At 46.7% G+C, this 288,358-nt stretch overlaps 1 protein-coding gene across 1 annotated transcript; it reads left to right on the plus strand.

Moving 5' to 3' along the window:
• Positions 1 to 12,223: 12,223 nt before the first annotated feature.
• Positions 12,224 to 212,853, plus strand: ADGRB1 (adhesion G protein-coupled receptor B1; the record flags this gene model as incomplete). The annotated part of the gene is made up of 31 exons (XM_082297557.1): positions 12,224 to 12,971; positions 55,040 to 55,198; positions 63,190 to 63,297; positions 69,363 to 69,527; positions 71,374 to 71,538; positions 75,064 to 75,228; positions 76,993 to 77,157; positions 80,545 to 80,646; positions 82,393 to 82,499; positions 83,255 to 83,449; positions 84,491 to 84,559; positions 87,500 to 87,608; positions 88,462 to 88,605; positions 91,549 to 91,624; positions 95,581 to 95,683; positions 96,690 to 96,733; positions 128,035 to 128,173; positions 147,781 to 147,884; positions 155,370 to 155,472; positions 159,702 to 159,852; positions 164,475 to 164,544; positions 171,485 to 171,551; positions 175,217 to 175,302; positions 180,973 to 181,071; positions 189,197 to 189,368; positions 190,501 to 190,596; positions 193,183 to 193,237; positions 196,788 to 197,464; positions 198,090 to 198,125; positions 198,748 to 198,852; positions 212,656 to 212,853. 31 exons carry the CDS (start codon positions 12,224 to 12,226, stop codon positions 212,851 to 212,853), a joined length of 4,782 nt encoding a protein of 1,593 aa, XP_082153683.1.
• Positions 212,854 to 288,358: the final 75,505 nt, after the last annotated feature.

The raw sequence follows: 288,358 nt of genomic DNA on the forward strand, positions 1-288,358 counted from the left end.
ACACCCACGTTTGCTGTCCATGTCCATGCACTCCTCTGAGGCTCCATCTTTCCTGATAAATAAACGAGGGATTGCAGGCAGGCATGAGTGCGGTCCCGTGATCATCCAGACCGTTTAATTATTTCCATGCTCCCTGGTGAAGCTTTGGCCCAAGACGGTGCCAGGACACAGCGTGGCAGATGGCTGAGCCAAGGGACTCTCTCCTGCAGGTCTGTGGGACGAGGCCAGCCCCTCTCAGAGGGAAGGAGGGCTGGGGTGTGTCTACAAGCAGTGTCATGCCTGGTTCCAGAGCCAAGGAACAGCCCCTGCTCCGAATTTTTCAGCAGTAGAGACGGAGCCTGTGGAGACAGACAGCAAAAGGGCAAATTAGCATTGATTTGGCAGGTGGATTCCCGTTCTTCAGGAACCAAAGGAGGGCCATCTGCTCTTTGTGTCTGGCACGAGGTGGGGGCTTTCATTCCCAACCAACCTGTGCTGGATTCCAGCCTGGCACTCCCTGTGGAGATGCCTCTGCCCCTCCAGGGATTGTCCTGGGAGACTGGGGACTTCCACTGCGCTCTACTGTGCCGGGTCAATCTATCCTCTGGGCAAAAAAGGCACCAATTGTCACCTCCTGGCACCTTCCTAGAAGGACTGATCATCATTCCTACATTTCCTGGCTTCCTGAGGCAGGTTCCTGTGCTGCAGTGATGGGTTTGCCATTGCAGGGCTGCCCGGGAACACTTGGGGCTCACGTTTCCCTACACACTGCTGGGCTGGAAGCAGGAGGAAGAGCTCAAAATTGTCCTCTAGAGGAAATGGGGCGAGAAGAACTGCCAGCACATGGCTTTGTAGCTGAATTCCCCTCCAAGGTATTGGGTCTTGTGTAGTAACCTAAATTTAAGCCCTCCCATCTGCAGACCTCCAGCTGCCCTCCAGCTCTTCAGTCCTGTCTTCCTGTCCTCCAAGCCAGAAGTAAATACTCATACAAATAAAGGAGCATGTAAAAATCCCAGATTCTGCTGTCATGCCTGTGATGAAGCATCACCCAAGCCCTCCTCAGAATAAATATAAACCATCCTCCTTCAGCCCTTCATCTTCATCAAGGCTGCGCACAGACAGCTCACTAACCCCAGCCCCAAACCAGCACATCCTCAGTGCTGCACAAATCACTCTGTAACGTCCTCCATCATCTCTGATTGAACAAAGCCAAAGAAAGTGAGAAGAGAGGAAGAACTTTGCCTCCCAATAACCCCCCTGCCTGCCCCTCACCGGTAATCTTCTCTCCCACGTCACATTGCTCAAGGGTTCCTGGGGAGAGGGCTGGAAAGGGGAACAGAGTACATCTGTCTCGTTTATGCAAATCCTGAACTGCTTGTCATGAGACTGATGGATGAGATGCGAGGAATAATCCAGCTTGTTAACGCCTGTGCTGTGATTGCATCCCTCTGCCAGCCTCTCTGCATTCCAGCATCCTAGGATTTGTTACGGGGGAGCCTAGAAGGCAGTTCCTGCCCTGAGGAGTCTGCGAGGAAAAGGGGACTCTCCAGGGAGCAGAGCAGGCAGGATCCTTTGCTGTCCAGCATGGTTAGCTCAGGCACGGCTCTGCGTGGGGGTGAGCATGACACTCAGAAGAATTTAGGTCAGGGCAGATCACCACCCATCCCAAGGGCTGCTTTCCCACAGAGTGAAGAGAGAGGATGGATGAGGCCAACCCATTTTGGGAGGGAGTTTTAACAACATGGATGTGACTTGTGACACTCCTTTTAGTTTCAGGCTCTGTAGATGGTTTGGCAGTGTGGACGTAATTTTTGTGGCTTAATGTAATATCCCTGCACCTTTCTATGGTAAATCAAAAACGGTTATTTAGGGAAGGAATAAGAGACATAGAATCACGGAATCATAGGGCAGACCGGTTTGGAATGGATATTTAAAGATCATCTACTCCGCTCCCCTGCTTCCATGGGCAGCAACATAGTGTGGCTTGGTTTGAAAGGGACCCTGAAGGTCATCTGGCTCCAAAACTTCTGCCATGGGCAGGGACACCTTCCACTATCCCAGGTTGCTCCAACTCCCATCCAGCCTGGCCTTGGACACTTCCAGGGATGGGGTAGCCACAGCTTCTCTGAACAGCCTGTGCCAGGGCCACACCACCCTCATTATAAAAAATGCCTTCCTCATATCCACCTGCCTCTCCCTCAGTTTAAAACCATCGTCTCCTGTCCTATCTCTACAGGTCTTGATAAGAAGCCTCTGTCTCTTTTTCACAAGGCTTCTGTATATACTGAGAGGCTTCAAGGAGGTCTGCCTGGAGCCTTCTCTTCTCCAGGCTGAACAACCCCAGCTCTCCCAGCCTGATTGCACAGCAGAGGGGCTCCAGCCCTCAGATCATTTCCCAGATCTGCATCCACTCTAACAGGTCCATGTCTTTCTTGTGCTGAGTGATCCAGCACTGAGGTCTCACCAGAGGGGCAGAATCACCTTCCTAACCTTGCTGGCTAGTCTTCTTTTGAGGCATCCCAGGATCTGGTTGGTTTTCTGGTCTGCAATCTCACATTGCCAGTTCGTGTCCAACCTCTCATCCACCAGGATCCTCAAATCCTCTTCCTCAGTGCTACTCTTCATCCGTCATCCCCCAGTCTGTATTGATACTGGGGATTGTACCAACCCAGGGCCACCCAAATCCATCTGGATGACCCATGAAAGGCTGAAGGAAAAGCAAAGACAGAGCCACCCCCAGACTGGCACTGGCACCCAGACCATTGTGCTCAACAGCAATGGATTGGCCTCTCCTCCACAGATTCCCTAATCCAGTTTGTCACCCTTTTATGCCTTTAGCCTCCACAGCATCCTGTGGCAATGAGGTCCCCAACTGAATTATGAGCTTGGTGAAAAACTACTTCCTTTAGTTTGTGCTCAGGCTTTGGGGTCAGCGAGGATGGCTCCCTGCGTCACGAACCTTAATTCACTGCTGCTCCCTATGTCCCTTGAGGACCTTGGGGTGCTGCAGAAATGCACTTATTTATCATTCTTCTGCTTTGTAAGTGCAGGTTGCAGATTTCTGCTGCTTCAAGGTCATGGCTGGATCCAAAACCATGGAAACTTGGGGTTTTAAAAGGGATTTGCTTTGTCCGTCTTTCTCTCCACCTTCAGGGGCTGTGCTCAACTTGATAGAAAGGTTCCACACCCTGCTCAAGCTCAGGTATTTCTGTCATCTCCGTGACGCTGGGAAGTTCCTATTTGCCCACTTTAGTGTGGTATCAGAGACTCCAAAGCCCCTCATTTCAGACCTTGTGGAAGCAGATGGAATCTCTCCCATAGCTAAAGCAGTCCAGTTCTTTTGTGGTACTCGCTCTGTGGACAGTGAAAGTAAGTCCAGGGATGGCCACAGTTCTGGTTTTACTAAAAAGGACCTGTATTTTAAGTGTCTTTTGTAGCCACAGCCTGAATTTCCATCCTCCTCTTGCTGAAAATTGCAAATCTGAGCAAGAGGATCTTACGGTCCTTCTGTGTGCAATCTAATGACGTCCTCACTGGGCATTGGAAACTGAATGCCTAAAATTACAAGCTGAATTCCTGTTGTCAGAAGGGGAAATGTTCCCAATCCAGTTTTAACTTTGCTGAGACAGCAGCATTCAAAAACAGCATGGTGCACCTTCAGGGTTGATGTAAAATTGGACTCTGATGCAGTCTTTCCATCTTTTCCCAGCTGCTGCCTGGGAAATTTATCCCCATCACTGGGGGAGTGTAAACATTGTTTGTCTGGTGGGGGGAAACTGAGGCACAGTCATTCAAAGCCATGGAAAGAATCAGAAGAGGAGCCCACATTAAATTTTCCCTACACTGGGGCTGGTCAAAGGCTTCTGGTCATCTCCTGCTGCTGATCATCCCCAGCCAGTTACGAGCTGGAGAGCAGCAAAGTGGAAATCTCCTTTCCTGGTACTGGGAGAAGCACCAGGACTTGAGCTCATGCAGATCCTAGCCCAGAGCTCGTTGCAAAACCAGCTGTTTGAGTCTTCATCTCCTTTGGTTTCCCTTGGGCAGCCCAGCTCCGAGGTGCCATGGGGCGCGAAAAGTTCCAAATCCAGCTGTTATTCCATCCCAGGTGTGTGGACAGATGGGACAGGAGCAGAGATCCAAGTTTCTTAGCCAAGGCACCTCCTTTTCCTTTGTCCTCTGTAGCCATCTCTGCATCAGTGACTCCAGAGAGCCAGGATCTGGAATCATCAAATTGTGAAAGGCTTGAGTTGGAAGGGACCTCAGAGATTATCAGTCCCACCCCCTCTCATGGACAGGGACATCTTCCACTATCCCAAGTTGCTCCAAATCCCATCCAACCTGGCCTTGGACACTTCCAGGGATGGGGCATCCACAGCTTCTCTGGGCAGCCTGTGCCAGGGCCTCCCCACTCTCACAGGGAGGAACTTCTTCCTAAAATATGGCCTGAAACATTTTCCCGTCACTGCTTACACATCTCAGGACACTTGCTGGTGATGTTTTTACCCCAGCCAACAATCCCCACCCCAGACCATGCCTGGGTACATTAAACCCTGTGGAAGGCTGTTCTGCTTTGGGAGCAGCAGTTTAGCCACAGGAGCAGGAGCTGTGTCCGGGCTCTTGTCCTCAGGGGCCAGAGAATGAGCCTGAGGATGTGATTTATGTGGGACACAGAAATGAGCAGTGTCAGGACATGCACCCCATGAATCCCAAAGCCCAATTTTAGCTTTGCCAAACATCCCTCTGCACATGTCCCTGTGCAAGCCTGAGCTTCACCATGCACACAAAGCCCCTCCCTAAATAACCCCTATCCCCGGGGGGCTCCCACTTATCTCCCCAGCTAATGCCAGTGCTTTTAACCTCCAGATGGTTTCCCAATCAATCCCATCCTGGTTCCCAGCTCAAATGAGCAATGATGGAAGCATTCCTCTTCACTCATTAGGATGACCTTGCCCTCAGAGGCCCTCTTGTGTAACCCTCACAACCAGGAGCAGGGTGGTAATGTAGGGAGAAAGACCCCAAAGGGTTGGCTGGGAGCACCGTCAGTCAGGAACAAGGCAGCAGGGAAAACGGGATTTTTCTAGGATTTGCTGGTGTAGAATCCATGGTATTTCTTGGTGGGGATGGGGATGGGTGGGAGTGGGGCCAGTCAGGGATCATGGGTGATGCTGGCATGGAGGAAAGACTGATCTTACCAGGATCAGAGGCATTGTGTATTCCCCTGGGAATGAGGAAATGCCTGGGAACTCATAACAGGCTTGCTGTAATCCCATTCAAACTGGGATTTAAATCTGCTTTCCTTAAACTGTGGCAGGGTAAGGTGTAACATTATGACCTCCATCAATAACCTTCTGCCAAGAACCCCCACGTGCTCCTTGACTTTGTTGTGCAAGGACATCAAAGCCACCCCTATAAAGTCCTTGAGAAACTCCAAGTCCAGCCAGGGCTCCTAACAGACAATGCCAAAAGATTTGCACCCATGTAGAGGAAAGTTGAGGACAAAAATAGATGTGGATTGAGATAAGGGGATGCTTAGTCTTTAAATTAATCTTTTTTTGGGATGAAATCCTGGCTGGTTGGAAATTAATCATAATCTCCAGCACTCAGCTGGAAATCTTCAGATCATGGAGCTCTAAAGGAAAGCAGAAGATTCTTCTCACATCCATCTTTTCAGGTGGGAAAGCTGAAGCATGAATTGGCAGAGATGCTTCAGTGACAGCGTGCACAAATCCTGGAGCCAGGATTCAAATCTGGCCTCTGGCTCCCCCTGATTGTGTCTCCCCATCTGGCCAATGCTGAAGGAGATCACAGATGCAAGGGTTCAACCAAAGCTCAGGGGCTTTGGAGTTTCCTCACTGTGGTTGAAAGCCCCTTGGGGAGCCCCAGGATGATCCATTCCCTGATATTTCCCATTTCCCAGCCCTCCCTTTCCCCAAATCCCCTCTTCCAGCCTTTGAAAGCTGAAATAGGATCGGAATCCTGCCCCACAAGCCAATTCCCATCACAGAATCAAACTTTCCCCACCCTGTTAATGCTGTTCCTGCAGGCTGTTCCACATCTGCTGGGGTCCACCCCTAAGGCGAGTGCATTTCCCGCTTGGAGCTGGGAGAAATTTGGGATGAAGGATGCTGGTGTGTGTATATATAGAATTTATTAGCACAGCAGACAGGTGAGATTTTGGCTTTCTCTGCACTCAGGAGACTCAGAGAGAGGCAGGGGGTAGCACATCAGTCTCTGCAGTGATGGAGCAAATATTCCAGGATGTGAGGGATCTGTGCAGGAATCTGTGTTAGGAAAATCATGGAGTTGTTTGGGTTGGAAGGGACCTTAAATATCATCTAATTCCACCCCCTCTGCCATGGGCAGGGACACCTGTCCCTTGCTCAAAGCCCGCTGACCTGGCCTTGAACACTTCCAGGGATGGAAAATGGACCATAAAAAATAACAATAAGGAAAAACCCTGATTTTGAGCACTGATTTTATGGAAGAGGTGCTGCTCCAGGACCTGACCAAGCTCCCTGGGTGCCTTCCAGGGTTAACTCCTCTCCCTGCAGCCCAGCAGAGCCACTGCAGCTGAGCAACACCCAGGTCTGAGCCCTTCTTGACTCCTCTCTGTGCTGTCAGCTCACAGATGCCACCGTGTTTTTCCAGGCATTTCCACTCTGCTTTGCTCCCTCGCAAAAACAAAATTTCCAAGCTGTTGCAGCTTTTTTTTTTTTTTTTCCCCCTGCTAACAGTTCCTCGTGAATAAGGACAGAACAAACTCCTTCCCTGTGTTTCCTCAGAGTGGCAAAGGAAGAGCTTTTCAGGGCCAGGCATTTTTCTGCCTCAGGCAAAAGGGATATTTAGTGTGATGTCTGGGGACCTTCTTACAGGGAAATGGGAAGCCCCAGGAAAGGAGGATTCGCTTGATGAGAGTTGTTTTCACCCTGCTGGGATGTCAGCCGTGCACCAAAGTCAGGAGAAGGAAAAGCAGAGGGAAGTAAATCTTGGACAGTGGCACATCTGGAGCCAGTGGGCAGAGAAAGGGGAGCTGGAACTGCTGGACCGGTGGGAACAGATCAGGGAGCAGGTGTTGGGAATGGTCCTACAGGCAGCAGTGGGCAAGGATGCCCTTTCTGCAGTCATCTTGATTTTTTTCCCCCTTTTTTTTCTTTCTTTTTCCATGGAGTGTTTGTGTGTGTGTGTGTTTGTGTGCATGTCTAAGAGTGCCCTCCATTGGCCACATCCAGGCTGCTGCTCCAGGAGTGCCACCAGCACAGCCAGGGAAGGTCGTGGCTGCTCCACCAGCGATGTCACCCTTCCCTCGTGGGAGGACTGTGCCATGCAGGGACTTTGGAAAGCAGGACATGGCAGCACTGCCGGCATCCCACAGGCTCCTCCTGCCCAGGCACAGCTGAAATCCCTGGGCTGGGCACAGCTGCAGAGCTGGACACGCCAGTTTGGAGGTGTCCATCAGGGAGGTCTTGTTGGGATGGGGTGAGTCGGCTTGTGGGGCTATTCAGGCAGAGGGTGAAGGCAGTTGTGGGTAAAATCAGAGATGCCCTGATCCCTGCTCACACATCCCACACTGCCTGACTCCCCAGAGTGGCTGTGGGTGGGCAGAATTTGTGCAGAAATCAAGCAGGAACAACGAGAGTGGTAGCAAAATCCAGCCTCAGACCTGGATCATTCCCGCAGCAAGACAGGGCCCACCATGGTGGTGTCTGGTCAAAGCTTGGACTTAGTAACCTTGGAGATCTTTTCCAGCCTTACTGATTCGATGATTCTGTGGCTTGCAGGCTCCAAAATTCACTGGGATCAGTGCAAACTGGATGCCTAAATCCCCTTGGGTTCCAAAATTCACTGGGACCAGTGCAAACTGGATGCCTAAATCCCCTGGGCAGCCCAGATGTAACCTGTGATTTAGTCCTTGCCTGGTTTTGATCTGAGCTATGAAGGACTGTCCCAGGTTGTGTTTCTGATCCAGTGGGTGCCAGAGTGGGATGGCAAATGCTCAGCAAGGAGGTAGAAAAAATCGTGAGGGCAGTTCCGAGTTGTGTGAGGGTACAGGAGCCTCGCTGGTGGCTCACAGCTCTTCATAATCCCCTTCCTTGTCACCTCTGACAGCTGCACAAGGTGACCAAGGCAAAAGGACCATTCAGACCAAACTTCAGTCTCTTTCTGTGAGTTTCTTGGGATGAAAAACCATTTTTGCCAAGGGCACACACACACACACACACACACACACAAGGGCAACAATAATTTTGTCCTTTGGTTTGTCCTTGAGAAAAAAGCCCGAGGTGTTCCAATGTCACCAGCTGTCCCCAGGCTTTGCTCTGCCAGACCCACCTCCCAGGCAGAGATGGAAGGAAAGGGCAGGGGAGGTGTTGTGTGCTCCAAGTTGGAGCCAAAGGATGGGACCAGGCAGGGATGTCTTCCATCACTCAAAATTCCAGGAACAGCCAGGCTACCTGGACACTGACTGTGGCAAAAACCATGGGAATGTGGGCAAAATTGACTGTGTGCCATATGAATGTGACCTCCAACACTGCAATAATCTGTTTTTTCACTCCTTCAATAACTTCCCCAGCTGAAGGCTGTAGCCTCTGGTTATATGTCCGTCCCCCTTGGGATTTTTTTGGGGATAGAAGTGTAGGAGATGGATCTCTGCTGAAATCAAGCAGCCACTCAGGTGCCTGTTGCATCTTCCCTCCCTGCCAGGTCCAAGACCTGTCGAGCCAAAGATCCAGGTGTGGAGGGGGTTTTGCCCATCCACTCCTGCTCTGAGTAAAGATTCCCACTTCAGCAGGGATTAGTTGAAAGAGGAAAAAAAAAATGTTTATGCTCTTTTTGGGGAAACCTGCCAGATGTGACTGCACTGAGGGGAAATCAATTGTGAGACCTGACAACCATAACAGGTCTGGTTAAAGTTTGTTGGCTTTTACGGTGCTTTTCCCCGACAGGGGCACTGAGGGGGCATTTGTTTTGTGCTCACCACATCCTCAGACAGAAGCAAGTCTGTGGTCAGTGTGAGAAAAATTGAGTTTGTGGAGAGCAGGAGGCCTGGGCTGAATCCCAGGCACTGAAGTCACCATTAGGAACTGGATTTCAAAACAAACCCTGTCTCCTCATCATCTGGTTGCTATGGAGGCACTGCTAGCTCCTGCTTCCAACCAGGAAAGGCAAGTTTCTGGTCTGGACCAGAGGTTAAGATGACAAGAAAGATGGAGATATTATTTACAAGAGCAGGGAGTGACAGAATGAGGGGAATTGGCTTCTCACTAGCAGAGGGCAAGTTTAGATGGGATACCAGGAAGAAATTCTTTACTCAGAGGGTGGGGAGGCCTTGGCACAGGTTGTTCAGAGAGATTCCGGATTCCCCATCCCTGGAAGAGTTCAAGGCCAGGTTGGACAGGGCTTGGAGCAACCTGGGATAATGGGAGGTGTCCCTGCCTGTGGCAGGGCTTTGGACAAAATGATCTTTAAGGTCCCTTCCAACCCAACCCACTCTGTGATTCTGTGATCCTTGTGGGTCCCTTCTGACTCAATATATTCCATAATTCTGTGATCCCTGGCTCGCTCATCAGGGTCAAGGTCGGGTAGACTTTGGATTTGCAAACAGAATGAGCTGTTCCAGCACTGTCCTAAGAGACCCAGTGGCCCCTTTCAGAGGGTCAGCTAAAGCAAGAGCCTTTCAGGTCCCAAACCTGATATTTAGGGCATTCACAGTCCCATTTAGGCAGCCCCTCCTGCTAATCAGGAAATTTATAAGATGTTTGGTAGATCCCTGTTCTATTCTTTGCAAGCAAGACCAGGTTTGCATCCCCTTTTCACTCCTGAATTCTGGCTCCAGAGGCAGGCAGGAGCCTGGCAAGGGGAGATTTGCACTGTCAAGCTTTGTAGACTGCAAAGCAGCCAGGAGTGGGGATCTGACTTGTAAAAAATTTAAGTCCAAATGCATTTGGACTCCATGCTGATTAGTGTCAGGTCTAACACACACTCAGGAACCTGCTGGCAGGGGCTGCAGTGATTTGAATCTGGGATGAAACACAGTTTGCAAATAGCAGGTCTGACTTTCGAGTTCCCCAACCCTTTCCTCCCCAAAAGAAAAGGTTTTGGCAGGAGAAAGGAGATGCAGAGACAACTCTTTGATATAGAGCAGGGAGAGAAGCTGAGTGAACGTGGAGGTGCATTTAGCTTCTCATCTCTTCCCAGATGCACAGGATGGTCTGTGGGCTTCTCATCTCCTATTTTTCAGTCTCTCCTGGGGCTGGGTTTGGCTGCCTGAACTGTGGATTTGCTGGGAATTTGTACGGCTGTGGTGGAAGGTCCCTCTGTTTGCAGTCTGGGAAGGCAGAGCCTGGCATGGGGTGGGAGATGGCAGCAGTGGGGACAGCAGTGGGGACAGCAGTGGGGACACGGGGGCTGGAGGTGCAATGAAGACGTGTTTTCCCTCTCCCCTGGATGTAGATGCCCCTCTCCATAGACTTTCACCCTAATTCCTTCCTCGAAGTGCCACCCTAATCATGGGGAAACACATTGGAATTATTTGTGGGCTGCAGCCCAGGGCAATATTTGCCCCTCAGGAACTGGGCTGTTTGCATTTCAATGCAGGGGCCTTGAGCACCTGCTTCACTATGAACTGCGAAGTCTCCTGAAATCACGGCAGTTTTCTGACTTGATAGGAGGAAATCTTCCTCCCAGGTTCCCCTTTGTCTTTTGGAAATGGGGCGGCAGCGCTGTTTTGGAGGCAGCGAGTGCTGCAGGGGCAGGGCAAGCCTCACCCAAGAGGAAACTCCTGATTTTCTCTACCTGGGGTGAGCTGAGAGGGGAGGAAGGGAAAAAGGTTGGAAAGTGGGAAGGAAAAAGCCCCATGGCTGTGTGATCAGCAGTGGAGAAATCCTGCCCTAGTCTCCGAGGGTCTGCCCCTCCTGCAGCTGTTATCAGTGCCCGTCCCCAAACCTGGGGGTGGACACGGATGGGAGTCCATGATGAGGAAAGTCCTGCTACTGATCCTGTTTTCCCTTCTCTCTTCTCTCCTGCAAAGAGAGGAGATGGAGGGAAGGGGATGTAGGAGAGTCTTTTGTTGGGGTAAGAAAGAGGGAGATTTACACGAGTGCAGAGGATCCTCTGTCATGGAGGGGGAACAGGGCTCTGGGCTGAAGGAGGAATCTGGGCTAGAGAGGGTTGCAGGGAATGCATCCTTAGGGTATTGCAGGGTGGATTCTACTCTGGATGAAGGGTTTTGGGGGCTGAAGGAGGCCCTGGGACTGGCACAGAGGGCTCTCACTCTCTGCAGATGCTCTGAGCCTGGCCACAGCACCACAGGCTTTGGGGTGTCCTGCACCCAGGGGTGGAAGGAGGGGTGGCTGCCTGGTGTGGGAAGACATAAAATCTGCCTCTTTGGCCCTTTTTTGCTCGTGTGCTGGGCGTACAGCTCCATCCATTATTCTGCCTGGCCTCAGGGTTACACCAGTGCTGGGTTCCTGAACAACAGCTCCCTTCCCTGCACTGCTTTGGTGGAAGGGAGAGAGAAAAGGAGAGACATAAAGAAGCTAAAAACCAACTGCTGGCAGAGGGAAGAGAGGAGGCAGAGCCTAGCTAGCCATGCTGACCTCCAGCCCACCCTCCCCAGGTGCAGCCTGAAATCTGAGTTGAACCAGCATCCTGGCTCACTTGGGATGGAGAGAGCTGGAGACTCCCTAACCCAGAGATCAATCCTGTTTTCTTTGGGGAGATGGTTAAAATTCACAGCCAAGGCTCTGCTGGCTCAGCAGAGGGATCTGCATGGGCATAGGGCACTGGGAAGGACAGCAGGTCACAGCTGTGTTCACCCCCGGTCAGTCACAGCTGGGCCCCTCCTGGGGGTTAGGACACCCCAAGGATGGGATCACCCCCAAACCAAGTGTGGGGATGGTGATGTGGGGCTGCATCTTCCCCCCGTGAGAAGTGCTGGGACTGGGAGTGCTGTGTGGGTTCTCAGCCTTGTGAAGGGTTAATAAAAACAACAACAACAAAACACCGCCAAAAACCCCAAATCCCAAATCTCTTCTCTTTCTCTCCCCTCCTCCTTCCCTTCCCTGTTTTTTCCAGGTGTTGTTTATGGCCACAGGAGGGAGCTCAAATCCAGACATGGGAGGATCGGCTTGATTTCAGATCCAGAGCCTCTTAAACTCTGCTTTTCCTCTAAGCTGGTCCCTGTTATGTCCAGGATCTGGCACCTGCTTGACATTTACTTTGAGTTCCAGAGGACCAGAGACCTAGGATGAGGAGCATTGGATCCGCCCTGAACCTGCTTTTGGTATCGCCACTCTACTTTGTGTGGACCGTGGTCGCTCTGGACCTGGCACAAACTCCCTGCACCACTTTGGTCCAAGGGAAATTCTTTGGGTATTTCTCCTCCTTCGCCGTCTTCCCACTGAACTCCTCTCTCTGCTCTTGGATTATCCAGAACCCCGACCCTCGCAGGTACACTTTGTACATGAAGATCCTCAAACCCTCCGGCGTATGTGACCACCAGCACATCCGCACCTACCAGTTCGACTCCTTCCTGGAGTCCACCCGCACCTACCTGGGCATGGAGAGCTTTGACGATGTGTTGAAGCTCTGCGATGGCTCCACCCGCTTTGCCTTCCTCCAGTCCAACAAACAATTCCTGCAGATGAAGCAGACGGCCCCGCCGGGCGTGGACACCTGGCCCATGCGGTGGAAGCCCACCAAGGCTCAGGAGAGGGACTTCTCGGTGGAATATCTGGTGGTGGGCAACAGGAACCCCAGCAAAGCCGCCTGCCAGATGCTCTGCAAGTGGCTGGATGCCTGCCTGGCCATCAGCAGCAGCTCCCACCCGTGTGGCATCATGCAGACCCCGTGCTCCTGCTCGGGAGGGGAGGTCCTGGATCAGGCCAGCGAGATCCTGGGGTTCACCAGGAAGAAGGAAGATTGCTACAAGGATGGAATTTACCTGGAGAACTGCGTGAGCAGCCCTAAGGACAGCAATGGAGCGGAGTTCCCGGGTGAGTGGAGGGTGGCCGGGGGGTGCTGGGGAGGGAGGGCTGGTTGGGCTCTCCTCTCACAGGTCTCACACTGTCCCCGTCACCTCTGTGTCCGTATCTGTGGATGCCTGGCATGGAAACCTCATTTCCCAATCGACAGGCAGGTCAGAGAACCGTCCAAGGCTCTTTATGAGCCTGCGACTGGAATTGAAAATCAGCTGCCCCTAAATACTCCCCAAGTTGCTTTGTTCATCCTCGGGGTTTGTTCATTGCTTGTTTTACTCCTGCAGCCTCCGAGCTGCTGAGGGGGAGCTTCTTACCTGAGTCTGAGCAGTTTTCCAACATAATTACAGATGTCCTAGAAAAGGCAGGATCCAAGGTACCTCCTGAGGCAGGCTGCTCTCAGCAGCCCTATCAACCACTTTAATTCCTAGGGAAAACTTAATTCCTGGGTCTGTTTCACGGGGATGGCAACAGAAGGCACTCTCGTTTTGTTCTCAGCTTCGTTTTCCTTCTGGAGGCTTTCAGGAAGAAAACTCACCGCCCTGCTTCCAGGGGATTGCTTGGTGCCTTTGCTGTGGCTTGTTCCTCAGATATGTCACTGGGTTTTGATTGAGGTCTTGAGTATGGTGTGGGCTGGGAAGGGACAGGGGAGGTGGGAGAGGCATGACAAAAAGGTCTGTGAATCAAGGTGGGATGGTCCTGAGGTCTGATCTTGGTCTGGGGAGGGAAGTGCTCCTTCCAGAGATCTGACACAGCCAGGGAAAAAGCAGACAGAAGGGACTCAGGGGGTCGGAAAGTGAAGCTTTTTTCTCACTACCTGTGTCAGGTCTGCTCTGGGGTGTTTGTTCTCAGCTCCCACCCCACCTGCCAGCATGCAGGTTACGTAAAGCAGAGGTGTGATGCTAAATAGGAATCCAGGTGGCAGGGAATGGAGCTTCCAATTCCGTGAGCCTCAGACCCACAGCTGACCCTCACCCCAAGATCTCATCTTCTTCAGGTGCTGGACTGAAATGTCCTCTGCCACCAGCAGAAAGTTGACATCTGTCTGGGTCACGAATTTGGGGATCCTTCCTGACTTTTCCACCCCAACTGAGGGTGGAATTTCTCAGGGTTGAGGGGAAGAGGCCAGATTAGCTTGCAGTAGGAAGGAGGTGGCTGGGCACAGATCCAGGCTGTGCAGAGTGATTTTCCTGCAGCCTGCACCTGGCATTAGCTGAGAGATTAGGATATGATCAGGTACTCGTGCTTTCGTCAGTGTATTTTGCAGGAGATTTTGTTCCTCGCTGATCTGTGAATCAATACATGAAGGCACAGCCGAGCCATAAATCCTGCAAATTAGTTCTTCAGCCGTGCCTCCCTCCCTGGCCACAAACACAAGACTCCCTAGATTTGGGTTTAGTGGTTTTTTTTTTTTTTTTTTTTTTTTTTTTGCAATGCCCTTTTCTCCTGTGTGAACAGCTTGTGAGGAGCCTCCTCGGAGTTCAGTCATGTGTCATGCCTGGAATTTGCTGATTGGGTGATTTATGCATTCCACCCAAGCAGTGTGACCTTTCTCACTGCAACCAAAGGTGAAATTTGAAATAAGATTTTCAGCAAATCCTGAAGCATTCAAGCTTAATATTGGCTTTTGTAGGGATCTCTCCTAGTCCAGCTCGAGTGCCCGAATGTTCCCACAAAGTAAATATGAAAGAGGCTCAAGGGTGGCTGAATCAAAATCCTTTTTGGGTGTCAAATATTTGTAGAGTGGAGATAATTTTTCTGCTGGCTGCTCACATCTGCTCCATATTGAAGACAGGGAATTATCGTCTGTGCTGGTGGGATGCCATCCACACAGCAACGATGCTTGCAGGGTGCCCGGGCTCTCCATGTGCTGCTCTGTCTGTCACTGTGTCTGTTTTGATTTATGCAAAGGCTTGATCAGGAAGATGGAGGCGAGATCCAATTTGGACAGGGAGTCAGCAATCCCTTAACAGCATTTTGTGGGTGGAATATTTTGATAGGGTTCCTGATTTCCAAGTGCTGATGCTGGTTATTGCACTCGTTGCTGTTCTGATTGTATTTGTAGCAGGTTTTTTTCCAACAAGCCTTTTTATTTTTTTTTGTTATCATCGCTATTTTTCCCTCCCTGCTGCTTTCTGAGTCATTTGTTGTTTCTGGGCCTGTCTTAACACTTTCATCTTGGAACAAGTGGGGATGTGTGAGTTGTACTAATCCACTCTGATGACTTTAAAGGCACAAAAAGGAATTTGGAATTCCATGGCAGGGGTTGGAATGAGATGATCTTTGAGGTCCCTTCCAACTCAAACCACCCTTTGAATTGCCAGATACCCAGATACCATCCTGAAATATGAAACCTGACTTTCCCTAATGTGCCTTTTTATTCCTTGGGTATTTCCAAAGTGAATGGATGGGTGCAAATCTACAACGATTGGACACAGCTGTGCTTTGGCTCACGGTCTGTGGGTGAGCTCCCTGTGAAAAGCTTCGCTCCAAGAGGATCCAGAACTATAGGGACAACAAGAGCTCCAGAACTACAGGGACACTCAAGAAAACATAACTGACAGACTGTTTGCACTCATGGCCAGTGATTTTATACCTGGTTCGGGTGCACAGGGAAATTCATGACTCTGCCAAGGTGACCCTGTCTTATCTGCAGCACCTGTTCTTCATGGTCTGGAGGAAGGAGAAACTGCTCCAAATTTGCTTCCCAGGTTTAGTGAGACGCTCTTTGTGCTCACTGTCCCACACAGATATTTCAGAGGGTACAGCAGGCAGTGGTGGGTTGCAGAAGAATCCCTCAGGTTATCCCTCAGATATTTTGGTCTTCCTGCACATGGAGCTTGTCCTGGTGCAGCAGGACATGCTTTGAAATCTTGGGCAGCTGCCTCCAGCTGCTACTCCAGGGAGGCTTGAACTGGGATTGTTTTCCAGGAGAAGACAATTCAACAGGGGAACTGTTGATAACTGGCCGCTATCAGATCTCCCTTGGCTGACTCAGGAAATGTGGGAAGAAGGCAGAGGTTTGTTTGTAGGTGCCTGTGTTTAGATGTAAATCCTGTTTTTGGTATGCAAATTGGTATTTCTTGAATAAGTTTGGGGTGCAAGAGCGGGAGACTGAAGAAAGGAAAACCTCCTGAAATGCTGGGTATTGGTTCTTCAGGGTCTGAAAATGCTTGTGACCCTCCCAAATGTCAGCTGGCTTCTGTAATCGGAGCTGGAACTTTAAAAGGGATGACGATGTGACCCTGTAATGAGAGAAGGTTAAATGTGTGCTTAAGTGCTGTGCTGAGTTAGGCACTTAATGAATGTCTAATTAGTCTTGTCTCCACGTGAGCTGTTCCTGGAAGGCCATTGCAGTGCTGTCACATTTCGGTGGCCCAAAGAGGCAAGCATCATTCTCTGGTCCTTTTGCTCTTCTTGTTCCCATCTTAGGGGGATCCAGGATGCTGACTGTAAATCAAGGCTAAAAGTGTCCCCAAAATACATTATTTGTTTCATAATAAATCAGGTGGCTCCAGGGCTGGAGGGGTTTTTATAATGCTAGACTGAAGCGCTGAGGATTTTTCCTGCCTTTCCTGCTAAATTTTCCCTTCTTTTGCCATCCTCATTGCTCTGAACAAAATCAAATCCCCCTTCCTCACACATGCTCATCATTTCTGTTTTGTTCGTGGTGTTTCATCTTCCACTTTTAGATGCTTTTCCACCTCTGTAACCTTGATTAAGATGTCTCAGAGTGTCTGATCTCTGTTTGGAGAGGCCCAAGAACAAATTCCTTCTTAACCTCTGCTGCATTAAGTAAGCTGGATTCCATAAATCTCTCACTGCAGGACGCACCCTCCAAACCTCTCTTGTTGTTGGGAAGTTTCACTTCATTTTTGGACAGCTCTTTGGTAAAAACATGCTTTGGTCTCCTCAGGAGGGCTGAGCTTCTGCCTGGATTTGTGGCTGAGTGGCTCCTGAATGGGGTCCATGGTGTGGAAGAGGAACCAGAGGCACAGAAATGAATCAATTCCCACCCTCCCTGCTGCAGAAATCATCTTGGGTGGCACAGCTGCCCTCACCTCGAATCTCCAATCTCTCCCAGGGCAGAGATAACCTGATAAGTCATTACTATGTTTGAGATGGGCTTTAGTGGCCATGAAAGCTCCAGAGGTTGATAAAGAGCTGTGAGTAATTGCCCAGGGGCAGATCTCAAACCTCTCCTTTACATCTTCAGCTCTTTATGACACACTCGCTCTTCCTCCAGCAAGAATCCCCCAGGCCTGAGCAGCTGAGCTTGCAGACAGAGGTGTTTGGCTTTGGTTTGGCCTCGGGTTTGGATTTGCCAATGAAACAGCAAAGGGATTTGGGTGAGTGCATTTTCACTGCCTCTCTGGAAGGTGTGCAGCATTCCAGCTCCTCACTTCTCCACCCGTGTTTGTCCCTGTTGTCTGATCTGGACATCCCTGAGAGCGGAGGTTGTATGGGGTGAGAGATCAACAGCAAAACACGGGGCAAGGAAGCACTGATTTCTGCTCATGTGTAAAATTTTCCTGTGTAAACTGCTGAAATCATTGGAGATTTCACCTGACATCCCCCCCAGCTTAAGTCCAGATCTCAGCAGCTGACAAGACCTGATACTCCTTCCCAGCTCCTGGAGGAGGAGGAAGAGGTTGAACAGAGCCTGGCATGTGGCAAAGAGGTCACCTTGTCACCTGCAGCGAATCCCCACTGCACCCATATGGGCAGCTCCTGGCAGGAATGTCCCTCTTGCCTGTGGTCACAGGGTGTTTATGGATGAGGCAAATGTGGGGAGCTCCTCCCTGGGCGCTGGAACGGGGTGTTCTGGCTCAGTTTAAACATTCAGATCTCTCTGACCTGCATGAGCCCTGCCTGCCCCACTGTTCTCCTCTGGGATTGTCAAAGACCTTGCAGATGGAATGGAATGGAATGGAATAGAATAGAATAGAATAGAATAGAATAGAATAGAATAGAATAGAATAGAATAGAATAGGAGTATTTTCAGTTGGAAAAGACCTGCAATGATTATCTAGTCCCACTGCCTGACCAAAAGTTTAAATAAGGGCATTGTCCAAATACTTCTTAAGCACTGATAGGGGATGGGACATCGACCACCTCTCTAAAAAACCTGTTCTGATTTTTGACCACCCTCTCAGTAAACAAAGCCTTCTTAATGTCCAGCCCACAGCTCCCCTGGTGCAGTTGGAAGCATTCCCACACGTCCATCCCATCACGGGACCCCAGGGAGAATTAGGCATGAGCACAGGAGTGCCGGAGTGCTGTGAGCACGCAGCAGCACTGTGAAGTGCCAGGGCAATTCCCCGTGTACCGGCTGCTTTCAGCACTAAATCCAGCCCCGCGTGTGTCTGTACGGAGATGGGGTGGAGAAAAACGAGCAGAGCAAAGCGATCAGTTCCACTGTGAACCCAACAGCTTGTGGACATGATCACAACGCAGAAACATCAGCAATTACCGGCTCAATGCGCTGTCGTTGTCGCAGGGAGACCAAAGGTGGAATTTACATCCGGTTGCCGAGGGAGTTTCACAGGCAGCTACTCCCATTATTGCGACGGGGACTTTTACGGGTAGTTTAATGAGTGGCAGCCTGGTGAAAGGCTCAGCTTTTCAGTTTGCCCTTTTTTTCTCTCTCTCTTTTTTTTTAATTTTCAATTTTTTAACATCCTGTCGTATTCAGGTTCCATAGCAGTCACCCCAAAATGTTTTGTATGGGAGTACAAGGTGAAATTAAGGTGCAGGGAAACACCAACACCAGAGTCAAAATCATCACATCTCCAGAGTAGTTTTCCATCTATAACTGCAGAAAATGAGGGTGATGGTGCTGACACTTCAAAGGGAGGGTGCACAGAGGGATTCCTGTCCATTTTCACCACTTATCCCAAATATCTGGCCCTTTTCACCACCCATCCTGAATATCTGATGTATTTAGGTAATGGGAGCAGGCTGAAAAATGGAAAATATTTTCTGTTAGAGGAACTGGATCCGTGGAGATTTTTAGGTGTTTGATTCACCTGTGCGGCGCCTGAACTCTGGATTTCCTTGGCATTGAGCTCTGACCTGGTGGATCCAAACTCTCACAGCTGATAGAGCTCTGGGATTCCTTCAGGTTTCCTTTAAAGGGAATTTTCCCTTTTTCGCTGCTGGCTTCCTCTATCCAGGTGCAAAAGACTTTGGGTAGAGCCAGGACTTAGCAGAGATGATGTCTAGCCAAGCTGCCTGCGAGATTCAGCAGATCCAGGGGGGAAGAAGGGCTCTGTGTCATTTTCAGCACTAAATGCTCTTATTTAGCACTAAATGCACTTATTTCCCAGAGAAGCTGTGGACTCCCCATCCCTGGAAGTGCTCAAGGCCAGGATGGATGGGACCCTGAGCAACCTCGTCTAGAGGAAGGTGTCCCTGTCTGTGGCAGGGGGTTGGAATGCGTCAATCTTTAGGGTTCTTTCCAACCTTCTGTTGGAAATGATACAAAGTTTAAAGTTTTTTATGTAACTTTAGTCAATTTTGTTCGCTTTTGCCCCGGGGGAAAGGAGTTGAAGTTTCTTTTCAGGGAACTGTTCCACCAGGCGAGGTCTGATGAGCTGAACATCTCAACAGACTGGGGGTAGCAGAGAAGATACACAAAAGATGACAACCATAAACCACCATTAAAGAACTCCAAAGATCACCCCTGGCATGGTCTGAGACCCCTGGTTTGGAAAAAGAGAGATAAAAGAACCCAAGAATGAGAACCTAATTAGCATCAGAGACAAAGAAATCTGTATCCAATAGGAACCCAAATACTAAGAACTGCACTACTTGGGACCAATGAGCATTGAACCAATAAATTTCTATGAGTTTTGACTGTATAAGTGTGTGAAAAATCAACTAAAATTCCTGTGCGATTGAATGATTTTCTCTGCACAACCCGACTATGTGTGGATGAAATGATTTCTGTTGCACATCCTGGCCAGAACAACATCCTGGCCAGAATAAAGTCATGCCTCGATTCTCGGACACTAAAAATGATGTTGGAGAGTTTTTTTGTTTTTTCCACGGTTTCGGTGACACTTCCAGAGCATCACCAACACCACTGTAGCTTCATCTCTTTTCCCATATCTTCCCATTCTTACAATCAGTGAAATTTCGACAGCATTTACGGGTGTTGATTCTATCTCCTGCAAGTCCCTCGTTCTCTAGGACAGTCCTGGAGCAAGCCCGGGATAAACAGGTTAGAAAACTGGTTTGGAATTTTCAGCAAGCATCCCGGGGAGGACTCAGCAACTGCGTGTCCCTGGAGTGGCTCTGCCAATGTCACCTCCAGCCGCTGAATCTCCTTTTGGCACACTCTCTTCTTGCAGACAACAATCTGATACTGAAATCCCATCTTTTATCCTTCAGCGTGGTGAGACAGCCAGGCTGGGAAAGGACGTCCTTTAGCACACCAGAACTGCAGATCTGTTGAGTTTAAATATATTTCTTTGTGTTCCCTGGCTCGAGTTTCAATAGAGCGATAATTGCCACACACCTCATTAAGCTGAATGCTCTCAATAGGTCTTGAGGGGTCCGTGTCATTAAACAAACAGTTACTGACTTGGGATCTGCCCGGTGTTTAGAAGCTGTAAAGAAGGGACCTGGAGGCTGTGAAAGCTGCAGCTCCAGCTTCCCGAAGAAACTGGGCTGCCTGTCAGCGTGGCTGCTTTATCCCGCTGTTTCTGGGGCACTTTGAGGAGTCTGATCCTTCCCTGTGTCCTGAGGCAGGAATGCAATTACTGGTGCAAGTCACTGGCTTTGTCACCTTGCCTGGATGAAGAGGGGGATACCCTGGTCTCTGCCAGTCTGGATTTTGGGATTTGGAAGCTGACACTTCCCCACTTGTTTGTTTTGGGGACAAGAGTTCGGGTATATTTGTTTTGAGGGTACCCAAACCAGAGAAAGGTGATAAAATTCAGTGTATGGCACTGAAACAGGAGAAACAGCTGGGAGCAGGGGTGCTGACACTATTTTTCTGGTTCTTCTCCTGAATCTGAAGTCTGAAGGACCAAGATGCAAGGTTTTGGCCCCTCAGCTTTTGTTAAGACCCCAAGACTGATCAGAAAACAACCTACCCTGAGATTCTGCTTCAGGATCTACTAGAGGCCAAGATAGGACAAGGGGAACGGTGATTCCACCACATGTCCCTGTTTAATCTGCTCTCCCAGATTAAACCCGTCCTCATGGAAGGCTTTATCCAGTGATCTGTGTGCATTTCATTGCAGGTCTGTATCCCAAGTGCCTGCCGGATGAAATTGAGGGTTAGTTTTCGTATCCCCTTCCCATAACTTAACTAAACTTGTGACCAAGACTGTCAACAGAATCCCATTCCTGCCAGCTCTGGTCAGAAGTAGAGGTGTGGAGGAAAGGCGTTGCAGGGCACGTGCCATGGGGATGGATGACCAGGACAGGTTCAGGTTGGCCATTAGACCTCCATAAGTGCCCAGCCCAGAGTTCAGGAGGGCAAGGAAGCAGTTCAAGTGTGCACAGAGCTTCATAGCTTTAGAATTAGTGCCCTGTGAGGCAACCAGGCCAAAAGTCAGGGATGCTGTGCATGTGAATGTACCCACAGGCAGGATTGTCCTGGTGTAGGGAGATGCCAGACACTCCAGTCTCCATGAACAGTTCCAGTCCATGAGGATCACAGAATCAGAGTGGGTTGGGTTGGAGAGGATTTTCAAGATATCTCATTCCAAACCCCTGCCATGGGCAGGGACACCTTCCGCTATTCCAGTTGCTCCAAGCCCCATCCAACCTGGCTTTGAACGCGTCCAGGGATGGGGCAGCCACCAGTTCTCTGGGTAGCTGTGCTTGATGGCAGCAGTTCTGGATGGTACCAGCTTGCTCTTGATGCCCGTTAACCTGGGACTAAATAATCTCTACAGCCCTGGATTAAAGAGGTGTTTGCACCAGAATTCCAGTTGTGGACATGCTGGGAAAGATCATAATGGGCATTCCTGGGAGAAAAACACCCAGGAAGATGTGCCAGAGCTGCTGTTCACAGCTGGTTTTATTCAACACTTGTCTTCTACCCTTTTAGCAAGGGTCAGTCAAAGGATCATAAGTAAATTGACTGATGATAATTTCTGCCCACAAAATCCTCTCCCTTTCATACCCTTTCTTTCTCCATTGTTTAGTTTGCTGGGTTTAGTTGTTTATTTTCCATTTTAATGTCCTGCTTCGCGGGAATTCATAGAATCATGGAAAGGTTTGGGTTGGAAGGGACCTTAAACATCATCATCTCATCCCAGCCCCCTGCCACGGGCAGGGACACCTTCCACTAGACCAGGTGTCTCAGAATCCCAGCCAACCTGGCCTTGGACACTTTCAGGGATGGGGCATCCACCAGTTCTCTGGGCAACTTGTAGCCTTCTCTTCTCCAGGCTGAAGAATCCCAACTCTCCCAGCCTGTTTTCATAGGAGAGGTGCTCCAGCCCTCTGAGCATCCTCTTTAGGGTCAGCCAAGATCAACGAGTGGTGCTGTGACCTGAGACCAGTGATGTTTGTAAGAGGAAGGCCGACAGAAGGCAGCAGAGGAGCTGCTCGGGGGATGTCTGGGTTGCTGGGGGGGCACTTGATGAAGAAGAGAAGATGCAGGGACCAGGAGAGTCCCCAGGTAACCATACAGAAGTAGTTAAGGAGACTGCTTTTTGCACTTCTCTGCTTTTGGGCCATGGAGGAGCCCGGGAGGCCTCTTTGGGCAGTTCAACCAGCTGCCTCCATGGGCCCACCACAGCTGAGGAATCATTAAGGAGAAAACAGACCTTGTGGGAGAGCCACGTTGGATTCCACCCACTGCCAGGGCAGGGATGGCTTTCCTGGCTAGCAGATTCACCATATTTCCCCTCTGGCCAGTCCCTTCCCTGCTGCCAGCCCTGGTGTCCCTGTCCCAGCTCAGCAGTGCCATGTTCTAGCCTGTTGTCACTGGAGCTGGTGGAATGTTCAGTGTGAGTTTTATCTTGGCATAATCTGTTGCCTTTTGCTTGCTTCAGGGCAGAGGAAGAGAAGAGCTGAAGCTTTTCCAAGCCTTTAAACACCATGACCAACCATCCCCACTCCTGAGCCTGCTGGATTGGCCCCCAGCTTGGCACTAGAGCGTCCCTTCTTAAAAACAGAGCTCTGTGATGACTGGGAAGGATGAAATTTCCTACCATGTGAAGTCCCATGTTCCTCTCCTGTGATAACTCCTCTCATTGCTGCTCGTATCCAAATCCTTCATAACCTTAATTTTTCAGCAATGCCTTTGGGATTGTCCTGTTACCAGCACCCTCCTGGGGCTTTTTCTGGACATAACATAAGATATCTGGAGTATTTCTGGCCTGGATTGGATGGTGGGCCAGGTAAACCAGTTAACTGCCATACTAGGTATTATTTTGGTGAGTGAGATCACTTAGGCTGAGCTCACACTCACCAGAAACCTTCACAGACTGAGCATCCTTGAGGTGAGGCTGCCCTCAAACAGTGGTTGAAGGAATATAAATCAGACAGATAAACCCAGAAATCTCCTTTTCTTGGGGTTCTGCCTGGAATGAAAACCTGGGCCAGTGTTTTATCAGGTGTCCTGGAGCCCCTCCCTCACGGTCCCACTGGGTTAGTCTGGCTTTGGGGTTGCACTTCTCTCCTGGAGTTGGGGATGCTCTTGTGCTGGGTGAAGGAGGCAAAGAGAGCTATGAGAAGCAAACAAAAAAATGCCAAGAGCAGCACAGGAGGAGATTTAGACTTTCCAATATGTACTGGGTGAGCTGGGTCACCCAGCTGGAGTGGGTCCTGCTCTCTGGAGAGGGCCTGGATGAGCAGAAGGTCTTGGAGAAATGCCATAAATAGGTCTGGAGACTTCAAAGGTTTGTGGAGGAGTGTTTGTCTTGCACCTTCTCTCTCTGGATCAGAACTCCTCTCAGTGAGCCAGGGCAGGCACTGAGCACTCAAATAAATGCTTTTAATACCACGGAAGGAAAATAAAATAAGTGAAGAGGTGGTGGAGGAGGGAATGGTTGAAGCACAGAGTTGCCCCAGGGCACATCTCCAGTCACGAATGTCCAGAGAGCCAGAGGCACGGGCTGGGTCTGATGTGTGGATGTGCACACACAGGGGAATGTGGCGCCGGGCTGGGAGAGCTGGCAATGTCCAGCCTGGAGAAGAGAAGGCTCCAGGGAGACCTCAGAGCCCCTTCCAGGGCCTAAAGGGGCTTCAGGAGAGCTGGAGAGGGACTTTTTTGCAAGAGCATGTAGTGACAGGACAAGGAGGAATGGTCCTAAGATGAAGCAGGGAAGGTTTAGATTGGATATTAGGAAGGAATTCTTCCCTGTGAAGGTGCTGAGGCTCTGGCTCATGTTTTCCAGGGAAGCTTTGGCTGCCCCATCCCTGGAAGTGTCCAAGGCCAGGTTGGACAGGGCTTGGAGCAACCTGGGATAGTGGGAGGTGTCCCTGCCCCTGGCAGAGGTTGGGACTAAACAGTTTTTAAAGTCGCTTCCAACACACCTATGAATAAATCCCAGTGCTGAGACCCCCGTGGGAAGCCCCAACATCCCGTACACACAGACCCAGGATGGATGTGCTGCTTCCCAGTCAAGGGAGAGAGTCTGGGGAGACCCGCAGTGTGCAAACTCACTGCAGGAACAGGAGGCTGACTCATCCTTCAACCTTTCCCTGCTTCTCCCAAAATGTGCCATGAGGCCGATCTGTGCCTCCCGGTGCATTTCAGGAGGAGATGGATTTGTTTACACTTGTGGGATCCTTCCCATGAAAGTAGAAATTCTGCTACTCCACCCAGAGCCAAAGCACACTGAGGGATTCCCCAGAGTGGCCTCAGAGCTTGGTGGGAAAGGACAACTTGCATGGCTTGGTGTTCTGAGGGGACAAAGGACTTGCTTTGAGGCTGCAGTCAGCCAGAGCTGTCCCCAAATCCCAAAAGAGTGAGGGACATGCATCCCCCTGCCCTGCCCTCCACAGCAAAGCCAGCACAGACTTCTGCTCCATAAAATGCTTTTAATCTGCTTTAAGTCCAGCTTGTGCTTGGCTGGTGGTTTGAACCACTCCGAGGGACCACCTGCTCTTCCCCAAAGCTCTCTCCACTCCCTGATGCGTGGTTTATCAAAGGGAGATCTTGCAGCACCTACCCCTGCAGCATTCACACTGGCTTTTCGGGGGCTTTTACTGGAGAGTTGTGGTTTTGGAGACTTTTGGCTGCTCCTCAACTCCTTCCTTCCCCACATTCCAGCTCAGGTGTGGTACCTGTGCACAAGCCCCGTGCAGGGTTTGAAATATACTCCTCTCTCCCATATTTCCCCTTCCTGTCTCCGTTTTTCCACCCTGGGGCCGGTTTCCCCTCACACCAAGACCCTTGGATGTGTTTTTGAGGAGCAAAGTCCCTCCAAGGCAGGTGTTGCGATGCTGAGCTGCCTCTCCCTGCCCGTTTCTGCCGTGAGCTGCCTCAGTGCAGTGAATAATTGTGGCCGTTCTGCTTTCGAGGACCATTCCACCGAGGAAGCCTTCACTTCGGAAGGCAGCACTCACAGAAATGACAACTTTGTCTACCTCACGTTTTAATTAAAACTCCAAGTATTCACCTTCACCCCCACTCCTTCCCTCCCCACCTTTTTCCATCCTGATCCTCCCGCTGCAAATGAACATCCAGTGTTACCTGGGGACAAAGCATTAATTCAGCAATTAAATCATTGAATGCTCCTCTGGCAAAATGAACTATCTCCTGCCTTTCTTGTGTTTTACCACTTTTTCCCCCCCTTTTTTTTCCCCCCCTATTCTTTCTTCTTCCCTCTGGTGAGATAAGGCTGACATTCTTGAAAGCTGTTTTAAATATTCATGTTTTAATTAATGGACTTTATTGCATGAACTCTATATAAGGTAATAAAAAAGACTGCCTGAGGCACAACACATTTTTTTTCCCTGTTGTTTGTTCTTGAAAGGAACTAAGAAATAAAAAGCTTAATATGTTCCTTCAATGAACATTAGAAAGATACACAGAAATGAGAGCTGTGGGTCATTTAGCCAGTGGGGTCTCCCCAACCACAGGCTCCTTAGGATGGTGGAGCAGGATGTAAATAAACGGGAATCTTGGAGGGACTGATCCCTTCAGGTTCTGCTGTGGACAGAGGAGGTCAGTGGGCTGCATCCAGAGGATGCACAGCTGGAGATAGAGGCAGACCTGCAATTATCCAGCTGTCAAGAAAGCTGAAGAGGGACTTTTCACAAGGGCTTGTAGTGATGGCACAAGGGGGAACGGCCTTAAGTAGGAGGAGGGTGGACTTAAATTAAATTTTGGGAAGAAATTCCTTGCTTTAAGGGTGGTGAGGCCATGGCACAAGTTGCCCCAAGAAGTTGTGGACTCTCCATCCCTGGAAGTGTTCAAGGCCAGGTTGGACGGGGCTTGGAGCAACCTAGGATAGCAGAAGGTGTCCCTGCCCATGGCAGAGGGTTGGAATGAGATGATCTTGAAGGTCCCTCCCAGCTCAAACCATTCTATGATCCCGTGATCAATGGCCCTTCAGAGCTATGAGTGTTTGGGGCTGAAGAAAATCTTTGGCTGTACCTGGAAAGTGAATTCGTTGTCCTAGATGATGTTTTTGACAAAGTAAAACAGAAGGAAAGTCTGGACCAGCCACCTTGCCCAATACTTCAGGGCTGAAAAACCCAAATATTGATTGCACATTTCTGCTCTCGATTTTTGCTTTTATGGAAGGCAAACAAGCCAATAGAATGCATGAATTCGTGAAACATCTGGTCTTGCCACTTATGTATTCTTGCCAAAAAAAGAAGAAAAATAATGTTAGTTTAAACTTCATTCCATGTGGGTGTTTTCTTATGGCGCAGCATGCTGAAATTAGTTTTATCTTTGGAGTGTGTCATCTGTACTGCGTGACATGGGCTCAGTACCCAATTTAGCTTAGTCTTGTGATGAGAGGAGTCTAAGGATGCTGGTCCAGAACCTTGTAGGAGAGCCTAAGTTCTGATCCTGCATCTGCCCATGACCTTGAAGAAGTCAAGGCATTTTTGCACATGATTTTCACTCTCCTATTCTTTTCTTCCTTGATTCTGACTCAGATCTTGAGAGCAATTGGCATTTTTTAGCAAGCAGATGTACAGTGCCGAGCACCAGCACTCCCTGAGCTGTTGTGATGATGGTTCTTAGCAAGACTGGCTAGAGTTAGTTGTAATAATCAATAAATACTCCAGTGGTCGGTATGATTAAAGTCTGGTCATGGAGTCACTTCTCTACTAGGAAAAGACTCATCTCACAAATGATGACACCCTGGCATTTACTCTAGAAAGAGAAGGAATGTCTAGCATTGAAGGAGGCAGGTGGGTGGCACAGAGAAAATCTCTCTGGTGGGCCAGTGTAGGTTTCCAGCGCTTCAGTGATAAAATAGGTTGTGCCCTGAGGATGCCTCTATCCATCACACCGATCACTCCATTTCCTGTCTGCCTGATACTGAATTTTTTCAGCCTAAATCAAGGAAGAACCAGAGCTCACCCTTTGCTGCCAAGGTGCAAAGGTGGGGTCACTCCTCAGCTGAGCGGAAGGGCTCTGATTTTACACCAGGATGAGCAAACACAAAAGTGGGTTGATTTTAATAATAAGTTGTCTTGTGGAAAAAGTCTCCATTCCATCTTCTGAAGGTGCTGTCACCTCCATGATGCTCCATTTGTGGAGGTGAAAACACTGGGCTGTGCTCTGGTCATGGCTGGGGCATCGGCTGCTACTCTGGACGTGAGCCAAGGGTGAGCAAGTCAAGGTTATTCTCTGATAATGCATCCACACTCCTCACTCGTGCAGCAGCACAGCTGGAGGGGGTTCAACACAGGAGCTGGAGAGACCATTAAGAGGAGTGAGCGAGTCCAGAGTGAAAATTCTTTCTCACTACTCAAAAATCTTTACTGACAGCAGTGTGAGAGGCAGGAAAGCTCAGATTTGGGCAGATCAGGTAATGATAGGGATTCATTTGCTGGCACATATGTCCTAGGACATGCCATTCTCCAAGCTCAGTTTGATCATAACCCTCATTACTGTATCTGGGACATCCACTGCAGTAAATGGCTTGCTGATCCCTTTGTGCCACGAGCTCTGTCTCTCAGATCTGATTTGAGCTGACTGACTGTGAGCAGCAGAGGAACTCAGCTCTCATGTCCCTTGTGAGGCGGTGAGTAACTCCAGCTCTCCCCGGTGGAGACGTTCATGTCTCATCAAGTCGCCCTGAGCTCCCTGCTGAGCCAACAAAGGGCTGCTCGAGGATGTGGGTGGTGGGTGTGAGCGCAGGCCCTGACCTATACCAAAATAGGCCTCAGAGGGAAAGAGCCAGGATCTTTAGCAAGGAAACTGAATAGTGGATGTGCAGGATGAGGAGTAGTTATGGGTGACATTTCAGTTTGAGGGCATCCTTGCACTGGCTCTAACTGAAATGATTATCTTTGGGATGAAATGGGGGTACCAAGGTCAGCTGTGAAGCCACCTGACCTTGCTGGCTCCTCTCCATCCCCTTTGCAAGAGAGGATTTTCTGTGGGATCCATCTCTAAGGCCTGGAGCACAAGAGCACTGCAGGCAGAATGTTACTAAAGCCTGTGCATCCCAGGGTATTCCTCTACTGCTGAAACCGTATCTGTCCACAGCACTAAAGCAAACAAAGAAATCAATAAGTCCAATTGAAAAGAGGCTCTCAGTAAGTCTAAACCTTCAGGAGGTTTCCCCTTTCATGGTTGCTGAGATCTGCTCTCACATTACCCTCAGCAAATCTTCAGGTTATTCTCCTGCTTGCCCCCAGTTCATGATCATCCTCAGTCCCTGCCTGGAGGTTGCCTTTCCCACCCTCTCATTGCTGCCTTCTTTTCAAGCATGGCCTGTTATTAAAATGATGCCATCTGGAATCTTCCTTTCCCACACCTTCCCATGCCTGTTTTAATTTGGATCTGGGCTTGGCGATGAGCTCTGGCTCACAGCAGGACAGAGAAGATGTTTCTTCATCTGGGGTTAATGAGATCCAACCCTTTGAGAAAGGGTGGAGCTTGTGCTGACACACCTGGTTCTGTTCACACTTGGTTTGGACCAGCACTGGAAGCAGTTTCAGCCTCATTGCAGGTGATTTTCACACTGCAGGAAGGGCTGGGACCAGCTCACACAGCCCAGTGCACCGAGCCTCTCCTTTTTTTCCTCAGCAGCAACCACCTGCAGCACTGGATGGGGAGCTGGTGTATTTTAAAATATAAAAAAACTAAGGTTTTTTAATCGCTTACTTGAGCTGATTTGCTGTGGCCGTGCTGTTACAGGAGGGGTGATGCAGGATAAATGCTGGGGGTGCAAGTTTAAGCCCCCTCAGCAGCTGTGCACATGGAGATGTATCCTTTGGTGCATTTCTGAATCCAAGTGAGCCAAAATCATCTTGAGCGGGCTCTGAGGAAGGTGCTTTGGCTTCCCCTCCTCTCTCTGAGCAAGGTCTTGCCCTCCCCCCCATCTCAGCACCAGCAATATTGCAGTGTGTGGTGAGTGACTCTGCTCATTGATCCAGCTGAAAACCAACTCCAGGAAAGAAAAACAGGGATGAGTTTGAAGTTGGATCCATGAGGGAGCCCAAAGCATGGAGCAACCCTTGAACTGTGAAAAAGGAGGCACAAGGATGGTGCCTCCCGGCACCAGCCTGCCCTGAGGTCTGGTTAAGCTGCCTGCAAAGCCCCAGCCCTTGGCTCTGCCCCTGCAGCTGAGTCACCAGTGGTCTCTTTTGTTTGCATTCAGTGTGGATCTTGTTAATTGGCTCTTTCATTCCTCTAATTAAATGTAAATGCGGAGTGGATCATTAAACAGGGATACAGGAGCCCTCTGAACAAAGCAGGTTTCAGCTGGAGGAAGAAGCACAGGAATCAGGTTTTCCTCTGCCCTTTTTACTCCAGGCCTCTCTGGTAGAGATGGTTTCCATCCCAAAGGAGCTTCCCTGCTCTTTTGCTGCTCAAGGCCTCCTCCTGTGGGTGTGAAAGGGATTTCCCGGTGACAACAGGATGCTCCAAGGCCAGAAGCAATGAGCCAAACCTGGCTGTCTTCCCTTTGCTTTACAAGCTCGTGTGTTCCCTAGTTCTCCCTCCTGAATTTTACAGATTCCCCTGCTTGGATGCAGCATCCCCAAGGAGGTTTGGAGCAACTTCTTGGGGCACCTTCGTGGCACTGCCAGCCCTACTTTGTGCCAGATCAGGTGTAATGGTGTTGACGGCCTGGCTTTGTCCTGGCAGCATCCTGCTGGCCAGGATGGAGGAGGGTTAAGCATTCCTTGCTGGAGCCTGTCTCTGACTCCTTGTGCTCGGCGGAGCAGTGATGCAGCCGCGCAGCGTGGCCAGATCTGTGGGCGATGGGAACAGATGGCATTTGCTCCTCTGAAAGCAAAGCTCTCCCTTCTCTCAGGGAGCAAAGTGATGTTTTCTTCCCCGCAGGGCTCAAATCTGTCCCTGGTGTGCTGCTCTTGGCCACCTCAGGGCATTAAAGAGAAGGGTTTTGCTCCTCTCGCTGATCGGTGTTGGATGCCCTGGATCCTGCTGGAAGCAGAGGGTGTGGGGGTGGATGGAGTGGGGTGATTGTCCAGGATGTTTTTCTGGAGCTGAGCAGGAATTCTGAATACGCAAGAGTGACCTGGCCCCAAACCTGAGTGGACTTCAAGGAGCTGAACTTGGCAGCTGGACACTCAGTCTGTGACCAGCTGGATCAGCTTCCTGGAAGAAGTTTGGATTTGGAGGCCATTTAGAGATGTACACCTGGTTTTCTATCATTATATGTGTTCCAGAGATTAATTTCTTCCCTGTGAGGGTGGTGAGGCCCTGGCACAGGTTGCCCAGAGAAGCTGTGTCTGCCCCATCCCTTGGAGTGTCCAAGGCCAGGTTGCACAAGGCTTGGAGCAACCTGGTCAAGCAGAAGGGGCTGGAATGAGATGGTCTTTGAGGTTTCGTCCAACCCAAACCATTCCATGTTCCTGTAGGCACAGCTCCCCAAAGCATGGAGTCACAGGGAAAGGGCAGGTGATGCATATGCAGCAGAGTTCTGCAGATCCAGGTAATTCCCAATGGATGCATGGAGCCAGGGGGATAAAAAGGGTCTGGGGTTCTGCGTTAGAGGATTAAAGCCATGTCTGAGGCTGTGTGCTCATCTTTGGGGTTACCCCACAACATTTGGGAACAGCAGGAAGGGATGGAACATTTACCACAACCAGCTTAGGTCAATGTGTTTGTGGGGCCTCACTAGGAGAGACAGCTCTGCCCTCCCAAATGCCACATCTCAGCCGAGGACAGAAGTTGCCATTTGGTTAAACGCATCCACACTGCAGAAGAAATGAGTTTGTCACATTGAATCAAGGCAGCAGGAAGAATTCCCAGACCCCGCGATGACTCTGAACCTATGTGGTGTCCCCTTCAGCGCTCCGCATCCCGGGAAGCCGCAACCCCCTCCTGCAAGCCTGGTCCCGCGTCACATCCCATAAGGTTCCCTGGACCGAGGGGTGAGCTCAGGTCATGGGGAAGGGACTGGCTGGTTGGGTTTCTTTTTCTCCGGGATCCAGGGCGACCAGGAACACGCGGCTTTTCCTCCGCTTTGCTTCCTCCCGCACCGCGTTGGCCCCAAGGGGGCTTTGCCATTGTGCTCTCGCATGGCCTGGTGGGATAATTATCAGGGGGGTGAGGAGCCCAGGGAGGATCCATGGTGCCATGGACAGCTCTCCCTGCTCCCAACCTGGAGGGAAGGGTGGGGGGAAGAAACAGTTGACCTTTTTTTCTGCTTGGCTGTGCCCTGCTCCTCTGAGCAGATGCTGCTCTCACTCCAGGAGACACAACCACCAGGAGCTGAGCTCTGGAGCCAGGGCTCTGCAAATGCAGCCTTTCTGAGGCCACTGCTGATGGGGTGTGGGGTCCAACCCCTTCCATGAGGAGGGCTGATTGGATTTTATACCCGTCAAGAGCCTCTCCCTGGTCTCACTGTGATCATCACAGAGGAAAGGGACTTCTGGTCTCTGCTCGTGGGTCCCCAGCATATCTTTGGGCAAGAAATTTAATGTCTCTGTGCCTCAGTTTCCCCACATGAATAAAGGATTTAAATATCTTTAAGGCTTTCAGAGGGAAGTCAGTAGGAAAAAGCAATGTTTTTCTTTCTCACCTTCTCTACCTTGGTGTCTTTTTCTCTTTCATAGAATCACAGAATCATTGAATCATTAAGGCTGAAAAAGACTGCAAGACAATCAAATCCAACCTTCAACTGATCACCACCTTGCCCACTAAACCATATGGCAAAGTGCTAGGTCTACTCATCTGTTAAACACTCCCAGGGATGGTGACTCCAGCACTTCCCCAGGCAGCCTTTTCCAATGCTCAGCCACTCTTCCAGTCAAGAATTTTTTCCTGTTACCCAATCTGAACCTTCCCTAGATCAACTGGAGGCCATTTTGCCTTGTCCTATCACTTGTTGCTGGGGCTGTTTTCCTTCATTTCCTTTCTTTATATTTTTTCCTTGCAATTCCCAGAAATGCCTACTCCCATCCAGGACTAGTGGAAGTGTCCTCTAAACCTTCAGAGGGCAAGAAGACCAAGGAAGAATTCTGCTGCCCCACTGCCTTGGGGTGTACCATGAACTGAACTTTTTACTGACTCATTCCCAGGAGTCCAAGTGCAAGAACAGAAATGCTTCTTTTCTTTCCAGAGCCTCAGATGGCTATTTGGGAGAAATTCTTCCCTGTGAGGGTGGTGAGGCCCTGGCACAGGTTGCCCAGAGAAGCTGTGGATGCCCCATCCCTGGAAGCGTCCAAGGCCAGGTTGGATGGGCTTTGGAGCAACCTGGGATAGTGGAAGGTGTCCCTGCCCATGGCAGGAGTGTTGGAATGAGATGATAATCAAGGTCCCTTCCAAGCCAAACGAGGTGATCTTTAGGTCCCTTTCAGTCCAAGCTGTTCCATGACTCTATGATTCACATTATAGAACTTTCATTCTGTGATTCACATCACACATCTTTCATTTCCTTTTGAACCTTCTACTAATTCCTAATTAGACATGGGAGGATATTTTCACCCACTTGAGAAGTCTTGTCTTAAATTTCCTGCCCTTTTACTTCTCCAAATCCATTAAAAATCTCCTCCTAACTCCCCCAGCAGTGACACACTTCCAGTTCTTGTCTTCCTGCTCCCCCTCAAAACGGGTCTAGCAGGAATGTCCCACACAGAACATCAAGTTCTAACATTTCCCTCTTTCACTTAAAAACACAGAAAAACCCAGATGCTTCCATGAAAAATTTGTCTTTTGGTCAGGAAGCAACTTAGATATTCTAACAGAAAGAGTTTTAGGGAACTCTTACCATCAAATGCCCTGATGAAAGCTCTTTGCTCTGCTCTGTGCTGAGGTCTTGGCTCTGCTGCTTGGCTGGCACTGGATTTTTTTAGGGGGTTTTTGTGTGTTTGTTTTGTTTTGTTTTTCCTGCTCCTGAGTGAACTCCTTCATAGAGGCGCTGGAAAAGCATCTTCAGCCTGGAGATCCTGATTGCCTGGGATGTCAAAGTTCTGGAGCAATGACTGCTGGAGCATGGATTTCCCCAAACCACTGTCTGTTGGAAACTGGGCTGTTCCACATCAGAGTCAGCTGCACTTTGGTGCTGGTTAAAATAAGCTTTTATAGTCCTTCTTCCAGCACAGCTGTGTTGTGTCGCTGCTCTGCAAGCCATGGAAAGATGAAGTTCAGGAACAAAAATTCATATTATTCATTATTTATGAAACTCTCGTTCATCTCCTAAGGTGTTGGTAGCTCTTCCATTTGAAGATTTTTAATCCTCACCAATGGTGTTGTTTCAGGATATTTATTTGTTTGTTTAACGTGTGTAGTGATAGGACAAGGGGAAATGACCTTAAGATGAAGTAGGACAGGTTTAGATTGGATATTGGGAAGAAATTGTTCCCTGTGAGGCTGGGGAGGCACTGGCACAGGTTTCCCAGAGAAGCTGTGGCTGCATCATCCCTAGAAATGTCCAAGGCCAGGCTGGACAGGGCTTGGAGCAACCTGGGATAGTGGAAGGTGGGTTGGAACATGATCTCTTCCAGCCCAAACCATGCTAGGATTCTATGATTCTCTGGTGGCTGGGGATTTGGGAAATGGTTTAGAACTTCTACGGGAAAAGCACAGTCCAGATGGAGCCCAGGGTAGCCAGGGAAGGGCCTGTGGGTGTTCCAGGGTGGGTGAATTGGAGGGCTCGCTAGACAGGGAATGACTTATTCTTCCCACTTGTCCCCAGCCTGAACGATGTTCCTGTAAACTGATGCACAGAGAAACAGCACCAATAACAGCTGAAAATGTGCATCATTCCTACAGATTCCTGTCATGGCAACTGCAGGTCAGCTTTCCATGTTCCCTCTTCCCCCTCCAAAATCAGCTCCTGCTGTTCTCCAGACAGGGTGGGGATGCAAAAATCTGACAGAGCAAATCTGTCCCCAGACCAGTCTGAAATGTTCTGGAACACTGGGACCAGCCTTTCTAATTTTCTATATCAAGACCCAAGAATCGGAAACACCAGGCTTGTCCATCCCTAGGCAGGAACTACTCAACCCATCCCTAATCTTTGCTCAGTCCATCCCTAATAATCTGTTGTCCAAAACCAGTGAGGGAGCCACCACATCCAGATCTATTCCTGTGTCTCTTGGGTGTTTGGGATTATAAAAATTTTCCCCAGGTTGGATGGGGCTCTGAGCAACCCGAGCTGGTGGAAAGTGTCCCTGTCCATGGCAGAGAGGTTGGAATTAGATGATCCTTAAGTGGAACTAGATGGTCTTTAAGGTCCCTTCCCATCCAGGTGCTTGTTGTGGGGTCACCACATCTCGTGTGCTTTTTTCACAGCCTCCTTCAGGCAGAGAACATCTCAAAGTCAACATCTCAAAGCCACCCTCTCTCCCTTGAAATCCTTGCTGGAGACTCACTGCTCCAGAGTTTGAGCTGCTGAACTTAAAAAGGAACAAAGGAGTTATTTGCAGGATACATGTTGGGAAGAGATTAAACCTGACAACTCAGCTACAGAGCCTTCCCCAGGCGAGGAAAATGTACAGAACTGAATTCTATTTTCCCTCTTCCCCAGCTGCTGGAGGCAGGATCATCCCCTGAGTTCCTGGGTTTTAACCCCATTCTGCAAACACTCACTAAACAACCTCTCTCTGCTTAGTGAGGTCCCTCAGCGCTCACCCTTCATGGTCATGGCTTGATCATCGGGTGGGGACTGGGAGGAAATGCCTGTTGGAAGGAGTCTTTCCCAGTCTCAGCATTCCAGCCGGACAGGAGGGAGAGGGATTATGCTGGGTCAGTACTTCAAGTGACTGCTCAGGACCAGTCAGGAACAGCCAGAGCTGCAGTTCTCCAGCCAAGCAACTCAGCCTCCCCTTCCTGTTGCACCTCTAAACTCCACCCGAGCTTGGGCAAATGTCAGGCCAGGGTGACAATTCCTTGGTTCATGGAGGGTAAGGAAAAAGGAAGGCCAGGACGCTGGAAGGAGGTTGCCAAACTTTTCTACCTCACTCTAAAAAATTAGCCCTGATCTAAGCAGAATGATTGAAGCCTCTATTCCAGCTCTTCTCGGCTGAAGGAGCTTTAGTGAGGTGATCCTTATTTCCCAAACAGGTTCATTGAGATGCAGGGTGATGTTAGACAAAGAGACCATTTCTCATCTCCAGTGTCCCAGCTGAATGGTCTAACTGGTGCTAAGGCTTTAAGGACAGACTGACTCTTCCTCATCCCACAGATAGACTGCTCTCATTTGAAATGGTATTTTGGAGGTCCTCTAGGCTGCAGCCTGCCCAGGATGTCTCACAAAGACCAGGGCAATTGCTTCCCTCCTCCCGAGCTCTAGGCCGGGGGACATCCTCAAGCCCAGAGTGATCTGCATCGATTCTCCTCCCCCGGATGCCACAAAGGTTCCCCTTTGCAGATCGTTGTCTCCTTGGTAACTGAACTACATCAAATGACAACGGGCTGGAACTCATCATGCTGCAGAGCCCGAGCGGTGAGAGGGGAAGGAGGGGGAAGGAGTGGGAAGCCTTGGTCTGGCTCGAGAGGAGCATCACACAGACGGGATTTTTCCCAGCTTCCAGCTCCCGCTGCAGCTCCCGTGTGTGACAGGTCTAACAGCTTCCCCACCCCTTCCCAACGTTCTGTTTGAGGAAAACTTTGGTGTCTCCAGCCACTGCCTCACCCACTCCTGATGGATCCCACTCATCTGTCTCCGATTGTTTTGAGCCCTTCCTGCTCCTACACAAAACTTGATTATGGGAAGCAGGGAACGTGGCCCAAAATTAAACCCAGGGTATGTGTTTAGTTCTCCCCTCTGGCTGTGGGTGAAGGTGCTTCTTCAGGGATGTTGGTTGGGTATTTTGGGTTTTCTTCCCTCGCCCTGTTTGGTGTAACTTTGGTCTTCCTTCAGCATCCCTGGGCTGTTTGCTTTGCAAGCAAGCCTGGAAGGTCTGCCTAATTTTGGCTTTAAATCAGAATCAAGAGAAGAAAATGGTACAGAACAGTAAAGAGTAGTTTTACCCTGACAAAATTAATCACCCTGCTCCAGGCATCTTTTTCATTTGTTCTTCACTCCGGGTCTCCTTTCCTTCTCTCTCACCTTCGGAGTCTGAATCTCCTCTTCCCCTTCCAAGGGGGCCCCAGCCCAAAAGTCATCTTGCAGACCCTGTCACCCAGATATTCAATGTCTGAAAATACAGACCAAAGACAGAGGAGAAAAAAACAAACCCAAGCATCTCAAACTGGACTGAGCATGCAGTGATCCCAATTCCTCCATCTTCAGAAGGCTGGGCAGAGGAAGGGAGAATCTCATCCGAAGACTGCTTTGCTTTTAGTACATTTTTTATAAATATATATATATATTTGGGTGATTTTAGCTATTTTTTTCCCTGGCAATGATTTCAAGGGGTAGAAGTCAGAATGGGCAGAGGCGTTTAGGAGCGTAAGGAACCAAAGTCCCAACTCCTCCTGATGCAATTCCTTTACAAACAGCGCCAGTTGTACTTTTGGAAGGACATCATTAGACAAGTATTTTCCCTCCAACCCCTGGCAAAAAGTCAACATTTGCATTTAAATAGTTCTTTTGCTACCAAACAGAGGCGTGTTACAGAATAGCTGCACGGAGATAAAGATTCCTTTAAGACAGAGAGAGAGGGGGAAAATCTTACCCTCAATGAAAGCCCAGCCCATTTCCCATGTGCTGTCAGCAGAGGAGAGGTTATTTATGCATCCCAGAGTGTGCCCGCTGAGATATAATCTACTGCTCTCAGGAGCCTCTGCTTGCTGGAGGTGGAATTATAAGAATTAAAAATTAGAAGCGTAAAACAAGGCCGGTCTAAAATGAAGTATTACCCAGTGGGTGTAAATAATTCACAGGTGAAATAACCCTCCTGGGTCTCCCATTGATTCATCTCACTCCACAGATGCAGAGAGGAATCATCTGTTGGAGGGGTGTTGGAAAAACCTCCACGGTGGTTTCAAGGGGCCAGGGTGGTTTCCGAGGGGCTCTGGGCCATGAATGGCTCCTTGGGGAAGGGTCAGTGATGACACGAAGCCGACTTTCCTCTGATAATAAAACCTTTCTCAGAGCTGACCAAGAGAAAAGAAAACACCATTTGGTGAAGGGAAAAACGAAAATCATGCTTTACTCCTGTGCTCCAAGCAGTGAGCACCAGTAATCTGCCCTGAGCGTGCAGAGATCCCTGAAGGAGCCAGCAAGACTTTCTTTGGCAAATATTTGCCTTTCAGCACAATGAAAAAAAAGGAAAAGCCTGTCTTTTAGGAAAGGTTTCTCTAGGTCTGCTGAGTGCAGGCTGGCTCCCTTTGAGGTTAGAGGTGGAGTGTGGATGAGGGGTGGGAAGGACCTGCAAACTCCACATGAGCAATGTTTGGGACCATAATGGAAAAGTCGGGATGAGAGCTGACTGGTTCCTGAGAGGAAAGATGCTGTCACCACTTTTCTGACTGCTTGGGGACATGGTTTAGTGGTGGGCCTAGAAGTGCTGGGTTAATGGGAAAAACAAAAAACTCTCCTAAAACTTTTTTTTTTTGGTGTTAGAGAATTAAGGCATTATTTTATTCTTGCCAGGATGTGCAACAGAAATAATTTCATCCACACATTGCACATCCGCACATGGTTGTGCAGAGAAAATCATTCCATCACACATGATCTTTACTAGATTTTTCACGTATTTTATACAATAAAAACCTATTGAAATTCACTGGTTCAATGCTCATTTGTCCCAAATAGCACAGTTCTTAGTATTTGGGTTCCTATCAGTTATCAATCCCTTGGCCTTCGATGCTAATTAGGTTCTCATTCTTTGTTCTCTTATCTCTCTTTTCCCAGACCAGGGGTCTCAGACCATGCCAGGGGTGATATTTGGAGTTGATATTCGTTAATGGTTGATATCTTTTGTGTATCTTCTGTGCTACCTCCAGTCTGTTGAGATGTTCAGCTCATCAGGCCTCGAGTGCTGAAATAATCTTTTGAAAAGAAACTTCAATTTCTTTCTCCCAAAAACAAAACTTCTGACTGAAGTTATACAAAAATTTTAAATTTGGTGTCATTTCCCACTGGTAGACTCGATGATCTTAGAGGTCTTTTCCAGCCTTAATGATTCCGTGATTCTGTTTTATGATTCCAAGTCCATGACTCAAAGCTGGCCATCCCAAGAGACTGAACCAAGGCAGTTTTAGCTGGGAGAGTACGAGGAGAAAAGTTTTTGCCCATCATGAATCTGTGGAACCACTCGCGGCAGGACACTGAAGAATCCATGGTTCCAGAAACAAATCCAGCAGATTTACAGAGTAAAAAATCTATTCATGGTGATCAAAAAATAAATTCACCCCCTCTGAGCAGAGCACACATTAGACTTGTCCATCAGTGTGCCCATTGTGGGTCCAAATGAGGCTCCTTTACCCACGATTCTTTTGGTAGCAGAAATCTTAGAATCAGAAAATAAATAAGGTTGGAAAAGTCTCCGAGATCATCAGTTCCAACTGCTAACCCAGCACTGCCAAGGCCATTGATGACTTTTCCTGGCCTAAAAATCAAGAATCAAACACGGTTAGAAGGGAAAAAGGGATTTTACCTTTGTATTTATTTTAAGGATCCTTAGGTGCACACATCCAGGTGGAATACGCTGCAATGCACACCACAATGCACACCCACCATAGATCGGGTATAACATTATGGGTGTTGCTAATTAGGACATCTATCAAAGATTCCCCAATGAGAGGCTCAAGTGAGCCCCCCTCCCCAAGGAACCTTGCCCTGGGTGGTTCTATCTTGGTTTACAGAATGTGTCCTGGAGAGGACCTTGGTGTCTGGGGCTTTCTGATCCCTAACTACGAAACTTCTAAAATGTTTGTTCTCCTGGCTGAACAAACAAGTCCCAGAATGTAGGCAAAAAACCACTAAGAATACAGAAGTTGTAAAAAGATATAAAAGGGATACAAAGAAAAGGCAAAAAATCATCATGGCATCACCACCACTGAACCATGTCCCCAGGATCCACACATCTTTAGAACACTTCCAGAGATGGCGAATTCACCACTTCCCTTGAGCAGCCTGTTCCAATGCCCGACCACCCTTTCAATGAAGAAATTTGCCCTGAAATCCTGTCTAAACCTCTGCTGGTTAATTTAATCCTACCTGATTCTTTGCTTTGTTCCTCATCTCCCCAGTGTGTGTCCTTAGCAGGGCTTTTGTCTGTGCTGGAGTTTAAGAGCTAGACCAGAGTGTTTTCTTTTGGGGGGGTTTCTTTTTGGGTGATGTTTTTATCAGTCTGTGCAGTTGTGTAGAGATGTGTGAGAATGGTGAGGAATGAATGAATTTTGGGATGTTTTATGGAAAAAAAAATCCCTTCTCATGCACATCTCCCAAAAGCTGTAGCTCTCTCAATCACCTCTAACCCCACCAAAGGACCTGGTGCATTGTTCAGCCTGGGTTTATCACCTACTGGACTTTCCCTGGTGCACACTTGGTGTCTTCCAATAATTCTTTTTATTTTTTGAGCTGGTTGAGGGTGTTTTCCCACTTTGCTTTCCAGACAGAATAGCTGGAATGAGGTTGTTCGTACCTGCAGTTTGTACTAGCAGACACTCTCCTGTTTTCTGGGGCTCTGGAAAGCTGGTGAACCAGTAAGAAAAAAGTTTGCTGCAAGCCAGAAACTGATTCTCGAGACAAGAAAAGGTTAATTACCTTAGGAGGAAGAGAAGAGCCAGAGGAAATACTGCATGGACACCTAAGGATGCTTAAAGAACTTTGAAATTGAGTAAGAAAAAAAGTCAGTGTTTGAAAGGAGGGGACACAGCTCTGGCTACTGGGATTTTTCATTCTCAAAGGAAACATAAACGAGCTAAACAAGGAAAATGCCATGCAGAGATCACACATTGTTTTTAAGGACAGGCCCCTAGACATGATCCCCGCTGCTGAGCTGTGACCCAGCTCCCAATCAATCTCTCCTTCCTGAAATGTCACTAACCTGCACTTAAGTGCAATAAGCCTTCCCAGCCTAATTGAAATTCTGAGCCAGAGTCAGGAGACATTTGCTTCAAGTAGTGTTTTAATTGTCTGCTCCCCAGGCTGGTAACAGAATATTTTGCGTCTTGTATTATTCAGGGAGACACCAGAGCTCAACCTTTCCCTTCAGGCTCATGCCCCTCCTGTCTTGGGTTGCTGTTCTGTTCTTTATTCGGCCTCTGCTCACGCATTACCTGTGTGGATCCTCGCGTTCCTGCTCAGCCAGGGGTCAGAACCAGCCCATCTGCTTGGATGCAGCTGTTTGATTCCATTTTTTATCTGGAAACAGATAATTTCCGGGAGGCATCAGGCCAAAACCAGACCCCTGGGCTTCTGTAGCCCGGAGTTATCTTTTTTTCCCTGGGTTTAAGAGGACTCCTTTTTCACAAGCACTTGTCATTATAACTTTCCATGCACCAGTTGCTGTATTCTGGGAGAGAGTGGAGGAAGACTCAGACACCCTGCGGCCTTTCCCTGTTCTCCCACAAGTGCTGCCCTGAAACCATGTCCTGAAACTTGTGCACAAAACCACGTGGAAGTTATGGAAGTCATCACAAAACATTGGATAAGGCCAGGCATCCTCAAGAAGAGGTAAAATGAGTCTTAAAGACCATCCCAATCTTTCTGGTCCTGTTGAACTCTCGTTGGCATTGGGTCAAATCCCAGTCTGTGCTGAAGTTTGGAGGAGCTGGGTGATCCATTTCCTTGTGAGAACCTTCCTGTCCTCCCCATGGAGGGGATCCTACAAATGCCCAACAAGGACTTGGCCATGCCATCATCTATGGACCAGAATCAAGCAGAAGAAAAACCTTCCTTACCTGTCTTACCTGTTTTAGGTGGGCAGGTACCACACCTGTCCAAAGGGGTGGGTTTGTTACAACCCCTTTCTGGATAAGATTGTGACTGTGGGATCTGGTGGGATTTGGCTACAACAGGCTTAGTAAAAACCACAGGGCTCTTTCCAGCAGGGATCTATGTCCACAGATGGTGGCCACAAAGAGCAAAATTTGTCTTTCCTCTCCCAGTTTCAGCACCTTCCTACATCATTCTATTTCTCATCATTATCAGAGACACTCCCACCTTGGAAATCAGGCAGAGGGAAGATGACTCTTCTGAGGTCATGCATGAGATTTCTGACAAGCCTGAGCAGACACCCAGAGTCCTGTGATGCTGCTGGTCCTGCCCCTGCAGAGGGCACAGCTCCCTGCACACCTCAGATGCCCTGGTTTCAGTTTGGTCTGCAAGGAACACCTGCGGGTCCTGTCCCGAGACGGGGACTGCCAAAGGGACAGTTGGATGTGGCTGTGAGTCAGCAGGAGCAGGAAAGGCACCTGGATAGAGCGAGTTCACCACCTGCCTGCAGCAGGCAGGGTTGTTCCTTCCCATTTTATACAGCTTTGGCTTGTGATTCCTGCTCATTTTAACCACTTGTGGTTCTCTGCCACCTCTCATCCCTGATGAGAGAAGGATTTCTCTGACCAAAAAACATCCTCAATGTAGACATTGGTCATGTGGTCTCCTTCTATAATCAACAAACGAGCATTTCTAGGGGGAGATCCATCTCCTTCTTAAGAAACATGGCCAAATATAAAGTCTATATTTGCAGAGTTCTTATTTTCCTCCTCTATTTATGAAGTGCTCAGGTGGACAGATCTGCACCACAGACCTCTAAAACCACCTGGGCTGTTTGTTGCTCACCTGGCAATGCTCTACAGGGGGTCTGTGACCTTGCAGTGAGCTCAGAATACAGATCAGGCTGCTTTTCTCTTACTCCCCTTTAAATCCTGCTCTGAGGGGAGAAGTGGCCCTCATGAGGGGAGGAAATTGTCTTTCACGTGTAATTTATTTGGATTCCTCAGAGCTCTGTTTTCCTGTCAGTGCCCAAACAGCCGAGTGCTCCAGGCTGCAGAGGTGGAGAAATGAGCTGTGCCTGTTATTCGTGGGGGTTGTTCTCACTCTTCCTGTAAGATCAACTCACAGTCTCTCCATTTTCTTTTTTTTCTTGCTAATATTTTTTTGGGTGAAGCTTCACTGATTTTTCACTCTCATTCCCACACATTCCCACGCTGCCTTTTGAGAAGGATTGCGAAAAAACCCCCAGGGGCTGACAACAACATTGAATTTGACACATCCGGACTCTTTTAGGGGGTGAAGCCCCTTCCCATAATCTTTCCTCATGATCCAGCTTGGCCAGCACCACTTCTTATGCTGACCCCCTACTTTGAAGTCCACACATGCTCTTAGCTCCCACCAGAAGACACCAGAACAGTCTCAGCCTCCAAATTTGGACCCTTTATTTTTGATATATAAAGTTAGACCACTTGAATGCCAGCCATGGAAAGTTCCTTGCAGTTTTGGTGGCAATAAATGGGCTGCTGCTCACCTTTAGCCTGTTTCATCCCAGGAAACCTCAGTGGGAAATGCAAGGAGCACTTTGCTAAGAAGAAATGGAGATACACAGATACTTCCACCTATCAAGATGTGCTCCCCAGGACAGAGTGGGCCTGTAAAGCAATTTTCACATTAGGGATGGATAAAAGCTGCATGCAGGGCTGAGATATTTGCTTTGGTGGCAGCTTGCACAGCTGGGAAGTGCTGGTGCTGCTCCTGGTGCTTGGGTAATCCCTAAAAATCTCACAGCTGTGTAAAATCTATGGATTGTGCCAGATCTACACTTGGTCCTGCTAAACAGCTTGGCCAGTAGATGTTGCTCTTGGCTCATAATGATGTGCTCAAAAGAAAAAAAAAATAGATGTATCCAACCTGAGACATTTGGGAATCCTCTGGAGCCAGGCAGTGCAGATCCATCCTTCACCGGCTTCCTGCTTTTGGTCTTCATGGGCCATCCCAGATGACTCCAGAGGAAAATAAAGTATGGCACAGCTCTTCAGATAGCAGTCACTGGCAATTAGTAGATATAATTATGAGAGGTTGTTTGCCTTGTTTGAAGTGAGAATTGCTGGACAAGCAGTCAGTGTCTAGGGGATGTTGCATTCATAGAATCAAGGAATGGTTTGGGTTGGAAGGGACCTTAAAAATCATCCAGTTCCACCCCTTTTCCACAGGACAGAACCTTGCATCCAAGCCCACAGGACAGAACCTTGCTCCAAGCCCTGTCCAACCTGGCCTTGGACAATTCCAGAGATGGGACAGCCACAGCTTCTCTGGACAACCTTTGCCAGTGTCTCACCACACTCTGAGTGAAGAATTTCTTCTTAATATCACATCTAAATCTCTCCTCTGTTACTTTAAAACCACTTCTGCTTGTCCTGTCATTATCTGTCCATGTAAGAATTCATTCTCCCCCCTTTTTAAACCCCCTTTAATTACTGGAGGGCTGCAGTGAGGTCATCCAAAAGGGATCTAGCCATGTTCCTCTTTTCATGGAGTGTTATAGGAAAGGGAGTCACCTGGTGCACTGGCTCTCCATCCTGAACAGTCCTGGCAATCCAGGATAACACAACCACTCCTGACTCCTCCGAGCACCAAAGGCGACAAAAGGGAAAAAGGAGGCAGGGAAATCTTCCACCATCTGTCTCCATCCTCTATTCTCCTATGGATTAACTTCCAGTCAATGTGGGGAATGTGCTGGGAGGAAAACACCACCCTTGGTCCGCCCAGAACCCGCCTATTTGTTCAGGCAATCTTGTAGCTCAGGGACGTTTGTCTGCTTTCCCTCATAGAAAAAAAATAGCTAATGCACATAATGATGAGCAATTAAGTTGGGTCAATAATTTGTAAAGTGGTCTGAATCTCTGTCTGTCTGTTAATAAACCCACTCTCCTCCTCTTCCCTCTCCACACACACTCACCACCCTCGCTCTGTAGCTCCAATCACAGCAGTAATTAGGCACAGCCTAATGCAGGCTCTCAGGATCAAGGACTGTCTGTGACTGTTTTGCCCATGGAGTGCCAATCCCAGAACAAGTCTCATCTTACTCAAGGCCTCTTAACACTGCTGGAATAAAAATAGCAAATAGGAACAACAGGAAAAGTCATTTAGAAATTCCTGGGTAAATGCTGGGCCTTCATGGCGTCTCCTCATCTGTGATGATTTAATCATTCAATTCTCTGCCTTTCTTTTCTTAAGAGGGACCTCAGACCAAGGGAATTTCACGTCAGATTTGTCTCTAGGAATGAAGCAGTTTAAGCCTTTAAGACCTTGATCTCTCAGGGCTGAAGATTATGGGTATGAGGGACTGGATCAGCAGACTCAGGGTTAAGAAATACTCATGGAGATGCTTTCATTAGAGAAAAGGTTTTCTTTTAGTGGTGGTTACAGAAGAAATCACCACCTCAGGAGAGGGAGGCCTCACCTGTAGCAAGGTAACGTCAGTTCTACATCAGGAGATTATAAAGAACAAGGACTTAATTCCTGTTTAGTTTTCAAGCTAAAAACACAGGCTGAGACCACAATTCTGCTCTCTGGAGGACCACACTAATTCCATTTGGCATTTCCTTGTGCCGCTCTGGGACTTTGAAGGGACACAGCAGACATGTGCGAATAATCCCCTCCCATCGCTGATAGAAAAGGCAACAACTTTGGGAACGGTCGATTACAAATCAGGCTGAGAATTGCTTTGTTCATTCTAATCCAGGGTCTCTGAGGGATCTGTGAGCAGATTGCTGTGCCTGCAGTCTGTTTTACAGTGCTGCAGCTTCAGCTTCCCAGCAATGATGCTAAGGACTCACATACCACACCTTAATGTCAAAAGATCGATATTAACCTCGTCATTATAATGCTGGTAAAGGTTGATGATATTGATTTCTTGCCCTTGATGCCAAGGCATGTTGGGTACCACGTGATGATCATCCCAGATGCAGAACTGAAGCTGCTGCCTCCTAAAACTCTCATTAAGCAACTTGGAAGCAGCTTTTCATTTGGGTGCCTCCAATGGTGTCTCTGCCTTCTCCTTGGACTGAAGAAATTGGGGAATTTAGGATGATATCCTACACTCAGAGTGGTGAGGCCCTGGTACAGTATGCCCAGAGAAGCTGTGGCTGTCCCATCCCTGGAAGTGTTCAAATCCAGGTTGGATGAGGCTCTGAGCAACCTGGGACAGTGGAAAATGTCCCTGGCCATGGCAGGATGATCTTTAAGGTCCCTTCCAACAAAAAACATACAATGAATCTATGATTTTATGATCCCTAATCCCACAGTGTTGGGAAGGAATTTCCCTTCTAGATATGCTATCCCCAAAGGTGCTAAAAAAAGAAATATTTAAAGGCATTCATTACCTGTGCAATGGAAAATATCAGATTAAGTCAAAATCCTGAAAATTTTACCAAATCTTGCCTTGGCCTGGTCTAGTGGGAGGTGTCCCTGCCCATGGCAGGAGGGTTGGAACTCAATGATCTTTAAGGTCCCTTCCAAACCAAACCATTCTACAATTCCATGGTTTAGCTTCCCCCAATTTTCCCCTCACCTCACCCAAGTGTTAATACGAGCCAGCCGTTCTGGGTGCGCCCATCTTAACTTGGAAAGAGGCAGAGACACAGAGACAAGCCTGAAACCTGCTCCTTTCTGCGATGGAAAACACCAACAAGGTGTCAAGGGCAGAGCTGGGAATGGCAGCCTCTGTCCAGCCTGGATTAGCATCTTCCCGTGCAGGGTGAGTGTGCCCGACAGCTCAGAGGAGAGGACACCGATGGGAGAAATACCTGCTGACAACCTGCCTGTTCCCCAGCCTTCCTCTGAGGTAACCACACAAAAAACACTTTCATGTGGTTTTCAGCCACCTCCGTTCCCCTTCCAGGCAAAATCCACATCACTGACATCTCTGTATGAAGAGGGATTGGCTGTGCCTATCAAAACAGCATTAAATATTTGGTTTAACAGTGCCAAGGTGCTGTCTCAGCTAGAGTTTGCATTTCTGGCTCTATCTTGGGAGCCGTTCGTGGAGCCAGGAGTGCTGGGAGACACAGATTATGTGGTGTCCTCATCAAAAATGCTCTAAGGGGAGACACTTGGCTCCTGGGTTGTCCCCCTGGATGATTTTCTCTCTGTCCTCATGGAAGATGTTCACCTGAAGAGAGCTGAACTTCTCTCAGTGTTGTAAAAACACCATGGGCGAGACATTTAGCTTTACAACACCACCCCAGTTCATCTCACAGAAGCAATAATGGCACAGCCCTGCCTTGCAGTGCTCTTGTGACAAGAAATATGTCACAGCTCGTGGAGGAGTGAGAAACTGCAGTCTTGGGGATCATAGGAATCCTTCAGGTGGAAATGCTGTCCAGGGAGCAAGATGGAATTGCATGGGCTTGCAGAGTTCTGGATGTTACAACATTTTATGGCATTTATGGGTTTATGCATTGTTCTGCAAGTGTTTTATAGGTGAAAGCCAAAGCCCTTCAAGCCAGGAAAGACGGAACAGAGAATCATTGAATTGCTTGAGTTGGAAAAGCCCTCGAAGATCTTCGAGTCCAGCCATTAAACCAGCCCTGCCAAGCCCACCACTAAACCACGTCCCCAACAGATCTTTTAAAGACATTTTAAGACATTTTAAAAACATTTCTTTTAAAGAAATTCCTTTAAAAGGAAATTTCACAAATGCTATCCTTTGATTTCCTTTTATGAAAATAGGTGGTGACCCTGGTATAAGGGAAGGTTTCAATCATCTCGGGCTGCACAGTTAGATTTGAATGGGACATTGTGCTCCCTCTGTGCTTTGCCCGGGGTCTGCAGCAACATGAAGAAGCAAGCAGTGCGTGAACCCAGCTCTGGTGTGATTTTTACAACTTCAGAGAGGTTCAGGGCGGGGAAGCATTTCATTCCTCCCCGGTGGTGCTGGCTGGATTTCTCTTCACAGGTCTGTTCTTTGATATTTTGCCTGCTCTGCTTTGAAACGAGTTAAGTGATTAGGCCTCTATGGCTTTCTTATGGGAAGATCTTTCCACGGTTTTATTTGATCTCCTGTTCCAGACTAAACATTTCCTTTCTCATTTCCCTGCCCACCTCCCCCACCATTTCCACATAAATAATCTCTCTTATCCCTAGTGTTTCATTTATAGGGATTCATGTAATAAGCACAGCTTTATGCTGGGTTTCCTTGAAAGCTGCACACTGGCCTCATTTCCATCTTCCCTAAGTGATTTGTAGAGCAGAGGGAGATTGAAGCTGGTCCTAAATGTTTGTACAAATTTGACCTCGTTACCTTCATTTGCGGGGACTTGTGAATGATGTGGGAATCAGTGGCAGCTTTGGCCACTCAGCAGCTTTGAAGAATGATTGTCATTTATTTGGGTGCCCAGAAATGAGTCACCTGAGCAGATTTTGGAAATTTTGGTGGTAGGAAATACTGGCTCAGCCTGGAGCTGTCTGTGCCCTGACCACATCTCCATAAAGGAGAGTCACGGTGTTAAAGTTAACGTAGGAAGAGGCCAAGCAACTGGGAAAGTACCAGGAACCATCTTGTTGGCCAGATCAGGGGTTTTTTGGCCCAATATCCTTCCATTAGCAGTGGCTACCAAGGGAAGATAGCGGAACAAGACAAACATACAACATCCAGACAGCCTGAAAGGAGGTTTTGGCCAGGTGGGGCTCAACATCTTCTCCCAGGTAACCAGCAACAGGAAAAGAGAGAACGTGCCAGGAGAGATTCATGTTGGACATCAGGAGGAATTTCTTCACTGAAAAAGTTGTCAGACATTGGAATGGGCTGCCCAGGGAGGTGATGGATTCACCATCCCTGGAAGTGTTCAAGAAATTATTGGACATGGCACTGAGTGCTGTGGTTCGGTCAACAAGGTCAGAGGTTGGACTCGATGATCCCAAAGGTCCTTTCCAGCTTTACAACTCAGCAGCTTGAAGCCCAGGGAACTTCTGAACAAGAGGTGCTGGGTTTGTGTCTATTACTGTTTATGGGATTGTCCTTCATGCATTCCCCCAGTTATGTTTTATATTCATGGAAATTTAGGTACCTTTTTGTGCTGTGAAAGCATCATGTTGTTTGACACCTCTCTGTGTCTGTAAATTACGTCATTCACTGGTTTTGCACCTGCCTTCTGACAGTTTCATTTGACACCCCTCAATTCCAGTACTGGAAAACTCAAGGAGCAGCCAGTCCCTGGCTACCCTGCCCTGGCAGCTCATGGACTTTTAATGCATGTTTATATTTTTTTTCTGCTCACCTATCTCCCTTCCATGGAGGAGAGTCAAACAATCATGGAATGGCTTGGTTTCCAAGGGGTCTTAAAGATCATCTCATTCCAACCCTCCTGTCCTGTTCAGGGACACCTTCCACTATCCCAGGTTGCTCCAAGTCCCATCCAACCTGACCTTGGACACTTCCAGGTATGGAGCAGCCACAATTTCTCTGGGCATCCTGTGCCAGGGCCTCACCATTCTCACCACAATGAATTCCTTCCTGTTATCTAATCTAAGTCTACCCGATTTCAGCTTAAAATCATTCTCCCTTGTCTTATCACTGCATGTCCTTGCAAGGAATGATTTTGGTTTTTAGGGAGTTTGGGGCATCGTTTTTGCTATTAACGTGCACAATCTGCAAAACAGCCAAGTGTTACACAGGGTTTATATTGGAAAGGGCAGAGGAGGAACCACTGGAGCAATTCACTTGTGCTGCTGTTGACTTTCATCACATGGGACACGAGGAGGGGACATCCTCCTGAAAGATTTCTCTCCTTTTTGTCCACAGAAGGAACAAACTTGAATGTATGACTTTCCAGGGAACGATCGCTGGTTGGTATAGTAGAAGTATGTCTTCAAAATGGCCCCTTCTGGACTTGCTCTTTTCCAGCTCAGTAGAAAGGAGAGTGATAAAGGAGCAGCTCCCCCACTTACCCCATTGTATAACAAATTTAGGATTCACATGGTATAAGACAATCTCACTCTCGATCTCCCTTCAGTATCCTTCCCCCTATTCACATAAGAAATGACATTTTTACCACTCATTTGCTAATTGAGATGATTCAGAAATGGTGATATAAATTCCACTACAAATATTCCCAGTGGTAGCACACAGAGCTGTGGTGGGGTTTTTGCAGTCTGGACATGTTTCTCAGACACAGAATGCCCTGACCTGCCGAGTTGGAGACAGCTGCCAAGAAGACGTGTCTTCAGCTGGGGTCAGTGAGAGGCTAAATCCAAAAAAGCAAAATCAGAGGTGGATGTGGAGTGTCAGCAAAGCCCCTTTTGCTGTGCTCTATTGATTGTCTCGTGCTGATTCCCTAGTTTTTGCTGTTGCCACTGCCATCTAATTTAAGGGATTGCTGTTAAATTATAAGGCATGACTGACTGACTGGCATCTGAGACACATGGCAGCTGTCAGCTGCGAAGATAAACTCTGGATCAGGATGCAAACCTTCCCAAAGATCAAGGGTGTTTGGACAGGGTGTCTAAGTGGAGTCCCCTCGGTTAATTTGCAGTAGGGAAGACCCATTCTTTTGGCATCTCTGCTTAAGATTCAGAATGAGAAATGCCAAATATGAGCTTGCTGGTTGATGTAAACCATCTTGGAATTTTCTCCATTTAACCAGAGAATTAGAATGCATTAGGTCAGCCTTGCATGAAAAGTAATTTGGTTTAGTCCATGACCATGATAAGAACTGACTGAGAAGGATCAAAAAACTCCTTAGAAACTGTATTAAAGGCCTCCCTGAATGACAGGCACTCAACCAGACACAAGCCTCAGATGCAACAGCCATCTTTGTTAAAACACATTCTAGGAGCTTCGGCTTTTCTCCAGAAATAAAAAATACAAGTTAAACGTGGCTGTGTGATCAAGGTGACAGCTGCTGGTTGTGATGGGAACTTCTGGAGATGGAGGCGTGAGCCACAGCTCCTCCAGTTTAGGGGAATAAAGGGCAAAGTGAGAGAACTCCGTGATTCTACGGGGCCATAGCTGAGAAAAGTGGGAACAGGTTGGGTGTGTGACCTTCAGAGGAGTCAGTGCCTTTGAAAAGCAAAATCCTTTATAGAGCAGTTGCAGCAGCCTCATTATTTCTGGATTAAGGACAGATGGCAACTCAACCTGCATCGATCAGCGGGAGCAGCAGTTTGCTGAGAGCTCATGGAACGGGACCCCAGGGGTAACAGGGACTGTCTGCAAAGGGTCCCATTAACTTCAGAGCAAGTCTGCACTGCATTTCATGTGGATTCCTCACTTTCCAGCACCAAAAAATGTCCAGCCTCATGCTCCAAATGGAGGAAGGGGCAGAGCAAGGGATTATGTGGTGGGCAAGTGGGGATGAACTTTTTCTAGAAGATGGGGAGTCTGTGGGGGCTATGTCAGCTCAACAAGCAGAGACTGAGTGATGAACTGAGTGATGGGGCAGCTCTGCAGCCTCTGCAAGGACCACATCACACTCATGGGTCTCCTGCAGCATTGGGCTAAAAGCATCTGTGTGACACCACAGCCATCGTAGATAATTCCACAGCCATTGTAGACATTCTTTTTGTAGAGTCACGGAAACATTAAGGTTGGAAAAGACCTCAAAGATCACCAAGGCCAACTACCAGTGTAGCACCCCTACCATGTTCACCACCACCATGTCCTCAAGTGCCACATCCATACCTTGTTTGAATGCTCACAGGGATGATGACTCCGCCTCTTCCTTGGGCAGCCTGTTCCAATGCTTAACAAACCTTTCTGTGAAGAAATTTTTCAGAATATATAATCCAAAACTCCCCCTGGCACATCTTGAGGCCATTTCATCCTGTCACTTGTTACCTGGGGGAAGAGTCTGACACCCACCTCACTACAAGCTCCTGCCAGGGAGTTGCAGAGAGAGGTAAGGTCTCCCTTCAGCCTCCTTTTCTCCAGGCTGAGCCCCTCCAGCTCCCTCAGCCGCTCCTTTCCAGAAGCCAGATGCAGCAGTGGGCACAAGAACCCTGTGTTTTCCTCATGGCACAGCATTTTTCCCCCCGAAAGGCGGGATGGGAATAACTTCGTATAATAGACTCTTAACCACTTGTTCACAGCTCCACTAAAAAAGACAAATCACTTGAAGCACTGAAGGACTAGACCCAGGAAAAGAAGGGGGATTTCAAAAGGTTTATCTGACAGCCAATAAACAAGATAAATAACATGCAGCATTTAATTTGTCAGGACAGTGGTACAACCTGATGATATAAAAGGACTGCTCCATAAAGTGGGGAATACCTTTGTCTTGGTTGTAAATGCCTAGGTTGATTTACTAAGTGTCCTGGTACTTCTCTAGCTCCTCTTTAGTACTCACAAATGGGATGGAAACTGAGTAATAAGGAGAGGGAGGAAGTTATCTGTGCTCAACTCATAAACTGATCTCATTCCAGTTAAGGATTTGAGATCATGAAAGTTTTTATCTTATTTTGACTGTCTCTCCCATTGCTGAGGATAAGCAGAGTAAGAGTCACCCCCTCTGCTCTGCTCAGGTGAGATCTCAGCAGCAGAGCTGCTTCCAGGTCTGGGGTCCAGCACAGGAAGGACATGGAGCTGTTGGAGCCAGTCCAGACAAGGCACCAGGATGATCAGAGGGATGGAGCAGCTCTGCTGTGAGGAAAGGCTGGGAGAATTGGGATTGTTCAGCCGGGAGAAGAGAAGGTTTGGGGTGACCAAACTGTGGCCTTCCAGTATCTGAAGGGAACCTACAGGAAAAATGGAGAGAGACTTTTTGCAAAGGCCTGGAGTGACAGGACAAGGGGGAATGGCTTCGAACTGAAAGAGAGCAGGTTTAGGTCAGATATTAGGGAGAAATTCTTCTCTGTGAGGCTGGTGAGGCCCTGGCACAGGCTGCCCAGAGAAGCTGTGGCTGCCTCATCACTGAAAGTGTTCAAGGCCAGGTTAGATGAGGCTTGGAGCAACCTGGTCTAGTGGAAGGTGTCCCTGCCCATGGCAGGGGGTTGGAACAAGGTGATGTGTAAGGTCTCTTCCATCCCAAACCATTCTGTGATTCTGTGATTTAAGAAATCAAACACTGGTACGTTCATTTTCCCTTTTTTTCTTTCCTGTAGTGAGACCGGGCAGCATCTATTTCTATGTTTATTTTAGGGGATCAATGCCATAACAGGTCATATCCCAAAATGCAGAACTATTTGCACAATTCATCATCAAACTGGGGACACCACGATGGCCATATTTTGCCACAACTCTGGGTCCGTATTTTGCTTACAGAACACAATATAAAATAACTTGTAAAGACACTGGAGCAATTACGCATTTTGTCTCAACAAAAAGCATCCCAAATAAATCACAATCCAAGCCAAGGCTTGCATGGAGCTGCTTTCTCCCTTCCCCAGCCTCACTCCTAATCTGCAAGGGAGTGAGACTAAAAAAGACATCCTGAAAAGGGCAAGCCAGGAGTTGATTAACTCCTAAACGTGTCTGGTTACAGATATCCTATTGATCAGCTTGAGCCAGGCATCAGGATACGTCTCATTATGCCAATGGTTTCTCTTACAAATGAAACACAATCCGTCTCCCATCAGGAAATGGAAGAAAAGCCTGCGTTCCCATGCTGTTTAGAAAAGTGACCAGCGCAGAAAGTGACTTTTGAGGGAAAGACAGTCTTCTTCAAGGTCAAATATTTGTTGTGTGCCAGTAATAACTCCATTTCCCATGCTGCTATCAGGATCTGAGCACTTTGTTGGCAGGTTCACTGCCCTCCATTTCCATCCCACTTCGTTTTTCCATGTTATTCTCACGATTAAGTATCTGAGCAGGTTCCGTGGCCACCAGCAGTGGGAATGTTGCTGAGCTTGTGTTTATTTTCTCTCTGTCTTGGAGGGAAAAGTTAAAACACAGCCAGGCTAGAGGTAGCAGAGTATGAACTCGTGGGTTTTTGCAGTGGAGGTGGATGAGTATTTGCCCATCCCTGTGCAAGGGGGTGCTGGTAATGTCCCTAAATTCTGATCTGGCACCTACATGGGCTCGTTTTTCCAGACAGGGCTGGTGTCCTGTCTAGGGCATGTAGGGACCAGCAGAGCCCAGAGCACAGAGTACAGCCACAGTTTCCTCATAAATAGCAATTCAGGGAGGCTGAGTCAGCTCAAGTGGATCATCTGCATCTTTGAATTCTCTGACTGTTGGCAAGGGAGAAAAAAAAAAGGGGGGGGATTTATTTCATTTTTATTTTAAAAAACAAGAATTTTCCCAGTGTTTCCTGTCTTCAAAAAAACCCTGCATCTTTAGCTCGTTATCCTTATCTGTGCCTGAGCACAACACACAGCAGAATTCCCTGGACCTGAAACATCTCCAAGGGTAGCTGTGGGTAATGAGAGAATTCACAGCAGGAAAAGCAGCCATGTGAAAGCGGCCACCTCTGGGCTGAAGGGCCACCTCTGCTCCTCCCCATGAGGTGGACAAACGATGGAGCAGAACAGTCAAGCCAAGACTTATTTCAGCAGATTTTAGATTGCTGCATGCGGCCAATGAGGAGCGAACTGACCACTGAGGGATGTGACAGTTTATGCATCACCAGAAAGGATTGGATAATCCCCTGCTGTCTTTTACAACCCAAAACTCAGCCTTGCTGGGCTCCCCGCAGGCGTTTGGACTGTGGGAGGTGAGCCAGATTCAGATGGTCTTCACAGTCCGTCCTGCCATCAGCATTTATGGACGTTCCACCAGGGCCAGTTGTTCTCGGCAGGAGGCTGTAAAGACACAGGGTACAGAAGGCTGCAGAGGCTCAGAATTTCCCTTCCTAAGTAGCAGGATCATTGCTGTAGCCAGGTGGATCCATCAGTTTTCAGGGCTGTAGATTGTGGTACACGGGGAAAAGCTGAGCATTGCTGACATCAGCACCAAGCATGGCTGGGGAGAGGAGCCAGAAATGCACCTTCATCTTATGGTGCTCACAGGTTGCTCCTCGTGGGGTCTGCAAAGGGTGCTGGAGGAGAATGTCATTCCCACATTATTCCCCCATCAAAGCTGTCTTTGAGAGCGGTGCCTCTCTGTGGCTGGTCGGTCTGCAGTGTGGGGACAGGAAACGTCTTTTTTGGGGGAATATGGATGGTAGAGCACTTGTCCCTGCCCAGCTCTCTTCACATCATGTGTTTGTGTGGAGGCAGAAGGACGAGACTCAACCTCCAAATGATGGATTTGTTCCTTGAAGTGGTTTTTGCTTGTGTCTTCTGGGGTTAGAAGCCAATAGGACACCAAATGGGCAGGGGGTCTTGTGAGAGGGGAGCTCTTTGCCACAGTAAGCACAGGAAGAGCAGAACTAGTTAGAATCATAGAATATCCTGAGTTGGAAGGGACCTCCAAGGATCAGTGAAGTCCAACTCCTGGCTCTGCCCAGGACAGCCCCAAGAACACCACCATGTGCCTGAAGGTGTTGTCCAACCACTTCTTAAAGTCTGGAAATAGGAATAACTGAAGAGAAGCCAATGTAAAAGCAGGCAATGCTTCTCCCTTCCCCTTCTTGACTCTCTGGGCTACCCTGCAGTGTCCAGTTCCACCACTTTTAAAGACACCCCAGTTTCAGGTCCTGGCAGCTGGTACAGGCAGGGTTTGCCAGGCTGGTGTTGCCTCGGCTCCCTGGGCGCTGGGCTCTCACTGAGGCTGACAGGGCTTTTCTGGATTTCGCCCAGGTGGTTGGAACTCGTGGTCGGCTTGGGGCGACTGCACCAAGGACTGTGGGGGCGGCCTGCAGACCCGCATGCGCTCCTGCAAGCCCCTTCCCAACGAGGGCCTGGCCTGCGAGGGAGTCCTGGAGGAAGGACGACTGTGCAATAGGAAGGCTTGCAATAGTAAGTGGAGGCATGTTCCCTTGCACGCGTGGGGCCGGGGCGCTCTTCCCGGGAGGAGGAGGTTGGCCTCATCCCCGTAAAGAATGGAGGGTGCTCCAGAGGCTCGGGGAAGCTGCCCAAGGACTATGTTGGAGCAGCAAGCCCAGGGGAACATGTGGATTCGGCTGTGCATGGCCCTGCCCGTCCCTGCCTGTCTCGCATGCACACGCGCACGTGCTGGCACAGTCTTCCTACACCTCCCCGGCCTTCAGCCCAAAGAACTTATAGGAATCTATAATCAGCCTTACATCAGGTTTTTGTATGCTGGTGGTAAATCTGCCACGTCCTCAAAGGCATTTTTTTCAGTTCTCCCAAATAATTAAAGCTAGGAGGGATGTTAATCTTGCTTCTTCTTGGTTTAGTTCAACAGCAGTGACCCTGTCCCTTTCTTTTACACATGGAAGCCCCTGGTGCTAAGATGTGGAGAAAGATCTGGCTGTTAGACAGAGATTGAGTGATGCAAAGGCTTCGGTGGGTGCTCCACTCTCCTCCTGTAACACATCCTCTTTCCAGGTCCTCTTCTCCAGAGAACAGGGGACAGAGTGCCCACACCAGTCAGATATTGATGAGCTGAGCTGGTGAACCTCCAGCACTTTCATCCCCAGTTCTTTTGCTTTAAGCTGAATGGAGAGGGGCATGAACAGGAAAGCCAACAGCAGAGACAACTCAGCTCAACAAATGCAAGCAAATGGCTGATTATAATTATTCCCTTCTTTTTATTTCAAATTCAGAGTAAAGAATGTTTGAATAACTCCTCTGGCTAGTCAAATAACTAAGGAAAGTTCAACTGTCTTCAAAGGCTGGGAAGTATCTCCTGATAAGGGGGAAGTTCAAATAAAAGGACATAAATATATTCTTCTAATAAGGGCTAAAATGATTTCATGCATTTTTTAACATTTCCATAAATTTAAAATATGTTGCAATTAGGCTTTTTTTTTTTTTAATGAAACCTGGTATATTGAATTCCATCTCCTTGACTCACAATTGCTAAATTCCCTTTGAGGTTTGCCCACACCAGGGATATTTAATCTGTATCTCCCATGCTTGGTGGTGACTTTGTAGTCATGACTCAGATGTGGATTGTGCTAGGGAGAGTAGGAGTGCAAGGACCTGGAAGCTGATCCTGAAAAAATGTCCAGCTGTGGGATTGAGGTGTGCCTGAGTGGAGTTGGAGGAAGGGCTACGGTGATCTTGGTGAACAATGTGTGAAGGAAGAAGGTAGAGATGGCACTGGGAGTGAGAGAGCAGGATTTGCAGGGCTGGTCATTCTTTGAACATGGGAACACATGGGACAACAGGAAAAAAGCTCCTTGATGTGTCCCTTCTGTGCTGGAAAAACTAGGGGGGACCCAGTCTGCCATATTCTCTTTGCAGGACATCCTTCCTCATCCCTAACCATCTTCCAAGCCCTCCATGAGACCTGTTTGATTCCTTTGCAGCCTTCTTGAAGTGGTAAGAGGGGGAAGATCCCATTTTCCAGGGTGAAGACCCTGTTTTCCAGGTCCAGCCTCATCAGCACTGAGCAAGGGGCGTAACATCTTCCCTTGACCTTCCCCAGGGGCAAAACTTTGGTTCTTCTTCATGGTAGATCTCCTGAGGTTATGGTGGCAAGGAGTGGGATGGGGTGGAGGATCATGGAGACTGGGTTGGATTTCCATGCAGAATGAATTTGTTTGCACTCATTATTTACTTCACTTTTTCCAGAACACAACATTCAGCAAAGCCAATCCTAAGTGCAAAAATCCCGGAGGGGCTATGATACAATAAATTATTTCACTCCTCTTCCTGTCCTTTTTCCGTTGCATTCCCAGTCAGCTCCTCCTCCAAACTGCAACGAGATTAGTTCAGCTCAGATTATTTGGGAAGAAGGAATTTTAAACTAAATGGAAAGTCCTAGTTTGGAAGGAGAGTACACCCACAGAGTGGGGCATCACAAACTGATTTTTTCCATTGAAATAAATAAATAAATAAATTCTGATCGATTGTCCCAAGACCCTCTTTGCAGACAAACTGCTGAGCCCCATTTTGAAGTTTTCATTCTGGGAAGGATTTGAGTGGATATGTGAGCAATAAATCTTTCCAGAAGACTTCTCCATGCACATCTTGACGTCTGTGCCCTACTACAAGATAAACCTTGTATCTTTCCATATCAAAACTGCTCACTTGGCTCTGAACTTGCCTCTCAGTGAATCTGTCCCCTGTTGCCTTTGCCCAAGGAGATGTACTTTTGAACCAAGAAGGGTTTCTAATTTTCTTGCATCTTTTCCTTCTCTTTACTTTGATCTGTACTAAAACCTAAGAAGAGATTTAAAAGTAGAACAGAAATACTGTCTTAAATGCGTCACTGTTATTTTCTTATTGACTTTTGCTCATAGATTTGTTAGGGATGAGTAGAATGTTCGTTCATACCCTGGAACTGTTATTATTCTAAGTGTTCATTATAAGCTGCAGTCAAGGTTATAATGATTTTTTTAATTAAAAGTAAAAAATAAAGAAAAATTGAAAAACAAAAATAAAACAGAGGAATTGGCCAGGAGAACAACTTTATCCTGAATTGTTCAGCATTTAAGCAGCTTGTAATAATACCTGACCACTTCTCCAGGTATTGTGGAATAGCTGAGATCTTAATTTTCTTGTAGGAGAAAAAAGCAGGAAAAAAATATTTTCCTTGAACAAAGGGCCATCTGTAATCCTGATAAAACAGCAGAACAAAACAGGGATGAGCACTGTGATATTTTCCTCTTTGCCGTGGAGGCAAATTGAAACTTATCCACTGAGAAGTTGCTGCCCAAGCAAGTCAGGGCAAAATAATACAAACATCCCCACCACCTTCAAAACAAGTATAAACCCATCTCTTTTCTTTAACTTCTCCTTTCTCACATCTGCTAAAGTGGCTCAGAAGCTGATGAATGATTAGAAGGAGTGTTTTAGCTGTTTAATCCAGCCTCTGGAGCAGGTTCTCAGAGTGCTGACACTCAGCTCCCCGGAGCTGCTGAGAGGAACTTTTGTGGAAGATCTTTGAGGGTTTCATTGGTTATTTTATTTTGCCAGGCCACGGCAAATGTTCCAGAGCTGTCTTGTCACTCAGCTCCTCCCCCAGGGGGACCTTCCCCAGGTCCTGCCATTTTTCTCTTCCAGAGTTGCCCTGGGTGGGCCTTCAGCAGGTCTCAGTGTGCAGGAGTGGGAATGGTAGGAAAAACCTCTCAGGTTTTCCAAGAGGTGTGACTTGTGCTAGCCTGGTCACCAAAATGTGGATGCAGACACCTGGGCTCCAGAGCTGAGTCTGAACACGTTGTCTGGAGGCCACAGAGGTTGAAATCGGTGCACAGGGATGGCTGAATGACTCCACAGGTACCATTTCTATGTGGTCTTTGTGTTTTCCCACTCATTTGGGCCCTCATCTCTGCTGATTTATGTGATAGAGTCTCTTGCTTGATGATCTTCTGGCTAAATTTCCCCAGGGATACAGCAGGAAGTGAGCCAGGTAAGTTGTCTTTCGGCAAAACCAAAAGCTGTGAAACACTGAGGAAAAACTGTATTGGAGGCTCACCCCAAACTGGGAAGGAAACTTTGTCTGGTAACAGCAGCTTGGCTTAGGCAGAGCCTTTATTTGTGGCAGCTCAAGAGATGTAACCTGAAGGAAAACACTAAGTTTTTGTTGCAATTCTGATTTTTCCTTGCTAAAGGAAGCTCAGACAGGGGAGATTATCTTCATCTCTTGGATTTGGGCAGGAGCTGCTGTTTTATAAAGGGAGGGGAAAAAAATGCCAACCCAAAAGTGCCTGCAGAGGAACTTCCCAGGTCCGCCCACTGTGGATGGATAGGAACTGCTCCAGTGGCTCTTTTTGGCTGCAAGTTTCTTGAAGCTGGGTTTGCTCACAACCTGGCAGGCAGAGGGTCCTCATAGGGAGCCTGGATGGACAACAGCCAACCCAGAGGGGAAATGTCACAGGCCTGACCCCAGTGTGGGAATTTGGCAGTGCCGGGGAAGTGTAAGAACAATCAGAGATGTGGGCAGTCCTGCCTTTATTCCTGGGGAGTGAGAACTGGCAGAGGAGCCAGCTGAAATCCTGCCATCCCATGTGGCAGAGGCTGCACAGAACCATCCCTGACATTTATGGATATGCAGACTCAGAAGACACAGCTCCCCACGGCTGGGAAAGGGGTGACCACATCCTGACGTCAGATGCCGGACGGTGACACTGGCACAGTCCTGTGGTTCCTGGCTGGATTTTCAGCATCGAGCAGGTGCAGGATGGAGCCCTTCAGCTGTTAGTGGTGAGAAGGAATGCATGTTCCACATGACATTCCCAAGGCTGAGCCTCAGTCTCAGTCTCTGCCACCCCTGATTCTCATTAAAGAAAAAAAAAAATTGCTGCAACCACGGAGCTGAAATATCCTGGGCATGTGTGGGAGCATCTTCATTCCCTGCAGGCCAGGCTAGAACTCACTGCAAGCTGGAAGAGCTCCTATAGGTACCTGCTGCTGCTGCTGCAGCAGAGACTTTGCCCTGCCCCCTTTTTTACTGGTGGTTCAGGCATTTCACATCTGAGAGTCACAGATCTCCCCCAGTGATGTTTTCACAAACCTCAGATGTTCAAATCAGAATGCTTTGGGTCATTCCCTTAGCTGGTATAATTGCAATATATCCAGTGGCCTCCAAAATGACGCTCTTCTCCATCCACTGAGATTTTGGGGTTTAGGGGTTGTTAGTAATTCTGTGCTTTTCATTTTCACTCTTCAGCAGTTGACAGATGCCCAAAACCTCTATGGCCACCACCTTTCCTTTCAGTTTTACTGCACTGAGATTCATTCACCACGTTTGAATGGTTTGGGTATTTTTTCAATAATCCCTTTCCACTTTTTGCTCTGGTTCATCCTTTCATTCCCACCATCCCACCTTGCCTGAATAATTTTCATGATCCTGCTATTTGCTTTGCCTCTCCTCTTTGCAGGATGAGTACAGAGTGTGTAGCTGTGGTGAGACATGTTGGGATGTTAAAACCTTGGCCCACAGCACTTCAAAGTCTCTGCCTTTATTTTATTCTTCCCTTGGTTGTGCTGCAAGGTGCTGTCTGACACATTGCATGTTCTCATTAGAAGTGTTGGTCACCTGCTTCCTATTCCCGCTCCTGCCAGCACTCATCATCTTCTAAATCCACATTTGAGCTGTGTTCTTTCAAAATCTCCTGTGCTTGCCTCTGCTTGCAATTAAAACATCCCTGTGTTGGTTCCAAGACCATTATCCCTCTATTCCTCCCGTTAGCATTTGAAAAGTGCTTGGGTTTTCCATGCCATTCTCATCCAGCTGGGATGTAAATTGAGTCTAAGTCTTCCCTTAATCCTGGAATTACTCCTCTCCACTGACCCTGCTGTGGGAAAAAGGCTGCTGAAATCCAACCAGTTCCCACTGCCTTTAATTTTTGACCTCCACCCCATAAAGTTCAGGTACCCACAGCAAAGCAGCTCTTGCACCAACTTCCCCGTGTTCCCAAGGGACCTGGTGTCTCCCTGCTTTGTTTGGAACCAGGATTGATTTGTGCATCTCTCCAAGGAAACCACCCAGGTTAAATCTCAGCTGTGCTCTCTGTTAAATGGAGACAAACTGGCTTCTCTGCACGTCCTTTTCCAAAGGGGAGGAAGGCTTCCTGCAGCATTGGAGCAACCCTGGCAGGGGGGAAGCTTGGGGGAAGCTGGAAGGGTCACTCATTCAGCCTCTAGGCCTGATTGGCTTTAATTAGCATGAGAAATAACAGTTCAGATTTGTCATACCTGTCAAGGAGCAAAGGAAATCATTCAGTCCTTCACGACTGGGATAAGTCATTAGGAGATGTCAGCAACAAGGGTCCCAAATCATTGGTGAGAGAAGGTTCAGGGTGTTTGATTTGCAATTAAAACTTCTACTTTACTTTTTTATCTTTCCTTCCCTCTGTCCTGCCTCCTATCTCTCTGTCCCTCTGTGAACACTGACTGCTTTTGGGATATTCAATCCCAGGTTTTCCCTGTCACCTTCCTTGCTCTGGGCAGGTGACAAAGCCACCCAAGCTCCACACCTACTCCTTGATGCCCAGCCCCACTTTCTCCTCCCTACCTAAATAAGTCTGTGGGGAGCCCATGGGACGTGCTGCAGATGGAGGCTTTGTGTGTTCTTGTGGTTTGTAGGATTTCATGGAGAGGACTTAAATTGGAGCAGATGAAAGTGTGTGGGTATAACCAGGAATGGGTGGTGGGGGCATGTGAGAAGTCCCAAATATGGGAATAACTTGTCTCCCTATTAAAAAAAAAAAAAAAAAAAAGTATTGGAAAACTACTTAGAGTTTGTCTTTTTTGAACTGAATCTCCCACAGGAAAGTCCCATGATTTTTAGCTGTTAAAAACGTAGGGTTTGAGACCTTTCTATTCCAGGAAAGAGCCAGACAAAAACAAGGTGTTTGCAAATCTCAGGATGTTTGTGGTCCTGATGTCTGGCTGTGGGTATCTTTCCCCTGAGGGTGGCAGGTGGGTGACTACCCCATCCCATCCCCTCCAGCCAGCAACCAGCTGGTGCTGGGAAGGTTTGGAGGAGTCCATGTGACAATTCCTAGACTCCTCAAGTTCTGCTTTCAGGCAACACTGATGGTAAATAATACAATTTCATAAACTGTCCCCTGATACAAACTGCTGAATATAAAGCCTGGCTCCTGGCAGGGACTCTCTGAATCATTCCTCTGCCTCCTCTGCTTTGTCTTTTTGGATGGCAATAAAGACTCCTGCCACCACACTGAAGCTTCATTAACCTTTATTAATTTTCTCGGGATTCTGGGATCAAATTTGTCACCATTTCATCTCTTGGCAGTTCATATTTCTTGAAAAGATGTCGGACTGTTTTACCTCCTTGGGGGAAAAGATCTTCTGTCTGGTACTTGCTGTTTGGAAACAAATTGGCTGCCAGATCACAGATTACTCGAGCTCAGCTCTGCTCTCTGCTATTCCATGTGACTCCGATGGAGTCAGCTGAGCTCTCCTGATTTACAGCAGGCACTCCTGGTGGATGGGGTTTGGTTGTTATTGCTGGGTTGTTTCTCTCTTTGCTAGGGAGGGTTGCAACATGTCCAATAATACAGACAACAGAAATTTTAGTTCCCCCTCCAGCCAGTTCAGGGCTGATCCACACGGGATGAAGATGGAAAGCTGGCTGAGCATGGGCTAGGAAGGAACAGTTAAATGCCTTTGATTTACAATAGATGTATTATTTACCTTCTGAACTCAACACCATGGGCTCCACTGGGAGATTTTCAGTAGGACACAAGGGTCAGGAGCTTGTCTCTCACTGAGATGGAAAAGTTCCCAGTTATAGCTCTGTTGGTACTTTGCTGATGCCAGAATTTCCTCTCTCCTTGTTGCTGGTGGCAGGGTACAGTCTGTGAAGGAGACATTCTATTGAGATATCCCTTTCCTTTGCACCTGCCCTCACCTGCCTGCTCCACTCAGCATTTCCTGGTTCCTCTACAGGGCATTTCTAGGCAGGTGCTGGTTGCAAGGCAGAATTTCTCACCAAAAACTTGGTGACACTGCCAGTCACCACCATAAATCTCAAAACACCGCTAGGGATGGTGGGATTCAGTGCCAGCACGTCTGAAAAGGATAAATCCTCCCCAAGCTCAGCAAGGAGTGCAGACACCCTAGAAAACCACTGAAATTAATTAAAGACCAGACATAAGGGATCATACTCTGCATGGTCCCAAATCTCACTCAAAAAGAAAGGGTTGGACCACCAGCCAGACTCATCTTTCATCCTGGTTGGTGCTGAACCCTCAGGGAAAACTGGTTGCCAGGGGTGCTGGGGTTGGAAAGTAGGTGGTCATGTCAGGGGAACGTTGCAGGTCGCTGTCGTTAATTCGTATAACCTTTGTAGTGAAAGATCTTGCAGAGTGAACCAAGGTGTATTTACATGACCCATTACCTTGCCATAGCCAATGGACGCTATAATTCCAGAAGCCAATCGCTGAGGTCCACAGATAACAGAAAGCGAGAGGACCCTGACGAACTGCAGCACTACGGGTACCCTGCACCTCAAATAGGTAAGCTCTGACCTCCCGCAGCGGCCTCTGGAGCTGGGACACTGCTCTGGTCACTGCACTGCCCAGCTGGGCTGGGCTCTCTGCACTGTTTCAATGACCCCTCCCTAACCATCTCCTTCCCCCCAGGTCAGTGTGGGCGACATTCCCCCCGTGTTGTCACGTGCTGAACAAATGGTCATCGCCCCGTTTGTTCCCATCCCATCACCCCATGGGGTTTTGTGTTGTCGCCATCAGCCAGAGAAGGCAAAAAGGGACAGACACAAAGCCCTGACGAGAGCATCCATCTCACAGAGCGCTTTCCCATCACCCTGCCTACTTCTGAGTCGCTGCTTTGTCTGAATTATCCAGCCACACGTGGTTCATGAAGCCAAAGCTGCCCTTGCTGCAGTGCAGCCCCTTTGCTGATGTCCATGTCATGCCTTGCCATTGGCTGTGAGAGAGGGTGAGCAGGGCTTGGTGGGGAGAGAGCAGGACTGGTTTCCTCTGTCCCTGGGTCTTTAGTGCTGTGCAAGGACTTGTCTCTGTTAGGTTCTGCAGCAGGACCTTCCACCCTTCTGCCACAGAAGGGGAATAATGTGTAATAATATCAGACAGCGTGATCTGGGAAGATGGGAATGAATTGGACCTAGATCCTATACCAGGTCCGATCTGCACCATCCCTGGAAGTGTTCAAGGCCAGGCTGAATGGGGTTTTGGGCAATGTGATCTAGTGGAAGGTGTCCCTGCCCATGGCAGGGGGGTTGGAAGTAAATGATCTTTAAGGTTCCTTCCAACCCAAACCATCCTGTGATTCTGTGATTCAGTCTGGAAAGGCTTTGTGCTCTCCTTGATGGCTGTGTGTTATGGCAGGATCTCAACACTTCAGGGGTCTCAGGCAAAGCACAGTGTGCTGAACCTGGCTCAGGCTAAAATCTCTGCCCAGTGACCTTGCTAACACTTTATGCTCTAGAAAGACTTCAGAGAGGTGATTTGATTATAAGTGAGAGAGGGTCACATTCTGGTGAAGGCTGCCTGTGCTCCACTCAGCCCAGGAGGACTTTGCCACTGTGTGGCATCAGGAACCCGGGCGGTGTGGGAGGACTGGGCAACTGCTGGGGTTGTAGTGTTCAACACAAAGCGGGGGACAGCCTCAATTTCCTCTCTACCCTGCACAGACTCTGCTGCCTCCAGTGGGAGCAGCTCCACTGCCTGCAGGATGGATCCCTGGAGTCTGGTAAAACCTGCAGGAGAGGGAGGACGCTTGCACTGCTATAACCTGGTAAAGCTGAGCTTAATGTCTCCATCCAAATGCAGAGGAAAGGAAGGCACTTCAAGGCAGGCCCCTGTTGTTCCTACTCTCTCTGGTCCCAGGTGCTTCCCCAGAGCTCCTGTTCCAGCCTCTAACTCAGCCATCAGGTTTATAGTTTGCCATTTCTTCCTGCCGTGCTGCTGAGTGCTGGATCAGGGCTCAGTGACATCTCTGTGACCTCCCTGCCATCTTGGCCACTGCTGTCGCATGGCTGGCTTGGGCTGTGGCATTCCTGAGGGCAGCATGGGCTGGGAGATGTGCATTGTCCTGCTGCAAGCTTCCCACATCCCTGTCGCTGTCCCAGGAGCACCAACTACAAGTTGATCAAGGAAATGAGGATGGAGGAGATACAGGCAGAGGGTACAGTCCAGCAAGGGATTAGAGGGAATTTTTAGCTGAGGATGCCAATGCAAAGCCCAAATCTTCCCTATGGGCACAGATTGTAGGGAGTAAGATATTTCACATCTGCTCAAGACCTGGAAAAAGATGAAATACAAAAATCTGCTGATGCCAGCCTTAAGGACGGTGGATGAGGAGACAGCCCTGCCCAGCCAAAGAGCAGGATTTTCTCCTGCCAGCCTTTCACATCCCTGGTGTCCAGGTCCTGTTGGTCCCCAGGCTCTAGCAGGGCTGTGCTCTCAGCCAGGGTGCTGCTGGCTGCCCACATGTCTCTCCCAGCAACAGCACAAGAGCCAGATCCAACCCAGCAGGCCCCTGGAATGGCTCAGCCCACAGGCTGCTTCCAGGAGGACTCTGCCAGCAGCAGGATGTGAACAGAGAGGCATCTTGTACATGGGGAGATGTCAGACCCCAAAACAGAAAGGGCTCCTGGCAGAGGGATGGCAGGGATGGGCTTCTACATTAGTGCCGAGGGAAGAAGAGTCATGAAAGCAGCTGCAGGCACTGATGGGGACACTGCAGCCAGGAGCTGGAATGAACCTGGGTTGCAGTGCTACATCCTCATGGATTAGCACCCAGTGTGTCCCATTCTGCAGCACCTGCTGGACCCTCTCCAGCTGCTGCAGCTGTGTCTTTGGGAGCAGCCAGGGCCATCTGCCCACTTTGAGTGGGGTACCAAGCCCTGCAAAATCCTGTGGGACACTCCTGCTAATCCCCAAGCTAGTCTGGGGCATCACAGGTCTGATCCAAAGTCAACCCTGCAGAGACAAATGCCTGCAGGCACCAGTGATGATGCAGGGCAGGGCTTGCCCCTTCTCCTCTGGGAGTGAAGACAAATTTGACTGGAGCCCCTCTGCTATGAACACAGGCTGAAAGACTTTGGACTCTTCAGCCTGGAGAAGGGAAGGCTCTGGGGAGGTCTTGGAGTCCCTTCCAGTGCCAAAATGTTCTCCAAGAGAGCTGGAGAGGGACTTTGGACAAGGGCATGGAATGACAGGACAAGGAAGAATGGATTTAAGCTGAAGGAAGGTAGATTTAAATTCAATATTAGAACGAAAATCTTCATTATGAGGGTGCTGAGGCCCTGGCACAGGTTGTCCAGAGAAGCTGTGGCTGCCCCATCCCTGGAAGTGTCCAAGGCCAGGTTTGAGGAGATTTGGAGCAACCTGGGATGGTGGAAGATGTCCCTGCCCATGGCAGGGGTTGGAACTGGATGATCTTTAAGGTTCCTTCCAGCCCAAACCATTCCATGATGCTATAATCTCTGGCAGGTCTAATTATAAAACAGCACTGAGCTGGACTAGGCAGCTTTCAAATCCAATGAGCATCGTAGACTTCTTGCCATTGTATCCAGAAACAGAGTTAGAATCCACTTCTGGGATGAATAATTGCAATATACTTCACACAGTAATTTGCATTTGCTGCTATTTGACCCACAGGAGTGCAGAAATTCTTCTCACTCATAGTTGTGATGATGGGCACTGTTGTGCTTCTCTTGAGTAGAGAGTGAATTTGTCTCCTGCCTGAGAGTGTCTCAGAACTGAGTCTCGCTCGGTTTGAAAATTAGTTAAATTTGTGCAAGGTTTGAGACGAGGCTGGATGTAATGTCCCAGTGGACTGAGATAAATGGCTTGGTTCAGAATGACACCAAGCCCAAGGGAGTCACCAGCACTTAGAAAATAAACTGTATTATGGGTTTAAAATCCAGGGATTCGTGCAATGTGAGGGACAATAATTGAAGAGATTTACCTCTAAGCACAGATATTTCTGCTGTGAAAGAGCAAAAGCCAGAAATACTAAAGAGGAGAGAGGTAGAAGAGGTGGAATTTGGTTCAAAGATGCCATTCATTCATCCAGTGACACAGTAACTTGTCTGAATATGGAGCTTGAAAAACCCCAGCCAGGTCTGAGGTGGCATGGTGAGCTCTCCAAGCTGTGAGCTGCTGATGGAGGAGGCCCCTGTGCCTCTGTCCCACCTCTCCCCTGTCCCACCTCTGGCCTCCCAGAAAGATTTTGGGACCCAAACTTGAAGTGTTCAATTACCAATAATCCCCCAGCTGACTGGCACTGCAGAACTGGGGAGGTTGCTCAAGGTGGATGGAGAAATGCAAAGGCATTGCTGGTTCATGGAGCATCCTACAGGCAAGGGAGCAGGAATGGTTGGGATCTGTGGGCCAAAGAGGGATCTTCTGGAGTCTGGGGCTCTGTGAATGGCAAATGCTGAAGTGATGGTACCATAAAAGTAATTTGCTGGTGGTGAGCTTGGAGCATGGCAGGGCTCTGGGTCTGACAGAGCTGGCTGAGTTTCTTACTGGAAAGGCAGGAAAATTGCCATGGAAATGCAGATTTCTCTCTACCAGGAGATCTAATTCTTGTGAAACAGGATATGGGACTGATGTTTTCCTGAAGGCCCAAAGCCTCAAAACACACAAATGTCTCCTACACGTCCCAGGGAAAGACCAGCAGTCCCTAACTTCCATCTAACTGGGACCAGCTGGGGAGGTTAATGAAGCAAAATGGTTTTGAGCAACTTTGGCTTAATGAACAACAGCAGTTACATCTCATGACAATTACTGCAATGGCACAGATGAGGTAGGGAAAGATTGATCCTCACCACCTCTTCCTGATTCCAGACAATAAACGAAGGAGTGAAAGTCTGTGCATTTTACAGCAAGGGCAGGTATTCCTCTACACTTTTCCCCCTCAACACATATTAATTCAACAAACTCCAATCGGAGCTGTATTTTTAATTCCCAGCTGCTGGAATGACAGGAGACATTCAAGGCAGATGTGCTGAAAAGCATGACACAAACCAAACAACACAGATAACTACCAAAAGTCCTGAAGAGCAGATTGATGGGAGCCACAGACGCTTGAAATCCTGCATGAAATTTCATTGCATGTGGAAAACACTAGTAAATAGATAAAAATAAATAAATAAATATACCACCTCCAGGAAAAAGCCAGACACACACAGTTTTAGGCAATATTGGGAAATTTGGTGGTCCCCACCACAGTGCCTGCTCTGATATTTTCATGCAGCTGGTTTATAACCCTTGCTGAGATCTCCAGCTGCAGAGTCTCTTTCCTGCTCCATGTTGCAGCTGGGCAATTTCATACGGCATCCTCTGCCCAGCTTTTTTTGGGAACAGGGTGGTGGTGTGGGATAGCACATCCAAGTGCTGGCTGCCAGGCTGGATGACCCTTGGCATCGTATTTACCTATTCCACCCAGTGCCATGATATTTCTTACCACCCACAGTCTGACAAATGCATCTGTTTGGGGTGAGACACGGGGCAGTCTGAGGTTTTGAAGAATTTGTCACAAGAAGGAGTTGCCCCTCTGTTATGCTGGCGCTTATTTTTTGCCATATGCCTGTGTTCTATACATACCAAGTGTAACATTCCAGGTTTATTATGTGTAATTGTTAGCAACCCATGAAAAATCTGGAAACTCAAACAATGCATGCCTTAATTAAGTGGAACATAGCCAGCTTTTTATTTTCATGTGGGGAAGAAAAGCATTTTTTCAAGGGGTAGAATATTGCCTATGAAAACTAATGGAAAATCATCCTTTCCTTGCTCATTTCCCACTTAGGTTGACTTATTTGGAGGTTCTGGCTGCTGGAACAGCCCCAGCTGGGATATTAGTGACAAAGGGAATACATCTCAGTGCTTTTCACTCCCATCAATGGGATATTTTTCGCTGCTTTTCCAATGCTGCCCCATTAGATAAGCAGTTGATAGACTGTGTGATGATGCTCTGGAAGAGTCAGCCTTGTTCTGTGTCACATGCTCACAGCAGATCTCCACAGGTAAAGGAGATACTGAGAAAACTTTGTGGGATTTCATCAGCTGACCCTTCTTAGGCACCATCACCTTCTACTTTGTCAGCTCCTCCTCTGCCAATCTGCCTTGGCAGGTGGTGTGAGAAGGCAAAAGAAGGGGTTGAATCCTTAAAACTGAACAATTTATGGATGCATTTATCTGTCTAAACCTTGTTAGTACAGTCTCTGTGAGGAGGTGCCGTATCCCATCTCATAAGGTTCTGGAGTGGCTACACCACCTTCAGTGGTGGAGTTTGCTCTTCCCAGTGTCCTGATGCTTCCACAGCATCCTTCCGATATTTTTTTCGTATGCGTGTGTATATTACAGCTCTACAGAGTACCCAAAAAAAAACTCTTTAGCCCATTCTCAGCTCTCACATTTTCTCCCCAATGCCCTCACACCCTCCCACCCATCTTGTCACCCCACCTGTAGGACACATTGCAGCCTCACAGATCTCACAGCTGGCCAAGCGTAACTTGGAAATTTCATTCCTGAAGATCCCTGGAGATCCAAGGATGCCACATCCTTACCTTCTGCTCCAACCCCCACAGGTGACCCTGCAGCAGAGGAGTGGTCCCCATGGAGTGTGTGCTCAACCACCTGCGGGGAGGGCTGGCAGACCAGGACCAGGTTCTGCGTTTCGTCTTCCTACAGCACCCAGTGCAGCGGCCCTCTCCGGGAGCAGAGGCAGTGCAACAACTCTGCCGTGTGCCCAGGTATTGGTGGGCAGCAGGGGCGGGACATTGGCCGCCTGTGGTATCTCCACTGGGATATTTCTGGAAGGGCCTGTCACGGGCTGCCCAGAGAATTTGTGGCTGCCCATCCCTGGAGGTGTCGAAGACCATCTCGGATGGGGCTTGGAGCAACCTGGTCTAGTGGAAAGCAGTTGGAATTAGATGACCTTTCAGTTCCCTTCCATTCCAAACCATTCTGGGATTCTGTAATTCTTGCAATGAGATGGTTTTTGTTCCTTGTTCCTTCTCTTTATGCCTTAAGGCCTCATACAGAAACTCTTGCTAGACCAAGCACCACGAGATGGGCACCTGCTTTGCATGGTGTGGACAATTCCATACTATCTAAAGTCCATGAAATCAGTACGCCTGCAGGCAGGTGCCCTTTGGGGTGTTTCCAGGTTGGGAATAATTTTGATGAAAAAGGACATTCTGGGGAGCCTGGAGCCTACAAGAAAGATGGAGAGGGATTTTTTACAAGAGCGTGGAATGACAAGATAAAGGAGAATGGCTTCAAACTGAATGAGAGTAGGTTTAGAGTGGATATTAGGAAAAAATCTTTCCCTGTGAGGGTGGGGAGGCCCTGGCACAGGCTGCCCAGAGAAGCTTTGGCTGCCCCATCCCTGGAAGTGCCCAAGGCCAGGTTGGACAGGGTTTGGAGCAACCTGGGATAGTGGAAGGTGTCCCTGCCCATGGCAGGAACTAAATGATATTTGAGGTCCCTTCCAACCTAAACTATTCCTTGTTTCTATGATTATTTTGAAGAGTTATGCTGTTAAACTTGGTGTAGTATTCATTTCTCCTGACGAGCAACAACATTGTTCAGAAAAAATTCTATGATGGTGAAACCACCATCTGTGGAGAAATCACCATCCATGTTCTTTCCTGTATTTCCTCTTCTGCTTATCTCTTATCATTCAAGATGCCTGGTGAGAATTAGTTTTGAACCCCCTTTCCTGACACTGGGCATCAGTCACTGATAGCAACTGATGAAGGACTGGAAAAGTCCCTGGCTTTTTTGGGTTTCTTCTTTTTGGGTTTCTTCTTTTCCTAAACAATTACTGATTTGGTGTTAGCTTCTCTGGTAAAACTGGAAGGGATGAAGTCCCTTAAGAGAGATCAGTGCATTCTTATAACATTTGGCCTCTGGAGATTACAGTGACTACAATTCCATAAATAACTTGGCCAGATTAGATTAGATTAATAGATTAATAGATTAATATAGATTAGAAGGCTAATTAGGTTAGATTAAAATCGATTAGATGTCTAATTCCAGGAGCTACCAGAGATGGCTTGAGCAATCTTGGAGGATATTGCCCATTCCATTTTACTCTTTGGAGTCTCCCTAGCTTTGCCTCTGAGGTGTCACTGACCTATGAGAGTAATCAGTAGACAGACTACATCTTTCCTGAAAGCCTTAAAATATTGTAGTCTTTGAGGATTCAATGAGAAAATGTTGGGAGGGAGAGAAGAAAGGGCAAGAAGCAATAAAATGATGGTGATGATGCTTCCCTAAGGGTAGTGGGGTTTTATTCCTTTCTAGCTAAATCCATTTTTTGCTTAAAAAATGCCATGTTGGCTCAAAATCTGAAAAATTAAGGTCAGCTAGAAGTACATTGTAGTTTATTTCAAAGACTGGAAAGCAGCAGGCACTTGGTGTCAATATCAAAGCATAAAAATTACTTGATGTTCCTCTTGCACATTTTGGGCTGTTCTCCAACTTCCCACACGCTGCTCGTTCCGGGTGGGAAGAAGCTGTGCCCTGTGGGCTCCCTCACTTCCTCAAACCTCCTCTGAAAAAGAAAAATCACTTCTTCTGCTTCCCTTGCAGTGCATGGCACCTGGGACGAGTGGTCTCCATGGAGCCTGTGCTCTTCCACTTGTGGGAGAGGCTACAGGGATCGGACCCGCACCTGCAAACCCCCCCAGTTTGGTGGGAACCCCTGCGAGGGCCCGGAGAAGCAAACCAAGTTCTGCAACATCGCTCTCTGCCCAGGTAGGGACAGTGACAGATCTGAAACCTCCCCTCCAGCAGGTCTCCCCAGCTCAGATGCCCTTAAGGCCCATAGATGACTCCAATGAAATTCAGAACTACCGCAAGGAGGATCCTGAGAAAAGGACTCAGTGAAGAAGCAACCCAGAGGTGCTTTCTGGGGTTGTTCAGCTCAGAGATGTCTCAGGTTCAGGTTTGCCCTGTGTGATCTCTTGCAGAGGGCACCTTACATGGGTTGGACCTGGCTATCACTGATATTTCCAAGACCATCTTAAGGTTCTCACCTGCTCTCCTCATTGAATGGTTTAAAGTTATTTTGCCTGACTGGGTTCATTATGCTGGAATTAATTAACAGTTTTACTTGTCTGTGCATTAATTCAATATATATGCAAGTTTTCTCTGTGGCTGATCCTGATCTGGGTGGTGAGATGGACTAAGAGACTCCTGACAGCCTTCCATGCCAAATTTTATAATTTTCAGTACTTCCAAATTTTACTTCCAAATGCCTCTCCTTGATTTTGCTTTGAAACATCAGAAAGAACCTCAAGATGGAATTACTTTTACCACCTGGAAATCCACTTATGCTCCAGAGGCTTCTTTCCTCTGACAGGCCCTGGGTTAATTGGCCCCCTTAACTTAACTCTGGGTGTCCTGGTGAACACAATCTGTACACAAGGGAGCTCCCCAAAACTCCCTCCCTATCCCTGGATAAAGTCAACTGACATTTTTCCAGCTTAATGAGAATCATTATGAGACATTATTATGTCCCCGGAGGAGGAGAGGGATTGTGGGAGGGATGAGAACTTTGTGAAAACAGTGAGAAGCCTCCTGGCATTTCCCATCGAGTTTTCACTCCAAGTAACTATCCTTGGATATTTGGCCACTATCCAGAAGACGCTACTTGGAATAAGAACCTCCCAGACACCAAATTGACTCTGTCATAAAAAGACAAATTTAAGAAGTCAGAGCTGGCATTGCTTGGGTAATAAAGCATACCCTGAGTTAACATTGATCCATAATTAATTTAAATACAAATAAATGCACGACTGAAACAGTGGTGAAAAAGACAAGCAGCCCAACTGCAAGGCTTCAGCTCCAATTAGTGCCACAAAGGCAATCAGCAGCTTGGCAGCGCCAAATGAGAGCGGCGTTGGGGGAACCATTGAAGCACAACAATGGGTGTTTGACACCCCAGACACTCCTAGTGTTCATTACCACCCTGCTCCGAGGATTTATCGCTACAGCTGATAAAAATGCTCTGCTGCAGGGACAACAGCGCCTTTGTTCCTCAGGAGCTGTGGGTGCCGCAGGCTGAGCCCCAAGTCCTTGGAAGAGGAAAAAGGAGGAAGACAATGCCTGTCTCCTCACGGGCTCCACCAGAAATGAACATTTTTGATAGACCCCACTGTGGTGTAATCGTGGCACCAAACTGTCCTTGGCTGTGGCTGTGATGGGAACCCTCAGCATCTCGACCACGAGACATCTTTGCATCAGTGCAAGTGGCTGGAGGGAAAACACAGCCACCTTTGTTTCTCCTTTTTTCAAAACATTTCTGAAATTACAGCCTGTGAATAAATACAAGGAAATTACCTGTTCTAAATTCCTCACCAAACAACCAAATTATGGATTTGGATGTTTCATTTTCCTACCTCCAAATGACTGCACTTCTGATAAGTTGCCAGTCACCAGCAGCAGGGAGGGTGTTGAAAAAATTCAACTTTTTTTTGGTAAATGCAGTTTTTTGGGTAAATGTCAAATTTAATGTGGGAAATGCAATTGTACTTTTCCAACACATGAGAATGTTAATGAAGGATGGATGCCATCATTATTAGGAAGAAATTCTTCCCTGTGAAGGTGGTGGGGCCCTGGCACAGGATGCCCAGAGAAGCTGTGAATACATCCCTAGAAGTGTTCCAGGCCAGGTTGGACAGGGCTTGGAGAAACCTCAGATAGTGCAAGTGTCCCTGCCCATGACAGGGAATTAGAATTAAATGATCTTTATCTTTGCAACCCAAACCACCCTGTGATTCCATGATTTTATGATCAGTTCATGGAAACTTAACAGCATAACCTTCAGTCAGAAAAGCCACGCTAATTTGTACCTGATAGCATTTACTTGGCAGAGTTTTGGATCATTTCCAGAAAACAACCACCTGTCAAACACCACGTTTTTCATTTCCCCTCTTTGGGATTGATAGGCACTGGCACAAAGCCATGAATTTATGCACAATAAAACCATAAACTTTTGGATTGTTAAAAACATGCACCTTTTGCAGGTACCCTTATACCTTCCTGATTTTGCACACCTTGTGATCCCCTTTGAGTTAACAGTTGCTCATTTCGATGTTTTTAACATTTTTTTTTACAGAGTTTGTAAACAAAAAGCTGCTCAACTGCAATGGGGATTACACAGGACTGATCAATTCCTTGCAGATTACATGGGGGACCAGTTGGCATTTATTTTTCTTGGACAGACAAACAAAGAAAAAAAAAAAAAAAAAAAAAAAAAGCTGCAATGTGATTTGAGCCAGAATTCAGACTTTTCAGGGACTCAGGTTGTTTTTCCCAAGTGAGATCTAGCAGCTAATTCGATCTTAACAGAGCATGATGACCACTGTTAATGAGAAAAATGCTCCAGGAAGAGCAGACTGGGTGATGGATCTGTTGATCAGGGACCAATTAGGGTGTAACTGCCACACTTGGGATTGCCTCAGTCCATACCATGATAAAAGATGTATTCCTATTTCTCTCCAACCCTGTCCCTATCATAACCTCCCTTGTCCCTTTTTCCTCTATTTAATTATCAAAGACACTGCTGGGTAGAAACATCTCCAGCCTGTCAGAGTTAATTCAGCTGTGAGAGAAGTACATTGACCACACACACTCACCCTGCTCCTGGTCTTCTGTTGGAGCACACCTTTGCTCCCACATTTCCCAGCCAACAGGAATGGTGGATTCCTGTGAATAACACTGTGATTCGAGTTTCTGGGTGTGATTTAATGAAAAACAGAGCATTTACACGCTTGAGAAAATACACGCTCCGCAGATTCATGCACTGCTTTGCTGAAAAATGGGTTCCTTAAAAAAGTGCTGATGGCCCCAAATGGGAAATGTTACGGTAATGTACTGATCCCTTCAAAGTGTTCAGTGAGAGCATGAGCCACGTCCTCTGGTGTGATGTTATATTGTGTTTAGCAATGTTATTAGTTTGGACTTTCATGTTGGAATGTGCAATATCAGTAATTTCAACTTTTATAGTGTTATGTAGAGTGTGGAACATAAAAACTGAAATGTTACTGCACTTGCATCCTGTGGGACTGTCGGAGGCTGCAGAGGATCCCAAAAATCCCTGCTGCTACAGCTCTCCAAACTTTTTTTGATGCTCTGTCCCCTCTCTCAAGCTCTGTGACTCCTTGTCCTTCCCACCTTAGTCCCTGGTAGGCAAAGGCCAGAGGCTCTCGCCACGTGGCTCCTTCCAGAGGGAAAGATTTTCACATTCCGCTCGTTTTCTTTCTTTGGGCCACTCAGTGGACGGCAACTGGAACGAGTGGTCGAGCTGGAGCTCATGCTCCGCTTCCTGCTCCAACGGGACCCAGCAGCGGACGCGGGAGTGCAACGGGCCCTCCTACGGCGGAGCCGAGTGCCAGGGACACTGGGTGGAGACCCGGGACTGCTTCCTGCGCCAGTGCCCAGGTTGGTGACCAATGACTTTTTCTTTCTCTTGGGCCAACTTCCCCTGCAGTCCCAGTAAAATGTTTCTTTGGGGAAGACTTGCGCCCTTTTCAACGCAGTAAAAAGGAGGTTTGGATCATTCCAACAGACGATGCCAGCCAAAATCTAGCGCTGGCAAATGTTTCAGGAGACCCCAGAGAGGTGATTGCCCACGGGAAACGTGTCTTTCTAACCTTAGATTTCAGCTTTTCAGCATAAGCTTAAAAAAATCCCAAGAAAATATCAATGAAACCCTTCCCTTGCCTCCACAGGGCTTCAGCTTCCCTCCTCTTTTCGTTTTGTTCCTCTCCTCCTGCCATTTCAACGTTCCCAGTTATATCTGAAGCAAACAGGAAATCCTCCATTGTATCTCAGCTTTAAACCTCTGGCACAACAAATCCTTTGTTCATGTCTGTGTAAGACTTGTCACTTACTTTACTCATCTGTGACTTAAAATAATAATAATAATGACAGAAATAATAGTAATAATAATAACAACAGTAATAATAATAATAATAATAATTCCTACTGGAATTCATCCTGGTCTACCTATTTCCTCAGGGAATCCCTTTACTGTCTGGTAGCACCATTATCTGCAGTATTTAACACAGGTATTGGATTTTCCTACATGGTCTCGAGTAGGTTTTGATGTTTTGGGTATCTCATTCCTTCTTTGCAACTTATGGAGATCTTCTAAAACAAAAAGGGGCTTCAGAACTCTTTTTTAGATGACCACGTCCCACTGATTTCAGAGTTGTCTGTCAAAGCAACTCAGGTCATACCTTCCACTGCACAAAATGTCACTAAATAAAGCACCGTAATCTGGTGCTGCCCCTTTTCTTCGGTAATTTTTGTCAACTTCTTGGAGAAGATGTGGATCTCCCACCATCCCAAAAGGAATTATTCAACCCAAGATGATGTGGTAACACAGAATTAAAGCCCAAATAGTAAAGAGCAGACTTAGGCCTTGCCCTAGTTCTGTCACCGAGTTGTTGTGGTACAGCAGAGGTACAGCAGGCTTGTTGTGAGGGCTAATCAACATTTTTATGGTGCTTTGATAAATGCAATTGCTAACGTAAAAGAAGCAGCATTTTGATAAATGTCATTGTTAATGTAAAAGAAGTCACGTTTCCACTGAATCTGGAAAGATGTTGGGAGAAGACACAATGGAATGAGACAACATCCCAAACCTCTTTCCAAGGTACATGAGCATCAGTGCAATGCAAACAGCTGGAGAGAGGTTTATTTGATGTTTCTTCATGGTTTTTTTGCCCAAGGGCTCTGCTGGTCTCTCTAAATCCCTGAGCCAGACCTTCTCTGGGAAGGGCTATTTTCACACATGCATTGTACATCCCAAATGAACTCCAGATATGGAATTGGCCTGGCAGATGTGGCTCCCAGGTTGAATCTCAGCCCATGGGAAGAGTATTCAGGAGCACAACCCCAAAATCTCAGCCCGAGGAAAGAGATAGGGCTGCTTTTGCAGAGCATGGAGGTGCTGAGGAAAAACACAAAAACACCCTTGGACTATTAAAGGACTGATGGGATGGGAATGGGGACACTCTGATTTGATGTCAGTTGAAGATCAAACAAAGATCCAAGGCAGGAGACCTCCCTTCCTACCAAACCCTGCCCTACTCACCCTTTGTTCCTCTGCTCACCTTGGGACCTTGACTCCTTCTGTTGCAGATGATGTTTGGGCCCTAACAGGCTGTTTCTCTCCTCTTTTATTTCTTTTGTTTCCAGTGGATGGGAAGTGGCAGGCCTGGGGAGTGTGGGGCAGCTGCACCGCCACGTGTGGAGGTGGCACTCAGAGACGTGACCGGGTGTGCTATGGCCCCTTCTTCGGTGGAGAGACTTGCCAGGGTCCCAAGGAGGAGTACAAGCAGTGCAATGACAGAAAGTGTCCTGGTATGTACCTCAGAGCCCTCGTGCTTTCCTTTGAATGAGGGGGATTTTGGATTTTTGGATTTGGGGAATGGTTCCCATGTCCTGTGTCAGAGATGTGAATGCCACAAAAGGCTATAATCTAATAAAATCCTACCCATGACCCACAAGATACAGGGTCTTGATTTAACTGTTGCAGAATCCAGTGCAACTGTGTTGGTTTCAGTAAATATTTGATGAATCCCACCAGTCTTGCCTTGGTGGTTTTCATGTTTTCCTTGCCATAGAGTTACAGGAGGAAAAGAGAAACTGTTTGGTAGCAAAAACTGATATCAGTCTCAAGTCCATGAGTACAGGATGCTGCAGTGGTTTCCCATCCTTTACCTCTGGAAATTAAAAAAAAAAAAAAAAAAGTTGTGTCTGCATCTGTCAGAGCTTTACCCAAATCTCACCCTCCTTTTGCAGAATGCAAAAGCTGAATGGAGAGTGAGTGAGCTGTAGGGCAGATGAAAACCTGGGTTTGGATGTGAAAAATAAGCAGGAGCAAACACTTCCAAGTGGGAATGCATCTGTCTGCCTCTCAGACTATAGAGAGACCAAAATAAAGGCCTGTGCACCATTTTTGCTTTCTTCCTCAGTCTGAGTTGAAGGGCCTGGTGAAAATGCTGGTGGGGAATCAATCTGTGATGTTGGCAGTCAGATCGCATCGATCGTAACAGGCCATGAGCTTTGACTGAAAGGGTAAATAATTGTCAAAGCAGCTCAGTGAGAGACAGGAGAGATTCTCATGGCAGTATCCCGGCATTCCTACCAGGAAGGGGAGTCTCCCAAAAGGACAGGAGGCAGCAGTTCTGATGCAGGAGTACCTGGGGGCAGATCTGCCACGTGGAGGCCAAGCTGACCCCTCAGACTCCCTCACAAAGCGCTGAAGACAAAGAGATGAAAGCCAAAGAGCTTCAGCATGGAAGTTCCAGCACGTTCAGCTCAGAGATGGCAGAGAAAGAGGCTGTGTGACAGCCTCGCCACTCTTTCCAGCTACGCTCTAATAAAAGGCATCACCTCTCCTTACAAGCTGTGCCTCTCAATTAGCAGCGGCGTGTGAGAATCTCTTCTAACTCTGCCACAAAGCTCTCTCTCGCCACAGAAAATCTTAGCACCGGGTTGTCTGGTGGTGTCTACAGAGTGAGGCAGATTTAGTTCAGCTTCAGTGTGTGCCAGCTGGGGCCCTGGCAGAACAAGCCCGATCTTTTCTTCTCTTTCTGCAGGGGTTGATGCCTGTGCAGTGCTCAAAAGGAAAAGGCAAGTCTCAGGCACTGGGGCCTGCCAGGGTTCACAGCCAGAAGGGTCTCGCTGCAGTTGTTAGTTTGAAAGGGAAGGAAAAGGTGGGGAAACATCAGAGGCTAAAAATAAACCCGCTCAATTTGTTCTCCAGAAAGTATCAAATGCTGGTGTGATTTGACTTGAGCAGAAGAATTGAATTTAATTGGGTTAGTTATTAAAATCTCCCAGTGCAAATAGGTTACTCTGGTAAAAGGGATTTTGTTGTGAAGCAACATCAAAAAGAAAAAAAGAAGAAAAAAGGAAAGGATGAAATGATTCTCTCCTGGCCTGGGAATTGCTCCTGTGCTCACTGGCAAGACAAGTCCAATCAATGTATTTTTAAAGAGCATCTCTGATCCACAGCATCCCTCAGCGGTCCCCAGGGACACTGCAGGGGTGACGAGACCAGGAAGTTTTGACAGGCCAGTGGGGGAGAAAGGGGAGGAGAGATGTGAACAGTCTCCCACTCTGCTTTATGGTGTGCTCTGCTGCTGTGTAACCGAGGGTGCTGGAAGCTTCCACACCCCAGAACCCTCCTGTCAACCATGGGACAATCTGTGACCGTGGTCAAAGCACTGGTCCAGGGGACAGGAGTCTGGAATTCCCTCCCTGCTCTGGGACAGGCTCTGTGGATGACCAAGTGCTGTCACAACTGGGTGATTCAATCGCCCTGCCCCACAGCTCCATGTCAGCAGGCTGGAAATGAATCTGCCTCTTTTCCACCCCTGCTCTGGCTTATCTACAGAGGCCACGAGCTGCTGGCACAGGGGTGAGTCCTGCCTACATGCAGGGCACTGCTGGAGTCCTTCTTGCCCTCGGGGGTTCCATCACAACCGCGATTACTCACACGGGAACTTTAAACCAGGGGAAGGAGCATCGGTTTCCAAGCAGAGAGTGCAGCTTATCCATTCCCAGCATCTACTGGGGAGGGATCCATCTTTGAACTGCAGCTGGGGCTGAAACCACACAGTCCTGGAGCCTGCCTGCAGGAGCAGTGATGTGCAGGCTGCTTGTTGGGTCTTGTAGGAGTTCTTCAAAGAAGCAGGACTTGCCACGCCCATAATTTAAGGTTTGAGCCTTCCTGCCAGCCAGGCTGGTCCCTGGGTAGTCCCAGAGCAGCAGAGGGACATGTCCTGACCAGCTGCAGGCACAAATTCAGCTTCCTATTTATGGGTATTCTTACATGCACAATGAATAAAAACTGTAATCAAAAACTATTAAATCAAGTTTTTTCTCCTCCCCTCCCTCAGGAGTGACAAATAGCTTTAACACCATCCTCATGGCTCCCTCTGCTTTACATGTTGTAAATAATGAGTTTCTCAGCACAAAGATCTCCTGTGGTGAATGTTTTTCTCCCAGATCCCACCAACTCTCAGACCAACTCAGCTCCACCCACAGACAGAAGCATCCAAAACCCTCCTTCCAATGATTTTTTTTCTGGGATGTCTCAAAACACATTTCTGCAGGCTCCTGGGCTCTGCAGCAGTGTTCGGAAATGAGCTGCTGATGCAATTACAACTTGTTGGGGCTCAGATCTTTTCCCTTTTGTGCACAAGACAGAAGCAGGCAGAATGAAGACCACCCAGGGGATGTGTCCATTTTGTTTCTTCATTTACTTGTTCTTTCCTTCATTCTTACTCCACTGACTCATGCCAGGCCTCATTTTAGATACATCCAACACTGAAGGTGGTGACCCTGAAGAATGGAAGAGGTGGATTCTGGAGCCATGGAGTTCACCCACAAAAGATCTGCCTATTAAAAGTTAAGAAATAAAACTCTTCAGTAGAGGGTAGCAACAGCAGTTTTCTTGGAAAGAGCTGCCACAAGGCAAGGCAAGGATGTGAGTGGACTTTCCCATGGATTTTAGTGAGCTAATCCTTGGAATGGATGAATGCCCAGTTTTCAGATGGGCAGAGCAAATTCCGGAGAGGTGAAGTGACTTTGTGAGGGACCAAGGAGCTGCAGAGCTGGGAGTGCAGCTCCAGGCCTCCTGGCTGCCAGACCATGCTCCCATATTTCTTCCTTCCACTCCCTTTTCCGTGTCCTTGCTGAAGAGGGAGTTTTACCAATGGAGTTTTTCTCTCCTGGCAGAGCCCCACGAAATCTGTGATGAGGAGAGTCTTGGCCCTGTGGTTTGGAAAGAGACGCCAGCCGGGGATGCTGCAGCCGTCCGGTGTCCCCGCAATGCCACTGGTAAGGGTGACTGCATGGTGGAAAAGTGTCCCTCCCTCAGGGGATCCTTCATCCTTTGCATCCTAGGAGAGGAGAACCTGGTTGTGGGAGGACAGGACAAGCACATGGACTTCCCTCCCTTTGTCCAGGGCTAAATTAACTCTGTCTGGGTTTTTGTTTTCACTGTTAAGCAAAAACATCTTAGTTGTTACTGGACAATCTGAGGTGGTTTCCATCCACCCACTGCCTGGTCCTGGGACATGTTTGAAATTAAGGAATACTGGGATATGTTCCCTCCATTATCTACACATAACTTTGCAAAGCAGGCGGGGCTTTGTTAGAATCCTCTAGATTTGGGTGTTGTATTTCTCTCCAGTGCCCATAAAAGCAGCTGCTGTATGAGAGCAGGAAATCTGAATTCTGTTGTCCGCTTACACTTAGAAACCTCAGCACCTCTCCAAACATTTCTTTGGGTGCTCAAGTTGATGGTCTGACTGTGGTGGTGTGAAGTGAAAGGATCTGGGCATCCAGGTACCTGTTGTGGCCATGTGTTCCCTAAGGAGTGGAAAGCAGTGAAGAGAAGGCTCCAGGACATCAGGCTGGTGGTGGGATTTGTCCTCAGCTGGATGTTCCTCACTGCCAGGCAGGAACACAAATAGGGGCAGCAGTGTCAATAATTAATGTAAAGGTTTTATTTGGTTTGAGGGAGAGGATTGGATACAGACAGATCTCTTTGACTCTGCCTGGCACAGTCAGTGTCATCCCCAATGCTGTCCTAGGAGGGCTGTATCCATGGAAAGGTCACTGAATTATTTGGCAGTGGCAGTGGGATTTCTAAACCCAGCAAACCTGATCCTCAGAGACTCCAAATGGCATCATGGTGGCTGGGACAGGGTGTTCCCTCTCCCTTTCCTCCTCTCTGATATGTCTGTTCCTCCGCATCACAAGGCATGTGATTATCACTGCAAACCCCTCTGTGGATTGGAGCTGAGGGAAAGCCTGGGGGAGGACTGGAAGCAGCTTTCAGAGAGTTTCAGCTGTTGCAAAACTGGTGCTGTCGGGTGTTTATTCCCTTCCAGGCTGCGTGGGCAGCACAAGCCCTGCTTTAGCTGCAAGTACCAGACCAAACCAGCTGGGGAGGCTCGTGGGGCTTCCCAAGCCAGGAAAAATGCTGCCATCCAGGGCAGGAGAAGAAATTTTCCCTTCACCCTGACTAGCCATGTCCAATTCGTTCGTTTTTGTTTTCCTGCCCAGTTGCTTCTGCTGCCCTGCCATAATAAAATGCAGGAGAAGGAAATAAAGATAATCCCACCTACCAGGCTTGCACGGGTTGTTCAGGCATCTGCAGGTGCCTCTGATGCCCTTTGTGCTGGTAGCTGGGTCTGAATGGATGCATTGACCAGTTCTGGGTGATCTCTATCGAATCATGAAGGCTGGAAAAGATCTCTTAAGATCCTCAGGTCCAGCCATTAACCCAGAACTTTCAGGCCCACCACTAAACTGTGTCCTCAAGCGCCACATTTACACGTGTTTTGAACACTTCTATGGGTGGTGATTCCACCACTTCTCTGGGCAGCTCATTCCAATGCTTGACCATCCTTTCAGTGAAGAAATTTTCCCTAATACCCATTCCAGACCTTCCCTGGCACAACCTGAAGCCGTGTCCTCTTGTCCCATGACTTCCTCCCCATGACAAAAGACCGACCCCCATGAATTCTTGGCTTTTCATCTGTCCTCACTCCCATATTTATTTCGTTCATCTTCCAGGGCTGATCCTTCGAAGATGCATCTTGGATGAAGAAGGCATCGCTTACTGGGAGCCTCCAACGTACATCAAGTGTGTTTCTATTGATTACAGGAACATACAGATGATGGTAAGGCAGCCCCTCTCCCTCAGCTCAGCAGGTTCAGGATCCTCCCCAACAATTGTGACATTGCTATAGTTACAAAAAAGAAGGAAAAAAGGAGTTTCCAGCTGTGCCTTGATTTTCTCTTACTGGTTTTTCTGCTTACCTTGTGATGCACAGGCATTTCACAGACAAGGGATGGTTCCTTGCAGGATATTTTAGTATCCAGCTTGGCAGAATCTGGGCTCTTCCAGGCCTTTCATATCACATTATCATTAAGTATCACTGTGACTGTATCACTTTTAAATAAGCATCTTATTTTTTGTTAATCTTAAATTCATTGTTGTGAGGAATTTCTGCTGGTCTCCTGCGGCCTTTAGGGGAACTGACCTCTCCTGTTCAGGGTAAGGTACAGTCTGCCCTAAAATAATTCCAAATTGGTTGTAAGCAAACAAGGTTTTGGGGAAAAAATATTCTGTTGGGTTATGAACAGAAGAAACTTCATAGTAGGACAATTTCTTCTTCACGGGCAAACAGAAAATTTCAGTTCTTTGTCATTTTAGAACCACTTCGAATATAATTTAGAATCTATCACTCTTTCCTATCACTTTAAGAAATATCAGGGGCTCTTAGGCCAGCAAAGATTGTCAGACTCATCTAATCTGCACTCTGAATTGTGAGGAAGGTCAAAAACTTTCCCTCAGCAATTCCATCACTGAGCTCATTAACGTGACTTTGACTGTCCCTAAAAGTGTTTCTCACATTTCTTTTCTGTTTCTCAGACCAGGGAACACCTTTCCAAAGCTCAGCGTGGGTTGATGGGAGATGGGCTGTCAGACGTGCTCCAGAACCTTGTGGAAATCTCCCAGGATGGGACCAGCTACAGTGGGGACCTGCTGTCCACCATGGACGTACTCAGGAACATAACAGAGATCTTCCGTAGGGCTTATCACAGCCCGACTTCTGGGGATGTGCAGGTGAGCCCAGGTGCATTTTCTGGAACCCAAGGCTGGGTCGGAGGTGTGTGTCCATGCTCAAGGTTCCAGGTTTGGTTACTGATACTGACTGTAGCTGATACAGTGCTGATAAAAACCAGATTATTGTTTTTTCCACCACAAGTGTCTTTCTGTATTAACAAACTCTCCTTTCAAGGTGGTTCTTCCTTGGTTTATAAACTAAGAACTTGAAAGCCAAGGTCACTCTGAACTATTTCAACCTGATAGCACTTCACTGCAGAGTCTAATTGATATCAGAACATTATTTGGTAGGGATTTCAGGCTAATGACTTGAGGGAAAATGATCCTGTGGCATTGGGTACCTAGATGTTGATGTAGGGGAATATCCTCATGGTTTCTCATCCCAGGGTTTTACTTCCAGCAGCTGCAGAGCAGCTACAGGATAAACCCTTGGGATGAGTGATCACCCCATGACTTGAAACATTAAACTGATCCTGCAGGATCTGCAGAGAGTGGTAAAACTGGAGAAAAAAATCAATAGTCTTAAATTTCCTGTCTTCTTCCTTCTCATCGTGTGCTGCCAAGGTCCCACCATGGACAGAACCCTCTTGACCTATCTCTGCCTCTCTTGCGTGGTCACAGGCTAAAGGGGATCCTGCGGTTTCCATATATTGGAAACAACAGAAATAATAGAAAAAAAGATAGGAAAGGATTTATGCAATGGAAGATCATCTGGTTTTAACCAGTTTCTGACAAATATTTACCTAATCTGTCCTTCAGATCATCAGTAATGGATACAAGACATATTCCCAATCCAATTCCTCAGGAGATACAGTAGTCAAAGTGAAGGCCTTGGGAAAAGGGCTAATTAAAATTAACATGCCCATTAACATCCTTGGGGATCTGTGAGGTCCCTGTGGGGCCTTTTGGGAATGGGATCACGAGAACCCTTTTGGAGAATGTCTGAATCTCACATGTCCCTCCCACACCACTGTGACCTTCCCAGCCTGGGCAATCTCTGCATAACCACCTCTTTTGTCCTCTCTTGTTGCCCTTCTGCAGAACTTCGTCCAGATCATCAGCAACATTTTGTCAGAGGAAAACCGGGAAAAATGGGAGGAAGCTCAGCTGGTATGAACGTTCAGCACCTTCCCTGGAAATAAAGAGGTTTTCAGCACAGAGTTAAGCCATGAGGAGGGGAATTTCCAAGTGTCTACATGACCTCCTAAGATGAGCTTAGTTCCAGGCTGAGTCACATTAAAGGAGTAACTCAGGAAGCCACAGGATCTCAGCTCTGAGCCAGACTCTCTGCATGAAGAACTGTGAAATGCTGGTGGTATAAACCAAATTTGGAATGGCTCTCAGGGGTCAGGCTTGGTTTGGAGTTGGTAATCCTGATGTCTTGCTGTAATTCCAGTCTTTCCTCTTGCCAAGATAAGGAAGTGGGATTACGTGGCTTTGAGCTCCTGGCTGAAGAGGTGCAGGACAGGAGGGATTTTCAGAGCTGGAGTCTGCTCAGCTGAGCTTCTGGGTTCAGTTATGTTTACCTTTATTTCTCTCCTGCCAAGGTTAGGGATCCTGCTCAGTCCTGAAGTCCCTGAAATTCCTGGAAGTGTTCAAGGCCAGGTTGGATGGGGCTTTGAGCAAGATGTGGAGTCCTTGTCCATGGCAGGAGTTTGGAATTAGAGGAACTTTAAGCCCATTCCAACCCAAGCCATTCTCAGATTCTGTGAATAATTCCATAGCTGAATTCTCCTGTATTAGGGGATGATGTTGTTGGCTTTTGTTTCTTTGTCATATTTGGCCCTTGTCTCTTGTGCCCCATTTGAACTCTGTGTTGTGGACTTGTGTCAGACCTATTCCTGTGTCCCTTTACCATTCCTTTGGTGAGCTGTTGCAAAATTCCTCCAAGGGATCTGGAAACAGCAAAGAATCAAGAAAAAAGAATCACCCAACACACAAAGCAACCCCAGAGTCCAGTTATCTTCACACCAACCAGGGAAGTCCTCTGGGAAAAACTTCATAACAACAAGTGCTGGCACAATTGTTGAAAGCCTAGAACGTGAGACAGGGACTTGAAAACATTTCCTTCATGCAACAAGCAACTCAGTCAGGAGCTGAGCAGCCTTCTCCTCTCTTCTCCCTCATATTTTGTGCTTTCCTATTGAATTCGGAAGAGGGTGACACGGTCTGTCTCTGGGTATAGAGATAGATAAAGAATCTGGACATGGTCCTGGGCATGCCTGAGCAAGTGGGTCGAGCCAGGTGGCCTCTGAGGTCCCTTCCAAACAAAACTATACCATGATTCTGTGACTGTGCCCAAATACTTGGTCTCAAGCCTCCAGGTGCATGTGTGTATTTCAGCAGAGAGCAGAGGAGACTGTAAAGTTGTCATGACAACAGGGAAACACTTGATCCCCTTAAAAACAGCTCGCTCTGTGTGGCACTTGGTTCCCAGTGGCTTTCCCAGTGCAATCTGCCCTCTGCCCCTCCAGGCAGGCACAGCCCAACATCACCGTGACCTACATGTGAATGGGGAACATCACGGGGAGAATGTTTTCCTGGTGTGTATTTTAGTGGGAATTGAGAGGACAGCCCAGCACCACGGCTTTAGGACACGGAACCCTTCATGAGCAGGATTGCCAACAGAGGTGTCAGCAGTCTCTGTGCTTTTCCCTCAAAGCTGCTGGACCAAAATCATACCTTAAATTTTGTGAGATCGACCAATTCTTTTAAGACAAAACCTTTGGCTCCCAATTTGCTCATTAAAAATAAACCCAATGTCATTGCGCTCTCACATTCCAATGCCCTGTGGCCCCCCAGGCAAAGAGATGTTGTTCAAGGAAAATAAAACCTAAAACAACCTATAAAGGTATTCAGAGAAGGGCTACGATGATTTTTGAAAAGTCTTTGTCGACCATTATATGATAAAACCTAAAATACAACATCCAGTGTATTTGGTTTGACCTTGTGATGTCAGTCTGTAAGGGAATATAAAAGTGTGCAGCTAAAAATAGCATCCTCACTCAGTTCTCCTCCTTCTGTGCACACCTGCTGTACTGGCAGGACTTTTTCATCTCACCCTGAGACAGTTTTAGTCTTACCAAGATTCCGTGGATAGACAGAGAGAGAGAGAGAGAGAGAGACACGCATGGCCACTCCTGTGCTCCTTGCCCACACTCTTCTGCCTCCTTCCCATCCTGCTTGTCCCCAGCTGCCCCCCCAGCTCTGCTCAGCCACCTCAGAATGTCTGGATTACGGTAGGAACTGAAAACACTGTGAAAGTGGTGGAAAAGGAAAAGAAGAGGAGCTGAGCTGCTTTTCTTCAGCCTCTTGTGGCATTTGCTAAGCTCCTGTGGGCAAATGTGCTTGGAGGAGAAGACAGGTAGTCAGCACAGCTCGTTTCAATTTAGATTAGATTTTATGGAATCTGCCACTGGAAAACTGGCTATTGTTTAACAGCCTTAAGTTGGCAAAGCACAGGTAAAGAAGAGTCACTGCCAATTTCTTTATCAATGAGGAAAAATAGGAAAGAAATAAGAGGCAGAGAAACTCCAGGAGAGCACGGGACCAAGAACTTGATTATTTGGAGAGTGAGATCCTGACAACAAAACAGGAAAGGAGAAAATCAGACAGCCTGGGATTCAACACTAGACCACAATTGTTCTTTGGTGTGGTTGCTTTCAACAGAGGGAGCTGGAATTAGATGATCTTCAAGGTCCTTTTCAACCCAAACCATTCTGTATTTTTATGATTTTATGAAAGGAGATGGGTAGGTTATTCTCTTCTCCAGAGAGTCTCAAATATAACCCTTTGCTTTAAAATCTTGCCCTCCACCTTAGGTTTTATCAATCTGAGTGTCACATTATCATTTTTTTGCCCCTTTCTTTTTCTTTTTCTAGGCTGCCTTTTAGGATTTCTCAGTCCTCCTTCTCCACATCTCCATAACACTCCATTATACCCAGCATATGCTTCCAGTTCACGTGTCAGGGCAGAAACCTTTGCCCACAGAGAAGCTCCTGCTGCTCTCATTAGGATCTGGTCTACTCAAAATTCTCCCTCTCTTTGCAGATAGGGCCAAACGCCAAGGAGCTGTTCAGGCTCGTGGAGGATTTCATTGATGTCATCGGCTTTCGCATGAAGGATTTCCGGGATTCCTACCAAGTCACGGACAATCTGGGTGAGTTCATCTGCACTCCCCACGACGGGGAGAGACCCCCAAAAGCTGTTAATTACTGTGCAACATGGATAACCTGGGCTGTGGGGAGGGAAGGGAGGAGGGGAGGCAGCAGGTGGTGAAACATTAAAAGGTCCAAGGGAAGACACGGACAGACATAAATATGGAATAGCTTTTCTCCAAAGGAGTTGGGATTTCATGAGGAAGGAGAGATATCCAGAGAGATCTGAGAGATATCTACAGAACGGAGAGCAGATGACGAACCAGGCAGAATTAGATAATTTCTTTTCTTTTTCAAACACGAGAACAGCCCAGCAGCCAGTGGAGGCAGTGAGCAAACAGCAGGCAGTGTTTGATTGATGCTGTGTGCACAACCACAGTGTGGAACTTGTTGCCAGAGGAGGCTGCAGAAGCCAAAAAGTACAGATGGGTTCATGATGGGATTTAGGAATGTGCACAAAAGAGATGTCCATTGGTGGCTGTTAAAGTTGATGATCTGGATGCAGCCAGGAGCTGAGGAAGTCCTGCTGATTGCTGGGAGGACAAACCAAGAGATGTCTTGTTCATTCTCACACTTCTTATCAGCTGCTGCTGGCCATTCCTGGAGATTAGGTGCTGGAGCAGACTGACCTCTCCTCTGCCAGGTTCAGCGCTGGCAGGACCCTTTCAGCAAAGCATGAGCCCTGGCTTTATCTTCTTTTATGGATAGACATTTCCTCAAGAGAGCACCACTCCTGCAGCTCCCAAGATCCAGTCTATCTGATTTCCCACTAATGCTTCCCATGTTTTCTTTATCACATACGGAATTTACTGAAGCTGGTTTCACTTACTGGTTTTATTTCTTGCTTCTCCCCAGTCCTCGGCATTCACAAACTGCCTGCAAATGCAGCAACCGACATCACCTTCCCCATGAAAGGCTGGAGGGGAATGGTGGATTGGGCCAAGAACTCGGAGGACAAGGTCACTGTCTCCAAGAGCATCCTGTCTTCAGGGCTCTCAGGTAGGCAGCACAGCCAACACAAATTTCCCCCTTCATTTCCTAAGAGTGGTTCCTTCCATTTGCCTGGTCTTCAAATCCCCTTCCAGCCCAGCTGGATTTGCTCACAAATGTTTGGACAGCAAAAGCATTGATGAGTGCAAATAAGGCTTTCAGATGTGGCCTGACCAGGAGTTCAACCTAAACTCCTCATAAAAGTTCAGGGGCAAGCTTAGTGCCTGGGTGTGGATATTTATCTTTCCCTAAAGAAGCAGGAAAAATTGGCAAACAATGGTTTAGGTGCCCCCAAGCCTGGATCGAGACCAGAGCCATCTGAGGGTGAGTAGCTGGGAGTCAGCAGGTCAGGCTGAGCAGCTAGTGGCTCTGAGTCTGCTGCTTGGACAAGCTTTGATAGATCTGGGGATTTATGATGATGCCTTTTCCTGGTCTTAAAATCAAGAGTCAAACATGGTTAAAAGGGAAAAAAGGGATTTTACCTTTGTATTTATTTTAAGGATCCTTAGGTGCACACATCCAGGTTGAATGCACCTCAATGCCCACCTCAATGCACACCCACCATAGATCGGGTATAACATTATGGGTGTTGCTAATTAGCACATCTATCAAAGATTCCCCAATGAGAGGCTCGAGTGAGCCCCCCTCCCCAAGGAACCTTCCCCTGGGTGGTTCTATCTTCATTTACAGAAAGTGTTCTGGAGAGGACCTTGGGATCTGGGGCTTTCTGATCCCTAACTATAAAGCTTCTAAAATGTTTGTTCTCCTGGCTGAACAAACAAGTCCCAGAATGTAGGCAAAAAGCACTAATACAGAAGTTGTAAAAAGATATAAAAGGGTATAAAAGAAAAGGCAAAAAATCATCATGACATCAATGGTCCTTGTGTGAAATTTCCTGCCCTCAGAGATGAAATTCAGAGGCATTTATCACTAAGGCTCCAAATCAGAGCATGGACATGAGCCCCAGCACAGAGGTGGTGCCTCAACCAAGATGGCCTCATTTCCAGATCTGGAAGAAAAGCTGGAGGTTTTTGGGATGATCTGATGGATGAGAGTCCCAGGAACCAACATACTCAAGGTGCTCATCTTTTGGCAGAGCCAACATTCGGCAGCATTGGGCCCTGAGTTCTCAAAAGCAGTACCCTAAATTAGGCTGATTGCTGGGAAATGATGGGATTTACTTTTGGCACTCATGGCTTTGAGAGCTGCTGGGTCCCCTTTCCTTGGGACAGAGGCTGGAGACTGAGTTGTTGCTACAAAAGACCTTTGGCCTCTCGTTGTCACATCAGGACCTTTTGTCCTGGGCTTCCCTGCTGGGGATGGCATCAGCCATCACTCCAACTTGGGAAATCTGAGGCCAAGAACAGTTAAGTGACAGCCCCAAGGGTAAACAGTGAGTCACCAGCAGAGCAAGGGCCATGGCAAGCACTCCTTGTGTTTTGTTGTGCCTTGCAGACAGCGTGAGCTCCCTGGGAGAAGCTGGAGCACATTAGGAGCGTTATCCCAGGTTGTTTGTGGATGCTGTGGTGCCTTTACCTTTGGAAACTTTTAATCATTTGTTGGACAAGTTGCCGGACCAGACCCAGACAGAGCTGATCCTGCTCTGAGGCTGAGGGCTGTCCCAAAAGCATCCAGTTCCCCATGGAGCTGTTTTCCAGACTTCTGTTGGAAGCATCCTCACACAGAGCTGCTCCAGAGCCCCCAGGCTGTAGTGACTGAGCAAACAAAAGGTGACATCCACCCTGAGGAAACAACTTCCCATCAGTGCTCACTTCTCCGTGGTTTCCTGAGTACCATCCAGGGCTCTTCTGCCTCTGTTTTGTTCAATATCTTGTGCTGGTGGTGCAGTTTTTGAAGGTTTACTCAGTGGTTGCAGCAGAAATCCACCTCTATTAGTTTTGATCCTCACTTTTCTCTGGCTTCAGGGAGCAGGAGTACCTATCCTGAGCAAAGTGATGAAGACAGGCAGCTCCATGAGACCAAATCCAAACCTCTCACTGCTGGGAGCTGACTGAACAGTTGATTTCGATGGGCCAACACTGATTCATGCAGCTGGGTGACACAATTGCTCTGCAAGCCTGTCTGTCAGCCTCTCCCAGTTATATGCTGGGAGATATCCCAATCTGTTGATAAGGAAGACGGACATGCAGAGCTGTGCCTGTCCTGCAGGGATGGAGCAGACACACTGTCAGCTCAACCTCAGTACAAGATATCAGAGAAGCCCCATCTGGTGCTTTCCCAGGCTTCTTCAGCATTGCTTTTCACCCAGCCACTTGCTTTTCTCCCCCTGAAAATCCAGCCCTGGGACTGCCTCTGCTGTGGTTTATCAGGGACAGTTCTGGCTTTTTGCAGCTGGGCACCGCAAGGCAGCGGAGCAGGAGGAGGAGGAAAAATAAGAGGAAAAGGAGAAGGAGGTCAAGTGACTTGCCCAGAGGTCACACAGATGATTCAGAGGCTCATCTGGATCTGCTGCAGCCCCCAGAGGCAGCACATGAGTTTTGGGGTCAGAGCAGGCGCAGTGGGACAGCTCCCCTTCCTGCTGCCCTTGTCAGCCCGAGCACGGCTCCTCTCTCTGATGGCCTGATAGCTGTGGACAGCTCCAAAGGCCTCGAGGTGGCTGCAAGAGACCTTTCCCCCCTGCAGATTTGTCTGTTGTGGTGCTGTCAGAGGGATTTGGGGGTTTCTGAATGGGGGAGCACCATTTGGGAGGGGTGAGCCTTGGTGAGGGTGGAAATCTGGGATGCCAGGTCACGCCAAAGGTGCTGAGCCCTGCCTGTGAGGACAGCAGCCACTGCATCCCACTACAGTGACAATGGCATTGGCCATGCCCCAATAGAGAGCCCTCCACCACTCCAGAAGGCAAATCCTGTCCCTGGGTGTCCTGTGGGGACAGCTGCCACCCCAATTGTCTCAGTGCTGTTGTCTTCTTCCCTCTCCTCTGGTGTCCTGCAGTGTTGGACGACTCCTCCGTCTTCGTGGTCGGGACCGTGCTGTACCGGAACGTGGGCAACATCCTCTCCCTGCAGAGGTAAGAGGGGCTGCCTGGGGAGGGGGAGCAGCTGGGAAATCACCAGGAAGATACCTCTGGCTGCAGAGCCCCAGTCTTCCGGGAAAAAGTAGAAATCACTGGGTGCAATGAAACATATTTTGACCTGCAATGGGAATATTTTGACGCCCACGTTCAGGTGGGGCCAGGCTCATGCCTCGCGTGCCGGAGGAGCAGGAATGTTTTCCCCATCCAGCTGCAGCACCCCAGACACGAGGGGAGGAGGCTCAGTGCTGCTGTCTCATTCCTCCCTGCCACCCTTCGCCCTCCAGGAACGGAACCTCACCCTGCCCTCCTCCTCACGAGGGACTTTGGCGGCCCTGACAGATGGGGGATGCTCAGCTGCCCCGATCTTCCCGAGCTGCCAGCCCGCACAGAGCCCTGGAGAGCAGCACAGGCAGGCTCGGGGAGGAGAGAGGGGAGCAGAGCACGCCTGGCTGCACATGTCTGCCGTGTTCCCGGCGCTGCTGAGTGCCTCGGGCACCAAAGCTTTTGTGTTCAGCCCTCCCTTCCCTTTTCTTAGCTCCTCTCCCTTTTCTTCTCGCTCTTTTTTATTTTTTTCTTCCCGAGACTGGTACTGAGGCAGTAAATTAAGCATCCTAAGGCACCTTCTAAATCTGTTCTGCACTGATTAGCGTGAGCCCATTTACCATAAACACCAGGGCATCTCTCCTCACCGATAATCATTTAAATACCTCCAGATTTAGCACGGGCAATGGCAGAAGGGCTCCAAGTGAGTGCAGAGAGGAATTAGCAAGCCAGCCAACTGTATTCTGTAATATCTTCCATTACAGCAGTGGGAATTAGATCAGAAGGGCAATAAACATCATCGGCTCAAATGATCCAACGGTGTTTCAGCTTCCTCTGGCCAAGCAGGGAATGAGCTCTGATAACCAGCAGCTGCTGCGGCCACAGTCTCCGAACAGCATTCCCGTGGGAGAGCTGATTTAAGATGTTCCTTAATTAAAGGACAGTCCCTCTTAAAAAAAACCTCGAGTCTTGAATCACCTGGGCAGAGTCAAAAGGAAAAAAAAAAAAAAAAGGAAAAATTAAAGCAGCGGGAAAGCACTTATCACTTCAGCACTGTGCAAATGGACACAGCATTAAAAAGGAGAAGGTTGTTAAATAACCACGTAGCTGCCTATGGGTAAAAAATATTTCTGACCACTGAGGAGAGCAGCTATTCCTGAGTACACATAAGAAATATGGACCCAGACCCTGGACTGGACTAGTCTGATTCAATGCAGAGTGATTTTTCCAAGAACGGGAAAAAAAACCAGATTTAACTCAGCAAACAGCACCAGCTGAGCTGTTCCTAATTGTCCCAATTTACCTCCCCCAAGCAGCAATTCTGTCTCTGAGTCACGAGTTACTCTGTCCCCTTGGATCCAGAGAGCCCAGCGGATCTTGGCAGCTGTGACAATTGGGATGGGCTACACACAAAACCTGATTTTCCAAGCTGGGGAGGTGAGAGAGGAGCTTGGTCCCAGCTGGAATCTGCTGCAGAGGACACAGACAGCAGAGAGCCACGAGCCTGTTTCTCCCCGTGTACCAGCACTGTGTTCACAGCTCTTTGCACACCCTTGGTGGCCACTCAGGAGCCCTCAGCTCCTCTGAACTCCTGCTCAAGCCCAATCTTGGTGTGTTTTGTTCTTCCCAGAAGCTGGGCTGCAACATGCTTGTAGGAAAAACAACTCATCTTCCTCCTGAAAGATTCCCCGTGATGCTGAGTCCTTCACCGCCCCCGACAAGCAGCTCAGCTGCTTAATTGCCTTCTCTGCCAGGAGCTTGCCTCTCTTTTTGAGGCCGAGTTTGCCTGACTTTCACTTCCAGGCACTGGGCCTTCGGGTGGGTGACTGAAAAGCCTCCCGCATGCAAGCCTTCCAACAGAGAACTTTTTGTCTGGTTTTCCGGCACCTGGATCGATTTTGTGTCTCTTTTTTGAACTCCCTTTGCTGTTTCCCCATCTCAAAGTGAAACTGAACCCAACAGCAGAGTGGAATCCAGAAAAGGAGGGTACAGACAGAAGTTGCTTCTTCTCAGTATAAGGGATCTTAAAAATCATCTCATCCCAACCCCCTGCCATGGGCAGGGACACCTTCCACTATCCCAGATTGCTCCAAGCTCCATCCAACCTAGCCTTGGACACTTCCAGGGATGCGACAGCCACAGCTTCTTTGGGCAACCTGTGCCAGGGCCTCAGCACCCTCTGAGCAAAGAATTTCTTCCCAACATTTAATCCAAACCTCTTCTCTTTTAGTTTAAAACCATTCCCCCTTGTACTCTCATGATTAACCCGTGTAAAAAGTATCTCTCCATTTTTTTATAAGCCTCTTTCAACTTCTGGTTGAGCTGGGGCTTCTTGGCCACCAATCACCCTTCATGGTCTGCACACCGGTGACTTCTGTGTTCTAACAACTTGCCTCGCTGAAAAATCAAATTCTCTTTCTGTTTGTGTTTGCTGCATCGATCCTCACCTGCTCCTCAGCCTCCTGAGGAGGTTTCGGTGTCATCCCCGCTGCTCAGGCGAATATTCAGCAGCAGTGACCCAAGGACTGACCCTTACAGACACAGCCTCTCATGAAGGCATGCACTGGTGGTTACCTTGCAGCAGATCCCATTTTCAGCCTCTCACAGCTGCCTGCTCCCATTGATTTACTCCTTTACTTTTCCTCTGTAGGGTGATAGTTGGGCTTTGTCGGTTCATTCTTTTTTTCTTCTTTTTCTTATTTAGTTTTTCCTTTTTTAAGGAAAATATAGTTTTTATTTTTTTATTTACCCTGTTAAATCAGTGTTGTTTTTCCCTCTAGTGTTGGTGGAACAGTGGCTTTCTGAGCATCTGCTTACACATCCATGGACAATTCCAAACAATTTTTCCCTCTTTTTTTTTCTTTAAACCCTATTTTTTTAGCTGCTGTTAAGCAACGGCAAATCTTTCCCACCTAATTCTTTTCTTAAAAAAAAAAAAAATAAATAAAACCCAGAAAGAAAAGGGAAAGATTTTAGCAGTACCTGCAGATTAGGTGAAGATTTGGATAAGGAAGGATTTCCTTTGTCCATGGATGCCACAAGGGCTGGGAGCAGCCTAATCTGGATCTACCACTCCACTATCAACTCCTTCACGGCAGCACTTTCAGCTGCTGCTTGTGAGGCCCTTTTGCTTATTTAAACACCAATAAACTGCAGAAAAATGAGAAAACTCTGTATATTTACATGTTCAGTGTCCAGGGAAGTGCCTACAAAGAGTTTAGCTTTCCAGGAATGGGAGTTATCTCCTCACTTTATTGCCCCTCCCAAGACCCAAACCTCACAGGGCTGTCAGATTTATTACAATATTTGCCTGGGCACAGCCATTTAGACATCTAAATGAAAGGTTTGGCCTTCTTCCATTTGCTTTTGGTCCTCAGGGAATGACGATACACAGCAGTGCCTCCAGCCAGGATCTGTGCTGCCCCATGGATAAGCAACCACACCGCAGCCTCACTGCAGTGCAGGCTAAGCCAGCCTTTGGAGAGGCAAAACAGGATACTTCTTTGGAAAGCACATGAAATCACAGAATATTCTGAGCTGGAAGGGACCTACAAGGGTCACTCTAGTCCAAATGAGCTGTTTCCTCGTGGCAGGGACAGAAAATGAGTCTAGGACTATTTTATTTCTGGGATAGATACAGACTCTTAAGTCTGGTCGCTTTAGGGCTTGATAAGATTTATTAAATGGTTTGGTTTTGGAGGGATAAATGTGGGATAGCTGTGAGGGGAGCCCAGAGGGCAGAGGATGGGGTCCATCAGCAGCAAATGTCTTGGGGGGATTTTAAAGTAATGGGGTCAACCCCTTCTGCATGGGGTACATTAAGTCTTGCACCACCAGTGATGGCTGTCATGGGACTCCCTGCTCCCCAAAAATCCCTCCAAAACCTCTCTTTCCCCTCTTCTCCCCAGGAACAGCACCGTTCTGAACTCCAAAGTCATCTCTGTGACTGTCAAGCCATTCCCTCGGTCTCTCCTCACCCCTCTGGAAATCGAATTCTCCCACCTGTACAACGTAAGTGGTTCCTGGGAACCTGCCCCATCCCATGGCCATGTTTGCTTCTGCAGGGCAGGAATGGGTGGGTGTCAGGAAGGAGGTGGTTTTGATGGGCTCCTGACATCTTTTCCTGGTACAGGACCCTTCAATCTTCCCAAAAACCAGGCTGCATTTCCAGAGCAGCAGGAGGGTGACACTGCCGGCACAGGGAACACGGCTGTGCCTGTCCCCAGTTCACACCCTTTCATCGTGGGCATCACCACAGGGGAATAATCGTGCACTCATTAAAATAACTTGATGCAACAATGGTCTTCCTTGAGGAGGGAAAGGCAGGGGGAAAGGTTGTTCCCGTTAATTCTGGAATATTACTGTTGTCCTCAACGCTTTCCAAGGCAGGCAAAAATTCCCTCCAGGTTCCTCTGCTCAACCCTAAGCAGATTTATGGGATGGACATTTCCATACCCCAAGGCCTGTCCTTGCTGTGGAGATCAGATGCTCTCCTGAGGCTCTGCAACATGAATATTAAGATCTGTTGTGTCTTTGGACTCCCCTAGAGGGATGTTCCAGAGCTGTCTCAGACAGCTGGAGTCAGAGGCAAACCTCATCCAGGGGGCTTTAAACACACCTGACCCCCTCCTGCAGGGCTGTGGTTTTGTCCCACAAAAGCACAGGCTGTATTTGAACCACTTTCCAGAAGGGAGCAGCAAAAGGATTCTGTGTGAGAGGAGGGATAAGGAAGAATATCCGTAGGTTGAGTCAGGAGAGAGGCAGAGTCAAATCCCTCTGCAGTGGTTGTGATGCAGAACAAACCAAGGCACATTTTATTGTGGCTTTTCAATCCCAGCGTGGCAGAAGCCATTCCAAGGGTTTGAGATCCATGACAGCTCATCTGGTGTATCCCAGACACTCCATCCTTACAGTGGAAGGTGTTTTACAGGCCCCACATTTTTCATTCCAGTCTGGGCACTCCATAAACAGCGTAACACTGATTTATTTCTATTTTCCTTTTCTTGTCTCCTGGCAGGGAACCACCAACCAGACCTGCATCCTGTGGGATGAAAATGATGGGTGAGTTCTGTGGGTTTCCCTTTACTCTCGTGGGTCTGTTTGCTTTTTTGGGTGAAATCATCACAGTTTTAGCAGTGATGTGTCAGTTCTTGCTCTCTCTCCTCAGTATTTTCTTCACCCTCGTGGGGAGTGCTTCCTCCTGCATGCGTGCACTGTTTCCCTCTGAGATGTCTTTTAGTGCTATTTTGGATTTTTCCGCACAAAGGTTACATGAACTGGGACCCAGGACTCTGGAGTTTTTCATATTGAGCTCAGCAAAGCGGTGCTTGGCTCTCTGCACTGCTCACCCCAAATTGTGCACCACAAGGAGAATAACAAAAATTCAGTTGCAAATATGTCCTGTGGAGGTGAAGTCCAGGTGATATGAACTTCATATTGTGCTGCCATGATATAGAAAAATTATTTTTGCCAGAATTCCAGCGATGACTGGTGCTGTTCAGAAGGGTTTGAGTGATGTGGTTGTGGCCAGCAGGGAAAAAAAAAGCAATCCCAAGTTGCCACAAAGAGTTGGGACCATAAATCCCATATGGGGAGCAGTTGTCAAAGAATATGCATCTTAGAAAGAAAAAAAAACCCACTCTGAAAGTGAGGCCTTAAATCCTGAGTGAGTTTGACAAGGATACAAAGTGTTTGATTTAACGGTGGTTTTACTTCACTGACTTTTGCATCTCAGTTTGAGGACCTACCTGGCTCCTCTTCTGCTTGCAGTCAGTTCCTCTCCTTGAGATCTCAGACATTTGGCACATGCCCCTGCATTTATTATTATTATTTATTATTATTACCTGCAGCATCTGAAAAATGATTCCATTCTTGTCCTTTTATGCTCCATTAAGTAGCATATGCACAGAGAGGCAGGCAACAGATTTACACTCAGCTCAGTTCTTGTTGGTCTGGGATTAATTTGGCATCTCTGAGTGAATCCAAAGCAAAGCTGAAGAACCAAGAGGGTCTCCCTGCTTGTGGAATCACACTTGTGCTGTAGAACTGGTCCCTCTGGCTTCTAGTAGAAATTGCTCCAGTGTTAGAAGACGGTTGAGATGCAGGTGGACTTTTAAGAAATTAATGAAAGGGGATTTTATTTTATTTTCTGTGTGCCAAAGAGCAAACTGAGCGTGTGGGTCAGCACAGAGGGCTGGATTGGTGGGCAGACTCAGGAGCTGGCCTGCTCTGCTAAATGTGTTGTTTCTCCACGCTGGAATGGAATTAAAGCACTTGTACAACAACCCCATTTTTGGCAAGTAGAGGCAGGAGTTGGAACCATTGCCCTTTTTGCTCTGCTCTCCATCCCACTGCTTTTGGCTTTCCAAAAGAAGAGAGAGGGTTGTGTCCAGGAGCATGGAGATGCTTCCCTGCCATGCTCAGACCTGGATTTAATTAGCTGCAGTCTGAGCATGAAAAGAGCAAAATCCAGTTTGGACGTGGCTGGGTCTGAGGAACAGGGATGCCATTCAGGGTGGCTACAGGAATCTGTCAGAGCTGGCACTGGGAAGGGCCTGGTAGGACACAGATGAAGGTTTACCCAGTGCTGAGCATGGATTGAGAGGTTTGGATGCCATTTCTCAACTGGAGGCAAAGCAGTGCTCAGTTCAGTATCATCAGCTCTGTCTCGTTGTAGGGAACGGTTTGGGTTGGAAGGGATCCTAAAGATCATCTCATTCCAACCTCCTAAACCAGGTCACTCCCTGCCCTGGGAGCTCTGGCTTCTCCACACTCTTCCTCCCAAGGCTCAGCAGCTCACTGGGCTGCCTGTTGTCCCTCTGGGAGTGCAAAATGCTGGGATTCCTTTCAGTCTTTCATCCCTGCATCCATCCCCACGGCACCAAAGAATGAGAGCTAAGAGCCGAGCAGGAAATTTCTTGGCACTGATGCCGCAGTTTGGTTTTCAAGGATGGATTCCAATCCCCCGGCAGATTGGTTGTGCAAATGTTGCTGCTAAACCTCCACTCTCGCCGGGTTTTGGAGGTTGTGTGCACGTCTGCAAGTGTTTGCAACCAATATTTACAATCTTGAGCAGCTGAAAAGCCCCAAATGCCGATGTCAGCACATTTTTTGTTAGGGGGATGTTCCAAAACTTAGAGCTGATCCAGAGAGCTCTGGCGAGGGGAGCTGCCAAGCTCTTTGTGCAGTATTTTAAAAGCTGATTTGCACAACATTTTAAAGTTGATTTGCTACCGCTGCTGCCTCCTGAGAAAGTCTAACGAAGGGCAAATTTTGCAAACCCCATTCCCCAGCCCTGACTGCTCACCTCGAACTTGAACAGCACTCTGGAGCTGTCAAGGGGTTTGAGTAACCATTTTGGTAATTGTTCCCTGCTTGGAACAAGAACTTTTAGGCTGCACCCTGGACTTGTTGCCTGGTATGTGGTAGAGGGGACTCTGTGCCAGGAAACCCCATGGCTCAGCCACTCTTGTGTGGTTCCCCTCTTTGCTCCCATCTTCTTCTTCCTGCCACCTCTCCCTATAAACTGGAGGTTTTCCCACTGATCAGTCTTATAAGGTGGTTGTGCAAATGGGTGAAACTGAGGTTGCCCCATTCCTGGAAGTGTTCAGGATGAGGTTGGATGGGTCTTTGAGTAACCTGGTCTAGTGGGAAGTGTCCCTGTCCATGGCAGGGGGGTTGGCACTAAATGTTCTTGAAGGTCCCTTCCAAGCCAAACCATTGTGCTATTCTGTGAAATCCCATTTCCCATTTCTGACCGATTTAATGGATTTACAGCTTCGTTTCCCTCCTGTTCTCCACCCTGCTGCTTTCCCTGTGCAGCCCAAGCCAGCCTGTTGTGGTGTTGCCTGCCCAGGAGACACTGAGACCCCTCAAGATTCCTCTTTTGCTGCTCTCCATGTTCCTGCTCCAAGGCTGGGTAGCCAGGTGGAGCTTCCCCACACTCACAGTCACCCACCTGAGGCTGCAGATCTCGGTGACCCAAATTCCACCTGATTCCAGTGATCCAGCCTCCGGATTTAACCCCTTGAATCCAGTGACTGAACAGGTAGAGAGGCAGGAAACCTGGAATAATCCTCCCATGAGAGCTCCTGCCTGTTCCTGCAGCCACCTGAGCTTTCAATCCCATCCAGAGCATGCCAAAACTCTTTAAAGGCCACTTAAAATCCATGGGCCATGAAGGGTTGGACTGTAAAATTGCAATTAGAACAGACAATTATCTGGTGACCATGTGCTTCCTCAAAGATGGAGCTGTCAAACAGTGCACTTGGAAGAGAAAAAAGAGGAAGAACCCTTGAGTGTTCATTCATTTGCATTTAGATGGATATTTAAGCTTGTACTATTAACAATGGATTTTTGATTTATTAATCCCAGCCCCTTTGAGTGACTGTGAGATTCATGGGTGGCACCTCTGCCTCTCTTTTCTCTTCCTCTTGCCCCCAACTCCTCATGCCATGAAATAGGAGGGGAGAAGATCAGGGACTAATTTCTGTTGTGTTGGGTGCTGTGAGTGTGATTAATGAGCTTAGCACGGGCTGGACAAATTGAAAGTTGAAATCAGAGAATGATTTGGGATTCTCTGGCTCTCCTCCAAGGGTATTCATCTGGAGTAATTATTGGCTGCTTAGCCCTGATGAAGTGAAAACCCAGGCAGGATCTGGTCTCCTGCTCCCTCCTTGTCCTGCTGGGACAGGAGAGGAGTTGATAAATGCAGCCATGGATGTGTATTCATGTGCTTGAGCATCACCAGAGTTGTATTTTTCTCCTGCCTTGCCCTGGTGCACTACTGGGATTTTATTTGGCAATGGGAACAGGGAGACAGGGCCAAGGTGTGTTATTGGTGGTGACAGCATCACTTCATGTGTCTTTACACCTCCCTGAAAGGACGTTTTATTGAGGTTGGGGTCAGTCTCTTCTCCCAGGTAACAAGAGACAGGACAAGAGGAAACGGCCTCAAGATGCACCAGTGGAGGTTTAGATTGGATGTTAGGAAAAAATTCTTCACTGGCAAGGTGGTCAGGCTTTGGAACAGGCTGCACATGGAAGTGGTGAAGTCACCACCCTGGGAGTGTCCAAAAAATGTGCAGATGTGGCACTTAGGGATGAGGTTTAGTGGTGAATGTGGCAATGCTGGGTGAAGAGTTGGGCTTGATGATCTTTTCCAGCCTTAACAATTCCATGATTCTGTAGCTGCAGAATCAAGCAGGTTTAGATTGGATTTTAGGAAAAAGTCCTTTACTGTGAGGGTGGTGTTGGAACCCTGGAGACTGGGATGCTCAGAGAAGCTGTAGATGTCCCATCTCTGGAAGTGTCCAAGGCCAGGTTGGACAGGGCTTGGAGTAACCTGGGGTAGTGGAAGGTGTCCCTGCCCATGGCAGGGCGGTGGAATGAGATGATCTTTAAGGTCCCTTCCAACCCAAACCATTCTGTGATCCTCTGAAGCATCTGGAGAGGGAACTTGGGATCAGGCTGCCACAGGTGAGCACTAATTGTCCCCTCCTCGGTGACAGCAGGGACCAAGCCAGCTGAGAGCTTGTGTTTTAGCCCCTGGTGCAGGAGAGAAAATCAGGCCATGCAGGTGTGAAATCCATCCCCAGACAGACAAAGAGTGAGATCCAGCAAATCTGCATCTCCAGGGGAACCCTCATCCCACAGGGAATGCCTGGCTCCATCAAGCACCTCCTCTGCTCCTCTGTCTCATTACAATAATGAAGCATTATAATAACCAGGCATTACAATAACTGATCTTAAGAGGCCTTTCCCAACCTTCCAAAATATTTGCATAAAAGCTTTTGTGCTATTGGAAGAGAAAGCACCTCGGTAATCTGTGGTTTTAATTCAAGGACACCCTTGGCTTCCCTTGGGAAAGATCATCTGTTCCAGTAATTAAAGCCTTTCACCTACCTGACTTGGGAAATGCAAACCTGGCTGTTTAGGAAGGTGACCTGTGCGAGCAAGGTTAGGCTGGGAGAACAAAACAAACACTGCCTCAGCTCTGGGGTGAGCTGAAATCACTTGGAAACTTGTGGTGTCCTAAAATACAGCTCCCAGAGGCTGAGGACAGTCCTGCTCATGGGATCTTTTCAGACAGGAACTGAGGGGTAGGGTGTGGGTTGGTCCTGGAGGTGGTCACGCAGAGCCACAAGCCACAGGGAGAGTTTTGTAGTGTCAGAGTAAGTTTTTGGGGGGTGTTTTTGTTTGTTTGTTTTATCTGGAACAACTCAGAGGAGCACCCAAAATATCCTAGAAGGAGGAATTGTTTGTATAATTTATTCATGGGGCAATTGTACTCTTTGGTGTTTATGGTCCAGCCACCCCATGAATCTTGAAGTGCAGCTGCTTTGCCTGAAATTCCTGGTTTTTGGGTGGGATATCCATTTTCTAATCAGCAGAATCCACAGCTGTCTGAATTCCTGACTGCATGTCCTACAGGATTACAAGTCCTTGGAAGGCAGCACAAGGAGCAGGACACGGTGTGAGCTCCATGGGCTTCACGCTACTTGTTGACAGAAAAAGGCATTAAGTTTTCTTTCCTGTGCTTTTTGGGGCTTTTTGTGATCCCAGCCTTGCTGTTCTGATTCCCTCTGGAGGGCAGGTACAGCTCCCTTTGTTCCTCTACTCCCCACCACCAGAAAAGCATCACACAGGAGCTGTCTTATCTCTGGCATCCCATGGAATCATTTTGCTCATCACATCAAATTAATCCATCTCTCAGCACCTGTCTTTTGAAGAAAAGCTTCCTAAAGTCAAGGAACAGCTTCTCTTCTCCCGTCTTTGTCACCCAACACATTAATGACCCTGCCAGAGCAGTAGATCAGGCAGTCACAGAGCTGCAGATCAGCCTGTCTGTGCTGGCAGAGATAAACAAGTCCCCCCAGACACAGACTCTTCACAGAGGACAGAATGGTTTGGGTTGAGAGGGACCTTAAAGATCATCGAGTTCCACCTCCCTGCCGTGGGCAGGGACACCTGCCACTATCCCAGGCTGCTCCAAGCCATGTCCAACTTCGTCTTGGACATTTCCAGGGATCCAAGGGCAGCCACAGCTTCTCTGGGCAACCTGTGCCAGGGCCTCAGCACCCTCACAGCCAAGAATTTCCTCCCAAAATCTATTATAAACCTACCCTTCTTCAGCCTAAAGCCATTCCCCTTTGTCCCATCACTCCATTCCTTGTCCCAAGTGCCTCTCCAGCTCTCTTGGAGCCCCTTTAGGCACTGGAAGGGGCTCTAGGGTCTCCTTGAAGCTTTCTTTTTTCCACCCTGAACACCCCCAGCTCTCCCAGCCTGGCTCCAGAGAAGAGGGGCTCCATCCCCGATCATCTTTGTGGTCTCCTCCGGAATCTCTCCAGCAGCTCCACATCCCTCTGATGTTGGAGGCCTTGGAGCTGGACACAGCCCAGGAAGGGTCTCACAGGAGCAGAGCAGAGGGACAGAATCACCTCCCTCAACCTGCTGGCCTGTTAAAATCCCAAAGCCCTATGAAAAGTCAGTGCACTGCTCTCCCCTTTGGACCTATTAATAGCATCTCATACATTAATTTTATATGAATTATATATTATATATATATTTTACTGCAACTCCCCAGCGGTGGGGGAGCAGCACTGCCCTTCATATGACCCCATGCAGGGTGTCTGTGCTGGTGTTTGCCAGTCCCCCTGTTCCAGCTCCATCACCCTTAGTCCGTTTAATTCCCCACATCTTCAGCTGCAAATCCTGCCTTTCCCAACTGCTCCTGTGGATTGGTGAGGGGATGTCAGCGAGGGAAGAAAGCATCGTGCTTGCAAAGCCCGGCTACACAGGGCCATGCAGGGAGGTTAATCTGAATATTCCTATTAGTTCCCCTGTGTTAAACCCAGTTAAAAGTATCCCTTAATTCAGCCTGTCTGACTGCACTCGCAATGTGCAACCAGGCAGACGGAATTATGGTCCCAGGAGCCTTTTTTTAGCCATAGATGAGAGCAGACAAAACAGGGCAATGCAGTGAAACCCAGTCACACCTCCAGAGCCTGAGGATTTATCCCTGCTCAGCCTGGGCACTGGGGCTGCTGGAAACACAAAGAAGAACAGATTCCAGGGGGATGATGTTTTTCCAGACACCTCCCTTGTTAAAAGGACACCTTTTCCTGGGAGTCGTTTCCTGGATTCCAGCTGTTGCAGGAAAGAGGTGGCCAATTCTGGCAGCACAAAGCAGCAGAGCACAGGGCTGTGTCCATCCCTGTTTGGGAGAGGAGTTAAACTCCTTTGCCCTTTGCTGAGCTGCTTCCCAGTGGCCAGAACTGTCCATGGAATTGGGAAAGCAGGTGCTGGCTTATTGTCCAGTGCCTTTCACAGCACAGGATGCAGGAGAAGCTGAGCAGTAGAACGCAGGGCTTCTGCTGCCTGCCAGCAGAGCAGGGTTTAATGGCTCTTGACAGAAGGGAAAAGGGGGAGAGCACAGAGGATTCAGAGGCTCTGAATCAAATCCTCCCTTGTTTCCCTTGCAAAGGGGTCAGGAATACGGGTGGAATAAATGAATTCCCTCTACAGACCTGGCAGAAGCCAGGCACTGACACCTGGAGGATGCTCCCACTGGGAAGGGGCTTTGGGTTCAGTGACACAACTTCCAACCTCAGCTCAGTGCTGAGGGTGAGAGCTGGAGCCTCCTGAGGTTCGGGATGGTTTCTGTGTTCACATGTGTTTGTGCTGTGTATTCAGAAAAAAAAACCCAAACAAGCACCAGGAGCAGCTGAGAGAGCTGGGAAAGGGGCTCAGCCTGGAGAAAAGGAGGCCCAGGGGGGACTTTCTGGCTCTCCACAACTCCCTGACAGGAGGGTGCAGCCAGGTCAGGGTCAGTCTCTTCTCCCAGGTAACAAGCAAGAGGAAAGAGCCTCAAGTCACACCAGGAGAGGTTTAGATTGGATATTAGGGAAAATTACTTCATGGAAAGAGTGGTCACACCCTGGAACAGGCAGCCCAGGGAGGTGGTTGAGTCACCATCCCTGGAGGGATTTAAAAGATGCACAGATGTGGCACTTGGGGATGAGGTTTAGTGGTGAACACAGCAGTGCTGTGTGGGGATCTGTTAATCCCTTGCTTTTCCTATTTCACACGTTCCCCCTGTTCCCTGCCCTAGCCCTGGCCACTCCCTCGGTTTCTCCCTATTTGCTCCTGTCCCCCAACGCCACCCCGGGACCACCCCTGAGCCCCTGACAAAACCACCCTGCACCCAGACCACGTTGTCTCTCTACCTCTGAACATCACGGGGACAAGATGTGATTAAAGCCATCTCAAACCCTCATGAGAGACCCTTCTCACCTCCTTTCCCATCCACTGCATTGTAACGCTGCTGGCTGCCGGAGCCGGATTGCAGGGCTGTCCGAAATGGACTCCGGGATGCGATTAATGGCACGGCCCTAGGAAACCCTCGCTGAGCTCTCAGGGAGCAGCAGCCTGCTAGGCTGAGTCCAGTGGTTACAACAGTACTGGGTCAAGAGTTGGGCTCGAGGATCTTTTCCAACCAACAATTCCATGACTCTGGGGCTGGCTTGTCTTCCCGGCATCCCTGCCAGCTCTCCTGGAGCCATCTTCATGGCCATGCCAGGCTTCTGAGAGATTTCGGTGGCTCATGGTGAAAATCCAGCTTGACTTCCCAGGTTGCAGGAGGCTGTAATAACACAACCCAGGCATCTGCGTGTGCTGGTGGAGAGCTTTGGATCACAGCTCCAGGCTTTGAAGTGTGAGGGAAAAAGGCAGGCTGGGGAAATCTGCTGCCTGCTTTTGGTGTGCTCCAACTCCAGTGACTCAACAGCCAACAGGGTGCAGCTTTGAACCAGCTTCAAGGCAGGCTCAGGTGCACGGAGCAGACACAAAGAGCTGCACCAGCAGAACGCTCTGCACCCTCTGTGTGTGAAATTCAGAGTGGAGTCACTTTATCTCCATGTGTTTCTTTGCTGATTGATTTTATTCTCTTTAGGAGAACAAGAAACTCTGTCTGGGTACAGAGCACCCCTTCCCAAATGGTTGTGTCTCTAAACCTGGAGATCTTGCCAGCTCTGTATCCTCTGGAATATTGGCTTTGCTGGGAGCTGAGGGCTCCAGAGCAGCCTGTGCATGATTTGAGGAAGGTGTGTTATGACCACAAGTGTCTCAGGACCAGGGCTGGACAAAGCCCAAACCATAGGCACTAGGTATTTAAGCAGGTGATGTTTTATGTGTCTTTGTTAAGGACACAAGAAGAAGTTTCTCCACCAGGATTTTTTGCTCAACTTCCTTGCAAGACAGAGGCAAGTTCAGAAGAACTTCTTAAAATGCCTCATTTTTTAATGAATCCATGAACTCCAGGCCAAGAACACAGCAGTACCCACCACAACCAAAATAAATTAATATTTCTCAGATTTCATGACAGAATCACAGAATGGTTTGAGTTGGAAGGGATCTTCAAGATCATCCCATTCCAAACCCCTGTCACGGGCAGGGACACCTCCCACTGTTCCAGGCTGCTCCAAGCCCCGTCCAATCTGGTCTTGAGCACTTCCAGGGATGGGAACCCACAGCTTCTCTGGGCAGCCTGTGCCAAGGCCTCCTCACCCTCCCAGGGAAGAATTTCTCCCTAATGTCTAATTTTATCTATTTTGTCCATTCCAGTCCCAGGCACCTCACTCTCATGATGGGATTCCAGGGGAAATGGTCAGGGTGCAGGTTCTTGAGTTCATGCCATTGCTCAAAGGTGATGGACTGGCAGGATGGACAGGACAGGATGGACTGGTAGGAGACTGGACAAGGTAGGACTGATGGATGTGGTGGAAAAGGTTCAAGAACTGGCACACTGTGAATAAAGATGGGGAAAGTTTGCCCCTATTTTAAAGAGGAGGAAAGGACTTGTGTTCATTTTCACCTGACTGCTTGTGCACCGTGCTAGAAGATGAAATGTTCTACTAAAAAGCAGCAAAAAGAGGCCGCAGTGCCCAGAATGCAGCCCTTGTCTAATGATGAACTTTCTGTGTGTCTGGGCAAATCAGTGTAAGCTTCGTGCCTCAGTTTTCCCTGAGCCTGCTGTGCTAAATAACATCAGACAGCTTCTTGAAATGTCAGGAAATCTGGGGCTGAGTAGCTTCTTTTAATAAGCAAAAATAAGTATTTCTATTTATCACTGAGAACTGGTTACCTAAAGGTGAGCTTGATGGTCAGTCTGGTCACCCAGAGGAGCTCTCATCATGTTTTTTGTTTTGTGTGGGCAGCAGGGAGTGTCACCACGTGAATTTTAGTCTTCACGAGGTGGAATGAGGAGACTCAGGGCCATCACTGTGAGATCGCTCACGTGAGGGCATGAGACACCAACCTGTGCATCCCACCTGAGCTCTCTGTGGCCTCTCAGCCCCATGGCAGAGAGGATTAGGAAATCCATGGAATATCCAGCCTTCTCTGACAGCCAGCTTGATGTGGAGCAGGACAGATTCTCCCAGTGGCTCTCCTGGAAGGCGATGAGCAAAACTCCCGGAGAAGACGAATCTTCTGTGCCCTGACCATCAGATTTATTTGGATGCACTTTAACCCTCAGCCAGAAAAATAACGGATGCAGCGACGTCAGAAAGTCCAATTTCTTGGAATAGAAGCATTTTCAGACTTGTCAAGGCTCTTTCCAGGGCTTTGCAAATCCTTTAATTCAATTACAGCGCTGACCAGTTGGAAGATGTGTGTTCATCTCCCAGAGCTCCCTTCTGCTTCAGGCCAGAGCTGCGTCTCCAGGGGGTTTAATGTGGATGTGAAATGTTGGTGGGATGTCAGGAAAGGATTTGCTGCTTGACTCTGAGGGAATAAATTCACCCTCTGCCAGAGCCTGGTGCATGGCAGGGTGAGGGTGGTGAGGCACAGGTTGTGCAGAGAAGCTGTGGCTGTCCCATCCCTGGAAGTGTCCAAGACCAGGCTGGACAGGGCTTGGAGCAACCTGGGATAGCAGAAGGTGTCCCTGCCCATGGCAGGGATTGGAACAAAATGATCTTTAAGGTCCCTTCCAACCCAAACCACTCTATGATTTTATAAGGGTGGACCAAAGCCTGACCCAGCAAGAACCTCAATCTTCCCAGGTTTGAGGAGAGCCTTTCTTGCTGCTGAGGATGGAAGTGCAGGCAGCAAAATGGGTGGGAAGCACACCAGTCCCTCTCATTTTTGGGTGGTGGATCCAATCCACCACCAGTCAGGCAAGGAGACAAAAATGGAAAGGGTCATAATTGCACTGATGACTGATGGGCTGTCCCCAGAACCGGAACTGTGTCATTTGCAGGTAGGGAAGGAGAAACCCAGGGAATGATTTATCCACCATCACCCAGGAGGAGCAGAGCAGAGCCACAACTCAGCTCTCCTGCCCTCTCTCACAGCTCTGCCCATGGCTCTGAATAAAAGTTAACTGTGGTCTGTACTGGGAGAAGAGGGGCCCAGAGGAGCTGGGATCCAGGAGAATGCCATTCATTTCGAGCTGTGGTTACTTATTTAATGGTGCACAGAGCTCATATGTCAAATCTGAAGGAATGCTGAGCATCCTTCAAACCTCAGCAAGGCTCCTGACAGCTTCAGGGGCACTGCACAGGATCATCCCAGGGATTATCAACATCCATGTGATTTTTTCACCCCTAATCTGAGGCTGTGGCCTGGGCAAAGGGCTGCTGCAGGTTCTTTGGGGTATCTTTGGCTTTGATCTTCCATACACAAGTTGAAGGTGCAGTGATGTATCACTGCCGCTGGGAATTGTGTTCAGACAGATCCTTTCCAGTCCTGGTATCCCATGTATTGGTCAAAACTGTGCTGGAGAGCTTCCTGACATTTACCAGCGTGTTCCAAGGGCCTTGCACCTCTGCAGCTGAAGAATGATTTTCCCACCCAGGATCCTGCAAGAATATCGGACACAGGGAGCTCCCTCTGCTCTCCTCGTGTTGTTCCACATGCAGAAGCTCTGGAGACAACTTCTTTCTTGAAGCTGCCTGGATTGTAGGAATGGAATGGAATGGAATGGAATGGAATGGAATGGAATGGAATGGAATGGAATAGAATAGGATAAAATAGAATAGAATAGAATAGAATAGAATAGAATAGAATAGAATAGAATAGAATAGAATAGGAGTTTTCAGTTAAAAGGGACTTAAAACAATCATTAACTCCAACTGCCCAACCAGTTCAGGGCTGTCCAAAAGTTATTAAGAGGGTTTTCCAAATCCCTCTCAAACACTGACAGGTGTGGGCCACTGGCCACCTCTCTGGGAAGCCTTTTCCAATGTTTGACTGCCCTCTGTGTAAAGAAATGCTTCCTAAAATCCAGTCTGAAGTGATGGTGAGGTGCATTCCACCACGGTGTTCCCAGGAATATCCTGTTTGTGGGACAAAAATGGTTTTGTTTTTTTTTCCAGGTAGCTATAAAAAGAACTCCCCCTCTCCACCCCCGCTTCTGGAGGGCTGCTGTGTTTGTCTCCACTCAGGCATCAGCACCTCACAAGTGTTGTTGGAAACGGTATCACAGCACCGGGCACTTCCCTGCTTCCCGGCTCATTCCTACCCAACTCGTTCAGTTTACAAGTGCAAAAGATGCTGTTGCTAATTGCCAGCTCTGCCAGCTCCTCCTGGGATCTGGGAGGTAGCTGAGGCTGTCCTGCCTGGTGTCTCTCCAGTCTCTGCAGTCTGTGAACCAGGACTTACATGACTCCTATTACTGTCATGCCCGAGCATTTCACAGCTTTCGAAGTGCTGTTATTGCAACTGGAGCTGAACAACAACAACAACAAAAAAATCTCCTTTTCTAGGTCACTTACAGCTCTGAATTTTCTTTTAAATTTGCCTTTACCCAGATTAGTGTTTTTGGAGGGTTTAGGAAGGCGCAGTGTTGGTCCAATGACAAGTGTCACTTTGCTTTGGAGGCTTTCAGCTGAGAGACGGCCTCAAAATGCAGCAGAACTGACAGGAACTCTCAGAACATTTTCTGCTGCTCTGAAGTGGGAGCAACATGGGGACCTGCTCTCAGGTCCCCTGAACAAGGAGCATTTATTTTTGTCCTCCTGGCCTCCCTCCCTCCCCAGAAAAGCTTTCAGTAGAGGTGGCCTGGGAGCCCCCAGCTTGTGAGCGGTGCTCCTTCACTCTGACACTGCTTGTCATCTCAGGAAAGAAAGGAAGATCAAACAGGAGGATAGAGTGGGAGCTGTCACATCCACTGTACTTTTCCTGCTCAATTCTGTTACCCTTGGGCAGGTGAAGGCTGGGACCAGCAGCTTCATCCCTTTGGTCCTAACCTACCTGTCTGCTCTCTGCTCAGGCTGTGTGGATGACCTTGATTCACGAGCCAGCAACGTTGGCAGGGACATTTCGCAGGGCTTGGGGAGAAAACAGCCAGATTTACACCTTAGCACTGTGGTTTCCAAGCTTTCTTTCTTTCAGGACCCCTGAGTGTCAAACTAAATGTTCTGATCAACCTTCTCCACACACTTGGACCCCCTTTGATTTCCAGACTCTCAGTCTCTCTCCCCAACTTGTTCTGCTTCCTTGGTGGCTCCAGAAAGTTTCTTCTCTGCAAAATCTCCACTGTTTATTCCTTTATTCCTTATTCCAATGCTTATCTGCTTCCCTTCTCTGGACATTCCCCTCCACCCACCTTTCCAGCTGGGATGGAAGGAGCTGCAGCAGCAGGAATCTCCCCTTTCCCACCCTCTGCAATCTGATCTCCTTTGGAGACTCCTGGCTCCAGGTGCCAGCTTGGCTTTCTGAGAAAGAACCCTGGAAATGAGCAGTCCTGAGCCTGAGGACAAAAGCTTCCTGCTGGGATTCTGCATTTCATCTGTGCTGGTGATACTGGCTGGCTTTATCCCCGTGTTCCCTGCCTCCCCTGGGCCCTGGGAAAGAGAGTGCCAGGAGGGTTGAGTGCATTCAGTTGTTATAGGCTTAATCCATGAGATATCAGTGAGTCTCAGGGGGACTTCTGAATTTCCCAGCTTGGGAGCTATAGACCCGATCCTGACCCCTGCATCACAAGCCTTTGAGCGGCAGGAGCTGGTTCTCCCTCTGGAAGGACGTTGAAACGTGGAAGCAGAGCCCAGGGAATCTGCTCAGGTCTGCGGGAGGTGCAGAGGCAGGGCTGGAGTGATCGCCCTGCCAAGGGAGGAGGCAGAGATAGATGTGTTTGGCACTGGTTTATGTGCATTTTATTGCTGGGCATGTTGGGGGGGTGGATGGGCAGGAAATAAAGGACATTTCACCCCTAGGACTGTGCCTGCTGCTGCACCATCAGCAATTCCTGCAAGGAAGGCCATTCCTGGTGCTGCAAACCCCAGCCAGGACAGCAGAGACATTTTTCAGTAAAAATTGCTTCAGCCAGCACAATCATCACTGGTGCTGCCTTGTAATTGGCAGGTATTTAATTAGCTGAGGAATATTCCACATCTTCTCACTAAGTGGGAAGTCAGAAAGTCCCTTTGGGATGAATGCTCTCCCAGACCTGTCACTGCACCTCAGCTGAGCCTCAGCACGTAAAGCACAGCAGGCAGCTGAGTGCGAGTTTGCACAGATGCTGCAACATCTGTCCAATTTGGGCAAGGTGGGTGGCTGAAGGTAGGGGTGCCACTGAAAGTGGGAATGGAGCGGAGGGGAATGGAATGGAATGGAATGGAAAGGAAAGGAAAGGAAAGGAAAGGAAAGGAAAGGAAAGGAAAGGAAAGGAAAGGAAAGGAAAGGAAAGGAAAGGAAAGGAAAGGAAAGGAAAGGAAAGGAAAGGAAAGGAATGGAAAGGAAAGGAAAGGAAAGGAAAGGAAAGGAAAGGAAAGGAAAGGAAAGGAAAGGAAAGGAAAGGAAAGGAAAGGAAAGGAAAGGAAAGGAAAGGAAAGGAAAGGAAAGGAAAGGAAAGGAAAGGAAAGGAAAGGAAAGGAAAGGAAAGGAAAGGAAAGGAAAGGAAAGGAAAGGAAAGGAAAGGAAAGGAAAGGAAAGGAAAGGAAAGGAAAGGAAAGGAAAGGAAAGGAAAGGAAAGGAAAGGAAAGGAAAGGAAAGGAAAGGAAAGGAAAGGAGTGGAATGAAATTAGAATAGAATAGAATAGAATAGAATAAGAGATCGAGATCGAGATAGAATAGAACAAAAGCTAAGTCCACTGCCTGGGTTTTTTAGGGAACACTCTGTCATTTCTGCTTCCAGGTGTACAGAGATACAGCAGGATGGGGAGGAGGAGGACAAAGCTTAATGAAGAAATATTGCTGGGAGTAGAGAGGTTTCCACTGGCCAGTATCTCTGCAAGATGTTTTCATAAGCAGAAAGTGGCTTTAAAAGGCTTTGATAGCAATCCCTCTTTGCATGAGCTCCAGAGGGCTGGCAGAGGGTTTGGGTACCAGTGTGGCTTTGGTTAAATACATTTGCAGGAGCAAAGCTGGGAAATGCCTCCCCCTCCTTCCCCGTGACCTGCTTTCCTGAGAAAAGCACAAGCAGATCCATGTCGCTCCACTCAGCACCTGCTCCTTATTCCTGCTCCTTGCAAAATCCTGGGGTGCTGCGTCTCCACGCCTTTCCTCACAGACATCCATGGCAGGGAAAAGCAGGAATTAGAGCAGACCCAACCACAGTCATGCAGTCCACATAAAACCACCGGGATTGCATGGCAGGGAAATCTTCCTGCAGGAAAACCTCTGCCAGCTTTGCAGGTCTGGAGCTTGATTTGTGTTTGCAGCTCCTGCCCGTGCAGGCTGCAGAAGAGAAGTTTGCTCTGCTGCTTTCTAGCTTCACTACAATCCTCAGCTTTGCTGCCAGTGGCTCCCTGCACCCCTGACTCCCTGCATCCCTGCATCCTCACAGCTGCCAGGCAGTGACAAGGTACCATTCCCAGTAGCTTGGCTCAGAGCTGAATCCAGCTGCCTCATTGCCACTCTGTTCCCACTCCTCCCGAGGGATCTCACCCTCTCCCTCTGATCCATCCGGGCCCTGCCCACCAGGGAGTTGTTTACATCGACCCCCCTGGTGAGAAAACATCAGATCAGCCCCCAGGAGGGCTGGGAATGGCTTGTTCAAGGGGAGGAGGCAGCGCGATCTTAAACATCAGCATTTATTTATTAGTGTTTATTTAGCCACGACTGCGCCAGCCCCCTCACTGCATCAGCATCAGCTCCATTTCCCACAGGTTTCCTCCCCTCCTGCAAATGTAAATCCAAAGCAAAACCTCTGGATTCCTTTCTACACCCACATCAGTAAGGGCAGGAATCACACTGGTCCCGTCAGGGTGGGTTTTTGCCGTTTGCTTTGCATTTTATTTGCCCCCTCCCCTCCCAAAACTTGTAATGAAGCAGCATTTCATGTGACAGGACATTTGTGGCTGCTCCAGGCACAGCACAGCAATGAGGAGGAGGTGCAGCATCCCTGATCCAGGATCCAAGTGACCTTCAGGAGCAGGCAGATGTTGCTTTCCAAAATTCGAGCTGGGAAGGAGGGAGGCATTCCATGCGTTCAAGGAGCTGCCAGCTCTGCTTCACTTGGCTGCTCTGCTCCCATGAAACGCTCATTTCGTGGAGTGCAGAGGAAAAGGAGGCCAAAGGGAAAGGAAGGAGCAATGGAAAGCAGTGGCAGGGAAAACGTGCAGCGAGCTGAGCTCACACTGATTAAACCTTCTCATCTTGAGAGCAGCATCCCCATGTCCAGGTGTGGGTGTGTACCTGTGCTGTCCTACTCTCACCCGGCTCCCTGAATTCCTAATCAATCCTCGAGCCTGGCTCAGAGCTCTCTGATGTCCAGCTGGAGGTTTGAAGTGCATGTTGAGCTTGATTTTGGTGTTTCCCTCAGGTTCTGGTCAGAGGACAATTGTGCTGAGACCAGCAAGGTTCAAGGCTGTGTTTGTCCCAGGAGAAGGATTGTACCATAAGGGACAGGTTGACACAGCCAGGTCATGGCTGCTCCATCCCTGGAAGTGTCCAAGGTCAGGCTGGATGTGGCTTTGAGCAATCTGGTCTAATTTGGTCATTGCTCATTACAAGGAGCTTTAAATATCCCTTCCAACCCAAACCATTCCATGTTTCTTTTGCGGGTGCTCCTAAGTCCGTATCACCCAGGAGAGTCTCATCAGAATGAAAAAAACACCTCAGGGTTTTGAATAACTGAACCTCACAACCCCCATCCAGTTCCTCCACCCCCCTCACTCTCCCAGGAACTGGGTTTTTGGATGCTCCAGCAGAAAATGTGAGTTGCTGGTGCTAAAAGGAGGTAGCAATGCATGAGAGACCTTTCTCCCGGAGATCCTGAAGTGGGAATGTGCAGCGGTGCAAACACCTGATGTGCCATGATGGGATGAGGATCCTCTGCTCTCAGGGCTGGAGCCGAGGGGTGAACCTGCTCCACCTGCTCCACTTTTATGGGGACGTTGGCTGAGCTGTCTCTTGCTTGGGGCTGGGAAGAAGCAGGTGGGAAAGGGGCACTCCCCCATTGAGCTCACCCACCACTCCTTTGGAGATGAATTAGGAAATGCTCAGTGAGCAGACAGCCCCAAAGGGCTCAGCAGCTCCCCTGGATTCAGAATGATTTGAAAATACCCCCAGAATTTATCTGCACAGTGCCAAACCCTTCTCAAATGACTGCTTGCATCCCCTCTCCCTTACCCCAGTGCAGGGCTTTCAATTTTTTAGGGTGATTGCCTTTCCTTTGCTTTTAATTCCCCTTCTCAGCTGGAAACACCAGAGCGTGAAGCCATCCAGAGTTCTTAGGTCCAGATATCTCTGTTATTGTGACCCAGCTGCATCTGTGAAAACTTTGTTCTTAGGAGCTTTGTGTGGGTTTTGCTAAATGCATTGAAGCAATTTGTACTTTTAAAGGGCCACATCTCCATCTTGGTTACGGTTAATCTTTAATCCAGTATCTTCATCTTTGCCTGCAGCACCCTAATTTGGCTTCTTGATTTAATTTCTTTTACCGTCTGCTACCTCCTCCCACTCCTAGCCCCTCTGTCATCCGCCTGATTTATTTTCCTTTGTCTCTTTATCCTCTAGCCCTGTGCTCAGCCATTAAAATGTTCTGATTTAGGTTTCTGAGAAGCAGCATACCCTGGAGCTGGGCTTTTGGTAGCGGGAGAGCCATCCTTCTTCCCAGCCTGGCCCTGGGGCCTCCTGTACTCTCAGAGACAGGGCCGGGATGTTGGCAGCACTGTTTGTTTGCTCTTTTGGGAAGTGCTGTTTAGAGGTAGACAGGAGGCAATCTGCCTGTGTCTTCATCCCTGACTTTGCCATGGAAAGCTGGGAAGAACATCGAGATAGGTATTTCAAAGAGGGGGAGGCTGAAAAACAGAGGGCACAAGGGACAGGAGATCTGGCTGTTCAGAGCTAGCAACAAACTTCCATCTCCCTCTGATGCCTTTTCCTGGTTTTAATATCAAGAATCATACACAGTTAGAAGGGGAAAAGGGATTTTAACTTTTGTATTTATTTTAAGGATCCTTAGGTGCACATGTCCAGGTCATATGCACCAAAATGCACCCCGCAAAAAATGCCCACCCCAAAAAGATCTGATATATCATTATAGGTGTTACTAATTAGCACATCTATCAAAGATTCCTCAATGAGAGGCTCAAGTGAGCCCCCCTCCCCAAGGAGCCTTCCCCTGGATGGTTCTATCTTGGTTTACAGAATGTGTCCTGGAGAGGACCTTGGGGTCTGGGGCACACTGATCCCTAGCTACGAAGCTTCTAAAATGTTGAGTCTCTCAGCTTGACAAACAAGTCCAAGAATGTAGGCAAAAAGCACTAGGAATACAGAAGTTGTAAAAAGGTATAACAGGGGTATAAAAGAAAAGGCAAAAAAATCTTCATGGCATCACCTCTCTCAGCCCCATGCACCAGAGATTTTGGGTTCAGAATCCACAGGTGAACAATCCCACTGCCCATTGCCAGGGTTTGGTGTGAGCAACCATGGAGTGATGGTTGTGGTCATCTCAATCCTTCTGCTCCCCTGAGCTCTGGCTGAGGGCTGGTTTGGGGGCTCTGAGGGGCTTTAGCTTCTGTTGGGGTCATCCAAGGAGTTGGAAGTGCTGAGCAGTGAACAGGACATGTGAAACACTTTTTTTCCCAGGTGTTTGCATTGCTCTCCCAGCCTTTAATCCAAGTGCAATTGTACATCCTTGAGCAGCCAAAGGGAGCGTTTCCAGCTCATTCACTGCTGGCTGCAATGTCCTACATTTCTACTGGCACCTGCTACGCTCAGCAAAACCATTCCCTACCTTGTTTTTCCATTCTTCCCATCTTTCCCATGAGGCTTGAGCATGAGACAACGATGTCCAGGTGCAGGAGATGGTGAATCCTGCTAATGTGCTCAGTTCCTTGGAGGATTTTCCCTGGAATGTTTCTGGTACATATGACAAAGCTGCTGCTTATCCCTTGGGTGCATTGATTGTTGTTTGCTGCGAAAACAGGAAACTTTCCCAGTTTCTCAGGCGTGATCATAGGATGACTGGCTGTTGTTCAAGGCAGAGAAAGAGGATTGCACGGACCAGCTACAGGTTAATTGCTGATGTGGAGCCGCATCCTTTTGCAGACAGAAAAGCAGAGTCCCATCTTTTGGGCCGTGATCCAGTTTGATCCTTCCTAGCTGGAGAGGGAATGACTGCAAAACCAGCCCCAGGCCTCTGGCATCTCTTGGTAATTGGGAAATTACAGCAGGAAAGCTGACATGGAAGCTGAGGGAGCGAACTGAACATCTTTGTGTCCAGCTGGAACATGCACACAACACATTTGCTTAAGCAGGCAGTTTCAGGAGGGTCCTGCAGGGTGGTACAACAAGGCGACAACAGCCCAGCCCTGGCTCCGGTTCTTGCCTTGCAGGACCTGCCAAAACATTTCCATGCAAGCTCAAGGACACCCGAGGAGCTGCCCCTGGAGAGAACCATCCTGAGAAGCCTGGAGAAGCAGCTGTGAATGTCACGTAGGGGTGGGAGGGAGGCAGATCCATCACTCACTGATCTCACCTTGTCCTCTGCTGGAAAGCAGCCCTACATGATAATGAGAGCTGCCATCCTCCTGCTCACCTTTCCATCCCCCTTTCGTCCCACTAATACACTTCCCTCCACTTGGAAAAGTCGGCTTCAGAAAGTCCCAACCTCTGTTTACAATACTTTCACAGTAGCTCCTCTTTTCACCCTTTTCCCAAGGTGATCTTCATACCCAAAAGAATTTGGGCAACACAGGGAATTGGTTGAATCACCAGCACTGGAGGAATTTAAAAGATGTGTAGATGTGGCACTTGGGGACATGGTTTAGTGGCAGGTTTTGCAGTTCTGTGCTAACAGTGGGACTTGAACCTTTTTTTTGACCCAAATTATTTGATGATTCTATAATTTTTACTGTTCTGATACTCTGATGTAGCAGAAAAGATCCAGTGGGGCAGTTCTGCCCCAAAATATCTTATTTATAAGATTTATTTAGAATCTTACACAATTTTTATTTTAGTTATAAATCTTATTTGTAATCTTACTCATAACTCCTAATCTAGGAGTTATGGCCTGGGCTGCTTGCATTAAGGGATCCCAGAAAGGCTGTAAAGGTGTTTTTGGCTCTGGATAACAATAAGAAATTTAAGAGCAGAGGATAAAGACTTGGACGAATAAAATGTTGATCTGTTGTGGAAATAGACTGAAAGGAGCTTGAAGTGAGGTGGGTGTCAGATATTTCTCCCAAGTACCAAATGACAGGATGAGAGGAAACAGCCTCAAGATGCACCAGAGGAGATTTAGGTTGGATATCAGGAAAAATTCCTTCATGGAAGGGGTGGTCAAGCATTGGAAAAGGCTGCCCAGGGAAGTGGTGGAGTCACCATCCCTGTGAGAGGTCAAAAAATGTGTGAATGTGGCAAAATGTGACATGGTTTAGTAGTGAACATGCTGCTGGTTGATGGTTGGATTTGATGATCTTAAGGATCTTTTCCAACCTTAACAATTCCATGATTTGATGATTCTATGGAAGCAGTCCAAGGTCATCTTCTGCAGCCACCACCATGAGCTGACCTGATGATACCAGAGTTTGCAATGTGGCTAAATATGAGAATTATTTTCCTTTTTTCTCCCTAAAGCCATGAAACCAAGGGATTTTAGGGAGCTGTCAGCTCTTCTGTTTCTATTTCACAGGGTTCTGTAGAGGAGCTTGAAAATGCCATCCTTTTAAAGGAAAAAAAAGTCCACAAGACAAAATGACTTCAAATATGCCTTACAAAAAAACCCAAAACCAAAACAAAGAAAACCCTCATGACACTTCAAGTTCTGATCTTAATTTGATGCTGTAGAAGAGACCAGATTTGTAATTATTAAACACACACTAAAACTGGGGTAATTCAACCACAGAATGGTTGGACTGGAAGAGGCTTTAAAGATCACCCAGTTCCAAGCCTCTGCCATGGGACACCTTCCACTATCCCAGGTTGCTCCATGCCCTGTCCAACCTGGCCTTGTACAATTCCAGGGATGGGTCAGGAAGGAATATTGCCCTGGGTTTGATGATGGGGGCCTTTTGAACTGGTTTGGAACATTGTGACACCTCACAGGGATTTCCACATTCGTTTCTGATTTAATGACCAAGCACACAATGCCAAGTGTCTTTGGTTTCTCCATTTCTTCTCTGCTGAGTCCACGGCATTACATCTTCTGTATGAAAATTCTGACACATTCAGGACTGTTCAGTGGAATATTGGGTGGGACAGCGGAGTCCTTCTGGGGGCTTGTCCCAATGAAACATCTGTCCCGTGACTGCCTTTGGAAAAGAAGTTTGGCAGGGGAGCACAAGGAAATTTGCTGTGGGCCCAGGGGCAAATTTCTCCCCCATCCCACCATTCCTCGTGCACTGAATCATAAAACCACAGAATGGTTTGGGTTGGGAGGGACCTTGAAGATCATCCAGCTCCAACCCCCTGCGATGGCCAGGGACACCTTCCACTAGACCAGGTTGCTCCAAGCGCTGTCCAACCCAGCCTTGATTGAAGCAGCTCCTTGGAGACCTTGCCATGGTACAAGTTTCTCCTTCAAGAGATGATTCCTGCATTTCAGGCCTTCTTCTGGAGCAGTGGAGCAGGGCTGTAAAGATGGAAAGTGCTCATTAATTCTCCGCCACAGGCTCTGGGTTTGAAAGGCAGAATCCAAATCCAGGAGGCCGATGATGGTGGGAAGTGCTGAGCTCCCTCTCCGGTGGGATGGCCTGGCCTTGTGATGAGAATCGTTAGAGCTCAGCGTCAGCTGCACTTCTGGTGCCTGAAAAGATTATCTCCAGATAATCTTGGAGGTATTTAGCCAGCCATATGCTTTATTTCAACAGTAATATCTATTTCTTTTTGCATCTGAACATTGTTTATGTTAATTAAGGCTTCAGACTGCAGGCTGCATATGGGCTGTTGCTTCTTCTTTTTCTTTTTTTTTTTTTTTTCTGGGGCTAATTTGCAGATAGACGGTAACCTTGTCCCCTGAAAATGCTCCAATTCAGTTTGCTGTGCTCATGAATTCCCAGCTGGGCAAAGGGCTTCCTTGTCACCTCCTTACATCTTTTCCTGTCCCTCTCTCCCACACACGTAAAAAGAAAATCCCAAATATTCCTAATTTCCCACAGGTCACAAATCTTCTCTTAAATCACTGTTATCTTAATCCTGCTTGTGTCAGCTCCGAAGGAAGTCACCCCAAACCACCCTGCATTAGGGGTGTCTTTGAAATAAAATCAAATTAATATTCCTGCTCTGGTGTCATTTTCCTTGCACCAAGCAACTGGATCAAGAGTATGCTTTTTCTTCGTTTTCCATATTTTCCATATTTATTTTCCATATTTTCCATATTTTCCATATTTTTCATTTCCATTGATTTTTCCTAAAGAGCTAATTTAATAATAGCTGCTACTCTGATTATTGATCCTCTCAGACTGACAGAATATCGCTCTGTTCAGTGCCAGGCCAGTGCTCCTGGGGTACAGGTGAGAAAAAGGGCATCCAAAGGTGCCAAGCAAAACTTGAAAGGAAACTGAGTAATCTGAGTAGCTGAGCAGGAAGTTTTACAGTGGTTTGTTTTGCTTTCTGTGGAGAAACCAGGAGACTCAGCTAAGGGACGTGTGGGTGCATTTATTGACTGTTTATTCCAAATATCGGAGTTCTGTTAGTGCCCTCTTACAGGTCTGTATCCATTCACATCTCCTTTGTGTGCCTCAGTTTCCTTCTCATAGAACGGTTTGGGTTGGAAGGGACCTTCAGAATCATCTCATTCCATGGGCAGGGACACGTCCCACTATCCCAGGTTGCTCCAAGCCCCATCCAACCTGGCCTTGGACACTTCCAGGGATGAGGCAGCCACAGCTTCTGTGAACAACCTGTGCCAGGGCCTCCCCACCCTCCCAGGGAGGAATTTCTTCCTTACATTTAGGCTGAACCTCTCCTCTTTTAGTTTTAAATCGTTCCCCTTGTCCTGTCGCTCCATTCCCTCATCCAAACTCCAGCTCTCCTGGAGCCCCTGGAAGGGGCTCTGAGGTCTTTCTGGAGCCTTCTCTTCTCCAGGTGAACACCCCCAGCTCTCCCAGCCTGGCTCCAGAGCAGAGGAGCTCCAGCCCTCGGAGCATCTCCTCCTCTGGACTAATTCCAACAGGTTCATGTCTTTCCTGTGCTGAGGTTCCCAGAAGTGAAATCAGTACTCCAGGTGGGGTCTCACCAGAGCAGAGGGGAAGAATCCTCTCCCTTGATCTGCCCACACCACCGAGGATCCAGCCCAGGAGCCCAGGAGCCCGTTTGGCTTCCTTGGCTTTGAGCTAAATAGCATTGATGACACTTAATTTCCTTAAATAAATGTAGGGAAATTGCTGGACAACCCTTTATTTCACCAGAGCTTCAAATTTCAGTTTGAGTTACACAGATTTACCAAACTTGTGCTACATTTCAAATTCAGAGGCTCAGAAGTGCAGGATTTCTCCAGGAGGTTTGGTTTTGCTCCAATAAGCCTATACCGCCTTGCTGGATGTGTGAGATGTCTCACAGGATTTTCAGTAGCATAACTGAGAGCTCAGCCTGGCTTTGAACCAGTGGATTGATCACAGAAAGGGAAAATTATCTCTTGGATAATAGAATGACCCCTGTGAAAGAGTTTTACTGGTTTTATTTAGTTCTTAGGTCTCAACTAAGCAAAGCACAATCACTGCTTTGGTACTGAGGGTGTCCAAAACATTCTGAGCAGCTGCAGTGTTAAAGATTGATTTAAACCCATATTTAGCTTAGTGTTTAATGAATTTCAGCATTTACCTCTTTGGCATGAGATCCTTTGTAACTGCTTTAGCAGCCAATCAAAGATTTATTTTATTTTATTTTTAATCAGCCTATTTTTTTTTTTTTTTTCAAAAGCTGCAAACCTTTTCATGTCCCTTTCTCTTAGGAACCATCCACTCTTTAATTCAGCCCCGAGGTCCTGCACAAACAGTGACTCTGACACACTTTTTGCAGAAATATGATTGCAGGGGTGTTTTTGTGTCCCGGGCTATTGTGCAGAACCAAAGCGTCTGAAAGGCGCTTTGGGGCAGCCTTTGGCTGGAAATGAAAATTGCTTTTGGGAATCCCACAAAAAGGATTAACTTTGACTTCATCTCTGGTTTGTTCTCCAAATTAATAATCAATCTGCCAGCTGGACCTGTGCCAAGCACTCAACTCATTGGAGAAGGGGGAATGGCCCATGTGAAACAAGAACAGTCAGAGAACCACAGAGTTGTTTGGGTTGGAAAAAAACGTCTGGAGGTTCCTCGTATTTCTCAAATCTCAAATATTTACCCCAATTTTTAAACCTCCATGGCTCTTCCCACAACAAAAGCTCACTATTTGTGCAAATTCCTGTTTAGAGCAGCGTTTCTGTTTGAGAAAGTCCTTAAGTATGTGCTTAGCTCCTGTTTAAATCTACAAGACAGTGCTTAATTGCTTTTCCCCATCAAGTGCTCGAATAACGTTCAGAGTCATGTTGTAACATATGGTGAGACATTTTCCTGTGCAGCATCTTTGGAATCACACCGGAGATAAATCTGACCACGGACATTGGAGACAGAACCAACTTGTCAGTTGGTTCCCTGCTCACCATCCCAGCACAACGTTTTTTTACGCCAGTCTGGTTTGGGGATTTCTACAATTCCTTTTTGACTGGGTTGTAATCACTCCGACTACACTCTCCTCTAATATTCTGCCCACGTTTTCCCTTTAGTGGAGTTTCCTCTTTCTTCCCTCCACTCTGGAGACCGCCTGGAAATAATTCTGCTCCCTTATTAGCGTACCTGGATTCAATATTTGTGAAGAACTCAAATTCTGCTCTTTTTCTTTGCTTCTGAGCTTTGAGCACAGATTTCCCAGAACAAACTGGTGGTTTTTTTGGCAGAATCAAAGGCTTTTCTACTGATTTACAAATGAAACCTGAACCCACAGGCAAGCACACACCAACACATAAATGTTCCTCTCCTTCTGGACTTGTTCATTAATAGCCCATTGTCTTCTAAAGCTTTTAATCAGGCCCACAGTAAATGAATTTTGCATTCAAATGTGAAACAGGTCCTTTTTCAATATATCTGCTTTGTAATTTGAACTCCTGGCAGTGAAATAATCTTTATATGGCAAAATCCAGTGATTGAATTGTTTAGGATTTCAAGTCTGCCCTGAACTATGAGGCTTTTGGTAATACTTGATGATTGAACCAGACACTATCTGAGCAGGTATCTGCAACCAGCAAGACCCAAACTCGCTCAGATGCGTTCCCCTCGACCATGGAGAAACCCCGTTAGATCTCTCTTAGTGGTATTGAGTATGGGACCTGCAGCAAGTGATGCTGGACAGGCTCAAACACCCAAAATCACAAGGAATTATTGTGAGACCCCACCTGCAGTTGTGAGACCCTCACCTGGAACAACAAATCCAACTCTGGGGCCTCCGGCAGCAGAAGGACATGGAGCTGCTGGAGCAAGTACAGAAAAGGGCACAGAGATGCTCCAAGAGCTGGAGCCCCTCTGCTCTGGAGCCAGGCTGGGAGAGCTGGGAATGTTCACCTGGAAAAGGCTCCAGGGAGACCTCAGAGCCCCTTCCAGTGCCTAAAGGAGCTCCAAGAGAGCTGGAGAGGAACTTCGGACAAGGTCTGGAGTGACAGAACAAGGGGGAATGGTTTTAAACTGAAGAAGGCAGCATGAGATGGGATATTGGGAAGAAATTCCTCCCTGGGAGGGTGCGGAGGCCCTGGCACAGGTTGCCCAGAGAAGCTGTGGCTGCCCCATCCCTGGAAGTGTCCAAGGCCAGGTTGGATGGGGCTTGGAGCAGCCTGGGATAGTGGGAGGTGTCCCTGCCCGTGGCAGGGGGTTGGAATGAGGTGATCTTTTAAGACCCCTTCAAATCCAAACCACTCCAGGATTCTACATCCACACTGGGAATCAGTGAGAAGAGGCTGGTGGCTCTTCTGCCCTGTCCTCCTACCTCCAAATAGGTTTTCCCAACCCATCTCCAAGCTCCATCCCCAAAGGGTGCAGAGGTGTTCGCATCCAAAGGATTGCAGGGCAACAAGAAGAGGTAATTAGGGAGATCAGCAATGAGGAAGGAAAGGATGAAAGAAAAGTTATTCTTCTGAGGAGATTAAAACCAGAGGAATGGACACGGTCTTTGGAGCATTTGAGTGGTTTAATGACTAGTAATGACTAATTAATTAATAATCACTGGTAGTAATGAGGGTCAGATTTTCATTTCCCATTAAATGGCGTAGCTGGACTTATTCTGAGGTGATTTACACCAAGTTCCTGATTCAGCACATCCACAGCACCCATCCTTTATGTGATTTATAGCAGCTTTTAAAGCAAGGACTAGATGGCTTTGATCCAATTTCTTTCTTTGAGTCCAACAGGATAAATAAGCAGGCATCAGACCAGGTCTTTGAAAAGCAAAAGGTGGTTATTTTAATTTTTAATCTTTTTCTTGCCTCGATATCGCTGTGTACTCTTCTGTGTGCATCTGGAAATGGATTTCAGGTTGTGCCAAGTGTGGCTTTGGCCCTGGATTGATTTTATCCTGATACTGCATTCAGTGCTGTTGTCAGCTTTTCTGCCATGGGAGTGTGAGACCAGGCACAGCATCTGGGGAGTGTTACTTGTTTTCTGATACTTTCCCTGGGGTTTCCTGTTCTTGTTGGTTTTCTGATTTATTTTCCCTTTTTTTTTTCTTCCTTTCCTTTTGGATGAGGTTACTTCTGTTGATGTATGGCCCAGATCTGTCCTAGTGCACTTTGAAAGCTGGTAAATGAGTAAAGCTGGACTTTGGGATTGGAAGTGATGTGAGGGCAAATGTATTCCCACATTTGAAGAAGAGCTCAGATTCCTCGGGGCAGGGCGTGTCTGTGTGGGGCAATGTACACAGATTTGATGCTTTAAGAATGGAGATTTAAGCATTTCTATTTGTTGGGAAAGGCTGCTTAAACACAAAAAAGCTGAAGATAGAGTTAAGGATGAAAGGACAGGTTGGAACAACAACCTGGGGTTGTTTAGTCTGGAGAAGAAAAGGCTCCAGGGAGATCTCAGAGCCCCTTCCAGTGCCCAGAGGAGCTCCAAGAGAGCTGGAGAGGGACTTTGGACAAGGGATGGAGTGCCAGGACACAGGGAATGGCTTTAAACAGAGAGAGAGCAGGGTGAGATGGGATATTGGGAAGGAATTCTTCCCTGTGAGAGCAGAGAGGTGCTGACACAAGTTTTGCAGAGAAATTGTGGGTGTCCCATCTATGGAAGTGTCCAAGGCCAGGTTGGATGGGACATTGAGCAGCCTGGTCTAGTGGAAGGTGTCCCTGACCATGGCAAGGGGTTGGAATGAGATGGTCTTTAAGGTCCCTTCCAATACAAACCATTCTATGATTCCAAAATTCTATAATTAGGGGCCTTTTAAAAGCACTTTTCTAGATATCCTCAAACCCATAAATGAAAAAGATAAACAGAGCACTAAGAAACCCTCAGCTAACAAAAAAAAACCCACAACAAGCCAAATGAATCAATACCTACAAAAAAACCCCCACAACAGTCTGTTCCAGAGGGAAAGTAAAAGCTGTTGTGGAAATGTGGACAGAGGATAAATCGACGGCAAGCAATGCAAATTAAAAGCTTGAAAAATACAAGAGGAAAAAAGAAAGGTGCAGGAATTTTTTTCTTCAGAACAGCAAAAATGAATAAAAAGGAAAATTTAGAGTCTACTAAACCCCTAATAAATCCTGATGGTATTGGTTTGTTACTAGCTCAAAATGACAGATTTATTTATAATAATGCAGGAATTCCAATAAACGCCTGTATTCTGTAATTGGAAGAGAGCCTGGTTCCTTAATCCACATCCCAGCCTAATGAAATATTTTTCATTACACCAGCGGCTGGAAAACCTGCTCTACATCATCCCATAAAGTGAGAGTAGCGAGAGAGAGCAATTTGGAACGTGAGGATTTTAAAAGAGCAGGTTAAGACTAATTGGGGATCATTGCTCTTTAGGAAAAGAAAGGTGGAAGAGTTCCCCAAATCTGGAGAGAGGAGCATGTGTGTGTAAGCACAGCAGCCTCGCTTGTGTCTTAGGCACAATATCCATCTGAAACGGGCTCCAAAAATTTCAGGATTGTGGGTAATATTATGATTCTAATTGAATAATAGCACACTCATTAAAACAAGGCATTAATAGCAATCAACTTATGGCAAATAGATTTTGTCAAGCTAAATTAATACTTTCTAGGAGAATACAGAACTGGTTGCTGGAGTCTGGGAATTTGTCATTATTTGTACACATCATAAATAAGGCATTTTTCTTGGTGACAGGGGATAAACAGAACAACTCAATAATGCAGATCTTGGAAATACGAGCAGGACATAGAGAGGAGAATACAGAATTCAGATTTCCCTTGAGACTGGCCTTGGAACTGCTGGTCCTTTCCAAGAATGGTGTTGGGGGATGTCAGAAGGTGCATGAAAGGGAGCAAAGAACAATGCCAGGGTCTGAAAGTCTCCATGAAATGATGTGACAGCTCAGGGAAGATCATGTGAAGAATTGCTGATCCAGAGAAGACAGATTTATGTCCCATGAGATAAATGGACAGAGAACCACAGGATCACTGAGTGGTTCGGGTTGGAAGGCACCTTAAAAATCATCTCATTCCAACCCCCTGCCATGGGCAGGAACACCCTCCTCTAGACCAGGTTGCTCCAAACCCCATCCAGCCTGGCCTTGGACACTCCCAAGGATGGGACATCGAGACATTTAGTAGGGTCCAGACATTTAGAAAGCTCTGGATGAGCACCACAAAAAAAATATGTTCTGTGTGTTGCTCACAATTTCTACAGTAAAATTAATTTGCCTTTTTTGTTATGATTTTATCTTTTTAAACTATGAACAGTGCTTTAACCCAAACCAGAAATAATTCAGGGAGGTTCAGTGTCACGTGTTAAACAGGATCTGAGTAGATAATGACAGCAGGATGTGCTGGTGCTCTGTCACCCTGTTGGTCCCCAGCCCGTGGTAGCACAGGGAGGTGGAGAGAGGCTTGGAATCATTGCGTGAGGAGCAGGTCAGAGCCTGCACCGCATCGAGACCTGCAGAGAACTTGTCTGTGACTCAGGGCAGGTCCCTGGAGCCAGCAGCAGAGAGCTGTCCAGGCCATCTGTGATGCACCCAAGGCTGCTGAGCAGCTTGGCTCCATCTGGAGCTGCCATGGGCTCGCTGCTGGCGTTGCTGCCGAGGTGCCCTCCTCCGAGGATGGTCAGCTGTGGAGATGGGACATCTTTCCCTGTGTCCCTTCAGTGAAGGCAGATGGCCCTTTTGCTCTGCCTCCACATCCTGTCTCGGGCTCCTGTGAAGCCCACAGGGATCCTGACCTTCTCCCCAGCCATTCTCCCCTTCTGCAGTTGCTCTCCGCATCTGCACTCCCTGCATGACCATATCCCAGGAGACAAGACTGGACAAGATACAGAAGCAATGGGTGGAAAATGACTGCACTTTTTGGGTCCCCACTGTCCCAGCACACGAGACAGAGCAGGAGATTCCCCTTTTCCCTGGTTTAGGCCTTTGTGCTCACACAGATATGGGGCTGCAATAATCTTTCCCAATGAAACCTGTGAGATGAAGACCATGGAAACTTCCCCATCTATGGCCCCTTCTCCATTTTGCTGCTTTTCCCCAGCCTGAAAGGATGACAGGGGAAAGCAGGGATTTGTCCCTTTGACGTCTTCAGGTCCCTCTGGCCACGAGGGAGGAACATCCCTGCCATGCCCAGAGTTCTGGGAATGCAGGGAAGGGTTGAGGAGGGTCCTGGCCTGGCCTTTGGAAGTCCTGGCCCCAGAGAACTGAGAGGAGAGGGAAGAGGGGAGGGGTGGAGCTGTGAATTGGGATTCCTGTGGCTGAGGGAGGTCTATACACATCTATATGGGGTGTGGAGCAGGGGGTTGGGGGTGTATGGGGTGAGGGATGGGACTGGGGGGGGAGCAAGGTGTATTTTAGGTCTGTAGTGTTACATCCATAAATGGGATATGTGGGATAGAACTATAGGGATGGGGAGGTGTAGGGACAGAGCTATAGGATCATTTATCCATGTGTCCCACATGTGGATAAATGTGGTGGGTGTCCCAGGGCTATAGGGTTGTGCATGCACACATTGGGTGGAAAGTCATGCATAGGTATATGGGATCAATGGGGCAGAGCTATAGGGTTAAGGGTGTGTATATGGAACAAGTGGGACAGGGCTATAGGCTTAAGGAAACGGATATAGAATATGTAGGACTGGGCACAGGGCTAAGAAAGTGTATATGGGATAAGTGGGAAAGAGCTATAGGGTTAAGAAGGAGTATCTGGGGTATGTGGGGCAGGGTTGTAGGGTTAAAGTGTATATGGGATAAGTAGGACAGGGTTTTAGGGGTAAGGGGGCATCTACAGGAGATGTGGGACAGGACTATCGGGTCAGGACAGGGTATATGGAATATGTAGGGCAGGACTATAGGGTTAGGGACGTGTATATGGGATATGTGGGGCTATAGGGTTATGCATCCATGTAGTGGCTGTGTGGGATGAGGCTGTGCAGTTACGTGGGCACACACGGGATAGGTGGGCTATAGGGCTAGAGAGGTGTGTATGGGATGTGTGGGGCACGGCCATAGGGTTAGGGAGGAGTGTATGGCGATCGTGAGACCGGGCAGCCCGGGGGCTGCAGGGGGCCGCTCACACGTGTGTGGGGTGATGGAGGGGTCAGAGCGAGGTGGGGGACCCGGGAACGGGCCAGCACCAGGACCGGGATGGAGATGCAAGTCCGCTGGGGGGTTGGTGGGATGGGGGCGGCGGGGGGCGCGGTGCCCGCTCCCCGCCCGCCCTGACGGCCGCTCTCCCTTCTCTCCCCGCTCCGCCGCCCCGTCCCTCCCTCCCTGCTCTCCTCCCTCCAGCAGAGCCTCCGCCTCCGCCTCTCCGCCCGGCGCCTGGTCCTGGCGCGGCTGCCGAACGGTCCCGCTCGACGCCTCCCGGACCAAGTGCCTGTGTGACCGGCTCTCCGCCTTCGCCATCTTAGCCCAGCTCAGCCCCGACATGGTGAGTCCCGCCGGCGGCACCGCGGAGGGAGGAGCGGAGGGGCCGGGGAGGCGTGGGGACACACGGGGGACAGGGCGGAATCAAGCGGGAGGGAAGGGGACGCGGCCGGGATGCAGCGGAGCATCCCCGGCGCGCGGCTCTCGGGTACCGCGGAGGCGCGGCGGGGACAGCCCCGAGCGCCGCTGCTGCTGCTGCTGCAGTCCGGTGTCACCGGGACCGTGGAGACACAGCGTGAGGCTTTGCATAACCCTCCCCCTTCCTTCCCCGCCGTCCTTTCTCTCCCCTTCCCCCCGACCCTGACCGCAGCTTTGGGGACACGCACGCACGGACATCGGGGGTGCTGCCGCGCTGCGCCCCTGGTCCTCCCCATCCATCCTTCCATTCCCGTGCTGCGCCTTCGGACGTGAATCCCGCGAAATGTGGGGAGCCGCCGGCCCCCGCAGGCGTGTTCGCTCCCGTGGGCTCCCCACGCACGGAATCTCCGCACGTGGCTTATTTTGGGGGGGCGGAATCGCCCCGCTCCGCCTCCCTCCCCGCGTGTCTCCATCCCCGCCTCGGCGTCCTTGCCGCTCCCCCACGCAGTTTTGGAGGGTGTGGGGTGTGGGGGGAGGGTTCCCACTCTGGAGTCGGGGAGCGTGGAGGGGAGGAGTTGTGAAGTTTTGTCCGCTTGTCGGGGACACGAAGTCGGTGCCGCGTCTCGGACGGAGCCTTCGGGAAAGAAAAGTGCGAGATTCCTAGAAATTATCGCTGGGCGGCTGCACCCTGAGTCAGAGCGCGGGGAGGGTGCCAGGGCACTAAAACGGCGCTGGGGTGGGCAAAAGATACTTGCAATCTCTTCTCTTCCACGTTGTGCTTTTGGATTTCTTTTTCTTTTTTTAAAGTAGTTCATCCCTTTTTTGGACAGTTCCCAGGTTCACAGAGCAAAGCCACCCCCTCCTCCACCTAAAGCGTCTCCATTTGCCTGGGCACTGGGAGTTACTGGGCCCTTGCAATTATTTACTAATTATGGCTTGCTTGTTAAATGCTGGCTTAATTCGGCAGAAGGGGAGGGGAAAGGAAGAAAGGAAGGGTGAGGGTGGTAAAGGGAGAGGGGGGATCACATTTTCCGAGATGAAGGTTTGGTTTATTATTAGAAACACTAATGTATTTGGTCCACTAGTTACCATGGAAACAACATCTGCACTGAAGTGGTTTTAAAGACACAGTGTTGGTTGTGTTTGCCCGGGCCCCGAGCAGGCCCAGCCACCACTGGGCTGGGAAATGGGCTCTGGGACATTGGGCAGAGCGGCTTGTGGGGTCCTCTGCAGAGAGGCACCAACTCTGTGGTCTCAGGTAGAGATATTCTGCTTGAAGGATGCTCAGAGGTAGGACTGGGAGTGTGTTCCCGCTTGGAAGGGGTCTGGAAGCAGCTGGTTGCTTTGATCCTGGCATCCCTGCACCCACCTTCTTCCGTGCGCTGTTGTTTGCTTGTCCTCCCACCATAAACCGAGTGGGCAGGGAGGCAGCTGCTGGGCTGGTGCTCTCCAGGAGTGTGTCCAGCCTTCTCGAGGTGCCCAGGGTGATCTCAGGTGAGCCAGGTGGGATTTCTCACCTGCCCTGGGAAGTGTCCTGTCAGCAGCAGGGCTTCACCCTTCACCCCAAGCTCCAGCAGCTTTAGCGTCTGGCTCCAGAGGTTGTGATTGATGAATGAGCCTTGCCCTGTATGGGAAGGACTCTGAGATACCCTGAGAAAGTTTTGGGAGGTTGCATGGCTGGGGAAAATAAATTGGGATTTCTGCTGCAGGGAGGCTTTTAAGACAAAGCCTGGAATGAAGCGAGCCCAGATGTGCAGGTGAGCTGCTGGTGAAGGTCCTCTGCTGATCCATCTCCTGGAAGTGGGCAGAGGACCAGGAGCAGTGTGGGAAAAGCAAAGGAAATCTTTGCCTTGGCTAAAGTAGAAGTTTTTCTTATGTAGACTTTATGTTCACACAGTGCTTGGTATTATTTAATCAAGCAGTCTGGAAAAAAATGGTTAATTTGACATGGCCAGCTGCTGCTGCTCCCTCAGCTCCAGGTGTTTGGGTGTTCTCTGGATAGCACAGGGTGGGTGTCTGCCCTTTACCATCCATGCAGGTGTTTTTGCATTTGAGAGTGGGCTTGGCTGCAGGAGGATACAGCTTCCTTCCCCCAGGCATGTTTTATTATATCTGCAACTAAACTCACAGCTGCTCCACTGGGGTTTAGGCCTAAAATTGCTTCTTTCGCCCTCTTTCCAACTCCTCTGGCTGCTGGTTGGGTTATGTTTTCCCAACTCATTTTTCCCGGCCTCGAGCCCACTCATGAGTGTCAGGATGAGTCGTTTGGCTGTGTTGGGGGGAGAACTGGGGCTTGGATATCTCCTGAGTCCCCCAAATCCAAGGGTTTGATGATGATGGGAGCATCACCCAGGCTGAACCAGCTGGGACCCATCTCCTGCCTGTGCCTGCCCTGTGAGCTTGCAGGGCTGCGTTCATCCAGCCCCTCACTCCCTCGCTTTCCTCCCCAGATCTCATTCTGAACAAGCCCACGTTGCCTCCCGTCCCCAGAGGTGGCATCTCGTCATCGTTGGTGTCTGCGGTGGTGACATTTATAGTGCAGTTTTTCATGTGCCTTTGGAGCTCTCAGGACAAGAAGCTCCGTCCGCCTGTGTCATTAATATTATTTATTGCTATAAATCTCCCTTCTGGAGCCTTTGGCCCTGGCAGCTTGAAATATTTGTAACCCTGATGTGGGCACAGCTCCTTTGCAGTGGAAAAAGACTCTAAAAGGCTTTTGGGACGACTGTTGCTGCTAATTTGGATGGGCCAAGGGCAGTTTGCCTGGGCTGGGACCTGAGAGTTGCTTGTGTGGTGGGGAAAAGAAGCAGTTTTCCTTGATTTCGGTGAAGCTGGAGGCTGAAAGTGCTGTGTTTTGAATCAGTTTGGGAGATGGACATCCCTAAACCGTGATGGAGCTGTTCGGCTCATGCTCAAAAGCTGGAGTTCAGATTTGTGTTTGATTTCCTCTGCTGTTTCCACTCGACAGAGGCACCCTTGTGCCCTGCTTTGGCACAACTGCTGTTTGACCATCATGAATGATTAAAACCTCTTAAATTAAGGAACACAGACAAGCATTTTGGGACTGTGTTTTTGTTTTGAGCTTTATACCCTGCCTATCTTGGAAGGGCAATGCCCGTGGTGCTACACCTGCGCAGCGGCAGCGCTGACAGAGAATGAGGGCAAAAGGAAACCACAGAGCGGCATGTGAGGGTTGTGGTGGTGTTTTCTCAATATATTTTGGCAATTTTTGGAGGTGGGAAGGAGGTAGAGCAGGAGCCTGAGGATGCTCAGAAGAACCTTTCACTCTTTGGTTGCCTCATTTGAGTTCGGCTTGTGTTGTCTTTGCTGCCTTCCACCTTGTGCTTTAAAGCTTGGTTAAGGACAGCTTGGATGGGGCTTTGGGAAATTTGGTCTGGTGGAAGGTGTCTCTGTCCATGGCAGGGCAGCTGGAATTGGATGATCTTCAAGGTCCTTTCCACCCCAAACTGATGATTCTGTGATTTGTGCAGTGCTAAGGACTGGAGTAAAACTCTACAAATATATCTCTGCTCTCTCTCCCCCTCCTTGCTGGTCCTGCCTGCAGAAAGCTGATCAGAGTGAAGCATCTGAGCTGTCCTCTCATTTCTAGGCTTGATGAATATTCAGAGATGGTGGCAAGAACTTGTAGGGGTGCTGAGTTTGTTATGTCTGCTCTGAATTTTTGGGACACCTCGCCTCTGTGTCAGTGTTTTCTGACAGGCAAAACCAGCAGTTATAGAGTTTTGTGGGGTTTATTGTAGCAGAGTGAGTGCTGGCCAGGCAGCTGAGTGTCCACAGTGAGCAGACCTGTGCCAGTGGAGGTTTAGGTTGGATATTAGGGAAAAAATTCTTCATGGAAAGGGTTGTCAAGCATTGGAACAGGCTGCCCAAGGAAGTGGCGGAGTCGCCATCCCTGGGAGCGTTCAAGAAATGAGTGGATGTGGCACTTGGGTGCTGGGTTGATGGTTGGTCCTGATGATCTCAGAGATGTTTTCCAACCTTAATGATTCCAGGGTTTATATCCCTGGATGTTGCAAGAGGCTTTGTTCAGTGTTATCTCCAGTTTGCTTGGATGGAAGGCACCTTTCCTGGTGTGCTTCCTGCCCATGGGGATAAAGCTCCTCTCTCAACTCACAACATTTCTTTTTTTGTCCCTGAAAACCTCTCATTTTGGGATGGAAGGGACCTTCAAAGATCTTCTTGTGTCCCAGAGATCTTCCCCCAAAAAGATTGCCTTGTGCTACAGGAGCTCTCTGTACTTCATGGACAGTGCACACACACAAGGTGGGTTATTTTAAGCTCCTAAAATTCTGTGGAGCCTCTCTTGCACAGGGAGGAGATCCAGGTTTCCCAGCAGGAAAAAAAAAAAAAAAAAAAAAAAGGTTGATGTTAAGAATCAAATATTTTGTAAGGGTGTAGCAGTTCTGACAACACTGTGATGGGAAATGATAGCGGTTTCATTTAGATAAGACTGGAGAACTTCATTTGGAGGTGAACATTTTAACATTTATATTCTTCCATCACTTATCATGTGAAATTTGGAGTCTGAATAACAACAAAGCCTTTTGCATACCTTGAGAACTGACAGTTCTCATGTTCACAACAGTTTCCAGGTTCAGTTAATATTGGTGCTGCTTTTTCTGCAATTTTAACTCTTTGATTCAAAAGGTGGCTTTTCTGAGGGAGGGAAGTTTTTTGGTTTTGCCAGGCTCGAAGTCTTTGAGACATCAAACTCTGCTCAGGCTGTGCAGGGCTTTAGGGAAGAGTTTGGTGTATTTGGGTGTGTTGTTGAGGCTGCAGCCAGAGCTTTTCTGGGCTGGTCAGTGAAACTGTGACCTTGAGCTAAACACTCCCTTGCTTTCTGCTTCCCTTTCTCCAGCTGCACCACCCTTGCAGGTGACACCCTGGGCTCTGTGCATCCACATCTGCACAGTGCCCCGAGCCTGAAGGGTGCTCCAGGAAGCACCAAGTGCTGTCATTTCCCTGACAGAGCATTAGGAGCCTCCTCTTGCCCGCTTGGCAGGAGCTGTGCCAGGCTGAGCATTGCTGAGCCACGAACATTGGGGCTTTTGAGGTCCAAATCCTCTGCGAGCTCCCGCGCTCATGCTGCTGGCACCTCTTCCTGCAATCACCCCGTCCTCTCCAGGATGCTGCTGTGTGTAGAGTGTCTCTTAGGAGCTGATTATGCCTCTTGAGCTGGAAATGTTGCCTGAGATTTCCTGGGGATTTGTGCTGTTGCCACTGAACTCTCCCTGGGTGCGGAGATGCCAAGGTGGGAGTGGCGAAGGGCTGCTCCAGCTGGACGCCTGCTTATCCCAGGAGAGCTCCATGCTGGGATTGGGGAAGGATGTGGTCCAAGTGCTGCTGGGGATTTCTGGGCTTTGCCCATCTCCTGCTCCACAGCAGGAGCAACTGCTGTGTTTTCTCCGGGGTGCTTTTCCCCGAGGCCCATGGCAGCCTGGAGGTGATTCTGTAAATCACGGGCTGCTCTTTGCTGTGCTCAGCAGGGAGGCTCTTTTCACTAAATCCAGTTTAGCGCTCCTGAGTTTCAGCAGGCATGGATAGAATGGAGAAGGCAGGGTAGGAACCAGCTGGGCAGACAGTTTTCCCCTCCTACTCTCTCTCATAATGTGATTAGGAAGGAGGCAGAATGTGTGATGCTCTTAGTGGGCCAAACGGGCCAACCCACAGTTTAACCCCCTTAAAAGAAGTCCATTATTTTCCCAAAGTGCCCTCTTAACAGAAAGCACCGGGTTGTGTCCCTACACTGTCGCTTTGCTGGAAATCACCAGGTTTTAAAAGGGTTGCTCTGACACTGACGCGGAGTCTGTCAGTTTGTGCTGCAGAGTGAATTCAGGATAAATCTCATTTGAGTTTGGAGACGTCTCGGAGTTAATGTACAGGTGATTTATGTTGGGTTTTAAGGGGAAGGGGATCACTGGTGGAGCTTGTGGTGTGCTCGTTGCCAGAGGCAGCCTGAGTTTGTTATTCTGCTGGGAGAATTGACTGGAGATTGCCACTGCTGTGTGCCATACACAGATACCTAATAAAAGATCCCATTAGCAAATAAGTGATTGATATTGGAACATACACAGGCAAGGCATGAGAGACGAGTGGGACAGGAATTCCCTCTCAGCGCTGTGCTGTGCTTCTAGCAGAGACAACACTTGAATATATTAAAAGAAGACAGGTAGCACAGGAGGTAATAATAGGAGGATTTGGCTCAGCATAATAAGCAGTCATCCAGCATCCCACCTCCTTGGCGGCTGCCTGCGGATTCCGCTGTCTGTCGATCCGTTGGGTACTTGGGGAGATATTCCCAGCTGACAGCTTCCCTCCCCGAGTTCCTGCTCAGCGCTGGTGGATTCGCCCAGGTCTTTAACTCTTGACAAAACTCCAGCTGGTGGGATTGCAGCAGCGTGGGGCTGCAGCTCTGCCCCTGCCAGCCAGAGCCGACGAGCTCGGCGCAGCCCTGGCAGGGACTCTCCTGCAGGCAAATGCTGCATCACCCTCCTGTATCTCCCCTTCTGAAGGGACGTGGGAGAGGAGCAGGATCAAGTGTCTGGGAGCTTAAAGCCGTTGTGGGATTCAGTGCTTGAACGTGAGTAATGCCGAGCCAAATTCACCCTTCGGTGGAAAGGAGAGGCAAGAGCGGCACTGGCATTAACCAAGTGACCCCAGGAGCAGAGCAGGGCTGGGGTTGGTCCCTCGTCTTCAGCTCAGATTAAAGCCTCCCAGAGAATGCCTGGGATCCTGCGTGTCCAGGCATTCCTGAGGGGTTTGGTGCTTGTTCTGAGCTGCAGTGCTTAATGGCTTGATGCCATGAAGGCAGCTTAGCAAGTGTGACAGCTGCCCTATTACCCTGCCACATCTTAGTGCTCTGCTAAAGGAGGTGTGGATTTAAGCCAGGACACCAGGGTCTTCCCAGTTCCCACTTTCCCCTTTCCTACAAGCTCAGAAAGCAGCGCTCAGCCTCAGTTGCGAGCAGATTTGAGGGCCAGAAATGTGAACCAAGTGGGGGAGCATTACCTGCCTGGGATCACTCTGCTCCGGGTCCAGGCAGGATGACTGGCACGGCCCAGAGTGTGGGAGGGCGTGTGGGAGAGGACGATGTGTCAGAGATGTTTGGTGTGGTGCCTCCACGCTGATGGCTGAGCTCTGTGAAACATTTTGGCTCTTTCCTCAAGGAAAAAAGACTGAGGGGAAAGAGGATGATAATCTTCAAATGGGTTGAAGGTGGCTGTGGAAAGGGAATAATCTGCTTTCTATGTCTGCTGGGGATTGGGCTCAAATTGCAGAGTGAGAGATTTAATTCAGGCACAAGGGAAAACCTTCTGACTGCAGGGATTGTCAAGAGCCCAGACTCCATCAGCAAAGGTTTTCTTGAAGAGGCTGGGGGTGGATTTGATGGTTTTGCGTCAGGCTGAGGCGTGAGCTGAGCTTGTCAGGTCTTTTCCACTCTCTTACCTGGAATTCTGTGATGTAGATCCCCTTCGTGTCTGTGCCTTGCTGTGTATAAAGGGAGGAACGTGGCAGAGGGGCAGCACATTGGTGGGAGGTGGAGGAATGGGCTGGAGGCAGGTGGGGAAGCCAAAAATCACCGAGTCTGTCCACAACTTCCCACTTCCACCTGTAGCTGTCGATCCACTGTCATCTCCTATTTAGAACCTGCAATTTGTACCGCTGTGCCACCCGGGGAGGCTTCAGCTGCGAGAGCACCACTTCAGCCTGCTCAGCGCTGAGCCACAAAGCCACCCTGACCCAGCAGTGTGGGAAATTCAGCTGAATTTTCCATCTGGAACCCTGGGATGCCGGGGTGGGGGCGGGTGTGGGGGCCCGTGTAAACAGCACAAGGGCATTAGTCATGGTGAGCCGTGGAAAGTCGCGGCATGTCTGCCAGGATTGGGCTGTGGGCCCTGCACCAGGCAGGGCTTTACAGGGGAGGTTTGAAGCTCTGGGTGGCTTTCGAGGGGGTTCTCAGGGAGCTTCTCCCGAGGCAGGAGGACAGCGTGGGAGCATCACAAAGGGGCTTGTTGAAAATGGTAACGAGTGGGTGCTGGAGGCTGGGTTTCATGGGCTCGTGGGGTAGGAATCAGAATTAGTGCTAAATGAGATTATCTTCCCTTTCAAAGCACTTCAGGGACTGAGCACAGTGCCTTGGAAGAGTCAGGCGAACTGTTGCGTGTTGCTTGTCTTTCTTCCATTATTCTGCACCCATCTCTGTTGTACTTTGGCCTGGAAATGCCATTCTTTAGGTAAATTTGACAATCTGCTTCACCTCTGAGCCCTTTATGCCCTGCTCAAAGGCTGAGGTTGCTCTTAAATTGCCATGTGGTAGGAAATGGATAAGTCATTATTATTATGTTCATTTAAGCCCAAATTGAAGCAGTTTATGAAAGGTTTGTGCCCTTCACACTTTTGCCGTCAATTAATAGCTGAATGCATAAACCTTCTGGCAAGATTTGGTAATCTTTAAGGGAAAATGGGTGGAATGTGTGGAAAAAATAATGTCAGAGTTGTAACTGGGAGTATTTGAGCTCGAAACGTCCCTCTAAATGTGAGGAGTGTCTGATGAAGAAACTGATGCTGTGCAGGGTGTGATAACAGCCAGCCAGAACTCAGTCTGCAGCTCCATTGCTCGCTGCCTACCTGCCCTGCTCACCACAAGAATATTCAGAATATATTCAATAAATCCATGAAAGCAAAATGACTCCACTCTTTTCCCACGAGTGAGACAACACTTTCATTTTCCATGACAAATGGTTCTTTTTCCTCTTTTTAAACATGGCAATCATGCCAGCCTCTCCCCAGGTGGGGAATATCCGACTTCTGGGGCCACTTTTGATTTTGTTTATATCAGCTCAGTACAGCTGTAAATCCAGGGGCTGTTGCAGCTTCACATTCCAATCACTCAGCTGTGAATGAGTTGGGGGTTGGGGTTGGAAGCTGATTCCTCGAGGGCTGCTTGGAGATCACTGCTCCACATAGAGGAAGTTTACACCAGTGATTCCCCAGCAAGCAGCTGGGGATGGAAACACACTGGATCCCAGGGGCTCCTCAGATTGCAATGGGAATAAAGCTGTCATTATCCTCATAACAGCAGAACAACCCAAATGCTGAAATCCCTTCATCTTCTTTTCTAAGCCAAGAAGTCCCTGAAAGCCTCTGAGGACTGGCAGTGAGCTGGGGACATTTTACCTCAAGGTTGTTGGTTCAACCTTAGTTTGGGTCAGGAGCTATTTCCAGGGCAGGGATCTTCAGTGATTGAATAGTGAGAGATGGGAGCATCTGCAAGTAATAATTAAGATCTGAAGAAGCGAAAACTGAGGGGAGACCTCCTCGGGGTCTGCAGCTTCCTCATCAGGGGAAGCAGAAGAGCAGCACCAATTTCTTCTCTCTGTGACAGTGGTATGACCTGAGGGAATGGCTGGAGCTGTGTCAGGGGAGGTTTAGGCAGGATATCAGGGAAAGATTCTTCATCCAGAGGGTGGCTGGGCACTGGAACAGGCTCCCCAGGGAATGGTCACGGCCCTGAGATAGACAGAGCTCAAGGAGTGTTTGGACAACGCTCTCAGGCTCATGAAAGGATTGTTGGGGTGTCCTGCGCAGGGCCAGGAGTTGGGACTCGATGATCCTCAGGGGTCCCTTCCAACTCAGGATATCCTGTGATTCTCTGAATTAAAGGAACTTGGATAAAGGCAGGTTTAAGAGATGCTTCAGGCATGGCTTGTGAAGTTATGCACAAATGTTCATTCCTTGTGCTTTGGAGGAAGGTTTTTCTTAAGGATTGGTCATCAATAGGCAAGGGGAAAGGAAGAGTGGATATTTGCTCTCCGTGATGGTCGGCAGATGGGTGATCTGAGCATCTTGGGTAGGAGCCATCCTGCAGACACCGAGACTTCAGGTGTTCCCCCACTCCTCAGGCGGGTCTCTCCAAAGGGCAGGATGTACAAGAATGGGGAAGGAACGTTTTGCCCACGCTGTGGGGAGAGCTGCTGGCCTGGCACCACTCTCCAGCATGCCACTGATAGTGTAAAACAAACAGCAGGCTGGTTTGGAGTAATTTGGTGAAATGCTGTCGCCTGGCATGGAACCAAAATACAGCTTAAATCAGGATAAACACAGTCTGGATTCTACTCTCATTTTCCATTCCCAGTCTGCCATGGACTTATTTTATTTTAGCTGCGTGTAAATCTTACCACATTTCCCTGCAAGGTGCTCAGCTGGGAAGCTAGAAGGGATGAGGGCAATGAGCCTCCGAGTCAGTTATGGAATTTGAACTGGTTGTTCTCTGTGTAGCACACGGAAAGGACAATTCCAAGCAGGAAGGAGCAGCAAAGAAGATTCATTTTTAAAGTAGTTACAGAGCATATGTCCCTATGGTAAAATCATGCCAGTAACGCTAATAGTGGTAGTAGTAACAGTGATTATTATGCTAATGATAATAATTGCAAGTTCCATGGCAGGAGCAGCTCTAGAACAAGAGCAGCTCTAGCAGCTCCTGTAATTGTCCCTAATATTTAGTTTTTATAATGCTTCCTGGATGTGTCTTAGCTTGTTGCAACCAGCAACCTTCAGGACATGGTACGGTCCATGAATCATAAAATCATTCAGGTTAGAAGAGACCTCTGAGATCCTCAAGTCCAGCCTTCAACCACATCCCACCACACCCCCTCAACATATCTCAGAGTGCCACATCTACATTTTTTTTGAAGATTTCCAGGGATGGTGACTCCACCGCTTCCCTGGGGAGCCTGTCCCAATGCTTAACCACCCTTTCAATGAAGAAATTTTTCCTAATATCCAAATTGAACCTCCCCTGGTGCATTTTGAGACCATTTCCCCTTGTCCTATTGTTATTTGCCTGCGAGAAGCAGCTGACCCTCACCTCATTTCAAGGAGTTTTAGAGAATAAATGTTGCACTGAGCAGTATGGACAAGTCCCCTCTGTTTTGAATGTTTGTATGAATACCTGCATTGTACCACCTCATCTCAGGGCAGTGGAGTGGATCCTGGAGCATTTGATTTTCCAGGACTGACATGGGGAGATTGAGGTTTGCTGTTTACCGCAGTGCCTTTGTCAGTGCTGCTGCACAACCTGATTGAAGTTCACTTCTGCCCCTGTTTTCTCAGCAGCAAAGAGCTCGTGCCTGTGGAGGAATTGGCCATTTTGATTATTGCCAGCTTCGTTGTGGAAAATGGTTTTATTTTCTCTTCAATATGCCTTAAAGGGAAAGGCTGGAACAGAACAAGCCTTCCATCTGCATGAAAAGCAAAGGTTTAAAAACCAGACGTGCCATCTGACCAGCTCACAAACAGTTAAGCCAAAAGCTCTCTCCTGTCTCTCCTCCATCCTTCCCAAAGGTCCTGCAGAGCAGAGAATAAGGTGCTGGTGCTTGATTGTTGTGACACAGCCCTAGGAACCTCCTGAGGCATTTGCACACAGCAGGAATCTAAGCTGAATTAAGTTTTGGAAGAGAGATGGAGCGCAGTATTATTCCCTTCCATTTCCAGGACATCAAAATAGGCCCCCTGAGAAGATAAAGTCAGTGTTGGCCACCTAAATCAGATCAGCTGAGAGGCCTTTGAAAAAATTGGCTTAAGTGATGGAGCTGCATGTCCACAGTTGACCTGCAGGCGAGCTGGGAAGAGACCCCACTCTCCTCCTTGGCGTTCCCTGGCTCCACACGCTGGTTCCCAAACCACAGCTGGCAGAGGAATGCAGAGTGACTCAAGGCTCTTCTCAGAGCTCCATAAAACTGGGATTTCAGTAGCTTGGCCAAACGAGGTGCAGTCAGAAAGTACAGGGAGTGAATAAAGCGTAGAGTGTTTTAAGGAATGATGGTGAAAAAGTTTGGGGACAGCTGGGGACAGCTGGCTGGGCAGGAGGAGAGTGGTCTTCAGCATTAATATGAGCCTGATCTGTCCATGCTTGACATCAGGACTGGACGTTGAGGCACTGGGAGAGCAGCCTGGGAGTTCCAGAGCGGCAGCGAGCTGACCATGGCGATGCTGACTGGCAGGTAGATAATGCCCACTGTTAACTCCTGTAATTCCCTGCCAGCCTGGAGGAAATTATCCTGACAGTTCCCATTAAGGAGAGGCTGCGTGACCACTCCTCTGCCCTGAAAACTTCATCAAGGCTGTTTACTAAAAGCAAATAGTCACGTTGTATCTTGTGACCGGACTCAATACCCGCTGAAGACTTAGCGGTTGTTAATAAATAGTAGCGCGTTAAGACGTCTCTCTGGGTGTTTTTTGTGTGCTGTAATTACACAGAATTGCCTGTTTGACCGGCCAAATAACATAAAAAGAGCCCTGAGCTCCACAACTGCGTTCCTGATAATGGGTCACTATTAGCTTTGACATGGGAAGTCTCTGGTTTTGTCACGAGGGAAGCAAAGCGAGGTGGAAATCCTCCAGATCTGGCTCGCAGTGACAGGCTGAGCTGGGAAGGTGTCACATCTTCCAGAAAGAAGGTGTGAAAAGATGATTTATTAATGATCCCTTCATGCAGGGACCTCAAAGCGCTTCTCAGAGGTTAAATGATGGAGAAGAGAAGGTTCTGGGGAGACCTTATTTTGGTTGTTCAATGTGTGAAGTGCTATAAGAAAGGTGGAGAAAGAGTTCATTCAGGATAGAGTTAATTTTAGTAGCCAGTATGGGACTATATTTTGTGTTGTTGGGCACTGCCATTTGCTGGCATGGAGTGAGAGGATGAGGGAGAATGCCTTCAACTGAAAGAGAGTGGAATTATATCAAATATTGGGAAGAAATTTTTTCCTGTGAGTGTGCTGAGGCCCTGGCACAGGTTGCCCAGAGAAGCTGTGGTTGCCCCATCCCTGGAAGTGTCCAAGGCCAGGTTGGACAGGGCTCTGAGCAACCTGGGATAGTGGCAGGTGTCCCTGCCCATGGCAGGGGGTTGGAATGAGATGATTTCAAAGGTCCCTTCCAACCCAAACTATTCTGTGGAAAAAAAGAAATATTTTGGTCCCTCCTCACTGCTCATCTGCTTTGAGTTGAGTGAGCGCTGTAGACCCTCTGACAATGCTGACCCACTAAAAAAATCTCCTTTTCCCCCTGGCCCAATCCTGTCTTCCCTAAATCCCTGACATCCACCAAGAAGAGCTTGTGTCCTGCTCTGCCTCTCTCCCTGTCTTGCAATCACTGCAAGAAATTGCTGGTCCAGGGGGAGAAAACTGAGCCTTCCCTTGAGGAGGCACAGGGTACACGGGCATTTCCCATCCCAATGAAGTATAAATGTGATATCCACAGGGCCTGAGCCTGGATGAGAAATCCTGACTCTGACCAAATTGGGGATTAAAAAAATCAGTGGTTTTTTGGCAGATGACAAGAGCAGATTCACCTCTTGGTCACTCCACCCTCCTGAGTTGTTTTCTCCAGCACTGACATGCACCCTTTTTTTCTGGAAGCTGTTTGCTTCTGTAAGTCCTGGTAAAAGCACTATTTTCCAGCAATTTTAACATCTCTCCCTGCTTTGATAAGAGTTGTCCAACCAGCAGTGAAATCAATAAAACTTGGCTTAAAAAAACTTCACAGGAATGGTGAAAAGCCTCTGGGCCAGTGGCACAGCAAAACCATTCCTGTGCAGTTCTTGGAGTAAATCCCACCCAGCTGGTCCAGTTCTGTGTCAGGAGAGTGGAATGAGCCTCGTTGCTTTGAGCTGCCTGTGAGGGCAGGGAGAGGGATTTGCTTGTCTTGCAAAGATGTAAAGGGCACTCTGATCACAGCCTGTGGGACAGTTACAAAAATTATAAAACCAAATTCCTCTCACTTGTGCCTGGTGGTTTAACAAGGGGGAAAGATACAAACTGTAGCTTGGGAGGTGCAGGGAATAATTTAGGTTGGGAAAAGACCTCGGAGACTGTTGAGTCCAACCGTTAACCTGGTAGCACCACATTCAAGGCTAAACCACGTCCCTAAGTGCAATATCCAGGCATTTTCTTAACACTTCCAGGGATGGAGATTCCATCACATCCCTGAGCAGCCTGTTCCAAAGCTTTTCAGTGAAAAAATTTTTCCTGATACCCAATCTAAACCTCCCCTTGTGTGACCTCAGGAAAAACAATGTCACCAATGGAGAGGTGTGGCTCTGGAATGGGCACCAGCGGGATGGGAGCTCTCCATCTTGGAGAATTCCCAAATCCAGACAAAGCCATCACCAACCTCACCTGATGTTAGTGGTGGTCCTGCTCCAAGTGGCAGATTGGGTTGTAAAGCTGTAGATGTCCCTTGCAACCGGTGCTTCTGCAATTCTCTGTCTTCATGAATCTTTAATTTCAAATGTGGAGGAAGTCAGGCTCAAGGCAACTGTTACGAATAGCAAACACGTTTCTAAAACCAAACAAAACCCAGCCCCCCCCCCAAATTCCAAACGCGTGTGCCTGTGTTTAATTTTGGAAAATTCAATTTTTTGGTGACTTTACTGTTGTGATGTTGTGCCTATAAAGACTTTGTTTAAGCCTTTCTTGGTATCAAGGATGGAAAAAGCAGAAAGCACAGCTTGGTTGTAAGGTCTGGGGCAAACTGCACAGCATTAAGAAATACTTTGTTCTAATTGGAGCCTGTTTGACCCTGGAGCCAGAGCAGGGTAATGGAAAAAGCACAGCCCAAATCGAGTTGCTTTTCACAGCGTTCTGCAGAAAGCCAGAGAAGGAAAGGGAGAAATGCAGAGAATTTGAAAGGCGGAGAGCCAGAAAAATGCATTAAGAGCAAGAAGAAAAGGCAGAATATGCCATGGGAAATAGCCAAATGAAGGGAGACAGAGAAGACAAAGGAGAGCAAAAATTAGGGAGAAAGGAAGAGAAGGAAAAAGAAGGAAGCAAGGTGAAATTGTAAAGGAAAGGAGGAGTGTCCTTCTGCCCTGCCAGGCAGAGCGATGAGGTGGCAGGACAGCGAGTGGCCCCAGGCAGCAGCGCTCATTATTTCCATCCTGGCTGATGTCATTGATTGCCTCCCTCCTCCCCTGCCATGCCTGGTGACAGAATTGCAGCCCTTGCGACTCAGAGCAACCTGCTCTGTTCCCCATTGGCCCAGGGAAAAGTTTCCTTTCCAGCTCCAAACAGGCACAGATTTGTCCGTGTTTCTGGGGGTTTTTGGATGACCCCTCTCAGCAGTTCCTCTCTGGGACCACCTCCAGTCCAGGCAGGTGGAGATCCTGTTCCTGGCCTGTCTTCTGCAAACAACCAGTTTGTCCTCAGCTCTGATGCTGGAAAAATCCCACAGGACTGTTCCCTCTCTTACCTTGACATTTTTCTGTTGGCAGCATCTTTACTTTTTAAACCAACCTTGATTTTCCCATTTTTCCTTCTTTAAGGAAATTTCCCTCACAAGGCTCAGATCCTACAGCATCCAACCACCTTCTGTCAGGGGGTTTAATTAGTCAGAAAAAATAAAACAAATGATGATTTGTTTGCCGAAGGGAAGATGTGGTGGATAGAGAAAGGAGGATGGGGAGGACAAAGAAACCTTAGTAATGAAGGAAGAAAGCAGAATCTTAAGATACGGGGTTTAAGTCTTTGGGACTTATTTAGGATGACAGTAAATGGCCTCAAATTGCACCAGGGGAGGTTTAGATTAGGTATTAGGAAAAATTTCTTCATGTAAAAGGTTGTAAAGAATTGAAACAAGGAAATACTGGAGTCATCATCCCTGAAGTGATCAAAAAACGCGGATGTGGCACTGGGGGACATGGTTTAGTGGTGAACATGGTGGTAGTGTTGGGTTGATGGCTGGACTTGCTGATCTTAAAGGTCTATTCCAACCATAATGATTTGATTATTCCCAAAGGAGCAAGCTCCTCTTCTTCCTGCAACCGGTGATTTTTGTGGTTATCCACCTTCCTGATGCCAACAAAAATCCCATCAGGGCTGCACCAATCCTTCCTTCTCTGGAGGCTGGAGGGATGAGCTTCATGGCATCTCTTCAGCAAAAATCCTGCTAGACATGGCGTTTGTGAAAATTTGTAGGACAAAGAAGGAGGTGCAGATCAGGGTCTTTTTTGTGGGATGCACTGCAGATGGACATCAGTTATTACCCCAAAGCCTGGCTTAAGCTTGACCAGTTGTCATTTGTGTAATGCCTTGTCTAGGAGCAAATATCTGACCTAGGCATGGTCCATGCAGAAGATCCTTACTTTGCTGTAGGATCTAGGACAGGGTTCTGGGTGATGTGGGACAGTGGGTAGGGAAGGCAGTGAGAGAATCTGAGGTCTTTGAGGGTGGAGGGATATCAGGGAGGATGTGGAACGGAGGACAGCTGGGGTTGCTGTGTTGGGATTTAGGGATGCAGCCTGCTCATCTCTCAAAAAGCAAACTGCATTCCCTTGGTGAACCTCGGATGGTTTAGGAACGAGTTACATGTCCGTCTTTCTTTGCTTTAATGGAGCTCCTCCCCCCCTTTTATCCAGTTACCCATGAAAAGTCAGTGAAATGAGACCTACTTAAATCAAATGTCACAATCGATGCTCATCCCAGGCCACCATTTGTGCGATGTGAACTCAAATTGCCATAAGGGGGGAACAGGGAGAGGGAGAGGCTTGGGGAAGAGCTTGGAGAGAGCGAGGAAGGAGCCATCCACGGCTGAGTATCTTGTGTTCCACAGTGCTTTTATCACAACCATGTGTCTCTGAAGTGGGACAGGGCTGTTGTCCACCAGGATTCTGCAGGGGGGAGAAATAAAGCTGTGGCTTCATACAAGACATTGCATCCATCTCTCCCACACCCAACCTGACTAAATCAGAGTCCCTTCCATGTTTCAATTTATAAGGAGAAAAATATGCAGTATCAGCACTCACCCTGCCTGGATGATGTCCAAATTCGATTTTGTTTGATGGAAGACAAAATCAAAGCATTGATATTTTCATTGAAATTTGTGTTTACCTCGTTCCCAAAAAACTGCTTCTAACCTTGCTTGAATATTTGGCAGGAGTAAATTCTCAGGGTGGGAGCACAGTCCTAGGAGTTAAAAATTGCAGTGATCCAAGTATCTGTAAAAGTTTAGGGGAAGAATCCACTGGTGAGCTGAAACATTTTTTTCATGAGCATTGTGGGAATCTCGAAGTGGAGAAAGGTGCAGGATGTGTTGGTGAGGCTCAGGTTTCCTGTCCGTAGCTGGTGTGCACCCAGTGAAGATCCCTCAGACCACCTGTACTCCTTTGGGTGCCAGCTAGGCATTCAAGCCATTGAATGCATGTGACATCCCACCCTTCAGGGGAAGGAAGCACCCCAAATTTTTGGTCAGAAGGAATGGCAGAAGTCAGAGTGGCCACAAAATCTTCCCAAGTTTTATAAATGAGTTACAGATGGAAGTTGTTAGGTTAGTCCCTGATCTGGTGCAGGCACACAGTAGTGGGTTTTGGATAAAGGGGTAGAGTGGAAAGGAAAAGGGAGAGGGATTAAAGAGGGGGACAGAGAAACAAAGGAGAAACAAGGAAAGGGAGAAAGAGAAATCACCAATGCTGGCTCCAGTGCTGGCTCCAGTGTTGATCCAGCTGATGGGGTGTCCAGGGTCCTGGGGTGCCCATGCATGCAGGGAGTATCTTTTACAGAGAAGTTTTCTCTGCTCTCGTGATAAGTTCATCTCTTTGTATGCAAATCAGTTGTCATGCACAGCTTGTTCTTCTAGACCTGTGTGGAAATGGGTCAGAGCCTTCAGGGATCTTGGGTGGTCTTGATCCCTACTACAGTCCATGACCTATTCTCGACCTCATTCCTGAGCCTGCACTGTGCTGTGTTGTGCTGATCTCCAGGAGCCAGAACCTGGATGTTTTTCCCAGAAAAGTGCTGCCCCTACCTGTGCATGGTCCCTTCTCCAGCCACATCCTGTTCTTGCTCACAGTGTGTTATTGCCAACAATCCTTGCTTGGCTCCATGACCATCCATGTTTGAGTCATTCACTTTAATCCCCTTATTTTCTAGGCTTCTGCAGTGTGTCACTAAATTTTGGAAGTTCTTGTTCCATGCTTCCCTTCAGCTGCCATGGGGTTCCTTGCAGTGATGTGGTGAAAGTTTTGTTCCTCATTAATTCCCCCCAGTTGTGAGAGGTGCCCTTGTTCAAAATAAGCAGATAAGGAGGATTTTCCCAAGCCCTTAAAAATTCAGGGATAATTCAGCTCAGACCTCTGTGTATCGGGGTGGTTCATCTCTTTTTGTGGTGGGCTCTGTAGAGTAACCCTGGAGTGACTGTGGGCCTTGAGTGAGTGGACAGAGGTTTGCTCTGCCCCTGTGCTGAGCTGGCCAGGCTCCATTTAAACCCAGCACTGAGCCCTGCCTGAGGTATCTGGCTTTGCAGAAGGCTCAGTATCCTGGAACAGAGCTGCTGTAGCCTCAGCTCCATGGCATCCCTCTGACTGGAGGTTCAGGCTGAGCAGACTCATGCCTGCCAACAGGACAGTGTAGTCAAGGCATTAGAGGACTGCCTGTTTCATTCCCAAATCCATGCATAATTTGCGTTTTTTAATTTTTTTTTTTTTTTATCTCCTGTGTTAAGCCCTTGCTGTGTCAGAAACCGTCTCATCTCCATGAGTGAGGCGTTAGGTGTTGGTGCTGTGCCAATCTAATGAAAACCTTGACTGGGCTCCCTCTCCTCTGCAAGTGGTGTAATCACCCTAAATAGAGGGTTCTTGGGTGTCTGCTCTTGGTGGGGCTCTGCCTCTCTCTGCCTTCCTGCCAGCAGAGATCACTGATGTGGAAATGGGAAATGTGCTGGGGGGAAAAAAAAAGCCTGCAGCAGAGAAAGCCAAGTGGGATTGAGCTCCTCACTCTGAGCTTAGTACAGGGTGAGTTCAGTGATACCAGAGTGGCAGATGTTGGGTAGTTACAGCCACAGGATGCAGAGAACTCCATTAGAGAGGTTACAGCGTGGGTTTACTCTTGATGTTGCAAGAGCTGATGTTCTTTTATGTTCAATCAGGAAAAAAGAACCATTCCACACCAGGCTTTCCAGCCTCTGTGATCCCCTTCTATACAAAAACACCTTGTGTGGTAGTGTAAGAGCAGTGAATTGATGGATGGTGGGTCCCTGGGGAGGATACACGTCTTGTTTTTCCTTCCCTTGCTTTATTTCATCCTTTTCCAGGTGAATGTTTGTGGTTGGTGGAAAATTTTCACCTTCTTTTCATCCTCCACCCTTCATCACCGCCATCCCAGTAGAGCTTGTTTGTAATTGTTCTGTTATTGCTTCATTAATTATCTCCCCAGTTTCACACTGGATAGGAAGGGCCTGCTCCTCCTCTCATAACCCACACCCTTCACATGCCTGCCTTCCGTGGATATCAGAATTATTACCCATACTTGACACTGGTTTGTGGGGGCAGAATCAGGTCCTAAAAAAACCAACTGGGTCAAGCAGAAACAGATCCTGCTCTCCTTGCATGTTTATTTGTATGCACAGTGCGATGTGAAGGTCAGCTGAGTGGACACACCAGCAAGTGGAGGGAAAGTCCTTGCCATGAAATTTTCCTGCTAGAACTGGCCGAGCTTATTTTTTAATGTCTCACTTTCTCTCTTTCAGAACATGGAAAAGGTGCTGGTCCCTTCTGTCACGTTAATTGTAGGCTGTGGAGTATCCTCGCTGACACTTTTGCTGTTGATTATCATTTATGTCTCTGTTTGGAGGTATGGCTTTCATTCTCTTCTCTTCTTCTTGGGGAAAGTAACTGTCTTTTGACCTACACAGATCCTGGAACGTTTGCTCTGTGGTTTTGGGTGTCTGGTGCTTGAGAAGGAACTGTTTGGGAACGAGTGGGGCCTGCAGAAAGTCATCCTGGTGGCTTAGCTGGCATTATTCTCTCCTTTCAGTGCCAGAGAAATTAGCAGAGTGAAATTAGGGCCATGCCCCCATGTAGGGACATTGTTCCATTTCCAAAAGCCTCGTGCTGGTTTCGATGCCTTTGTGTACCCCAGGAAACCTTGTCAGAGGCGAGGTGGACACGCACGGCCTCTTGGCAGGCAGATGCTGCTGCAAGGTAATTCTTTGGGAACATCCAAACCTCCGTGACCTGCCATGAAAACACCTGGCCTGAAGAACTGACAGAACTTTTCAGGAGCTTAATGATGTTAAACCACATCATCTAAATAACTCCCCAGCCTTTTAGCTACGTTTTGCCTTCAGCTTCAAGTGCATATGGGATCCCCCAGTACAGCCCATTGCTGACAGCTCCTGTACACAGGTCAGGTGGAACATAAAATTATAGAGGCTGAAGTGATTTTGAAGCAAAGCTTTGATGAACAATTGGCCCATGCCCCTGTTCGATATGTTCTGGTGACTCTAAGCTGGAGGACCCGAGGTGTGCAAGGGATTTTCTCCCTGTATTGCCTTGAACAAGATCTGAGTTTATCCTGTGAGATCCACGTCTCTCCTAAATCCAAGGCAAACACGCTGAGACCTTCATGGCTCGATGCCAAGCAAAGACAAATCAGAACCAGGTGAATGTCTGTGAGATCCAAATGGAGTGGCTGCAGAGAATACAGTTGGGTGTTACTGGTGATCCTTTTGGGAGAAGGGATCAGTGTGAGGCTCTTATTTTGTGCAGTGATTCTTCTCAGCAGGAAGGAAAGGGTAAATTCCATTTAGAGATTGAACTGAGATAACTTTTTCTACGTTTTGATAGAGGAAAGAAACAAGAGAGTAAAAACTGAGCAAAAATGCATCTTTTTTCTGTTGATACTGTGACAGTGCATAGTGGCTGGTTAATTTTGGCAGCTGAAGACTGATCATGATAACGTTTATCTAGAACTCAGGTTTTTCCGTGCCTGGGGTATCATTGGATGTGCTCAAGTCCTTGTCCTCTCCTGCTTTTCCTCAGGCTGGGCGGCACTGAGCAGCGCCGGTAGGTGACTTACTGGGGTCACTGGTGTCAGGATCAAGTGGAAAGTTAGGATAGAAGATTAAAGAGCAAGCGTTCGAGCCTCACCCTCTCTTTCCTATCAGAAACAGGGTCAGGATCTGAAACCCAAGCTCAGACATGAGGTTGAATCAGTTTGGAGCATGCCAGAGCCATTTGGAATAACATGATGTATTTTTTTCCAGGACTGTGCTCCCCCCCCCCACCTCCAATATTTACTGTTATTGAGGACAGTAAATTGCCTGACCTGTTTCAAATATGTTCCGTTTAATTTCTCATTCCACTCTTTGCCTTATGCCTACACCCAAAATGATCAGCAGGAATGGGAGGACATGTTTATGGGAGGCTTGAATGGGTATTTCTGAGCTAGCCAAGGATGGACATGCATTTCCAAGTGATCCTGAGACCAGCTATATCTTGATTAAAGGGCTCTCTATCCTGAGTCTCTCTGTGTAAATATTTGTAAAGCATGATCAAGTGATCTCTAGAATTTCTCTTTGGTGCGCTGAGTTCGTTTCATTTCTTCTCTGTAGATCATGTTTTCATGTTTTCCAAACTTCACAGCATTCCCGTGGCTGAGCCCTGAGCGCTCTGTGTGTCCTTTTTATTTTAGGCATAGCTGCTGGACGTGAATGTGCTTTCCTATTAAGGGTCTCAGGAACATCGTATTCAACATTATCTCCTGGCTCCCACTTTTTTTTTGCCCTAAATGTTGTCTATTCTGATAGACAGCGGCTGGAGGAGTGCTTAGAAATGGAATCAGCAGTATTATTCCAACCTATTGTCCCTAAAACACAGGAGCAGCATCAAAGTGGCTCTTTTGCACTGTGCAGGGGAGAAATTCCTCATGTCCTGGCTGCCTGACCTTCTGTGTAGAGCACTCACCAGAGCTCAGCTGATTCGGGGAGCTTTGGCCGGGAAATTTCCCATTCAGAACTCCGGACAAAGGCATCTGGAGCATGCATCCATAGACCCAGCTTGAGTAGGAAACACTCCTGATGAATAAGCTCACTGAGGCTGACAGTCTGGAAGCTTTCCCAGAATTTTGCCCAGCTAGGGTTTGTTTGTATATATGGGAAGCAGAAAGGAGGGGGGGGGGTGAGAAAGAGGGAGAGGAACACGGTGAAGAAAAGGGGGCAGAGTAACAGGGAGGTGATCCCAGCTTCAGGCTGTGTATCAGGGAGGAAATGAATTTATCCTCCACTCCCTGTTGAAAACCCCCAAATAAAGGCTGCTCCTTGGTGGCACCTACTCAGCCACTGGCATGAATGGCACGAGCTTTTTGAGGTGAGTGATCACTTCAGACACGGCCAACTTGGCACAGCCCCGCTGGAAACTGGAAGTTGTTTCTGTTCGACGGCTGTTGGTGGCCTGTTGGTGGCCTCACTCCAGTTCCCAGCAGACAGATGGCTGCAAAAATCTCTGCTGCAGATGGTGCATCTCTGGCCTTATTAGCAGGCTCGACAGAGGGGTCAGTGACACAGTGGGCCACAGAAGTGGAGTGACCTTGTTCCATCTCGGCACTGACTGTCCTGGGTCACAGCTGGAGGCACAATCTGTGTGTGGGCCATGTGCTCCACCACCCGTGTGGAAAAAGAGGGGGAATCGCAAGAAAAAATTGAAAACTGGCATGGAAATGAAAAACTGAGGGGAAAAAACCCAACCCCTCAAGGGTCGGAACAGGTGAAATGACTCCTCTTTTCAAGCTGCTCCTTGACACGCTGGTATTTCAGGAGTGCCCCGATGTGTTTTCCATCCCTGAACTCATTGCGGCTCAACAGCCTCTGGAGTCAGCGACCTTTCCGTAGCACGGGGATCGATCCCTGCTATCGAGCAGCTCATCCACCAGCCCATCAGCATGTGGGGCACGGCAGATCTCTGTCCCTGGCAGCAGCTGGGTGAGTGCTGCATCACTGCTAGAGAACAGCCCGAGCTTTTCTCACTCCCGAGGATTGATTGAGTGGCTGTCAATGAGCTCTCGAGGGGCTGTTAACACTTGCTTTAAACGCAGGAGCTCTGCCTGTGCCGGGGATGCTGAGGGGATGCTGAGGCGCTCCTGGCCCTGGTGGGAGGTGGCAGGGATGAGTAAGTGGCTGTGTGGAGAGGGATGTGTGTACACACGGTGAGAAAGCAGCAGTGACTCAGTGTTTGTGGAGAGGAGTCTAATGGGGGCAGAGAAACAGACTGCGGGGTTTTCCCACCTTTTCCATCTGTCTCAGCTCGTGTAGGGCTTCCTGCAGTGTGTGGGGGTCCTCTGTGGTGACCAGTGACATGGCTGGAGCTGTGTCAGGGGAGGGTTAGGTTGGATATCAGGAAAAGTTTCTTTGTTCAGAAGGTGGCTTAGCACTGGAACAGGCTCCTCTGGGCATGATCACAGCACCAGATATTCCAGAGCTCAAGGAGTGTTTGAACAATGCTCTCAGGCACATATTGGGGTTGTTGGGGTTGTCCTGTGCAAGGCCAGGAGTTGGACTTGCTGATCCTTGTGGGTTCCATCCAACTCAGGATATTCTATGATTGTAGGACACAGGCTGGAGCAGAAGTTCCCTAAATTAGCAGTGAGTTTTCCCTGGTTTTATGGCTGAGAACAGCATATTTTGATAAGTAGTCCATGTATCAGCAGAGGGGTAGCAAGGCAGCACCCTGGAGCAGCTCTGTTTTTGATGTGGTTTTGGGCAAAACCCATCAAATTCTATGTTTTTTCCCCCTCTGATACGAGTTCCTGACTTCTTTGGCCAGAGGGTTTGGAGAGGAATGGTGATTGCTTTTTGTGGAGCATCCTGTGCTGGAGAAGAAGAAATGGAAGGAAAAAAGCCAGCGTGGCAGGAGGTCTTCTTAGCATTCTGACTGAGCAGAAACTTAACAAGGAAATGTTGGGATTCCAGGTCAGGCTACCAAGGAGGACTCTGGAAGAATTGCCCAGGAATGCAGGATTGAATTAGAATGGTCAGAACTCAGCTGCATTTGAAACTGGCCAGGGATGTGAAAGGCATCAAGAATGGGTTCTGTAGGTGCGTCAGCACCAAAGGATTTCCCAGGGAAGTGTTGGCCTGGTGTTGATTGGGACAAGCAGCCTGATGGATAAGGATGTTGAAAAGGTGAAGGTACCCAGTGCCTTTTTGTCTTGTTCTGCTGGCAAGGTTGGCTCTGAGGCACCCAAATTCCTACACAGAGGCAGAATCCAGGGAAGAAAATGCTTCCCACTGCCAAGGAAAAGAGAGACAAGGACAGTTCTAGTTATCTGGGCGTTTGCAGATCCATGGAGCAGAACAGGATGCATTGAGGGAGATGTTTGGTGTGACTGTGGAGCCACTGTCTGTCATCCAGGGAGCTGCCTGAAGGCTGGAAGAAGGCAAATGTTACACCCACCTTTAAAAAGGGCAAGGAGAAGGATGCAGAGAACAACTGACTGGTCAACCTGAACGGCCCCTGGGATGATTAAAGAGCACGTAGCTCTAAAGGTTATTTCCAGGCAACATGATGGACAAGAAAGTGATTGGGAATAGGCAGCAAGGATTTGTGGAGCACAGATTGTGCCTGGCTGCCCTGTTTCCCTTTTGGGATGGGGTGACTGGTTACGTGGACAGTGGGGGGAAGCAGCTGGTGTGGATTTTGACATTACCAAGGCCATTAACACAGCCTCCAAATGTGCAATTATGCACTGGATGGGTGGCTTAGTAGCTGGATGGAATTCCTGCAGGATTTCAGGGTAATGGTCAAAGGTTTGAAGCTTAATCAAGAGCTGGTCACATCTGCCCAGGGTTGGTACAGTGGCCAGCATTGTTTAATGTCTTCTTTAACAACCTGGACAATGTTTGACACTCCTAAGGCCACGTCTGGGAAAGGTGCCCAGTACTGGATTCCCCCAATACCAGGGATACCAGCACATGGGGGCAAGTCCAGTGGACGCTGAGGGAGCTGGACAATGTCAGAGGAGGCAAAGGCAGCAAGCTTGGAGAAGAGGAGGCTGTTAAGGAGGAGTCATGGAGCAGTCAAACAACTTGCAGAGGTAGGCAGGGAAAGGTCTAGAGGCACCAGCTGCAGCAGGAAAAGACCCAGCTGGATATAAAGCAAAATAATCCTTCACCACAAGAGAAGTTAAGCAGTTTAGTGCTATAATCAGTCAGCCAAGAGAGGTGGTAGCGTTTCTGTTCCTGGTGATTTTCAAATCTTGATCAGACAAGGCCCTGAGAAACCTGATCTGACTTTGAAATCAGTCCTTTTTTTGGGCATAGGATTGGACTGGGAACTTGAGAGGTTTTTTTTTTTTCTCCCCAGCCTAAATTATTCTGATTCTGTTCATTGCCAACCCACATCTCGTTCTTTGGAGGTTCAGGGATCTGGAGAACAAGAGAAATTCTCAGGGTGTGAAGAGAAGCAGGGAAAAAGAGAGCTGGTTTAAGGGGGCTTAAGGGGGGGGAAAGTCTTAAGACAGCTGGATTATCTCCCCTTACATTAAAATACAGATTTATGGTCAAGTCCTTTTTTTTCCTTTTTCTGACCAATGGAGACTTAGAAGTTCATGTCAATAGCAGTGGGATGAGGGTGTTGCTACACAGATTTATTCCATCTCCTTCCCACCGGGACAGAGTCCAAATCTCCCTTTCTACCCCTTAGAAGCTGCTGACTAGAGATTTGATGTTTTACTTCACACAATCAAAGCACAAGAAGTTTGATCTCTCAGTACCCTCCAGCCGCAAATGGAGCAGGGTCCAGGCAATGCCCAGCATTGTATGGAGCCCAATGAAATCAGGAAATTTGGGCTCAGCTTGGCTGTGAACGGAACCAGAAGCTCATTTTGCAGCCTGTCAACCCAGTTTCTTGCTGAGCTGGGATCCTACATTTTGCAGCCTGTTCTGGGGCTGGGAGAGTTTCAGGGAGAACTTCCTATAAACCAGATTTTCAACTGAGTAAGTAGGGATTCATGCTACCTTTGTTTTTTGGTTTTTTTTGGGTTTTTTTTTTTTTGTTTGTTTGTTTTTTTGTTTTTTTTTTTTTTTTGCATTCGGGAAAGCATAGCCTCACCATTCATGTTTGTATGAAGGTACGGCTCAAGGCAAAGTTAAAAATCAAAGTTTCACAGCCTTCATTAGGTCTAAAGCACACATTTACCCTTGGCAGAACACACATGTGCAGTAAACCCATCCTGCCCTCCTCATCAGAAACTCAAAACTCTGCAGCCAAGGCACGACCAACTCGCTCTTGCTAAAATTAATTAATGAAATTAAATTCCCAACATAAATTGTTGATGTGCTGGAATATAGGAAATAATCCTGCATTAGCCTCCAGGGATGAGCTGGTTGATTAATACATCTGTTTCTAATTTATATAAGCATCAGCATCTCCTCTCCACTCATCTGGCATTCAGGCAGGGCACTTGCAGCATCTCTGAGATAATTCACGTGTGTGAGTGTTGGTGTGGTCAGATCTCGAGTCAATCCTTGAGGACCTGCACTCCTGCAGTTCCCTTTTCATTTTATTGGGTACATAAAAGTGCCTTCAAAGAAGTTTCCCTCTGTAGCCATTGGTTTGAATTAGTTGTGGTGCACTTACCTCGGCAGCCAGCCTGGTGCTGTGCTGCAAATGAGAAATGACAGATCGCTGGCTCCTGCAAGGTGCTGAAGGCAACAGCTCCGTCACTGCTGTCCCTGATGTCCCAAACCCACAGCTGCAGTTACGTATTTGGCCTAGTTGGGGGAAGTGGTACCAAAAAAAAAAAAAAAAAAAAGAAAAAAAAAAAAAAAAGAAAAATATTTTAAAAGCCAGAAATGCTTCTCACAACTTCTCACCTCAGGAGGGGTTGTTAGGCTGAAGGAAGGGGAATGCTGAATCACACACACTTTGTTGTCGAGGCGCATGTGTTTGTAATCTGCTTCCATCGCCAGCATGCCTGTGGCTCTTCTTGGTTGGGAATCTTTTCCGTGTGTTGCCTGTTCGTTTTCTTTCAAGCTCCTTTTCAAGCCCCTCCCCCCTTCCAAGCAGGCAGAGCTGATGAAGATTTGCAGCGCTCTACTGTTTTAGGAGGGGCTCAGACTAGGCTGGCCCCTTGTTTGTTGGCTCCTAACTCCAGCATTGATGGGGGATGATGGAGACATCTTCTCCCCCTCCCTCCCCGCCTTGTTCATGTCTGTCTAGCACATAAAATCTGCAGGAAATTGGCAATTCTGTAGAGCCTGGCCTGGGTTGCTGCTTTTCAGAGGTCACCCAGGGCAGGCTGTGACAGGGTGGGTCTCCCTCCCCTCTTCTCTCGCTGCAGGTACATCCGCTCGGAGCGCTCCGTCATCCTCATCAACTTCTGCCTCTCCATCATCTCCTCCAACGCCCTCATCCTGATCGGACAGACCCAGACCCGGAATAAGGTAAGGGATCTGCTGGGGCTTTGTTTATTTGTTTGCTTTCCCCCTGATTTAGCACTGAAATGATCCATTCAGGCAGCGCTTCCTCATTTTTCCTCCATCTGTTAATTAGCGACATGTCAAAGACATGGCTAAATGGCAGATTTCAATTTTCTCTCTCGCTCTCTCTTTGATAATTTGTCAGCATCCTCAGGGCTTTGATTAAAACCAATGTGATATTTTTGAATATCTGCCTAGAGTAGCTGGCACATGGCACGGTGAAGAAGCATGGTGATTTGCAAGGCTTTAACCATTTTATTTTCAACAAAAATTACAAAGACAGATTGAGAAAAAGCTTTAAAAAAAAACCCCAAACAAACAACCTCTCAGCTTTACATTTATTTCTCCAGCAGTTTTTATACTCTGAGCTGAAAGTACTTGGCAGATGTTAGTGAACACGGACACAAAACTGTCCAACCTTTTTTGGGGATGGGAAGCATTGCCAGGTGCACTGTGAGCGCTGCAGGGCCACGAGGGACTCGGAGCAGATCCCAGAGTGATTCCAGCAGTCCAGGCAAGACCCAGCGTGGTTTTCCAAGCCATGAGCACTGGTTGCTCTCTTCCCACCAACCCAGCTGGAGAGGCATGTGTTGCCTCCACGACTTTTTTCCAGCTCCAGCAGTTTCAGGTTCCCCTGGCATGACAAATCACTGCTCACCGTTAGTATTTTCTTGTTGTAAATTTTCCCATCTTCCCAAATTCTCCAAACCATGATAACTGTTGAGCCAAAAAACGTGAAGCAAGACACCTCCTCCACTCTTTCTGCCGCCAAAATCGCAATCAGAAGTCAAAAATTAGTTACTGCTTAACAGTAACCAGTGACCAGCTGGGTTTTTGAGCCCCTGCTTTGGCAGCATGAACGTGGTGTCACTTCTGGAAGCATATTGGGAAGAAATTCTTCCCTGTGAGAGTGATGAGGCACTGGAGCAGGTTGCCCAGAGAAACTGTGCCCCATCCCTGGAAGTGTTCAAGGCAAAGTTGGATGGGGCTTGGGGCAAGGAGAAAATCTTCCTGTCCATGTCACAGGGTTGGAATGAGATGATTTTTAAGGTCTCTCCCAAAACTCAACCTATTCTATGATTTTATGATTCCTGCAGAGAAGCTGAAGGATTTAGGGAATCATGGACTTATTTCTATGGAAGGCCTTTTGGGTTAGGATTAGGTTGGTTTAGGAAAAGCTTTCCAGCTGCTGGAGCCCTGTGTGTGTGTGGAGAAGTGTGGAAACAAGCAGCCAACTCTGCTCCTGCTACAAAGTGCCCTTCAGAAATTCCTTTTCCAGAGCAGAGTTGTCTTTCATTGCCAACATAGATGGCAGGAGGTGGAGAAAGGGTGAACCAAGCTCCTGCTTTCCTTGGTGGTGGTTTCTGTCGCACCAAACGTGTGCTGGGAGCTTCTTTCCATGGAAAGAAACACTGAGGGATAATCAACAGGACAAACCATGGCTGGACCTCCTCTTGCGTGATTCTTCTTCACCTCAGGACAGGAGCTGGACGTGTTCCTCCTCTCCCACCCCCTCCAGAGCCCAGTTATGAACCCAGGTTCTCCCTGGTGCTTTTTCGTCCCGTGACTCTGGGAGTTCACTGTCAGAGCTGTTGGTGGGGATTCGAAGCTCCCGGCAGTGATGGCAGGAGGCAGATTAGCTCTTTGCACATCCATATGCATGAAACCCCAGAAATAGCGAGGTTATTCTTGGATTTCCTCTCAGCCATCTAGTAAACAGTCTCTGGCAGGCAACAGAGAAAGAAAACTATACAGAGGAGAGACGAAGGAGTGTAAATTAAGATTTTATTCACATTCAGTTATCGATAACAGAGCGCCTTAAAATATTGGTGATTGATTTATAACTGCGGCTTCTCCAGGAGATTTCTGTGGTATCGGCTTCCCCTGGAAATGTCAAATTCTCCCTGGATTTCCATCCGTGTAACCTCAAAGGCAAGATTCCACGCCTGGATTTGCTAAGCTTTTTGAAGATGAAAGGCCTGGGAAAAGGCTAAAAAAAATTACAGTCAGCAATCCAGGGATACAGAGGAAAGGGATGCTGCAGGAAGTGGCCGTGTCTCCAAGGCTTGTGCTGCAAGGGAACAGATTTCTCCTCTCAAAGCAAAACAAGGGCTAATGGCCTTGACAGACTGACAAGCTCTGCTGGATCTTGGGACATCATATCCCTGTGTTTAGCCCAAAAATGGGGATTTTTGGTTTTCCCCACACGGAAGGGAAAACCTGCAGCAGAGGTTGCAGAAGCAAGTATTTGCCTGCCTATCTGTTGGCCAAGTTCATTTGAGGCAATGGGTTCATCCTGGTCCAGCTGAGATGTGCATATTTCTCTTGTCTTCCCCTCCTCTCTTCCTCCCTTTCTATCAAAGCTCCGCATCTGAGAAAAAAAAAACAACCCAAATGTATCTCTGTGGTGTTAAATTGTGAAGCAAAGCTATTCTTTCCCTTTTACAACGAAGAATTGTGTTGGTTCGAAATAAAATCCAAAAGGCAACATGAACAGTGTTGTACCTGATATCAGCCAAAAAACCCCCAGGTTTCTAAAATAACAATCTCTTAAAGTCCATTCCAGGAAGCATCCTCTGTTTGTAGCTGTTTCATGTAGCGTTTGTAAGCTGATGAATAGGAACCACCTTTTTTAGGATTCTTGTAAAATATGAAAATTACTGGACCTTTTCATGTTGAGCCATGTTATTTGTACTGATCTGACATCCAGAATCCACTTCTAAGCAGAATATGGAGGGACTTGGTGTCAAATGCAAATCTGGAATTAAAAAGAGAGTTCCTATCTCAGAGAACACACGGTCTTGCTTTTATTCACAGCCTCTGATAACGTCGGGTGGTGCCAGTGCATGAATCTAGAGCGACCCGATAAAATCATGATAAAAGCCACTCTCTGCATGAGAGCTCTGGGTTGAAAGATGCTGGTGGTTGAAAAAAGAGAAAAAAAGAGAAAGGTTCATTGACCGTAAAGCCAAGTCCATGTTTGCCCATATCACTCAAAGGAAAGAAATTCTTGATTATAAACCTCCCCCTCCCCCAAATGCCTGAAGCCATTTTTTTTTTCCTCCAGAGTCACTTTTAAAATCTATTTGCTCTCCCTTCTCCTTGTGAGCCACTGGAGTTTCTTCCCATCATTTTCTTCTCGAGTACATTGATTCACAGTTTTCGGCTCACAGATGGGGGAAAACTGGCTGAGTTAAACAGAGCGGCACCAATTTGCACCAGTGAAAGATTTGGCCTTGCTGAGTTAAAACAAAGACGAGCTTGTCAGCTTTCCAGTCCATCTCCCTGGCACTCTGGGGTTGTTCCTCATAATGCATTTGCCAGTTCTTTCCCCAGTTTAATTTTAAATGGCTTAAGCTGCCTGCATTTCCCTTGTGAGATTTCCCTACCAAGTTGTAGAGCTCACCATTATGAAATTCTTTCTAATCTAGGGGGGATTTCTTTCTTTTTCTTTTTTATTTTCTCTCTCCTGTCTGCTGGTAGTTTATGTGCTCTTGGACAACTGTGCCCTCATGTTTGCAGTCCTTTCCCAGCCCCTGGCAGCCGTGGTTTCATGCAGCTCTCATGGCTTAGCTCTTTCACTCAGTGCTGTTTCCCTGGCAGGGGCACCATCCAAATTGCCTTCCTCAGATTTCATTTCCATGGCTGGGCTGCCAGGGACGTGGTGCTTTGCAAACCTTTTGAGCTGAGATTAGTGCACTGTTTACTAACTACTCCATCCCCCCCTGCCCTGAAAGGATCGTGGCAGTAGTTTGGATGTTTTGGAAATTAAATAAATCCTGCTGAAGCCCAGAAAGCACCAGCATGGGACGTGTGCTCAGACCTCTAGTGGAAGGTGTCCCTGCCCGTTTTGGGGAGGTTGTAACTAAATGATCTTTAAGGTCCCTCCCCACCCAAACAATTTTGTAATTCCACGATTCTTCTGAAGTGTTTACCTTGGCCTTATCTTAGAGCTCATGCTTAAGAACAGCCAATTTCCAGGTAGTATTTAAATTTAAAGCTTTGGTCTTTGCTAGGTCAAAGCTTGTGGAGGAGCCTGCCCGCCCCTAAACTGCATTTCCGTATCCTGATCTCCCTGACTTTTTGTTCCAGAGCCTGGTTTGGAAGCATCTCCCCTCACCTTCTGCTCTGCTCCCCGCTGCTCTCTCCGCCTGCCGCTCCTCTCACGTGTCCTCCTTTCCTCCTCTCTCCAGGTGATCTGCACGCTGGTGGCGGCTTTCTTGCACTTCTTCTTCCTCTCCTCTTTCTGCTGGGTGTTGACCGAGGCCTGGCAGTCCTACATGGCCGTGACGGGCCGGTTACGGAACCGCATCATCCGCAAGCGCTTCTTGTGTCTCGGATGGGGTGAGGACTCGGGGGCTGCGGAGCAGAGAAGGTTCAGGCTACAGGAGAGACCAGTGCTCCTCAGGAGGGTGCTTGAAACCCTTGGAAGGGTTTCAAGAAGGGCTGAAATGGTTAAAAAGCACAACCAAGAGCCCTGATGTTGAACCTCCTGCCCAGTGCACTCAAAAACAGAGGAGTCGAGTTCAGGTTTCAGAGGGTGCTCTGGGGGTGGTTATTTCTGGGGTTGGGTCTGTTTCTTGCTTTCTATTTTTCTGTCTGTCTCCCTCCGTGTTGGATGTGTTCCACTGGTACATGGTACCAGCCAAGGGAATCCTGGCCTGGATCAGCAATGCTGTGGTCAGCAGGACCAGGGCAGGGGATTGTCCCTCTGTGCTGGGCACTGCTGAGGCCACACCTCAAATTGTGGGCTCAGGTTTGGACTCCTCACTACAAGAAAGACATTGAGGTTCTGGAGGATGCCCAGGGATGGCAACAGAGCTGTGGAAGGGTCTGGAGGACCAGGAGCTGCTGAGAGAGCTGGGAAAGGGGCTCAGCCTGGAGAAAAGGAGGCTCGGGGGGACCTTCTGGCACTCCACAGCTCCCTGATGGGAGGGTGCAGCCAGGTGGGGGTCAGGCTCTGCTCCCAGGTAAAAGTAATAGAACAAGAGGAAATAGCTCCAGCTGCACCAGGGAAGGTTTAGATTGGATATTAGGGAAAATTTCATCACTGAAATGATAGCCAAGCATTGGAAGAGGCTGCCCAGGGAAGTGGTGGAATCACCATCCCTGGAAGTGCTCAAAAACCCATGAAGAAGTGACATTTTGGGCCGTGGTTTAGTGGTGGACCTGGTTGGACTCGATGATCCTCGAGGTCTTTTCAACCTTAATGATTTTATGGTTCTAAGATTCTGCAGAGCAACCTGGAGTGAAGCAAACTCTGAAATCCTGTCTCCATGGCAGCAGCGCCTTTTGGAGACAAATTAACTGTGAGACTGCTGCAGATGCTTGCAACTAATTTTTCTCCCTCTGCCTCTGCCGTATGTTTAATTTATTAGCCTTAAATGATGCATTCTGTAGTAGAAAACAAATACAAACCCATAAACCTGGGCTTTCAAAGCGATAACAAGGGCGTGTTTGAAAGGAGCAGCGGCACAAAAAGTTGCTGAGAAGCGAGGAGGCAAAGGAAAAAAAAAGGAGTGTGGCTGAGCTCTGTTAATGTCTCATTTTACTACTGAAGCCTCACAATTCACCCCAGGCAAGAGATTTCTGGTGCTTACCAAGCACCCTGATGTGATTCATTCTGGCACATCAAGAGCCGTCCTCGTTGCAGCACCTTCATCCCTTTAAGTTTTCCCTGCTAAGCTTTTGCTTACAATGGAGAATAAATTGTGTTATTAAAATCGGGGGTTTGTGTGTAGCAGGAGCAGAACCACAATACCTGCAGAGCACAGGCTGCAGGAGCCTGGGTGTGCTCATGCATATGTTTATCCCTCCTTGGTGACTCCAGAAACATCAGGGATATCAAATGTAACAGACTAATAGCTTTCCTAGGTAATAAAAAGGGATTTTTTCCCCCTGGTTTGTAAAAGCTGGGACAGATGGGCGTGTTAGCCGAGGGAATTTTGGATGAGCAACACTCACATTTGTAGTCTGTACGGATTAAAAAAAAAAAATTAAAAAATCCCCCAACATGTGTAGAAGCATAATTTGCACTGCTAGGAAGATGTAGTCAGCTCTGAGCTAGGATGCACTGCTGATAAATGATGCATAATAACCATTTGGAGTAGGTTAGGACAAGAAATGAAGAACACTCTCGCCTATTAAGGCAGCAAGGGAATTTGGGATATTTAGCATCCTGCTAGACTTCAGCTGTAGAGCTGGGATTAATGGCACTTGTAAGAGGAAAGAAGCCAAAAATATGTTTTAAAGAGCATAATCTGAAATAATTAGCACAATTCACTTTGTCATGGGTTGGTTCTCCCCCCTTTCCCCTCTTTGCACATTTGCATTTCTCTAAACCCTTGTTCGAGACGTCTTTGCCAAGTTCTCAGCTGCTCTCAGCTGTAGCTCATTGAAGCTGCAGAGAATTTCAGCAGCGAGGAGGATTATTTTTCATTTCTTTGGTCTCCTCTTGGATGTGCAACTTTGCAATTCGATTTTTAAATTACCATTAGTAATAATAATTGTTAATAATTGCTTCGCATGCTTGGGCAATGCTCTCAAGTTCATGGTGTGACTCTTTGGGTGATCCTGTGCAGGGTCAGGAGCTTGGCTTGATGATCCTTGTGGATCCTTCCAATTCAGGATATTCTCTGATTTAAAATAGGCAGATAAATTGTTCTCTGGAAACAACTCAGTCATCATATTTAGCCCCAATAAAGAAGAAATATTTTTTGTCAGGATTTTTATGACCCTGTTACAGTTTCCACAGCTGGATTTTTAATGCTGCCATAGCTCAGCCTCTGAGTGGGTCTTCAGCTGTTTATAACAAGAATGGCTTTTGGGAGTTATTAGCAAGCATCTTCTCCAGTGGAACATGATTAACACATGGCCTGATTCTCCTCTGACCTGGAAGTACAAAACTCTTTGAAAGAGGTTTTCAGTGGATTTACTTGGAACTATTAAATTCACTTTGTGCAGAAAGCCCCCAAAGCATTGCTGGTACTGTCTGTAGCACAGGTGTATGGAACAGGCCAGTTAGGAATAAATTTCTTGACAATAATAAAAAAACTAGGTTGAAATTTTATTTTTTTGGTGGGTTTTTTTTCAATCCAATCCCATCTAACTTCGCTTAGACTTTGACAGCTCTCCCAGGGCTGCACCTCTCATTATGATGCTCTTTGGCTTAACTACCATGACGTAGCTGCCACCTGTAGTAGCTGCTCCTTGTCCAGACCCATTCCCAGCCCAAACTGAGGCTTCTACCCGGCCTTGGAACGAGCCAGTCCCTGGAGCTGCCAAGTTCACAGCCCCACTCTGGATTTCTGCATAATTATCATGTTGGAGAAAAGCACTTTGCGAAGAACAAGTTGTTATTTTTGGCAGAGTCTTTTCCAAATTTCCTCTTTCCCAGGGTCTCTTGCACCAAGCTGTATTCCTGAAAATGTCCTTTCCCATGTGGTTTCTTCCCCTGGGATGCCATATCGATGTCACCATAAGGAATGCAGCAGCCAGGATTTATCCAGATGAGGTGTGAAGGAGCATTAGCAAGAGGAGCAGGAGTCAATGAGGGAAAAAAAATGAGAAAAAAGAGGAATAGAAAGGGAAGGGAAGGGAAGGGAAGGGAAGGGAAGGGAAGGGAAGGGAAGGGAAGGGAAGGGAAGAGGGAAGGGAAGAGGGAAGGGAAGAGGGAAGGGAAGAGGGAAGGGAAGAGGGAAGAGGGAAGAGGGAAGAGGGAAGAGGGAAGAGGGAAGAGGGAAGAGGGAAGAGGGAAGAGGGAAGAGGGAAGAGGGAAGAGGGAAGAGGAGAGGAGAGGAGAGGAGAGGAGAGGAGAGGAGAGGAGAGGAGAGGAGAGGAGAGGAGAGGAGAGGAGAGGAGAGGAGAGGAGAGGAGAGGAGAAAGGAAGAAGGAAGAAGGAAGCAATATTAAAAGAGATGCTTTTTGACCCACTGCCTGTGGGGTTTGGACTGATGAAACGTGACCTGTGCTTGGAAATCTCACATGGGAAGAGAAGCACTTCCCTGTAGGATAACCCTCAAATGCTCCACATTCCAGCCAGCTTGGCCCTGTGGCTCCCAGCTGCTGCAGAGCCTCACTAAGAATCACTCTCGGGATGGTTTGTGTTGCTGAGGGACCACCTTCCCAGAGGATTGTTGTTTGGAAGCTGTGCCTGCACATTCCTCAGATCTCCTGCGGTCGCCTGCCATGACCTCTGCAGCTCACAGATTAGAAGGGCCTTGTCAAGGGGCACTAATCCCCTTGGCTACTGATCCTGCTGATTCTTAATGGGATTTTCCCATCTTTAGCATTGAGACAGCTTAATTCCTCCTGCCACGAGGAGCAGGGCTATAAAAAGCCACGTGGAGACCTCCAGAGCTGAAGAACCTGATGTTGCGAGCCGGTACCCAGACATTTCTTTAAGGAAAGGGAAGAGCTGGGCTCTAAACCTCCACAGATCCTAGAAGAGACCTGAAGCTCTTTCTCACTGTTGTTCAGAGGAACCTGCTCCTTCACAGATCTTGGGGGACCTATTTGGGATAGGGAAACTCAGTTTTTGTTTCCTTTTCTGTCTCATTTGGGGCAAGATTTTGGGTCGCTGATCCTACACTGAGTGCAAACAAAGCTCTTTATTTTTGAGTTCTTTGAGTTGGGTTGTGGTTGAACATTCCAACTTCAGAGACATCCTGAAGTACCCAAGAATAAAATAAGTCAATTTTATGCATCTGCATCTACTGTGAGACCCCCCACAACTGCTGAGACCACAACAGAGCAGGAGCTGATTACAGCTCATGGTATTTATTTAATTAACAGAGATAATTAAGGTTCTTACTTTTGATTCTGGGGGTCCTGAGTTCAGTCTCTGCCACAGAGCCAGGCTGGAATGGATGGTGCTGGAATAACTCTGGAAAAATGGGGAATATTGAGTGGGAGAAGGGCTGCACATGTGATTAAATGATCGATTTCCTCCTGTTTCATTTCCACAGGGCTCCCTGCCTTGGTGGTTGCCATTTCCGTGGGATTTACTAAAGCCAAGGGATACGGCACTGTGAACTAGTGAGTAAAGGATTCCTTTTCTCCCGCCTGTTTTATCCTCCATCCTTTTTGTCAAAACCCAGCCACTGGCCCACAGGAGACAGACTGGGAGCGAAATTCCCATGTGCAGGACAGCTCTTGCATCCCTGCCTCCTCAATCCGTCATCTGACCGAGCTGGATTGTGTATTCCGTTGAAAACAAGTTTAAAGGGACTACTTAGGTTTAACTGCTGTATTTATGACATCACTTTGATCTAAATACCTTCTACTAAGAGCTTTTTAATGTATTTTTTAAGGGAAAATGTGGAATATTTAAAGTTTAGGATGTTTAAAAATTAAAACCAGCTTTTTTTTTTTCCTTAATCTGTTTTTATGCTAGATTGGCCTCACCTTTTCAAAACAGCTCAGCTCAGTTTAAGGCAGCAGAATGAGCCTGCCTTGTGGAAACCAAGGCTTTGACAGCATCCCATGTTTGCCTGTTTTCCAAATTCCACAGGTTTTGTCGTTAGGAAACTTTTATGTGCTCATGATGAGGGAAGGAAAACAGAGGAGAAATAACGGAAGAGGTAAAAAATGCATTAAGGCAAGGCTCGCCTCACTCAGAGCTGAGCATTAGCACAACTTTAAATGAAGAAGAAAATATGAAATATTATTTTTTTCATCTGTTGTTAAAAATCTTAGCAATTTCATGCATAGTGACAGTTCAAGGATAATGTTTTTTGTAGCAATAAGTCAGGCTCTTCCCTACTGCATCCCATCATTTTCCAGAACCTTCCTGGGCAGGGGTTTGCATCCCACACGGGCAGTGTTTGAGGCTGGAGCTGTTGATGTGGCCGGCAGCAGATGCGGCTTCGATCGTCCCACTGAGGAAATTCACGTGGAGCCTCCTGCTCTCCTCCCTCGATTCCCACCACATCCTGCACACCCACGGCCAAATGGTCCCGGGTTTGCATTTTAATTGCAGGGGAGAATTCAAGCAGCACAGCAGCGTTTTCCGTTTGCTTTGCAGCCTAAATTCCTGCATGACACAGGGGGCTCAGGACTGGGGATTTCTCGAGGCAGAATTCCTGAAGGATGCATTGGCTGCACCTGGCTTGCCTGTCCCACCTTCAGCGTGTGCTGGTGGAGAGGGACCCAGTGCTTGCTGTGGGACTCAGGAGAGGACAAAACACAGCCTGGTTTGCAGAAGCATCACCGAGATCCCAAATTGATTCCCTTTGGCTTTTCCGTGGGTCAGCTGCTTCTGGCACTTTACTCCAGGCACATCCATGAGAACAATTCATAATGAACAAGCCTCGGGGGGGGGTGGGAGGGAAGTCCTGGATATTCCTCCTTCTTTTTTTGTCTATAGGCTGGTGGGAATTGGTGCAAAAAGATTTGTGGCTTTTTAAAGGGTTTTGTGGTCAACGTTGACCACACAAAAAATTCCTGGGCGGGGAAGGGAGGAACATGCAAGAAAGAACTCCCTGGCATTTTTCCCTGGACCACTGTGCCAGCATCTCCCACACTCCAGACTGCAGCCAGGAGGATGACAACGTGTGACAAAACCTGCTGGGCTCCTGCTTTGCTCTCACACTGGCACAGGGCGAGGTGGCCAAGAGGCTGGGCTGACTTTCCAGCGTTCCCAGGGGCTGCCTGGTCACACCAGCTCTCCTCCCTTTGCTGCCAATCCTCTGACTCCTTTCAGCCCCGAAGACTCTGTCACTCCTTGCATCCAAGGGCTGGATGCCAGGGAATGGAAGGGGGTCCTGTGCTCCCAGCCAGAGTGACAGCATTTCCCAGCTCTGCTGTCAGGGTGTTTTGTCACCAAAATTGTGGTGGTGGGGCCTTCACACCCCAGCAAGTCCAGTTTGATGAGCTGGGCTTCAATGATCCTTGTGGGTCCTTTGCCAGGATATTCCATGGTTCTGGGTTTCTTCTTGTCTTCTTTCCATGTTTCCCAGTGTGTGGTAAAGCTGGTGAGTCCCACCAAAGTCATGAGGAGAACAACAGTTCCTCTCAAACTCAAAGATCCCATTAGACATTCCCAATGCTGCCATCTCACTTTAATTCCACACTTTGGTACCTTCTAGTACCTAAAAGACCTACAAGAAGGCTGGAGAGGGACTTTTTCCAAAGGCATGTAGTGACAGGACAAGGGAAAAAGGCTTTGAGCTGGAGGAGGATAGATTTAGATTGGATATTGGGAAGAAATTCTTCCCTGTGAGGAGGCTGAGGCCCTGGCACAGGTTGCCCAGAGAAGCTGTGGCTGCCTCATCCCTGGAAGTGTTCAAGGTCAGGTTGGATGAGGCTTGGAGCACCCTGGGATAGTGGAAGGTGTCCCTGCCCATGGCAGGGGGTTGGACAAGATGATCTTTGAGGTCTCTTCCAACCCAAACCATTCTATGAGTCTATTAATTCCTGCTGGAATTGGCTTTACCAAGAGCCAGAGGTAAACAGAGCTCACTGGCAGTGAGTGGTGGGTTCACAAGCCCTGGTGCTGAATAAAATGGTGCTGAACATCTCTGTCATGAGAGTTGCATTTACACTTTGGTGCATTTTAAAACACAAAACAAATATTGCTGTGGGCCCAGCTGGGCAGGGTGCCCCGACAGACCACATTGCATTCACACTTATTCCTGTTTTCCTGCTCAAAGAGGCCTAAAAGCTCTGTTGCATTGATGTGTGGGGAGCCCTTGGTTTTCCCTCTCCTCCAGACTGAAGTCAGCACTGCACAGCAGCAACTTCAGAGCTGAACTCTGAAACTTGAGGTTTAGCTTGGATATGAGGAAGGAATTCTTCCCTGTGAGGGTGGGGAGGCCCTGGCACAGGTTTCCCAGAGAAGCTGTGGCTGCCCCATCCCTGGAAGTGTCCAGGGCCAGGTTGGACAGGGCTTGGAGCTGCCTGGGATAGTGGGAGGTGTCCCTGCCCATGGCAGGGGGTTGGCACCAGGTGATCTTGAAGGTCCTTTCAGCCCAGTTTTGTCTCCAGTGTGTAATGGGCACTCACAGGGCATTTCAAATGGGCACTGCAGACTTTCAAGGCTCAATGTTTCCATTTTGCAGAAGGAAGGAAAAGCTTTAATCACAGCACGTGCCTCCCTGACAAGGAGGGGACAAGAGGTGACAAGATAAACCACAAGGGACTACCCAGAGTCTTTTAAAGCACTTTCCAACCCTGCAGCTTCTGGGTCCCAAGAGCAGTGCATGAGCAGTGCATGAGCTCCCGTGGCAGAGGTGGACATTAAGTCAAAGCAGGGCTGATATTTAGGTGAGCACAGAATTTACCACTCAACAGCAGGTTTTTTTCTCATCCCACTCACAGTGGTAAAAAATGCTGGCATCCAACTACGGGACAAGGTGATGAGGGCATTTTGGGGACAGCTGCAGGTGTTGAAGGGATTGCAGCGCTAATCTCGGTGTTAAAGACTCTCAGGGCAAAGCTGGTGGAGGGGGCAGGGTGTGAAATGTGTGATGTGTCGTGAGGCTGGACCAACCTCAGTGGAGCAACCTCCAGCAGGGTGTTCAGCCTGGGACCTCAGCAGGATTTCACCCGGTTTGGTCCTGTCTTTTTATTGTGCGTGGGATGAAGTTTTTCTCTAACAGTAAAAACACAACTGAGCAGCAGGACGAGGCTCTGTCCCACCAAGAACTGTCCCATCAAAGGCTTGGCCATGTCCCCAAGCTCTAATGCAGAGAGATCAGAGCCAGTGCTGAGTTTAGGGAGCTTGTAGTATATTTAATATTTACCATTTAGCTGGCCAGAGTGGTCCACTGAGTCGTAAGATGAGGAGAGAGAGAGAGGTTCAGATTAAAAATTGAAAATATGCTGCAGGATTTGGGGTGTGTCTGTGTTGTGCTGTGAGTCGTGATTCCCAGCAGCCACTCACTCAAGCTTTATTACTTAGTACTTAGGACACTCCAACTCTCCAGCTGTCATGAGGGTAGGAGAGGATTTCTCCCTTTTCTTGCCTGAACTGCATTTGAAAGGACATTTTGCAGCTTTTTGGAGCGTGCTGGGGTGGAGTAGAGGCTGCACTTCCAGTCTCAAAGAAAGTCTGAGGGGTACCAGAGGTTTAAAGGACCTGCCACTGATCACCTCCTTAGATTTAGGCTGAGTGCCTGAATAATAACTCTTCTTTTAGCCGGTGCTCCAGGGACTGCCTCTGGACCTCTAAAGCTTCACAACCAACCTCCTAAAGCTTGAAGTGAATAATTGAGGTTGTGCCACTGGTGCTGGGAGCTCGCATCCTTCCCCACAAGAGAGCCCATCAAAAGTTTTCTGAGAGCACAGCAGATTTCTCAGGGTCCTGGAGTGTCACTGCATTTTGTGACCCACAGGTATCTCAGCAGCTTCTGGGTTAATCTCTGGATAAATACTGCCCTGATTCCCAGCTGTAGTCTCAGTTATTCAAAATATTATATTGGGGCTGCCTGATTTTACAGAGGATTGAGGTGAGAGCTGTTGCTGGCAGGGCTGGGCAGTGTGAAAAAGGGCTCAGTGGAAGCAAACCCTTCCCAGGAGCAGGACAAAAGCCACCACCTCCCATCTGTGCTGTGGCAGAGTCACAAAAGGATCAGATGTTTCACAAAAAAAAGGTTCTTTTTGTGCTGAACACAAGAGCTGCTGTCAGTCGAGGAAACACTGCTTAGGAATTGTTAAACCATTCACTTTCCTCCCTTCCAGTGATAATTTTATTTTTAAAAAATCACTGAAGAGATCCCTCGGAAAGTATAAGGGAACCTCTTAGCGAAATGCAAATATTTCTGTGCCTCGTAGGCACGAGGCTAAAAGCATCTCCACTAGACTGGGGGTTGCTGTCAGTTCTGTTTCTTGGATATTCCTTCACCCTTTCCTTTCCCTTGCTGGCAGCCAGCACCTCTGACAGCCTTGGAAAATGCTTTGATGAAGTGCTGTGGCAGGGAGGTCAGGCAGTCAGAAGGGATCAGGGCCAGTGCTCGCTGATGTGTGATCTCACCTTCACAGTTCCTGGTGCTCCCAGGGACCGCACAGGAATGAGAACCCTCTTTGCACCAAGTCCTCATCACTAATTGCGGAGCAGGACTGTCAGATTTCTTCATCTGACCCACCAGTTGGAAGAGACACTGATAAAAAACATCTCAAAAATCAGGATAGAGTGTTGGATAAAAAGGTTGGGACAAGGCCTGGGATTTGGGAGCCCTCCTCTTGCATTTAGGGAGACCTCCAATTACTACAGAGCTCCAAAGCTTCAATTTTATTCCCTCCCTCCTCAGCTGATTATTCATTTTATTATTACAGCTTCTCAGACAGCTTGTGGCAGAGCAACTTGCTATCAGGAAGAAATCAAAATTGATTAAATTAGCACATTACAGGTTTAATTTAGACATAAACATGATTCAGACCTTGGAGAAAACCAGAATATCCTACTATTAATTCTCAGTTTGAAATACTTCCCTTTTTTGGGGGTGCCTTTCCAGAAACATTCCATGGTTTTGGGGTGAAAAAAAACCCATTTTTTTCAACTCAGAATTAGTAAAAAAACATATGAGGCTGTTCAACAAAACTGAAATATTTCCAAGAAAGCTTTTTTTTTTCCCCCTGGGGGAATCAGCTTGCTCCTGATGCAGAATGAAGGCATCTTGCTGAGGGCAAGGCAAGTGAATTACTGCAGGGTGAGCTGAGTTAAGAGCTTGGAGAAAGTCCCCTCTCCTTTGTGGTTTCCTGCCTTCTCCTGTGCTGAGTGCACGGTCATTTCCTGCTGAAACAGGATTACTCCATCCCACATTTTCTCCAGGGTTCTGCCCTGTCAAAGCATGCAAACTTTCCCAGGGGCTGCTGACACAATGTAAATTCCCATCCTCTCCTGCCCTGGAGTGCCTAATTTGTGTGTCCATGCCCTGAATTGCTGGATTCCCACCAAAAAAATATGGGAATTTCAGCTCCAGTGCTGCTGTGGATGGTCATGGCTGTCACAGAGCCTCGCATTTGTTTGGTCCAACCACCTGCACAAGCAGGAACACGTGGAGGCTGTGCCCAGGTGGCTTTTGAATGTCTCCAAGGACGGAGATTTCACAAGTGCTCTGCTCATCTTTTGGCAGGACTCAGTCCCTCTCACAGGGAAAAAAAGTGTTTCCTTCCTGACTTCACAGTCAAACCTGAAAAACAAAGAATCACAGAATGGTTTGGTTTGGAAGGGACCTTCAAGGTCATCTCGTTCCACTCCCTGCCATGGGCAGGGACACCTTCCACAATCCCAGGTTGCTCCAAGCCCCATCCAGCCTGGCCTTGGACACTTCAGGGCCTCAACCAAGAGGTCTCAAATGAGCTCCCTCAGTTTGAGAAAGCACCAGGCAGTTCAGGAGCCCAAATTCCACATCTGGTCAGTGCAGAAGGGAGGTGTCCTTCTCAGATTACGTGGTGTGAGGGAGAAGGAACAAGCTGGTTTCCAGAAGAGACACCACACACCACATTCAGCTCATTTTTTAAGGAATTTGACTCAGGGAATGCTGTGAATTCCCACCTCACTGCTGTGTTGTTAAATTTCCCCATGGGGACAATCTCAGAAGGAGGGAAGAAATGTCCTGCACCCCTGGACCTGAGCCCCTGGCAGACACAGGGGTCAGCAAATAAGAAGGGACAATTTCCACTCTTTCTGTTCTTTCTCCTGAGTAAGTAGGACAAGAGCATCGTCTTGCCAGCAAAACGCTCCAGCTGCTTCCAGGACCTGGTCTGAAACAGAGCACTCTCCTTCATTTTGCATGAATTCCCCTGTCAAATGCCATCCTGCGGGCAGCTCCCCAGGCAGAGGAGCTTTTATGCAAGTTCAGGAGAAATGGGAAGCAAAACTTGCTTGATTTAAAGTCTGAGATTTTTTTTTTTTTTTTTTTTTTTTTGCCATTGGGTGTCACCTCCCAGGCTGAACTCTGCAGGAAGAAGCCAATGTGTGCCTCTTGGGGACATTTGCCACTGGGTGACTTTCTGTTCTCTCTTCATTTTCCAGCTGCTGGCTGTCGTTAGAGGGAGGACTCCTCTATGCCTTCGTGGGACCGGCAGCTGCTGTCGTTTTGGTATTTGAGCTTGTCTGAAAGCTTTTTTTTTTTTTTTTCCCTCTATATCTTATAGCAATTTCCTTGTTCTTTCAACCCAAGAATGCCCCTCTTTATTTCCACTCGTGTTTTGAGGAGCTTTCTCCTTCAGGAATAACGAGCAAAGCCAGCAGTTTGGGATGGGGTTGATTCTGAAATGTAATTTGCCTCAGCTCTCAGCTTTCCACCTCTGTTCTCACTGGAGCCCCCTAACAGCTGATTCATGCTTTACTTTGGTTTTGCTCTGGATGGAAGTGCAGGATGATGGTGGAAAACTCTGACATTGACTCCTTCAGAAAATGCTGTTCCTGCTGGTTTTCAGGCCAGGCTGTGCCCTCACAGCCAGCTTTTATTCCTGGTCCATCCCAGGCCAGTGCATGTGAGCAGCGTCCTTGTTTGCAGGTGAAATCCAGATCTTCAAGTCAGTGCTGAGGGGGTCCCTTCTGACCCTAAACATGTCACGTTGGCTTTGAATTTGAAGAGATGGCAAGGCTAAAGTGAATATTCCCGAACTCCAGCTCCTGCATGGTGGGACTCTGTTCTCCTGTCCCACCACCCCTGGCTCCAACACAGCCCCAACACCAATCTTGGTCAATTATTATTTGAGTTTAAGCTGTCACTCAAGAGGTGACATTCCTTCCCTGCTGCTGAAGCCTCACTGGCCATGAGAAGCCTCAGGGCTGAAAGAATCTGAGAACTGCTGCTCCTCCAGGAAACCCCTCCTGCAGCAATTTCCCATGGGTTTAAAGCCATATTTGAGCTCCAACGTCTTCTTGCAGTTTCTCTGCAGCCCAGTGTTTTATCCAGTGGAGGAGCTTCATGCCCTCTGAGGCTCCAGAGCCCTGGAGATTCCCACAGGAATGGGGTTGTTGACACTCACAGTTCCTTCTTCAGTTCAGGCTTTTGTTTCGTGCAGTGCCTGGGGGATGAAATGCCCTGCAGCAGGAGTTTACAGGAGAATAACTCCACAAAAGCTCAGGCTGCTTCTATTCTCAGCGCTGTCACTGCACATCAAACCACCTTGGTGCCATCGTTTCATCTCGGTGACAAAGAGAAAAGCCAGCAGTGGCCCCTCCTCTGCAGGAAATCAAAACTGGTGTGAGCTGAGGTCTTTCATGTGGGGTTGTGACACAGTGATTCGGAGGGAGGAAGCTTTGGTAGTACCCAGAGTCACTCTACTGCCTCAAAGCACCTCGCTTTTGTTGTGCCAACAACAAGGGACATGATCCTTCTCTTTTTCCTTAGCACTTTTAATGCATGAGGAAGACACAGGAGCCCGCTTCCATTTGGCAGCTTAGTTTTCCCTCACCATCAAGCTGAGGAAATGAAATGTCCTCACAGAGGGGTCAACACATGCAAATAGTGGTTCCTGCAGCTGATATGGGGAAGTGGTGAATCATCTCTGGGGGTGTCTGGCCCTGATCCGCAGCAAGAGAGAGGCTACACACCTCGTTCAGACTCCCTGACTCATTCCTGGCCAAGGTGACACAAGAATGTTGCCCTGGTAGAGACACCAAAGAGCTTGGGGAAGGAGAAGGAGAAGCATGGAAAGCCTTTTTATAAATGGGAGCCTGCAAATGGATGAGCTCAGTTGTAATACCCCAGAGGTGGTTGGCCTGCAGCTTCAGCAATATTCACACCCCGCACTCAGGCCACTGACACTGAACAGCTGCAGGTTTTAAGGATAAAGGGTTGACCTTTGTTCTTAAAAATCCTCATCTACCTCAAACACAGAGCTGTTGGAAGCAGTTTTGCTCGCCCAGCTGGAGCAGCCTGGTGATAGTTGTGTGCAGGCTGAAGGCAGGGAGAGGCTCGTGGGATGAAGTCAGGGCAGAGTCATCAGTGGTCAGGTAGTGGATATCTCCAGGAATCTGAGATTTTGGGCTTTGCTTCTGGATGTTACCTCAGAGATAAAGAAGTAAAGCTACTTTTCAAGTTATTAGAAGAATATCCATGTTGTATCCCTGACCTAGTAAAGAAGTGGAGCCAGGATCAGAGCAGGATGTTGATCGTGGTGATCAATGGACTGGATTGATTGATTGATTTCTTTATTAAAACCAGTGCAGAATTGCTCTTTGTCATCTCCCCTGCTCCATAGGAATGAGGATGCACACTTGGGCCAGCCCTAGGAGAGATCCAGCCACAGTTCAACCCCATCTCTCCTCCTGCCTGGCTGCACCTTAAGAAAAAACCTCTCTTGCCCTCACCAACCTCCTCCACGGTGAAGGATCAGTGATTTAAAAGTGCTTTCCAAGCTAATAATCAGGCTTTGATTTCCTGATGATCCTTGGCTGTGTCACTGTGCCTGACTTGCCAATGTTGTTTCTCTAAATCAATACCACGGTGAACTCTAGAAATGGTCTCGCAGCTGTCCACAGACCCAGCAGCTGATGCACACAAAAATAACCACAATTTCTGAGATTTTCCATGGATTCCCAGCTGTGGACTCCACGTCAGTGAGCTGGTGAGACCAGCAGAAAGGCTGATCATTGTTTCAAGGATGATTTAGGCAATTAGGCAGAGGCTTGGTCCCTTCTTTTGGGTCAGGTGACTCTTAGGACCACCTCTGAAGGATCTCTTAAACCCATGAACACGTAAAGTCACGTGAATGTATCTCTGGATTTGGCCTTAAAACATTTCCCTGCAAGCCCCACATGCAAAGCAGCATCAACCACAAGGTTCTATCACCACCAGCTGCTCCACTGACAGTGAAGCCAGGAGAATGTCACCTTTTTCCACCATCAGTGCCAGGCCTGCACGCAGGGGGTGGTGCTCTGTGTCACTAACGTGTCGCTGAGGTTCGGATGGGGTTTGTAAAGCAGATGCAGCTGGCAGCAGTGGATGCAGTTGGAAAGGCCCAGGGAGGAGTTTGGGGTCACTCTGCAGGACCTCAGCTCTGTCCAGCCTGTGTTTCACTGTGGATTTTTATTTTTGATTGACACAGACATCCCTGCTCTCACCCTGAGGAAAACAGACAAAAGGACTGCATGGAATTGTTTTGCCCACTGATTTTTTTGGGAAGTCTCTGTGCTGTGCCATCTGCAATATCTCCCAAGATATCCCACCTGAGCAGCTGATGTTTCTACCTGCTCCAGTGCCCCTTCATCTCTTACTTTGGGAGCAGCAGTGGTGTTTCACCAGGAAAGAACTGTGACATCTTGTCTGCATTCTCTTAATGTTGCTGCTGTGGCAGCACAGGCTCCAGAAGGTGCTTTGGGAAGCAGCTGGTATCAGCCCACTGCTGTCCTCTGTCCTGGCCACTCTGTTTGGATTAGCCCAAAAAATTGTTGTTGTGCCTGGAGTTTGCCTTGCTGGACCTCAAGCAAAGTTGGGCTTCAAGCAGCCCTGCAGCAATCTGAGAAATTCCCAGTCTCTCCTGCTCCATGGTTAAGGGTTGGACTTGGTGATCTTGGGGAGCTTTTCCAATCTTAATGATTCTCCAACCTCTTGGGTGTGCTGCCAGCTGCATTCTGCTCTCCTGAACTCACTGATGCACGGCCAGGGGAGGTGGGACAGGGGGGACAGGGGACACCAGGGGTGGTGGCCTGCAGAAGTGTGACCCGGCTGTGGGAGGAACCCTTCTGTGCCACCGAGTTTGACCTGACCCACTTGAAAACAAAACTTGTGTGTTGTTTCTCTTTTGACAGGTGAACATGGTTATTGGCATTCTGGTTTTTAACAAACTTGTATCCAAAGATGGAATAACAGATAAGAAACTGAAGGAACGGGCAGGGTATGCCTTATCAATACATCTAAGTAAAGAGTGAAAATAAAACCCAAAAATACCCAAGGTTGTGATCAATAACCAGGCAAGGAGTGAAAAAAGAGGTTGGGGATGCAAACAAAAAATGCAAAACCATATTTAAACAAAATAAAAGAAAAAAACACACTTGATTTAATCTCTTTGCCCTGTCCTTCAGTGCAGCAGGACACAAAATCCGTGAAGCAGCCCTGTGCTGCTGTGGAGGAATGATAAAAGTTCATCTCTTTGTTAAAATGGCTTCAGCCCAGGCTGATGCATCCTCCCAGAAATGAGGGAGAGCAAAGTGACTCTTGTCAGTAACTCCTAGAGACAGCGGCTGGAGCAGGGAGAGACTCAGCACTGCTGAGTGTGGCACATGGCAAGAGCTGGGTGACAGAGGAGCCGTGTCTGAAGGCTGGCAGGTGTCCCAGGGACAGCAAAGGTGTGTGATGGAAGGGAAGGGTTCTGGAGGTCTAGCAGAGGAGAGCTCAGCAGATGGATGCAGTAGGAGTGGTGAGTTAAGAACCTTCACTGCGAGAAGAAATTCTGCCGCCACCTGAGGTTCTCTATCTTCTCCACAGCCTCCATTCCCAAATCCAGAGGGTTTGTGTTACCTGCTCTCCTTTGGAGTATAAATTAAAGAGCTGACTCCACATTTCTTTCCACCCTGGTGTCTCCCAGGGGTTGGGCTGGGGCAGCAGCTCCCGGGCAGGGCTCTCTCTTGGGTTACTCCCAAACTCTTGGCAGTGGCCATTTTGCCATCCAGCAGGATGAGAGCCTCTCCCTTCATTTCTAGGAACGAGCCTGCAGCCTGCTCAGATTTTATCCCTGAGCTGTGCCCTGCTGCAAGCAAGGGATGGAAACAGCAGGCTGACGCTCTTGAGTCACATCAGATGCACAGGTCAGCCTGGCTGATGTGTGTTATTTCCCCCTGCCTTTCCTGGCTTGTTGCAGTTAGAGAAGCTCTGTCCTTACCTGCTGCTGGGAGAGGCAGCAATCTGTGCTCCCCTGTGTCCACTGAAGGAATTTGATTTATCACTGTGGGTAGCAGCTGTGTTCTGGAAGGAAGAAGTTGTTTACAAAGAAATGAGGAGAGCAGGAGATGTTCTGGTTCCTCTGCGTGGCCACGGGCAGTCTGAAACCTTTGGAGGCTGGTGGAGAAAGCACTGGATATATGGATATATTCTGTCTGTAAAAGTGGAGGGAGAAGGTCTCCACTGAGTCTCAGAGGATAATATGGATGAGGTTCAATGTTCCTGGCATTGTACTATGGAGTCGTTGTGTGGAAATGTTTTTTAATTGAATGGTAGAGGCAAAACCCAGGGTAGAGGCAAATTCTTATCCAGCACCTCAAATCCTGGGGTCAGTTTTGGGCCCTGCACTCCAGGAAAGACCTTGAGGGGCTGGAGCCTGTCCAGAGAAGGAAATAGAGCTGGGGAAGGGTCTGGAGCACCAGAGCAGCTGAGGGAACTGGGGGGGCCTCAGTCTGGAGAAAAGGAGGCTCAGGTGAGACCTCATCACTCTCTCCAATGCCCTGAAATAGGGAGTGGTGAGGATGAGGACCAGAATCTACTCTCAGGTAACAAGTGACAGAACAAGGGGAAATGGCCTCAAGTTGCACCAGGGAAGGTTCAGATTGGATATGAGGGAAAATTTCATCACTGAAAGGATGACCAGGCTTTGGAACAGGCTGCCCAGGGAAGTGGCGGAGTCACCATTCCTGGGAAGTGTTCAAAAAATGAGTGGACCTGGCACTTTGTGACAGAGTTTAGTGGCCATGGAGGGGTTTGGTCAAAGGTTGGACTCGATCTTGGAGGTCTTTCCCAACCTTAACAATTCTGTGAGAAACACAGGGACCTGTTCAGGCTCATGTTTTATCAGCAGTGTAATGGACAGTCATGGACAAGAAATGTGGTCCCTGGGTGCAGCAAAGGGGAATTTTGGTGCCTGAGCAGTACCATGGCCATGATAACGAGGAGATTTGGACGATCAGAGATATCAGCTGCTGCTGGGTTGAAAAATACGTGAAGAAGTGACCTTGGTGCATTGCTTTGAGCAGCTGCTACCAAGCAAGTGCTTCATTCCGAATGATGCCTTCTTGACAAAGAGAGAACTCAAGAAAACACCCAGGCTGCCAGGCAGGGTCTGGAGCAGGATAATTGCACTTGAAAGTCAGTGCTGCCATAAAATGGTTTATTGGATTAGCAAAGCAGCGAGTCACTGCCTCTCAGTCTCTCTAATCCAAACATGGAGTGACCTTATTTAATACACAGCAGCTGGTTATTGATCACACTCAGAGTTGGGCTTTAAAAACAAAACCTGCGAGGCAACAAAACAAACAAACAAACAAAAAAGTCATTTTTCTGATGTTCTTTGTTTTTTCTTTCTTTTCTCCTTTTTCCCCCTTCTTTCGTGTCCGTGTGTGTGTGTGCAGCACTTTTAAGCCTTCTCTGTGCTCAGTGGTTTTGTTCTCCCTTCCCAAGTGCCCCTGCTGAGAATGTGGGAGCACTTTTGAGAGTCCTGGTGCCCCTTTCCCTTTAGTTCTCCGCTTCTGGCCTGGGCTTGGGAACCGTGTTGGAAGGTAGATTTGAAGAAAATCAGAATGAGTAACGGCCTTGGAGATGTCTGGATCTGAGGAGATGGTCTAAAGAAATGTTGTGTTTCCTTTAGCAGAGGCAAGAAGTATGGTTCAGTGCTGCAAAAACAATTTCTAAAGAGGGTAAAAAAAAATATCCCCAAAAATAGGGAAAAAAAGAGCTGTTGGATATTAAGAGGAGCCCAGCACACATGCCACAGATCGGTTGTCACAAATTCATCAGTGCCAGCAGTTCTCATGAAATAATACCTGAGACACAATAATTCTGCCCCTGTAGTTAGCAGTGGAAATTGCTGTGATTATTGTTGTCACATCTGTCAGAAAATGAGGATTTTCTAATAGCAGTGACTTTACAGGTGGATCACAAAACCAGGCTGTAGAGAATGGGGTGCAAATACCTGGAGAGCTGGAGAAAGGCCACAACTGCCCCAAAACCCATCTGGAAATGGGAGAAAACCATCCCAGCAGAATTGGTCTCTGGTGGCCACCAGTGTTTGAGCTCTGTTGAAGGGAGTGCTCCCAAAAAATGAATATTTTAGTGTCAGGAGCCTTTAAAATTAATTTTAAATGTATTCAGCCAGCGTTTATTCCAGCAGCATTTGTGTGCTCACGCAGGCAGGGAGGAAGAATGAGACCACAGGGGATATTTTAGGCTAATTTTAGCTGAGTTTAATCTCTCTGGGCTTCCTCTGCGACTCCTGGGGAGACACAGGAGCCCTGTCCCCCCTTGAGGACCTTTCCTTCTTATCTCTGTTGGTCACAGAAACCACCCAAGAAGAGTTTTCCCCACAACCTTGTGTGAAATAATCGCTGTGCAATAATCACAATGTCCTGATGGGGTGGAACAGAGCTGCACTGTCAGAGCACAGAGAGAAGAGAGTGATTGGGAAGATGATAACTCCATTAATATAGGAGGGATTGGGATTGCCCTTCCTCTGGGAATGCTTCCTGCTGGAAGCAGCGCTCCTGCTCTTCGGGCTCTGGATGGTGGAAAGCACTGCTTAATATAAGGTAGCAAAGTCCAGGCTCCAGTGAACACACCAGATGAGCCCATGAGCTGTTTGTGGATGCTTAGGAAGCAGAAAAAGCTAAATTGAATGAAGGCATTATTCACTGTGATTATTTCATTAGCTCCCCTTTCATATGCACAGGCGCCAATCTAAACCTGCTACGGAAATTCAATATATTAACAACCTCATGCCCCCAACCAGAATGAATTAGGAGATAAATGGATCCACATCTGTGCCCACTGCTTGCAACTTTCTGCATAAACACACACAACAGCAGCTACAGTTGTGTGTTACAGTGGTCTTTTGGCCAGTTCTCTGTGATTCAGTGTCATTCATGTTTTTTCTGGTACAGTTTTCCATCAAATTCCTCAAGTCAATCTACTTTTTTCTTTTTGCTGCCTATCTCTGCCTCTCTCTGTCTCTCTGCTTATCTGTTCTTTGTGGCTTATAGATTTGGGGATAAGCTTTTTTTTTTTTTTTTTTCAAAGGGTCATGCACCTAGCACCTCTCCAGACCCACTTTAGCTTTGGTTCAGCCATTGTCCTCACAGGATTTACACCATCCTTCCTGGAAAGTATTTATTTATGGACACAGGAGCTAGTTTCCTCTGTGTCTGAAAGCTTCTGTGGGATGCCTTAGTTATTAATCTGGACGTGAATGATGACTTATGTCCCTGTAATTAATGAAAAGACCAATCAATAGCCACTTGACAGCGGGCCACTGGGCCCACTGCTGCTGCTGTGTTGGTGCTCATCAGGATGTCTTTTTGCAGTGAGACTGAACAGAGAGCCACCAAAGCGAAGAAGTGATCTCTCTCCCAGGCAGGGCAGGGCCGTAAAACCCCTCCTGGTCAGGGCAAACATCCCTCAGCAGCATCCCCACCACGCCCCAGGGATGACAGACCCGCTGTCCTCTGGCAGGGATTTCATGTATTCTCTGATGCTAGGCACTGCAGGAGGGTCTGGGGGATGTTTTACAGACTCCTTCCCATTTTCCAGGCCAGATATGCTGTGGGTGTGGATCTGTGCAGACCAGGGAGTGCACACAATCAGCAGATTCTGGGAAGAAACGGGGCCAGTGCCAAGCTGATGTGGCTCCTGGGCTCTGGAAGAAGAGCTGAATGGGTGGGTTCCCACACATCAGCTGCTAGAAATCCCCAGGACGTGCTTTAGCAGATCCCCTCATGCCAGCAGCCCTCAGTGGACTGGTTCTGTGGTTGGTCCCATCCGGAAAAATGGGAGTGACAGTCGGGAATAATTCTCAGCGTTCATCCCAAAGATGTTTTCAGGTGGGAATAATTCTCAGCGTTCATCCCAAAGATGTTTTCAGCTCCAGAACAGGATTGAGAGAAGGAATGTCTCAGAAGAAGTCAGCCAGTCCGGTTCCTTTCAGGGCAGGTTGGGGGTCTGAGGAAACACCCAAGCTCAGGATTAACTTCAGGACATGAAAGAGTCTCATCCTTCATCAGGGATGAAGCAACCAAAGAGTGGCCTCTGTCCTGGTCTCACCAGCTCCCAATCAGAGAAAATAAGTGAAAATATCCCTTTGATTGCTTTAGGACAGAAGATAAGCAGGCACAGCCCCCACAGCCCTACTTCTTGCCTTCTACTGCACAACCCTGCCACCTTTTTTGTTTTGGAGCAAAAAGGCCAGGAAGGAAAAGAGCAATTTCTCAAAAAAAACACCAAAAAAAACCAAAAAATGCAAACAAAAAGAAGGAGGTGGAGACTGGGAGAGCAGGGTTCTCTTCCGTGGGTGCCAGAGACAGACACCCTGAATCTGGCAAAACGTTCACCAACACAGTTCCACCCTCTCCAGCGGCACCAACAAGTCTCTGAGTTGTCCATTCCCCTCATTCCCCGCATCTGGAGTGGTACAGATGAGAGAGTTTTTAATTCCTGCCTGTCTTTCATTTCTCTTCCCAAACTGGGTATGGTTGGTTGGTTCCCTTTTCTCCTTCTTCCCTTTTTTGGCTTCTCTTTCCCTTTCCTTTCGACGTTTGTGCTCATGAGCGAAGTGTTTTGTTTTGTTTCAGTCTTTTGGTTTTAATTGCAGTCAGATGGCAGTGCCCCTTTACGGCATGACGCTCAAATGTTCCAAGTGTGGAGTAGTTTCTTCTGCTGAAGTTTCGGCCACAGCCACCAGTAACGCCATGTTAGTTCCTCTAATTTCAACTTCTTTTCTTTCTTTCTTTCCACTTTCTTTTTTTTTTTTCTTTTTAATTTCATTTTGATTTTCGCTTTTCAGTTCGTTTTTTATTTCCCTCTTCCATTTCCCTGCACTCACCAGCCCATGTTTGTTTTCTCTCCCCATGTCCCTGCCCACCTCCCCGACATCCCCCAGCTCTCCCTGACCTCATTCTGTGGGCCATGAGTAGTGCAGGGCTCCTGAAACACCCCTGGAGCTGATGGGCTGGATCCTGAAAAGTGCTTTTTGACATGCCTAGATTTCAGATTTAAGCATGTGAGCAGCCCATGGAAGACAAAGGGACTCTGCATTTGTTGCAAGCTGTGTATTTGTTTAATGCCCTGTTCTTGGAGTTCCAGACTTAAAGATGTGATTCCCAGTAATTCTGGTGGTAGACAGGGACTCCAAAATCCATCTTTTGCTTGAGTGTTTTCCTCCAGAGGCTGCAGAGCACTGAGTGTGGTTTAAGTGAGTTGGTGAATCACTTCTAAGTGGGTTTTTTTTCTCCTCTTATGAAATGGTAAAGTTAAGTTTAATACCTTGTAGGCCTGCAGGTCTGATTTGATAAGTGTTGACTGCCTCTTTTGGACCCCTGAAAGCACTTGGAATTAATTCTCCAAATCTTAAAGCGTTTCATAGCTCTGAGTTACGAAAGTCAAATGCTGTTAAATCTCTTCTTAGATGCTGATGGAGTTAGCTTAAAAAAAAATAAAATAGAATAAAATAATGCCAGAGCTTTGTTCTGCTGGAGAAATTGTTGCTATTTATGTGGTTGGCTTTTTTCCCAAAGGTTAAGGTTGGAGGGAGAGCGATGAGGGAAGGTTTGTCTTTCTTCCTTCCCTTTTGGAAATTTTATTATCTGTATCACATGCAAGTGATGCTACACTTTGGTTTTGATGTCTAAATTAATACGTGCAAAACGTGTGAAGGAAACAGTCTCAGATCATTCGCAGTTCAGAAATTCCTGCCTTTAATTAATCTGAACTAAAAGAGGCAGCCGAGTGCCAGATCTCAAAATGTAGAAAGATAAAATCAAAGCTCAAGTGCACCTGGAAGGTGTCCCTGCTCATGGCAGGGGGTTGGAATGAGATGTTCTTTAAGGCCCCTTCTAACCCAAACCGTTCTATGATTCTGTGGTTTTCTCAGTGAAATGAAAAACCGAACAAAATCTGATTTATTTTTCACTGCTAAGGTCATTTATTCACCTTTTTCAGCAGTGCCCAGCTGAGATGGTGACATGGAATTGGTCCAGACGCATGTACCACAAGTCTGGAATGAGCAGCTCACTGCTTTTTGGATTCCTGTAACTGCAGGGGAATGTTAAACCAGCAGAAGATTTACTATTAATAAATTAGACTCTTAAATAGAAGAGGCTTTCTGTTCATAGTAAATTAATTTTAAAAGTTAAAGAGTCTCAAGTCCCTCTCCTATAGTGTCTGACATTGTTCTGTGATAAATCACAAATTCTGATTCATCTCCAAATGAGGGGAAAAAAAGGGATGTGAAAGCCAGATCTCCTATTCATCCTGCTTCTTTAATTTAAGTGGATTGATAGAAATTGGAGGGCTCTTGTTAAGAGGATGTTTTAATGTTTTGTTTCCCAGCAGACTGGATACCTCAGATGACAGGGTCCAGTATCAATTTTGTTGTTTGTCCTCAAGTGTCCCATGCTCTTCTCCTTGCAAAGGGAACACTGAGGAATACACGAATAATTTCACTCATTTCCCCTTGACATCCACTTCATCCTGCAGCTGAACTGTTCCTGCTTTTTCTCCTTCAAATTTATTGTGAGGTTTTCCAAAAGGCCAGGCCCTGATGATGCTTCGTACCATTGCCACCCTGCTGCTGGGCTCCATCCTCCCAGACTTTGGAGGAGCTTTGCCATTCAGTTTTGGAGTCTTGAAATGTGGATTAAAGGCCATGAGGATTCCTGGGTCCTCTCTGGCCTGGACTGAGCCATAAATTTTTGGTGGAGAGCACATCAAGGGTGTTCCTGCCTTGTTCCTGCTGGGTTGCTCATGCCCTTTCCAGCTTCCCTCTCATAGGTTCCAGAAGTTTCTGGGATAGCATGGAATGAGAAATTGATCCTTTAGCCCATTTTTCTTGGCTTTTGGAAATCTTTGTGGTGATATCTGTGGTCAGATAAGGGGATGTGTAAGGGAGGGAGAACAGAGTGAACTAATGGGAGAGAAAAGTGGCAGAAGTAGAAAAATACTGGAAATTGTGATTTCTTGACCTGGGAGTGATAAATGGAAATCTTTGGATATCTGTGACCTGTTAGGGGTTAGCTTGACTTGGCAGGTGTGGGTTAAATAAATCCTTCCCTTTAGGCTGTGCTGAAGATGCTGAGCAGGTTTTTCCATAGGAAGACCTCTGTTCCCACATTTCCTCCTGTTTATGGCTGCCTGTAGGGCGCCCTCAGCCTGGGATATGTTGCTTTATAATTAATTTGTCTTTTCTACCTGTGAAAATTATTTTATCTGAGATGGGAAATGCATCTCAGGGGCTTTCTTAGAGCCAGGGAGTGCTGAGGGATGGATGGATGGATGGATGGATGGATGGGTGGATGGATGGGTGGCTGGATGGATGGGTGGCTGGATGCATGCATGGATGGATGGGTGGATGGGTGGGTGGCTGGATGGATGGATGGATGGATGGGTGGATGGATGGGTGGATGGACAGATGGATGGATGGATGGGTGGATGGATGGGTGGAGGTTGATGTCCCATCCCTGGAAGTCTTCAAGGCAAGCTTGGATGGGGCTTGGAGCAACCTGGTCTAGCGGAAGGTGTCCCTGCCCATGGCAGGGGGTTGGAACTAAATGACCTTTAAGGTCCCTTCCAACCCAAACCATTCCATGATTTTATGAATTCCTGCCAAGCAGCTCATTGGAAATATGAACTATGAGGCTCTGACCAGTGGGCAGAGATTGGCCCAAGATTAAAGCCCTGGCACAGTACATTTTTCCAGGCACTCCACCCAAGAGCCAATATCAGGGCTTCCTCGTGACCCTTCTCATCATCATCCCTCTTAAATCCTTAGGCATTCACATGTCAGATCTCCCATCTATGGGTTTTGTCCTTTTTCTTGGCTCAACATCCTTTTAGGGAGTCTTAGTTGTCAAATTTTCTGCCCGTATTGTAATTCCAGCACTAATGTGAATCAATACTTCCATGCATGGCTGGTTTTAGGAAGGAGACTGTTCCTCAGGAGAGTGTTGTCCTCATGGTTCAAGGAATTTGAAATCCTATCCTTACCTGGGGATAAACCTGGATCCTGCAAGTCCTTGTTGGACTTTCAGAGAACACCTTCCTTTATTAAAGGTGAATAATGAAGAAGTCTGGTCCCACCTGCCTGTCTCATGTGTTATAAAATCATCACAGAATGCTTTGGGTTGGGAGGAACCCTAAAGTTCATCTCATTCCAACCCCCCACTATGAACACTTTCCGCTAGATCAGGCTGCTCGGGGCAGTTTAGAGGCATTTGATTTCCTGTTCCCCTAATTTTATTATTTATATTGCAGCTACTGGGAGTCAAATCATCTTTTTGGGAAAAATAAAAATCACAGCAGGTGTTTCTTTTTTCCCTGTGCATGGGAAGAGCAAGCAGAGTTCCCCCTCTTTTCTAGTTACAGGTCTCCTGTCTTGGTTATATGGGCATTGAGTTACAGGGATTTGCTCTGAAAGTGTCCCTAAAATTGGGACAACACTCTTGCTTTTGGGAGGAACAGTGTTTAAGTGTTTAAAAAGCATTTAAGGCCAGGTTGGATAGAGCTGTAAGCAGCCTGGTCTAGTGAAAAGTGTCCCTGCCCATGGCAGTGGGGTGGAATTAGATGATTTTTAAGGTCCCTTCCAGCCCAAACCATTCCATGATTCTGTAATTCTGTGAATGCAAGTCAGAGAAGCAGAAAAGCATGAGAGAATAAATAAAGCACATCCCTGCACTGTGATTTTCCTGCAGCAGAACCACTGGTGTTAAGGAGCCATCCATTATGAGTCCAATTCCCTTTTCAGAGCTCCTCTCCAGGAGCAGGTTTTGAATTACAAAGAGATTTTTTCCTTCTGCTGCTTCTTTAACTTACATTGCTGCTGCTCTGTCAGGGCTGGGTAATGACAAGGATTGATCACCTTGCCCTTTCTAATGGCCCTTTACGTCTTTATTGGCATATCCTGTGTGTCCTCCTGCACTCGCCTTTTCTCGGGGCAGGGCTCTTCATCTTTCTCCATGCAGATCTTTATCTCCAAACCCATTCTTTTTGCTCTTTCCATCGCTTTCCTCTAAGTGCAATCCCTTTATTCTGCTTCTTTTCCAAAGACAAAGACTCTCAGTGCTTCCAGCTACAGAAAGGACAAAACCACAGCTGGATTTTGTCATTTTGGCCAAATCCTTGCTGCCAGAGCAGGGTGTGCTGTGTGCTTTCATAAGGCTGGGTGCTTCCTATGGTAGATCCCATGTTCTAGAGCATGTTAGGAGTAGCTGAGGGAGCTGGGATTGTTTGTCCTGGAGAAAAAGAGGATTGGGAGGACCTTAGCACTCCCTGAAAGGAGGTTGGAGCCGGGTTGGAGTTGGGCTCTTCTCCTATCAAGCGACAGAACAAAAGGAAATGGCCTCAAGTTACACCAGAGGAGGTTCAGGTTGGATATTGGGGAAAACTTCTTCACTGAAAGGATGATCAAGCATTGGAACAGGCTGCTCAGGGAGGTGGTAGAGTCCCCATCCTTGGAGGGATTTAAAACTCTGTAGACGTGGCCCTTGGGGACATGGTTTTGCAGTGCTGGGACAAGAGTTGGACTTGATCTTAGAGGTCTTTTCCAACCTCAGTGATTCCGTGACAAAGCTGAGGACGGTGCCGTAGTGTGGCCACGCTGTCACACATCCTTGCAGTTAAGTCTGGTTGCACTGTGGCAATGCCATATCCCAAATTATCCCCCTTCCTCTGCACCACAGCTGTGACACCACGGCTGTCCTGCTGAGTGACACTGACATGTCAGGGTCACCACACCACAAACCAGCATCCTGCTTCCTGAGCATGCTGTAATGATCTTCCCTGGATGCTGCTGTCACTCATCCTAAGGGCTGTCATAAGTGGGATAAATAAGAGGATCTGCCTGCTAATTCCTTTGTCCCAAGCAAGAAAAATCATGGATTTATTGATCATGGCTAATCCATGAAAAGCCATTAGGTGGTCACAATGTCACTGTATAATGATTGATCATTTCATATCACATCTCATGATAAGCACCCTAATGTGATGTTTCTTAGGTCCTGTAAGTAATTCTGGGATCTTTCAAGGATTCACTGTGCCTCCTAAAGAAGGGACAGGTGGGAGGGTGGCAGAAATATGAGTCCTGCTATGAATTCGGCTCACAGCAAGTAGAATTAAGGGCAGTTTCACAGAAAACCCACTTATCTTCCCATGTGTTTTCACCTGAAATTCCAGTCTTTACCTGATTTCTTTAATGGACCTTTTAATTTGGAGTTTAATATTTCAAAGATCTAAGCAGAGCCCTGCAAGTGAAATTAGAGTAAATTCCATTTCCTGTGACCTGTTGCCATCTGCTGCCTGAGAATAAAGATGGTGCATTTAAGTGGCAAGCAGCATTTCCATCAATTTTGTAAGGGATGAATGCTGTTGAGAAGGCATCTGGAAGGTGAATCACAAAGAGAGCAGAACTGCGAGCTGGTGTAAGTCAGCACAACTCGGGAAAATCCTGATTTGTTCCGGCTGAACATGTGGTCATTGGCTGAGCTGGAAGGGCAGATGATGTTTTCATCATCTGGTTGGAAGGGCAGAGCAAATTGACTCAAATAATTCCTTTTTAAAGCAGGTTTTTTTAAGCCAGTGGATTCAAATCTGACCATTTACTGAACAGAAACATAATTTACATATAATTTACCTTCTCAGCAGCATCCCTTACCACCCCAAATCCACATGTAAATCTTGGCTCCAGATCCAGATCATTGTCTTTATGAGTTTGCAGATCTTTCCAGGAGTGGAAAACCCACCCAGGTTTAGATGTTTGGTTCAGACCTGGCTCAGATCCATTCTCAGGTGTGGTTGCCAGGTCTCCTGTTGCACATTGGTGGCAGGAGCATCCACAGAGTGGGTGCACCAAGAGTGTTCTGGAAGACCAGATAGTTCCAGGAAGCAGAGTTGTCTCTTACAGACCTTTTCCAGCAGCTTTTATTGAACTTTGTGGTTTCCCCTTGCTGCTGGAATTATTCCACCTACTCAGCCATGTTGTGTTTGCTGATACTTGCATGGAAGACACATCTAGAGAGGTTCCTTATCAACCAGATCTTACTTTTCATTTGGCCTCTCTGATTTTGTCTTTCATGCACTTGCTGCTTGGTCAGATTTATGAAGGCACCACCACAAATGACAGAAAAGAGAGATTTCAGTGTAATGAGGCAGATTTCAGAGAATTGGAATAAGCAATTTCTGTTTAGGAGTTGTTTGGTTGCGGGCTGTCTGCTGGTTTTTTTGGGTATTTTTTAATAATACTTTGAAATCATAGTTCTTATTGGGCATTAAGGAACAGAATTTGCTGTCCAAGATAAAATTACAAGGTATCAGATTATATCATGGCCTCTACCTTACACAGAGGTCTCACAATGCTTGTTCTAATTTAAAAGAAAAAAAAAATTCCATTTCCCTGCTCCCTTAGGTAAATTAATTCCTTAATAATACCATGAGGGAACACATCCGAGTGTGGACAGGGCGTAGGAATATTTGTAATCAGGGTCTCATTCTGACTATAAAAATAAACTGTCACTTCAGTGTGTGGTCATTGCAGAACTGATGTAACAATCCTTGAAAAACTCTTAATGAAGCCAGGGCGTTCTATCCTGATGTCCAAACCTGTATCCAAACTCCAGCTTTGTTCAGGGAAAACTCTCACTGGGGTCTGTGAGGTAACCAGCAAGTAAACATTAAACCCTTGGTCATAGATCAGGAAATGGTAAGCAAGTCCCATGTAAGTACTGCAAAACGTGTGTCATGGTATCTGTCCTGTAATTTCTTGTCTCGCCTGTATTTGTTTGTATTTGGAGATTTTCTTGTAGCTCCACTTTTTATTCAAGGTCTGCTCTGGTTTGTTAGGTAAAAGCCCACAGAGAGATTCTCCTCATATTCTTGGTGCCAAATATAAGGGATGAGTGACAGCTTAAAGTCTCCCTAGTCAGCTGTTAAAATTGTTTGGGATCTTTTTTTCTGGTTGGAGAGATGGATGCCCGAAGAGTCCCTGGGAGAAGAGCTGCATTCCCATTTGCAGGGCCATCATTACCACCTAAAGTGGAGGTTCCTGGGGCAGCACTTGCATCACAGAAAACTCGTTTTGTCTGGTTTTCTGTCTTGTGAATGGAGATGTGGCTTGAATCTCAAGTTAATGTCCACACAGGAATAAACTTCCTTACAAGAATTGTCAAACACGGAACAAAAAGCTTTTTTTCCAAAGCATCAGCTGGGGAGATCGCACAAGAAAGCGGAAAATTTTCTGACCACAGGGAAATTAGGTCGGGTTTTAGTTCTCAGTGTTGTAGGGACCATCAGCTGTAGAGTAAAGGAGCAGTACAAATATTTCAGTCTGCACATCAGCTCTCTGCTTGTCCGTTCGAGTCACTCGAAAGCGTGACACGTCCCAGTGTTGGTGTCTTCCATGTGCTGTGGAAGTCCAAGTGTCTGTGACCTGAGTGCCGACAGCCATCGTGACAGACCAGTCTCTGCTGCAACTGTTCCCCTTCCCCTTGGCAACCTGCAGTGATTGTATTTTGTCTCCTTCCCTTGGGAAAAGCCGTGGTGGTGGATTAGGGGCAGAGTGGGAAGGGCGGGGAAGGGGGAGGGAGGGATCTGCATCCTTCCTCCCCACCTCTGGTTTTATGCATGACTGCACCATTGGGAAGTTGTCCCCCCTGTTTGGGTAGAGTGAGTGTGCAAAGCCTCTTCCTGCTTCCCTAGGAGAGGGGCTTAGGAAAGGTCTCCCACACAGAGATGTTGGCTGGAGAAGCCTGGTGGGATCTGGAGGCTGAATGAGAATCCCACCTGGGAGTGGGTGAGGTGGAGCTGAGCTCTCTTTCCCTCTCCCTTGACAGGGCTTCCCTCTGGAGCTCCTGCGTGGTCCTGCCTCTGCTGGCTCTCACCTGGATGTCTGCAGTGCTGGCCATCACTGACCGGCGCTCGGCGCTTTTCCAGATCCTTTTTGCCGTCTTCGACTCCTTGGAAGGATTTGTCATCGTGATGGTCCATTGCATCCTCAGGAGGGAGGTGAGAGGGACAAGTCGTTATCTTTTATATAATCAACATTCTTTCCCATAAAAATCACCTGGAGAAGTGTCCAGCCAGCATGGTAACTCCTCTAACCCTACAAATTTTGCCTTTGGGGAGATGATGACACAAAAATGTCCATGACATTTTTGGTTAAAGGAAAGGAGGGGTGAAGCAGAGTGGAATTTGGTGGGCAGCCTGAGATGGGATAACATGTCAGGCTTTGCTTGTTTACCACCAAAATTCACATTTCCAGAATGTTCGCACCCCACATCCAAAACTGCCACATTAAAGAAGCCATTTGTTTGATTTCAACGGGGGCAAAATGCACTGAGATTTACAGGATGAAATCTGTGCTGGCATTAACACCTTGATATCCCAGCTAGGAAGTACAGCCAGCAATAATCAAGCAAGGAAATTGAGGAAATTCTCTTCAGCTTCCCCGTGGAGATTTAAAATGGTGAATTATATCAGGGAAGAAAAGGATGAATCTTTTAATTTTTTTTATTTCTTTCATCCTACTGAGTGGAGAGACTATTAATAACAGAGACAGGAAGGGGCTTTTTCTTTTTCATTTTATCTTCTTACAGTTCCTTTAAATTAAGTAAAACAGATTAATTTCTTATGTCAGGCCAATGAAATCAATGGAATTACACCACTGGCTTGGCTGAGACTCCTTCCACTAATTGCATTATGAATATGAGCATGCATTTAACTCCCATTGCAGTCACTGGGATTTTTTTTTCTTTTCCCAATTATTTCAGTGAGTCTGGGATCAGATTTATATTACAGGATCACAATCAGACTTTGTAGACACCAATCCAGTGATTAATGCAGGAGCATCCGTTGTAAACATATTGCAAGCTGCAAAATAAAGAACATTTTTATTCCTCACTGTATAAATCAAGCAAATAGAAGCGACCTAAGCAGTGACCCAGGATTGCTGGAAAACCTCTGAGTTGCTCTTCAGTGTGTGAAATATGTAACACATAAACCATGTGAAGGAAATGCCTGGATGCTGCTAAAGCGGGGTCGGTGTCCTTTTGATCTAACGAGGGCTATTTTTATTTTTGATTTCAGCAGAATTTAATGTGCTTTGGTCAGTCTGACCTTTGCCAATCTGTTCCTGCAGGTCCAGGATGCTGTGAAGTGCCGGGTTGTGGATCGTCAGGAGGAAGGGAATGGAGACTCAGGGGGGTCGTTTCAGAATGGACACGCTCAGCTCATGGTAGGGAAACCTCCCACCTCCCCTGTTATTAGGGGATTTATGGGAATTTTTAACTCATAACTGACAAGCACAGGCCTCTGTCCACCACAGATCCTGAAATCACCGCTCTTATTTCCTTTAAACTTTTGTTTGAGCAAACACAGCACTTCAAATAGACTTTCCCACACAAATCTGGGGTGTTGCAATGTAATTTTAAGGTTCTGAAACTTGCACACCAGGTTTAGCAGACATCTTGGTGAGATCTTTTCTTTCCCAGAAAAATAAAGAGCCAAAATAAACCTCCCAGGTCTTCCAGACCTTTTCATCCCCATCAAGCTGCCTTGTCCTGGCTGGAGCTAGGAAGCAGTAGTTTAATACTGTTTTAATCACAGTCTGTGGGGCTATTACCATAAAAATGCTATCTCAGAGGGATTTTTTTTTTTCTCTCAAAAGCACATTTTGCTTTACTGGCAATAGTTTAAGCTCTGTAAATCGTGGTCCTGTTGTGTAAGTCCTTTACAAACAGTAAAGGAATAAACTGTGGGGCTTTGTCCTGCATCTGCTCCACTGTTGTGATTTGATGCAAGAAACATTTAATTTCTGGTCTTAAGATAAAGATAACAGGAGAATCAGAGGATGTTAGCAACTTCCAACAGCTCCTGGTTAATATTAGAACTACAGCACAACCCAGTGATGGTTTTTTTCCAGTCACTCCTGTGCTGGGCAGTTTGTGCTTGGGTACGACGCCTCATTTCAAACAGCACAATCCTGAGAGATTTAATTCCACCACACCTCAGTGGTGTTTGCTAAAAACAGGAGCTTCATTTCTCATTTAAATGTGGAGTCTTCTCATTTTCAGCCAGGTTCTCGCTCTGCCTAATTGTGGGTAATTAGAGAGCCCCTTGCATGCCTGGTGCTTTGGCTTCTTCAATAATAGACACCATCATCACACCCAGTCTCAATCTTCCTTTCCATAAATTAACACCCAGAGCTTTTTTATTCTCCTCCTGTAAATCGCATGCCTTCAAATTATTTATATAACTTCAGATTCTCAGCATCCTGAAAAAAAGTGGGTCCTGTATCTGTCAGTCTGTTGTCGCCATCCCAAGTTTCAGGGTTTTGTATCTCTGTACAACTCCACGTTTTCCATTCATTATCAGCCACCATGCAAAATTCCGTCTCAGCCACAAGTTTTTAGCAATGCTGCATTTCCTCCTGTGCTGCTGATGGGTGTGTGGAGGAGCAGGGAGCTTACAATCACCTTCCTCACATTCCAGCCCAAACAGCTGTGGAATCTGGCTGTGAGCGATGACTCCTTACTGATATTTTTAGAGGGGCGCAATGTTATTTTCTTGTAAAATCACCAAAGAAATCAAAATACAGCATTTTTGCTGTTACCTGTTCCATTAATCTCCAAATCTGCCCAACTAGTGAAAAGGAGCTTAGCTGAGTAGAACTGTTTTCCCCACAAAATCTTGTTGACTGGTATTAAATATAAACCTGTCTTTCATTTATTTATCAGCAGAACTAGTGCAGGCTGTTAAGCTGCATTTTCTGGGACTCCTATCACGAAAATGAGATTATATTTTTCTGTGTCATCCCATTTGCCCATTCGAATGTTACTTCAGTCGTATTTCTCTTCTGTTCTTTTTTGATTTTTTTGATATCCCAAAGAATTTACTGGGAAATTAACATCAGGAAGGTTGAGATAGTTCAAAAACTCTTGGCTCTCAACCTGCTGATATTAAAGTGTTTATCCCAGGGGGATGGGGATTTCTCCCACATTCTTCTCAGTATTCAAATGGATTTCATTTCATCACATTAATACAATTATGTTAAGTGTCTTTCTGAAATGATACCAGAAATAATCGGTGAACTCTTCTACCTTTTGCCAGTCTGCAGCTTTCCCATACTCCATGAAAGCTCACGGCCCGCTGTGACTCAGTTTATCCAGTTATTTGAAATGTTATCTGCTCAAAGCTTCAGAAAAAGGATTAACTCCTACTGGGAGAAGAAAGGAGTTCTCTTTGGCTGTGCAGACCACTTGAAAAAGTTATTCAGCCTTTGTGCCTGCAGGAGCCATTGATTTTATACGTTAAAGAGTTTCAGAAGCAGAGACTTGTTCCCACTTCATGTGACTTGGTGACAGATCACAAGAAAGTCCAGTGGGGATGGGGTGTTCCCAGCAGGATCCCCAGATCTCTTTAATAAATGGAGGGGAATCCATTTAAAATTATGTGTGGAGTGACATATCCAAGACAGTTCAGGCCAGGAACCTGCTCCCTCCTTTTTTTAGAAGTGTGAATAAATATCTTCCAGGGGGATACTTTAATCTGCAGCCCAGGAATAAGTGAATGGATGAGCAGATGAACCCCAATTGAAACGCAATGTTCTAGCTTTATCAGTGATAAAATTCAAAAGCCAACAGGTGGAAAAACGTGGTGTGTTTTCCTTGTTTGAAAATACAAGCAAAACCTCTCACCTCTGCTCTCCTGGCAAAGGCTGTGCCCACCTCACTAATTACAGTGGGGAGTTTTGCATTTTCCGAGCTTTCCTGTCTTCCTCCACCCCCTTTTGACCACATCCTCTGTGTTCTGTGTCTTTCAGACCGATTTCGAGAAGGACGTGGACATGGCTTGTAGATCAGGTGAGCACATCACAGGTGAGAATCAGCAAGTGACCTGGTTTGGGGATTGAACTAGGCCATTTTTTTTCCCTTTCTGTTTCCTTTGTGTGTGTCTCAGTGCCTTGCATGTCCTCACGTTGGGTTGCCCTTCTTTCAACCCTGGCCAAAAGAAAGCAACACCCCGAATTCTCCCTTTGCTTTTCCTATTTTCCTGAAGCTCTTTTGGCCTTTTAACTTAGATCAAGCCTTGCCTCTGAGGAATTATTTTTGCCATGTAACACGGTGGCAGAGAAGAGCGTCAATGAAGAAGAGATGGGATCCATCTCTTCCTGCTGTGATCCTTCTTTGTTCCAGCAACCCCTGCCCAAGGGGGTCACACCAGCCTCAGGCAGCTCTGGGCACAGCAAAGGTGTCTTTGTGGAAAGTCTGGAATCTGGAGAGCCTTTCCACCACTCCAGATGGCTCCAAGCACTCTTTGGGGCACCTGGAAGTGGTTGGGTGCTTTGCCTGCTCCTTTCTGCTGTGTGTTGATCACACAGGTTCCTTTGAATCCTGAGGATGTGCATGAGTTGACAGCCCCTTTTCCCCAATAATCCCAGGGGTGTCTGTGCTGCCTGGATTCTCCCTGGCTGCCCGTTCCTCTCTACAGGTCTCATCCTCTCCTGGTCCTGGCATGCCTGACGTTTTGGCTGAGGTTATTTTTCTTACCCTTTGTAGATATTGAGGCTTTCATTTGCCCTCCGAGACTTCTCCCCTCTCCCAAGCAAGAGAAATACCAGCTTGCTTGGACCTTGCATAATTCATATCTTCCAAACCAGGATCTTCCCAAGCCAAGGACATACTGTGTTCAGTTACCATTATGACAAAGCTTTTCTCTCTTTTTTTATTGATCTTTCTTTCTTGTGTTCCTTCTTTCCTTTTTTCTTGTCTTCCTTCCTTCTCTCCTTCTTTCCCTGCCTTGCCTTTTTATTTCTCTCCTCCTCTCTCTTTCTATAAACACCTACCTGTCCTTTTCATTTATTGTTTTCTTTATCTCATCTATCATTTATTTATCTGCTTCTAATGTATTTATCTATAATTCATCTCTTCCGTTCTGTCTCGCAATCACTTATTTATCTCTGTCCTCAGCTGTCTGTCTTGCTGTATCTGTTATTTATGTATTTCTATCTGTCAACATTTGTCCCTGTCACCGTGTTTCTGTGTATTGTCTGTCACTGTCACTATCATTTATCTGTCTAATATCTATCTATATCTTATTTATCTTTTCCTGTCCTTCTCTCTTCCTCACTCCCTCTCCCTGTGCTTATCACAGTCACAGTATATTTATCTCACTTACCCCTGTGATATCTTATTTCATGGTCCCCTTCTGTCCATTTATCTCTTTTCAGGGTCTGTCCAATTTTTTTTTTCTGTTTCTCTGTCTCATGCTCTCTAATCTAATTTCGAGCTGTCAGCCTCTTCTCATTTGTCTCCCTGCTTCTCTTTTGATACCAAATATCTCAGTCCCAAAAAATCATGTGTGAAAAACATGCGTGTGAGGCCATGTCTAGGTCGAGGGGATGCTCAGTGAACATTCACCAGGCAGAGTCAGCTGTAAACCCCAGCAGACCCCTTTCTGGATCTGCCACCACACCTCTTAATCCCAAATTGAGTTCCCAGAGGAAGGGAAGGAGCTGATTTGTTTGAGATTTCAGGGCAGGAGCCCCTGGATCAGCAGCTTGCCAACAGCCTAAGCTTCCCCTCCTCTGCCAGCATCCAACTCTACAATTTGTTTGTTGATGTCTGCCTGGAGAGATTCTCCTCCTCTCATAAAATTCCACTAGAGTGAGCCAATATAAGTGGTTAATAATAAACCCTATTTCAGAGACCTTTCGGAGTAGTGCACCATCCCATGCACTCTGCTTATTGAATAATAAAACCCAGGAACTTGTCCAATGGTTTTTGGCCATAATTTCTCCTGGAGGCACCATCTGCCCTCTTGTGATGGATTGGAGATGTGGCTGACACCACTCATAACCCCCTCACGTAGATCCCCTGGTAGGACTTGGTCCAGGCCTCAGTGTTGAAGGCTCACTCCACTCCATGCTTGGAGATTGCCAAGTGAAAACCTCTCCAAACCTATTTTCTGCAGCTGATGTAAGCATGGAGAAGAGCCTGGATCGATAAACCTTGCTGGGACTCCCAGGAGAAGGGTTTGACTTGCTCTGATTTATCCCAGCGATGCCAAGATGATCGTGGCTGCCGTGGCTGCACCCAGACTTTTCAGCTTTAAAAGCTTTTTACAAGTTCTTTTTACTCTCCTTGGTGCCCTGCTCATCCTGCCTTGCCTGCTCTGTAGTCTTGGGGGGGAGCTTTGGTCTTCCCTCACTCCCACTCTGATCCAGTAGGAAAATCAGTGCGTCCTCAGTGCCACGGGATGCCCATGTCCCACCCCTGTCCCACATGGAACAGCTGAATAATGTCAGCTTACCCCAAAAATCCTCCTCCCTAGTCCTAAAAAGATCCATTTACCCATTTTTATTTCTTCCTGAGATGGGTGAAAGGGGAACATGCATTTATTTCTCTTTTCCTGTGCTGAAATTGTGGGTAAGTAGCCCTCACAACACTTTGTCCCTGCCCCACAGTCTGATTTCCACGATCTTCTGATTTTTTCACCCAATGGAGACATCCAGGTTGATGTCCTTATTTTCCCAAGATCTTTGTTGCAGCCTGAAATCAACTGAACCATAGATTATTATGCCTGGAAAAGGGGCAGATGGTTTTTTGTGGACAGTGTTGTGTGGGAATGAGTGTCCAAATGTCCTTTGTGACTTGTTCACCTCCTCCTCAGTTCAAGGTTCTCCTCTTTTTTAAAGGAATATTCCTGTTGCCACTTGCTTTCCTGAAGAGAAATTGAAAATGGCCAAATAATGAGCTCTCACAAAGCCTTGCCATGAATACTGGAATGTAAAAATTTTTGGAGAGCAGTTTGGAATTCGTAACAAAATATGGTGTGTTTCAAAATACCAATTTAGTAACACTGGAACTGTTAAGGGAAAAGAGCAACCTGAAGTATTTTAGTAAGTTAATAAAAAAAAAAAATTTGAAGGGGGCTGGAACTCGATGATCTTTTAAAGTCTCTTCCAGCCCAGGGCATTTGATGATTTTATGATCATCTGAATCATTGATAATGTTGTATTTCAGCTATTTTCTGAATCAAAATAATTTTTTTACAAGAAAGCAACCCTTTATTTTAACCTCCACAGGTTAATAATATATAGATTTCATGCACATACTAGATGTACTAAATACCTAAAAATGTCTTTGTTTTTCAGTGTATTGTTATCAATATGTTGGCCTAGATGGGAGTTTTGGCCATGGTTGTGCTGGAAAATTCACATCACAGAGAATTATCCCAAAATAAGGAATTTTTTCCTGTCTGGCTTTAATTCTGCCTTCAGTATCCTGGATTTTAAAAATAGAAATAATGTTAAACACGACTGTGCCTCTTTGGGAGAGGTGCTGGTGGGGAGTGACTGTGGGAGGTGTCTTGATGTGTGAACAAAACGCCAGGTGAGGTGCTGAGGACATTTTTCTGTCTCCCCAGTGCTGAACAAAGACATAACCACGTGCAGAACCTCGACCATCACAGGGACCCTGAAGCGCCCATCGCTGCCCGACGAAGAGAAACTGAAACTCAACCACCAGAAAGGCTCATCCAACTTCAATAGTCTTCCAGCCAACGTCTCCAAGATGCACCTTCAGGGCTCCCCACACTACCTGGGGGCCATCAACCTGAACGAGTTCAGCAACCACTCCCTCACCCTGAAGAAGGACAAGAACCAGCCGCCAAAATCCATCTACATCTGCGACGGGGACATCTTCAAGAAGTTGGACTCGGAGCTCTCCCGGGCGCAAGAGCAGACCCTGGACACCAGCTACGTGATCCTGCCCACCAACACATCCACCTTGAGGGCCAAACCCAAAGATGAGAGCAAATACAGCATCAACATCGACCAGATGCCTCAGACACGGCTCATCCACCTCAGCATGGCCACCGACCCCGGCTTCGTGGTCAAGAGTCCCCCGCGGGAGCCGGTGACCATGGCATGCAGTGAGGCGCAGGGTTCCTCCATGATACAGCAGCAGCAGCAGCTGGCTCCACAGAACATCTCCAACGAGTCACAGATTCCCAACAGCCTGTGTGACACGGGTGACTCAGGGAACTCGGGCGTGGTGTCCAAGAGCGAGACCGTCTCCACCCTCTCCATGAGCTCCTTGGAGGTGAGCGTGGGAATTGCGGTGTTGTTCTCAGCCCAGGGTGGTGTTCTGCCCTCAATCCAGCGACTCCAGGGGGTTGACAAGAAGAACTTTAGGGAAAATGCAGGCCAGGATGCAATGCCAGTGTCAGATTACCCTGAGGGACCACTGGCATGGGAACATATTTTGGAATGTGATCTCACAACTTCCACAGACACCGTCCCTTGCTGGATCAGCTGTCTTTAGCCCTACAGGTGCTGCAAAGTCAAAAAATTTGGTAATTTCTCAAGGACTGTTCATTTTGATGCCAGGCACATGGCCTGCCTTACCTTTTCCCCTTTATATCCTCTGCTCTATTTCCCTTTTTGATGGTTTCAGTCATGATACAGCTGAGAAAACCCCAGTGATCCAGGCTGGACAGGACTTGGAGCAACCTGGTCTAGTGGAAGGTGTCCCCGCCCATGGCAGGAGGCTGGAACTGGTTGATCTTTAAGATCCCTTCCAACCTAAATGATTCAATAATTCTAAATATTTGGCACTTCCCATCATGAAGAGCCAGAGAAACATGTTAAAGGTGCAGGAATAAGGATTCTCCCTGTTTTAACCCCTTACTAACCTTCACCTATCTCTTTCTCTCCTGAATACCCAGAGGCGGAAATCCCGGTACGCAGAGTTAGATTTTGAGGTGAGTACATCCCTTTCTGAATGTTGGTCCCAAGTTTTTTGAGCCACCTTCTCCAATTATCTAGCCCTTGGCAGAGCTCAGGAAATCCATATTCAACCTGCTCTTACATGCAGAGTGAAGGCCTTCTAGAAATTGTCCTGCCTCTCCTTCTGGGCAGCAGAAGGTAGAAGTGTAATGCAGACAGGTCAAATTAAAAAGAAAATATGATTGTGGAACAGTTTCTGATGAAATTACCCAAATTCTACGTGTTTGGGTGACCTCTGAATACATTTACAGAGCTGACAGACTGAGGAGAGGCTGGGCATGGAGACAGGTATCAGTTAGAGAAGGGCAGCAAACCTTCCTAGGACATTGACAGTCAAGCTCAAATTCTACAGTATAAAAATTTGATTGTTGCAAGTTTAAGGGTTTTTTATAGGTCAAAAATTAGGATTTTCCACTTTCTCCTCCCATCTCGGCTTGAAAATAAAGGCAGTGCTATGGTGGGTCCTCAGTAAATGCTGAAGGTGTTTTAGGCACCTGCAGGGAGACAGAGCTGGGATTTAATGATGTGACTCTGCGGGGAGGATGTGTTCCTAATGAACGGGGTTTGCTGACCTGGGGCCCTTTGTGTTTGCTCCAGAAAATCATGCACACAAGGAAACGTCACCAAGACATGTTCCAGGACCTGAACAGAAAACTCCAGCACGCAGAGAAGGAGAAGGAGTCTCCAACAACGGACAGCAAGGTTAGTCAGACACTTCCAGAAGGCCTCTGGTGCCAGCAGGAGCATGGGAAACAGCAGGAAATTTAGGAGCACTCCCTGAACACTTTTCCTTGATTTTCTATCCATGCACATTGCAACAAACACGTGCACCACATAGAAGCCCAGGAGGAGGATGTCTGTCCCCATGTCTGTCCATGGTGTTGTCTGCCCTGTGTCTGTTCTTGGCATTCCCTTCCAGGTCATCCCTTTGTGCCCTATTCATCAGCTCTTAAGTGGGATCTGGAAATTGGGTTGACCATGAGGAGATCTGGGTGGAAAGTGGAGCGGGCAGAAAGAGGAAAAACATCTCCCCGCCATTGTGGGGCTGAGGCAGAGGCCAGGGTGGCAGTGATGGGATATTTTGGATGGCCACAGCAGTGGGATTGAAGCTGTGATGTTGGGAGCACATTTTAGGGACTGGAGCCTAATTAAATGTAGGTTATTTGTGACAGCTGATCACCCATGATACGAGCACATGCAAATGAGTGAGTCCAGGCAAGGCCATGAAGGTTCTCCAAGAGCTGGAACATCTCTCGTATGAGGAGAGGCTGAGAAAATTTGGGTTGTTCAGCCTGGAGAAGAGAAGGCTCCAAGCTGAGCTTATGGTGGCCTTTCAGTCCCTATAGGAGCTGGAGAGGGACTTTGGCAAGGGCATGTAGTGACAAGACTGTGACAACCAACAAGGGGAAAGGGCTTTAACCTGAAAGAGAGTGGGTTTAGCTTGGATATTGGGAAGGAATTCTTCCCTGGGAGGGTGGTGATGCCCTGGCACAGGGTGCCCAGAGAAGCTGTGGTTGCCCCATCCCTGGAAGTGTCCAAGGCCAGGCTGGATAGGACTTGGAGCAACCTGGAACGGTGGAAGGTGTCCCTGGCCATGGCAGGGGGTGGAACTGGATGATTTTTGTGGTCTTTTCTAACCTAAACCATTCTGTGATCCTGTGACATCCATGTTTTTCCTCGATAGGAGCAAAGTTCCAGGGAAAAGGGGCCTTTAAAGGAGACAGACTTAGGGAAGGACCTTTCAGCCTTTCAGAGGGGCAGAGATCTGGGACTGGAAACAGATATCAGGAGCCTCTGTAATAAGTGGTGTAGATAATAAAATAAGGAAGAGCAGGCAGATGGCACCTTCCACATGTCTCAGTCAGCTGGGCAAGGACTGAAAGGCTGCAAGGAATTCTATCAGCTCCAGCTGAAGGGAAAAACAAGTGGCAGAGCCAGGCTGGAAGTAAGAAATTAAATTTGGGGTTGCCTGCACTCGGGAGAGAGGCAAGGTGAGCTAATTATAACAATTCTTGGTGATTTGTAATCAAAGCCCCTTGTGACAAGAAAGATACTGAGGGGCTGGGGAGAGAAGGGCAACAAAGATGGGGAAGGGTCTGGAGCATGAGTCCGATGAGGAGAGTCTGAGGGAGCTGTGGGGGCTCAGCCTGGAGAAAAGGAGGATCGGGGAGACCTTCTACTCTCTAGAACTCCCTGACAGGAGGTTGGAGCCAGCTGAGGGTCGGTCTTCTCTCCCAGGTAAAAAGTGCTAGAACGAGAGGAACCAGCTCCAGTCGCACCAGCAGAGGTTCAGGTTGGGTGTGTGGAAAAGTTTCTTCACTGAAAGGGTGGCCAAGCATTGGAAGAGGCTACCCAGGGAAGTGGTGGAATCACCATCCTGGAAGTGTTCAAAAACCATGTAGGTGTGTCACTTGGGGACATGGTTCAGTGCTGGGTTAACAGCTGGATCAGTGATCTTGGAGGTCTTTTCCAACCTCAATGATTCCATGATCCTAAGACAGATCCTGGATGCAGCACCCCCTGCAATGTGGCAAATGTGGCACTGGTGGGGCTTACTTTGATGGGACTCCCTCGGAGGCAAGAGCAGAGCTCGGAGGGTGATGGAACCAGAGGTTTGGGGTTTTTTTGGGGGGGAAGCAGAGCATTACAGAGCCTTTGGTCGGTGTCCTGACCTCACAGCGTTGCTGTGCTAAACTCCAGAGATGTTATCCCAGCAAATCCTACTTTTACTGTGTGTGGCACGGTGTCATTATGGGCTGTCCAGTGTAACAGAGCGAGAGGGGCTGTGGATCTACAGGTTCAGATCAAAGAACCCTGCTTAGCCCAGAATCCCAATGTGTCTCACTCAGTGTCACCTCTCTGGGGGTTTTTTTTTGCAATTATTTCAGTGTGACGCAGCTGTAAACCCAAAAAAATGCTTAAATCCAGTGTAAAAGATAATCTGTGGTCTGTTTGCAGGAGGGGTTTATAGATTGGGAAGATTTTAGCATTTCAGAGATGCATCTGTATAGAAATAAAGTTGCTGCTGTCAGCATCAAAGAGCTTTGAGCTGCTGAAGGAGGCTCTGAAGGGGGCTTTTGCATATTGACTGAATTTTTTTCAAGTTGGGATTTTTCCCTTGGATGTAACGGGAGAGGGGGAGCTTGTGCAGCAGGATTGGCAAGTCAGGAGTGGATATTGGTTTAAAAAACATCCAAAGCAATACAAAGTCAAATAAATAGGGTTTTTCCACCCCTTTTTTCTACCATTTGCTACTGAGGACCCCGCTGGAACTCAGGCCCCATCTTCAGCTCACCCTGAGAAGGCAAAGAGCAGATAACAGGGATTAAAGGAACAACAAAAGAACGTTTTCTCTTTTATGTATGTTTAGGTTATAAAACGATGGAGTGTTTCTGCTGGTGACAGCGATAAAACAGACCTTAGCTTAAGTCTGGCTTTCATTTGCATTGCAGAGCATCCTGGACTTATCCCAACCCTTTCCATGACATTAATCCAAACACAGAAAGCTCGTTGCCTTGTGGGCATGAACAAGGTCATCAGGATCCTGGAATACCCCTAAACCCTTTCTCATCCCAGAGTAGAAGGGATATTTCCTGCATTTGCTCCATCTGCCTGCATCGCTGTTCTCTCTGATTTCCCTTTTAAATAAACAACCACAAAGTCAAGCTCCCAAGTCTCTCTCCAAGCCTGGCATTTTCCCAACCTCTCCTGGCAGCATGTCCCATTGTCCTCAGTCCTTTCCAGGATACAATGCTTGTCCTAATCTTGCTGTTGCTGTCTCCTCCCTCAACTCCAAGGTCAGAAAAGTGCTGATGAAACTGGAACTAAATGTCTGCATAGGACAGGCATCCTGTGGGGATTCCTAGGAATGGTGCTGGCCATTTTTAAGGATCAATTTAGATTTTAATTTTAATGCAAATGCCATCCCCACTGTATTCCAGTGCACTTACCCTATCACACTAAACACAGAGCACCTTTTACATGAACTCCTAAATGGTCAGATTTTAAGGAAACACCAACAATAGAACAGGATGAAGGAGCAGATCTTCCATCTCTTTAGGAAAAGGGGTGGAAAATTCAACCATCACGTTTATTTACCCTTGAGAATTTCTCCAGTTTCAAGGGTAAAATATGATTTTTATAACCCCCTTTTTAAGGGGTTTTCAGCCAAGACACAAAGTTTTGTACAAGCACATGTGTTTTAAGTATCCTGACACATGGAAACTTGGGATAAATGTTAGTGCTGTGTACACTTAAAAAATGTCCTTTGCTCACTGTCCCAGAATAGTTACTGGCAGAGCTGGAAACATAGGGGGGGACTGACAGAATCATTAAGGTTGAAAAAGATCTCTAAGATCATCGAGTCCAACCATTAACCCACCACTAAACCGTGTCCTCAAGTGCCACAATTAAAAATTCCTCCCAGGGTTGTGACTCCACCATTTCCCTGGGCACCTGTTCAAAAATCCAGTATTGCATCTCTCTTGACAACCCTTTCAGTGAAGAAATTTTTCCTGATATCCAACGCAAACCTCCCCTGGCACAACTTGGGGACATTTCCTCTTGTCCTATCCCTTGTTACCTGGGAAAAGAGACTGACCCCCACCTGGATACAGCCTCCTTCCAGGGAGTTGTAGGGAATTTTAAGTGGAGACAGGTTTGGGAATTAATTCTGTGATTGAGGAGTCCTAATACACATCCCGCTGGGATTGGAGTGTCCCCACCGCTATCAGCTCACTAATGAGTGGGGCTGGTATGTCAGAGGTAATTGTGGGAGCCAGGATAGTGCCTGGAATGTCAGGCAGGTCTGAATCTTGCTGATATTCCAGGCTTTCCCAGGAATGTGGCACTGGCCACAGGTATTGTTTTACTGCAGTTGTTTTGCTGGAAACCAAAGCACATTCCTAATGCTGAACTAAGTTGAGCCTCGGAGTACAATAATAAAGAATTGCCCTTCCTTGGGGAATAAACATGGATTTTTCCATATTTTCTTTTCCAGTTTATTCCATAAAATTTATTCCATGTGACACATACTTTCTTGTGTCTGTACCTCAACTGTAAAATGCTCCCACTGGAAGCACCCTGAACTATTCCTGACTAAAATCACATTTTCCCGCAGGATCCATGTTCAAAGCACAAAGGACCACACATCCAGGTGGTGTTCAAGCCTTGGCCCTGCAGGAGGGAAACGTGGTCACACTCAAAATGGCTTCAAGCTGAGGGAGGGTGATTTTGATGAGGTATTGGGAAAAAATTCATCCCCGTGAGGCCCTGACACAGATTGTCCAGAGGAGCATTGGATGTCCCATCCCTGGAAGTGTCCAAGGCTGGGTTGGACAGGGCTTGGAGCAACCTGGGACAGTGGAAGGTGTCCCTGCCCATGACGGGGGGTGGAATGAGACGAACTTTAAGATCCCTTCCAACTCAAACCACTCTGGGATCCTGTGATTTGTGGCTGTATGGACTGATCAGGGATGTAGACACTACTTCCTAAAGTTAATTTTTCCATGTTAGGGAATTAAGATAGGAGCAGGATGCCATCCAGCAAGATCTGATGATTGCCAAGTTGAAAAGCCAGGTTTTTCATGCACTGATAAATCTCTGTATGACCTTAACATGATCCTGGCAGGGTCTTTCCAACTCTGGATATTCTGTGGCAGATTTTTTCTCCCTTGCAGTCTTCAACTTCAGGTAAAGCAAGGAAGGTGGAATTTATTTTTTTCCTTACTCAGAAAGAAGTTTCAGGGTTGTAGGTTGTTCTTTGCTGCTGTTATGCTGGAATTTGGGACAGATTTTCTCTGTCCACCTGAAGAGATGGAAGAATCTAAAAATAGCATCTCAGGAGCAGCTGGTTTGCTGTGCTCGTCCTCCTCCCAAGCCTGGGGAGGTTTCACACTGTTGCCCTTCCATTAAATAACAGACCAAACTGGAAGCTGGTGTAGCCCCTGAGCAGAAAACTGAATGAGCTCTGTGTGTGTGGAATATTTATCCCCCCGACAGCTTATTTGCAACCAGGAAGCATGAAAGGAGCCAAAGGCTTGGAGACAACCACAGCAGGATTTGCATCAAAATACCCAACCACCCCCAGCAGGCATCCTGATGAAAATTTCAAGCTCTCTTGGTGTCTGGGATGCACCAAACCTTTGTTTTTAAGGCTGCAATAAGCAGTGAGCGGCTTCCACCTGGATTATAGATGTCTCTTGATATAAGGGATATTTTGGATGTATATTGGGATGTTAGCTTGGGACTGACTCAGACAGAAGAGGTCTTCCTTCCTAATCACTCCCATCACTTTGACTCCTTCTTTCCCTCCCCGGTTGCTACCAAAAAAAAGAAAAAATCCCATTGTTGGAAAACCTTGCTGCAAGTTTGTTTCTCCCTTTCAAAGCCTGACCTTTGCCTGGCAGACTGTGGGCTCCACCACTCAATTTCTTCCCGTTTCCTCCTAAATACACAGAGTTACCCAGGTCTGAATTCTTGTAGCTGAGAGTTCTCCGCATTAAAGCAGGATAGTGGTTATTTCCAAGCTGCTTTGTACTACACAGGAAATATTCTCAGGGTTTTACATCTCAAATGCTCCTACTCCCAGGGAGTTAATTGCTAAAGAAATTCCAGGGTTTGGGCTGGACATTGAGAAGGGTCAGTGGTTTGTAGGCTTTTAAAAAAGCCAAGGTTTTGGTTCTCCTGAGCTTTGATAGCACTGGAAGTGACGCTCCTGCCTTCCCCCTCAGCAGGAATCCTTTGATGCAGCTCCATTAGAGAAGCTGGAATCACATCCATATCCCTCTTTTCCTGCCAGCATCTGGCTTGGCACTCGTTTTAAACAGCAGCTCTTCGCTTGTGCCGAGGTCAGCGCTGGACGGAGCTCTGCAAATTCCTCGGATTTGCTTGTCCTTGTTGATTAGCTCCATGCCACATTCAGCTCCCTGCAGCTGGAATGGCTTTTGCTTTGGCTCCTGTCCTGCAGCTCACATGCAGGGTCTGGACTCAGTTTATAAGTCCCAGAATCACAGAATCACAGAGTCACAGAATGGTTTGGATTAAAAGGGACATTCAAGACCATCTCATCCCAAGCCCCTGCCATGGGCAGGGACACCTTCCTCTATCCCAGGTTGCTCCCAGCCCCATGCAGCCTGGCCTTGGACACTTCCAGGGATGGGGCAGCCACAGCTTCTCTGGGAAAAAGCACAACTCTCAAATCCCATCCCAAATCTCTGTTGATCCTGAAAAGCGCTTGCTCCAAATCCCATTTTAAAAAGGCACAAAGTTTTTTCTGCCTAACTTTTCCTTATTTCCTTCTGGACAGTGTTTCTGTCTTGATTCGTCACTTTCTTTTCTTGAAATGAGATTATTCTTATCTTTCCTCTTTGGACATCTGGAGATTTGCCCATTTCACCAGCACTGGCTTTGGCCACCTAATGGACTGGTGAGAAAAAAGGACCATGAAGTGGACATGGAGTCACAGCACAAGGGCAAAAGGGTTTAAGATGACAGAGGGCAGGTTTAGATTGAATAGCAGGAACAAATTTTTCCCTGTGAGGGTGGTGAGGCCCAGAGAAGCTATTGTTGCCCCATCCCTGGAAGTATCCGAGGCCAGGCTGGACGGGGCTTGGAGCAACCTGGGATAGTGGAAGGTGTCCCTGCCCATGGCGCGGGGGTGGGATGAGATGGTTTTTAATGTCCCTTCCATCCCAACCATTCCCTGATTCCATAATTCTATATTGATGAATATTGCAGCTCATCCCCTGGCAGGGCTGTGTCTCCCTGGTGTGCTCTGCTACAGGAATGGGGAAATTGGGAAGCTGCTGGCTGGGTGTCCCTCTGCAAGGGAAGCTCCACTTTTGGGAAAGGTCTCTCTGTGCCATGTCTTTAATCCTCTCTGCACTGCTTAAAGGCAAATTTTAACAGACCAATTAGTGCAGCTTTTATAGGGAGGAGCTCTGCATAAAGCCCGATAATTACCACAATAAATTCCGTTATGAAAATGATGTCAAATCCTGATTCAGTCAGCCATAAACCATCTGCCAGCTCCCAGGTATCCAAACACGCCATCAATCAGAAGTTCACCTCCTCCTCTAGATCATCCAGCACCTTTTGTCCCAAGAATTAGGGGATAAAGTTCTGTCCCAGAGAAACCTGTTCCCTGTATCCTCTGCTCCAGCGCCAGGCAGTGCCACCAGCACATGGAAACTCCTGGTTTTTTATACTCTAAAGTCTGAATAATTCTTTATAGAGTCTAAATAAAAGACTCTATAAAAAAACATGCTTTGGATGCTCTTGGTCCCCTCCTGGATCCCCAGGTGCTCCCAACAAGGCAGCCTTGAGGGTTTTCAGCATTTTAGGGAATTTAGTCCTTCAGGTGGGCTCTTCACAGACCATAAGCATTGTCCCAAAAAAGACTGGGCTCGGACCAGCTGGATTAACAGCAGGGATACTCTGGAAAACAGCCTTTTCCTTGTGCTGGTGGGACCACAGACTTTCTGTGCAGCCTTCAGGCTTTTCAGGAGTCTATAAAAGACCACCTTGATCCAGAGCCTGTTCACCTTCAGCTGTGTGGCCTCGCTCGAATTTGTCTCACAGCCACCCCTTCAGGATGGATGAGCTTCAGAGAGTACAGAAGCAGAAGACAAATTTTTATAGCCCAGAAAATGCTGGGTATTTCAAGTTGCCTAACTGATTTCCAAGTTAAAACCACAAATTATTTCCACTTCTTTTTTAAAATTTAATTTAATTTAATGAAATTCTGAACAAAGCCAGCTGCTTCCTTTATTTTGCTTTTCTCCTAAATGAAAATTAAAAAAAAAAAGAAAAAGCATAATCTTTGTAGTTCAGTAGCATAAAATGAAGGAACTGCAGCTACTTGTTTCCGAGAAGGAAAGGAAAATTTATCATTCTCTAAAGAAACAAGACAGCTTTCCCGTTTTCTAATCACTTTTCATCAACATTGATCTGAGGATGGATTAGATGAGCATGAACCACATTTATCTTTCAAATTCCCTGCTCTATGCTCTGAATAACTTCATCCTGGTCCTACAGTCATCACTGTCATGGGGAGAGACCATTTGGGTCAGGAAATAACCTTCAGGTTGACACCAGAGGAGAGGAAAAACAGCATGGGAGTAGCCAGTTCCAGGGGAGTTATCACTGAGTGCTCAGTGGAAAGCCCTGAATTGCTCTTGGGGTTATTCAGGGTAACCATAAAAACTGGGTGTTAAAAAATGAAAACAAACAAAACCAAACAAAAAGCCCACAAAACAAACATGGGGAGGTGCAGCTTGAGCAGCCTGAGCGGTTCATGGGCTTTGGCTGAAGTGGGAAGTCAAAGCTGTGCCTCAGAGCAAACCCCTGGGCTGTATTTATGCACTGCAGGGATGCTGCTCCTAAGGAGAAGAGTTGCACTGGGATACAGGAGCTCTGGATGAAGCCAGCCTGGATCCCTGGAGGCAGCACAGGAAAGTGTGGAGGGTGAGGGAGGGGATTCTGCCCCTCAAATCTGCTCTGGTCAGACCCCGCCTGGAACCTTTTGTCCAGTTCTGGGGTCCCAGCACAGGAGGGACACGGAGCTGTTGGAGCACCAAGATGATCAGAGGATGGAGCAGCTCTGCTGTGAGGAAAGGCTGAGAGAATTGGGATTGTCCAGCCTCGAGAACAAAAGGGTCCAGGGAGATCTTAGAGCCACTTCCAGTGCCTAAAGGGGCTCCAAGAGAGAGGGAGAGCAACTTTTCTCAAGGGATGGAGTGCCAGGACAAGGAGGAATAGCTTCAAACTGACAGAGGGGAGAGCTAGATTGGATATTGGGAAGAAATTCCTCCCTGTGAGGGTGGGGAGGCCCTGGCACAGGTTGCCCAGAGAAGCTGTGGCTGCCCCATCCCTGGAAATGTCCAAGGGCAGGTTGGACAGGGCTTGGAAAAATGTGGAATAGTGGAAGGTGTCTCTGCCCACGGCAGGGGTTGGAATGAGATGATTTTTCAGGTCCCTTCTAACTCAAACCATTCTGGGATTTTATGATGATTCTCTGAAGACCGCAGGGTAGGGAGGTGCCTGCTCCACCACCGTCACCTTTCCATACCCACCACAAGTCCAGCACGGGTGACTGCAGCCTGCCAGGACCAGCTTTAGCAGAGGGATGTGTGGATTATTTCAGTGCACTTTGCCTCTGTCTGTGTCAGAGATTTGGGGGTTTTGTTGGCACTGCATCCTAAATATCCTTTACCCCAAATCCTCTCCCTCCACCTTAAAAATTTGCAGCTAAAATGAAAGTCAGGGCTGAATGAAGGAGACTCCCAATGCCACCAGAATGATGAACTCCTCCAGCCTGGACCTGGTTTTACCCCAGCTTTGAGTCTGGGTGCTCCCTCCTTTCCCACCCCTTTTTTTTCTCCACAATCCTGGCACCAGGCAGGGACTGATAAACATTTCCCTCCTCCCTCCTGGGCTGTGTCAGGCCAGAATGACGGCTCTGTCCCTGGGAGTTACTGGCAGAGCAGCCCCTGGTGCTTTCAGCCCCTGGCTGGGGCCAGCCCTGGCTGTCTCTGAGGCACCAGGCCCCGGGCCAGCCCCGGCGCCCTTTCCAGCCGGATTACACATCCCTCTCTCCAGGTTTTTTTCTTTCCTTTCTATGCACAGCTCAGTTTTCCCTCCTGCCTGCAAGGATTGCTAAGACCCCACAGTGGAGCTGGAGAGAAATGCCAGGGCTGGAGCATGATCCCACTGCCTGTTTCTCTGTGCCGCTCAAGTGGCCAAGACCCCATAAAAACTTTTTTCCATATGGAGGGAGAGAAAAGAGGAGCTGTTCCCAGGAGCCTGCTACCAATTCCCAGGGTGCCCTGTGCCAAGAGGAGATTTTCTTTTGTCTCCCAGCATTCTTCCCAGAGCTCTGCCAGGCTGATTAACCTGCTCAGAGATCCCAGTGGGCACCCGAGTCCTTCTGCAGCCACCCCTGAGAGCCAGCACCTCCCTCACAGCATCACCAGAGAAGTCTGATCTTTCTTGAGAAATGGGAAACTAAAAGCAAGTCTCCCTTCATCATTTCCTCATTTTCCAAAACTCTTTTTCATCGTTTAAGGTTAAATAGACATCTTTGGAGTCACTAAGCCAGACACAGTCACAGGTAGATAACACATCACACTGATAAGGAGGATAGAAATCGCCATGTGGGGTCAGACCCAAGGGCAGTTTCTGCCTCCTATCCATGGCAGAGTGAAAAAGAGCTTGGAAAAATAAAAAGGGCCAGCCTGTGGTGGTGCATCTTCAAAAAGATCCCCAAAACTCCAGGAATTTGTGCCCAAAGACCCCCGAGGCAGAGTGGTGTCACTTCACTCGATAGCACTGAATGGATGCTGCTTTTGTGAGTTTCCATGTATTTTCCTGAGTCTGGAAGTTTTCAGGATGAACAGAGAGCTGTGGAAAGGTGGCCTGGAGGTTGGCTGGGCACTGTGGGCAGGCCCAGCTCCCAGGGTTCACTCCTTGGTGCTCTGGAGTTCCTTTGTTGGAAGAGATGATCCCAATCCCCACCATCAGTGGTCGATTCCTACCATCCACAAGCCTCTAAGAGCTTCCCAGACCTCTTCCACATCCAACCATAATCTCTTTTAAGACCTGAAGGTGGGAGTCTGTAATCTTTCCTCCCACAGGACATTCTCCATAACTTTATGCATGGCTGGAAACTGGCCACATTTATCATTTTCCCTTTATCCTTCTATAAGGAAGCTCGTGGAGTGCCCAGAATATTCAAGACACAGGTGCAGAATGGAGCTGTGCACTGCCATAATAATATTTCCTGTTTCGTTCTCTCTTCCTTTCTAAATTTTTCTCTTCTCAACAACTCACAAAACTGAATGTCTAGGTTTTAAATAATTATTGTCACCCTTAGGTGTTGCTCCCCAGTGACAGGGCTGATCAGAGGCCACTGATGTAGATGTGAGCTCATCATTTTGTTATTTTGTTTGGGTTTTTTTCTCAGTTTCTGTTCCCTCCGTGGATTTTCAGCTGCTCTTGCTCACTAGCCCATGACAAGGAGGGCTCTGAGGTTTGCTGATCACGTTCAGGGTGCATGATCAGATCTGTGAGCATCCTCCCAGCATGAAGGAGAGGCTGAAGGTCAGGAGTGTGGCAGATGGAGAGAGACTCTTAAAACAGGGATTGTCTGGGAATCGAACCTGATGCCAAAGGTGGCCATAAATAATGCCATCAAAAAAGGGCTTTTGTTTGAGGGGAAAAATTGAATTATTTATGAACTTCATGCATAAGATCACTTGTGCTGCTCTCTAATACAGCTGTGGACATCAGCAGCTTTGAAAACTTGTGGCATTACAGCAGCTGTGGCAGAAAACAAAATGTTTGTCATTGGAAAAAAAAATCTGTCCTGACCAAGGTTGTTTTTCTTCACCTTTTAGGAAACTGAATTTCATTCCAGTTTTTACTCTCTGTGTGCTTTTTTTTCTCTGTGTTCCTGCTGCATCTTTTCAGGCAGACTGATGGTCTCTAAAAAACACTGTAGGTCCAGCTTGTCTCATTAAGATACACACAAGAGTTAAATGGGTTCCAGTTTTTAGCTGCAGTGCTTCTAAAATAAGTTCCAAAAAAGATAATGAAATAAGTCATGAATTTTATCACTTTTTCTGTCCTATTAGTATTAATCACAGTCATGTTATATCATGGAATAAAGTACAAATAACACCAGCAGCATAAGGAAAGCTCTGTATTGTAGAGTTCAATGCAAACCTCAGCTGCAGATTTAAAGAAATTGAGTGTTTTACATTCTTCTGAGCAAGATTTTTACACATCCTGATTTAAAAATAACAATTCTCTTTAAAAGTACTTTAAAACTTATCTTTTCTCCCTTTGAATGAAAATAATTTCAGAATGCTTGTACTTCACTTTGAGATGTTTACCTGGTTTGTACACTCACCACCCCCTAACCACCAAATGCTCTCACCCAGAGCCTTCTCCCTGGGAGTTGTGGAGTGCAGGACCAACTTCAAGCTCATCTTATTTTATATTAAAGTTTGGAATTCCTGGCATGGGTGATCCGGTAAAAACTGTCCCGTAGGGATAATTCCACACAGCTTTGCTGTCGGCACTGCAGGGTGGAGCTGGGAGAAACAGCAGCCTGACAAAAACATCTTAGGGAAGGACAAACTGAGAAGCTGAGGCTGCTGGATGAGCCTGCAGCAGATGGGAATTTAGGTTTCCTACAGAGCTACCATGATCTCAGCAACATCCTGGAGTGACCCTGCAGCCTCCGTGTGGCTTCATCTCCCCTCAGTCAATGTATTTTGGTGACAGCACCAAGCTGTGACACGTCCTGGGCTGCGTGTCCCCTGCGTGTCTGGCTCATCACCTTCTTCCCAGGCTTTTCCCTCCTTGTTGTCAGCCTCCACAAGCTGCTTTCCTCCCACTCTTCCCACTTCTCCATAGGCAGGTAGCTCAGAAGGGCTTGGGCACATCCAGGGAAGCCTTTCCTTGCCCAGTGCTGGAGTGGTTTTGTGGGGATCATTAACTGAAAAGCATCACTGGTGCTTGGAAGGGAGAAGTTGAGTGGAACGACTCATTTAAAACCTTTCCTTTCTTTACCCACTGAGGAACACACCCATTTCCCAGCCCCTCAACCCTCCCCAGAGCCTTGTCTTGGTGTGTACCAGCAGAAACATGGAAAGAGATTTTCTGGATCCATATCCATGGCGGCATGCTGGTGGCAGACTGGGTCGGTAAAGCCTCCAAGGCTTGGTGTGGAGTTGATGGAAATGTTTTCAGCCTCAGAGCTGAGCTCCAGCTCCTCTAGCAGCAGGGATTTGGTTCCCTGGCAGAACAGGGAGCAGGTTTTGCTGCAATTAAAGTCTATAAATAGCTGTGCTGCATAGGGAATGTGCATCAAATGCAGTGGGTGTTCAGAAAGACCTCATCGTAATCTCAGTTTCATTCTGATTCATTCTCGATTTCATAGACTGGGTTTGGGCTGGAAAAAACCTTAAAGATCCTATAATTCCACCCCCTGGCATGGGCAGGAACACCTTCCACTATCCCAGCTTGTTCTGAGCCCTGTCCAATCTGGCCTTGGACACTTCCAGGGCAGCCTGTGCCAGGGCCTCCCCACCCTCACAGGGAAGAATTTCTTCCCAAAATCCATCTAAATCTAACCTCCTTCATCTTAAAGCCATCACTCCTTGTCCTGTCACTACATCTGTGGAAGTAGAAAAACATCTGAAATTCTTAAAACCACACTCAGTTTTTCAGTAGTAAAAACCTCAGGGGAAAGCTGAAATATCCAGGCATTAAGTGATGGAGGTGGCAGTGGAAAGAAAAGCAACATTTTCTTCTTGAAAATAGTTTGTACACCAAGTGTCATTTTCATTGATACCCCACTTTATTTTGGATGAGAAGCTGCACAGAAGAGCTGATTTGTTGATACACGAGGAGATAAAAACATGGTATTTCTTGCATTTTGTACTAACTTTTCTTTCTTTCTCTCTCTCTCCCCTTTCTTAAACTTTCCTCCTCCTGCAGCAAGAAAAACAGCAGACACCAAACAAGAGACCCTGGGAAGGCATCAGGAAAGTCCAGTCACCACCATCATGGGTTAAAAAGGACATCGAACCTGTGGCACAGTCTCCCCTAGAACTAAAAACTGTAGAGTGGGAGAAAACAGGGGCCACCATCCCCTTGGTGGGACAAGACATTATTGACCTTCAGACAGAGGTCTGAGCAGAAAGGGAAGAAAAAGGACTTTTTTTTCCGGAAAACAAACAAAACAAACAAAACAAAACCACGTTTTAAAGAAATGATTAAATTAAATCGGAACCGAGCCAGAGAAGTGTTTGGTTTCTTTTGAAACCTTTGGTAAGATGGAGTAACTTTTGTATTGTTCTCAGCAGAGAGGGGGAATATTACTTTATAGAGTATAGTAGCTGTAGGTTCAGGACAACACGAGCTTTCCCAGGCAGGACTGGAGGAGTGAGCCTGGAAGAGAGCAAGGAGGAGGAGGAAGAGGGTGGGGAGGGGCTGCAGGGGACAAGCCCTGTCAAGATGCTCTCGGGTCACTGCCGCACACCAGGAGCCGGGGAGGTGTGGAAGGACACCCAGAAGCCACCACAGAAGATCGGGGTTGTTTGGGGACACCAAAAGGAGCCTCTCTGGGATGTGGCCTGGCTGGGGCAGACCCAGCTTCGAGGGGCATCCCTCGCTTCCCTGCCTCTCCCTCACCAGCTCACCCAAGAAGGAAGGAGATGGGACACGCCAAGCGGTGGCCATGAGGACATTGCCACTCCTGGGCGCCACGCCACGACCTGGCAGCGGGTCCCCTCGGAGGGCGATGTGGTGGCGTCGCCTGCGGCTTGGGTGGAGAGCAGAGGTGGGGCTTCCTCCTCTCATCCCTCCCCGGCGGAGCTCCCGCATGGGAGGAAAGGACCAGCTCCAGATCTCCAAATCCTGCTCACCCCATCTCCAGGGAGAGGGTGGAAGGTGGTAGACAACAAGACCAACAAGGAGAATGTAGGTCGTGTCACTGACTGTTAAATAGATAAACTCAGCACGGGCCTTGCAAAGGTCCTCTTGGCCTCATCCTTTTTTTTTTTTTTGTTCTGTTATTTGTCCTTGCTTTCGGACTCAGATTTATTCCAAGCTGCCCCTCCCTGGAAGGCAGAGAGAGAAAGAGGGAAAGACAGATCTGCCGCTGTACCTGGAGATATTGGTAAACAGAGACGTTGCCTTAGGACATTGAGACAAACTGACAACATGAATAACGTCCACTTGGAAACAAACAGACAAAAAAAACAAACAAAATAATCTATTTTTTTCCTTCTTCTTTTCTTTTCTTCAATAAAAAGAGAACTTGAAACCCGAGACCTTTCTTTTCTTTGGCTCCTGTCATTTCAAATGCCTTTCTGTGCCGTAGGACTGCGCAGGCATGGGGTGAGGATGCCACCTGCTGAAGGTGGAAGGCAAGTTGCTCTGCGGAAAGTTTGGGATGGTGGGAATAGGCAGCCCCTTCACCACTGGCTTGCAATGTTCTGTTTTGTGTTACTGAGTTGAGTTTTGCTTATTTTCCCCTCACTGGCTCTACTCTGCCCTCCCCGCTGCCCAGAGCCAGCAGCACGTTCATGGTCCTACAGAAAGGGAGAGGTGGAGCTGATCAGGAGAGCAGGACATTCCTCCTCATAAAATCTTTTCACTTCACCATGAAAAAATATATTTTAATTTTTTCTTCATTAAACATTTCTCAAGGTTATTTACAAAAAAAATGTGATGTCTACATTTCACCCCAAAAAGTGTAATGCAATATTTTTATCATTAAAAAATGTACCACTGACATTACACAGAGACTTTATTATTTTTATTATTTTCATCATTCCCAGCACTGTCTGTCTGATATCTGGACCAACTCCCAGTTTTGGAGGTGGATGGAGACAAATCTCTGGGTTTGAGTGGCCAGATTGTGCCAGACAGCAGCAAAGCTTGAACAGGGCCTGAGTTATTACTGTGCTTGGGTCTTCTTTTAATAAAAAAACTCCAAACCCCACATTTTTAGGGAAAAATGACCAATGGGTACAAGATGCAAACCAATCACTGCCCCGAGCTGTGCTTCCCCCACAGGGAGATGTTGCTTGATGTGACATCTCTGCTTTGGCCACCTGGGTGATCTCCAAGGACAGTGGCATTTCCTTTGCCATTAACTGCAGGATAAGAATGATGGAAAGGAAAACTTAAATAAATCCAAATAACTAAAAAGTAGGGAAAGTGGTTACTCATAAAACTGTGATATTATTGTTCAATTTTAGCTTATTCTATGAAACAGGAAAGCACAAAGGCCTCCCTCAGATGCCGGGTTGTATGATATTGTAATTATTATAATTACACATTATGAATTTTAGCATACAGATATCCTTCTACTGTGTTTTAATTCTTTTCTCTTTTATTTTTTTTCCTTCCCTTGCCCTGCCCACCTGAGCCTGCCCTCTTCACTCCAACCTGCCCCGCTCACCCATTCACTGCAGCCGCCTTTGCAGGACATTAACGATGTTATGTAATTACAGAGATAAATGTTTGTTTAAGAACTGTTGATATTCGACTTTCTCTGCTCAGCTCCTCCCGTTAATCCTGTTTTCCCATGCCCTGCCCGCCTTCCATGCATTCCCCTCCTTCCTCTCCATGTTCCTCAACACTCTTTTTTTTTTTTTCTGTACAGTTTTCAGAGCACAAAATGAATGTGTCTTATTTCTAATAAAAGAGGTGGAAACTCCAGCCCTGTCTGCTTTTTAAAAGCGCCCCTGCCCGCGCCCCATGTGTGCTTTGCATCACTCCTAGGGGCTGGGAAACCTCTCCTGGCCCCACAGCTGCCACCTGGGCTCTCAACTCTGGAAGAGTCATAACACGGGTCTGAGTTTATCCAAATTTCAGCTTTGTATCTTCTCCACACCTCTAAAAATACATGTCCCTATAATGTACATTTGCAGGACATGAGGAATCCCCTTTTCTGTGCAGTGCAGCTTGTTTTTATTTACATTTCTCAAACCCACAACGCGATGTTTCCTTCCCAATTTTGTAGGATGCAAAGGGCTGAGATTTAACACAGATTTAGCAGCATTTCTGGCACAGGGCAGGGATGTGGGGTTAAACTTTCCAGCAGGGCCAGGGTAGTGCTGATGCCACCCTGCCCACATCCCTGCAAAGCCAGTTAGAGAATTCCAGAATGGTTTTGGTTGGAAGGGACCTTAAAGATCCGGTAGTTCTCCCCCCTGCCATGGGCAGGGACTCTTTCTGCTAGACCAGGGTGCTCCAAGCCCCATCCAGCCTGGCTTTGGACACTTCCAGGGATGGGGGAGCCACAGCTTCTCTGGGCAACCTGTGCCAGGGCCTCACCACCCTCCCAGGGAAGAATTTCTTCCTAATATCCCATCTAAATCTATCCTCCTTCAGCTTAAAGCCATTCCCCCTTGTCCAATCCCTCAATGCCCTTGTAAGAAGTACCTCTCCATTTTTTTTGTTGTCCCCCATCAGGTACTGGAAGACTCAACCTCACCTGGATTTCCCTGGCACCTCCTGCATGACCAGGCAGACTCTAAGCAGGAGCTCGGCTCAGTGCACAGGGGTTTAAGGATATCACTCATAAAATGTGAAAGAAGAAATTAACTGAGCAACAAATTATTCTCTTCCTTGGCGCTTATCCTCGAATGGCTGAAATCTTCCAGCAAAAAAAAAAGTGCCCTTATCTCCCTGACTCTGCTCCACCACCGGTTAGATTTTAGGATTATAGGCAGGACTACAGGAAGACTAAATCTTGGGAAAATGGGCTTCAGGACTGCTGCTCTCCAGAGCCTTCATCCAAAGCCATCATGGCCTAGTAGGTCCTCAGAGGTAATGATTTATCTTGGACTGGCTAAAATAATGTGGATGACTGCAGATGTGTGGGACTGCCTGGAATCTCTTAGCCCAGTTCCCCCTTCCCCTGAGCCATGATCCAACATTTCTTCAATCAGCAGTACTCAGTGGTGAGTCCCAGGCCTTCATCCTTCCTATGAAGGTGTTTCTCACCTTACATCTGCCATTCCATGATCCTTGGTGGACTCGGCAGTGCTGGGTTGGACTTGGTGATTTTAGTAGTCTTTTCCAACCTGAAGGATTCAGTGATTGTGTAGCATTAGGGAAGGGAAACATCACCAGGCATCTCATGAGGTGATGGGCTGGGAGGGCAGGAGATCCCAAACCTTGGATCACTGGCCTAGAGCTGGATCAGGAGGTCCTGCTGCTTCCCACCAAAGGAGGCTGGAAGGAGGGAGCACTTCTCCTCACTGTGTTCCTGGGACTGTAAATGAAAACACTGCCAGAGGTGGTGGGTGCAGGACGTCCGTGTGGTTTCGGTTTGCACTCTGGTTGTTCCATGGTGGGGCTGCAAGGGAGGGTCACTGGATAGTTCAGCTTGGAAAGGGACTCCTGAGGTCCCCTTGAACTGTCCTGTGTCCCTGTGATCCTGCAGCCACCCCAGGCTCCAGTCCTGAGGCAAAGAGAGAACACCTGGGGACACCTCACTGCAGCCTTCCGATACTCAAGTGGTGCTTATAAAAATGAGGGAGAAGGACTTTTTACATGGGTAGATGGTGAAAGGACAAAGGGAATGGTTTTAAACTAAAAGAGGGGAGATTAAGATTAGATATTGGGAAGGAATTCTTCCCTGGGAGGGCGATGAGGCCCTGGCACAGGTTGCTCAAAGAAGCTGTGGCTGCCCCACCTCTGGAAGAGTTTAAAGGTTGGATGGGGCTTGGAGCACCCTGGTCTAGTGGAAGGTGTCCCATGGCAGGGGTCGGTGGAATGAGATCCTCCTTAAGGTCCCTTCCAACCCAACCCATTCTCTAAATTCACCATCATCTCACACGGATGAAGCACAGCAATGCTGTGGAGGTGGATAAATTGTACATTGCACATGCAAGAATTTGTATGTCTCGGTTGCTACACTGGGAAAATGTGGCTGTGCTGGAAAATTGGGAAGAGTCTGAAAATGGAAGAAATGCAAAATCTTTTATCTGGGCTGCTCTGATGGATTCACTCAACCCCTTAACCAAACCAGCAGTAGTTTGGTCCAGAACCCAGAGGAGGCAAAGCCTGAGCTGTATCCGAGCCAAGAACTCCTCAAGGAAAACCACAGAGGAGCACAGTGACACAGTGAGCATCGATGCACATGAGCGTGGAACACTGATCAAAGCATGAATAACTGGTGGCTTTTCCAAGGCTCATTTATCAGGGAACAGAGGAACTTGGGGGTACAAGGAGTTTCACTCATCCATTTCCATTTGATGCAATTTGACTCTGAACCAACTTCTTTATTCTTTATTCCATAAATATGACAACTAAATGAACCTTCTTTGAGCTGCCATGGCAGTAATCTCCTCCCCTGGGGCTGGGACGCTTCTCAAGGTGGCTCCTCAAGGCAGAGAGACGTTTTCCCAACATTGAATCTTTAGATGAGTCCCATTTGAGTTGTCTTTGAATTCTGACTGGACTGTGTGCCAGGTGAGTCTCCCGTGAAGCAGGGACAACCCTCAAGGTTTAAGATCCCTGACTGAGAGATCCTTCCTTGTCCAAGGTGGAGAGATCTTTACTCATGACAGATCCTCAGTAAATTGCCAATATCAAGCTGAATTTATAATAATGTAACATTGCCAACCTATGTACTCCATATTAATTATTATAAACTTTGTGTGGATAATTCCATTAGACATAAATCATTGCCCAAATCTGAGATTAAGACTGGACCTGAATGCACCTTGGCTCCATCAGGAATTCAGAAAGCAAAGGGGGCCACTCTGAACCTCATGGCTCCCTGGGAGGGTCTCCTTTACCCTTTTGTGTCTCACATCTCTCTGTAAATCCTTCTAGTTTGATTCCAACTCAATTTTCCTTTGTACGTTTCTTATATTAAATAACAGTGAACCTTGACACTGGACTTTGTTAAGTAACACTTTTACAACATCACGTTAACCTCACTTTTGCTGATAACATTTTACAGTGGTCCTCCCAGTGATCTAAATTGCCCCTTCACTCCAGCTGCCCATGCAGGAAAAGGTCCATGTGGAGCAAGACAACATTCCTGGGAGATTTAGGACCAGAACAGGAGGTTTTCCTCTTCAGTGTCTCTCTTTTGCGACTCAAGGAATGTTTGGGCTCACTATGCTCCTGTCTGTGTCCAAGATGAATTAGGGCCCAAGGTGAGTATCTCTTCCTGAGCTCCTGCTGGGACAAGATCTGAACAGAGAAATAAAGAAAGATGACTGTTGTTGGGTTTTTCCCTCCATAGTTTCCCCAAACCACTCACAGCAGGAAGAAGAGTCCTCAAGGGATCCCTGTGGAAGACATCTCCAGGTGCTTGTTCGCTGCAATCTGTTTTCAGTTGTTTTCCAAAAAAGTCCCAGGGCACTGATGTGGGCCTTGCTCATCTCCTGTGTCCAAAAAAGCACAAAAAAAAAAGAGATTTGGCACATTAGGAAGGAATAACTGAAGGCTTCTGAAGAGGCCATCGGCCACCACGATGGCCAGAGGAGCTGTGGCAACTTGACAGATGAAGTCCCAATAGCACCCTCCTGCATAAAGTCCCCACCATCCAGCTGCTTCACAGATGTTTGTTTCTTTGAAAAGCCACATTCCTTGGCTCCTGAGGAGGTTGCAAGAGCCCTTTGAACTTCTAAACTGGGAAAGAAAGGACAGATGTTGGATTTTGGAGGAGAGAGGACAGATGGTCCTGATGGTCAGCTCTAAAGGGAGGCCTTCCAGTGCCTAAAGGGGCTCAAAGAGAGCTGGAGAGGGACTCTGGACAAGGGCCTGGAGTGACAGGACAAAGGGGAATGGTTTTAAACTGAAGAAGGGCAGGGTGAGATGGGATACTGGGAAGAAATTCCTCCCTGGGAGGGTGCTGAGACCCTGGCACAGGTTGCCTGGAGAAGCTGTGGCTGCCCTGTCCCTGGAAGTATCCAAGGCCAGGTCGGATGGGGCTTGGAGCAACCTGGAATAGTGGAAGATGTCCCTGCCCATGGCAAGGGGTTGGAAGGAGATGATTTTTAAGGTCCCTTCCAACCCAAACTGTTCCACGATTCCATGATGATTTATGATTTATGCAGTACACAGCAGGATGGAGGCTGCTATTTTTTCTCCTCTCTAATGGAAAATGTGAGCTTCAAAGGCACAGAAATTCAAAATTAAAATACAACACTTCATGGCAGCATTTTGACAAGTGACCTCTCCAAAGGTGGGGTGACAACCAGAAAAAATTATGCAAATGTTGGGAATGATTTGAAAGCAGGAGAGAAAGAAGGAGGCAAATTCTGCAGGAAGTTAGAGAAGTGCAGGGGAGTTTCTGTTCAGGAGAAGTAAGTAAATGAAAAGGGAAATTGTCATCTCCTGCTCTGTGTGGGTTGAGGGTTTTCAGGGAATGGACAATCAAAGAGTTGCTTAATGGATACCAGGAGTTTCTTGGCTTTGATCAATTGTCTGAAATAATTGGCAGCTTTTTCACATTATCTCATGTTTGTAGCCCTTATTAATATTGTAACTTGAGCTTTGAGGCTTAGGCCAACCCAGGCTTCCATCACTCGTGGGCGTTTTGCATTTCCATGGGGAATAAGAGGCCCTGTCCTCTTCAAAGGTCTGGCAACCTGCTGGAAATATGGGAGCACAGAGGAAAGGCAGAAGAGTTTGACTCGAACACAGAAAATTCAGCCTCAGAGGGAAGGACTAAATGCTGACCATCTGCTTCCTCTGCAGAAACCCCTTCAGGCTAAGCCATGGTACCACTTGAGATATAAAATCCTCTCAGCCACTTTTGCTGAATTTTCTGGAAGAGGATGAAGGCAAGGAAGGAATTGCTGGGTCTCAGTTGCTGCCCACGGATTAAACTCCATTCTGACCTAAGACTGGAGAATTATAGAATCAAAAATGGCCTGGGCTGGAAGAGACCTCAAAGATCATTTAATTCCAACTGCCCTGCCATGGACAGGGATTCCTGAGTTAGGGAAGGGCTGGATTTCAGGGCTGGCACCTATTGCTAGTTATCAAAATAAGGTGATTTAAAAGATTAGCCTCATTGATGCTATCACTGCACATCAGCTTGGTGTACGAAGGCTCATCCCTGTTCAGTGTCAGACAAGCCTTTGGACCCATTATAAGAATTAGTAAAAACAAAAGGAAAATGGAAAATGGATCACACGGCACAGCCAGCCATCCAAAGAGTTCTTGTCCTTTGTATTTCATTATCTTCATTAAATAAAGCAGCTAATTTCCCTGAGATTAGATCTGCAAACAGAATATTTTGTCTATTTTCAGCAAAACATCTCATTGTGGTATTAGTGGAGAAAATGGGAATCCGTGTGTGTGGTGGATAAAGAAAAAGTGCCAGGGCGGTAAAAAGCTATGACAGGAGTAGGACACAATTCAATAGAAATGTTCCTCAGTTAAGCTGAAGATTTATTTGATATTTTTATTCAAAGCCTTGGAATAAAAAAAAAAAAAAAAGTTGCTTGCCAATAAAAGATTTGGAGGAAAAACTTTGAAGGACGTTGTCAATACAGAGAAGGATTGAGACATCATCCAAGGAGAAGCAGATTCCTGGTGAGAGCAGGGAGAGGGAAGGATCAGCATTCCATAGGACCAAGCGCACGGCCAAGCTCAGCACAGAGCTGCTGCTGCAGCCTGCGAGGCTCAACAGATGGGAGCGACAAGGGAGAGAGGCTTGGATGCATCCAGAACAATCCCCACCCAGGGAAAAATAAAATGTCAGGCTTAGGGTGTACTGGGAAAGGCCTTTCCAGTAGCAGTACAGGAGAGGAGATAATATTTTGCAAGAATGTGGTGAAATTCCTTTGGAACTCTGGGTGTGTCCAGGTGCTGAAGGGTCCTGGGGTTGCCCAAAGTCCTGACGTCTCCTTGATGGTGAGACCAACACAACTATGGACAGAGAAGAGGGATTCCAGCTGGGAAGGAATATTTGAAATCCAGAGGAACTGAGACCCCATGGCCAGGCTTAGAGAGTCTGGCTCCTTTAATCTGTTTAAAGTACGTCAAGAGGTTCATGGCTGAATCCTTTAACCTGAAGGATTCTGATGGTGGAAGAGCCCCTGAATATAAAGATAGCAATGAAAAAATCAAGATTAGAATTTAGGATGTGATTCCTAACTGGAAATGTGGTGGTTCTGACCTGAGGGAGAGCTGGGGAGATAAAAACGTGGTTGTCTCAAGAGAAAATTTGGAGAATTTGTTGGTTCAAAAAAAGGATGATAGTGACAGCCACACTCAGTGGGCTGATGATGTTCCACCTGCCCCAGATCCATGTTCTCAAGTCTGGAAATCAGTGGGGGGGAGCACGTATTCCCAGCAGGAATATACAGACATGGACAGCCTGGAGAGCAGAGCCTTTACCAGCACCCCATCAACACTCACGACACTCGCATAACCATGGACAGCGTGGATGGCTCCATCCGCTGCTTCCCAGGCAACCAGAACCAAAATTGTAGGATATTCACACACAAAATGTGTCTCTCCAGTAGCTGGGCTTGATCTATCCAGCACTTACCCCCAGTCTGGCATCAGGATCCTTGAGCTCCCAAGGCTGGTGGCCCCAGTCTAGCAGGTGGCCCCAGACCTCTTACCCTGCTCCCAGCCAGCCTGACTTGCAGCAAACTGCATTAACATAGGCTCAAGATAGAAGTAATAATGCAAATCAGCATTGAAAATTGCTAGGAATGACGTCCCATAAAGAGACAGGACACTGTGGGATCAGGGGCAGGGCTGGACCTTGACCTGCAGCCTGGGACATGTGAATGTCCTTTATCATTGATGTCCATTGCTGTTAATGAAGGATTTCTTAAAGTTTCTGTGTTCAAAAGAGGAAAGTATCCAAATTCACCTGAAAGACACCTTTAGAACCAGTCTAGACTCAGCAGTGGGTTTCTCCTGTCTGTAGCTCATACTGGGGAATCCTTTGAGTGCCATAAACCACAAAAACAGGCAGCAAGAAAGAATCCTGGGCAAAAATAGGTGGAAAGAAAATCGTCCCCAAAGATGGGGCTGCCTTTAAAGGTAGAAGTGCATCACTGCTCCGTAACTTCCTTTTTTTTTGTATTGATTGCTGGAAACTTCTCTAGGAATCCTGGAGTGTTAAGGACTGGTGTTAATTACTCCAAATAACAACCTGTGCATACCAAACTCAGCTGTTTTCACTGGCCTGTGGAAAGCCAGTGATTGTCAGAGGTTGTTTGGCAAGGGAGGGACTTTCTGTTCAAATAGGTGAGCTGTGTGTCCTCTGCAGAGAATCCAGAGGAGAAGACCCAAATTCATGTCCCTTCCTGCTTATCTGAACTCATAATCCCAGGAACAGCACCACGTCATGAGAAATTCTAATTTCAGCCTTCAGGCTGAAATTACCCCTCTGCCAATTAGAAACCACATCCAAACTTCCACCCTGAATTTCTGTCTTTATAATCAAGGGCTTTTACACCATCAGCATCCTTCAGGTTAAAAATTCTTGTTCTATTCTGCTGTTCCCTCCCTGCCTTCAAAATCTGTCACTGGGAACAGAAGGGATCAAAATATCTTATTTCAACCTGGCAATGAATTAAGCACAATTCTAATTCTGTTAAGGAAACAAACTTCTTGATCTTTCAGAGCTTTTCAGAGACAGCTTTCCTTTGGGAGATCAGGATTTTTTTCTTTTCTTTGGTCCCTCTGGAATCATCCAGCAGGAGACAGCAAATAACCCAGGACCTTCATAATTCCATTTGATTCCCATCCTGGATATGGGGTACCAGACTTGCACTGTTCAGGTACTCACAGATCCTTTCAAAAGCGAAAATAGGTTCCAAGCAGTGCCATTCCCTTGTATTTGCAAGAAGAGCTCTGAAGAAGGAAATCAGGGAACACCAGAGAGGAAAAGAAGGAGGGAACTTTCTTTTCCTCTCCCAGGCTTGACTAATTATAAAACTTCTTAGAAAGGCTTCTACTGAGCAGGTGAGGGGCTGAGATGAAACAGCAACTTAATCCATGGGGATGAACTCCATCAATGATCCAATTATTTAGGATTTGATGTCTTTTGTGTCTCCGAGTCGGGCAATTCCCAGCCCTGAGTGCGGAGATGGACAGCATTTGGCACCAGTGAATTTCGGGTGGGGGAGGCACTGCCGGAACCTGCCTTGATTTACAAACGAAATCCATTAGCATATAAATTGGTACTGGAGGTTTTCGAGCAGCGCAGCCTCCCCGGCTTGGAGGAAGCAGCGGGGCTGAGACTGTGGGGAGGAGGCAAATTAAAGTCTCTGCTCCTGTGGCTCACTTTGGAATGTCAGCAAGAGAAAATGAAAGTCGTTTTTTGTGTCGGCTTTATTTATCTTTGATTATTTTTCGCTTGCTGCTGCTTTAATTTCTCCCTCCTTCTCTCTTCTCTTGTCACCCTTTCTCTCCCTTGCTTTCGGACAGGTCTCGCACATGCAGCCCGCCTGCAAATCCTGGTTATTTCCCATTTAGCAAAATCAGTCCACATCTTTCTTCTTCTTCTTCTTCTTGGATGTTTTGTCTTTGTGTCCCTTCCCCTTTTTATCCTTTTTTTCTTGACCTCTCCCCTTTTCCGTGTCTTTTATTTGTTTTCCCGCTGCACCTCTCACTCCTTCTTCCTCTTTCTTTTCTCTTTTTTATGAGGAAACCAAAAAAACCCCAGTAACAGCAGAGGTTATTGGTTTCCCTGTGCTGTTCCAGTCACATTCCTCTGTCTGTGCTTGGAAATTACTCTAAAAATGTGCATTCCATGCTCACTCTCCCCTGAAACAAAATATTCTATGGTGCCTTTCCTTGACTCTGTGAAGTAGGATGAGAAAAGTCCTCCCTAGCAGCAATTTTTTGAGTAGAAAAACAGATTCCTGAACATGTGGAAGACTCTGGTCCAACCTATCTGCCTTTTCTGGGGAGCCCACAGTGTCCATTGCACCATCTCCATAATTTCCAGGAATTCTGTGCAGCAGATCTCCCTCTCTCTCTGTTTTCCAGACATTTGAGCACAAACTTGGGAAGAGGATAATTTTCTCACCTTATTTTCATCCTTCGTGGGGCCATAATCTCAAGCCTTCCCCTAAGTACTTCCCACCCTAATGTCCAATTCCCTGAATTAACCATCAGCTGATACCACCATCCCCTGAAATACCTTATTTAAAGCCATCCTTTGCACACTGGTAAGATTATTGGCAAAGATGCTTGTCCCCTGCCTTATCAGATTGATCCAACTCCCTATATATAATCCTGGATGCTGAAAGGGGGACTTTCCTCTTGAAACACAAGTGGTGCCTGATTGGTTTTTATAAACAAGAGCATCAGGCTCTTTTTTTAGGAACCAGCCTAACAGGGAAAGCAGAAAGAAGCTGTTGACTGCAGTGACCCCAGAATCTACTAAAAAAATCCCTATTTTCTAACTCACTAAAGGGTGCAGTCAATACAAATGTCCCAGGGCTTGCTCAAATCTCTCTTTGGTTCAATCAAAAGGATGTAATTTAAGTTGGCACCTAAAAATTTCCAGATACAAAGGTTAATGCACTGAAGCCCCCAGGCAGGCTTGGGTTTCCCAAGAAGATTTTGGCTCTTGGGCTCCATCCACAGCTTTGGAAGCTGTGCCCGGCTCCAGGAGTTTTATTTCTCTGCACACTGATCAAAGAGGAACTTTCACACATTCCTATTTAATCACTGTGGGCAGCAGCACAGAGCAGGGAAGGTGTCTCCAGGCCGGCTTATGGGCCACAAGAGCGTCTTCCTTCTCTCCCAGCTCCCTTTGGAGGGAGGTGATTTAAAAAGAGAAATGGTTTTAATAAAGAGCTGGGTGATATCTCAGCCCTGGGGTAGTGGTACATTTATCTGCACACATTATGGGTTTAATCTGGTCCATGCAAAACCCAGAGGAAACCCATTTTAAAAAGTTGTAGAATGTTTTGGGTTGGAAGGGACCTTACAGAGCTTCTTATTCCAAGACCTTCTGCTACCCCAGGTTGCTTCAAGCCCTGTCCAACCTGGCCTTGAACATTTCCAGGGATGGGGCAGCCACAGCATCTCTGTGGATGAGAATGAGTCAATCCATCAAAGGGGAAGGTGCTGCAGAGAATGAAGGAATGAAACTGCCCCTACAGTGCTCAATTACAGCTGCCCTTGATGAAGGCATTACCTTCCCAACAGCTTTAAACAGGACTTTTTACCTTACCAGGTGGGAGTTCTTTTCATACTTTCACATGTAGATCAGACAAGTGAATCAGTTTCTCCTTTCATTAATATTTCATGTATGAAGTCACTGGTATAATTACTCATGCTGCAATAAACCACCTCAGCCCCATCAACCGAGCTGGAAACATTGATGTGAAAGGAAAACCGACAGAAACATTTCCTCTGCACATTCCAACGCAAGTGAGTTGTAAATACAAACACAAACAGCATTTTCCAGAGCAATGGAAAACCTCTTGCTTGATTTAAATCAGAGCCCAGGTGGTGGGACAGGATTCTGGGCTGGCGCAGAAGTTGTTGGAGCAGGACTTTTGGAAAACTTTCCCTTTTGTGGTAGTTCTGTCACCTCAAACTCGAGATTTTAAGCAGAACACTTTATTGGGTTGGGCACAGACACCTGATCTGGTGACTCCAAACTCCTGTGGTAGTCCATGGAGAGCTAGAAAACCTCAGCAGTGGAGTTTGGAGCATCCTAACACAGGCACCCAAAATAAATAATTTAAATCATCTATCACATGCTCCCTTTTCTCTTTATGTGCACAACAAGGGGTGACCAGATTGTAGGGAGACAAACTGCAATTCCATAAATTTAGATGAAATTAGTCCAATCCTGCCTTCTAATTTCTCTGTGATCAGCTCTATTTGTGCTTTTCATTAACTGGGTATTGATCAGGTTGGTTCAGGAGAGAGCAAACCACTGAAGAATCACAGAATAGTTTGGGTTGGGAGGGACCTTAAAGATCATCTTGTTCCAAGCTCCTCCCAAGGGACACCTTCCACTAGACCAGGTTGCTCAGTGCCCCTAATCAATCTTGAACATCTCTTCCAGCCCAAAATATTCTACAACTCTGTGAAAATCACAGTTTCCAGGGATGTTTTCCAATAAAACAAGGCCATTTCAGCTGTCTGATACTTAAAGAGGGATCAGCCAGGATCGTATTTTCCACATTTCAAGCTGATGCCAGCAAGCAGTCAGCTGATGAGGCTCTGGCATTTCTGTAGTGAAAAGTATTACCTGTGCTTGGTTTGGTTTCCTCTTTGGTAGATCCAAGCTCTGGATTCTGGGATGTGTAGTTCCAGGCTGCCCAGGGAAGTGTTGGAGAAACAAGTGTATGTGGCACTTTGTGATATGGGTGAGTGGGCGTGGGGGCATTCAGCCCAAGGTTGGACTTGATGATCCTGGAGCTCTTTTCCAACCAATATGATCCTAAGATCCAATGTTTCTGTAGCAGATGTGTTGCTCCATATCTTCCCCATGATACTTGTGGAAATCTAACTGAGAATCTCATATTTCAGGTGCTCTATCCACAAAAAAGAGCTGCATTTTATACTGTTTTCTGGGATAAATCATCCCTTAAATCAGCAGAAGTTTGTTCTGTCGGCTCTTGATCCCTATTTCAAGGTATGAAGATGTGTCCTCTCAGCACTGCAGGTTAATGTTAGATCAGGCAATAGGAATAAGTTGTTTATTCATCCTGCAGGTCCCACTCCAGTGCACCAGGATCGGATTTCTTCCTAAGCTGCGCTTTGAAATCTCGTTGAGCCTCACGTAGCATTGGAGTGAACCTTCTGGATGAAGAGACACCGAAGAACGCTTCAGTTGCCAATACAGATGGTGGTTAAACACCAGAACCTTATGTTCCCTGTCAATTGTCACCTTAGCAAAATGCTCCTGCGGCTTCCCTGTAGTTCAGCACTCCCTTGCTGATCCCCCCCGAAGAAACTGCAGTAGCACGTCAAGATTCAAGGAAAAAATATCCTCATTTTCTGAATTCCAGTGTAGGGGTTCTCAATAAAAAATCAGTCTGACAAAATCTTTCAGTCTTTTTCTCTCTCTCATTCTCTTTTCTTTGTTTATTTTTTCTTAATCCCTTTGTCCTACCAGGGCCCTGTTTTTTTTCTGGATGCATTAAGATTTAGCAGCTCATTCTCCAGCAGTTTATTGCTGGGTTACACATGGGAGAAGATTATTTTAACAAGTGCTTACCAGCAAAGAGCTCTGTGAGAAAGAGCATTAAAAGAAACTCCCCTAAATACTAAAAAAAGTTTAATGTGCATATAAATTTAAAGAAAAAAGTTGTTTAAAATATGTTGTATAGAGTGAGGGGGGAGCATAAAATACAACAAGCTCTGGTGGCCTTCATTTTGCAAAAACTGATTTTATTATCTGATTTTTTAAATCAAAAACATTTTTCATGCAGGAGATGGTGATTCCTGGCAAGTGCAGGAAGGTAAAGTTCATATACCTAAGGAGAAGCTCCAAGGAGTTTTTTCTTTTCTCATCAAATCTTCTGCTTCGTTAAGCTAAAACTTCATTTGGTTCTATGTAAGGGATCCATAAGATTTACAAATGACCAACGTTAGTGGGTCTAAAAATATTCTGAGGATGGTCAGGGGAGTTTGGGTTGTTTTTATTGAGGTTTTGTTTTGGCCAATAAAAGATGACCAGGCAAGGTCAGAATTTTCAACGCATCAACAAACTCTTCCAGGATATATCTGAATGGACTGTTGGGGTTGTGTGGTTTGGGGTTTTTTTGGTTTGGGGATTTTTTTGGTGTGGTTTTTTTTTCCTATTTATTTAACTAAACTAAAAAAAGACAAAGAAGAAGAAGAAGAAGACGAACAAGAACAAGAAGAACAGGAAGAACAAGAACAAGACAGAAGAACAAGAGAAAGGACTTCCAAAGGGATCAGAATTATCCTTTAAATGGTTTCAATTGAGTTGAACTGGGTCATTCCCTTCAATCAGTAAATACATTAAGTTATGTCCTGTGTGGTATAAATTTGCCATTGAAACATTTTGAAAATATCCAATAAATCCTGTGAGAGGAAAACACTTTGACTTCTCCTCTCTAGAAGAAATACAGGGTTTTTTTATTTCCAGCCTCTAGCTGGAAAAGGCTTTTCTAAAATACTTTAACAACCTGAAAGTGAAGCAAAACATTCAATTACAAGTGAAGAAAACACAGAAGTAAATCCCCAAATGGAACCAACTGACTTTCAGTTTTGTACCCATCAAGCTGAAACCCACCTACCTCTTTTTCTTTTTTTGGATTCAGACACTCACTGTGTATAATTCCAAGTTTCTGCTTCCTAGAAAACCAACCACTGGGAGACAGTGGATGTTTAGTAAACATCAAGATCAGGGCACATCCATTTAGGATCTATAATTAGGGATTTGGTATTGCAACAACCTTGAAAGATGTGCCCTGTGTGCAGCAGAAAGGAGTCTGACATAAGGAGCTGAGGAACACGTCCATGGGGAAACTTGGCCTCTGGGCTTCCAAGGATAACTCCCAGAAAAATAAAGTCTTGCTTTGACTCAGTGTCTGGACAGTGCTGTGTCATAGGAGCAGTTCATGAATCGTGACAAGAAGGAGCTTTTCAGATTTTAATGGCTACCACTTGTTTTCATCTCTATTTCACTAAACCAGAGAACCACAGAATGGTTTGGGATGGAAGGAACCCTAAAGATCATCGAGTTCCACTCCTCTTCCATGGGCAGGGACACCTTCCACTATTCCAGATTGTCCCGAGCCCTGTCTAACCTGGCCTTGGACACTTCCAGGGATCCAGGGGCAGCCACAGCTTCTCTGGGCAACCTGTGCCAGGGCCTCCCCAGCCTCCCAGGGAAGAAGTCCTTCCCAATATCCAACCTATCCTGCTGGCAGTTTATAGAGTCATTTCCCTTCATCCTATTGTTACATGCCCTTGTGATTAAGTCAAAGCTCCCTCTCCAGAACTTTCAGAGCCCCTTTAGGCCCTGGAAGGGGCTCTAAGGTCTCCCTGGGGTCTTCTCCAGGCTGGACATTCTCAACTCTCCCAGCCTGGCTCCAGAGCAGAGAAGCTCCAGCCCTTGGAGCATCTTCATAGATACTTCTGAACTAAATCCAACATTTTTCTTTGATCTGCTCGGGGAAGTGTATTTTTCAATCATGGAGTCATGGAATGCCAGGTTGGAAGGAGTCTCAAGGATCAGCTGGTCCGACCTTTTTTGGCCAAAGCACAGTCTACACAGAATAGTTCAGCACCTTGTCCAGCTGAATCCTAAAATTATCCAATGGTGAGGAATCTACCACTTCCCTGGGGAGATCATTCCATGGCTCATTTTTTCTCATGGTGAACAACTTCCCTCTTGTGTCCAGTCAGAATCTCTCTTGGAGTAACTTGTTCCCAATATCCCTCCTCTTTTCCATGTGATTGCTCGAAAAAAAGGGACTCTCCTCCATCTTCCTTTCAGCCACCCTTTAAATACTGGAATATGATGACAAGGTCTCCCATGAGCCTTCTTTACTCAATGATGAACAATCACAGTTTGTTTGTCTCAGTCTTCCCTCATGTCAGGTTTCCCAGACCTTTGATCATTTTTTGTGGACCCCTTCCAGTCTGTCCATAACTTTTTTGTATGGCAGGGATCAAAACGGGACACGATATTCCAGATGTGGCCTTGCAAGCTCTGAGTGGGATAATGAGCTTTACCTCTGCTGGTGATGCCTTTGTTGATGCCACCAAGCATCCTTTTGGCTTTTTTAGGTCATGGCAGGACTCTGCTCATTCGCATCGAGCTCAATGTCCACCAGGATCCCCAGGTCCCTTTCCACAGAGCTGATCCCCAGATGGATCCCAGCCCCTACTGCACTCCTGGATTATGTTTTTCCAAGTGCAAGATCTTACAAATGTATTCCCATCCTTGGAAGAGTTCAAGGCCAGGTTGGATGGGGCTTGGAACAACCTGGTCTAGTGGAAGGTGTCCCTGCCCATGGCAGGGGGTGGAACAAGATTAACTTTAATGTCCCTTCCAATTAACCATTCCATTATTCAGTGATTTTATGATTTATAACAACTGCAGGCCACACAAATTGAGCTAAACCCATGAAAATCTGCCCAGCTGAGCTCACTGAAAGCAACATGTGTTGCTACCTGTTTGTACTGAGCTGAGCAATTAAGATGCGTCTCAGGTATTGACTTGACTTGTCTATTCTTATCCTTCCTCCATTATTTACAACGCTGTAGCATTTGCAGAAAATTCTGCTCCATTAAGATTCCCATCCCATCGCAATGGCAGGTTTTTCACCCCATCCTTTGTAAATCAGGCTCAGTGTGAAATGTATTATATATCACACTCATTAACACAGCCCAGGAACACATGGCTGGGAAGATAAGACGCTTCAAGAAGAGGGGAAATGCTGATCTCAGCCTGCCTTCCCTGCAAAGGAAATGTCAGGAAAACTCCAGCACAATGGGATTCTTCAATCATCTTCCCCAATAACCCATTCCCCTCGCTAACTACTCCTCCGAGTCTCCGTCCCGTTCATTTTGTGTTTGGCATTTTGAAAAGCAACAGCAAATTATAAATTTGCAGGGAGGTTATTGATCCACTCAGCAGAGTCCAGGAGAGATGGAAAATTTTCTTTTTTTCATCTTGCATTAAGTATAAGCTCTACAAACATCATCAACAGGGCAAGACTCTGAATTCCCAAATCAGGGAATTATTCTGTGTCCTTCAGCACACAGTACCTCCACCTTCCATAAGTTTTCAGAAGAGGGAATACTGAAATCCTTCATTCAAAAATGAATGCTGGCATTTCTTTCATGGATTCAGAAATATGTTCTTAAAAAGTTACACTTTTCATTTTAGCAAAGTGATAAGACCTTTACCTTCTGCCAGGATATTTCAGGCACAAACCCAGAAGTTCTGACTTTTTGAGCTCAAATTAGTGCTGCATCCACATCCTTTGAGGTGATTGATTTTTTTCTGCCTATAATTTCCTGACACGTTGTGCTGCATCTTTGTAACTATTATTTGTTGCTGAACGCTTGTTATCACTGGGAGCTGAGCAACTGGAGCAGAGTTTAATGTGCCACTTATCATTTTCCAAGTGCTATTATTGCCTTTCTATCAGTGCCTTCACACAAGGCTGCAGGATCACAGCGACAGCGGTACTTTGCAGTAGTCAGCACCGATTCCCAAAGAATTTGTGTTTCCATCTCATGTCAGCCTGGGAAGCTTCCAAATAATATTTACTGAATCTCCTGTGTTTGGTTGGTGATCCTCCAGTGATACTGGTGAATGAGAACAGTCCAGGGGCAGATGACAACAGATTCTGAGCTACCGGGTTTTCAGACATTCTCGTATTTTCTTGAAAAGTTTCCTTCTTAACCTGGTGGCAATTTCCTAGAGTTTAAAAATGAACAAAGAGACTGAAGAGCATTTAAGGTTTCAGTGCAGGGAGAAACTGAAAAGGCAGGATAATAATTTCCTCATTTTCCCCTGTAGGAAACACACACATTTAGCATTTTAAGCAGACTCTCATTTCTAAATTTTCTTCATTTTACAAGAAGAAAAAAAGCTCCATTGAAACATTTCCCCAGTTCAAAGCAATGAGTGACTTGAAACATTACCTTTGGATCTGGCAGTTTTTTGGTTTCCTTCCAAACAGCAATGTTGGGGTCACTTCCCCCCTGCCATGTGGTCCTGGGAGAGGGGCCCTGGGGGGGAGACACGGGGTTTCCCTGCCCCTGCTCAGCCTCGTTCCCCATTGGTTGTTTTGTGTTCCCCTGTGCGGGCGAGGACCCTTGGGTCTCATGATTACGACAGTTCTGTGGCAGATCCTCAGCCATGTGGCTGGGAAAATAAACATCTCTGAAAACATCTACCAAGAATTGGTCCATATATTTCTTTCCACAGGCCTCGTTGTCTGATGCACGTGTTGCAGTATCCCCACTGTAACAAATGGTGGATAATGTGAGCAGAACGATCCCCGATTCCTAAGGACAGCAACTGATTTGTGAATAAACTCTGGATTTCTCTTCTTGTTTTTGTTTTGCTATTCCATCTCTAAACTATGGAGGAACCATGGAAAGACTCTTGGCTCTCAGAGCCACATATGGACATTTATCTTAAACTTGAAAAGATTCTTGAACAATGATTTGTAAATTTTAGCTTAATTCAAGCTCAAAAGGAATTGAAACATTTCTTTTCATGCTTGTTTAAGAACTTTTTCCACGTTTCTTGGGATTTGATTCTTACCAAAGACTTTTAGAAGACTGTTTGGACACAGATAATTTCTGAGTCAAAATATATGCCGATGGAAGAATATTTTCGTGAATACTATTTAATTACCGAGACTGTTGACCAATGTCAGCTGTATCTTGGCAAACGGAAGCCTGCCTCAGAGACTGTGTGGCCTCGGCCATGTGGACCAAGCGCTCTGTGAGCAGCAGCGATGCAGTTCCCGCATGCGGGCGGAGCGACGCGAGCCGCAGTGTCGGTGGCGGGGCAAGGTGCGGCGGGAGCGGCGTGACCCAGCGGTGCCTGCCTGGCCCCGCGCAGCGCATGGTGGAGCGAGCCCCGTGAAAGGAGCGGCGCGTGGGCGGTGGTGGTGGTGGAATGGAGCCGTGCCCAGCCGAAACGCGCACTGGAGCAGGGCGTGGGAGGGTCATCGCTCAGAGGCCCGGCCGAGATGTAGGCGTGGCTCCAGGGAGTGGCAGCGAAGCTGCGACCAGAGGCGGCAGCAGTGGCGACGTGTGGGGAGCTGAGCGGTGCAGCCCGGCCCAGCCCGACCCCGCCCGCGCGGCCCCGAATGCGACTCCAGGAAGAGCGCGCAGGTGCGAGCAGCCCCGACAGCCCCAGAGCCCCGGCAATTCCAACACAGGAGCGAGCGAAAGAGAAAGAGAAAGCAAAAACGCAGCAAGACAGAAAACAGCATCCACTCGGAAAAAGGCAAAAATCATCGTACCTAAGGTTTTAGGAACAGTAAAATGGTATAATGTTAAACAAAATTATGGTTTTATAACAAGGTGTGACAACCAGGAAGACATATTCATCCATAGAACTGCCATTAAAAGGAATAACCCTAAAAATTACCTGCAAAGTGTAGGAGATGGGGAAGTTGTACAATTTAATATAGTGCAAGGAAAGAAGGGTTTACAAGCAGCAAATGTTACTGGGCCTGGGGGTATTCCCGTCAAAGGCAGCCATTATGCACAGAAGTATAAACAATATCCATCCCAGCAATTTCCCTACCGACAGCCTACTTTCCCCTTTTACCCTATACCCAATATGAACCCTTTCCTAAATTTACCCCATCCCCAATTTATCCCTAATCCGTTTTACACCCCATGGTTTCCCTCACAAAACCATGCCTTTACCAATTGTTTCCCCAAAAATCCCTTTCCAATGCCGAGTGGGGGATGAAGAGGGGGAGGGAAGAAATTAACTATTGTTGTTTAGAGTTCCAACAAGTACAAATGGAAGGAACCCTCTCCTGCCTCAGTTTCCCCACAAAGCACGCTCAGAGAGTCCTGTCTTCCTTCTGTCAGCCTTAAGATGTTCCAGAGAATCTGTTTGGACATTTAAAGACTCAGGAGGGTGGCTTGTTTTCTTTTGAAACCGTCCTTGTTATCTCATGTTTATCCAGTTGTTCTCAATGTTAAGTTTTAAATCTCTTTTGTTAAAAAGAAATGGGTGAAATTTTGGGGTCCCTCCCCCCTGCCATGTGGTCCTGGGAGAGGGGCCCTGGGGGGGAGACACGGAGTTTCCCTGTCCCTGCTCAGCTTCATTCCCCAATGGTTGTTTTGTGTTCCCTGCGCGGGCAGAAGGACCCTCGGGTCCCGTGATTGCAGCAGTTCCTCGGCAGAGCCCCGGCCATGTGGCTGGGAAAATAAACACCTCTGAAAATATCTACCAAGAATCAGTCCATATATATTCTTTTCCACAGGTCTCATCATCTGATACATGTGTTGCAGTATCTGCACTGTAACAGAGCAACAAAATCATTCTTTTTAAGAAAGCATCAGAGAAGCTAAAGACAATTTTTCCTGCTGTGGGGTAGCAGCCACATGCACACGCTGCCTCCCAGCTCTGTCCCCGGTGAGACAGCCCCTTCTCACTGACAATAAAACCCATCTCAACACCAGAGAGACACTTTCACCCTTCGTGTCTCTCCAGACAGGATTTGTTCCCTCCAGGAGTTACCTCTCCCTTAGGGGAAAATGTTGAACATGTCCAGAACAGCCGAAGTCTGAATTTGGAATATCTTGCAATCTGCATTGTCCATTCATTCATTGGAAAAGGGGGAAAGTGCATTGTCAGTCTCTTTCTCAGAGCACAGAATATTCATCCCGAGGCTCCTGCCCCACTCCGTGAGCAAAGATCACTGGCAATTCACCACCTACAAACCCAAGAGATCAGAGAGCACCTCCTGTCCAGCCCTGCCCTGAGCCGAGCAGGGAGCGGAGATTAACGGCTGAGCACAGGTTTGGAACTGTGAAAACAGGGGACTCATTTAAAATCACTGAGTTTTTAAGGTTGGAAAAGACCTCCAAGATCATCAAGTCCATCCTTTAACCCAATATCCCGACTCCCACTCACCCATATCACAAAGTGCCACATCCAACTAATTTTTTAACACTTCCAGGGATGGTGATTCCACCCCTTCCCTGGGCAGCCTGTTCTGATATTTAACCACTCTTCCAGTGAAGAAGTTTTTCCTAATATCGAATGTGATCTTCCCCTGGTGCAGCTTGAGCCTTTTTCCCTAGTCCTGTCAATTTGAGTGGGAAGAAGAATGTTTTCTGACCACAAGCAGAAGTTGTCTGTGCAAACTCGGGAAAATTAGCAGCACAATCCCTGCTGATGCTGAGGGGTCAGGCTTTCCCCACTGGAATCTGTCCTCAGCTGTGGAATGGTTTGGGATGAAATGCCAAATCTATCTGCCATAAATTCTTCACCTCCTTCTTTTCCCCTTTTTTTGGCAGCTGGTAATGAAAACTTTTCTCTCTTATTGTCCTAATGAGACAACCTGTCCCTGACTCTTCACATCTGCCACTAAGGGAAGGGCAAAAAGAATGAAGTAGGGGAGTTGATCAGCACTTTGGTTAAAAGATGATGCAGATTTGCATTAAATTATCATTAAAAATGTGTAGTCTTTACATATCACACCCAGACACACAGCATTCCTGAAAATGAGAGTGGTTATGGCTGCCCCATCCCTGGAAGTGTCCAAGGCTAGGTTGGACAGGGCTTGGAGCAACCTGGGATAGTAGAAGGTGTCCCTGCCTGTGGCAGGGGATGAAACTCGATGATCTTTAAGGTCCCTTCCAACCCAAACCATCCCATGATTCTGACTGTGATCAACTGATCAGCTCAGATATCAATACAGGGAAAATTGACTATTCTATACATTTTATAAATAACATCTCCCACTCTTTATGGAAGAGGAACCTACTTGAACAAGCAATTTCATGGGGACTTCATATTAAAATATGGGATATGTGGGGTTACCTCATCCATCACTGACAGTGAGATCAGGTTTGCTTGTATGAGTTATCTCAGCTGCTCTTCAGGAATGTTAGAGAAGATTCATAAGGAAGATGTCAGAGCCTGAACATCTCTGGGTGTCCAAGTGAGGTCTGTTGGTGCAAAGGATATCACCATGTGACAGTAAGTAAGAGAAGAAAGGAGAAACATCCATTTGGTCCCCCAGAATGACCCACGGGAATGTTTGCCTTGGCCAAAATCCCTTCTTTGAGAAGGGATCAAGCAAAGATTTCAAGTTTGCTTGAAGTGGCTTCTCCACTTCCCAAGCAAAGAGGAGCTTGTTTATTCTCACTCAAGAGCAATGAACTGCATAGAAATCCCTGGAAAGGACAGGAAGATTTGGAGGGAGGCTATTAACGTGCTTCACAGCATGGAAAAAACCATTCTGCATTCAGATGTAATTGGGAGTTACTCTTAAGTAACTTTGCTCCTCCTCATCCATGGGTTCTTACCCCTCAGAGCAGCCACCTCTGGGCTGAAATGAACACAAAAACTCTGGGAAAGCAACAGGAACTGGGAGCTGCAGGACAGAAAAAAAAAAAAAAGCAAACTGTGGCTGCACTTGATCTTACGTTCCCACAAAAACACAGCAGAATATGATTTCATCGTGACTGAACAAGGGAAGAGCTCTGCCTGCTATCATCTTTACTACAAAGCCCTTTGGGAAGAAATTCTACATGGAAATACAAACTGCTTCCCTGACAAACAATGAACAGGCTTTAGTGCACCCAGTTACAGCTAAAATTTCAACAGATGAGCTGTTGCATTGCATTTATTTTCCTCCTGTAGTGCTCAAAACACTGTTTACTCCTCAGCTCTGCCTCTCGCAGTCGTGATGACACAGCACAGTGAGAAAGCTGGAGCAGAAATGAAAAAAAGATTTGGGGGCATGGTGCAAAGGGAAATAATCTCCAAAGGCATTATAAAAATGTAAATAATAAATGTCATTTAAAACATCCTCTTGGGCTGAGTCATTTGCACAAAGAGAAGCTGGGTCATACAAGAAGCTGTTGGAATAATCCCCTGGGAACAATGAATTAGAGTCAGTGGCATTGCTGCCACCATTCTTGGCTCTAATTCCTGCTATTTATGGATGGCTGTTCCCATGTCCCAACATTATTTTGCTGGCTGCTGAAACAAGGTGAGAAGGGAGAGCTTTCAGTGGCCTTTTTACCTGCAGGACCCGGAGCAACGGAATGAGTAGCTTAAAAAGCAGAGGAAATTTTGGGTTCAATTTGCCTCTAAATTAAGTTCATCCCTGCAAGCTGCATCTGTCACCCACCCCAATTCTCACACAGTCTTTGGTGCTCTCTTAGCTTTTACACAGAACTGAAGACAGGAGAGCTTTCTTAATGTATTAAATCCCATTAAAAGGCAAGGATAATTCCCATTATACCTCCAGTACTGCAGCATGAAACAACCCTGGGGTTCTTGGCTGCTCCAGGTCTCACAGTTCACACCTCACACGTACTCAGTTCACAGCCTGGTTCGGTGAGCTGCTGTCCATAACGAAAGTGATTTTCTCCCTATCCATCCTAGCAGAGGATGCTCTGCATCCACAGATATTTTTGTCTGCCTCCAAAAAAGCTTCAAATTGTGAGGAGACACCTTAAATAGCTGATTCTTCTCTCAGAAAAAGCTCCATGAAGATCTCAGAGCCCCTTCCAGTGCCTAAAGGGGCTCCAAGAGAAAGGGAGAGTGACTTTGTATAAGGATATGGAGTGAGAGGACAAGGGGGGATGGCTTTAAGCTGAAGACCTGGTTTAGATTGGATACTGGGAAGAAATTCTTCCCTGTGAGAGTGGGGAGGCCCTGGTACAGGTTGCCCAGAGAAGCTGTGGCTGCCCCTGGATCCCTGGAAGTGTTCAAGGCCAGGCTGGATGGGGCTTGGATGGAGCAACCTGGGATAGTGGGAGGTTTCCCTGCCCATGGCAGGGGGTTGGAACTGGATGATCTTTAAGGTCTCTTCAAACCCAAGCCATTCTGTGATTCTATTATTCTGTGATTTGTGGTCCTGAATCCTCTGCTCCTGGATCTGCTCAGTCATTCACAAGTTTGGTCTTCAACAATGAATTTAATGAGCTCAGCAACTCCTCATCTAAAGAACTCCAGGTTTTGTGCCTGTAGCACTGGCTTTGATGTTTATAATGGAAATTTTAGATGCAGCTTTGAGGACAGGTTTGATTTATAACTGCAATATCCAGGACAGGGGCTCTCCTCACCCCTCTTTCATTGCATAGGATCCTACAATGGTTTGGGTTGGGTTGAAAAGGACCTTAAAGAACGTCTATTTCCTATTTCCAACACCACCTTGCTCAGGGCCCTGTCCAACCTGGCCTGGACTGGGCACCCTCTCCACCTGTCCCAGACAGGGAAAAAAAGGAGCCCAAACTCTGTGAGATGTGACTCAGCCATGGCCTCCACGAGAGGAGCCTCCATCTGGAGCTTCAGTGCTGCAGCTTCTCCCATAAATAAAAGAACATTGTTCTGGCAACTTAAGTTTCACACAACTTTTGACCCTTGGCTGTAGAGGAGGGAAGATTTTTAATACGAGGTGGTGGAGGGATGATGGAGTCGCTCTACTGAAGATCTGCAAGGGAACAGTTACTCCTGGGCTTTGCTTGGGAATGCTGTGATTTAAACACACCAAGAGGTTGGGTTGGACTCGTTTTCTCGGCATGAGAAGTGACACAATTCCCCTCCCGTGTTATTCCTTGGTCTCTTGTCTGATTTATCACTTTCACCAGGCACAGAAAACAGCTTCATGCCAGTGTTTCTCCTGGTGTGTGTTTGCCTGGAAAACAAGCAGCTCTCCATGGACACATTTCCTCACAAATCTTTCCATCAGGCTCTTCAGAAGGCCTCAGGCTGCAACCAGAGAAGTTTGTCCACCATCTTCAGGATTCCCTTAGGTAAATAAGATAAATTTGGTTATAAGATAGTGTAGCGGTTTGGTCCAAAATACTCATTACTGTTTATCTTCTGTGAGATAAGAATTAGGAGAAATGCAAAGCAGGCACCAAACTTGAAAGACTATAAAGAAGTTTATTAACAGACCTAAAAGAGAGAAAAAAAAATTATACCACCTTCAGAACTCTCCTCCTCCCCCCACCTTCCTCCCTTCTCCCACTGACAATGTGAAAAAAGACAACCCTTAAGATGTTCAGTCTGTTACCACTTCCATAATAACCTTGTTCAGTCCATTTAGAAAGAGAAGTCTCTTCTTGCTCGCGCTATGAACACATTATCACAACGAGACAGCCGCCCACTTCCAAATATTGTTCAGTCCATTTAGGAAGAGGAGTCTCTCTACCTGCGTGTGAGTCCCTTCCCCCAACTTGCAGCTTTTCCCGCAACTGCTTTTGAGGGTCCACTCTTGAAGTTTCTTGGGGTACAATTTTAAGGTTGAGCCATTCAGAAACAAAAACAGAGGCCCTTCCCCTTCCCTGGGAGCAAAGGGTCTTCATCATCTTCATCATTAGGACTACCTCTGGGACCATCTCTAGGAACTGAGATTTCTCCTTTCCCATTTGGAGCAAAAGTCCTCATCTGGTCCATCTCTAGGGACTGAGGTTTTCTCCTTTCCCGTTTGGACCAAAAGTCCTCATCACTTCTATCTCTCCCTGTCCAAACTTCTCATGAAATTACAGCTGCATCAACATCTGCTTTCTCAGCGCAGGTGCTTTTGCTTATGAGTTGAACACTCCACCCCCCATATCTTCCTGAAATTACAACAGGATACTCTATCATAGCTTCACAACAGAATTTCAGCTTTAAGCATCTCCTCTCTCTCTTCCCTCAAGTTTTCAGCTCTTCACAGCAGTAAAAGGGTTAATCTCACCTCGGCCTTGCAGCTTTGCAGCTGGAATGTTGAATGTTTCTTATCGCAGTGGAGAGGGGGGAGAGCCGAGCCGCTCCGGCTGCCCACGGCAAGGCAGTGGGGGGGGTTCCATGGCTGGAACAGGTCCATGGCTCCAGGATGGCCGTGGCCTGGCCCGGCCTGGCCCAAGCAGGGCCTGGCCGGGCCCGCTGGCCCCCACACGGGGCCTGCAGCCACCTGTGCCAGCGCCGGAAACGAGAGAGAGCTTGGGGGGAGTTCATCTATTCTTAAATGTGGATCACAGAGGTGGTCACAACTTTAAGTGGCTTAGAGAATTGTCCATATTCAAACTGGCCAGCTGATAGGTTCTATCAGTTCCCAGAGGAAACTGTAAGCACCCCTTAGCAAGGACATCCCTTCCGGGACTATGCTTGCTAACCTATGACAGATTATGTTTTAGAAAGTTTCCTGGGTCAAGGAAATGTCTGAGACCCTCAGAAATGTCATTTCAGCTTCCTGGCTTGCTCTAGTCAACATCTTTAAATGGGGAATGGGGAATTTCTACATTGCATTAACTCCTTATCTTGCCACCAGTAATGAGAAATATCAAATTATTTGTTCATGATGAGACCTGAATCTAAACCTGGCCTAAACCTGTTGCAAGCCATGACCACACACTTTTGGGCCAGGCTGCAGATGAGGCTAAATCAGCAAAAACTGCTGATGGAACAGACTGTAAAACATTTGTTGATCCTGAAGTTCCTGCTGCAGGAAGATCTTGAGTCCTGAAATGGATCCTGTTCCATGTATCCAATAGCTCCAATTTCATGATCCTAATAGAAACCCCTTAAAGGATTGCGGGTTGGATGACAGACAGGTCTGGATTTTGGAGTAGACTCAAAGCTTTAATTTGCATCTTCTCTGTAAAACTCCTGCTGCTTCTGTGAAGCTTCTGTGAAGATTTAATATTCAGCCTTAGCAAGGAATTGCTCCCAAATCCTTAAGTCTACCCTAATTATAGCTCCTTCCATATGGATAATGCTGCTGTCCTTCACCTCCTCGTGGTGCTGAGGTTGATCTGTTGTCACAGAGATGTCATTTTTTTTAGGAATCCCAAAAATTGAGACACTTCCCTTGCACTGGAGACCTTCCAACAGCCAAAAGGCTGAGACAGAATATTCTCTCTGGGCAGAGAGTTTTATTACTCCTTGTGTCTTTGAAGGATAAAATCCTGAGGGATCCACAGGTATTACTCACAGCTAAATGGGGACAAAGAGAGAGGTCAATGAGAGTGGCCCATTTATTTGATTACTTACATTAGGTGTGATTATATGAAACACAATTATGGGGGGTTTTTTTAATTTTTGCAGGTTGGATGGACAGGTGAAAGTGCAGATTCTGCTACAGCCTGAGTTCTGGAGCTTTACTGAGGAGCAGATGCCAGAATTAGGCGGGGGAGAAGAGGAATAAAAACTGCAAATATCGTTTCTGAAAGTTAAGACCAGAAATCTGCTGTTACAATCCTGGCATCACTTGGCCAGGCTCAAAACTCTGGAGTTGACCTGGGGTAGGGGTCAGTGTGAGGTGTTTTTCTGACACACTTCTGATTTGCACTAGCATGTTCTGCATTATTTTACCTAGATATTTATGTTTGTGAATGTTTGTTATTTATTTCTTGAAACTTTGTCTACACTCACATATACACATGCAAACACACTTCATTTTATTTAGCTCCTTGTTCAAATATTTATTTAGTCCATCTTTTTTATTTTATTAGATATGATTAGTAAAAAACCAAAACAAGGCTGTATTTTAAAGATCAATCCTTACATTTAAATCCAACTCTGATTCTATCTTTTCGTGGTGTCAGGCCCACCCTCGTGCGTTTGAGTTGCTGCTAAAGGTCAGAGCTGTCAGGAACCAGCACTGGGAGAATGGGTTGAAAAGGGTAAAATGACAGACAGGTATGGAAGAATGAGACTTAAAAATGCTCTCTCTTAGCAGGACAGAAAATCAAACTGTCTCCTGTATAAGCCTGCACTTCTTGTCATCTCCATGCTTCTGTCCAGGGCATCTCCATGAGCTGCTTGCTGAGATATTCTTCACCACAGGGATTAAGAAAGTGGACACTTTATTCCTCACAATTCAAAACCATTTTTATTTTTTAGTCTCAGGCCTAAAAGGGATGTCTTGCCTTTGCACTTCCCTACCAACAAAATTTCCTTGGATATTTTAGCCGATTGTGCCATGTAAAACCACAGTACTTTGTGTGTTGGATAAGATCATACAGAGTTTTAATATTTGGAGCCTGCTTTCTGGCAGAAAAAATATATATAATATATAATAATAATTTAGTATTAAATACATATATAGACACACACACACATAAGTAATTATAAATATAAATATAAATATAAATGTCTCTTTCAGGTAAGGAGGATGCCAAGAGGATGGTGCCAAACTCTTGTCAGCAGAGCCCTGAGACAGGACAAGGATCTAAATAAACTAAACTAAAACACAAGTTCCACCTCAGCATGAGGAAGAACTTCTTTCATGGAAGGTGGCAGAGCTCTGGAACAGCTGCCCAGGGAGGTCACGGATTCTCCCTCTCTGGAGACATTCCAACTCTATCTGAACACGTTCCTGTGTCACCTGCTCCAGGTGACTCTGTCTTGGGCAGGGGAATGGGGCTGGATGACCTCCAGAGGTCTTTTCCAACCCTAATTCTGTGATTCTGTAACAAATGCAAGAGAAATTGACTCCAAGTTACAACAGGCAAAGCTTGGATCAAATATTAGGAGAAATTTCTTTATGGAAAGGGTTGTCAAGCATAGAACAGGCTGCCCAAGGAAGTGGTGGAGTCACCGACCCTGGAAGTATGGATGTGGCATTTGAGGACAAGTTTTAGTGGTGAATGTGGTGTGGTGGTTTGACAGATGGACTTGATGATCTTAGAGGTCTTTTCCAACCTTAAGGATTCTGTGATTCCATGATTCCATGATTCTGAGAGATTTCGTTCTGCTGGAAACGTTCTTTCTAGGCTGTTCCACAGAAAACTGAGAACAACAAGGTGAGAGACCTTTGGAAAAGGTACCTTTTGTATTCCATCACCTGCCCCACCCTCTCTGCAGCACTCCATGTCTGTGACTGCCACTGCCACTTGCCCAGTCCCTGCCCACAACCAGGTGTTCTAAACCTGAACTGACTCCTCCTCCTGCGATGAGGATTTATGGATTTATGGATCACAACCGCACAGCTGCCCGCTGATAACACAGCAGCACATTCCGTGCACGTTCCTCAGTTATCCCACTGTTGTTGCCCAGGAGCTGCCAGAGGGTTTTTCAGCCTCGATCCAATTAAGATTGGGGTCAGCCTGCTTTACTCATGGCATGATAAATGTCCTGCTGTGTTTACAGCACCATGTCCCTGGAGATGGTCAGGATGTGCAATCCTGAGGGGACTTTGTTCACATCTGATGCTCAGTTGCTCCTCACTGGGCTTTGTGCCCCCAATATCTCTCTTTTGGGGCCTGCCTTCATTAGGAGAAACTGGGAAGGTTTGAATTGCAATGGAGAGTGAGTGCTGGATTATGAGTTATTTAGGTTATTAATTGTTATTGTGATTAGATATCAGGAATAAATTCTTCCCTGTGAGGATGGTGAAGCCCTGGCACAGGTTGCCCAGAGAAGCTGTGGCTCCCTCATCCCTGGAAGTGTCCAAGGCCAGGCTGGATGGGGTTTGGAGCAACCTGGGATAGTGGAAGCTGTCCCTGCCCATGGCAGGAGGGTGAAACTGGATGATCTTTAAGAGCCCTTCCAACAAAAATCATTCCATGATTCCACGTTAACTCATTTAGCCTCTGTCTCTACCAGTCTTTCCCCTAACGGTTCTCCAGGTCAGAAGGTGACACAGGTTTCTTCTGATACATATATCCAACCTAAATTTATCTTCTTTTTACTCAAAGCCACACCCCTAAAGTCTGTCAACAGCAAAGACAGTCCAAAGTCAGTCTCCAAGAGGAAATATTGAGGGAAATACAACTCTAGAACTTCCTTAAGTACTTGCTCTGCAATCAGAGACAGGATATACCACCAGATGTTCTGTTAGCCTGACCCAAGATAACCATTCCTGAAGGTATCTACAAGTACAGGACCTCTCTGGTTCCCAAGGGATATTCCCCAATTTCCCTACAACTACGGAGCAAAATTCTCTTTTGATCCCCAGTTCTCCAGCCACCCTCCATGGTGCAGTCCAGCCTGAATCAACACCCCAGCTATTAAGATTCCTCCAGCTGTACCCTGGCAGAATTCCTTGCATGAAAATAAATTTGTTTGTCTTAAATGACAGTTTGGAACAGAGATCACCAGAGTCTCATTTTTAGCCAATTACCCAGCATTTGCTTTTCCCGATTTGCATGGAGAACAACCTCTTATTGCTCTCAGTCTGGGGGGAATTGTTTGCCTTTTGCAGCCTCTCAAGCTGCAGATGGAGCCTAATTCTTTTTTTTTTTTTTTTTTTTTTTTTGTAAATATGGAAAACAATAAAGTCTGGAGAAAATGGTCTGTCTGTGGATGTTAAGTAGGGAGAGAGCAGAGAGCACCTCACCACTGAAAATTGTGGCTTCAATTACTGCAAATTAACTATGGAAAAGATTGAGCCAGTGTCATCAGATCTCCTGCCCTTCTTCATTGCAATGCAGTACTTCTAATAATCCTGTCTCCATATTCTAAGGAATCTCAAAATTAGTGATTTCTTAGTGGGATTCAAGGGCCCCATACACTGCTGCTAATTTTTGACATCAAAATTATGCCTTCTTAAAAATAAATTTTCCTCCTCAAAACCTTTTGAACACCTACCCTCACCTTCATCAGATAAATTACACTTTGATTTTTTTTTTGTTATTCTCCCTTAGTGGAGATACTCAGAACTAACTGGACACAATCCTGTGCCCTGTGCCCTGGGATGGCCCTGCTTGAGCAGGGAGGTGGCACCAGATGACCCCACTGTGGTCCCTTCAAACTTTACCCATTCTGGCGTTTCTTGTGGCAGTTCTCAGCTTTAAAAAACTTTAAGAGAACTTTCAAAAATGGGAGCATATGTCTTTTAAAATAACCTCTCAAAGTGTACAGACCAAACCCATTTAATAATTTTTACCCCTGAAGTCATTTAGATGCCACATTCCCATTTACTTCAGAAGAAATTAAAACACCTCTGTAGGTCTGGTCCCTCTTTGATTTCTCAAACCTTTGTCCATTTTTCATCATTATTTTCACATGTAGCAGCCAAGGAGCAATTTGTCTTTGCTTAGATCATTAAAAACTAGAGACAAGCCAGTTTCTGAATGCTGGTTTCTTGCCTCTGATTGTGATTTCCAGAAAGATCCTCTTCCAGTCCTATCAATTGTATTTTTGCAGCCAAACTGTAACGGTGACTATGGTTTAAAGCATTTAGGATCCCAGTTACCAGGGCCCATTGAGGGTGAGGATGTATTAGGAGTAGTTTCCTTAGTGGAAACAATTCTTGGAGCTGTGGCACTCAGTCCTGTTCCTGGGGAATCCATAACAGAAATGCAAAGTGTGCATCTCATTATCCAAGAACAAGGAAAAAAATACATAAACATGAGGATAAAAAAATTGTGACTGAAGGTCTCATAGAGAATTAAAAGCTCAGCTCTTGAAGAAGAAAAATAGAAGACCTCACCTGACTTAGATCACTAAAATGAGGTGATCACACAGAGGAGCACCAGGAGCATTGCACATAGACGAAGAAGAGTCACTTCATTGAAAAATCAATGCAGGCGAAAAAAAAAAATATTTATTTAGGCCAGAAATGAATTTTGACTGAAAATTGGAAGATGATTCCTGGCTATCAGAGGAGAGAGCTACTGGAATATGATCCCTACAGAACTAAAATCTTGAATGCTCGGAAGGCAAAACACTACAGGATGAGAGGAAACAGCCTCAGGTTGTGTCAGGGGAAGTTAAGATTGGATATTAGGAAAAAGTTGTTCCTCCAGAGGGTGGCCAAGCACAGGCTGTACCACAATCCCTGGAGGGATTTAGAAGATGTATGGATGTGGCATTTGGGGACGTGGTTTAGTGGTGGATCTGTCACTGCTGGGTAAATGGCTGGGCTCGATTATCACCTAAACAATTCTATTATTTTATTATCATTTTAAATAACTCTGTTTGTAAGATATGGAGCCCCAGGAGACTGGAGAAATGACCCCGGTGGTCCCTTCATGTGACACTCCTGGGCTGGGGTTCAGGTGGGCAGCAGGAGAAGCAATAACCCAGCAGAGAAACAGCTTTCAGCACGAGATGTTGGGAAATGCAGAGTCAGCCCTCTGGGTGCTGTGAGCATCTGCTTTTCTTTGCCTCTCTGCACATTTGTTCTGTACCTGGCAGACACCACGACACCGTTGATTTATGGATTTTCTTTCTCTTTCCTCCCAGAGGCAGAAGGGAACTTTGTGGCCCTCAAGAGGAGAAGAACATAAAAAACCTGGACAAAGAGTATGAAACTGGTTTGGTGTTTTTTTTGCTGTCTCCAACGCACATGTCACTTATTTTGATGGTTTGTAACTACGGACAACCCGCATTTAAACAACTCAAAAATAATCAAACTCCCGGTCCCTACAGGTCTTATTACTGAGGAAAGCTCTTTCCACAGCTTCCTCGCTTGGAAAGAAGCCTGGTTTAAAGAATCAGCAGAAATCTGTCAGTGGGCAGTTGGAAAGGGAAACAGGGTACAGGGGTCCCAATAGGAATCAAGGGTGTTTTGTGTTTGGACCTGATGAGCATTTAACTGCATTGCTGCAATTCACAACATGTTTTTTCCTGGTCATTTGAATTGTAAAATAAAATCCCAGCAGGGTGCAAAGAGCCTTCACAGCACCTTTTCACCTGCTGGTGGAAGGCGTCCCTGCACAAGGCAGGGAGGTTGGAATTAGGTGATCTTTAAGGTCCCTTCCAATCCAAACCATCCTCTGATTTTGTGGTAATACAAGGTTGGAAAAAAGAGAGATCCATTAAATCTCCCTGTTTAGAATGGAAATGACTCCTCATGCTTCAAACTACAAACCAAGGGATAACCAGCAGGCAGCAAGAAAGAAATTCCAGGTCTTTACAGGTGAGGTCATTGCCCACAGAGACAATACTTCATGGATTTCTCTACATTAGAGAAGAGCAAAGGCTGGCATCACACAGATATTCCGATAAATAAAAACATTCATGCATGGCCATCACCACAGTTCAATGACTCAGTTGTGGGATTTTTAGGAGGTGTGAAGATTTTGCAGAGTGAGTTCCTGGAGTCAGGAGCAGAGAATCCTTAATGGATCAGCAGAGGCCCATAAGGAGTTGGGAGTCTGCCAAAAGGATCTTTTCTGCTAAAAGAATCCCTCAGAAGAGTTCTGGCATTGTCCACTGAGGGCCACCACAAACCACCACCTGCCAGCACCTCAGAGGGACGATTTCATTTCCAGAGATAAAACAGGTGGACATCCATTTGTGTTAACTTACTGATATCCAGATACAGTAGCAGCCTGGACTCCTTCTGCTACATCACTCACCAATGCGCTTTCAGGAGTTGTTTTATTTTTTTAAGAGCTAGAAAAACACCCTGAACAGTATTATCTACACACCACCAGTACCATGAGATGTCACCCTCTCTTCCTTTCATGACATACATCTGCTGTGTGGGGTGGGGCGAGACAAACAGTACCACTCACTCCTTACTGCGAAGAACAACCACTTAATTAAACAGCAATTAAGAGCTGGTACCGAGGTAAGCTCGCGAACCCCAACAGCAGAGCAGAGACTCGAAACAGCACGTGCACAATGCCAGAAGCTCTCCCTCCCCAGTGCAAATGGGCAGGGACCACGTGCTGAGCCCCGAATCAGTGTTTATACCCAGTCCTTTGAGTCCATTGGTCCATTTGGGATCCTTCACGCTATTGGCTCGTTTCTCCTGCTGTCATTGGTCCATTTCAACGATGCCTTTTTCACCAATCATTTTCCGGAATCCTCCTCTGATTGGTCTGTGCTACATCCAATCCACATTCTTGGTGACAGCGCTCTTATCTGTTGGAACATTCTGGAAGACTCCCCTTTCTACATGGTATTGAGTATGCCACCCGATGGTTACAGGCAGGTATTACACCCAGTACAGTGTCTGCAACTTGATACTACAAGATAATTAACACAGAAAACATCGACCGACCCAACTCCCGCAATTAACATGTTTACCAACTTACTTAATTAATCCTAGAGAACTAAAACTTATTTATAACAGAAAATATTGTCCAGACACCATGGAGCCATGAGATGTCACCCTCTCTTCCTCTCACAACACACATCTGCTGTATCATGTAACACTTTCCTCATCCACCTCAGCCAGACATTAAAGATGAGGAAGAATCAGTGAATTATCACAGGAAATCTTCTTGATTTTACGTCAAAATTACCAAAATAATAGATTATGGAGGGGTTACAACCACTATGTTTAAGCAGCACCCAAGGATCTTTAACTTATGCAGCCATTCGGACTTCAGGCTCCACTATAACAGTATAAGTATCTTCCTTAAGAGTATCCACAACATTAATGACTTATAACTGTTAAATAAACCATCTATAATACACTCAGTGAGGTTACAAATGACACAAACAGCTCTTTAATAAGTCAGGGATAATGGGAAGTAAAATGCATTAGTAGGGAAGGGTTGTGATTTAGGATTACTTGTGGGTAGTAGTAGATCTTGCAGGTCTTTGGAATGCATCCTTACTAATATATTAATTCCTAAAGGCTGTCAGCCATGGTTCAGCTTAATTAAAAAAAAAAAAAAAAAAAAGGTAATTAAAATGTTGCAATCCACACTTTGGGGCTTTAAATAATAATAATAAACCTTACTTATATGTTCATTTTCAAAGCATTATACAACCTGCCACTGTGAGGCAGAATAAAATCTAAAAGTTTAATACATAGATCATGATTGTTGGTTGAAAAGACACAAGTGTTTCTAATTAGAGGAGAGTGGTTTTAATTAGAGGAGGGTGATGCCTTGTGATGTCCAATGTTTTTATTGAAAAGGTTTTATACTTTGCTTCACTTCTGTTTATGGGTTATACCTTTATTTCATAAATGCATGCTTGTTTTTATCCTTCCTTTTGTTTCTTTATGATTTTCATTTCTTACACAATATTTTTCTTTTTTTTTTTTTAATTTTTTTCTGATAGATGGGAAGATAAACATTTATTAGTTTTATAAAGCCTAACGCTTTTTAGGCATAAAGCAGCTCACAGACTTTTATCTGGGAAGATCTCTCCCCTTTTTTTTTCTGATGTGTTTGTTCCCTCATGAATTGCGAGGCATTGCTGTGGTGAGAGTCGCCATGGAGGCCACAGATCTTTTCCAGCTGTTTCCAGACAGAATTTTAGAAGCAAACCTGGTCTGGGCTCGTTTTGTACTGACCTGTGATCACAGTGGTACAAAATGATGCCTTGGCTTTTTTTTTTGTGCTCAACAGTCACCAATTTCATTTTTTTTGGTGGTGACTTGGCACATAAAAGCACTGTTTCTATAAATACATCAACAACAAAAGGACAGGTAAGGAGTCTTCATCTTTTCTTGGATGAGGGACTTGGGACAGTGACAAAGGGTGAAGAAAAGGTGGGTATCATCTCTTCTCCCAAGTATCAAGTGACAGGATGAGAGGAAAAGACAGAGAGGTGCTACTCTGCCCTACAGATACCGCTGGGGTTGGAAAAGGTGCCACTGAATTTAGCTTGAGTGACATTTTTTGCATGAATTTGTCTCATCAATTTTTGAAGATGTGTCAATATTTAGCAACTATTATGTCCTACGCTGAGAAATCCTGTCCTTTTTTTTTCACTGTGTGAATTATTTTGCTCATTTTGAGGCTGCCACACGCTATTTCCTTGTCAGAACTCCCAGCACCCCTTGTTCTGTTTGTCCTGTTTTGCGTGAAAAAGAAGATGCTGAATGAACAGCCACTCCCTTCCTGAGGCCACGCAGGACCCTGCAGACCTCTGTCACTTCCCAACTGTCTCATTTTCTGGAATGATGAAGCTTAATTTATTTACTTTCACTCTTTGCAAAGAGATTGTTCCACTTCCCTGATAATCCCCATCACCTTTTCCTACCTCTTTTCCAGTTTCATTCGGTTCTGTTGGAGACAGGGGAATTGGGGAGGCACACAGTAATTAGTGACTGCATAATAGATATTTACCTTGGCAAAAGTCTGAAAACAGACCACTGGACTCGCCAACACACATCACAATGCCCACTTTTGCTTTTATTCCTTCTGCCTCTCCAGTGGAATCCTCCTCCAAATGGACTGGGAATGTCCTGAAGACAAAAGCCATAGTTTAGATTCCTCCTCAGCGCCTGGCACTGTTGAGTCTGGTGTTGGATTAAACCTGTGACCAAGCAGCCAGTGCTGTATAAACAACACTGATTCATGGAATCATGGAATCCTGGAATGGTTTGGGTTGGGAAGGACCTGAAAGATCATCTCATTCCAACACCCTTTCGACTATCCCAGGTTACTCCAAGCCCCATCCAACCTGGCCTTGGACACTTCCAGGGATGAGGCAGCCACAGCTTCTCTGGGCAACCTGTGCCAGGGCCTCCCCACCCTCCCAGGGAAGAATTTCTTCCTAATATCCCATCTAAACTTTTCCCTCCTTCAGCTTAAAACACTTCCCCTTTGTCCTGTCACTCCAGGCCCCTGTCCAAAGTCCCTCTCCAGCTCTCTTGGAGCCCTTTTAGGCAGTGGAAGGGCCTCTAAGGTCTCTCCAGAGCCTTCTCTTCTCCAGACTGGAAAGTCCCAACTCTACAGAGCAGAGGAGCTCCATCCCTCTGATCACCTTAGTGGTCTCCTCTGGACTCCTTCCAACAGGTCAACAAACTTCTTGTGTTGTGGGCTCCAATATAACAGAAAATGTGCATTCCAACATTTCAGTGATCCTCTTTCAGTGATCATGTCTATAGAAGGGAAATGAGTGACTAGGTTGGAGGTTTTTTTGCTGCTACAAAGCAGCAGAAATCGCTCTCAGTGAGTGAAGTTAATGATCTCTATGTACAGCTCTCTTGTGCTCAAGTTTCCAAATAGGAAGTGGCTTTGTACTTCTGCTTCAGGCAAAGCCCTTTTGAAGCAGTCACTCATGTGAACAGCTGGATTCAAAACCTGCGTGGCAGAGACTCTGCTCTTCCTCATTCTTCCATCCAAAGGCTGAAAGGCAAACTGCAAACATTGCTCATTTTCATTTATTATTCCAAATTATGCTGAAGGGGAAATTGATTTCTTTCTCTTTGGTCTTGCTCCTTTAAGTTTACCCTGTCAAGGTGGAGAGTGGGGAGAAGCGTCTTCCTTGATGTGGTACTTGAGCAGTATTAAAGTATATTTTGGGAGAATTAAAATGCAGTGAGAATAAGGAAGTGCTTTAGCCCTTATGAGTGGAGTTCAAGCAGCTGCCAACATTTCTGAGCAGTAGAAAATACTGAAATAAAATGAATCTGTTCTACTCTCCTGAGCAGATATTTTTAAAAAACTGCTTTTAAAAAGTTTCCAAGAACACAGCTCACATTTGGGCTTCTCCACAGCAAAAGGAAGCTCTAAGATATTCAGTGGCAACTGGCCAGTGGAAAGATGGGAAGATGGGAAGAAAACAGCAAGGAAGTGTCACAGGAAGAAAGAGGTGGCCAGGCTGACAAGTGCAAGTGTGTCAATCAACGTCTTGACCAACAGGTAATTGATGACTCTGCCAGGATACCACTAAAATTTCAGAAAAAAACCACCGAAACATAAATTTGGGCAATTATTTTTAATCTATTCCAGACAATCTTGAGTTAGTGGAGGTAACACTGGTCAGAAGTTATGCCTGGTATTTTCTGACCAGTTAGGAAGTGTGAAGGATTTATCTGCCTTGATGAAGAGATGATATTTTGTTTCTTACTTTCAATGCATATGAATGAAGTCAAGCTTCATTGCAGATTTGTTCTAAAGGTGATAATTCTCATTCTCTGAGTGAGAAACTAAAAATGGCCAGATATTTACCATTGCAAATTGGGCAGTAATAGGTCACCTTCACCCTTATAAACACAAGTCACCTGGTCATCAGATGGACTTTGGGGCTGTTTGCTGTAGAGTGTGGAAGAATTTCCTTTCCTCTCCATAAAGAGGAAAGACCAGTTCCACGAAGCAATTTGCCAACACATTTCTGGCCTCAGTTTTTCTAGGGGACATAATGGAAATATCAGAGGAGAGGGAAGTGAGATCTCTTATTTGAGAGCTTAGTTCCAGGTAAAAGTCCTCCCTGGTTATCCGCAGGGATGTTCTTTATTCTGTCCGTCAAATCCCGGCTTGCCCTTTGCACAGCAATTAAAAGCATCTGATTGAAGATGGAAAGTCCTGCCAGGTAGAACCTGGAAAGGAAATAAGGCTACCTTTAAAGAGGAACATTCTTAATCTTGATGTGCTGCCTGAAAACCTGCTCAGTTATACCTGAAAAAAAGAGGTAGTCTGGATGCGCATGAAAGGCCATGGTCATCACTCAGAAATTTATTTCACTTCTTGTTCCTACAGGGGCTCCAGGAGAGCTGGAGAGGGACTTGGGACAAGGGCATGGAGTGACAGGACAAGGGGAAATGGCTTTAAACTGCCAGAGGGCAGGGATAGATGGGATATTGGGAAGGAATTCCTCCCTGTGAGGGTGGTGAGGCCCTGGCACAGGTTGCCCAGAGAAGCTGTGGCTGCCTCATCCCTGGAAGTATCCAAGGCCAGGTTGGATGGGGCTTGGAGTAACCTGGGATAGTGGAATGAAACAATTGTTAAGGTTCCTTCTGACCCAAACCATTCTCTGATTCTGTGAAAACAGCATCAGTGTTTTCTCTGCTGTAGCATTAAAAAGGTTGTAGAAAAATATTCAAGGCACACCTTTATTCCTGTCTCTCAGCATTTCTTGGATACTAAAGCAAGGACACTTTTCCACGGACAAGCATTTCCAGTCTGGTCTTGATATCCAAGCTAGGTCTTAGAAAGAACAATACCAACAGCATCTTGATATTTTCTGATTGTATCTTTTTTGATTTTGTATGGTAATTACTGGAAGAACAGGGTTTTGTCAGATGCTTAAATTACTACCCTGAGAATTGGGATTTCTGGATTTAGCTCCCAGAAACAGCATAAATGCCCTGGGTAGATTTTGACAAGTCCTTTAACTTCCTTGTCCCTTAAACATTAACTGATAAAATGGAGATTATTTTTCCTAAGGCAGTTGAGCTCAAGCACTAATGACTGCGAGATGCTGCAGTAATGGAGACATTTGACAAATGTAAGGAATGATGCTGCTGTTATTACTGTGATGGATCAAAACTTTAATTCCGGTTCATTAACTTCATCATTTTCCTTCTGAGTGTATAAATACGCTGGTTTTGGCAGCTCAGATTCCAAAGAATTCATCATTAGTTATATACTAATAGTGTCAGCCTGAAATTCGAAGTAGGGTGGTGCAGGTGAGTGAGGGATTTTTTCTTACTTTCTTTAAAATCTGATTGTGAAAATGATCTCTTTTGGCACCACTGGATAAAGCAAACACAGAAGCTCCCGTTGGTGACAAAGAAGAAGAAGGGCTATTAATGGGTGCAGCAGAATTTGAAAAGAATGAATGCGAGCAACTTCTGCAAAACATCACTGGCAGAATTGGATTTTGGGTGAGATTTGGCTGGAGCTGAACAGAAACTGGTAAAGTTGGGCAAGCCAAGCTGGTCCTGTTGAAGAATTTGGGATTCCTCTGCACCAAGGACCAGGTTAAGCGCCCTGCAGGAGGTTGGAATGTTTGTGCCATCATCCCTGAGGTACAATGAAACCTTCCATGCCCATAAATACTCACTAGAGAGGGATACAGGAGCCTTCTGCCCTCACCAATCCTGTGCTGACTGTTCAGTGAAAGGTGGAGTGACCCAGAACTGGTCTGTCACTGGACACATCTGTCCTTGTCACCTGGGCTGTCTCTACTGTTCCTTATTAAACGTGGATAGCTGGGATTTCACTCGATTTTGTTGAAGCATCAAAACATCACTTCATTTTACGAGAACTCCAAATTCGAGGCATCTGGAGGACGAAGAACCTCTTGGGTAAGTTTCTCGTAGATGTCCTGGGGTGACTGTATGATACTGTATTCCCTACCGTCTGCCCTATGCCAGACATGAATCCTATGCCTTCCTGTGTCCTTAAGCTGTTTCTCAGGAGAGGTGGGGAGAGAAGCCAGGTGGATTTTTTTTCGGAGCGGTTTGTATGTCAAGGACATATACACTCCCCTGCCTTCTCTCACCGCTGCGGCAGAGCAGAGAACTTTTCCTGCTTTTCCCAGCTCTCGGTTCCTTTTCTCAGGAGAGAGACAAAGAGTTAAAATTCTTTGCTTTTTTTTCTCTGGGCTGCTGAGCACCAGAACATCACTGGGAGGTCCTACACCGTGGCCCAGAGGGGCCCACACCGACCCCCAGCTCCGGAGAGAGAGAGCAGAGCCACACCTACAAAAGACTGTGAATTTTACCAGGTTCTCTCTACAGCAAGAGGTTTTATTATTTAGCATTATTCTTTTTCCATGCCTGTGTGCACTCTGCTTGTTAAATAAATAACTTCTTTTTCACTTTCCTCTGAGGAATTTCTTCCTGAACCTGTGGGGGAGGGATGGCTGAAACCTGCCTTCCTTGGCGGAGATGTTCCTTCCAGAGCGTTTCCCTTAATTTGTCTCAAACCAGGACAGTAGAGATGACAAAAACCATGAAGTGTGACCCACAGTCATTGGTGAGAGTGATGATGGATCAAGGTACTTGAGGTACTTGAGGAGAGGCACTGATAACTTCAGCAACCCTGACTTTTCTTTGGCTGTGCTAAAAGAAAATTCCTGGCGCTTTTTTTTTTAGGAGATATAAAACAATGCGTGGCATTTATGGTTAATTACACCTTGGAAAAACCTTTGGACAATTGGATCACTGAATCCAACCATTAACCCAGCACTGCTGAGTCCACCACTAAGCCATGTTCCCAAGTGCCACATCTACATGGATTTTGAACATTTCCAGGGATGGTGATTCCACCCCTTCCTTAGGCAGCCTGTTCCAAAGCTTGACCACCTCTTCAGTGAGGAAATTTTTCCTGATATCCAGTCTAAACCTCCTCTGGTGCAACTTGAGGCCGTTTCCTCTTGTCCTATCAAGATTCTGGAAACAACCCTAGGGTAACAATTACTCAGATGGATCTTCCTAGATCTGCCAGCTCCCTTTGCTCCGTCCCTTTTGTCTGTGTCTGTTCTGACAGAGGTAAAAATGCTGTTACCACCACCAAAGATGCACCACATTACCATGCTGACAAACAGAAATCATAAATGTGATGAATATTCACTTGCCTGATGACAGGGACCTTGCAATGATTTGGGAAAGACCTGGATGGTCACAATCCAGTGTCAAGCCCTGTTCCCTACTAAAACTCTCAGGGTTATAGTGAGAGACATTGTCTGAGCTGGTTTTCCCTCCAGAAGCCTTGTAGGGTGAATTTCCCATTGGACTAATTAGCTAATTACCTAATGAGTTGTGGTGGTGTCGCTGTCTTTCCATAAATCCTCCTGATAACAAGGCAGGTGCGTGCAGATTCCAAACCTTGTGCTCCTGCAGGTTCGATGAGGATAAACCCATCAAGGCATTGTGGAACTCGCTGTTGCAGAGCTGCTGTGGAAGCAGCAAGTAATTAAAAACACTCCCCTGGAGAGGATATCATTTAATCTTCTTCACCTTGGACAGAAAACACAACAAAAGGAAAGATCTGAATCACAGGGAAAACAATGTCTTTTTGTTGTTGTTGTTGTGTGATTTGCTGGAATTCCTTCTGTGAATTTTACTCTCGATATTGAATTGAAGGTCAATCAATATTGAATTGCAGGTCAGTCATTGAGGCTTGCAGGCGAAAATTGAGGGTTTTATTTGAGCAAACATGACATTTCTGTGGTGTACATGAACATCTCGGACTCACAGTTTCCAATATGCTCCCCAGTCTCAAAAGCACAGCGTGGTCTCAGAGAAACAACAGGGGACTAAAAATGTGATATTTTATTGAGGAACACAGGATTTATTAGACTCAATTAGACTGTGGTCCATTTGTTCCTGTTTCTTGCCTCAAGCAATGAGTGAGTTCCAGCATTTCAAAGGCAAGGGGAATTACAGTGAAGGAGGAGACATGAAATTTGAAGCGTTTTTTCACTGACCTAAAACTCAGCTCTTGCTAAATGGAAACTCCAGAGTGAGCTGTGAACCCTACAATGAAATTTGGGTCAAGCTTTGACTGATGTCAGGATGAAAATGTGAGCTATATTTGGGCTAAAATGAAAGGACAACTCTCTCTGCCTTTTAAAGACATGAGAGTAACATTTGTTAAACACACGATAGCAGTGGCTGAGGCACCAGCCTTGGCCAAAGCCTCCTCACTCTCCACACTGTATGAAATAAAACATCTTCCCTCTGGGTCCCCCTGATCCATCTTATTTTTAGCAAAGAAGAGGAAAAGAGTCAACAAAAAGAAATATTGTTTTTATCCAAACTTAGTTGCTTCTTGTCCCATACACCCCTTAAAAAAGAAAAGGAAAAAAAAAGGCTAATTTTAAAGGATGAATTATTTTAAAGTTCATTTTTTAGTGTCCATATTTATGCTGCAGACTGGAGAGGGCTGTGATGCAAACTGTAAATCCCACAACAGGGTGGGATAGTTGCAAGAGCCATCCTAAGCAGAGTCACCTAACATGGAATTATGGAATGCTTTTGAGTTGGAAGTGACCTTAAAGACCATCTATTTCCACCCCCTGCCATGGGCAGAGACACCTTCCACTAGCCCAGGTTGCTCCAAGCCCCATCCAACCTGGCCTTGGACACTTCCAGGGATGGCGCAGCCACAGCTTCTCTGGGCAACCTGTGCCAGGGCCTCAGCACCCTGCCAGGGAAGAATTTCTTCCCAATATCTCATCTAAACCTGCAATCCTACTCTGAATGTGTCTCAGAGGAGCCTGTGGCAGTTCTGAAGACCCCACAGCTCTCCAGACCCTCTGTGAGAAGTTCATGTTGCACAAGTGCTGCTAATTTTTAATTTTGCAGCCCTGTCTGCCCTGATACCTTGAATTAAAAGGGAGGCTGATCTGAAAAATCACCTGCAGCAGCTGAATTGCTGCTGCATTAGGGCTCATTAGGACTCTCAATTTAGGAGAAAGCTTTAAAAGCCAAATAAAGGATGCCCAGAGAAATTCCCTCAGTGGAGACCAGCCCTTGGCAATGTCAGTGTCCTGTTGCCCCTCAGGGGAAATGCTGATTTCTGCCTCTCCTGCCTTTAGGATTGGTGTCAGAGAGGGCTGGATTTGAATTTTGGGGTCTACTGATGGTACTGGAGCACTTGGTCAAGATATAACATAATCATAAAGGGTGTAATCTGCATTTCAGGTGCTTTGCTTGGAAGGGAGTGCTGTGATTACCTGCTCTGACCTCTTGCCTGCTGAAATAGGAAATAAGATTTTCACTCATAATTTCTGCTTCAAATCTAATACTCATGCTAATTCTAAAGCTCAACTTCTAAAGAAGAAAAATCCACTGTAAGTTAAAAAAGTTCTTGATTTAATAGTTGCAAGGATGGAGAGTCCATCACAGCATTAGTTAAGCAGATTAAATAGTTAACAGCAGAGTCTTGCAAATGTATTCCTTAATTTATTCTTTAAATTAGAGCTCTGCAAATAATTGACATTTTGGTTCACTGGGCAAATTAAAAATAAAAAAGAAAGAAATTGATAAGGAAAGAAAACATTTTGGCATGAACAAACTCCTCAATTTGTGAACTAAAACACTGCTACACAGGTCTGAAAAATGTGAAGTCTAATTATAGCAGCCCAGAACAGGAGTAATGAGGGACTAGAGAGCATGACTGATAAGCAGAAGATAATGCTCTGATAGCCATGATGTGCACAGCCCTTCAAAGAGCAACAAAAACCTACGTGAGGCGTCTGTGGGATTGTGTGAAGGACAAGAAACATTTGAAAATGGGATTTAAAGGTGGAGAAGAGCCGGTGAACGTGGGGCTCTGCTGGTGATGGAGTTTTTTATGCCTGCTCTGAGCATGGACAAGGTAATTACCTGGCTGAAATGCACACATCAAGAGGTTGCCAGCAGGGGGAGAAATCCTGATCTAAAAGTGGAGCTTAATCCTCTGGATTGCTGTGCAGCTGGGCCCTGCTGTGTGTTGGTTGCAGAGTTGGGCTTGTTGCCTGCAGAGTGAGGAAAGAGCAGGACACTTCCAACCTGGAGTCCAGGGGTGCAGTTAGAAAGATTTAGGGATAAGATGGGAGAGGGGAATAGAGACAGACTCTGGAAAAGACAACCTTGTCCAGTGGGTGAAGCAAATCTTGAGCAGAGTGGCTGGCTTAATTAATTTATTATTATTATTATCATTATTAGAAAAAGAAGATCAAGAATGTTGAGTCCTCAGCACAAGAAGGACATGGTGCTGTTGGAGCAAGTCCAGAGGAAGCCACCAGGATGATCAGAGGGGTGGAGCAGCTCTGCTGTGAGGAAAGACTGAGGGAATTGGGATTGTTCAGCCTGGAGAAGAGAAGCTTTGGGGTGATCTAATTGTGGCCTTCCAGTACCTGAAGGGCACCTGCAAAAGAATGGAGAGAGACTTTTTGCAAAGGTCTGGAGTGACAGGACAAGGGAGGATGGATTCAAACTGAGAGTGAGTTTAGATTGGATATTGGGAAGAAATTCTTCCTGGTGAGGGTGGTGAGGCCCTGGCACAGGTTGCCCAGAGAAGCTGTGGCTGCCCCATCCCTGGAAGTGTCCAAGGCCAGGTTGGATGTGGCTTGGAGCAGCCTGGGATAGTGGAAGGTGTCCCTGCCCATGGCAGGAGGTGATACTAAATTGTCTTTAAGGTCCCTTCCAACTCAAAAGCATTCCATGATCCCATGATTTTTTGTGAGGATTATTTTATGATCTTATGTCATAGGTTAGCAAGCATAGTCCCGGAAGGGACGTCCTTCCTAAGGGGTGCTTACAGTTTCCTCTGGGAAGTGATAGAGCCTATCAGCTGGCCAATTTGAATATGGACAATTCTCTAAGCCACACAAAGTTGTGACCGCCTCTGTGATCCACATTTAAGAATAGACAAACTCCCCCTCCAAGCTCTCTCTCGTTTCCGGTGCTGGGACAGGTGGCTGCAGGCCCCGTGTGGGGGCCAGCGGGCCCGGCCAGGCCCTGCTTGGGCCAGGCTGGGCCGGGCCACGGCCATCCTGGAGCCATGGACCTGTTCCAGCCATGGAACCCCCCCCACTGCCTTGCCGTGGGCAGCCGGAGCGGCTCGGCTCTCCCCCCTCTCCACTGCGATAAGAAACATTCAACATTCCAGCTGCAAAGCTGCAAGGCTGAGGTGAGATTAACCCTTTTATTGCTGTGAAGAGCTGAAAACCTGAGGGAAGAGAGAGAGGAGATGCTTAAAGCTGAAATTCTGTTGTGAAGCTATGATATATCAGAGTATCCCACTGTAATTTCATGAAGATATGGGGGATGGAGTGTTCAGCTTGTGAGTAAAGGCACCTGCGCTGAGATAGGCAGATGCTGACGCAGCTGTAATTTCATGAGAAGTTTGGACAGGGAGAGATGAACCAGATGAGGACTTTTGTTCCAAACGGGAAAGGAGAAAACCTCAGTACCTAGAGATGCTCCCAGAGATAGTCCTAACGATGAAGATGAAGAAGACCCTTTGCTCCAAGGGAAGGAGAAGGGCCTCTGTTTTTGTTTCTGAACGGCTCAACCTTAAAATTGTACCCCAAAAAACTTCAAGAGTGGACCCTCAAAAGCAGTTGCGGGAAAAGCTGCAAGTCGGGGGAAAGGACTCACACGCAGGCAGAGAGACTCCTCTTCCTAAATGGACTGAACGATATTTGGAAGTGGGCGGCTGTCTCGTTGTGATAACGTTTTCATAGCACGAGCAAGAAGAGACTTCTCTTTCTAAATGGACTAAACAAGGTTATAATGGAAGTGGTAACAGACTGAACATCTTAAGGGTTGTCTTTTTACATTGTCAGTGGGAGAAGGGAGGAAGGTGGGGGGAGGAGGAGAGTTCTGAAGGTGGTATAATTTTTTTTTTCCCTCTTTTAGGTCTGTTAATAAACTTCTTTATATTCTTTCAAGTTTGGTGCCTGCTTTGCATTTCTCCTAATTCTTATCTCACAGAAGATAAACAGTAATGAGTATTTTGGACCAAACCACTACATCTTAATATTTTTCCAAAGTCAGTGAGGGTAGTTTTCCAGAGGGACTGATGGAGGCCATCAGGCCTTCCTCCATCCCCTTTTACTGCTGTTCACCGTGTGTGCTGCCCCTTGTCTGGCAGAAAACACGAGCTTTGGTGCCTCTTTCCTTCCTTATCTTTCTCCTCCACCAGGTGTATTTTGGCTGTATCGTACTCAGTATATTTCATACGTATCAAAAAGAAAAAGAAGCCAATTTTCTTGGAAAACAGCACCTTTCTAGTAATACCTCAAAAAAGTTTCCAAAATATCATCCTTTTTGAAGATGCTGAACTGATTCATTGGTTATTCCAGCCAAGGGAGAAAAAAAAGAGTTATTTTTCCTATTTCTTTCTACTATTCTGGGTCCTTTTAGTTTCTGTTTCTGAACCTGTTATTCCTGTCCTTCTATCATGTGAAGGAGCCTCAAGATTCCTTGCAGGTCAGTGATGGTTATGCTGCTTTTCCCCCTTCTTTTATTCCTTCCTTTTAAAATACAGCCCTTTAGACTCGTTTATCTTGTTGGAAGCAGGTGAAGAAAAAACAATAAATGCAATAAATGGGAATATCTCCCACAAACTCACATAATAACTTTTCAAGTGGTCAAACTCTGCCATGACCAGCAACTTTGTTATGCTCAGAAGTGACAACTTTAAAACCAAGCTCTGAAACATTTCATTCCTCCCCCAGACATTTCTCTGCCTCTGTTGCAGGTGTGTAATGAATGTCCTTTGGGGCCAACAGGCCATGATGGAATGAAACACCAGTAAAGCAAATGGAATGAAAATTTATAACTTCAGCTGAAGGGCTAAAGATCCCCAGAAAAAAAAAGGATAAATATCCTGTGTGGAGAGAAAACATAAGCACCACACATTCCCCAAAAGCTGGTTATGCTTTTCAAGTGTGTCCAGCTGCGTAAGGTTTTGTGCTGCAACAAAAATTAAGATTTACATTATAATTAGCAGATCACCAATCCTCTCAATGCCATCCCAGCTCTTCCAGCCCCAGTAATATATTCATGGATTCCAAAACTAATTTAAATTATATTCCCATGCAGTGGATGTAGGATGTGTGGGATGACATTGCTTTACCTGATTTGGGGCACACCTGATTCTAAACAAGGGAGGATGAGGGAGGAAGGAAAAAACTGATTAGACACAACAAAAAATAATGATGAACGCTGAGTTCACAGCACTGTTGGAGGATTTCCATCTGATGAGATGAGGAATGAAGGAAAATGGATATGGAGGTTTTCCAGTTCTGCTGTTGCCTCCTCTCACCACACAGAAGCAGGAGCCTGGCCCAGTGAGATCCCAGGACAGAGGCTTATCCCTAGGACAACCTGCAAGGAGGTGATGTCCCGCTGGAAACTTGGACAGGAAAATTGTGTAAGTCAGAATGTTCACTTGGTGGGAGGTTTTACTCAGGGAATACATAAAAGCATCAAAAGCCTCTGCTTATCTCATCCAGGCCACTAAATGGGCAACACCAGGGGTGTTCCAAGCCTTTGGAGAAAAGCTCAGCAGCCTTCCAGGAAGTATTGATTACAGTAAACTGCATCTCCTGACAGGCTTGTTCAGTGCCAAGTCAATCATGAACAAGTTGATGAAGCTGCCTGCTCCTTTTAGGCTGCCCAAAATAGTCCTGCAGGGTTTCTCTGGAAGAAATGAGAGAGCAGGCCCTGCTGCAAGACCTAATGTGTCTTTCTGACAGGGAAGGGATTAAATGTAGCTCTGGATTTACTACGGGAATTCTACTGAAACCAAGGACTGAGTGTGAAGCTGCCCAGAAGATTCCAGCCAGGAAGGGCTGCCTAACTCAATCCATCCATGGGTTGGGGAAATAATCTGTCTTTCTTATAAAGAGGACATTTCAACTCTTCTTTCCCAGCTGGATGAGATATTGGCTGCTTAGAAGACAACAATCAGATGTTTGTGGGAATACCTGAGAGCATCCAATGCCACCAAACTGGTGGTTCCATCCACCATGAGGCTCCACACCCTGATGCCCTGCAGCCCGAAAATATCAGAGTGGTGCAGCAGCTGAACTCACCCCTGCCAGGAGAAGATTTAAGGAACCATGAGGAAATTAAGTGCCAGCCCCTCCTTGATTTATTTGCTGATCGTCAGTCTCTTTGAGATGAAGGCACTATTTTATGATCAGGATCGGTCCATCCTAGCTAAATGCAATCTCAGTAGTGGTTTTCTCTTCCCCCCCCCCCCCCCCAAAAAAAGCCCATCTCAAAACAAAAAAAAAAAAATCAGCTGGGTTTAATTTGGGGGGCAGTTGTTTGCTTTATTTCTCATGTCTGAGGGCTTTTATTTCTTCTTTCATTCATCAGCTCTCTTCACCTTTATTTTCTTTTAATATTCCAGAGCAGGTTCAGGCAAATGGCCTCACTGTAAGTGGAAAATTCCTTGGCAGTTGTCATTCTGAGTGTTAAAGAAGGGTACAAAAATCCATGGAAACATTTCAGCCAGCCATAAAATAGCCAGTTCCCAAAGGATGAAAGGAATTGGGCATGGGGGCTGGGGATTTGTAACTCTTACAATTCAATCTGAATGTATAGAAGTGAAAATCTAATTTATTTTCCCTAAAAATGAAAAGAACCTGGGGACAGTTTCCCTAAAATCTTGTGTGGTGGCAAGATTTTTTGGCTGCCCCTTTGCCAGGTGATGCACATTGTCTGAATGATTTGCCCACCTCAAAAAAGCATGGGAGCCATGAAATTCAGAGATTAATTCCCAAATAAAATCTGGATAATAATCCTTTTGCCTGCTTTGCCATCCTAGAATGGCCACCGGATATCCTTTGCGTGAGGGTGGCCTTTCAGACAGGTCTCTTCGAAGTCCCACCCATCCTACAGCAGCTGGGGTCATGTTTAAAAGCAAATACTCACTTGAGAAATAAGTTTTGGGAATTTTTTTTGACTGTCATGACCACGGAGTGACCCTCAGGCTTGCTCAATGTCACCGGTCAGGAAAAAGAGCTGCTACATCCCTTCCTTTCTATATCAATGGGATTAAAACTTCTTCCCTTTTCCTTCTTCAACTAATTCCTCTTTCCCCTTTTCCCATCAAGATCTCTCTCTTCCTCACATGCCAGTTGAGTTAATGTAAAAATCAGTGCCTGTTTTAAACTGGTTGTGTGAGGTGCTCGTCTGCTTGAACACTTCTCCTGTCAACCCTGGCAACTCCTGGACTATTTTTTTTTGCTCTCTCTTCAGATCAGAGTGAGTCATTTGCATTTTCATGATGAGCAGCTTCCACGCTCTATGAATCTTTACTGGGTGCAATAATGATCTTAAGGGTCTTTTCCAACTGAAATTATTCCATAATTATTCATGTCCTACCTGCTTTCTGTGCCTCTCTTTCTCTTCCCTTCTTCCCTGCCTAACCATTCCATTCTCCCTCCCCCTGAAGGCACAAAGAAACAGAATAATGTTTGTAGTATCTCTACCAAGGCTGATAAGGTTTGTTTTATGGCCTCTGGTCTTACAAAACGGTCTCCAAGTTGCAGTTAAATCCTTGAAATTCACACGATTGCTTGAAGGAACTGAGGGAAGTGGGAGATGCTGGGAATATTTCAACCAACAGAGGAAACAATTGACAAATGGGTTTTTGCTCTTGCTTTATTGCAGAGTAATTATGAGAAGTGGGATCTACAGCCCTGGCTTTAAACATGACAACAGTGACAATTCATGCATGGGACTTCAGAGTGCCATTGAAGGGGCTCTCACCTCAGTGATTTTTCTGTTTTATCCCTGAGCCATTGCTCTGCCAACCAAGCAGCAAGAGTTCATCTGGATTTTATTTGGTAAATATTAAACTAAACCGAGCTGCTTTTTTATTTTCCCTATTAAAGACTTTCAAACTCACAAGACAAGGAAACCTCATCCTGCCTTTATTGTCTTTGGATTCTGTTTTCCCTCACTGTGAATAGGAATGTGCTTCCCACAGCTGCCATTCTAATGTTCCTGGTGTGGACAACATGGACAAGGCAGTGTGGGTTGACACAAGGGTCAGCAACCTTCCCTGAGTGACATGGCAGGTGATTTTTCCTTCATAAATTACAGAAGAGATGAGGTACGAGATAGAAAACATGCAGCAGAGGCCAAAGAATTCAAATTGATCAAGATGTGGTGGGTCTGAGGGTGGTTAGGACTTCCTTTCCTGCAAAACAATGATTCCTGTTGAGTTTGAAGATCCTCAGGAGCTGCTGCAGAGAGTCTTTAGATGCTGTGGCTGCCAGCCCAACCTTCCTTGTGCTGTAGGTGGAAGCCGTGTGTTATGGATCTCTCCAGGCTGTGCTCATTGTTCCCCAGAATAATTTTGTGGTGTTTTTAGTTGTGGACACTTCATCCCTGGAAGTGTCCAAGGCCAGGTTGGACAGGGCTTGGAGCCACCTGAGTTGGTGGAATGGCCATGGCAGGGACTGGAATGAGACGATCTTTAAGGTCCTTTCCAACCAAACCATTCCATGATTCTATAATTCACATACCCACTGCGTCTAGCTTGGGTTCTGCATTCAAATACTGGGCGTCCTCAGCAAGGGAAATACTGGCTTTTCTCCAAATTTGAAAATCTGGAGGAAAAAAAGGGAACAAGCAAGGATACCCAAAGTGTGGTCTATTGTCTAGATCTCCACACTGGATGTAGTTTTCCCTCTGATCTCTGCAAGAATAAATTCTATATCCTTCCCCAAGGTAATTACTCTAATCCAGGGACAGGAAGAGCACAAGTTTGATTCACTATGGCAAAACATAACTTGGTTTGAGAGTGATTGTTTTGGTTTTTTTCTGGTTTTATTTTCTCCCTGGAGGAGAGCTGGCTGCACTCACTAAATTTCTGCATGATGGAATTTTACAGGAATTCTATCACTGGAAATACAGTGATCATGGTGTGGTCAACAGGTACAAAAGTGCTGGAAAACTGGCCACATGAAAATGGACTTTGCCAATTCATTGAGCTGCAAAATCCCAGCTTCCTGCATCCAGGTCATCCCTGCTCTTTGAAATTTGGAAGTGAAAAGATCAGCTGTCAAATATCAGGAGACAATCCCATTGAGCAAAAACTGGGACTTACCAAAGAAGGGCATAATAAAATAATTGTAGCCATGCACTAAGAACAAATCGATAAACAAAGAAAAACAGCCAGAAAGAGAAATTAATTGGGTTTTTCTCCCTGTTGAGAATGGTTGCAAACAGTTAATTTTTAGCATTTTTGTGACTGGATTTGAGCAGCAGAGACTGAAAGAAGAATGTAGGTTGATTTTGGAGGATTAGCATAGTGAATCAATTATTGAGGAATCTTTTATAATAGCACTGAGTGCTTTTTCCATCTTTAGATTTCAAAAGTGCTCTGTGCATGTAAGAAAAACCCAGCATTTTAAGAAGCTCATGATGGGATTTTCAACTGTGATGCCCTGGATCTATCACTTGATCTTGCAGTTCACATCCCTGTTGCACATCTCGATCAAATCCTTGAATAACTTCTGGTAATAAGAGAATATTTTTCTGCTGTACTCTGTGATTCACTTTTTACCCCTGAAAATGAGCATCAGGGAGCCACATTTCTTCTTGTTCTTAAGTGGTTTTAACCACACTTCAAAGTCAGGTCAGGTAGAGCCATCCTATTACCTTTCCCTGGCTCCAGAATAATTGCATCTCATGCTTCAATCTGTGTGTAATAGCACCTCACAGATGAACTTGGAAATGTAAAACAGGATAGGCCTTTTGCTACAGGATCTTTTCTCTTGGCATTGATGTGTGGGGGCATTCAAGATGCTAAACTGTCAAGAAGAGCCAATATAGATCTTGATAATAAATGGCAGAAACTTAAAGCTACTTCTTTCTCATCGCTACACCACACGCACAAATTAGGGCAATGACATCTACAATCTAAACTAAAAGAGCTGAAATTTAGGTGAGATATTGGGAAGAAATTCCTCCCTGTGAGGTTGGTGAGGCCCTGGCACAGGTTGCCCAGAGAAGCTGTGGATGCCCCATCCCTGGAAGTGTCCAAGGCCAGGTTGGGTGGGGCTTGGAGCAACCTGGGCTAGTGGAAGGTGTCCCTGCCCATGGCAGAGGGGTTGGAACCATATGGACTTCAAAGTCCCTTTCAACCCAAGCCTTCCTGTGATAATTCTGTGATACAATTGCAGAAGATCCATGTAAACCCCAGGAAATGCAGTCTTCAGCAGTATGGTAATGACTTATCTGAATATCCCAGGAATATGCTGGTCTGTCTGCAATGGCAGAAGAGGGGCAATTAAACACTTTGCAGACAAATAATCAAACTAAAGAGACTTATAAAATGGTGTTAACATAGTCCGGGATAGAGATAAGAACTTTTACTTCACTCACTCTGGAACCAGGAGGACCATAAAGCTGTCTGATATTTTCCAGGAAGTCTTTCTTTTAACCCCATTTTCACAGAATCATAGAATCATGAAAGTTGGAAAATCCTCCAAGATTGAGTCCAGCCTGTGACCAATCCCCACCTTGTCACCCAGACCAGAGCACTAGGTGCCATGTCCCATTGTTTCTTGAACACCTCCAGGGATGAGGACTCCACCAACCTCCCTGGACAGCATCTTCCAAAGCTTGACCACCCTTTCCACGAAGAAATTCTTCCTCATGTCCAACCTGAGCCTCCCCTGGCACAACCTGAGGACATTTCCTCTTTGTGGGAAACAGAGGAGTAGAAACTTCCACAGGCACTAATGAGTTTAATTTACAGCCCTGGAAAGAGCTTGGGTTGATGTAACGGCAAAGGTATACAGACTTTAAGCAGAAGAATAATAAACCTATGTTTCTATAGTTATAAGAATATGTATTGGGTGTTATGGTGAAGGATTTTTAAGTACAGTAATGGGATTTTATAGTTTAAGTTAAGAATTTAGATGTTATAATAGAAGTATATGTGTGTACGTGAGCTAGCAAGTTATTGGCTGAGAAACAGATGCAATGCAGTAAAAAATACCAAAGGTGATAGTTTATAAAGTCAAAACCAAGCTTCGTGTTAATTGCTTATTGGACCAAAAAGTTATAAATTGCCATGTAACTTTGAAACTCATAACCATCTTTGGTTATGGCGACTTGTTACTAAATCTACAGCCTCTGAGTCTGATGCCTTGTTTGGTTTCTCATAAACCGTGAATAGCCGTGACGGTCCCATTTCTTTGGATCAGGCTCTGACACCTCTTGTCCTGTCCCTTGTTCCCCGGGAGAAGAACCTGACCCCACATTGCTACAGCCTCCTCTCAGGGAGCTGTAGAGAGCAATAAGGTCTCCCCTGAGCCTCCTTTTCTCCAGGTTAAACCCCCTCACTTCCCTCAGCCACTCCTCACAGGATTTATTCCCTAGACTCTTTCCCAGCTCCGTTCGCTTCTCTGGACACACTCCAGCCCCTCAACATTTAGTTGTTGGCCCAGACCTGGACACAGCACTCAAGGTGTGGCCTCACCAGTGCCCTGCACAGAGAGACAATCACTGCCCAGCTCCTGCTGGCCATGCTATTTCGGATAAAGTGTATTTTATGATCATTTATTACCTTGCATGTGTTCCTGGATATTTACTTGATCTGCATCTCTATAAATCAATGTTCTTTGTGGCAATTTTCTTGGGAGACTTTCCTTTACATTCTTTCCCCCTCTAATTTTCTTTAAAGAATATTTCATGCCAGCCCTCTGTTTGCTACTATTCATTCTCCAAAATAGCACGTATTTTGGGGAAACAAAGCATCCAGCGCAGGAACTGACAAGAAGATTTCTCGAGTCAATCCTGGACACGACTGGCACTCACCTTGCAATGGTGATTGTCTGTTCTTACAAATAGAATTAAAATATCTTTTTCTAGTATAAACAGCATCTCTTCATCAGTTTGAACATCTCTCTGGTCATTTTAAAACTCATTAAGTGAGATTCAAATGGAGCTTGAAAGGGCAGCAACACCATGGTGAACATATGCACGGAAAGATCTTTGACATACTGAGCTCTCATCTCAACAAACCGAAATTAAGTGTTTATTCATGAGCTTTGTCTGCCTACAGTCAGCTACTGATGAGGTATTAATGTTTCTGCTTTCCATTTAGGTCACAGAATGACTTCTTTTCAAGAAAAAAAAAGAAAAAAAGCAATAAGGTATTGAGAAAGTAGGACTGGGAGATGTCTGAAACATCTCAGTGTCTGGACTATGAAATCTGCAGAGTTTGGTCTTTGGGACAATTCTTGGCATCCCTGGTTTTACATCACTACAGAGAATCTTTTCAGGCATAGAAATTTACACGAGTAAACAGGAATACCTCCACAGAGACATCAACCAAGACACCGCAAATGTCTACTGGCAGAAGCATCCTAAAATCACTCAACTGAAGATTTCCACTAATAATTGAAGATATTTATTGCCAGCTCCAGTTTCAGATGTGGGACAAGTGAAAGCAAACAGTGGACATGACATCGCTTTGGCCTTGATAAGTCACCTCAGTAGTGGTCCACACTGAGAGTTTTGATCCCACTGAAATCCATGGAGATCCTTCCATCTAATTAATTACACTTCGTGGCAGATTGAGAGGCCTTTATTACAGACAGGTCAGCACTTGGCACGAGTGTTCATTTACCTGGGCCAGCAGCCCACTCCTGTTTTTGCTGATGCTGCATTAAAACCTTTTCCAATGTGCTCCATATCTCAGGGATTTTCTAAGCCCCAGTACATGGTCCCACTAAAACTGGGGCTGGAGTGGTGTTTGGTCAAAGATTGGACTTGATGATCTTGGAGGTCTTTTCCAACCTTAATGATTCCATGATTGTGGGTGATTGTGGTCTATTTCAAAATCTGTTTAAGCTTCAAACACACCTCATACCCCCATTTTCCTTGCTTTTCTTGACCAGATGGCATCTTCCAGGTTTTAGATCCAATCCAAAATGCAAACCTCTTTATCCTTGCTCACACCTGATTGATGGTGGGCTCTGAGAGGGGGAGTATTGGATTCTGTACGAGCCTTTCAGTGCTCAAAGGGGGCCTGTAAGGAAAATAGGCCCAAGTTGTTGCAGGGACCGATGAGATAGGATAAAGGGTGATGGTTTTAAACTAAAAAAAAAAGGAAATTTAGACTAGAAATAAGGAATAATTTTTTTGCAATGAGGGTGGTGAAACCCTGGAACAGGTTGCCCATAAAGGTGGTGGATTCCCCATCTCCAGGAGTGTTCAAGGCCAGGTTGGACAGGGCTTGGAGCAACCTCATCCAGTTGAAGATGTCCCTGCTCACTGTAGGAGGGTTGGACTGGATGACTTTTAAATGTCCTTTCCAACCCAAACCATTCTGTGATTCTGTCATTCTGTGTTCTTGTAAAGCAACCTTCCTCCCACAGTGTTTTATGATGATTATTTTCATATAGATTCAAAAATATGTTTCTTGTTCTTAAAACTCAGGATAAATTCTGCCCCTTGAAAAACTCTCAGTGCTCTTGGGATCTTGTTCCACTGCTGACACTTCTTGAACACCCTTATCTGTGACTGAGCAGGGCACCTATAAAGAGAAGACAACAGATAAAACAATCAAGTGACAAAAGAATCTTTGTTTGCGGTTGGCAGCAACGGCTTGGCTGGAGTTGGTTGTTTGCTGGCACATCCTGATCTACCTGAACAGTTCCCTTTGACTTACCTTGGACTTTGGCACTTGAAGCACTCCTCTATATTAAATAGCAAGGCTCTGCAGCTATTTCTTTTTAAGTGTAAGTTCGACTGAATGACCTTAACAGAAAACTGCCAACAAAAGCACAAAAAGAGTTTAATTGAATTAAGCCTAAATAATATGATCTTGAAGTTTTAATGCACACTTATCTATTGACATTGTCTCTCAGTTGGAATAATAGAACAAAGTCCTTGTTCTGCTCTTCTGCAGAGCAGGCAAATTTATAATGTACACCAAAAGGAATCTGAAAGGCAAAGTCTTCATGTAATGTTTAATCCAGTAGTGGAAAGTGAACATCAAAGGTTCTGCGACTGAAGTGTGGGGATAATCATAGAACCGGGAGTTTGGTTCCCAGCAAGGAAACACCCAGGGCACGTGGTCCTTATTTCATGTATGACAGAGGTAAATGCTGTAATGATGTCCTGTGGGTGCATTTTGTTGGTCTCAGCACAGGTCTGAAGTATATTTAGGACTATCTTCCTTGACAGAGGAGGGAGAAGTGTATGGAAGGGCATTTTGGTAGTTTTGAAGGCTGAGGACCCCTTTGAATATTGTAGCAACACCAAACGTCCCCTTGTTCTGATAGGATATTGTGTGATGTGTGCGTGGTATAATTGCCTGAACCATTTGAGTGTTACACATATAAACATGTACATTACAACTTTATGGAGTCATCAACTCCATATATCTCATCTTTCCAGGCTTTTCCATGAGAGATCTGTGTTCCCCTTTTTGCTGCTGGAAGATCATCAGCCTTTAGAGAAGTTCGGTGAGGGTTGGCCATTCACCATCTCCTCTGCCAGAACTTGGTGAATAAATGACTGGAAGGCAGATACAAAACAAACAAGAGGATATAGTTTTTAAAGAAGATTTTGTTGTGGTTTAACCCCAGCCAACAACTCAGCCCCATCCAGTCACTCACGCTCGCCTCCTTAGGAGGGAGAAGAGAATCACAGGCGCAGAAGTGTGAAACTTCTGAGTTGACGTAAAGACAAGTTAATAGGTAAAGCAAAAGCTGCAAGATCCCAATCTGGGTTCACCATCCTTTGAGGCCAAATGACCACTCAGAAAAATTCCTGTTGCAGATTAATAAATTGGCAAGTTACAACAGTCTCAAGTATGGAACTAAAAACCATTGGAAAATGGAAGAAAATTGAGGATGCGTCATCTCTGCCTGCTCTGTTCTTACCCTTTCCCACACATTCAAGTTTAACTTACTTTGGAGCCAGGCTTTGCTTGTTCTGAACCTGTTCCTCTGCACTTCTCACGACTCCAACCCATACCTGTGTGAATACTGCACCCTGACAAGGTGTTTGAAACTTAATCCTTTTTTTATGATTAATTTCTGTAGGAATTGTGGGGAAGTTCTATTTGTTAATACACACATTTCCCCGTGCTGCTCCTTCAAAGCTCAGGCAGTTGGAAATCAAATAATAAAAGTTAACATGAAGGGATTATTACAGCCCTTATAAGGACGTGGGGGAAATTATTATGCAAACAGATGGTGCTCTGAAAAAGTGTTAAAAATACTGCAGAATAATTTGTCTGGTTGACAAAAAGAATCGATATTAAAGAAACAGAGAGATAAAATGATGTTAGAGAGAAATGAGCAAATCTTTTTTAATCCCTCATGAAGCTGCAGCATTCCCAACGTATTCTTTCTTTCTGATTTTTGCTCTGCTCTCTTTTTCATTCATGATTTTTTCATTTATGATCTCAGACTCCACTAGTAATGGAAAAATTGCTGAAGTTTTCTTAAGCAGTTGGGAACTTGGTTATCAGAACAGGGTTTTCTTACTCCCTGTCTGGAACTTCACTCTTAGGTTTTGCCCTCTGTGCTTTTCCATAATCACATTTCCTTGCTTTCCCATTTTCTTGTACACGGCTCAGTGATTTTTCTGTAACATTATATTGTACTTCCAGGCTAAAACCATTTGCATAAGGTCATGGGTGTGATGTCAAAAGGCCCAGAGCAATCTTTGGTTTCAGCTGAAATCCTGGCCTTCCACTTCCACTGGCAGAGAAATAGATGGAGGAGGATGCAGCTCACCTTCATTCATTGATGTTTCCCTGGGAACAGGGAAACCATCTGGCTGGAGAGATTCCCCTCTGATGATCATCCGGTGGTGTAAGAAAAGAAGGAAAAATCATAGAATCCTCAAATGGTTTGGGTTGGAAGGGACCTTAAAGATCATCTCATTCCAACCCCCTGCCATGGGCAGAGACACCTTCCACCGGACCAGGTTGCTCAGAGCCCCTTCCAGACTGGCTGGGTAAATAAATAACGAAATAAATACCTGTTCTCACTCGAGTTATAACAGGAGGAGCCTCAAGATGTGTTTGACGTTTACTGTCAGTTCCCCGAACAGTCTCACCTGCATAAATTGGAGGAGGAATGAAGACCAGAGTCAAATCTCTACTTACAGGAAATATTAATGCCCAGAAATTAGACCCAAATATGTAATACAGTGTGAGTGGACTTTCGCTGAGTTGGCTCAGTCAGGCATAATCCTTTAGATTTATGGAATTAGTGATAGGACAAGGCTTTAGACCGAAAGAGCACAGAATTAAGTTAGATATTAGAAAAAAAACCCTTTCCTATGAGGGTGGAGAGACACTTGAAGAAGTTTTCCAGAGAAGCTGTGGCTGCCCCATCCCTGGAAGAGTTAAAGGCCCTGAGCAATCTGGTCTAGTAGAAGGTGTCCCTGCCCAAGAGAGTTGTAACTGGACAGTCTTGAAGGCCCCTTCCAACCCAAACCATTCTCTGATCCTATGATTCTGTGATAATTCTCTCGCTGGATTCTGCTGCTGAACTCACTTTCTTTCCCTGTAAGCTTCATTTTATTTCTCTTCCTTTCCATGTTTTCTGGCTGAGATCATCCCCTTGATTCACCTCCTTACACTTCCAGCTCAAGAGGAGAACATTAACGTGCACCTTCCTGCATCTCTACATGCACATCTTTCCCATCGCCAGGTGTCAGAGGCAATTACCTTCCTGGGCAAACAATGTCCACCTTTAATCAATTTCCACCAAATTAATTTCTACAAGTGTTGCATTATTACCAAGGAGGGAGATGAACAAAGGGAATGAAGACAGGCAGAAAATCCCAGGACACCAGTGCCTTGCTCTGAGAAGCAAACATAATTAATTGTAGTGGTTTGATTTCTGCACTTCCTCCTTGCCCCTGTGTCAAAACCCAGGTGCTTTAACTGGCATGTTAATTAGCTCTGTGTTCATAAATGGAGGCACCATGATTGTTAAAGGCATAAAATTGCAACAGAAAAATGCTGCTGCCCTGGGCCAGCTGACAATTACCTGCCAGAGTTAAACAGATCTGTCTGTTAATACAGAGATCTGAGGAGAATAAACTTTGTGGGGTTCAGGGCTTGCTTGTTCCTTTGGGTTCCCATCATAATTCCTTAGTCATGACCTGGTGTTATCTCAGAAAAACACGAGGGGAACTTTCCCATCACTGACCTTTCATTGATTTAGCTTGCGGCTGTTCCTTAAATCCTTGTGGACTGGGAGCGTGACCAATATGTGGATATCAGGAGATTCACTTGTTTATTAATTAGACTCCATGGCTGATGGATTCACCTAAGTTCCCTTTGAATCCTGTTCAATGTGTGGCACACATGGCAAAGCACCCCAGGGACAGGACAAGGGGGAATGGCTTTAAGAGGAAGGAGGGTGGACTTAGATGGGATAACAGAAGAAATTCTTCTCTGTGAGGGTGGGGAGGCCCTGGCACTGGCTGTGGAGGAATTCTGTGGCTGCTTCATCCCTGGAAGTGTTCAAGGCCAGATTGGATGGGGCTTGGAGCAACCTGATCTAGTGGAAGGGTTGGAACGAGGTGGTGTTTAAGGTCTTTTCCAACCCAAACCATTCCATAACTCTATGAAATAAGAAGAGAATTCCTGCAATTGTCTTTATCCTCAGCATAACCTCACAAGTTGAAGAAATCACTTTTATGAACATCTGGGGAACTGGGACAGCAAACTTTTCATTTTGGCTTGACACTGTTCCTGCAAAGGTTCTCTGGCAAGACAATGAACTGAATGTGTGCCCTGTTTACTCTTGGTACCTCTGACATCCAAATCCATTGATTCTCCCACCATGAAGGAGATGTTCACAATATCCTCTCTAAGCACAGGCAAATGAAACTAAAAATTGTTTGGGATGACAATGACCTGCTGAATTTTTGTTTTAATTCAAGAGGACTCTGCACTGACAGAGGCAAGAACATCTGCTAGAATGTTAAAATATATTTTCCCAAAGTGTAGGTTTTATTAGAAAAGCTGAGCTGGTATGAAAAGGGAAGCTTCACCACGTCCTGAATTTGTGAGGGTAGAGTAAAACAAACTGAGACTCTTATTCACAGTTTTTATATCTCTGCTTTTCATGCAACCCACTGCTCATTCTTCAAATAAAAATATAATTGAAAAGGAGCAATGTCTTTCTATTTTCACTGTGATGATGGCACAAAAGCCATAGGATTTTTAAGGCACCCTTTACAGAGATCCTACAGGGTTTTCCTGGTGAACTCTCCCATCAGTATGGAAATGAAAACTTTAAATTCATTTTGTTTTCACAATGGGAAAAAATCAGTCTCGTGGCATCAAAGCTTTATGAAGTATGTGAAGATTTACTTGCTGAGAGCCAAACTGGAATGATATTGTATATTTACTAAGAATAAAATATCCCCTTGGAAATGAGCAATTCCGTCCTTTGAAAATCCAAGCAGAAGGCATCATAAGGAAATCTAATACTGTAGTGAAAAATGCAGAAAATTCTAGTGCCATCTATTGACATGAAAATATAAAGGTGGGAGAGAAGCTGGGCTTGTCTGCCTGGATCCAAACAAGCAGAGAGGAGGCTGTTTGTTTTAATCATGTCAAGTTAAGATATTTGTAAATATGCAGGTTTATGTTTAGTCTTTTTAATGATGTTGTATTTGGGGTAAATATGTTGACTTTCAAATTAATCACCGTTGTAATCAAGCTGCAGCAAGAGATGGGGATTTGCCTGTAATGGGAATTAGGAGTCATTGCTGAGTGGATAAATGCTGGCATTCTGACTAATGCTCTTAAGCAGGTTTGCAATGTCATCACAGGCTGGATCCGGGCTAGGAAGTGGGTTTAAATCTCCCATAGAATAAAAAAGTGGAAGATTTCCTAGTTCCTAGATCTTCCCTGGCTTTCCACTAGAAAATATTTCCATGCCTGTGTCAGGACTGAAGGAAAGAGGGATTTCCATCCCCAGCAAGCCAGCAGGAGGCAGCCAGCCCAGATGGGCACCTGACACTGAAATCCAAATATCTCGTTTCAGTATCAGGGAGTCTGGATTAGCACCAAATGATCCTCTGCTTTTCAAATTCAAATTAATCTCTGCATTCCCACTTTGTCAACAGAGCAAATCAGACTCCATGTGCTTGGGTCATCATTTGGCAAAGTAGGAATTTCCCAATCCAGAACAAAGGGTTCAGGATATGGGAGTGTTGAGCTCTCTGCCTTTGGAAAACCAACACCTGGAGCTGCACTCAGAAGCCACCTCGGGATGATAACAGGATGAGAGGCAGGAAGGGAATTATGGATGTCACACTGAGGTCAGGCTGTAGTGTGCACCCACGGAAGGAAGTCCTTGCAACCGCTAAGTTATTTTAGGAGTTGTTGTGTCTGCAAATAATTCCTTTCTGCAGAAAAATGCAATGTCTGATAGCCAAATCCTTTGGTTTTGGGAAAGAACTTAATTCCTGTGTCCTTTGCAAACAGAAAATTAAAGCTTGAAAGGACTTTGGGACATAAAATGGAGAACTGAAATCATCCATGATTTCATATGGAGCCCCTACATTCCCATGGAGGCAGCACCTATTTTTTATCAGGAAAAAATTAAAATTGTGAGCAATGCTGAACATCTTTTCCTTACACAACTATTTTCCATGCTAGAGGGACTTGGAAAACGTTCAGTGCAAAGTGGTTATCAGGAAAAAAAGTGCTACAAAAGGCTGATATCTGGAACTGACCATATATAGGAATATACTTGAGCCCAGTCCGTGGTACTTTGTCTGAGTGATAAAAGATGAAGTCCTGACTCCAGTGTAGGTGACTTGGAACTTTCTATACTTCCCTCCTAAAGGCAAAAAGTCACAAAATTTGAGGGTTTTTTTCGTCTCCTTACATCCATTGAAAAAAGTAAAAAATTCTAAAAGTTCCACTGTGTTATTTTAACAAACCAAATGAGCCTTTGTCAAGAGAGAAAAGAAGAGAAGGAGGAAAAAAACTTGAGAGAAAACAGGGAAGCCTGGGTGTTATTTCAATATTGACATTATTTAAAAACTTATGTGGAGGGACCTAAAAGCTTCTTGTCAGGACTTTAGGAAGGGAGAACCAGGTTTTATCAAACCCATCCTGGTTACTGGCATGATCTTGAAGCTCCTCTGAACAAGTCTGAGCCTCCATTTCCCAGCCCCAAAGTGGTTGCAATAATGACTCATTTCAGAGCAGTGATGTGGGATTTCTGTCCTTCATGCTGTGCTTTCCCAGAGGGCCTGCTGAAAAACAAAGATTTGTAACCCCCAAAATGCTGTGACATTTTCACACTGTTCAAACACACTTAGGTACACTCTTATGTACTTCAAGTTCAGGACCTGCTTAAAGAAAACCTTAGAATGAATCTTATAGAGATATTTTAAATGATTTTTACAGAGATATTCGAGTCTGTGTGTCAGCACCTTCAACCCATCTTGATTCTTGTGGCCCAGGACCACCACTCAGTGCTCTGTGTTTCTTTGTACATTGATCTCTGAAAATTCAGGAGGAATTATTTCGACTTCCCCAGTGTTCAGGAACAGAGAGGAGAGGGTCTAAACACCAACACACACCCACTTTAATTTTACCTCCTTCAAGCCAAAATTCTGCACCCAGCTAAAGAAAGCTAAAGGTTTTCCTCTCTGGCAGGCTCTTCTTTTTGCCATCTCAATCCTCTTACTCTTTTCAATCTGCTTCAGAAGGACTGATGGCAATAGATCACAAATAAACAGCCTTAAAGACAAAGGGTGAATAACATGAAGAAGTGCACGAGTCGTTGCATGAGTAGAAAATGTAAATCAGAGTCAATGAAGAAAATAAAACGTGTCAGCTGAAGGAAACCCTGGCAAAGTAAAGCACTTTTAAAATAAATCAGGCACAGGATGTAGTATGCAAAGCCTCCTCCTCCATGGGGAACTCCGAAAAAGGATCACAGAATCATGGAATGGTTTGAGTTGGAAGGGACCTTAAAGACCATCCAGTTCCAACCCCCTGCCATGGACAGGGACAACTCCTACTAGACCAGGTTGCTCCAAACCTCATCCAACCCAGCCTTCAATACTTCCAGGTTGTCCCTGCCTGTGGCAGGGGTTGGATCTGGATGATCATGGAATCACAAAATTATAGAATATGCTGGAATGGACCCATCAGGATAATCAAGTCCAACTCCTGGCCCTGCACAGGACACCCCAAGAATCCCACCCTGGGCCTGCTGAAGGTCCCTTCCACCCAAACCATGCCATGATTCTTTGATTTTTCCAAGAAATGCAAAATGCCCTGGAGCAGAACAATAATGACATCTGTAGATGAGCATTTTGGGAAGTGCCTTTAGCATAACTTCAGACCACCCAAATCTGTGTCTGAAGAACTCCCCTTGCTGTGGCTCTGCCCTCTCTCACCTCTCCTGTTTGGTGCCTTGGTCTCCTGTGCTCCATCTCCATCCCTCTGCCATTCCCATTACACACCTCACTTCCCATGTTCTCCATGCCTGGTGAGCACCTAAACAGGAATTATTGCCAGAGGCAGCTGGGATGCAGATTGCTGGCATTCAAACACTGCTGCCTAAGTGACCTTTGGAAATCTGTGGGCATGAATTTTCTATCTCATTTCCCAAGGGAAAATATTTACATATTGTTGAACAGGCCAAACTTGCTGTTATCGTGTTGTTGCTGTGACTTACAAAACATTACCAGGAAATAATAACAGTAATAATAACAACAACAACAATCCCAGCTTTTGTTGGAATGGATGCCTAAGAGATGAGCTGTGGGAGTCAGCATCAGAGCACAGCATGAGAGAGAGCTTGTGGCACCCACCTCCCACTCCCAGGTCCCCGTGTGCTGCCTGCTCCACCTCGGTTGTGGTAATTTATTCACACACCTTTAGAAAAATAAGATGAAACCTCCTGGTAGTTTGTGAATATCCTGTTTTAAACAAGGCAGCTGAAAACCTTTCTGAAGAAAGGAGGTTACTGGTAAGAAACACTCCTCAATTTATACATGAGGGAGAGATTTATAACATAAATGGAAGTGGCAGAGGGGAAGGGAGGGTGACCTTTGTCTCTCCAGCACCATAAAATTTCTTATTCACACCAAAGAGGCCTGAACACCATCGTGTTTTCCTGTCCTCTTTTTCACATTGGTTTCCGTCAAATGTTAGAAGAGGGAAAGATAACACCAAAGAGGGGAAAAAAAGATTGCAAACATAGCACATTTGGTGACCCTCCATCTGCTGCTTTTGGCAAGAATCTCTCAGATCAGAGTGGGTTTGCTTGGTTGGCCCAAGTGGTGAGAGGGAAAGAGTGGGAAGAGTTTTTCTGGATACACTGAGAAGGGATATGACTTTCATTATTAGATGGAATTTGAGATTAAAATGTGTAACAAAGGGCTTGAAGGTACAAAAATCTTACAAAGAGGTGGCTAAAAAATCTACCAGTGGCTGCTCACCCATTTGGCCAGGATTGTTTTGGGTTTTCCTTTGCTTTGTGAGGGGGTTTGGGGTTCACATGTTTAGACCAGGAGTATTTTTATATTCTGCATTTGAAAACAGACCATTGTGAAGTCCTGGAACTGCCAAAGCTGCCATATTACAGCTATCAAATATCTCTTTATTAACCAATAATCACTATAGTTTTAGTATTTCTTGTTTAGAAATACCATGAAACTGGAGTGATCTGGAGAGTTTGAGACCCATTCAAAGGAGAGAAGCTGTAACATTCCAGCTATTCCAGCACTGAAATAGTTGCTGCAGCCAGGGAATATTCCTTGAGAGTTCTGCTTCGTTCATTTACTTTCCCTTCTCCATGCAAAATGTATATTTTGTCATAACTTAAATAAAGCAAAAAGAAATCAAAATATGAAACCAATCAAAACAAGGTTGGGAGAAAGAATAATCCACAAAGTCACTCCAACAATTCAGTTTCCAAAAAGTGGGGTCCTGCTCTAACAGGTCACATCTTCAGTAGAAAAATAATAAATGGCACAGATTCCCCACATGTCAAGGCACAAATTACAGTTGTGCAGGACTGAGCCTCCTGCTCCATCCAGCTGCTGCACTGCCCTGCAAATAAAAGACAAGCTGGGTCACAGCTGTCAGAGGTTGGTTTGTGACCAATCTGGACTGGCCCCAATGTCTCACAGTTTCCCACGTGCCCTGAAAGAGTGGATAAGCATTGGAACTGGCTCCCAGGGAAGTGGTGTAATCACCATCCCTGGAAGCCTTCAAAATTCCTTCTTGAAGGGGGTCCCATCATGCTCAAATTGCAAGAGCAGGAAGTACCTGAAGGAATCTGAAAGGTCCTGCTTTTCAGAGGGAGGTGGGCAGAGTTTCTTAAAAGGCAACATCCACATCTCTCACATAAAGGAAACAGGGATAGAAGTCATGGACTTCTGGAATGCATTGAACAGATGTCAGGAGAAGAGGTTTTGTCCTTTACTTCTTAAAAGGTATGATGGGATAAGGTGGAAAGGCTTTAAACTGAGAGAGGGCAGGGTTAGATTGGATTTTAGGAAAAAATTCTTCCCTGTGAGGATGGTGAGGCCCTGGCAGAAGTTTCCCAGAAAAGCTGTAACTGCCCCATCCCTGGAAATATTCAAAGACAAGTTGGACAGAGCTTGGAACAATGTGGTCTGGTTGTCCCTGCCCATGACAGGGTGGTTGGAACTATGTGGTCTTGAAGGTCCTTTCCAACCCCAACCATTCCATGATTCATCTTATCCTAAAATAGATGAGGGCTCCTGATTTGGCCAGAGGAAGCACAGGGTGAATTCTCTGATTCTCTTGACTGCCCATGGTGGGAACACAATCAGCTGCCTCAGATGAGGAAACATCTGTTGTAGACACCTGAAATTTAGGGTCTATATGGGAACCTCACCCTGTAAGGTCTCAGGGCTTCCTGAAAGATCTCAGGACTTCCTGAAACATCTCAGGACCCCCTGGAAGGTCTCAGGACTTACACAAGTTGACATGGCATCTGGCCAGGAGGTTGTGTGTGACCTAAAAGGGAGAAGGACAGACTGGGGGTATCTAAGGGCAGGTGCACAGAGTGTCTGAATTCAGGGCAGAACTTTGGATACACTCAGGAATTCTTGTCCCAGAGAAGCTGGAGTGATGGAGACTGAAAGTTCACCAAGTATGGGTTTGTACCAGATATTCTATATTTGTATAAATTATAGAGACTCCTCAGGCACTCCAAGAAATGAAAACAGAACCAGCAGCCTTTGGAGGTTGTCCAATTTGAGACCTTAAATAAGATGAGGACCTATCCCACGTATCACACTCAATGAGTGACATCTGAGGAACAAGCAAAACAATCAAGAAGAAAGAAAATCATAAATCCCATCCTTTATTTGTCAGTGCCTTCAAATTTAATGCCCAAATTTAGGGCTTGACTCCTTCCTATTCAGAAAGAAAACTAAAACCCTTTTCATTCCCCATTGAAAGCGATGTAATTCAGGCACCCACTTAGAGTTAAAAATAAGATTAAATGGGTGTGTGGCACTTTCAACCTCTCCAGAGGAAATAAGTGGGGCAATCTCCATTCCTGTTTGCAAACGCAACCATGCATCTTGCATGAGCTCAATGTCCCTGTCTCTTTCTTTCCAACTTTGCAAGTTTTTGTGGAAGTGCCTAAATAGGGCACAGAAGAATCTAAATAAGGCACAGGAAAAAGTTTTACCTGAGAAAGGGGTGGATGGATGTGACCCTTTGTAGTTTCCTTGCATTGTCTGTGGTGCTACAGCCAAATCCTCCGGAAGGTGAAGAGCACCTGAAGATCTGTGACTAAGAAAGGTCAGAATTGGGAGAAAATCCTGCCTGCAGCTTTGCCACAAGGTCCAGACAGAGCAGAGCGGTTCAAAATTCCCATTTGGCTTTGGAGCTTCCCTGGGAGTGTGTACAAGAATTTTGCTTTTCTGGTTTTTTTCAGTTCTGTTCTTTTTTCAGTTCTGTTCTCCTGAGCTGTAACTGAACCCAGCAACAAACTGAGCCCCAGAAAAGCCATATATGAATTATCACTGTTTAGAAGCCTTTGGAAAGAGGGGTTTTTGTTTTCCTTTGAGGAAAATGGGCCAGTGGTAAATAATATGGGAACAAGGAATTAATTCACCTAAAAATCATCCATTTTAAAAACATTTATGCTTAAGAATAATGACTTCCAGTAGCAGAAATCTCAAAAATTGGACTTAATACCCATTTCAAATTCACTGGCAATAGCACAGCAGGTTTCCTGGATGTGGTGAGCCAGGTATTAAACAGTATTAGCAATTTCCTCAAAGTTATTTTTTTTACTGAAGTGACTTTCCCAAAGGACTTATAGGATGAAGGAAAAAATAGAGGCAAAACACCTAGAGAAAAATGAATCTTTCTTGTTATATATGTGGCATTCTATGAAATGTAACTGCCTTTTTTCTTGGAGTGGACAATTTCTTGTGTTCCCTAAAAAAATATAGTCTGTCTGGGGACTGTTAGAAAATTCTTTCCCCAAATAACTGGAAAATTTTCTGGGTTCAGAGAGTTCCCCAAGATGAATCCAACAACCCAAAGCACTCTAATGTTGTGCCAACTCTAAAACTTCCTCAAGAATAATAATAAAAAAAAATCTAATAGGTGTTTTTTGGGGAATTAAGTTGGCTTCTCTGGGGATCCTGCCTTTCATGGTGGATCTCTGGGATGCTCAGGTCTCTAAATGATTCACTTTGTGATATGATTTAGTGAGCATGGTGGTATTCGGTCAAAGGTTGGACCCAAAGGTTGTTCCAACCTTTAACAATTACCTAATTCCCAGATTCTGTAGCAGAACTCCCTTTTCTTTGTGGGATTTTCACTTCAGGCCTCTCACCTGAGCTCAGGAAGGACCTGCCTACAACTGGGACCAAGGTACTGAATGCAGCAGTGCCAAAGGAGTTATCCATAAAAACTCCCATGAACTCCTCTTTCTGCTGATGGTTGACCACTAGCAAATCTGTTTTGTGCCTCACTTTCTCTTTTAAATAGAAATTCAGTCCAGACTCTCCTCATCAAACCAATACAAACTCACCCAAGCTCTCAGTATAATTATTTTGAGGGGCTTAACCATTCCCTGCCACTCATTCCATTGCCTGCCTTCTCTTTCCTTCTTTCCTGGTTGATGTTGCTGGAAAGACAAATTGATTTTAACTCTGCTTTTCAGGACTCAGGAGGAGGCAGTAGCTGACAAGGAGCTAATTAGCCCTTCCAAGATGAACTCAGTGAAGGCAGTGGAGGAGAAGAGAGATGAGGGACTATTCTGAATGACAGCTTGAAGTGACAAGACAACTGAAGAGGAAGAGGCTTCAGCACTTACTTGTTGTCCACAAATTCTCCTGTCTAATTCCTCAATATTGAAGTGTTGAGTTCAGAGAGTTACTGTCAATTAAACAATGCCTTGGCGAGGTGTTAAATTGCAAATTCTTGCTGATGGCTGCTCAAACCCGACTTTATAGCAGGTAGAAACAGCTTCCTGGGCCCAGCAATCATTAAATATCTCAGGGAACAATACATGCCCTCTCAAGGCTGAATTTTGAAGAAGGCAGGATCTGTAAAGCAGTCAGAATAAGAGTTATGGGGGTCTGTGGGATCCTACTTGCAGGAAACCAATAAATGTTTTCAATCCCTGCACCAGTCGTAACAAAAGATACAGAGATCTTGGAGAGATGCATTTCTTTATCAGTAACTGTCCTCATCTCTTCTGAACTTTTAGACAGCTGGGTAATAAAACTCAGGGAAAAAACTGAGACGGCAAAATCTTCACTTTCTCTCGAGATGATTTGTGGAGAAACATTAAAATTCTTTCATGAATACTGTCAGGACAAAAACTGATTTGTGTTTGAAAGATTTTAACCAGAACTGGCATCAAGGGGATAAGGGGGAATGGCCTTAAATGGAAGCAGGGTAGATTTAGATTGGATATTAGGACAGAATTCCTCCCTGTGAGGATGGTGAGGCCCTGGCACAGGTGTCTCAGGGAAGCTGTGGCTGCCTCATCCCTGGAAGTGTCCAAGGCCAGGCTGGATGGGGCTCAGAGCAACCTGGGATAGAGGAAGTTGTTGCTGCCAATGGCAGGGGGTTGGAACCAGATGGACTTTAAGGCCAACCTTTTATTCCACCAAGCCCTGAGCCTTAGGACAATTAAATCAAGTTTTCTCACGGGTCATTAATGAATTACAAGTCCCAGGTAGTCACATTCTGGGCTGAGGCGGCCACCACCAGATCATTTCTTCTCTGAGGTGGGTGGTACAAGAGCCTTGGTGACATTTGCTGCAAAATAAGTCACTAGGATTTGTCCTGAGGTTTCCTGAGGTTTCTGACAGTCTCTTTCCTCTTTCACTCATTAGGTCTTATTTCTGAATTAGTTACTGCCATGAAAAGTCCTGGAGATCTCCCCATGGCTGTGCCTCCAGGATCTTCTAGAGGCAGGATATGTTTTTATTCATCTGAGGTGAATGAACTAAAGGTCATGTCTGGATAATATTTTCTCATAACCAAGACCATGAGTTCCCTGAATCATCCTGCTTGCCCTTACATGTGTTCTTGAACAATCACCAGTGTCCTTCCCCTAATGATAATGGGAAATTTCCCTTCCCAGCATGGAAGCTTTTGGGATCTTCAAATAACAGCTTTATCACTCCCAAAATGTACCATAGCAAATGAATAAACCAGACACTTAAGGGAGAATTTAATGGAATACCATGCTATGAGATGCTCCTAATGCCCAGTTTGTCCATTGGTCTTCACTGTAGTTGTCCCTGCAGCATTGAAACACAGGTTCTAAATAGTTTTGAATCAAAGTTCAACCCCCAAAGTGTCATTTTACCACAGAAAAGGCGGTTGCTTTATCCATGTGATCCATTTGATCCATTTCAATTTTCCTCTGACTGTTCTAGCCCTAGTTTACACCCCTGTAGCTTCACCTGCCAGACTGGATTTTCAGATTTGTTTCCCAGCACAAAAAACAGTTGGTCAAATATTCCTGAGCTTTTCTCAGTCTTCTGGTAGAGAAATGTGGGAGTGTTCAACAACTGGCACAGACCAGGGTCTGTAGGTTGTGTCCATCCATTCATTCTCATTTGGGCCAAAATGAAAGCAGCGGGAGAGTTTTCCAAAATCACAAAATCATGGAATCACATAATGGGTCAGGTTGGAAGGCACCACAGTAGGGTCATCTTGTCCAACTTCCCTGTTCGAACAGGGCCATCCCAGAGCACCTGGCACAGGATTGTGTCCAGGCAGTTCTGGAATATCTCCAGCAAGGGAGACTCCACACCCTCTCTGGTCTCTGTTCAGTGCTCGGTCACTGCACTAAAGTTTTTTCCTCATGTCCAGGTGGAACTTCCTGGGCATCAGTTCCTGCCCGTTCCTCTTGTGCCATTGCTGGGCCCCACGGAGCAGAGCCTGGTCGCTGCTCTGAGCCCTCCCTGCAGGCAGGGACAGACAGGAATGAGGTCCCCTCTCAGTTGTCTCTTCTGGAGGCTGAACAGCCCCAGCTCCCTCAGCTGTTCCTTGTCAGAGATAAAGACCCAAATCATCTTCATGGACCTGTTCCAGGAGCTCCATGTCCCTCTTGTCCTGAGGAACCCAGAACTGGACAGAGCACTCCAGATGTGCCTCATCAGGGGCAGGATTACCTCCCCTGACCTGCTGGCAATGCTCTTCCCAATGCACCCAGGATCCCATTGGGGTATCCTCAAAAATCCTCATCTTTCTCCACAGCTGTCCATTATCCTTATCATTGACCTGGCTGTTGCAGTACATTTGTTCTGTGCTGTCATTCCTTGATTATTTCTCTGGCACAGGGGAGTTTTCTACTCAGTCATCAAAAAGAGGAACACCATCTTCATCTACACTGATCCTCAGTGCCCACAGAGCAATAAAGATGGAAAATCAAGCCCAAAGTGGATACAAATTCAGGCTGCTTGGTCTTCGGGAGGTGAGGGTCACCATCTCATCACCAGCCTCGCAGGTCACCCAACCCTTTGGGTACAGCAGAGTTATTTAATCCTATTTCTGTAGAAATGCCAGGGAAACACAAAACCAGGGATTTCTGGATGGCCTCCAGCCCTCTTCAGATGACAGGACACATATGGAAGTGAGGGTGACCATGCTGAACATAGCAGCAGAGCTGCTCTCCTTAATTGCACCATCTGTCCTTGCAAGGCTGAGTGCCCTTGCTCACTGAACAGGGTCCATTTTTAAGCTCTGCTTGGGCAACTCAAGTTAATCTGGTCTAGACACACCTGTGAGACTGACAAGGCTGGAAGCACAAGGATTGGACGGGTGGACAGCCTGGGGTTAACACAATTCCTCTCCCAGTCTCCTATGGCTTCTTGTGCATTGTGAGGGGACAGAATAACTCCTTTCTTTAATGGGAAAAACTGTTTGGAGAAGAGATGCAACTTCACCAGACCATGACTGAGATGACCTGGAACTACCCAGACCTCAAAGTACACGAAAGCTGCAGTCACAAAGTCAGAGAGTCACAGAATCATAGAGTCATAGAATCATGGAATGTTTTGGATTGGAAGATCATCAAGTTCCAAACTCCTGCCATGGTCAGGGAACCTTCCATTAGACCAGGTTGCTCAGACCCTCATCCAGCCTGGTCTTGGTCACTTCTACACATAAAAAATGCAAGGTAATATCATGCCCAAGGTGCTCCCAAATTTGCTGTATTCTTGTTTCTGCTCCTTAATGTCTGAGATACACTTGGATTTCTCCCTGTTTCAGGTATCATCACCAATTCCTGGTCTTCACAGTCTGCTTCCTCCTGAAGCACAACATTCCACATGGGGGATTTTTGCAGCTTCATTTCTAACTGCTCTCAGCAGCTTTTAATACCTGCCCTGTATCTGCTAAAGTTGTGGTTGCCCCATCCCTGGAAGTGTCCAAGGCCAGGTTGGATAGGGTTTGGAGCAACCTGGGATAGTGGAAGGTGTCCCTGCCCATGGCAGGGGGATGTAATGAGGTGATCTTCAAGATCCCTTCCAACCCAAACCATTGTATGAATTTCTAATTCTATGAACTCGTGTAGAATCAACCAAAAGCCTCTACCAAAAAAGCCTTTCAAACCAGGACCATGACAGAAAAGATGACAGATTCTGGTAGATGGATTGAGAGCAAATACAAAACTCAAGAACATTGACCAGTCTCAAACCACTCTTCCAAATATCAGCTGCAAATACTGGTAGCAAGTCCCCTTTGCCATGGCAAAGAATGAACCCTCCCATTTTCATTCACTTGAAATAGCTCAGACAGAAGCTGAATTCAGCTGTATAATTCTCCTTGTTTCCAATTCACTTTTTGTTCAAGGTCCCCTCAAAAGCCAAGCAATTTTGGGGGAAATGTGTTTTAAAAGATGCTTTAATACCCTTCACTACAGACTGCCTTAGGCACACTGTGAATGGAGCAGCTGAAATTCTCATTTTAAGATGCAAGCCAGGGAATATTTCCTGGCTGTTCCAAGCTGTTGATGCTAAGGTGACACTTGTCTGTTTTGTTTCAACACGATACTCCTTGACTTTCCTTGGTTCCACCCTCACACCATGGCTACTCCCTGAAAATGTCAGGTATCTTCCTTTGTTGAAGATATGTGAGTGATTTAAAGTGTTCTTCTTGTTTACACCCAGTGCTTTGCCAGATTTTATTCCCAAAAATAAAGATTTCTTCTTATATCTAATGATGGGTCTGCCTTGATCCAGACCTTAATGAATCAACTTAAGATTTTTAGACATCCGTATATTCAGGCAGTTCCGAGCCAGCTGGTGCTGCTAAAAAACAGATTCATAAATATTTAGATGGGAGACGGAAAAGCTGATAGACTCTGCTGTCCGTTTTGTCAGGCAGTTCAGCTTGTTACAGTCGTCACTTAATCCTAATAGATTTTTGTTACAGTTCAGTTTAGACACCTCGAGAAACCCTGATGACTTGCTTGGAGCTCATCAGGAGAACAGATTGCAGCTTGGATTGGTTTGGGGAGGCATCAGGCTGCTCATTACCAAAGGGAGACTCTTGAAGAAGCTCCCTAAATGGTTGTTTTCATGAAGAATTTCAGTTTCACAAGAGGACGAGCACAAGCCACCAGTGTCTCCAGCCAGCAGGAGAATATCCCACAGTCTGAGACAGATCCATTTTTGCTTTAATGTTAGAACTAAATTTCATCCTCGCTTTCACTGAAGGCCATTCCCCTTGGTGGTGCTCACCTCCACAACTCCTGTTTCCTGGGAATCAGGGATAAAAAAATCAAATTTATCCACAAATTATTATTCTGCAGGCTTGAAGTTTGTTTGTATGAGCAAATTCCAGTTGTTTGCAGGATATCTCCTTAAATCCACTCCTCTTACTAGAATCGTGGACTCATTAAGGTTGGAAAAGGTCTCCAAGATCATCAAGTCTAACCTGCAACCAAAAAGTCCGACCTTCAGTTGAGGGTTTTACTGTCTCCTCCTATCATGGAAAGGCAAAATTTCCAGAAACACACAAATCCAATTGAATTTTAGGAGAAGATTAAAAGGAGTTTGAGCACTTCAGGTCAGTAGGAAAACAACAACAAATGATGAGACAGAATCGTGTAAAGAGGAGTAATTGAGGGCTTTCAAGACATGCTACTGGTCCATCTTTCTTTTTCCCAGTACACAAAACAGATCTGGAAAGGAAAAAAAAGTGGGGTTTAAGTGTATTTTGCTTCATTTATTCACCTCTGGAATCTTATTTTGGCCAGGGCTACCAGAATAATCTTTGTGACTTCATTTTCAAATGCTTTTACCCACGTGATGAATTTGGCCAAGGGACTCAAATTTTTCTCCCATTTAAACCAAGACTTTCTCCAGTTTAAACCAAGACTTTCTCCCATTTAAACCAAGGCTGCTTTGCCTCCATCTCTCCATGCAATACTGGAGATGTGGAGGTGGAGGGAGGAGGAATCCATCACATTCGAGTTTTGGAGGACAATGCAGCTCATCCCAAACACAAAGCCTGTTCCTCTCAAATCAGCCCAAGA

Source organism: Coloeus monedula, assembly GCF_965178545.1.
Source record: "Coloeus monedula genome assembly, chromosome: 1".
In the NCBI taxonomy this organism is placed as follows: Eukaryota; Metazoa; Chordata; class Aves; order Passeriformes; family Corvidae; genus Coloeus; species Coloeus monedula.